At 46.0% G+C, this 227,935-nt stretch overlaps 4 protein-coding genes and 6 long non-coding RNA genes across 20 annotated transcripts; 6 read left to right on the forward strand and 4 right to left on the reverse strand.

Annotated features, from left to right (window-relative positions):
• Positions 1–15,373: 15,373 nt before the first annotated feature.
• On the reverse strand, positions 15,374–26,340 carry VGLL1 (vestigial like family member 1). 2 transcript variants are annotated; one of them, XM_063170884.1, is made up of 6 exons: positions 26,094–26,340; positions 23,519–23,582; positions 22,711–22,940; positions 21,721–22,140; positions 19,561–19,620; positions 15,374–18,942 (listed from the first exon to the last, which is right to left on the reverse strand). In XM_063170884.1, exons 3-6 carry the CDS (start codon positions 22,919–22,921, stop codon positions 18,902–18,904), a joined length of 732 nt encoding a protein of 243 aa, XP_063026954.1. In that variant the 5' UTR covers positions 22,922–22,940; positions 23,519–23,582; positions 26,094–26,340; the 3' UTR covers positions 15,374–18,901. The 2 variants fall into 2 exon arrangements, with proteins under 2 accessions (XP_063026954.1, XP_063026955.1); XM_063170885.1 differs by having other exon boundaries at positions 21,721–22,137; positions 26,094–26,338.
• A 1,359-nt stretch (positions 26,341–27,699) lies between these two features.
• On the reverse strand, positions 27,700–42,383 carry HTATSF1 (HIV-1 Tat specific factor 1). 2 transcript variants are annotated; one of them, XM_063170887.1, is made up of 9 exons: positions 42,086–42,383; positions 38,360–38,564; positions 38,007–38,054; positions 36,703–36,857; positions 35,515–35,678; positions 33,843–33,942; positions 33,219–33,308; positions 32,599–32,736; positions 27,700–32,233 (listed from the first exon to the last, which is right to left on the reverse strand). In XM_063170887.1, the coding sequence occupies exons 1-9, from the start codon at positions 42,260–42,262 to the stop codon at positions 31,949–31,951; spliced, it is 1,362 nt and encodes a 453-aa protein (XP_063026957.1). In that variant the 5' UTR covers positions 42,263–42,383; the 3' UTR covers positions 27,700–31,948. The 2 variants fall into 2 exon arrangements, with proteins under 2 accessions (XP_063026957.1, XP_063026956.1); XM_063170886.1 differs by lacking the exon at positions 38,007–38,054 and having other exon boundaries at positions 42,086–42,352.
• A 12-nt stretch (positions 42,384–42,395) lies between these two features.
• Positions 42,396–44,191, forward strand: LOC134425866 (uncharacterized). Its single transcript, XR_010029789.1, has 2 exons — positions 42,396–42,999; positions 44,036–44,191. It is a non-coding gene; the product is annotated as an uncharacterized LOC134425866 (long non-coding RNA).
• A 1,623-nt stretch (positions 44,192–45,814) lies between these two features.
• On the reverse strand, positions 45,815–50,513 carry BRS3 (bombesin receptor subtype 3). The gene is made up of 3 exons (XM_063170888.1): positions 50,098–50,513; positions 47,082–47,433; positions 45,815–46,493 (listed from the first exon to the last, which is right to left on the reverse strand). The coding sequence occupies exons 1-3, from the start codon at positions 50,511–50,513 to the stop codon at positions 46,086–46,088; spliced, it is 1,176 nt and encodes a 391-aa protein (XP_063026958.1). The 3' UTR covers positions 45,815–46,085.
• Positions 50,514–59,891: 9,378 nt separating this feature from the next.
• On the reverse strand, positions 59,892–76,724 carry ADGRG4 (adhesion G protein-coupled receptor G4). Its single transcript, XM_063170929.1, has 14 exons — positions 76,544–76,724; positions 73,682–73,892; positions 72,426–72,591; positions 72,155–72,304; positions 71,227–71,349; positions 69,445–69,490; positions 68,517–68,620; positions 67,067–67,188; positions 66,171–66,439; positions 64,906–64,999; positions 63,561–63,850; positions 62,878–62,979; positions 61,330–61,480; positions 59,892–60,661 (listed from the first exon to the last, which is right to left on the reverse strand). Exons 1-13 carry the CDS (start codon positions 76,722–76,724, stop codon positions 61,335–61,337), a joined length of 2,004 nt encoding a protein of 667 aa, XP_063026999.1. The 3' UTR covers positions 59,892–60,661; positions 61,330–61,334.
• A 13,109-nt stretch (positions 76,725–89,833) lies between these two features.
• LOC134425947 (uncharacterized) lies at positions 89,834–93,784 on the forward strand. 2 transcript variants are annotated; one of them, XR_010029815.1, is made up of 5 exons: positions 89,834–90,464; positions 90,539–90,856; positions 91,808–92,392; positions 92,470–93,532; positions 93,633–93,784. It is a non-coding gene; the product is annotated as an uncharacterized LOC134425947 (long non-coding RNA). The 2 variants fall into 2 exon arrangements; XR_010029814.1 differs by having other exon boundaries at positions 91,808–93,532.
• Positions 93,785–97,012: 3,228 nt separating this feature from the next.
• LOC134425868 (uncharacterized) lies at positions 97,013–159,983 on the forward strand. 4 transcript variants are annotated; one of them, XR_010029795.1, is made up of 7 exons: positions 97,013–97,167; positions 156,017–156,081; positions 156,700–156,763; positions 157,056–157,134; positions 157,454–157,529; positions 157,648–158,415; positions 159,572–159,925. It is a non-coding gene; the product is annotated as an uncharacterized LOC134425868 (long non-coding RNA). The 4 variants fall into 4 exon arrangements; XR_010029796.1 differs by lacking the exon at positions 97,013–97,167 and adding an exon at positions 153,424–153,504 and having other exon boundaries at positions 159,572–159,924; XR_010029794.1 differs by lacking the exon at positions 97,013–97,167 and adding an exon at positions 156,525–156,611 and having other exon boundaries at positions 155,258–156,081; positions 159,572–159,983.
• Positions 98,766–105,484, forward strand: LOC134425869 (uncharacterized). Of its 3 annotated transcripts, none has more exons than XR_010029799.1 (6): positions 98,766–99,059; positions 100,240–100,303; positions 100,572–100,598; positions 101,050–101,171; positions 101,324–101,399; positions 101,519–105,484. It is a non-coding gene; the product is annotated as an uncharacterized LOC134425869 (long non-coding RNA). The 3 variants fall into 3 exon arrangements; XR_010029798.1 differs by having other exon boundaries at positions 98,769–100,303; positions 101,090–101,171; positions 101,519–101,803; positions 102,914–105,484; XR_010029797.1 differs by having other exon boundaries at positions 98,771–100,303; positions 101,090–101,171.
• On the forward strand, positions 140,389–147,431 carry LOC134425867 (uncharacterized). 3 transcript variants are annotated; one of them, XR_010029791.1, is made up of 8 exons: positions 140,392–140,549; positions 143,067–143,131; positions 143,739–143,802; positions 144,095–144,173; positions 144,493–144,568; positions 144,689–144,948; positions 145,339–145,456; positions 146,606–147,428. It is a non-coding gene; the product is annotated as an uncharacterized LOC134425867 (long non-coding RNA). The 3 variants fall into 3 exon arrangements; XR_010029792.1 differs by having other exon boundaries at positions 140,389–140,564; positions 144,689–145,456; positions 146,606–147,431; XR_010029790.1 differs by having other exon boundaries at positions 140,389–140,549; positions 144,689–145,456; positions 146,606–147,431.
• A 28,893-nt stretch (positions 159,984–188,876) lies between the features above and the next one.
• On the forward strand, positions 188,877–189,523 carry LOC134425948 (uncharacterized). The gene is made up of 3 exons (XR_010029816.1): positions 188,877–188,923; positions 189,005–189,045; positions 189,127–189,523. It is a non-coding gene; the product is annotated as an uncharacterized LOC134425948 (long non-coding RNA).
• The last annotated feature ends 38,412 nt before the right edge of the window (positions 189,524–227,935 follow it).

Raw genomic sequence — 227,935 nt, forward strand, 5'->3', positions numbered from 1 at the left:
GTGGGGGTTTGTTGGGATGCAGAGGAGGAGGGGCTGCAAGAATGTGTTGAGGAAGGCTGGAAGGCTGGTTTGAAGGCTTCATCAACCACCACGTAGAGTTGTTTTGAAAGTGGTATGCTAGAGGAGATTTTCTTATCAGATGTTCACACAGCTAATACAGGGTTGGATCCTGTAGGTGGGGGGTGCTGAACAGGTCCTGCTTGCCAGCAGCCCCAGGAGAGGAGGGTACACAGGGCCTTTTGGGGCTGCTCAGAGCATTGCAGGATGGAGTCCAGCATCTGCTTTTCCCATCTGCCTTCTTTCCCGCATCCTGCCCTGTGTGGTTAAGGTGTTATGAGCTGCAAATGCAAATGCTGGTAACAAAGCACAAACACTTCAGCAACTGAATCAGGGTTCGACCTTAGCAGGTCACCGTGCTCCTAAATATAACATCCTAATCACAAGTGTGGGATGGCTCCAGGGTCTTTGTGGGCAGCATTTGATAACAGGGCAGAGGATGCCACGGGGTTGAGGCCCTGGCTGGTGCTTTGCAGTCATGTAACCCTTCAGCTTGCCAGGACTGTCACACCTCTGCAGTGAGGGGTAGGGCTCATCCTTTGGGAAGAGACTGCCAGCTCCGAGGTCAGCTCCCCTTCTGCCTCCTAGAGGAGAGAGTAGCTGCTGAAGTCCATCCCCTTGAATGCCCGTACTCTGAGGGCTGCCCACACACCCTGACCGTCCAAGGGCTGCCTTGCTGCTCAGCTCACCAGGGCTTTCCAGTCTCCTCAGGAGTGTCCTCCCAGGGGCAACAAGGTGCCATAAACAGTACTGGGAATGCATTACTTGTGTCCCCAAAGAGGATCTCCTCAGTATCACTGAGCTTTGGACCTGGTCCCTCAGGCTTGCAGCTCTGCTGCACAGAGGACCAAGCCCACACGCAGCCTGGGGCCACTGCCAAGTGCTTTCTTTTTGTCTTAAAATTGCCATAATCTTTGGAAAGGCCCAGCCTGGTCTCCTCTCAGGCATCTGGTCTGACATCAAGCTCCTGCATACTTGTCCCTATCATGGCAAGTTTGCCATAGGCAGAAAGCCATTTGAAAATCCCCAATAATACTCCAGACAGCTGAGGGCCATGAGGCCACAGTGGGGAGCAGCATCAGCTCCCCGAAGTTCTCATGCTTTGCCTTAGCCCCACCACACTCAGCAGCATTTTCCAGGGCTCTTTAGCGTTTCCTCTAAATTTAACACATCTTGGGGAAGTCACTACATGTGAAACTAAATTACATGGCAAGTCATCATTTAATACTGTTCCCGAATGTGTTGGGACAGAGGCAGCCAACAACGTGTGAAACCACAGTGCTGAGTGTTGCAGAGTTTTTGCACAGCTATTCCTGAGCCCTGGCTTTCTCCAGTGGACAGAACATTTTCAAAGACATTTCTGTAGAGCCACCTGCTTCACTGAAGTGAGAAGAACCTGTAGGAAATGTTGAAAAGACCAAGCATGTCACTGGTCCTATTGCATGCTCCTTGATGGAGGCTGGAGCCTTAGATGGGCTGACGAATTTGGTGAGGAGGATGGGGAAGAGCTCCAGTTTTGAGTACCCAGCACAGAACATCACCGTTGGCCACCGGTGCTGCAAACCAGGAAACTAAGTTGCTCCTTGGCAGCACCCTGATAGGGGAAACCAGGTGGAAAATATGACAGTGGGGATCCTGGCAGAGGTTCAGCAGCAGCAGATCCTCTTCAGGAAACCATTGCTCCACACCAGCAATCCAGCCTCTTGCTGCTGCAACTGGCGGGGAGCAACCCTTGTGAGCTGTCCACTCTGCAGCACCTGGTCCTGAGGCTTCTACGGCTCAACCTGGACCACCACAGCTGCAGAGCAGGGGTGTTGGATCAGACAGGAGGAGCTGACCAGGCCCTGTGGCAGGCAGACCCCCAATGAGCCGTTCTGGCACCGTGACTGCTCAGAGCCAGGCAACCCAGGGACCTGCTGCAGGGTACGTGGAGCTGTTGGCCCCTTGGGACATCCCCTATTGCCACCTCAAATGGATAGTGGGGATGGAGGGCGATGCATATCCCTGACTGTTTGGCTGCTGTAGGAACATGGGGGAGCGAAGCAAAGTGGGCAACACAGTCTTAGGGAGAGTGGGACATGATTCAGAGAGATGATGGGCAAGGAAGAGAGGAGCCAACAGCAGGAGGAGCAGTCTGCCTTCATGGGATAATCCCAGGGAAGATGAAGTCATATCTTCACTTGGTGATAAGCCCATCACCAAGAAACCAATCGGGTTTTCTTTTGCATCCCAAACTCTCTGCACGTTACCATACCCACCCACTTGTGAACGCAAACTGGTACAGTTCCTCCAGCCAGATAACCCCTGGGTGAGACAATGGGAAAATGTGATCCGCTGCTTGCATTCCTATTGCCCGAGCTGTGGTATTTCCGCTGATCAGCAAATTGTCTCCATTCGTATTCGGTGTTCTGAGTTTTGTTTACTGAGAAAATATCCGGTTGCCTGCCCCTGTGATCTGTCAAAGGCTGGGAGCATCTCTGAAGGCAGCAAGGTGAAAGCTGCTGAGAAGAGAGTGATTTTTTGGGGTTTTCTGGGTGCACGCTGTGGTTTCTTGACTAGCTTTTTAAAATGCGATGCTTGCCCCACATGCTCTTTATAATTAACAAAAGCTGGGTGTTGTGCAGTGCTAAGAGCAATACACTCGAAAAGAAGATTTTATTCTGAGTCAGAAAAGGAGTTTGCCTGCAATGTCATGGGAATGATACAGAAATGAGTCTATGAGAGAAACCTAAATTAAGTCCCTTCAGCCCAGGGCCAGGGGCAGAAGGGAAATTTGAATTTTTCTGTCATTTGCTTTTTCATTTCTTTAGATTTTTCACTCTCCTGTACCTTCTGAGCTCTCATGTCTCCAGGACAACCCTGCCATCAGAGAGGAAGAGGGAACAGATATAGCCAGAGCACCACAGAAAACATCACCAGCATCCAGAGAAGGAAAGGTTGCATTACGGTTTCTGTTCACTATCTACCTCAGTCGAATAAGATAAAATTCTTGGGAGTCCAGAGCAGCAAGAAGCAGTTTCAGGGAGAGAAAAACATGTCAATCCTTGTGAAAGCTACATCCCCCTGTGGAAGAGAAGAGCAGAATATGCTGGTTGTAGCCACCATGGTGGCAATGGCAGGCTGCAGCCCCATTGCTTGCCATGGTCCTCAGCCATAGAGAAACCCATGTGGAGATGAGCAAAAGTTCCAAGCTGAAGCAGATGTGAACATAGCAGGTAGATCAGATCAGATGTACAGTGTCATCTCCACTGCATTTTCCTTGCAGATGTGAGAGAACATCTGCCCCTCCAGATATCTTCTCTGCCACCATCCAGAGCAGCAAAGAACAATAGAAAAAGAGCAACAGGGGGTGGCACTGGGGTACTGCTGTCCCTCTGAGCAACCCTGTTCCAAGGGTCACTGTCCCCTGTGCCCCCTTCCCTCCTTACCCCCTCACCTCCCTGCCCTTCTGTACAATCCACAGTTGCACCCGAGCCAGACTTTTCCCCGGGGAGCTGAGGTGGGTGGAGAGCAGGGAACAGCAAAGAAACAAGCCCCAGTGACGCCACAGAGGATGGAGGGCCCTGGAGGGCATGTGGCTTTCATGCCACATCTGGGTGACAATGCCAGCCTTGCTGTGCTGAGCCACAAAGAGCACCTGGCCTCAGAACTGCTGAGCTTTGCAGTAGCTGCAAAACCACAAATGGCACTAGAAACTTCTTGCTGTGAAGGCTGCACCTACTCCTCCCAACTTCCTAAAAATAGAGCCCAGAGTGGGGAGGCCCACGGCCCTGGCCCTGCCAAACAAGCCCCTCTTGCCTGAGTCACGGCGGAAGGGAGCAGAACACCCCATGCCTTCCCCACTCTCGGTGAAAGCTGCTCTCCCTGCACGGGGTGCGGGGGCCTGCACCCACCAAAACCACAGTGAAACGTCCCGGTGAGGCTCTGCCTTTTCATGTTGTGAAAGGAGAAGGGAGGAGTGGGGGAAAACAAAACCCGGGGTGGCTGCAGGGCTGGCAGTACCAGTGCTGCCTCCCACAGCATGGCACGATGGGTGGGTGGGGAGGGTCCAAGCATCATCTTTGCATCTCTCCTTCCTCTCTGCCTGTCCCATTGGGACAAAAAGGTCGACACGACTGCCTCTTCAGCATCCGTGTGGGACACACAAACGAAACAAAAGCCTCAGAGGGAGAGGGAGGATGCTGCCATTCATCTCCCCACTATGGGGCTTAGACCAGTCAAGCCACAACTGTAACTGGCTCCAAGCACTTGCTGGGCTCCACAAACAAACCTTGCCACTACCCAGACTTGCCACAGCAGAGCCACCTCAGCTCCCACCACCCCACAAGGGTCCCTGGCCACTGGCTGGGACATTCCAATGGATCGAGGCATTGAGTCTCAGGGACAGCTTCCCAGCTCTTGACCAAAGTCCAGGAGGAGATGTCATGTGCAGCTCTGAGATGGATGGGATCCCAAGGATTTCGAGGGGGTTCGTGTCCTGGGAGGTGGGTAAGGCACAACCTGAATCAGCTGTTGTTCCACTCAGTCTTTCTCTCCTTTCCCTCCCTCCATAGGTGGAGATTTGCCGTGAGCCTTCACCATGGCTGAGTCCAGGGCTGGCCATGCCTGGTTATTCCACTGGGGCTGCACAGCAACACATCCTGCATGTGGACACATCTGGATCCTGATTGAAACTTACCAAGACGTGAGCAATCTCCCAAGGCAGACTTGGTAGCTACTTGTTCAATCTTCTCCCTGTTTTTTCTCCATTACACCACAATCCCCCTGCCATGGCAATATTAATGCAAATTACCCATCTTTTCCCAAACCCTTCACACATCAAGCTCCACAAGGCTCTCATCACAGGGCTTTCTTCACTGCTACGGGAATCACATCTGTGGCTCTTCACTCCTCCCCTTTTAGTCTTTGCTGTCATTTATCCTCTCTCCTCGTTGATTTTGGATCCTTGGGGGGCTTGTGCTCCAACCTCTAGATAACTAGGATCCCATTGGGTTGACACACAGCCCCAAGGTGAGCAAGGGAGGGTGACACTGCTGTCAGTGGCAGGAGATGAGCCAGGAAGGGTGAGTGGCCAAAGACGTGAGGGGCAGACTCAGGAACACTGCTCTGACCTAAGAGCTTAGGGGAGGAAATCCTCAGCCCCTACTTGGGACTAACCAACCCCATGGAGAAGGCAGCATCAGGGGCAGGCGGAAATTCACATGCAGCCATCTCAGTCAGGGAGCCCAACCAAGACACAGCATGTGTGGTCAGAAGCAGCAAAACCAGTCTTTAATCTCTTGCAAAGCAATGCAAAGGCAGAGCAGTGCTGCCTTCCATGCATGTTTAGACACTGCAGTGGTGTCATACAGCCCTTTTGCCTCAGAACTGTAAGCCAGGGTGCTCTGAGCAGGTCATGTTGGCATCACATGGAGCCCTTTCTCTACATGCTTCCAGTCCTGTCTCAGCTGTGGCATGATGATGGGAATGCTCAACCCAGCTCCAGCCTGAGCTTGCTCCTTGGCCAGGCTGAATACTTGCATCTCTAGGGCATCGTCTTGGTAACAAATCCCCCATAAAATCCCTGTGAACCTGTGAGAGAGCAGAGAACAACTCTGCCATCTACTGATTCCTCCAGCTCCTCTCCCTCCCTGATCCACATCTCCATTGCTGCCTCACACAGCCATCTGGAAAACTGTGGCTAAAAATGAAGGGTCTCCATGCTGGAATGTGATGCCACAGGAGATGCCAGAGAAGCCCTGCAGTCAAGCCCACTGCAGCCCATCCTGCCTCACTGCCCAGTGGCCCTGGGACGTAGCCACAGTTCAGGCTGCAGAGGCAAAAAGAGCAAAGTAAAGTTGCAAAAGCTGCTGCTGACATAACAATGTACTTTGTTCTCATGCCAGGGACAAAACCTGCTCAGAGAAAATAAAAAGTCTGGTTTCCATAAAACACGGATGTTTCAGGAATTCCTCCATCTGAAGAGACCTCAGGTGCAGGTTTCCTTTGCAAGGAAGTGGCACCTCATGATTGGTGAGTGCATTGTCAAGGTTTGCAATGGCTTTCCCCACAGTTCAGGGGAGCAGGGCTGGCTCAGTGTGTGCCCAGCCCAAACACCGGCAGCCACAGTGGGGAGGAGTGGGTGAGAGCATCAGGCCAGCCCGGACACCCTGACCAGAGGCGGTGCAAAGCCTGGGCTTGGGCTGAGCACTGACCCTGCTCAGCTGGTTCTGCTGATGGCCAAAGGAATATAGACAGCCCTCAGACACAAGTGAATGTCCTCCCTTCTGTAGAATCTCCTGCTGTGGGCTGAGCACAGACATCTGAGCAGCACAATACCCTACAGAACCATCAGAGGTGGCTCCAGCCTGTGTGGATCACAGCCAGTAAGGCTCTGACATGAAAGCAGGTCATCTCCAGGAGGATGCTGCAGCCCCAGCTCCTGCATCCCGCTGATGCTGGGAGCAAGGCTGCTACAATTTCTAGGTACCAGAGGCTCTTACTGGCAGACAGAGGGTGCTTCTTGGAGCTCACTGTCTATTTACAGAGGCTTGGAGACCTCAGCTCATCTCATATTTACCACAGGGGCCAGAGGTGCATCCAGGTAGCATCTGCAGAACACCAGCCTTCTTGTATCCCCATGCCCAGCCTCTCTCCCACCATACTCAGGCTGTGACAGGCTGGGGGCTGGAAACCCTTGAACGTGTCAGCTGCTCCATCCTTGCTAGAGTTTTCCCGCAAGATGTGAAAAAAAATGTGTAGAAAAAACAGAGAAACATAGCTTGTTCAAGCACTCTGTTTCAGGGGATGATGGTGCTAAAATGCCCCAAACCAGAAATGATTATGCACATGCAGGTCCCCCCGGGATGAAGTCACACCAGAGGCACAAGTTTCTCATGGAGAAGTCTTGTGCAAACATAACTCATGCACAATAAATCAGACACAGGTCTATGTGCCTCGTGAGCGGATGCTACTTATGGGTCCAGATCACCACATCAAATTGCAGGGCCATGGGATTTCAGCTTCTTTGCTGGTGCCCAGGCTATCCAGAGTCCCCGGCAGCAGACAAGACCTGGCCTGGGGACACACAGATGCTTTTCAGGACCCACGTTTTCTTTCCAGAGGAGCTCCCTAATAAGCCCAAGCTGTTGGACATATTTCTTCTCACTCACTTGAATGAGTCACCAAACTCCAGAGGCTCTAATTCTCTTTTAGCAGAAAAGCAACCTTATTTCAAAGTGGAAAATCTTTGGCCTGAAGCACCCTGCACAACTGGAGGGAAGCATTATGTAGAGGTGATGCAGTCAGAGAGGCGTGAATGCTGGAATGGCCACTTCACTGTAAAATACAGTGAAAGGAAAACCCCAGACACCCTGTTCAAGGAAAACACTACTGGCACTAAGCCTAAGGACAGGGAAAAAAGGACCAGTTCTCCCCACTGCTCAGGGAGGGGAAGATGAACCTGCAACAATCACCATTTTGCTGAGCCACAAGGAAATCTACCTACGTAAGTATTGTGTTGTCATCTCTATGACAGTAACTGGGGGAATCATACCGGAAACTGGGTTCAGTGGTTGGACAGGAAGGAAAGCAAACCTAGAGCACATCCCAATTTGTGCCCTCAGCATCAGCCTCCTTGCATCCCCTTGCAGGCCATGGGCCAGCCAGGATGTGGATCCTGTTTGCCTTTGGGATCTGGGCATATAGATGGAGAGATCTGGAAGGCAGGACACTCACTTTCTCTTGCTGCCTGTGTCTGGTTGCCTATGATATATGATATCTTAGATAAGTCACCTGGTCTCAGTTTCATCACTGGTGAAATGAGGCATCTCTGTTTCTGGGTAAAGATCCAGAGATATAAACAGCCAAATAGATTCAGCCTATATAGAAAATAATCACCATGCCAGCTCTAATCTGCAGAGCAGTATACTTTCAAAGTGCATTGTATCTTGAAGTGAGGATGCAGGACAAGAAAAATCTTCCCTCCCCCCCCCCCCCCCCCCCCCCGTGGAGTCTGTTTTGGACATGATGGTAATTTCAGAGTCATACCCAAGCCCTTGTGTCAAAATTTTTTCATCTTCCTCCCCTGTCTCGTTGAGTGGCTGGGTGGGCATCTGACAGCAAGGTCAACCCACCACAAGGTCTCAGCCCTCCCATGAGCTGCCCTTGAGTTCCTACTCTGCAATGCAGGTCCCGAGGACATCACTGCTCTTCCTGGCTTCCTTTCCCAGGAATTCATCCTAATTTTCCAAGAACTGAGCTGAATCACACAGCTATTACTGACGTAGTGCAATGCTGGGTCTTAGTGCTGCCACAAGCTCACAGCTGTGAAGCTCTGTTGCACTGACACATGAGGCAGAGAGACTAAGTCACAGCCTGGATTTGGTGCAGGACGCCAAATTTATCCCAAATTTCCTTCACAACAGCAGAGCATGCAACCTCTGGAGTGGTTGTTGGGGGTCTTTGAAAAGAGGAGCCAGGTGGGATTTTTTAAGTTTTGCAGGGCAAAAAAATCAATGGAACCGAAAGTAGGTTCACGCCACTGTGCCCACCCATGCAAAACTATCACGAACCACAAAACCAGGTAATTACACAATCTCCTCCCAATGTTTACTAGGTTCATTTTCTCAGCACTGGCTTCTGCTTACAGCAGCCTCAGAAGACTTTAGGTAGAAAGGACTCTTGGTCTGCAATAGCCAGAAAACCCATTGAGCTTGTCCTAGAGGGTAGAAGCATATGATTCAGGTTTCTGAGAATGAGCCCCAGTTTTCAAATAATCTTGAAAGAGATTTGTACAAACTCAGAGCTCTCACAGCATTTTCATTCATATACCTGAGATCACAGGGAGAAGACATAAAGCAAAATTTCCACCCTGTGTGGTGAGGAAGGTCAGGCATCTCCCAGAAGAACAGAGCTGAAGTCCAAGATGCCCTGGAAAGAACTGTTTGGAAGGGTCAGATCTGATTGACAGCAGGCAACGGGTATCTCTCAGACAAACTATGTCCTTGAAGCCCATTTCAGGAGCTGCCAAACACTGTCCCCACTGATATCCACACCAGGTTCCCCAGGTTCTCTTTGGTCATGGCCAAAGGCACTATCACAAAGAACTGGATAATCACTCCTTGCTCTAAGCAGATTTACCAAAACCCTGATATATATCTCTCCAGCCTTGGCAAGAAGCACAATTTACAATCCCTTTGCACAGGTGGGGGCATGCCACCCTGCTTGCATGGCACAGGAGAAGCAATATTCCCTGGAAACCTCCACTGCAATGTCCTCTTCATAGCCTGTGGATAATCTGTGTTCATAGGACGGGGCAGCTTTCTGCTCCACCCCAGAATGAAGAGGAAATTTCTTCCCCAACAGCCACCACTACAACCCTTTGCAATGAGGTGGCTCTGCTGGGTGGCCACATGGCAGTGAGTCCTTCATGAAAGTATGCCTCAGGTAGGAAAAAGGCCAGAACTCTGCATGGGAAATTAAAAGCTCTTGAAATTCCATAGCTGTTTTGGGGGCTATTAATGTACAAAATTAATGAGGAACCCTTGAGGGTTTCATACATCTGTCCAATATGCAGCCTTGGTGAGTATGAAACCCCAGCATTTGCAGCTTTGGGATGCGATTAAGGCCAAGGAAGAACTGACCAGACACAATTCCTGAATTTCTGTGTTCCTCCAGGGTGTGGTGGTGGCAGGAGCTCTCACATGGATTGGCAGCACATTGCCCAGTGGTTTTGGTCCACACACAACAACACCAGAGGATGTGAAATGGCGTTGCATGATGCTCAGTACACACCATCACATGGAGCAAGGGCTGGATTATGACTCCAGCCCAGCCCAGTCTCCTGAGTTGGAGGCTCAGGAGACACAAGGCATAAAACCCATCCTACATTAGGATCAAAGATGCAATTCTGATCTCCAAGAGCAGCCGATAAGCCAGGAAATGAAGGATTTGTGCATATCAAAGTTTGCTTGTAATTTCCTCCACTGGGGGTTACATCCAGAGAGCTGCATTTCAGAGAGACCTGTGCTTCCTGCTGTCCCCCACAGCAGCCCTGAGCTGGAAGCATCACAGTTTGGTCACACACTGCAGCAGAAGCACCTCTTTCTCCTTGCTGCACCTAGTCTGATCCTTGCTGAGCTGCTCTACAGCTTTCATTTCTTCAGCCCTGAGAATTTGCTGGTTTTACTGATGAAGAGCAGTAATGTGGCACTTCTCCAGGCTGAACTGGATGGAAAGTTTACCTCCCACGCTAGACTGCTTGACAGCAGCTCTGGGACACAACGTGGCTCCCTGGGAAACAGTGGTGGCTGTTGAAGCCTGGACCTTAGGAAGAAGATCTGGCTTGCCTACGGCCTGTTACTGTCCCCTTTCAAGGACTAAGGCATGTGCAGAGAACTGTGCCTCGAGCAAGCATGACCTTTGCATTATTCCTCTTCCACTGGGCATTGCTGGTGTCTTTACCAAATATCTTTCTCCTTTATCAAAAGGCAAAAAGATATTATTTGTGTTCCTTGCTCTAAACTATTACTAATTCTTGGGCCTTTTGCTGGTTATACAGCCAATGTACTGTTTAAAGACTGCAGCAGTAGCAGAGTGTGACAAATATCAAAGTCCTTGGGTCCATTGAGCATCTTTCTATTCTGAAGATCTCCACAGCAGACGAGGCTTGTCTGGGTGGAGTCTCTTGGAATTAACATGCCAGCATCATGACATGGCATCTGTCACCCAGGAGCTGCACATGTATCTCTCACAAGCACCAGGAGTTCACTCACAAACCAGAGGCAAACTCGATGGCACACGTGCAAATACATTGCACACCCTCAGGCACACAGAGTGATAAATACCAGGTGCTGGAATATGCAGAAGGAGTCAGACATTTGGATTTGCTGTTATGACTGTTTTCCTTCCATCCTAGAGGTGGAAGTAACACAAGGCAGGAGATAAAAACCCCAGAAAGCAAAGAGAGATGCAGCATTTGCTTGATCCAATGACACAGAGGACTATACACACGTGTGAAAACCTGTTGCAGAAAAATACATATAATAACAGGATGAGATCAAGCAACCTTCCTGACTAAGCCGTACTGACATCCTCTGACCTTGCTGCCCACACAGCAGCAGCACCCAGGCACAACACAGAAGCCCAGCAACCCCTAGAGTGTCCCTGCAGAATAAATAATCACAGACACCACAATCACCAATACTATTATTTTTTTCAAAGAGACCAGCTAAGAATACACCACATTTTTTGAAGCGAGACTTAGGGAGGTCAAAGCTCTGAAAACAAACAAAAAATAATGGATCACATTTATCCCTGAATATTCAGTTACACAGCAGCACTGAGCATTCAGAAAAAATGCAAGACCAGACTAATTGCCTAAATGGGCAATAACAGTATCTTCTTTCATGGCATAAAGACTATATACTCCCAGTATTTTTCCTGTATGCTAGATGAATTAAGTAGAGCATTTCAATTTTAGAGCCACCAAGGAATTAGTGAATGAACCCATTGCTTCCAAAGGGGTTTAAGAGAAGTTCAGAAACAAACCAGATCTCAATGCAGGCTAGCAAGAAGGTCTCTTAGTTTTACATCCAACAACATTTGATCAGTGAAAACCCAAAAACTGGTTATTACCTGAATAATTCATCCAAACCTACTTCAGAATAATCATAAATCTCTAAATTAGTTGTCAGCTGAGACAGCATCAAGAATACATCAAGAGCCAATGTAACAGCTTTAAAATTCCTGTAAATGCTTAGAATGGTTTGACTCATTTAATTGCTAAATCAAGCCAAAATCCAATGTAGTGACACCCTTATATACAAAGAATATGTCACAAGTAATGCATCAATAGAAATGCATGTTTTACACAAAGAAGTAAAACTGGTCCTGTGGCAGATGCTCATTTACATATGTATTGATTTAATTATAGATTTCTCTCCCTTCTTTCAAGATTGCTAAAAAAGATGAACACAATCCCAGAAATGCACAAACTGAGCCAGAGACACTAGGGACAGTAATTTCTTCCTTTGATAATTCCTACAGAGATGTGCAACATTCCTGCTCTTATTGACTTAAACAAAGTCAGAGGCATGGGCAGGACTGCCACAGCTGCAGCTCCTGATACTCCACTGCATCCGAGGGAGCCTGTGTCTGCCCTCATAAGGATAAAAGGCAGAATCAGGCCAGGAGATCCTGGGCTTTTCAGTATGTATTAAAGCAGATTTTTGTGTCTGCTGCAGCTGTGTGTATGAGAGATCAGGGGCCGGATTTGCACAGGGGTATAAATCTGGCTCTTGTGCTCCCCATTTTGTAAAACCACAGAAAGCATTTTTCCCAGTCAAGGAGGAGCAATAAAGAAGGCTCTCATTTCCCTGAAACCCCTCCCTTCCCAAGCTTCTTCATTAAAAACAGGCAGCCATTCTCATTAGTCACTCTTACACGGTTGTTTTGTGCCCTGCAGCCTGTCAGTGTGGGAAAACTGCCTGGAATCAGAGCAGCCTGGCAGCCTGCTGCAGCATCAGCACCCTTGTCGCCCTGGTTTTCCAGGATTTTCTAAGCCTTCTGATGCTGACATTCTTGTAGTGAACTTTCCCACACACTTTTTCTGTAAACAACTCATTGCTTTTCATTCCTTTTGGAGGAGGAGAGATTTGATGGACTGTCGGTTTGACCTGTGGCATTGCAGAGGTGTCACTGTCACCTTCCAATCCACTGTCACCCTTGTAAAACTATAAATAGTGGAGTCAGAGAATAAAACTTCCTTTTTTTCCTTTCACCTGAAAGTGGTGTGTGCCTGTGTCCTTTCGTGTCGGTCGGCGACACACCCTGCAGGATGATTCCAGAGCTGCTTCCCAAACTGACATTTCTCAACAGTAGTTTCAGGCTGCTTTCCTGTGAAGCAAGAAAAAAAAAAACAAACAACAAGAAACCCCAAACAAATGCAACTGCTTTTTGCTTCCACAGTCTGTGGGCAGACTACAGGTTTCTGTGCAGGCAAGGGGCTCTTGTTAGCGCCTGTGCCAGGAGGATGCTGCCCGGGACGCCTTGCAGGGATGAGGCACATCCCCGACTCGCTGTCTGCTCAAGCCTGTGAGCTCCACTGTGACTCTGCCTCCTCATCTTCCCCGCTGTCCCACCATGCCACGGGTGCTCCTGCAAGGCAAGCTCCACAGCAGCGCGTTTTGAAGGGCAGACTTAGAAGCCTCCTCTTCAGACCCAGCTCATCCTCCTGCCCTGTCCTGACTCATGCCCTATCAGCAGCTCAGCCCTGGCCTGGGGAGGGGCAGGGGGAAGGAGTCCCACAGACCAACTCTGTTCAATGCACCACCTTAGTGGTGATACATGTGGATTTTATGCCTTAAACCTGTCTAACAAACCGAATTCTCTGTAATCATTTTTGTTGCAGGAAACAGTGGTGCAGCCATGATCCTGGTTCTACAGATTTGAACAAACCCAGAAAAACAGTCCAAATTGTTCAGGGCAGGTGTTGGGTAATCATTTCATGCTCTGCTTGCAAATGCAGATGTCAGCAAAAAGGTGCTTAAATCCTTCATGGAGTAGAGTGGAAACAGGCCCGCCTCTCCTGCCCCTGCTCTTTTACTCAGAGTAAAACACTCACCTTCGTGCTATGCAGCAAACTCAGGTTTTGGGCACCCACAAGTGCCACAATCCTTAATGCTGTTTTTCTAGCATAGTTCCTTTGTCATTTGCAAGCAAAATAATGCCTGACCTTTGCACACTTGCAGTCAGCAGTCATTAGTGCAGCCTTGGAAAGGAGGGGAAAAAAGAGTGTTTTAATGCTACTCTTTTCTTAAAACGTGGCACAAATCTAGCACCAACAATGTGGGGTGGAACTGTGATAGTATCACATGCCTCAAATGTCTTGGTTAGGTGACAGTTTAAAGCCAGGAAGTTTTCTTTAGAATCGACTTAGTCTACCTTGGAAAAGAAAAAACAAACAAATTTATGCATTAAAAAGTCCAGCTGGAGGACTTTCCTCATTGCCCATCACTTTTAATTAGCTGATGTGTTTTCCCCTGGAATGGGACGAGCACAGCACCCAGACTGCACACATTGTTCCTTGGCTGGGGAGCTGCACATGGCAACTTCTCTTATATATAATTTATGCTGCACATGCTTGAGACTTGATGATGTTTGGGCAGTTCGCATGGAGCCCATGCAGCATAGGTGCTTCTGCACTGCTCTCTAGGGTGACAGGGCCCAACAGACAGCTGGTACAGGATTATTTTAGGCTGTGCTCAGTCACTAGAGATGCCCTTTGGAGTTCAGTACATTCAGTTTCCTCCCATCCACTCAATTTGTTTTTCTGTTTGGCAGAGGAATCTATCTAAAGTGACACCCTGCTCTGGGAAAACATGGTATTGGGAGCTAATTGATTGCTTTATAATTCTGAGCATAGAAACGTTTTATTTTTGTGTGGGAAAGAGCTGTTATTTTATCCCTATCTCAGGTGGAAAGGTCATAAGCAAGAGCTGTAATAGTGTTGCATTCCAGAATGAAATGCTGCTTGATAATATTTTTATAAGCCTGTGCTGATTCCAGCATTAGCCTTTTAAAGAGAGATAGATGGGGAAAACACAAATGTCCCTGGTCAGACACAAATCCAGAGCTTGCAAATCCTGGGCTGGGGCAATGGAAGGAGATGGGAGTACAAGAGGTGAGGATGAAGGTCAGGGAAGCAGCCACTTTTGTCAGGGCTTTGCTGTGCCCAACTTGACCCCACCTAGAAACCAGGCTGGCGGACAGCACGAATCAGCAGTGAACTCCTGGCATTGGGCTCAGCCAGGTCCATGGTGGCTCACAGGGGACCCTGGGCACTCCTGATGGACCCTTTGGGGAGCACCACATCTGAGTTGGCTCACACTGGCTCAGCCAGCTCCATTATGGCTCCAGGAACCTGAAAACATCCTCTGTGCTTTCCTGGACAGCCCAGCTGCCGCCTGCTCAGCACTCAGTTAGTTTTGCACCTCCTCAGTAAATAAATTGTGATCTGTAGCATATGACCACAGTGCAGCTGCTTGTGCAGCTATATTGTCAGACCAATAACACACAGTCCTCTGACACAGCCTGTGATAACTGAAACCCCTCCCAGATACCAAGGCACCAAAACCACCTTGTTTGCACCAGTTTTCTGCTGAGATCCTCCAAGTGTAATGATATATGCCAGCTCAAAGGAGTACCAAACCAAATTCTCAGTGGGTCAGTGACTAAATGGAATAGAGCCCTGAGCTCAAAACATGCAATGTTTTAAACCAGGCACTGCAGTAAAACAGAACACAGAACAAAGTGGTGCAACAATGCCTTTACTCTGGATCATACTTGGTAAAGCCTGCAAGAAAATGGGATTAAAAACCACAAGACAGTAAAAAATTCCAGTGACGAGTGAGTGCTTGCCAAAGGCTACATGCCACATGGGTACATGAGGTGTCCCTTGCTCACCTGGGATGACACAAATTAATTGACGCCTGAACAGAAATGAAAGCAAATGAAAGCTCATGTTCCCTTTGAAAGCGATGAGCATTCCTATTTTTTTTTTAAATATATGTAACACTTTAGGTTATTCTTTCACAGCAAAAGAATCTCTCTTGTTTGTCACCGCAGTCTGGGGCTATTTTTAACACTGCTAATGAGTGACTAAAGCAGGGTGGAGTAGCTAAACCAGCTTGCTGCTCCCAGCCACCCACAAGGTTTTTCTGACCATCAGAGGTGGACCAGAGCCAGCTCATGCGAGGAGTCAGAGCAAGGCACCTCTCAAGTGTCTGTGTCCTAGGACACAGATGGTGGAAAAAATGCACACCCATTCCTGCAGCTGAGTAAAAAAAGGCCTAGACTCCACACAGGGCAGGTATGTCCAGCGCTTGACTTCAATCTCTGAGACTAATGCATCTCAGAGACGCATTCATCTCTGACCAGAGCTCATAAAGCATGTAGTTGGCATCTCATCTGTCCATCAGAAAAAGACAGGAGAAAAGCTACCTGTGCAAACAAGTTATTCCTGGATAAGAGGACGCCCAATTCAAGGAAAGTAGCGGTTTCTCACAGGGTCAGTAAATTAATAGAAAATCATACAATCATTATGGTTGGAAAGACCTCCCAGATCATCAAATCCAACCATTAACCAGCATCACTGTGTTCACCATTAAACCACAGCCCCAAGAGCCCCACCCACACACTTTTTGAACACGGTTGCTAAAGGACAAACCCAGGGAAAAGAGGATGAACTGCGTGGAGCAGGAGCTTATGAAGAGGAAGGGGTGGGGAGCAGGGCTGAGGGCTGGCCAGAGGGGCCTGGCCTCAGGGGAAGCGGGGTGGCCACCTGGGATGCCAAGCCAGTGACAGGGAAGGAGAAACCCGAGGAAGTGGGAACACCAAGTCCATGGGGGAGATTGTTTTTCCCCTTGGTAGGGATGACTCTATGGTAAGTGGCTAATGTTTCCAAGGCTGAGGGGATTGACCCAGGGGGGAGAGCTCATGGGATGCTACACCAGATGGCAGCTGCTGGATACAGATACTAGTTGCCAAGTCCTGGCCCGTAAGGAGAGTACGTGCCGAATGGGAGTGAAGGCAGTCATTGGAGCATGACAGCAGCAGGGAAGCACAGGAACACAGCAACATGCTGGGCTTGAACATCCTGAATGCAAGAAACACTCCACTCCAGACAAACAATATTCTAGAGGAGCCTGTATGTGTATCTATATTGTTTTAATCTATACATGTATAAAGAGAAGCCTACCTGATGTAGGAAACTGCTGTGAAATGTTCAAAACTCTCTTATACTAAATCATTAAAGGCAAATTGCAGTGATGGGTTAACTATGTTTATTGCAGAAGAGCAGTGAGACGCCATAAACCCGGGCCCACTCTGGTGCATGGTGCTGTGATGGTGTTAGACAAGATGCCAGAGTAGCAGAGCCTCTGGGCCGCAGCCCTCTATTCCATCCCCATTCCTCTGAAAGCCAGGGCAGCGAGCAAGCACCTGCGTGCCTGGTGTGCAGCCTGCGCTGGCAAGGGGTCCAGGGACCTTTGGGCTATTTGGACACTTGTTCCCTTTCCCCACGTCTGCCAGACAGCTGCACAATGAGGACACAAACCGTGCAGCAATGGCTCAACATGACCCTGTCAAGGCAGAGCCATTGATGCCTCCCTGTTCTTGCAATAAGGGACATACATTTAAAAACAAGGGTTTTCCCCCCCACACTGTCCAACTCCACTTGTCTGATTCACCAGAAACAAGGGTTTTATAAGTAATCTTGTATATTCCCAGCCCCCCAAGGGAAACACTACATTTAAGACCATTTAAATAGACTATCTTTTCAGACCTTGCAGGGAAATTAAATAAGCATTGTCCTTTGGAAGGGATGGAAGAGGAAGGAAAAAAATTTGAATATTTTTAAGTAATAGAATTATAATTCAATAGAATTATAGCATATGCCAGTAGGACAGATTTACATGATACAGGTAGGAAATCTTTGCTATGGTTCATAGAGGAAGTCAAATTATATTACCATGTAGCCTTAAAATCAGGTAATTAAATGAGTTGGGATAACAAAACTACTTGGACAAATATTTTTAAAAGAGAAGAAAGGGATTTTTTGTAGGAATATTAAAAAGGAGTGGGGTTTTTTCAGTGCTTATCTATAGCGAGACAGGACATTGGTGTATCTTTCATTAGTTTAGTTAAAACAGTTCCCCTTGTGATCTCAGATTGATGTAGAATATGTAACTGCTAGAGCAAACTTGTAAAATTAAAAAAATAAATCCTTTAAAAAAATCTCAGTTTGTGAATTAGTACCATAAACTCCTGATGCTGTTAAACTCATATTATTTATAAAATTACACAAGGTGTTATAACTGGAGCTGTAGCAGCAGAGATATGTGATATAACAGTCATAAACATTTATACCAGTTCAGGATTTGTCCTATAAAAATCACAGGCTCTTCCATCTCAAAGGTCAAACTGCCTTCAGCAACTACATAGAGCTGTCAGAAAAAGCTAATCATGCTCTATTATATTATGTTAATGTATAACCAATGGAGAAGGAAAAGATAAACCCACAGAGCTTATTTACAAAAGGAATCTCTTACATCTGCAGAGAGGCTGGGAAAATAGAACACTCCTAACCCGCAGATTTTTGCTGAATGGTATTTTAATTGCACCCAATGAGAACCAAGGTTTCCTCTCAGAGCTCCTATGAATTCACTGCTTTCTAGAGGATGATGATACATTAGTGAGAGGACAAAACAGAGCCTTCAGGCATAAGTATATTATATACTTCTGAAGAGTATCCCTAGGAATTGCAAATATGGTCATAAATTGCAGCACTTTCGCAGCATAAATAATGTGCTTTGCTAGCCTGTGGTTGAAGTCTCTTGCCAGTGGCCTAAGACTGTTTTAAACAATATGGAGATATCAAATCAAGCTGAGAAGGTCCAGCATTGAAATTATGTTAACTGCATCCCTGCATTTATGGGTTATCAACTGCATTGATAAGAATTGCTCTTCTTATCAGGAGTGGTAAATTAATAAACATAGAAAGATTAAAAAGGGCAGGAGTCCTTTCAAGAGGACTACATGAAAGGTCTTAAATAGACAATATATGGCCATAACAAACATACTGCCCAGGTTAATACCTCAAACATTAGAAATCATTGCATAGAAATTACTGTATAGAAAGGATTATTTTGTCATTCCCCAAACAGTAAATAGTACATGTATTCTTCCAGCTGAGAGAAAAAACACAGGATAGCTGCAGTTCATTTCTTCTTGATTCACAGTTGCAAATAATAAAAGTTCACAGAAATAACTTTCTCTTTCAGAATAAAGTAGAAACATTCAGTTGCTAGAAGTACAAATCTCGTCTTCTGTCATGAATCTGAATACCTGAAAGACACAGCAGCATCAGGACAGTCAAACAGCACAGTCCTTGCAATGTCTTAAGATGTTGTGCAAATAAAATTGCACCTTTGAGTTTGGTGCAAAAGAACCCTTACTAGAATAACCAGAATGACCTATTCAAAGTATGCCCAAAACATTGCACATCAAAGAACCAACAACGGTTGGTTGTACCAAGAGACTAATAAAAATAAGAAAGCCTGAATGCTTTGGGAATAATTTCTTAGAGTATGGTGGGTTTGTTGGTGCAAACTGCAGCAGTGCTACCACATGCATGCTTGAGGTATAAAACAAGGGCTGTTCTATCTTTCTGGGATCTGAAACTTGGACAGCGTGTGAAAAACAGGCATTGTGAAATGGCAGTCTGAAGGTATAAGCACAAAAACTAAGGTGAAAGGGGTAAAAAAAACCCTCATGTATCTCATTTTAATATAATGTAGTGGGTTTTTTTCTTCTTTATTAATGCAGTTATGGGAGGTGGTGGTTCTATCTGGGGGGAAAATGAGCTTTTGAAATACAAAAGCAAACAAGGAAGATCTTCAATACTACATGCATAAGCAAGACTGCTGTCTGATTTGTTCTAAACCTGCTGGTTTCTTTACTCACCTGCAGCGGCATGGCTTACACTGGGATTTTCTGAGCCTTGGTAAGAGCTTCCTTTCCTCTCTTAAAAAAAAAAACACAAAACAAAACAAAAACTACTGGGGATGAGCAGAGATTCAGCACAGAGCTAAAAGTAGACCATAGTTACTAAAGAAACCTTGTGCTTTTGCAGCCCAGCCTATAGCACAGGTGCTGAGGAGCTCTGTGCTGTCTGGCACAGCAACATACACTTCCATAAATATAAATATCAGCTGTTCTTAAACATGACACAGAGCAAGAAGTAGTATATTTAACAGATAGAGCCAGGAAACAAGGACTGCTGCAGCTGAACTAAATGTACATATCCTAGGGATTTGCCAAAGACTCCCTGTGAACATGAATCAGCCATTTCTTATTGATCCTTGTTGTGTTGTTTGGTAATCACAAGGATGGCATTACATGTGTGGTGCTTAGAGGCTCCCAAATATTCAGAAAGGCCCTGTATACATCCTGAAAGAAACAGCTTTAATTAGTAATGGTTGGAGAGTACTGGGCTGTTTCATTTCATTTTCAATTTTTTCCTCACTCATTTTCTTTCTGAATTTTTGGGAAAAGAAGTCCACTGTTGTTAGTAGTGCTTCCCTGTTATCAACACAAGACTAATTTAATGAAATAGCTCTTTTTCTGAAGGAGTCAGTTCCTGGGGCTCCCAGGAATTGGGATAGGCTTGCATTGCCCCCTTGGGGGAAGAGGGCACCTTAGCTTGTTCTTAAATGAGATCCCAGTTCAGATGGTGTCTTTAAAGAAATTAAACTCTCATTCACTACCTACACAAAGTCTAGGGTGAGTGCCTGTGCAACACATACAGAAAACCTCTGCTCATGTACACCAAGCAGACAGTTTGCATTCCAGCTGAAGATACAGACACTCTCCCTTTAACATGAACAGACAGGGCATTAGACATTCTAGCAGTAATGAGTTAGCAAAACACATATGGTCAGGTGCTCATAACAACATAGATCTGTTGTATCCTCAAAAGAGGAACTGTAGATAAACTCCTGCTTGTATCTGCAGGCAGTCTTTAGTCCACATTCTGCAAAATTCCTGCTGATGCAGTTTCGAAAATTAGTAATTAGGAGGTATTTCACAGCTGCTTATTTTTCAAAACCTAGGCCTCAGGATTGCTTCTTCACATGCCCAATGTTTTTTGTTTAGAAGAACCAGGAAGGACACACTGTATTTTTCCAGCAGACTCCCTAAACAATTTCACAACCCTTTTCCTTGCAGACCAGTGTCAAGCTACTTGACTGGGGAATGCCCAGGAACAGCAATGCAGATGTACCCCAACAGGCATCAGCACTTTGGCCAGGAAGCCTGACCCCAGAGACCTTCTCAAAGGCAGAATTACTCACAAGAGAACATTTTATCCAGCAGATCTAGATGCTGTGGGGACATAAATGAACTTCAGGCATCTTTCTGCCGTGCACTGGCAGTACCTCGGATTGGGATTCCTAGTAATTGTGGATAATAAGCAACAATCACCACTGTGTGAATTGCATTAGCTCTGGGAAATCTGCAGAGAGCAGCCATAGCCTTCGGCAGCCAGGGCAGCAGCACCTCATGGCAAGGAGCTCTTAGCCAGGGGACAAGGCAGGGCTGGTCCACCAGCCCCTGTACCCTCACCATTCCAGCTACAGACAGGGACTGGGAGGGAGAAAAACCCCCTGGCCATGCTGGTAAGGGCGGCAGTTTCCCACCCTGTACTTGGAACATAATTAACAGCCTGCACAGTGAGAGAGGCTGCTCAGGGATCTTTCCTGGCCACCCCTTTCTGGTCCCAGTGAGGGAGCATCTGATATACACCACACCTAATACCCATGCTTATTAGAGATTAAGATAGCACTATGAATAATGCTTATAGTCACTTAAAATGTCTTCCCAATGTAAGCCAGAGGTGAAATATTGTGTGAGTAGGCACATTTTTTTGCACATTTTTTGATTAACCCATACTATATGGCTAATTGATTCCAAGTACCACAGTACATACCAGGGTTATCTACTGTAAAAGATTTCTGTGAGTTTGCGAGAAGTTGGATCCGGCTTGAAAAGCTTAGCAACAGATGGCATTATTCTGTCACTTTACATCAGATGTCATCAAAGAATAAAGAGATAGTATTTTCTTACCTCCCCCAGGAGCTGAACTTTGACTCATATTTTGTAACCTTGCAGGTCCAGTCATACAAGCAGAATTTGAGTGTTGCTTCATGGTGCATTCTTGCATGGATGTTAAGCACCTTTCCTGTTGCAGAAGGCCAAGAAGAGAACTGTATTTCCTGTCAGAGATCAGCTCATCGGCTGCATGCAGGTCAGGGAGGGTGTGAGGATACCCTGCACCAGTGACACTGGGAGTCCCAGTTGGAGGGAAGGGCCATAAATCTGCAGGTTGAGCTGGACGACTCCGCAGAGGCGATGGCTGGCACTGGCCTACTGCACCAGCAGCAGAAAAATTCAGAGCAGAAGTTGCCATGCTTGTTGAAGATGATGATGGATATGGTTTGTAGCAATGCGAAGAGAAATTCCACTGATGGGGAGACATGTTGTCTACTTAAAAAGAGAAAAAAAGCATCTAAAGACTCATCATTTCTTACATTTTTCCCAAGGCAAATTCCAGCAGACTTCTAAGGGACTGCTGCCAGATTGCATATTCATTTTTACAGAACCACAAAATCACTTTAATGCTGCTTATCTTAAAAATCAACCACAAATTCATAATAAAAGCAGATTAAACCGCGACCATCAATCTTTCTACTAAGTATACTGTAGTATGTGCACCACACAACCACCAACTTAGGCAGGTTTTTGACAGCTGCAAGCTTAGACAAATATATTTTTGTGAAGATGACAACTTAAGTCATAATGCACTTATTGCATTCAGCAGTGATGGGGACACTTGGCTGGAAAATGATGACCTAGTCCTGTCAACAGGACCATGGAAAGCTTAGGAATCACTCCACTAATCACAGGGATTTATCCAGGAATTCCCAGCTACATATCCTAAGGCTTTACAAGTATGAGTCTCTTGCTTTCTGTTTGCACACAATTTCAAATTTAAGATCCTTAGTAAAAGCCAGCCATACCATCCAACACCAGGCCCACACAGGGAAGGGAGCTCACCGTTTTTCAGGACAACAGTCTCACCCCTGTGCTTTGTGCTCAGGTCTTGGGGGTTCTTGACATTGCTGAGAGCTCTAGAAAAATGTTCATCTACCATGCTGTTAATGTCCCCTTGGAAATAGGTGAACACCACACTCTGAGATCCCCATTCTGTTTTCACAGGCTCTTTGCTTTTACTCAGCTTTGGGGAAAGCTTCCTTGTTTCTTCCATTTTCAATGACCAACAGTCCCTGCAAAAAAAAATAATAAAAACCAAATACAAATAACAAAACCCAAAAACACAAACCAAAAAAGCCAGACAGGGCAAAGAGACAATATTCAACTTCAAGTGCCTAGTGAGTGGCGAGCCCAGCTTCCTCTCAAAAATGGTAGGGGCCAGAAGAACACTCATTAGTAGGAGTAGATTCTCTGTTTTTCTGCTTTTTCCATGCACCTCTTTACTGATTTTCCTATTAGATACTTCTAAAATGAAATACTTGGGCAGAATTGGCATATCTACCCACCAGCTTTCATTTCTCACCCTGACTTTGTAAGTCTGGGCTTAGGATGTAGTACTGTGCGAATGTGCCCTCTGAAAGAACTGAAACACTTAAAAAATAATTCAGAGGTGGCACTATCCCTGAATGAATTTGGGGGCTGAAGTTATAAAAATGCTTTGTCCAATTTAGGTTTTTGTGTTGTTCAAAAAACAATGACAAAGTGAAATAAAAAAAACTCAACAAAAGAGGAGCAACAAAAACCCCAAACCCCACTATACTACATTAGAGCTGAAATTAATAACTTTTAGATAAGGTAAAGTCTGAAGTACCTTAATCGCTCTCAGCACAGATCTCCAAAACAAAAAGACTTCTAAGAGCAATTAGTTGCTTCACCTGTTGAAAAACAACATTATGATTAAATAATTGGAAATTCAAATCCTGGCTAATTCAAGTAAAAAACCACCACAAAATGACAACAAAACAAATAACCTTATCTTGTTTGAAACAATTTACCTAGGAACATGGTGGTTCTGCCAGCTGCTTAAAATTTTGGAGCAAGACTGCTAAAACACACACTGTGGGTCAACCAGAATGTAAGGTTGACAATCCAGAATTTAAGGTAAGACAACAGGTTTAAGGCAGGAATGCCACTAAAATAGTTTGCAGGAAGTCAACAGAGGCTCCCTTTATTCTCTTTAAACATCTCTGCTGACAGGTATGGTAAGAGTAGGACAAGGAATGTCACTACTTGCCCTGGAGAAGTATAATTGTAATGCATTTTTACAATTTCTGGGAGCAACTTCCCAGCCAGAGCTCACAAGTCCTTCTCTAATCAAAATCATATTTAGCAAGACTCAGGCTACAAATGCAGTGAAGTGCCTGTTGTTTCTATTCCATTTTCCAGTCTCATTGTCAGGTCGTGACACTGCATAGTGTAATTGATTTAGGTAGCAAAAGGAAGGCTGTTATTTTTCAGAGATCAGGGCAATCTTTAGCCAATAGCCAGCCGTACTGCATAAAACCTCATGAATCATTAGATATGTGTTTCCATCCAACTAACTCTGTAATACACACCACTGCTTAACCCAGTTCAACACATTCATCTGATTTCTTTCCTAGTCATACATCCCCTAATCCTCAGAAGCTTCCCAATAAACACCACACTCATCTGTGTCTCAAAGGATACCCTGAAGTGCCTGCGAAGTCTGCCTTCAAATGGTTTCTCAGAATTTTCTTGCACATGAAAAAAACTGCTCAGGCTGCAAGACAAGTATTCAGAAAGTATTAGGAAACATGAGGATTAAGGTTGTCAAGCCATAATCTATCCCCATTCTGATGCTTAAGCCTTCACCTAAAAATTTCTTGTCCTTGTTTATCATTTGCTTCCATATTTAGTTTTGCTTGTTTATCTCCATCTCCCACCACCATGTGCTCTGTTCAATTCTCCCTAACTCATGGTCACTTGCTCAGCCAGGCCTAATCTCCTGTCACCAACCGCTAACTCATGTCCAAACTCAGGAGCTCCTTAGTCCTTATTTTAAAATTTCTATTGCTTTACCCCATCCTCCTAGATTCACCTAAACACAGCAGTGGGAGCAGGAGTGCAAGGTCACTGATTCAGAAGACAATGTTTCACAACTTTAAAACTGACCCAGCTTTCCCAGACATAGAAAACTTTAAGAAACACTTCCTCCCTATTTACAGGCACCTTTCCAAGGCCCATGAGGGGAAGCAGGAACTAGCACAACCCAGCCACACAACTGGAAGGACTTTGAGCACAGGAAGAGATGCTGTTTTTTCCCAGTCTTGTTTTAGAAAGCATCCTGCAATTTGGGTTAAGGAACTTTACGATTGCTCAGCCAGGGGCCAACACTTGCCATTGAAAATTCCAGTCCAAGAATTGGCAAAGACGTGAGCAAACAGATGGCCTGAGAAAGGACAAGAAGTCATCTTGACAGCAATAAGCAAAGCAGCTTTTCCTACTCTGCACCAGCACTACACATCAACATACAATTTACAAACCATTATTGCTGGCCCAGAGGATCACTTTTCCCATTCTTCACTCAGTACAAGCCATTATGTCTTTGTACCACTTTATTAACATGCTTAACTAGCTCCTGACATTTATTCTGGGCTCCTTTAGCATCATTTATTTGTGTGCAACAGCTTGTGTGATTGTGACCAGTTAAAATGCTGGAAAAATAAAGTATTTTAAAGGCAAAAAGGTCATTTATCTCTTTTTTTCCCCAGTGTTTCCCTTAAAAACCTCTTGCACTTTCCAACAAGTAGGCAAAGGAAGGCTAGGTATAACACAGGTTACATCTCAGTCCTCTCAGTGATTGTATGGGCATAAGGATTCTAACGTCCCGGGAGCCAGGACCTGAATTTGCAGCACTATAGTCTTCACTACCTGAACTTCCTATTATTCCATCACCCAGCACAAGGTCTGCAAATGGCAGAAATCCTTCTAACTTGTGACTGACACAAACCATTGGCCAAAATAGAGTAGAAGTGGAACTCAGGATGAAAGGGACTCAGCTCATATCTCACTACTCTTAGAATGGGTTAATAAGGGCAAAATAGTGCAAGTTATTTCTCCTTCAACTGGACAAGGACCTATGGTCAACACAGGCTTAAGAGTGGTGGCTGTTGACAGCTCACCACAAGACCTAATACTTTACAATATTTTCCACATTCCCCACACTTGCCAGCAGCACTAATTTAGCAGCACTGGAGCATCTGACAGGGAACACTTCATTCTTGATTTCATGTAGGTCAAAACAGTTTTGAAAACAAAAAACTCCCACTTCTCAAGTATTAAACCACAATTTAACAAGCAGGCATTCCCCGTCAAATAAGGGAATAATTAAGGGAACATTTGAGGAAGTACGTGAATTGTCCTACCTTAACTCACTGTCAGTCAGATTTTCCAGATGAGGGACACTCATGTTGTGTCCAGCAGGTCGGGATCCTTCCTGGGCCCAGCCAGCTCTGTGTGCACCGCAGCGACTGCAGAAGACGTTCATGAACTCCTCACACTTTCTAGCCTCCAGCTGCACTGAATGAGGCGTTTCCTTCAGCCTATCTGCTAAGAATGCATGAAATGCACTCCAACGAGTCAACCAGGTTAGGAGGTTTCAGGAATGAGGAAAATAGGATTGTAAGTAGGTTTAGGTTTGTTTGGTTTTTTTTTTTTTTTTTTTTTTTTTTTTTTTTTTTATGACAATGTGTATACAATAAAGAAGATACTGTGGACTTTGGAAAAGTTTGGAGTAAGATGATAAACGAGATATGGCAATGAACCAAACTTGCCCAGGATGATAAAGGATTTTTCCTGTTACAGAATATTCACTCTTAAACTGGTAACAACAAACACCTATGAGAAAAAGACCTGTTTCCAATCCAGATAAACTGCATAATCAATTTTCTCACTTTTCTTTGCTGGATCTGTTTTAGTAACTACAGGGAAGAAAAAAAAAAAAACATTCTTGTTCTTTAAGGGCTGTAGCAGGAAAGAGGGTTTTTTTTGTAGCAAGTTTACCAAAATTAGCAAATTTCAACCACTCCAGAAATGCTGAAATGGGGTCAAACTTGCCAGTCTCAGCTGGAAAAAACACACTGAGGAACTAGTCACCAAACTGGTGACATTATGTCTTTTATAGAGTAGCTTAGGAGTTTGTTTACTCACCCAGAAAGCTGGAGAACACAATCCAATTCCCTCTGCCTAAATACGTATGAATCCACCCTCTGCCCTTCCCAGAACAACTTAACTACCAGGCTGGGAGAGTTCCCGTGACAGTGCTTAGTCTTTTATTGACACACTGTTTGTGCAAACACGTTTTCATTGTGAGACAGACTGGATTCCAGTCCATCAGCAGGGCAAGAGTCTTCAACATCTCCACTGCTCTTTCTCTGACTCCCTTTTCTACACTGTCTTGTATGGCAGAGATTTCCTCCCGCTAAAGCTTTTCAAGACCTTATTTGAGATCTTCCTCTCGTGCTGACAGTTAAAGCTCTCCTCAGGTTAAGACGGCATCAGTTTAAAGCTCCTAGAAAGAACTACCAGGTAAAATGGGATTTTCATCCCTATTCTTCAGTACAGGAATGGAATGACTGATTTCCAGTGCTTTTGAAGCATTCAAAGTGTCAAAACACTGAAGAAAATAATTAAAAACCTTGGAGAATAAAAATTTAAATTCTACTTGTCCTTATTAAAAACTGCTTCACAATCTCAATTTTAAGTGCAGTGTCTGCAGTGATCCCTCCTGCTCCTTTTCTCTCCATGCAGGTCCATTAACATCCCAAGCCAGGAAGAAGGCTGAGACCAAATCCATAAATAGGGAACAAATACCATATTCCCACTTAAAGTTCCAGCAACTGGTCAGCTGGAAGCTCTGGCACATTAATATATGTGGCTTATAAACTGAAGCTCCTGTACACCAAATGCTATGGTATCTTTTACTGAGGAAAAAAAGATAAATATGTTACCTTGAAACTAATCAGCAGAGACTTGTTCTGTTCATGAGTTTGTTTATTAAAAAGGTAGTATAAAACACAACCCCTTTAAGAAACAAATCAAACAAAGGGTATTCTCAGATGCTGTCACAAGTCTAGACATTATTCAAATAGCACTTTGCTTTGTAATGTTGCTTTTTTAAAGGATAAATGAAAATGATTAATTTATTGAAAGAAAATCACCTGTCAGAAAAAATTCTGAGTTTAGTTACTGAAAAGTTTAATCTAACAATATACTTTTCATATTACAGAATGAGCAAAAAACCAACTTGCTGCAAAAGATTTCATAATTCTATAAATATTTTACAGAACTTTCAGAGTATTCTGACAGTAAGATGTCAAACTATAATGAGCACTACAACACACACAAGTCAAATCAACACAAATACACAACTCACAGAATTCATTTACCATACTGCAGTATGTTTTCTCAAACGCAGAAATAAAAACAAGAATTTTAAAATCCAATTAAAATCCATAGGAATACATGGGGTTTTTTTCATATTTGGTTTGGTTTAGTTTCAAGAATTCCAAGTATGAATATTGATGAAAGACAAGTTTGGGTTTCTATGAAGTATCCAACACCTTCAATTTTCTTAAGTGAATGAAGATAATTATTTTTAACTGTTAATAGGTTAACCTTAACTGAATAATGTGTAGGATGTGTTTTAGCTAAAATGCACTGCATTTAACATATTAAAGATTTTAAGTGAATTGCAATCCTTATACAAAACCTAAGCTGTACAAGGGACTGAAATTCAATTAAAAAAATACTAAAAGCCAGCAGGAGAAACAGATAAACATTTTGATGCAAAATGAAACTAATTCTCTATTTACACCAGTATACAAACACTTGAGAACTTGCAAAAAAAGAGATAACCTTCTAAAAAGCCTTTTATTTTGAGGCTTTTTGTCTCCAGGTGTCTACATTGGCCATGCTCCTCCAGCCATGTCATGTCTGGTGAATACCTGTAACTCCATAAAAACTCCTTCCTGCAAACCACTGAACAGTATTTGATTTTAAAGCAAACTACCAATTGATCCTGAAGCTCAGCAATTATTTTGGATGGCTCAGAAAGTGATTCTGCAAAATTATGGTGAAGGATTAGCTAATACTCTGTCATATTGTATTTAAGTGGCTTTACATCCATATTATTACACTGAAAACTAGTAGAAACATCTATTCCTCTAGTTCAAAACTGAGCAAAAATAATTATCTACAAATTGTTTCAGTCTGCTGTTAGTTATTGTTTCTATCATATACAGAGGAAAGGAGACAGATTCTCTTAAAATGAACCTCTCACCAAAAGCACAGGGATGGAGGAACATGCAGTATACACTGGAATGGGACCTAAAAAATAACCTTAGAAACTGAGCAAAATGGTTGTTGTTTCACTTCTAATAAGCAAGGAAAGTAAACAGAAAACACTTTTAATTAAAGAAAAAATAAAGTGAGAATTCCTTTAGGATTTTAATTTCTTACAAATTTATGTATGATGCTGATTATTAAGAAAAACATCTAAGTTTAAAAAGGAACTCCGCTTGTTCAGATTTGTTAAAATTTCTGATTAAACATTACTGCTCTATACTTTAAGAACTTCATAATCAGAGCTCAAAATAGCAATTTTAACTTCTGTGAAAATTCTTTTGTTCAGACTGATTTATACAAATTTCATAAATTCAAAATAACTTCATAAATAATTTCAAAAAGGAAAATACCTAAAGAATTTGGTTTTAATGAAAATCTGCTGAAAAGAGTCACAGCTGCATTAACCTCTCCCTGGACTACTAAATGCCTCAATAACTTAATGAATAGTTTATAAAAATATATTTTTACATTTTACTGGGGAAAATGGAGGTAGACAAAAGGAAAACACAAGTTTGAGTATAATTCCACACTTGAGAACAACATATTTGCATGGAAAAAGAGCTTTTATTACTTAAGAATCCTAGTTAATCGGAAAGCCAGTAAAGCATTTGGTCTCAGTCTTTGTTGGTGCTCTACTTTAGTGTGAGGTCTAAAGGAGAAGATGAAAGGACTAAGAGCACATTGAACTTCTGCACCAAGCCAGTCAAATTTGCACATCAATTGGAGAGAGGAACATACAGCACTTCCTTATTTTTCAACATCTTATTTCAAATACTAAAATTATCCTTGTTCTTCATATCTGATACCATGATAAGAATTCATAGAACTTTACAATTACACATATTTTCACAAGTTTCCTTGTATCAGCTGTAATTCCACTGCAAAACAAGTGATTTAACCATGCAGTGTTACACAACTGGACTCCCTTAAAAAAAAAAGCAAACAAAACACAAGAGAAACAGATCTGAAGCCTGGAGTCCAGAAGCTGGAAGAAAAAAGGAGCACTGAAAGCAATACTCACCACACTAAACTACACTCCTCATATGCAAACACTTCCAGCTCTCAAAGGTCTGTGGTGCTTCTTACCAATAAAAATAACTAAGGCAGAACCAACACAACCCAGGAATGTGTCTGAATACACCACTATGTGCAGCTACTAACCAGGCAGTGTTCCAGATTCCCTGAATTCTTCAAACACCTGCTTTACTGAAACACACAATCCACACACTTGGAAAGATGAGAAAATTTACCTTTTTTTAGCTGGCAAGAGCTACATCTCTTCTTTATAATGAATTCAAAATGGGAAATTTGTCATATCAGCATATGATGAGCCCCCAGACTTTTAACCCATAAATTCAATTATGACAGCTATTTTTGTCACAAAAGAAGTAACTTATAACCACAATGGCAGTGTTAACTTAGATGCTCTTGTTTGCATAGCCACCCACACATACTGACTATATATTAAAAAAACCCCAACAAAATAAACTTAGACAACCATCTAGAATTCAGGAAAAAAATCTGTATGTAATCTATGAGCACAAGGTTTGAAAATAACATTTTCAGAGTATTCTGATTACTTCATGATGGAAACACAGCATCTATAGTTTCTTGTAATCCAATATGAATTTAAAAATCCTCCTTGCAAATATGTACTGGTGATCATCCCTATAAACAGCATGCTATGAATTTTGAATTGTTTAGTGCCTAAATCATGTTCTTCAATCCGTACTTATCAAAACAGTGGAATTCTAAATTAAGAATGACTATGCCCAAAACAGTTCCCCCCAGTTATTTTTGAAAGTCTGCCACTTACTAAAATATCTTAAGTTAGAAGATATTCTAAGTCCTTGCTTTTGGAAATATTTTGAAGTGGAGTACCACTTGCTTTTTCCATATAAGAGCATTATTTGAAAGCATATTTTAAAGTATTCTAACTTTTGCACAATAAACTGCAGTTTGAGCTGCCAAAGCTTAAATTTTATGAAAGATGAGAAGAGCATACAGAGCTAAATGAAAATGTTGAGGAGAACTCACATTGAACATGCTAATGTAGTTTACAAAAAACCCTTACACTAATATAAAAGCAAGAACTAATAAAGCCACCAAAAAATTAAAAGCCTATTTTGATACCTACTACATACAGACCATGAAGAGTGTAAAAACAATGTTATTATGTCCCAGAATGTGTGTGTTCATGCACTTCTAGTCTCCTTGAGATAATTCCAGCCTCTAACATCAGCAGAAGATCTGAACAGGGGAAGGAAAACTTCATTTGTTGAATGCTCTGATTCAGTAACTTCTCTTCACTCAATTTGCCTTAGGGTTGCTGTGGCAACACTGTCTGCCACTTTCTTTAAGATTATGACCCGAGACTACTCCTCTGCCACCTAATACATAGCAACACATCCAATGCATTCACCCTATCTGGATCATGGCACATGTTCCATAAAATTATCCAACATACCAGGACACAAGTTATTGAAATACTGAGTTCCAAGGGAACTTAACAGAAAAATTAACAGTGCAATCCACAAATCTTGTGAAAGCTTTGTATTACATAAGTTACATATAGTTACATAAACTTAAAGGCTGGAACGTATTTCACACTCACATCATGAAACACTGACAAGCACAGTTAGAACAAAAGAAGCCTGATGAGTTTTACTGCGCTCTTGAAAACTTGAGTTACTTCACCTGAACAGCCAATTAATACAAAATTTTAGAACCCCATTAAATGAAAACTTCAAAGCATACAGTTGATGACATTCTAATACACCTATATTCATATGAATATTGCCTGAAGTCACCCTGAAGAAAGGGATACACTCAAACATCACCCTAAAAATCAAGCTTTCATAAAGCATTAAAGATGTTATGTATCAGCTTCTCCATCACTGCCTGCAAGGCTGCTGTCTGTGGATGGAGCTCCATCTTCATTAATACCCCCACCATTATTCTCCCTTTTATGAGTTTCATCATTTGCATCCTCCTTAGGTGTGTCATTAACCTCTGGAGGCTGTTTCCCTTCAGGCAGTGTAACACTACTTGATGCAGAATGTGAATCAGATGTAGTTTGCTGCTCCTTTGCATCAGGATCCCCTAAAAATGACTCCCACACCTTGAGCCTTTCTTCCCTTTCTCTTGCAGTCTCCTCCACCTGTTAAAGAAGTGTTTATACACATCATTAGAGTCACACTTGTTAAAATGAGTATTTACACAGATGAAAATAAACAAATACTTATATTACAGAAATATCTCCATGCTGACTGTGAACTAATGATCTGTATATCCAGTGGCTAATCCTCTAAGATGACATTTTCAGTACTCAAACAGGTCCTCTAATTTTTTGCTAAGTTGAATAATTGAGAATGATTTTTGGAGAGATTCTACAGCTTTTGCAGAAAAGCAAGATAACGCAGGCAGGGGAAGGGTATGGGGACAGGAATGCCAAGGACTCCTAGAATTCACGGAGGTTTACTGTTTGGAAGACATATTGGATAAAATGGAACCACAAAAAGCTACCTGATAATCCGTTACACCATCCCATGTTTCCGCACTGAGCTGACGGCCACCAAACCACCTTCCATTTAGAGTCAGCTTGCACAAATCAGCTTCTGTTGCTTCTTTAAATGACACAGAAGCAACACCATCAGGGTGCCTCTGTAAGGACAGGAAACTTGCATTTAATAATATTCTAACTAATGCATTCATTCCAATACCCTTTATATTGTCTTATAAAATCCAACAGAATATAGCTCCATTCTGATCGCACATAATCATGTTTGAAAAGTCCAGTTTTCAAGTTACCACACGTTGTTCTACTGGCACACACAACACAATTTTTGAACACAAAACAAAAGTTATTTCAGCTAGCTTAGCTACAAATAATGTGTCCATACACTTTCAAACTTGTAACATATATCCAAGCTCGTAGGAAGAGCTAGCTGCCTTTACATAGGCTGAAATACACAGATGTTTAGACATTAAGTTCTAAAAGTTTTAAAGTACTAAAAGATTAAGTCAAGTTTCCATGAAGTAAACACACGCAAATGAATGCTCCACTCATATTTACAGCAGCCTAAACATTTTGCATCTTTGCACATTACATCAATTCTGCCAATGCAACATATAAAAATACCTACATCAAATATGAGAACCTTCTTTACTTGACCAAACTTTTCACACTCTGTCCGCAGATCTTCTCTTATCTCATTTAGCACTAGAGGGTCCTCCTACAAATCAATTACACAGCTTTAATTAAACACAAGCATTCACTTCCCTCAGCTCTATTTTAGATCCATCACAGTGGTACCCCTGTTGATCTGTTAAAAGTCCATAAATTAAGTGCTATTATGCTACATTTTCAAAGCTACTTAGGAGTTGGCAGACAGCTCTCATTTGCATTTAATAAATACTACTTGTAAATAAAGCTATTCTGCGCTCATTTCTCCATTCTAACTATTACTGTTGTTTACTCCTCTTTCATCCCAGAAAAGATATTGTCAGATATACAGGTTTTTCAGACAGTGAAAAATCCCGACTTGAAAAATACATTCTTATCAACATTTTCTCCTTGCTTTTGGAGAGAGATGAATGAATTTAAAGCAGATGTTTGGCACAGGAGAACATCCTTCCCAAACAGCAATTTAACTTTGCTTAATTTTGTTTTCATCCACTTAGAATTTTGCTACAATTTGTATGGCAGAAAGTTGAGACATGTAAACTTCTAACAGCACAATTTACAGAAGCAAACTGCATCTTCCTACCTCAAAGTCCTTGGGGTGAAACATATTCCTGATAATAACGATGCGTTCATGCCGCATTCGAGTTGCCCCATCTTTCTTCTCCGGCCTCCAATCCAGCTGTCTAATGAAATGAAGCAACAGTAAGAAGATATTGTTGCGGCTCTCTTCAGTTTCTACAAGTATTTGTTGAAAAAAAAAATCATTAATTCTGCATTTCTTGCGCTATATCAACATATATTTTGACGAAAAGAGTTAAGTTATTCTTCTAAAAAATACAGTAATTACCCAGGTTTACTACTGCTACAAAGGCTTTGAGGTTGTAAGGTACTTAAAGGCTCATAGAAGGAATACAAATAATTTTTGAAAGTATTTTTTAAAACACTGAGAAAATATTTATGAAGTATTAATTCCTTCCTAATATCAACTCAGATAAAGGAACCAGCTGTTTTCAATTGCAATTAAAATGTCGGTATTTTACCATTTTTTTATAACTTATTCTGGAAAAAAGGAGATCCACTATTCCCCTAGGTAAAATCTAACTGCTTTTATTTAAAAGAACATGTAAGAACACATCAACTCTTACACTGGTATTACCAGAAGATGTATTTTGTTCCCCAGTACAGAGCCACTAACACAAACTAGTCACATAACCCAGCGCATCTGTTCTAGGACTTTGCCTTCTCACAGCAAATCTTACTTGTAGAAATGCCTACTTCATATCCTATTACAAAAACCCCCACACATTTACTTACACTTTTAAATCTCAAGATCATACACTGGGGTGGGGAAATCTTAAGTTTCTTCTTGTACCTGCTACTTTAGCTGAAGGAAACTTGGATTCCCAATGAGAGTAGTTATACCAGTAAATTCAACTCAAAAGGAACACAGTCCTTTTATTCACACAAATTGCTGTCAAATGCAAATTCATAATTTTCATACACCTGCCTTCACACTGGAGACTTCTTACAGCAAGAATCATCAGTGTATTTTTGGGGCAGATATATTTCTGGCTTTAACTGATGAGCTATGAAGCAGCCTTGCTCCCCTTAACTATTTCTGCATTACTATTTACAATGCTTAGTGACTGTCACTTTCATTGAAATACCAAAAATATTCAAACTTTTTTCTTCTTTAATCTGCATCTTCTTGGTTCCAAAAGGCAGAAGAACAATTTTTAAGAGACAAAATGAATCAAGGTACAACTCAAAACCCAGTATATTTTATAACAGAGAGAGACATCTAGGGAAACTTACAGAGATAATTTAGTATTTCCTCCTAACAGCAGGCATTTCTTGCCCTTTGCAACTACTACAGTATGGCACTAAATATATGTGAGCAGCCAGAGTGTTATGACCTTCCAACAGTAAGCCCAGATATTGTGGCAGGACTTGCCACTCTCATCCACTGAAGAGGAAGAGAGTCTTACTTCCTCAGAGTTGTAGTACTTTCTTCTACATCTGAAGGCATCATTACTCCCTGTGTATTAATTTAATGCGTGAATCACCAAGAAATTCATCTTATAAACACTTAATTTAGGAGTTAGCCCCCTTCAAACGTGCAATAGTTAAGCTATTTCATTGTCAGACAAGACTTTAACCTTTGCAAAACTTAGCACTGTATTTGAAAGAAAGCATTGCTTTACTAATAGCACTTAGAAGTCTAGCAATATTTTACTGAAATAAAAAATACAAACTTCTGCTGCTGTGACAACTTCTTCTTGTAGTCTTTACATTTCTTCTTCTTTTTGCTTGCATCATACTCCCCCTTCAGTTGGAACTTTGCAACTTCCACATGCAATTTATAGCCTCGGATTTCTGCTTCATCCAGAAGCCTCAAAGCAAGTTGAACTGATTCTCTCTATTTGAAGAGAAAGCACAGTACAAACTTTAAAGCACATGGCAAAATCAAACTGTATTCCAAAAAGTTGTCATTAAGTATCCTGTACTAAGAATCAAGTCCCTGTCACTGAAAACCATTATGCTGTCTTCTGACACACAGCTGGCACTGTTTTCTTGATCAAAACCCAGTATTTCTTCACTCCTGTTATAACTGATTAATACTTCAAAAAACAGCTGCATATTTCATTCCAATACATCATAGACATGAATCTGCAATATCTAAGCAAGCGGATGAACTTAAAAGCAAGAATAAAAAGGCTTCAGGGAATTGATTTCCTATAAAACTTGTATCACTTTTCCAAGAACAGCAGATGTTGAGACTCTTAAGTAATTTTTAATGTTTTCCTAAAAGTCCTTAAGAGTGAAGACAACATTTATGCTTGTGCACTCCACGGTCCTAACTACTACAATTGCAAAAATAGTACAGACTACAAGCCATTTGATTTAGTACTGCCTTGTACTTCTTGCAGAACTAAAGCCAGCTGCACTTGCAATCATCAGCTTTCCAAATTATTCACAAGTGCAGCACATAAGGAAATAGTACTGCGGCCTAAACTTTTAAGGCTTAATAAAGAATGAAAGCACAGTTCTGAACCAAGCCAGTTCTCAATTAAAAGTTGTAAATACAGGAACTACAGTATGTTTCTTCCTGGCTCATTATTTCTCTATTTTTGGTTACACAGTGGCATATTTTCAAAGTAAAAGGTGAAAATCCTCCCATTTCAGTCCATCATCTCTGGCACCCAAGACAGGAGCATGTAGAGACATGTTCAGCAGGTACTATAGCCATTTCCAGGCTGAGGATGAGGTTGGGTAAGAGGAAACAAATGAGCTTAATGGGCATTTCTGTGTAAATCTTTAAACCAGACACCTATATTCTAAACTGTGCTTTAGACTATCAAGAGTCTTCTGAATGTGATTCTGATATAATGGCCATATGTGCCTTCAGCGTGATGGACAACTTCATTTCAGTGCACCCTGACCTTCAGATAACAACAGAGGCCATCTCCTTTAAGATTTCCTTCCTTATCTTTGTACAGTTTGATCTTGTGTTCTTCTGTCTGAGGATCTCGCATGATGATACCACATTTTGACATGACTTGTACAAATTCGTCTTTCGTAATGTCTGGAGGTAAACCTGCAAAATAAATTCAAACAGAAGGCTTAAGGATGGTCTATTTTTAAAAAAGCCTCATTAGAACAAATCTTCCTGTAGCATTTATTTAAACTAAAGATATCAAAAAGGACAATTATTTACATACACTGGAAGAAACCACTGCCCTTTGGCCTTACCTTCTAAGCATTACTTCATACTAGTATTCTGCAAATCCTTGTACTTTATAATAGGCGTAATGCACAGAAAAATCTCTGTGCTCCCTAACATGTACACCTAGAGATTTCTTGTCAGACATCATCCACATGGCAGCGGACACAAGACCTCTGCAAATGTAACTCTCCTAGCCAAGCTTCAAGTCCCACTGCACTTCTAGGTATCAAGAGACAAAAAAGACCGCATAAGAACCCAACCTATAAACAGACAACTGTTTTCTTCACTCACAAACTCAATAAAAAGAGTAGCTGATAATGTATTAAGATTTTAAGAACTGAACTCTGAATTGAGGATAAGAAAAAACCAGAACAGATGAGAAAATTATGTGGATGTCCCATGCTAGTTTGGCCTGCATTAAGATTTTTGAATCTTTTTGAAAATGATTGTGAAGATGCAAGTATGTGCACTCCTGTGACTGCTCACAACCACCAAGTGTACCTAAGTATATGCATCTAAAGAAAGCACCCCACCATCCAAAAGAACTAGAAAAACACTGTAATAAGTAAATGCACAGATAATTTCATTTGAGCTTTCACGTTACTTTCTCATTCTCTTCCCAACATTTTTTACTGTTTACTCCTTCTTACCTTATAATTATTTATTAGAGCAAATAAAAACTATAGATTAAGTGATGCATATAGTTGATCCACTGTCTCATCACAAACTTGTCATAATCCTATCCCTTAAAAGCCTGCACAAACTGTTTTTCCTACAGAAGAATAAATTAGTCACTTGGCTGACACAGCTCAGAGAATACCCCATTTAACAGACAAAAGCATGGAATCTGTCCATTCTACTTCTTTCCCATATCTGCAATTTAAAGGTCACAAAGACATTACTCAGTCATAAACATAACATTAAGCAGCTTGCAGTGACAGATTGAATAGATAATATTAGAGACATATATGATTCTCTTTTACCATCTTTAGCTCAAAGTACATAAATAAACACTCTTACCTGTCACATAAACATTTGTGTTCCTATCTTCTTCAACGTGAAACCACCCTAAATACAAGAATCTAATTCAGTCATGCTAATGCATTAAACACAGGAGCATAAACATTTATATTCCAACAGATTTATGAGAATTTTTGCTTGCTTACAGAGAAGTTCTGAACATGTCCTCTTTTTTCTTTTTATATACAGATTCCGGAGAATACTTATGAAGCACCTCACAATTTTAGAACCATTCTGCAAATTACCAGCACAACCTTATCTTTGCTGTACCAGGTAACAACAATTAACTGCCAGTTCTTCATCAATACAATACAGGTCACAGCCTACGCAGAGGGAAGTGCTTTGTCACTTACCTGGCTCTAGCTTCCTTTTTTCCAATTTTTGTTTTGGATCTGTTTGTTTTTGTCTTGTCTCATTGGCTGATGGTTGTGTTCCTGATTTCTTAGAACTTACTGGTTGCTTACTTTCAGTGGCTGTACCAGAAGCAGATGAAGTATCTGTCTCATCTGCATGGAAACCATAGTTGGCATGATAGGTTGCCAGGAAATCTTCTGTTATCTGAAAAGAAATTAGGAAAATTAATATAAAATTTCAAAGAAGGTTCAATACAGGTTTGTATTTTAAAGTTAGTTAGGTGATGGTCATTTTCTGATCTGGCAACATAGAAAATAACAATATTTTAAAACGATCTTTGCAAAGCCATACACACAACAAGAACAATCAGTTCAGGCATTACCTGAACTAGACGAAAACACAAATTCCATGCATATGCATATGTAGTTTTTACACAAACACTTCACAGGTTCTGCCATTTTTCAAACGAAGCTTTCTGCTTTCCATGTGAGCTCGATCTGCCTGAAGGACAGAAATCAAGTGCTCCTGGCCGTGGTTAAGTGTTAAAGTGATACTGATAGTAAGCCAACAATTTATCCACATATGATGATGAATGACTGACATTTGTAGGCATCTACCTTTACATGGAATAATTTCCAGAGATGTCATGTATTTGTGTTGACAGGCAGTAAATATTGCACTTAACTAGAGATGTTAACACGTTGCTTCCAAGGCAACAGGCTTTACATTATATCCTACAAACAGATAGAGCGACCATATTTGGATAAAATATAAGACTCGCCAATGCCTATGCTTTAGGGACCAAAACAAAAGAAAAAAACCGCAAATTATACACAGTATTTCCAGCCACTGGCAATCTCAGGCAAAGAGATACATCATAGCTGCTTTTGTTAGCATCTCCACATTATGAAGTAATTCTGAAATATTTTTTCTCAAAACTGAGCCTTAACCTTTGAAAAATCTTATCTGACTCTGACCTTTGCTGCACTTGCTTCATTTGTATTCAAAAGGAAACAAAACTATGCGCCACTAAGCTATTATAAGAGAGCAATTTCAAGTGTCAGTGATGAAAATGTAATCTCTTATCTTCCATAGTAATTTGAAGCTTGATGTTTGAGCTCTAAAATTTCATTATGACAAATCAGAAATGCAAAATTGACAGTAACAGGCTTGTCAGGAATAATGCAAGATGCCACGGAGTCCCATAACTTTAAAGGTGAACACAAAATAACTCTTAGGCTAAGCAAGATTTGCCACACACCTCAATGAAGAATGTACATGTCTGCTCTTACAGGTATGATGTAACACAGCATCAAGACAAAGTACAACCACATTTAGTGAAAAAAGGAAGACACTGCTCTAATCAGGTACATTATCTTTGACATTAGCTATCTTAGGGAATCCTTAGTGCCACAGTTGATGAGATCCAGAGAATTAAGAAGCTTCTGTACTTGCTGGTGAACAGCATTATTAACTTTCAGAGAACCTACTAGTAAATTAGTGATTAAACCTGCAAAAGCATTATTTTTCAGCTTCTGGGGGAACTGCACTCAGTGTAAACCTCCATTTACTTTTAGGAAATTATCTACCACAGACTATAAAATTTTGTCACTCCGTAACAAAGATGTTTTTTGCATAAAACACTACCATCCTACCATATGGCCACTACCACTACTTCACCTTAAAATGTCTTTTTACAAGCAGTTTATACACGTATAAAGGCTTTCATTGGAACTCCTGTCATACCTAGAAACAAGTAGTCACAGAACCACTTACTGGGAACTTCAATCCAGTTCTGGCGGAGCACATCACAGAGATCAGTCCTACCTACACGTGCACGCAGTCACACAGTTTAGGGTGATTAAGCTTATAGAAAAAGAAACACAATACTACAGAACATGTGAGCATGTAATTAACTGCTGGTGCCACTGAAATGGAAAGGAATAGAATAACCAAACGAACAGATACCCTGTGCTTGCAGATGACAGCCAACGTCTGTATTTTCACAGCAAGTGATGCAAGCAGCAGATGAATTTCACATGTTATTCTGTGCTGTGTCCGTGAAGCACTAAAAAAGTTGGCATTCATCTATACAGTACCATTGAAATTAAAATAATTAAATAATAAACAAGGTTGCAATTGCTTCTATTAAATAATTTACTGTCTCCAAATTTTTCTAGGGAATGCTGGCAGGTAATATCATTCACTTTTTGCACTGCTTTGAAATTTGCCTTAGTGGAAGTTCAGCAGACACTGTATTCCCAAAGCAGAGCAGCAGTGCAATCCCAGTCTACGGATAAAAATTACTTCAACCAGTCAGAGTATCTTTTGTCAAGAAACAGATTAAAAATTTCATTACTGCCCAAGGAGAAAGAAGTACAGCTTCTGGTTACAACAGTCTCCTCAGTTTATCTAGATAAAAAATTCTGTTAGTAATCATCAGAAAAACTCCATGGCATCCAGCTGGGTAAAGAATCTTTGTGCAGCACTGTGGGTCATGGATAGGTCACCAACTTCTATTATATATCATATTCACTAATGAACTTTTCTGCTCCTATTTAACCTATCCAACCCTTAATGCTATCTCCTCTCCAAGACGGAACAGACAAAAAAAGCACTTAGGAAGCACAAATGCTACTGAGAAGAGACACATTCCAAAAGAGGCAAGAAGAAGGGGAAGAAATGGGAGCAAAACAAGAAGAACCCTCTTACAAATTACTGTCGTTACTGGATATAGCATCCCACAGGAACCCAGAAATACTCATTTCTCCATTGCTCCACTTTCTGAGTCTGGATTTTTCACATTTTTACCCCTCCATAAGCCATCTGCTCCACAGACACCTTCCTAGGTTTACACGCATTCAAACTTGGCACTACAGGTTTTACTCTCACTCAGATTCTCTAGATTGCAATGAATTCACAGTCACAAACTAGAATTGGCACATTACATCCATCAAGTAGATGCCATAAAACGTCTTAATATTAAGTTAAGTAATTGCTCTCAGTCATTGCTATATAAGGAAACTACGATTTCACTCGCAAATCAGTAGATTGGCTCAACATATTAAATCTATGTCCACTCGCCCCTTGAGGAGCCATGTTATTACAGCAAGACCATATTTCATAGTTAAAACATTTAACAAAATTTTAAAAAACTAAAAACTGTAATGTATTTCCATGCGGTGGAATACCACTAAGACAAATACACTTATTTTTCAAATGTACTTCTAAAGCTGGAGGAGATGGAAAAACACATCTCTTACTTGACATAATTCTCAGATAACAATAAAAGAGACATAGTACTACTCGGTTTCCATCTAGACTTCATAACATACTAATTAATTTCTACACTGCCCACAAAGAGATCACCACAGCTACTGTGGTGAGACTACAGTGGTGAGTAGTAGTGAGTACAGAGAGAGACCTTAGCACATCCCAGGCACCTCTGATAAACATGCACAAATATAACCGTGACTTCATCCCAGGCCCGAACAATTCTACAGATTCTCCACCTAGGCAAATAGCCAACACGCAGCTCCTCACGACAGCGCAGCCAGTCAAAGACGGAAACGACACCGTGGTTTTGCCTTTAAAAAGGTATGTTTTGGTGCTGCTGAGACTCGCAGCAGACACGATGTGGGTGAATGCAGACGCCTGCGTACCGACGAGATCCGGCATCAACCGCTCCTTCTTCTCCCCCTTCCTCGGGGCTCCCCCGTACCTACCTTGGGGAACCAGGCCTTCTTCTCCAAGTCCCACTCGTAGGCAGCCCCGTCCGCCGGGTCCACGTAGGTAAAGGGGTCGGACTCGCCCTCGCCTTCGCCCTCGGCTGGCTTGGCCTCGTACTGCTGCTGGAGCTGCAGCTGCCGGTAGAATTCCTCGTTTCCATCCTCGCCGCTCATGCTGCCGCGTTCACTGGGCCTCGGACACCAGCGCTCCTGCCGCCGCTGTCTGAGGCAGGCAGGCCCGCTCTGCCCCTCTCGGTGGCGGGAGCGCGCGCCGACAACCCCGCACCTCGCGCGGCCGCCGCGACCGCTCCGGGCCCTGCCGCGCGCGCGCACCAAACCGGAAATACCCCACCCGCCGCCATACCTTCCGCCTGCCCCGCCTCTTTACCCCGAGCTGTAGCCAATGAAACCAGCGGTGTTGGGTCATGCGGAGAGCGGCAGAGCCAATGGGAAGCGGAGGGAGAAGTCCTTCCTGGGGAGGGCGGACGCAGGGGGCGGGGCCTGGGCGGGCCTCTGGTGTCAGTGCGTCCGTCGGGGGACGGGGGCCGTTGCCACAGCGGCCCTGCCCCTTTTTCTCTTACCTTGGCTTTTTTCCCTTCCCTTCACCCTCAGGCTGCAGCTGTGTTTCACCATACACCGGCAGGGGGTCTGCGTGGGGGCAGCTGCCTCTGGCGCACCAGACTGCTTTGGGCGAGAAGCTGTACCTTGATCGCTTTTGCATGGAGTCTACTGCAGCTTTACTTACATGAGAAATAAAAGTTTAGAGCACAGAAAGTCCTCCCTGCTGCATCTGTTTCCCTATTACGCCTACGACAACACTGGACAGTGAAGCGGCTTGCTGCCAGTGGTGCTGTGCAAGGCTGGCTGCCGTTCAGCACTGGAAGTGTACGCATGTCCTACTAGAGGCAAAGGTAGAGCCAATAATAGAAAAATTAGATTGAAATGGCAGTGGATTTTGGGGTGGATTAACTACTGATATTGAAACTGTTGCTAATGTGCGCGTGAAATGTCTACATTTCATTCACAAAACAAACTAAAAAAACCCAGTGTGTCCTAGAAACTGTATTTACTTTCTCAGTATGACTCCATATGGACAGAACCTTTGAGGGAGTCAGCCTTCAAGTACTTTGTGCCTTTTGTCCTACCTATTCTTATGCTGCGGACATAAATAGTGAGCCCCTAATTATTCATCCCTTTTATTTGCTAGATAATACTCAGTTCTTATGTAAATAGATGGTATTTCCATATGCTTTTATAGAATTACACTTGTATTACTTAGGGATGAAAGAATCTGGTTTTGGAACACTGAGAAAAGATTGCAAAAGAAGCAACCCTTTTCCCCTAAATCCAGTTATAGTAATGTGGAGACCTTTTATGCATAATGATATTGTGGGGAGTAGATGCGATAAATAATACCAGATTGGTTAGATAAAAATATATGTCGACCCATATATCACTCAAATACATCAGGCCATGAAGATTTGAATGTACAGAATTATCAATGCATAAAATACATGGAATAATTAAATTGTGGCTTGAAATATTGCCAGTCTTTAAACAGAACATGTGCAGAATATAGCAAAAACATCAGTTTTGTAACAAGATATATTCACAGTAGAAAGACAATCCAGTTAGAGAAGTTACTCAAGCAAAAAGTAGCTGCATGCAAATGAAGAGAAACGGTGAATTAGGAAACTGGGTTTTAAGGGTTAGCCAAAGATTTTGCTGTGGGAAATTTGGTCTCTGACAGAGACAAACTGTGAAGTCCAGAAACATGTAGATCTGTTTCCCAAAGGCATTACTAAGCTAAAATAAAAAAGGCTGTAAGCAACGGTATTGTTGGTGGATATTTCCTTGGTTTAGAATTTCCTGTAGTAAGATCCAGGAAGATAAATGTACGTTCATACGTGTGTAGGCTTATCTACTTATTTCAGTCTCACCCTGCAGCTCCATGAAGGAAAGAGAGAAGAAGAAAACAGCAGTGCAACATGTTCGTATTTGTACATGGCTCTCTTCCAGGCAATGTGTTACACTGAGACAAGGAGAGTAAAATAAGGTCTCTGGAGTCTGCTTTGCAATAAATTGTATTTCTGTACTATTGGATTTCCATTTATTTCAGTGATCCTATCCTGGTTTGCAATTGGTACAATAAAAGGAGGAATCCATTTGAAAAGTAGTGCATGTAGCCTTGCAGCTTGTAACATGAGGACCATAGTAAAACAAGGCCATGTCTGATGGGATTAAACTGGTCTGTCAGTAACTGGTTTATGATGATGACTGAGGTTGTATTGCAATGCCCCTGGGATTTACAGTTTGGCTTTATTTTTCTGATTAGAGCAGGCAAGAGAGAGACTCTATAAATACATTTTCTCATCTTATAATCGACTTAGTTAATGATGCATGAGTGGATGGGTCTCCAGCCATATGTTGCTAAGGGGCTCTGTGCAGTTGAAGGAGGGCTGTACCTTCAAGGGTTAGCTAAAATTGAAGGTTGTGTGACTGACAGAATTATTTTAGCTCATATGTTGCAACTTCTGTTCTATATTTTAACACACAGATTCTTTCTTGGAATAGAAGTCCCTTCATTTAAACAATAGAAAATCTATTGTGTTTTCTATCACCAGCTTCCACAGAACAAAATTTTGGTTCAGGGAACATAAAATTCATAAAAATAAGTGTCACTCAAATATTTTGTAACATGGGGTGGGAAGACTTGCCTCCTGTACTTCCTGATGGGAAGGCAGTCCCTGCCAGCAGTGCTGCTGTGCATGGACAGGCTGTCCTGATTTGCCTCTGCAAGCCCAGTCATAAAATCAGTGGATTTGAGATCAGAAGGCCTATGGCATTAAGACAGCCTATCTTAATGTTAAAAAGGGATACAACTTGAAGAATAGAAAATTAGCATAGCAGAAAAAATCCAGCTCTCCCAGTGTGCTTGAAGATGTGTAAGCCACTTAGATACAACCACATACACTACAGCAGGAGTGGATCTGTGCAGGTAAAGGGTCAGTCTGCCTCTCCATACTGTACATTTTTCACTTCAAACTCACTCTAGTCTGGTTTGATGGATTGGACACACAGTTCCATCTTAGGGAAATCCAGGTTGTGCACTCAAGACCACTTTGGGATATAAAGTAAGGCAGAAGGGGATATTTGAACACTTCAGAAGTGCACTGTAAATCCCAAATAGAACCCTTGATACAGATCCACCCCAATTTATTGATATTAATTCACTGTAACAATAAAAAACTCTGCACTATCAAGATGTTTTACCCATATATCACAAGGAATTTTACAAGTGTGGTTAAAGGTGATTATAACGTTCTCAGAGAAATTACCACCTGCTCGTTCCCTTGACTTCTTAGGAACATCCATCTCACTACAAAGCAGTCAGCTCTTACCCAGAATTTCTGTGTCACTGACAGAGCAACAGCTACTGTGGATCTGGCCCATATTGCTTTTTCTTTTTTACTTTACAGTGCTACAAATCTTAACCTTCTTTCATTTTAGCATTCTTTCTTGTGTGTTTACTCATTTTTAACATTCAGGACAAGAAAACAAATAAATAAATAAAAAATGTGCCTGGTTGATCATGTTATGACCAAGTGGCTTTGCTTGCTTGCTGCAGATGCAAGCAGTTGTCAGAGGGAGCTCACAGTCATGACTCAAAAAGCAAGTCACCAAGAACAAAACTATCCTTACAGCCAATTCTTGCACCAACTCTGCTAAGTCCCTTCCTGCCCAGTACAAGAATTCCAGCTAGGAATCTGTGTTCATTCCTGGAAACATGAGTTTTGAGCTTATGCTGGAAAGCTCAGCTGTTGCAGCTTCTTCCCCCACACAATTTGATTTCTTTATTCTATATTTTGAAAGATGAGGAACTCCTGATGAACACACTTTCACAGACAGGGCAAGCCATGGCACCTCTTTCCAGGATACCAGTAGCAGGGACTTGATAGCAATGACTCAGTTTCTGTCCTTCTTCTTCCCACATGGACTAAACACTTTCCTCTTCTTTCGTGATGCTATAATCTGTTAGCAGTGTAACACTGATTTCTGAGCCACGCATGCTGCCTGTGACTGACAGGGCTCTGGTAGGAGAACTGCTCTGGGGAGCAGTGGGAGGCTTTGCACAGAATGCTGCCTTGCAGCATGAGACTTGCTTTTTAAAATGTTGCCGGAAACTTTTGCTCAGCCAATAAAGAGCAAAAGGGTTGACACAGGAATTGCTGAAGGCCAAGGCACGGGAAAAAATAGTTGCTATCAGATGAAAGGTGGAAGCATTGACAGAAGTGTGGTATGTGAAAGAGCGGTACAGGTAGAGGATGTGGTTGGGCAACCAGCAGAAGGCAAACAGAGCCACAAGCACCAGCACTGTCTTTGCAACTCTCTTGCGGGATTCAATCTACAAGAAAGAAATGCATAGCTGGTAGTAATAGCAATTAGTGAAATATTTTTGTTGTTGGTGCTGATTTGCAAAGCAGTGTAAAAGTCTAAATGCTTGAATAACCAAAGAAGCAAAAAGTAAAAATAAAATGAACAAATAAAACCCCAAACCAGAAGACCTAAACCAGAAAATAAATCTATTTCATATTTTTTAACAAAGCATTCCCAGTCAAGAGCACTTTTCTTTTCCATTATACATCATATGACACTCTCATCTAGACTAGGACTTAAAAATACGGTAATTAATGTGTCAGCTCGCATGGATGAGGTCCCAGTGTTTAAAATTCAATGTTTTAACTCTTGAGTTTACAGGGTCACGATAAAACACAGACCCGTCTCTCTTTAGGAAAGAGTGGACACTCACAAATGATGAGTCATGAGCATATGCCTAAGTGCACAGATGAGTTTGGATTCAAATTTGGTACAGGCTAAGTTTGTGGAGCTTTTTACTCCATTATGAGGTAAAGTTCTGTACTTAAGAATTAGTATTTAATCAACACAATAGACTTTAGAAAATTGGAGAGTTTAGTGCTTGATCAGAGCTTACCTGCTTACGGGCATGAGAGTGTTCTTCTGCTGGCATGTTGGATGTACTTTTATATAAAGTTCTGGCGATAAGAAAGTAGTAGACAGAAATGACAGCTAAGGGCACAATATAGAACACTAAGAAGCAAACCAGGGAGTGAGCTTCCTGCAGGATCTTCTCAGATACAGGATAGGGGGCACACGCCTCAAAAGTTATATTTTTCTCAGGATTGCTGAAAGAATACAAATCTGAAAAAACAGCCTCTGGGATAGCAAATATCATGGAGACAATCCAAACACAGCCCGCTTTACAGCAGGTCTTCAGGAGCGCATCTGAAGTCTGCAGTTCCAAGGGTTTAACAATGGCTCTGTACCTAGAATGACCAACATTGCTGTCAGAATAAACACAGAAATAATGTGAGCACATACTGCAAAATTCTTAAGGCTAAAGCCATTACTGTTCTCACTAAACAAAGGGTGCTGGAATTCTCTTGGAAATGAAAGCAGACACCAGCTCTTTGGAATTAAAATCAAAATGTAAAAATTATTTTCAGGCATGTATTTTAATGGATTGACAGGCAGGAGTTGCCATTAAAACCTTCCTATGTAAAGATGACTTCTAAAGTTTGGATTGGAATCACTAAGGGCAATCATCACTCCTAATTTTATGACACTGCCTTGAAAGATTTATGAAGGAATTTGTATGCAACATTGATGAAGGTAGGAAACAGGTTAACTATTTTATAAATAGATGAAACCATGCATGTTTGCCCCTCCATTCTTCTGTCTTCCTGAGACCCCTGCTAAGTGCAGTGATCTGACTCAAAATAATACTCCAGGATTCATTCTTATTTATAAAGCAGGAGAGGGCACTGCTTTTGATTCATGCCTGTGATTCTGCAGCATATGGACTGAGTCAGACATACAAGAAGAATCTGGATTAATCTATAGATGTGTGATAATTTGTGTGGAACTGGGACATAGACCAATTTCCTTGAAGGCAGATGAAGCACAAGAAACAATATACCCTGCTCCTAAAGGACCAGGGAGTCTTGATAATGCAGAAAAAGCAACCCCTCCAGGGGAGCACAAGGCTGGCATGAAAAGAAAGGCAGTGAAAAAGGACCCAGAGGATAAGAAAGCTTAGTTGTATCATTTTGCACAAGCTGAGGATCTGGTCTTTTTCTCCTCTAGGCAAATTTAAATAGAAAGCTGGAAGCTGGCTTGCTATTTATCAGATAAATACCATTTTTATTCACTTTGAGCTCTTCTAGCATATTGGAACACAACAGTCTGGCATTAAGCCCATGACTGATCTGAGCTTGCTCTGTAAAAAGTTTATGATGTAGTTACTCTGTGAGAATGTAGTGCAGAGTATTTATATAACAGCTACCATGAAGAATTAAACACAGAAACAAGTGTCTAAACCATACAATCAGAGGAGAGTTGGGGTTGGAAGGGATCTTTAAAGGTCATCTAGTCATGGTCAATTCTGAATTGACATCCTACAGGACCAAGACCTTGGAACTACAATAGATAGTTCAACATAAACATTAGTTTATTTTCAGCAGTAGTTAAAAAACCCTAAAATAAACCCAAAACAAAACAACAACAAAAAAGCAAAATGTTAGGTAGTATTAGGAAAAAATGGAGAACAAAAGAGACAATTGTGCAATTACTTGTATCCCTGATTCATGCAACTTTTTATTATCGTGTGTTGCTCTGCACACCTTAACTAGAAGAAACACAACCTAAGGATGGATTACGACATGAATAGCCTGGGGACATGAAGAGAGATCACTGTCTCCCAACACAAGTGCCAGCACCATCAAATGAAGCCATGTGCAGTGCAGAAATAAAAGGAGTTACTTTGTACAGGCAGTGAAAGCCATTGCTAAGCAAGTTCAAGAAAAAGCTGAACAAGTATCCAAAAGAGAAATTCTTTGAGGTTATAATAAATAGACAGAAACAACATCTGTTCAGTGTCATCTGAAGGTCTAGGGTTTAAAATGTAGTTCAATAGAGGTTTTTTAATCTTCCTACATGTCTTTTCTTGTCCTTATCCTACCACTGCTGGAGGCTAATATTGGTCTACATGGATCCTTGATTTGACCCTATGCAGTCATTCCTGTGCTGGCTGATTATTTTGGAGTACAGTAACTGTACCACTGGTAAAATTCTGGACACATGTACAATTTGCTATTACATACAATCCACGATCACTGGCAGACAAGAGGACCTTTTTTCTCTCTCAATACTAAATTTCATTTTTTGTTTTTCTACTCCTCAATGCTTCTGCTGATTGGACTGAAATCTCCTCTTAGTTTTGTTCATTCAAGAAAGAAGTACGCAGAAAACAGATTCAGCACTTACTGACAGCAGTCAGAACACTGATCCCTCCTAGTAATGCTGTCATTACAACCTGAGTTTAATTTCATGACCCCTGGGCTAAAATATTTCTGTAAAAGACAGAAGAACTACAAGAGAAAAAGAATTATAAATATATACACTTCTCAAGGTGAAAATTACATTAGCCATCAAATCACGAGAATCATTCCTTTGTCCCCCAGTCTGTTCTGTGTTTTCGTTTGGCTTTTTATACCATGTCAGTCTTTTACGTTCTAGGATTTTAAAGCATCCCTGAGTACATAGGTTAAAGAATTTTCACTCATAATCAGTTTTGTTTTTCATCTTCCTTGACTACTTCACTGTACCACTAGATAGCACCAATATACTGTCTTTTCCCAACTTAAGCCATTTCCTTTTTCTGCACAATTGAGAAAAACCTTTGTACCATACCTCAAACTAATAAAAGGTCAGAAGAGTTAAAGACTTTTCCTCACCTCACTGCCTTAAAAAGAAGTGCTACAATTTTACTATCACACATTTTAAAATTACACGGGGGGCTGGTATGTTGGGATTTTTAATCTATTGCAATGTGCTGTTTAAGACTGTGCAAAATTATGATATCTGCTATTTTATTAATTTCTAATTTCAAACCTGCAGCGTCTCCTGGCAAATCAGTTGCACAGACTCACCTGTCAGCACTGAGAACAGTCAGGGTAAACACTGATACTCCAACTGATGTTAACTGGATAAAAGACAGCAGCTTGCACCCAATTCTTCCGAAGAGCCAGGTATCCGCAATGTAACGTGTTGCATCTATAGGCACACACGTGAGTAAAAGCAGCAGGTCTCCGAATGCCAGGCTGGTGATGAAGATGTTGGGAACCGTCTGCATTGATTTAATCTTGAAAAAAACTTTGATGAGTATTGCATTTCCAAGGAGACCCACTGAAATGATCACAGCGTATGTAACATAAATTGTGCACAATATTTCTAATCCTGGAAAGGAGTCTTCGGTCCATTTTTCATTCCTGCTTTCATTTTCAGAGCTTGATTCCACAGATGCACACAAAGTCTGATTAGCTGATTGCAAGTATAATTGAGACATTTCTTTAACTGTCTCTTCTCCCCAGGCTGGACTTCAATTGATAAAAAAAAATGTTTAATATTTAGCTTGCAGCATCTCAGCAGGGTCAATGGAAAGGTAGAAGCTTGTGTCTGAAAAACAGATTCCTGTTGCACATTAAATACTTTCACTCCCTTCTGTATCTCAAAACATGCCTAGGAGAAATGCACATAGGTCTTGTTCTGAACTGGATAGGAGGAGAATTTTTTTATTGGCTTTTCAGCTGGTGGAAAGAGAGGGAGGAGGAAAAGAGAAACAGAGTTCCTTTAAATACATTAGTTGAAATGAGGTGGGATTTTTACTGCAGATATACTTATGATAAGTAAATATCATATTGTATCAAAACTATAACATTAGGGTTTGTGTATTACATAGCAAACATTTATTACTGTTGTTCAAAAATTTCTAAAATAAGAATATAATGAAAACCTGAAATAGTTTTCCCAATAGTATGGCTAAGCACAGAATATACTAAACACAAAACTCTTCAGTACACATTCATGGCAGATAAAATATATCAGAATATAGTTAATATTTTCTGACAAAGCAATAGAAACAGACTATGCTCTTGTTGCAGCGTGACAGGGTGGTAGAAATGCTGCAACCTTCTTTGAAACACCTCCTTCAGAAGCCGCTCAGAGTAAGGCCACAAGAACAGCCATTTCGAGTCCATGCGCATGCCACAGATAACTCAGCAGAGGAAAGGCAGAAAGGATCTTTGCATGATATATTCCAGCAAGGGGTTTATTGCATTCACCATGCCAAAGGGACCAGAGACAAAAGACCAAACCCTGTGGTCTGCACGACTGAAGTGTGGGGTCAGTGACCAATGACCTGAGGGCACAGGTGAGGGCAAAGGGCAGGACCAAGGGCAGCAACCTGCAGGGGGATGAGGGATGAATAATTGGGGTGGGCAGTGTCACCTGGCCAATGGGCGAGGCAATCTGATGTAGATTGACAGTAGTGCTGCAGAGCAGCATGGGTTCAGTCTTCTCTATAACCCTAGGTGGGGAAAACTCTATGATAGAGTCTTCCCTGAGGGGGAGGAGTCAGAGCATTCCACATGCTCTGATTAGCCTTTCTATCACAGAAATGCAGTGACATTCCAAAAGGCAATATAAAACCAAAATTTATGGCCACAGTACTGGTAACACTTAGGTTTTTTCCCTTGAAACAGTCCCACTCTTTCAATTTATGCCAAAAGTATGAAGAAGTTTACAGGTAGGTGCTGGTTAGATACCTGTTATCTTGCAATAATCCATGTACATATTGGCTTTGAATGGTACAACTGGTGAGTCAAATCTTCTGAGAGAAGATTCCTGATTTCCTGATGCTTTCTCAATCAGACATATAAGTATTAGTATGGGTTTTCTTATCTTTAGATAAGTCAACAGTCAAATCTCAAATAATCTCATAATGTGCTCAAATCATCTTACTTTGATGAACTCCTGCTTAACTTTTCGGTAAACAAAGATACAAGAAACGTGGTGCATTGAGCTAAATCTCCTAAAATTAAGAAAGCCAAGATCTAATTCTAAATAGTGGGAGTGGAAAAGAGATCAAAGGCCTGAAGCCTTATGCCTTGAAAATTAAGATCAGTCACTGGAGTATTTTTCCTTCAGATTGTTCTTGAGCTGTGACATTGGAGTGGAGAAGGTATCCTGCTCAAATCACAAAAGCAGCCTTATAGTCCCCTTAGCTGCACATATTCTGACACACAAAATCAAGCTTGTTTCATTTACTCAAAAAAAAAATAATTCTCTAAGTACTATGCATGAAAAGCCTTATTCTTTTCCTCCCGCGGTCCCAATCCTTTCAAATATAACCATGCCATATATATCAGGTGGTGAAAGACCAGGTGGTAGAATGTACATCAAATGAAAGATCTGTGCTGTGTCATGGTGGGAGGAGACGTTACTGATGGAAAGAGGATTCATGGGTTAAAAGTACCAATTATGCTTTTTGAAAGTGCTTTCAGAAGAGAAGCTCTTTTCATCATCAACCAGAATATGTCCTTTCATGCAGGTGCAGTATGTAGGTTGCTCACAGATTAAGGTACCTTTGAGGATCCTGATTATGTTGTCCACCCACACTGGCGTAGTACCGTACATTATATTTAATACAGAGTTCAGTAATTGTAGCAGATTGTGACAACTTAATGTCAGATACTTACATAAATATTTCATTTTCCTGTATGGGAGATTCAGGGTGTCACCAAACATTGGGAACTAATTGTACTCCACCAAGTGTTGAGTGCTCAAGGGTGGCATCTGAACGATGCATCAGGTGTTTAGCTGAAACTGGAATTGAGCTGGAAGAAGCTCATTGCTTGTCTTGAATTGCACTAGAGGTTGGTTGATGCACCAAAGCTTGCCCAGCAGCAGAGATCCCAACCAACTCTTACAGTCCCTGAGCTTCCAGAGCTGTTCAAGAGATTTGGGCTGGCAACATGGACTCTGAGGTTTGGTAGTTCTGTCACTTGAGCATTTTGTATGCTGGGATGAAGGACCTGAACTGGTATCCCTCTGAGCAACTCATAATCCACAGGACAGGATTCTTGAGCTGTTAGTTGCTCCCAGCAGTTGTTTTGGGGGGTGATTCAGGTATGAAGGGAAAGCAGACAGATCTCCCAACCCATATTAAAGCCTCTTGAGGATATCAACATGTGTCACAGCTGCAAGCAACTCCAGAAAGTGGCAAAAGCTTAAAATTCTCTTTATTCCTGTTACTTCATGTGCTGTTCATCCCAAACTGGACCAGAGTTTGTGTATCCAGACATGAATGCCCATTCTGATGCTTCACGCTTTAGAACTCCCCACTATCTGGAAACAGACTCATTTTTCCTGGTCTCTCTCTCTAACAGGGCACAGTACCCATGTCTAACCCTGCTCAAAGCAACATGAAATTCTACTTAATTTTTTCTTTCCACTGAGAGACTGCTTTTTTCCCATCTTTTTGCCTCCCTGGAAGAATGTGGCAGCAGGAAGTTTTATAATTTCTCACAATTCTTTCCTCAGTCCTTTTATTACTGGAGGTTTTAGGTAGTTGTCCAGGTTCTCTCTTTATGGAGCCTAAAATACTGTCTTAGTGGATCAATAGGAGGTGAAAACCACTATTTTCAAAAAGCACACAAAATAACAATGTCTACACCCAGTGAAAATCTGAAGGACAGATAGCAAACCACATCTGCAATTTGTTTACAATAGCAGAATTTCAGCTATTTCTGATAGCTTTCTGTTTTTCAAATCTAGCTCTAAAGGAAGAGAATGGCATTGTTATTCCAAATCGTAAAGTATTCTAAGGCATTATTTTATAGTTTTGCCTCCTGGTGTGAAAAGCAGTTGAAGTAATTCTGGCTAGTTTTTCAGGCTCAAGCTTCACAGAAAATAAATGCTCCTTTTGAAATCCTTTTTGAAAACAGCCAAAATCTTAACTCACTCATAAAGAAAATTATTTTCCAAAGTATTAATTTTTTTTGTTGCTTATTTTTGGTATTTCAAGGTCCATTGTTCATGCTGCATTGATCATTATTTATAAAAATATGTCAGAATGCCTTGCAGCTAAAGTGCTAGGAGCACAAAACTGATATGTACTAAACCGCAGCTATATTAGCCGGCCTGGTTAAGATAATTTCATTAAACCTAAGATAATTTTAACTCATTTTTTTCGGTTGTTATTTGTATCATTTCTGAATGATACAAATTTATTTAGTAGTCTTAACTCTTCTTTTACGTCTCAAACTCATTTTAAACCCTTTGATTGTCTCTCCTAGCAGTTTCACCATCTGTTTATTGCTGGCTGGTGCATCCTTCTGTCTCTCCACAGAGTGAACTGACGTTTATGTTTGTTGGGTGTTAACAGTAGACTGATTCTGAATAGCTTGCCTATCCTAGTTCTGAATTGGGTAGACTCTGTTGTGGCATCTTCTCTTAAAAAAGGCTTTTCTTAGGTTAGGATCTCTCCTACAGATGAGCCTGGTTGCTGTCCATGTGCCCAGACTCTTTAGTGCAAAGCTGGACTTTCTGCTGGGACACCACAGGCGCATTCCTGGACTCCTCCAACATGGAGAAAACTGATTTAAATCTAGCAGTCTGACCAGATCAATGTAAATCTGTCCCTTTTAGCAAATCCCAGTAGCCTTCCTTTTAGGGCATGTTTTTCTGACACAATGGAAAGCTTTTTGCTCCTTCATCAAAAAGTCTGACCTGGAGTCCTTTAACAACTCCAACTTAGAACACAGACTGTGCATTTGTAACTAGGATTTCTGAAATGTATTTTTCTTCCTAGTGTTTTCTGAGCTGGCTTTGCCACATTTTGTTGTATTCATATTGTTGTATAATTATATTTCCTGAGTCTCATACCTTCTCTCGATGGTTTTCTCATGGCAGATCTTCACAGCAGTGGTGTTGTTGCTTCTCGGTCAGGGCTCCTCTCCCAGGCTCTCCCTGACCACCCCGCCCCCTTTTATCTCAGCTACCTCCATGGGCTACAGCTGCTGCCCAACCAAGGACATCACAGCTGCAGCCCATTTACAATAACTAGAATCAGGGCAGGGTCACTAATACAATACAAAGATCTTTCACTGCCATACATATATTTACAATACATAAGTTAACTCAGGCCCCTACAACATTTGTTTTGAGAAGAGGAGTCCCTGCTCTAGAGACAACCTTCTCAGGGATAGGTGTGAATAATTGCCTTGCTTCTGACTTACATCAGTCAGAATGTGCTACAGCTTTAATACCTTCTCTTTAAACTGAAATTGCCAATGGCATCACACGTAACAGCAAGCTGAAGGGGCAAAATGCCATTTCATGGCTGTGTGACTGTTCCCAATCCATTTTCTAGTTTTCAGGCAGGCAAGTATTAAGTGGAAAAGCCTGAACGCATGCCGGAGTGAGCATCCATGTCGGAGAGAGCAGTTCAAGTTCAGAGCAGATTACCAAAACATTCAGGGCTGCGTTCTGTTCTGCTCTGTCCTTCTAGGAGATTTGGAATACGTCATTTCCATGTACCACATTGAATGCCTCTCAAAACAGAGAACATTACCTCCCTATCTTGCCAGGCATCTATTTCAGAGCAACAAGTTTCAGGCAAAGGGGAGGAATGTTGCAGAGGGCACTGCCCACGCTGGATTTCTTCACTTGTGATGAAAAGAGCTTGATTTCAGTGTCTGTCAATCTGATGGTTTTCACCACTAAGTGGGAACATCTTCTCTATCCTGTATCGGTTTTTTTTTTTACCATTGCCCAGTCTCCTGAGCAGCTGGAGACATAGCAACTACTGAGCTATGAAAATGGAAAATGTTTTTAGTACACTTCAAAGACAATTTCCTCATCTGTGTCACATTCATAACAGAGTGTAACCATTTATTGTAAAAGACTACACATGTAGGAGAAAAAAACATTGGTTTATTTCTGGGTTTATCTGTGTGGAGTTGATTTTACACCAAGGGCAGAGGGAGCCGTGTAGGTACTGAGACTTGGGGCATCAAATCCTGCAGCAATATTTAATTGGAACAGTGTCCCTGTTTTTTGAACCTAAGATGAGACACCCAATTAAACTTTCAAATACCACAAGACTTATCAGCATGCCTAGGAGCAAAAATAACACCATCCCAGCCCCCACTGTTACGAAAATGAGACGGAAGGTCAGTTCAGAGGAGCTGTCCAAAGGAGCATTTGGTGATGCAGCAACAAGATGGGGTATCTTTTTGGTTAAAATATTAGAAAAGAGTTTCAGATCTTGTTACAATGCCCAAATTCAGACTGTCAGTGGAGTTATTGTGATGCAATTTGCCTGCAACAGGATCTCAAATGCTGTCATTAATCTTTGGCTCCACATAACTTTTATCCTGTTTTTCCATTCTTGCATCCCTTCCAGTCCTCTTTTCCAGGAGTTTCCTCAGCCAGTTTCAGTATGGGAATTGCCAGTGAAATATCGGTGTCATTTCTTAGAAAAGAGAGAAAAATAAACACTGGAACAAAACCCTTGCACTTCCCTAGTTACAGGAGCAATCAGGCAATGAAATAATGTAGCAAAGATAATTCTTCTGGGCATCCTTGAAACTCTCCATGATTCATTTACTTTGGAACCATTAAAGTGCCATGACATGCTAAATACTTTCTGATACCTAAAAGCACAGAGAATTGTCCATTAAGGCTCAACAGTCATCTTATGCAATAGGCAATTATCTTCCCAGTATTTTGATTTTTAATCTCAAATCATTTTCCATAATGACATTTCTTTTGTTGTCTCAGTAATAACTGTCTGCTAAATGTAGAAAGAATCATACATCTTGCGTGTACTGGTACCAATACTTCAGATTCACACAGGCAGGAGGAAGCTTAAACAAGCTGTACTAACCTTTAGCTGCCATCCTATGTAAGATTTATCTATCCCAGGGTTACCAAACCACTGTACATATGCTGAAATAGAAGACAGGTTTAGCTACTTGTCCATGAACAGACTTTAAAAGTCTCCAGGAACCCATGAATGAGCTGCCTACATCTTGGATCTGCACCCCCTGACTTAGCTAGGATGAGGAGTGGTGGAGTTTTGTGCCAGTCTAAATAGGAAGGTGGGAGCGGGGAGGTTTTGTTCTATTTGCCACAACTTCTGCTGTGATTTTACTGTCATTTTTTGTGGAAGAGTAGACTTTAGGAAAACAAAGATAGTGCAGAAGGTAGTCTCACACCTGAGGAGTTGCAGCTGTACTAATCACCAAAAATTAGGAACAGGCCTGCTCTTAATAGGCCACAGCTGTGTCCAATAAGAAGAGTGCTACAAAAGAGTGGCTTAGCTGGTTGAGAAGAGAGTTGGACTTTGTTGTGTGTACTGTGAGGAAGGAGGAGTTAGTGCTGTGAGGCGCTACCCATGAGAAATAACCGATAAGGTATGGGAGCCCTGCAATAAGATGACAGCAATTTTTTATTTCTTTTGTATCATCTAACCTATTGCTAACACTGAGATCTGACTTCAAAAAATTCAAATGAATATACCTTCTGAAATCCTTTTATTGCTTTAAAATAGAGCACACATCTCCTAGTGTATGTATCACTAAAAATAATCTGTGAGTAAATTGAGAACAACTTAGAAATCAAAGTTGCTTTTACATTGAGTCATAGAATCATGGAATGGTTTAGGTTGAAAGGGACCTTAAGATCATCTCGTTTCAGCCTTCTGCCATGGGCAGAAGTCAACTGATAGAATCCAAATGGGGAGGAGGAGGATGCACTTGTCTTGGTCACACACTGGTCACAGCTCCAGCCAGAGCTGCAGAAGCTGCTCCCATCATTTACAATTATCAGCGCTTAGAAATTGCATGAGATTTGTTTCTGTGCGTGTCCTCTCCCTGTTAAAACCATCAATGCACAATTCTGTGACAGAATGTCAGCACAGATATGCTGGAGAAGAGGAAATGCTACAGTGCTGGTGTGGAAGATATTATTTCAGCCCGAGGAAAATTACACATCTTCATTCCAGCTGACAACCTACACAATGCCATACTTGAAACATAAATGATACACTGTTCAGCTGGAAAAGCCATTAGGCATGTGACAGAGAGTGGAAGTGAGCTAACCGCCTTCCCAGAACAAATAGCGCTTTGCATTTAATGTGAGCAACTTGACAGGGTTTTAAAAATTGACTTTCAGATTTTGCTTTTTAAAAAAACAACAACAAAAAAAAAAAAAAAATAGAATCAGTAGGAAGAATGGAGACCTCCACCTGTGCAGCTTGCCCTTCTTCCCACTGGTACACCTCCAAACTGTGAAGCATGCTGATGGATCTGCCCAAGAAATGGCATTTCCAAACTTTTCTTGGCAGCCTGAGAAGTCTTTTTTATTGCAGCACTTTTCTTGCTGTTTGTCCAGCTTTTACCTGAATCTTTGCTGCTCCTAATCCTTTACGAGGGCATGTAGCAAAAACTTTAGAAAGTCAAGGTGCATTTCAACTTTTATCAAGAATGTAAAAAAAATAATTACAGCATGCAGGAGACAAGGCCAGTCTTATGTTGCTCTCATGTTTTGCCCTCTTCTGCTGTCTTTTTATTTTAAATTAGAGTCATAGAAAATACATTTGGGAGGACTTGCTCTAAGGGAAAATCAATCTATACCAATTCCAGCAGATATTTGTCTTATGACCCTGAGTGTTTTTTAAGACCTGCGGTGATGGCAATTCCATGTGCTCTCTAGGCCTCTTATTCCTTGAAAATAGAAATTGTTACCTAATGTCTATTTGAAATGTAAGTCAATTCTTCTCTGTCCTCTGAAGTGAATGTAAAAAGAATTACCGCAGGAAGGAGAAAGTGCAGGTTGATGGAGACACATCGGACTATCTACCCACCTGATCTTATTGATGTAGTGGAGACAAACTGGTCTCGAAGGGGTTCAGGGGAGGACTAAAACTCCAGTTCCCCCAATGAACAACAGAGCCTCCTTCATCAGTCTCTCAGGATCCCCCTGGGCTGTGCAGCAGCCAGGTTAGGGGAACAGGGGGGTTAGGCACAGCTTTAGCACCACAGCAGTGTGTTGTGCTTCACGCTGGAAAGCAGGGAATGCTTATATTCAGCAGCAGATTGTGGAATAAAGAGTTTACTATAGAAAATAAAAAAATCCAATAGCTCATGCCCAACATAATGAACTACCTTTGTTATTGAATTTAATTCTCCTTGAAAGCAATTTCAAGTTAGAAACATGTGGGTACGGGGTGGAACTTGTTTGCCTGTTTTTAGTGTCAAGATTTCTCCCACAAAGCTCCATAAAAAAAAAAAAAAAAGCTCCATTTTCTCCATATAGGCACTGAAGGGCATCTGTCTGATTTCAAGTAAATTGGCTGTAGGTACTGTACCTCAAAATATTAATCTTTTTTCACTAATTGCTATGTAGGAGTTATTCACTGACTGAAAGAACCTTTTGTATTTTGTATCATACATACCAGTTCTAAGACATCACTTCATTATATTATTTTACTCCTCTATCATGGGTACAGCTTAGTGTTCCACTATATTAACAATCATTTAAGGATCTTTAATTGAGTGATACAGAGAAGGGCATTCAAAACAGAAACTAGGACTCGGCTGAGCAGGCAAATTACCAGTCTGAACACATTTGCTGAAAGAAACCCTCTCCTCAGCAGATGAGGAAAGTTAAGTCTCTCTTGTGATGTCATGAAATGGAGTTTACAACCGGCAGTATTCAAAGTAAAGCGACACTAAAGGGAAAACATCCTTATTTCCAGCTCTAATGATAGTAAGGGTTTATCTGCTATTGTTCTGTTTGGGTGTAGCTCTGGAGTTTTTTCAGGAGAGGTAATCTGAAGCCTATAGCATACATATGGACACCCCTTGAAGGTGGGAATTTCAGTTTTTATTGTTTCCACATTCCATTTGAAAATACTGGGCAATATTTTCAAACATTTCAGATGTAGACATGTGTCTATGTCTCTTTAGGAATCAAAGGTGAAGTCACCCATGACAGTATGTCTGAAAATAACATACAGCTGAGAGGAACATCTTGGAAATCTGCATCCAATTTCTTCAAGTATAAGTTGGTCCAAGTCCATTTCAGAAAAGTAAGGAAAGATACTGGTCGATATCCATGCCTGGGACAGTCAACCAACAGTTTCAAAAATGTCACTTGTAACTCAGTATTACAGGTATTGAATTCTGAGATAAGTATCAGATGAAGATGGAAACAGAGGGCTATTGGGACAGTGGAAAGGCGGGGAAAAAAGGAGGACGAACTATGAATGCAGCTCAGGACAAGGACTGTTTCCATTTTCTGTTTAATATGAGGACTAATCTGGGAAACACAGTGGGACCAAATCCTCTTGTGGTCACTGCTACTCCTAAAGAAGCCTAAAGCTGAGTCATGGGATGTTTAGCTCTATAATTGTGTCCAGAGTGATAACTGTACATTAGATGTAATTCCTTAGAACTATGTTTGTTTCTACAAATCTCAAAAGGAACCACCATTAGATAAGCAGAGGAAAACAAATTCATTATCAGTGTAAAAATCCTACTTTCTGTGGATAGTGCAACCCTGTATCCATGGACAGTATTCTTCGTGAAAAAGGATGGTAGGTCTCATCATCTGGAGATACAGCACTGAGGTTGCAATGGTTTTCAGCTGTGGGAAAGAATTTAGAATACTTTTGCATTATAATAACTTGGTTTAATGTGTTCAGAAAGAACTTGCCTATGAAGTTTTAATGTCCTTGGGGAAATAATAGAAATCAGCATTTTTTTCAGAAAACAATTAGGAATGTTTGGTGCTATTCCTTTTTCAGAACACAGCCCTGCAACAATTTCTCTATCTTTGAAGGCAAAACCATTCTGCTGGGATTCTACTGTTTTAAAAAGGCTCACAACATGACCTGTTTAGCTTTCTGTAATCCCCAAGATCTTTGCTCTTTTGGGAATGCAACTCCAGTTAGAGAGCACCATAGTCTATCTCAAGACAACAGTGCTCCCCAACTGGGAGTAGGTCCCATGTGAGTGTCAGCCAGCTGGCAGAGGGTAGAATATTCCTTAGGTGCCTGAGGTGGCAGCTGAGCAGGGAGTTCCTGTCCTTTTGTAGAAGAGCCATCCCAGCATTTTAAGAGCTTTCTTATTTTCCCTAGTACAGCAAAAGCCATCTGTACTGGTGCCATTAATCCCCAAACGAAAGCCTGGCATAGATAAAGCAGTGTAAAGTTTCCTTTTTCTTTCCATTAGTTAGGATTTGACTGTCACCATATGGAGTTTATTGTGGTACATATCCATTATAGTCTATGCAGTGTATGCAGTTTTGCTTACCAATCTTAAAATTTGTATCTGGAGAAGTCATGGGAAGCATTGAAAGTTGAACTTGTTCCAATAGAATGTAGACTCCACAAAGCCTGGGATGGTGATCTGTGGTTTAAATGCTTTGGTGAAGATCCAGCAGTTGCACCTGACCCACTCCAGTCTGAAATCAGAGAGTGGGAGGTACAGAGATAAAATTATGTACAGGTGCCACATCTCAAAGTACCAGAGAGCAGAAAGGAGAATGGTCTGTGCTTGCTTTCTGTGACACCCTTATTCCTGCCTAGCGGCCGGGGGTCTCTGTGCCACACGGTGCACAATTCCCGATTTAATTTTTACATTAGCTCCATTACGCTTGTGCAGGTGAGGCTATACACTGGCATTTCCGTCTTCTACTTCCCCTTGAGGACCCAGTCTAGGAGTACTAATTTGATAAGGTCACACAGGAGGAGGCAGGAGTTACACGAAGGGTAGGAATCGCAGCCTTATCCTTATTGCATCACACAACACTGAGCTGGCTCCTGCTCAAGGGGGAACAGTCTGATTGCTACTGAGGGCACTTGTGCTGAATTCTCCTTCTGCAAATGGAAAGCTGCCTCTTCCTCAGCAGCACAAGGTGCATGGGATGCTGGTCACAAGACACAGGTATTAAAACAGGACTTTTAGTCTGGTTTCCTGAAAACCAACTAGTTAAGCTTCTCCTTCGTTATACCCATTCATACCATCATTTAATTTTGATAGACACACAGAGTTATTAAATTCTTCCCCATTTCAGTAAAAAAATCAACATCACTGGAGTAGACCAGAATAAGCCCATGCTATCTCCTTGCTGAGCTAGCAAATAAAAGAATGTTAGAATAATTTAGATTGGAAGGGAACATTGGAGGTCTTTGCTTCAACCTCCTGCCCAGAGTTGGATCAAGTGGGTCTGGCATCTGTCCAACTAAATTATGACTCTCCAAGGAGAGGGACTCCCCGCACCATCTCTCTGGGCCACTGCCACCCAACTAGCGAAAAAAGAGAGTTTATTTATAAATAATATGAATTTCCATCACTTGTGGCTTGGGTCCATTGCCTCTTGTCTTCTTGCTCTGGACCTCTGAAATTCCATCTCTTTTCTGTAACTGCCCCTCAGATAGCCAAAGACAGCAAGACATCTCCCTTCTTCCCAGGCCGAGCAAATCCAGCGACTGCACATAAAAATTGGCAACTTGTATGCCCAATATTCTGCATAAATTTCAGAATCTCAGCTATGTGAAGATTGGAAAGCCACCAAAAATACGGCTCACATAAGGGAGCACTGAATGGCATGTGAGAACAGAATTAAGAGACCGAGCTGAAATACTTTTTGGAAATCTGCAGTTTTCACTGCATGCTGTCACCCTGTCATCATATCACAAGCAGTTAATGCAAGAGGATAAAGACCTATTAAAGAACAGTTATCCAATGCAATGCAGAAGGGCTGTTGAGAGGAGCCTTATTTCTTAATGCAGAACAAATGTGACACCAGTAGCAGACGAAGATTTATGAGTCAACTGAACAAATCCCTTCAGTGCTTACCAGCATAACTACTCAGACGAAATCTTCCCCAGCAGAAGTGTACTCGGCACTGCTTCACTACTTCATCCTTCATTAGGCAGTGAAACACAAAGATAAAGAACCCTAAAGAAGAATGGAGAACACACATGAAAACTCGTGAATCTCTCCTATCTGTTGCCCCTTTTCTAAACTTCTGTCATGCCACTGATACCAATGTGTTCTGTGTGGGCAAAGTGTTCCTGGCCCAACATCAGGATCTTTAAGATCTCTTCTAACCCAAGCCACGCTACTATTTCATAATCATGTTGGCCAAGAGTTGCACTGACTTCTTCATGCACGTGAAGGTAATAGGAAAAGTTTTCTGCAGATTTGGTTTAAGAATAATCTGCAACTTGATTCTATCAGCCGTTTTTATGGCCAGATGAAAAGGATCATGCCAGTTCCTGACAAGGCGCATTTATCAGGACCTGTGTTTCCAAGGCATGAATTTATATCTTTAGTAGTCTACCTATCACAGCAACTTATCTAAACACTGTCATCCCACTGTAACAGAACTTTCCTTTTAAAATAGCTAAAGCCTCTAATACAAAAGCAGTATCAGTTCTCCTCTTCCCCCATGCTTGAGTGACATGATATTACAGATGTATTGTTATTTCACATTCCTAAACCCTTGTGTTTATAGCACTACTCCATTCTGAAATTACCTTGCAAGGTGTTAAAAATGCTGAAGAGATACAAGAAAAATATCCTCACTGCTCCCCAGGCAAAAAAGGCAAAGCCCCACGTTAACCCCAAAAGAAACATCAGGCTGAAAGCACTTTTGAGGTCTTGGAGAGCACCCCGTTTCCAGAATCTGGATGTCTTTTGTGTCCTTGTTTTGACAGAGTGGATTTGAAGGAGAACAGTGATGAACATAGCTGTATTCATCAAAAATATTAAGAAGAAATAGGCCACAACAGAGATGTAGAACACGGTGTTGTCCTGGATCCAGCAACTGCAAGAAAGGGAGGTAAGTATTCAATAAGAAGTTTTGTGAGGGGGAAATTCAGGAAGCTGGTTCCCCAAATAAGCATTCTGTATGGTTATCCAATGCCTAGTTAGGGGCATTCCCTTGCACTTGTTATTTTCCCTCAGTGAGGACATTCATAGAATGCCTGCACTTGTCTTTTTTTATGGATGTTATGGAAATTTGGTACCTCTAAGACACGGATATTTCTGCCAAATTCAGATAAACTTGATGATTGTTTCCCAACCTAAAATTGTATAAACACAAAGACATGCTGCCTTAGGAAAACTAGGTTGAATATGACTTAACTAGGGGTCCTAATAATAGCATACCACTGCCTAGCTTTTCCTTAGGCATAAATTAGTGAATTTTACTTCTTTTTTTCATTGTGTCTTTTTTGTTAAAGATGGGGACCAACTTTCCCTCTGAGGGGTCACAGGTGTGTAGCCTCTCTGATGAGAGAAAACTCAAATACTGCAGGTAATCTTCACCAACAAGTGATTGTACTAAACAAGAAGCAGGTGGAAAAATGAAAGCATTCTTTGCTACAAAAGCATTTTAAAAAAGGATGAAAGAAGGCAGTGTTTTCCCACTGGAAAAGGGAAGAGGTTGAGACTACTGAAGCAAAACTACTTGAAATTATGATGAGACAATGATGTGATTTGACATGTAAAAAAAAAAAAACACAGAAGGAAATGTGCAAAATACTGGAACAATCATTGTGCCTTTAGATTTTTACCAGAAACCCAGAACATGCAGAAGCACATACAAATATCCCATTAGACTGCATTAATGCAATGAAAGAACAGAAACTAAAAATGGAGTTGACTGGCAGAAACCCTCCCTGTCCTCAAACCAAGTTCATCGATGTGAAAACTACTCCATGTAGTAGCCATGCATTCAAAATGTTCCTATGGACCAGAACCACTGAAAGGAGAGGGTAAAGATGAAAGAGCAGAGACAAAAGTGAGTTATTTCTGGTTATCCCTTGTATTTTTCAGATATTCTGGTGACCATCAAAAAGCTTCAAGTATTATACTTACAAATTGCTGTAAGGATGGCTCTTGGAGAGTGACCCATTGCCATAGAAGTCTTTATTTATAATGAGCACAAGAGTAATCACAATAGCTGGTATTCCTAATGTGGAAAGCAAAAGAAAAATAAATAGTTTGATTCAAAAGAAAAAATTAAGAGTATGGAAAGTTGTCAGATAATCTCTGAGATGCAATTACAGCAGACATGTGCATCTTTGGATCAAATTCTACCCCCAGAGCTCCTTGTGAAACAACTGTAATTAAATATGTAGCATAGCAGGTTTGATCTCCTTATTTATGCAAATTACAAATGAGTAGGCATAAAAATATCTGTGTTTGCAAAATGTTTCTGAGCCTTCAAACATCTCCAGAAGGGATCCAATCTGGTAAAATAAAACCAAATGATTATTACAAAAGCTGAGTGTCAAAGGATAAGCAGACCACAGCATTTTAAGAGCTCATAGAGACACATGTTTCCCAGGCAGTGCTTTATCAGTCTTCCCTTTCACACATTTCCCAGATTTTTTTCAGTTCTGGCTTTTCTGTAGAGAACAGCTGCTGCCAACAGCACCATCAAGGATGGCTGCCCCTAAGAACAATTGTGTGGGACATCAGATCTGAGGATAGGGATGATAATATGCTGCACACTATTCAAGAGCAAGAAAAAAACAACCCCTTAAAACGGTATCTAATGGTGGCCCAAATAATACAGCCCAAATTCTGCTCTATGTCAGTGCCTCTGGTAACACCTTTTCTAACAGGTGAACCAGAATTTGGATTCTTTTTGGTACGTTTCTCCCAAAACAGGTCTCTGATACTTGTCAAGGGAAGTCCTTGGGAGAGCAATGAATGAAAGCCAAATCCACTCTGTGTATGGGAATCAGTTAGAGAATGCCAAAAATGGACACAAGGCTCAGAGAAGGAATTAAAATCACCTCTGATCATCCTCACACAGGGGTGAAGCCTGTGGGCAGCATTACTGCCACTCATGTGAGGTACCCTGATAAATCATCCTGTAAAGAGGAGTAAGAAAGCAGTGCCTCACACCCACTTTCAGTTGCATATGACTGTGCAGGGACCAACAAGCACTCTGCTAATGTCTCCCAGGACAAAAGAAATTTAAGCTGAACAGCCTAGGGGAAGAGATCCATCCTCACAGCACAGGGTGTGCATCGCATTTCTGCGAGCTCAGTGTCTTCACTTATTTCTGTAAAAATGCCCCAATCTTAGAGAAGCTGACAAGCACAGAAGTGGAGAGGAACTAGTCTATTTACCCCAGCCAGCAATGCAGCATTTTAGGATGTACTTTGGGACATAAACATTGAAAACTTTGACAATAGCCAAATAAAAGTGAACAGACTCCAGGCACATCCACGTGAATGCTGCAAGAAGGAAATAGTGGAGGAGCATGGCCATGGTGATGCAGAGGCCTGGCTGGTTGAACGAGGTCAGCCAGGAGTTGGTGAGGAAGACAACGTTCAGCATCAGCAGCGCAGCACAAAGGTTGAGCAGGATTTTTGAGGGGTTGTCTCTCCGCACCTTCCTAAAAGAAAGGGGAAAGTCCAGAAGGTTATCACTGCATCATCCAATTTACAGACTATTTACTCCCTACAGGAGTGTGTTTGCAGTCTAACCCCATGCACAGGAATATTCCAGATTCTTGATGTAATAACTCACCCATGTCCAGGGGTAAATTTTTGAAATGACAAGAATTTTTACTTTTTACAGACATTTTACTGGGAGAGCGGTGAGGCCCTGGCACAGGTTGCCCAGAGAAGCTGTGGCTGCTCTGTCCCTGGAAGTGTTCAAGGCCACGTTGGACGGGGCTTGGAGCAACGTGGTCTAGTGGAAAGCGTCCCTACCAATGGCAAGGTGCTGAAACTAGAGGACCTTTTAGTAATCCCTTCCAATCCAAAGCATTCAATGATTTTGTGAAATTTAGGAACATAAAAATTGCTGAACAGTAAAGATAGGTGCTTGTATTGAAGTAGAAGTATTCAAATCTCTCTAATTTTGCAGCAGACAGACATCAAAATAAAGCAATATTTATACTCTCAGTCTTCCCTTTTATGCATCACAGCATCAAATACTAGCAGACATTCTGATCATTGCTGCAAATTCCTTATTGCCAAAATATTACAATCAGTGTAAGAAAAAGGATCATACTTACTCAAGGGTTAGGTATGTCATGAGCGTTATTCCCAAAAAAAGTGAAGAAGCACCACATCCTGCATAGCTTATCAAAGTTAATATATGATCATGTGTGACATCTATTTCTGTCCGGGCCAAGTCCTGTGTTACAAGATAAAGAAACACCGTTGTTTGCCAAGACAGATTTAGAAAATTCCTTTCACATAGTGAAATTACTGTTCTGCTTACTGCTACTTTTGGAGATTTTCCATTAATATATTTATGTGTCTTTTATCATATAGTCCCACAGAATATTCAAACTAGTAAATGGCAAATTAGCCTGCAGTACTTAAAGTATCTGGCAATAAATTGTGAAGCTAGAAAAACTGTTCTTCAGAAACCACAAATTGAATATGGATTCCAAGATCTTACCAAAATTATTTCACCGGGAGCTCACTTTGTAGGAGAAACTACTTTGTTTCAGTGGCAGCTGCCATGCTTGGGAACTGCACAAACCTGCTAAATGCCTTAGAGCATGGGAGATCCTCCCTATCCAGGAAGCGCCACTGCAAAATCAGACAGGAGGCTGGGCTCTGATTCTCCACAGCTGCTGCCAGGAGGAACACTGAGAGGATTTTGTTGTTCCCTGACACAGCTTCTCTTCTCTTTTGACTAGTAACCTGCATCTCCAATGTCCCAGGGATGATGCTGCTGAAGACCTGTAGCTGTGCTGATTACCAAAGTAACAGTGCAAGGTGCGATCTGAAAATCAGACTGAATTCTTCTTGCTTGAACAAAAACGCAAGCAAGTGTCTGGAATCGGACCCATCTCAATTCCTTTCTGTAAAGCCACAATTTTATTCCCAGGAGAGCTTTTGCCTCCGGAGCAGGGTCATGCTGACAGGGGAAGCATCCAAAGGCAAAGGTGGGGCCTCACCCCATCCTGTGGGCTGTGTCCTACCAGGAATAGACAATTTAATCTACCTGATTTGCTTAGAACCTGCCTGTCTGTTTGCCTTTTGTGCAGCCCATTCTCAGGCAGTTGTCCCAGCTTTTGACATTTTGCTTTTAGAGGCAGTTTTCTCTATATTACAGAGAAATAAGAGGTGCTAGATAATGACATCTCCCATATTTATACTAAACTTCACTTTCTGATGGAGCATAGATAAAGCTTTCAAGAATGTGTAATGTTATTAGTTGTCACTGGCAGTTAATAAATTTAACACAGCATTTCCAACACATATTAAGGTTGATTAAATTACACTGCAAAGTACAAACTACATCTGTAAAACAAAATTGCCTCAAAGCAGTTTAAAGGACTTTACACCATTAAATTATTATAACTGTTTTCTTTGTATTGCTGATTTTGGCAACATTGCAGATATTTAAGAGCTTGTATAGATATGAATCTCTCATCTCTTCTCCAAAGCTAGAGATGACTTTGTTTAGTACCACGGGACTTTCTGGGAGATGATTCATGGTGTACTCACCAGTAGGACTCCAAAATGGGTAAGATGGTTACAGAAACAGATTGTATAATTCATATCTGTATATTCCATTTCACACCCCGATGTATTCCAACCACCCAGTCCATCTGTGTAATAAAGAAAAAGGATTTTTAAGCAGAGTTAGTCATCCTCCATCATTTATAGCTCTGCAGCATGCAGGGTGTGTGAAGACAAGCTCAAGTTAGTACAGATTGCAGGGTCATTTAGCAGCACACAAGTGAGATTTCACACTGAAACGCATCTTCTGTAGTTGCCTGAGAACCTCAAAATTTGGATGAAAGCTTTTAGTGGAATGAAGAAATATTTAAAGTAATTTACATATCTGCACACATAGAAAGAAGCTAAAGAACCTAGTGCTGGGGGAGATTGTGCTGGAGGATGTGGAAACAGAAGAAAAGAAACACAGGGCAGAGAGTTTGTTTAGGCAGCACTGAAACAGCCAGATCTTCCCTGGTAAGACCTAATGTTATGACCCTATTTTTGTGGTCTGCGTCACAAATTCAGAAGCTAAGATGCTGATCAAAATAAGCAAATATTTTCTACTCCTAGTGATTGCAGAGGAAACCTCTCTCACGTGCTCCGAGTTAACCCAATTCACAGTTATCTCTCTCTGGTGACTGTCTTAGCCATTTTAAAAACCTAATCCCAGCAAAGCCCCTACTCAATTCCCTGAAGTCACGGTAAGAGTTCATCTGATATTTCATTGAATTTCTGCCTTTTTCTTTAGCAAAGTCTTCTTATTTGTGCAGATGCAGCATTGCACACTGCCATACCCATGTCCGTGGGGATAACACTGAGTACCGAGGTGTTGATATCAACACAAAGCAGCAGCACACGCTCAGGTTTCAAGGTGCAATGTCAAGAAACCAAAGCCTCTGGGAACAGAGCCAGCTCGGCAAGTAACACTTACTGTTTTTCCCAAAGTCCCAAAAGACGCAGTGCACTGCTGCATTGCCCTGGAAACAGAAGAAAGGAGGCTGTGACATTTCTTCAGGACATATGCACTCCGTCTGCAGTTGCAGGTGGTTTATCTCACCTCGAATTGGGGTGTATAACCAAGGCACTTGGATTTGATTACCCCTGCACTGCTTGGCAGCAAAGCCCACTTATGTCTGCGATTATTTGTGTGCGGTGCTGCAGAGGGGGGCTGCGTGTGAGTGGAGACACCACGAGATACTGGGCAGCCAGACACTTGGGCTTGAGGAGCCAGCCAGGATATTGGCCATCTCACCCATGGCACTAAACCAGCAGAGCCCCACTTTTTGCCTTCCCCTTTACCAAGGGAAATCCTGCGAGTCAGTGATTTTCCCAGTTTTACCTGTATCTTTCAATACCTTGTAGTCTTTTAAGGACAGCAGCAAATCTGACAAATCGTTCACCTTAGACCAATTCCCGTGTCTAATCTTATTGGGTCCATGCAGTGCCTGAGATGTCACACCAAATTACTGGTGAAATTCAAAAGTTATGACTAAGACCTGCAATAACAACCTGAGATTTTATACATTTGAAAAAAAAACCTCTACAAGAAACCTTTACTTTAGAATTTCAGCAATTCCCCCTCTCTGAAATCAGGAAAGGCAAGTGAGAGCTGAACAGATGTAAATGGATATTCAATGCAATAATTTCTCTTGGAGACTCAGTTTGTTACTCATAATGCTGCAAATTTTTCCAAGGCACAGATTCATTTACTTTTACTATTATTATATCATTAATAAAGTTTAATAATGCACAGAGTTTACAGGAAGCCAGCCTAACAGATAAGCTGTTAAGATGTGTGATTTGTAGGCTGTCAAATATAATTAGGCACAGAGCCAAAGATGTAGGTTTGGATGATAACTCATTAAATATTTAATTAAGATAATTTTAAAAGGTCAAGGAAAAAAATCTGAAAGGTGCCAGATGGTCTGGTAGAGTAAAAATGACAGAAGAGAGGGGATATCTGGGTGAAATTTCTGGGTATGTATCTGCCGGATAGAAAGAGCATTTTGCCACAAAAACAGCAATTACAAGTCCTCATTAACTCAAACTCTAACCAAGTTCATCTTATTGAATGATTTTCTTCTGCCTTGGGTTTGTAATATAAAACTCACGTGGAGGCTGGACCTTAAACATTGGCAGCACAAAAATTCTGAGGAATTCAATCAACAAGTTTGACCCATGCCCACTTAAAAATAGACTTTAACCTAAAGTCTGTTTAGACTTTAGACTAAGCTTAGACTTTAGGTTAAAGTCTAAACTTAAATTTAAAAGAGACTTAAACAAAACAAAGAAATTTGATTTTTAAAACATCTTCGCAAGGTTTTGGGGATTTTTTAAAGTTTCTCTCTTTTGATGACCTGACCTATTTTCCAAATTCAGATCAAGGATAAATCATTTCAGTCCAATCCAAGGCCCACTATTTTCTGGCAAATAAACTACTCTTTGAAAAAAAAAAATTGCCTAGATCAGAACAAGGAAACAATAAAAATGTCCCTTGTTGCTGAGTATGGATTTAGAGTGCAGACACAAGCATTAGTGACCTGCAAGGAATTATTAAAAACTGAGATGTGTGTGGTCAGTCAATGCTTGGGTCCATGCATCATGGAGAGGTCAAGCAGCAAGGTGTTTTAAGTTTATTTGTCCTGTTCCAGTTTATTGAAAATGTGAAGTCAGCTTTGCCCCACCCCATCACTGAGAAATGAACACATCCTACCCTGTTCTGGTCTATGTGGTGGAGAGTGACAGTCACGGGCTCATTAAGGTTCTGAATTGATGCATTTTCAATGCTGGCACTCACAACATAAGTGTTCAATCTCTCCATCGTTAAACTGTCATCCTGCAGGGGGAAAGCACACACATGCAAAATGAATCCAAGCTCTGGCCTGCCCTATTTTTTTTTAACTGTATTCCTTGGATATGGTGATCAGCTAAACTCCATGGGATGACCAATGTAATTTAGCTACTTGCTACATCATTAAAACACGAGGTTAGCTGCAGCTCAGGGACAGCGTCAACGTGAAGCGGAACTGAGTTTCCGATGCATCAGCTGGATTGAGAAAGCTGTAATTGTTTCAGTACATTTAAGCACTTGGTTGCACATCACTAAGCTCATTAGACAGGAGACACAACTGTAAATGCTCCTTTGTTGTGCAAAGCATTGTTCGGTGCACTGTACGAGACATCATTTCAAAGAAACGTCTCCCTTACTAAGTTATACCCCCCTGACCTTAAGAAAAGTAAGTACTAGAATAGTCGTAAATCTAGCACATCCTGCTGGTATATTATTTTAATAGAGATATAAGGCTTGAAATTATTTTTGTGGTACTCGGCATATGCTAAGCATCATCCTTACGATCAGACAAGGTTAGGGGGCATGTTCTTTTCCTGCAGTACAAGAAGACTAGAATAACATCAGTTACAGAAAATGAAAAAAAGTCTAAGGTCTACAGGCACTTCTCAGAGCATCCTCACGTCAGAGAAGGTTTTGCTGCCTGAGTACATTTTGCCTGCACATGCCTCCATCAGTCTGATGCTAATATGCCCAGAACAGATGATGCTGCAATTGGGATTTCTTTTTGTAGGCACTGAGAACAGCTGAGCCCATTCTTGCTGTATTAGGGTTTGCTGGGAGTCATAGTTACCAGAAAAAGTGAAGTAGTGCCAAAAAACTTGAACTGGATCTTTGAACGCTTGTCTGGGTCAGAGTACTCGATGCCTAGGAAGTTCTTCAGGGATTTCGGCAAAAACACAGAGGCCAAAACCTTTCTGAAAGGGTCTTCTTGTACACTGATCTGCAGGAGAAAGATGATATGCTCAGACGTGCCATGCTCAGGTCAAATTCAAACTGAGGCAAAAGAGTGGGAGAATTGTCTGGTTTAGTCAGTGGTCCCTGAGGTGATACTTGGCTCTCACCTTGAGATCCACACCTCTGTTGTAAGAGGCAATGCCAAAGGCCAGTCCTCCAAATAGGCCGGGATCTGGACGCAACACCAAGAGGGCCAAGGATGTGGTTATGACTGACATATTTCTCCCTGTGTAGGTAACCTTATAGCCCATTTCCTCAGTCATCTTCAGGATACTTCAACAAGAGCAACAGAAAGAAAAAAAAATAGAACCCTTGAAATCTAGTGCTGGTTTCATAATGCACACCCAAGAGACTAAGAGCCTTTGCTCTGATTTATGATCACTAGGAGCAACCACTGGAGCAGAATGGGTCCATTTTGGGGTAGATGGCAATTTGTCTGCACAGGCTCAGGTGATGGCAAGCAGTTGAGTTAGCATGATTCAGTGGCCTCTGGCAGGTGGAAGATACTCTCGCTGTGGGGACCACAGAAAGTGGTTCTGAGAAGACTTAAGTCAAAATCCACACCCAGTCAAAGACTGCACGTCATCTGGAAGGCAGTAACTTCTAAAATCTACTCATTGGATTTTTTCAATCATCTAATTGTACCAGGAGATGAAATACCGGAGCCAGAAGAATTTAGTCTGGTAGGAACCTCTGGAAGTCCATCCTCCAAATCCTCACCACCTCAAGCAGAATATGTTCTGAAGACAGAGCTATTGCTCAGGGGCTTGTCCAGCAAAGCTCTAACTGGGCAAACTTTGTGTCTTTGTATTTGTCCTTGCCAAGGCCAGCTGCACTGCTCAAACATTCCAAACCAGGCAGCTGAGTTCCCTTTAAGACCTCAGAGAAGAGAGGTGTTTTTTAAGCTAAGAACCTCAATCTTAACATGTGTGAAAATCACATTATCGATGCAGCATCCTAAACACAGACTTTGAAGACTAACTTTTCATAGCTGTGTTTAAAAAGTCTTTATCAGCAAGGGTAGAGGGTGGAAGAGAGTTATGTCTCCAGGCTGACCTGCCCACAGCCCTCACTGCTGAGCCACAAAGATCCTTGTGACAGGAAATGACAGCTGGGCAGTCCCTGAGCTGCCTCCATGCCTCCATGGGATGCCCATAGGGAACAGACTTCTGCAGAACTGGCTCTGCCAAAGGCATCTTGACAACACAATAACCAATTTCTGCTGGTAAAAACCTCAAATATGTTTAAGATTGAAGTACAGAAATTCCTAGCTCCAGTGATAATATTTCAATAGACTGAATAAATTATGCCATAGTGCCATTTCAGCCTAGGGAGCCTCTTCTGAGCAAGTTATCTTACTCACCTATTGGTTATTTTTCTTAAGTTCTCATCTTCTATTTCTTGCAGCAGAACATAGTCTAGTATAGCCAATACATTCTCTGCAAGTGTCACACTCACATCTGCAAGCTCTACAATATCGGAAATTTTACTTGCAATGATTTCTAGCTCTTCCGCATGCAGTGTTGCATCAGGTAAGAGGTATAAAATATGCTGTACAACATCTTGTGCATTTTCTGGAAAAAAAAAAGGAAGCGCACATGATTTATGTGGCATAGCTATCTGTCTGGCCATACAGCTACATGTCTCTCTCGAGTGCTCCTGATCTATTACAAGCTTATGTCCTAAGGATAAATTAAAAAGCCCTCGACATGTCAATGAGACTGGCACAAACTTCTAAGTAAAATCTGCATACCCCAGATTGTATTTTAAAGGAAGAAAATAACATACTTTTCAAAAGACTATCATCACCTGCTTTTTGATTGGTAAAGACTATCTGCAAATAATATTTAGTTCTAACTTTGGTTGTTTACAAGAATTTGTGAACTATAAATTGCAAAAGATCTGCCCCTGTCCCTTATGCTGCTTACCTGGTACAGCAGCAAAAGCAAATTCTGAATGGTATTTTGTATCATCATCTCATCATCCTTCTATAATTTTTTTATAGAAGCAGATTTTACACCCTGGGAGTCAGACAGACTGTGTGCAACTGCAGATATCTTTCTGTGACCTATGATTTGATGCGCTGCTGAGGATAAGGATAGGCTCTAGTATTGGGTTTGTTTGCCATTCCAACTATTCTCACTGTTAGGCATAGCTTAAGAAAAGTATAAACAGGTGGGAGAGTTCATCTCATAGTTTACATGAATTACAGCTGCAACTTTTTAACTCCAGACACTGATTAGTGCTTCTTTCCATGACATACTGAACTGCTGCTGAACTGCTTTGATGTGTTAACAGAGCATATAGACAGGCAAAACCTGCCACATTATTCACTGGTTACCTACCTAGCTATAAATCTAAGTGCAGACTTTGAGACTAGATGATTCAATAGAGAATGTGGAAGCTCCTGCAAAATCCATCAACAATAAAAACCATTAAGATGACCAGATGCGCAGGATGCACAAAAACAACCTTATCACTTCTTCAGATGTGCAGCGTGAGCATTATCTAACTACAACTATTTTTACTGGGATTCACTGTGTCACTGAAGTATCTGGTGCCATACCTTCTGTTAGCTTGATATCTTGGAGGTCTAGAATATTATTTGGAAGTTTTTCCAGTAATTTGCATTTAGTCACGTTCGGTTTCTTCCAAAAATCTTGCTCAAGTTCAATAGTAATTTCACTGAAAAATGAAAACAAAGCACATTGTTACTAGAAAAAACAGGTACTCATGATGTTCTTCATATTTCCCACATAGGTAGCCAAGAATGCAATTTAATAGCCCAACTTAAAATGGACTTTCAAGTCAGATCTGACTTAGCACTCATCCAGCAGAATGGCGGCAGAGCCCAAATGCCAGAGCCACGTGAAACATGCCTTGAGGTTTCAGAGGAGCCATTGAGAGGAGGCACAAAGTGCTAAGGGGCACGGTTTCCCCTTCCTGCCCAAGCAGAAAGTCGGGTCCCTGCAGTGACAGCAGGTTCTGCCTACAGGTGATGGGAATGACGCCACGCCCTTTTCCTGCAGCCCATGCAGGGCAAGCCCCGGATTTCTTTGCATATTCATTGGCATGGCACTGCGGTGTACCATGGCAGACCACCATCTGATTTGCCATTACAAAACCTGCTGTTCTTCCGTGGAAGGATCAATACAAGATGTCTCATCACTCACCAGCTCCTCTGAGCAGACTGCAGAGGGTTTTTCCTGCAGCTGACCTCTGTCTCAGAGGCTGGACTTGTTACAGGCCAGGAATAATTCCCGTTGTACCTTGTGAGGAAAAAGCTTTCTGGACAACCCACTAGTGCTGAGGAGGAAATAAATAAAAGCTCTTTACAAAGACTCAATAGTCAAAAACAAGGCACCACCCCCACACCAGCTGGGCCAGCTGCCCTGTGGATCTGGGTTCCTGATGGGAATGAGTTCTAATCTGCAGACCGGGTAAGAGCATTTTACTGAGGTTTACTGTCTATAAGAAAACATTTTATTTAAATATTTCATCTCTTCTTCTACATTTTTTTCTCCTTTGTTTGACAAGTTCAGTTCTCAGGTAGAGAGTTTACAGCATCACAAATCGTATTCAATGACAGAACACCCTCTAGGCTTCTCTAATCTATCAGAAAGTGCTTTACGTTGCCCCTTATTAACCCATCAATGTCTCCCCTCCAGACTTGCTTCATCATCTGCAACTTATATTTTGTAAATTATTGCTATAAAAAGGGTTCTGAATCTCAGGTATATCTGTTAGCTCTTATCTCTTGCTTACTCCTGTTTTTTAAGGAAGAACAGAAACAGTAACCAAACCAGCAAAATACTTATTTGCCATCTGAGGATTATTCCAATGTGCAGAGGCATTGAGAAAATGCTGGCAGGTAGATTTGCTTCGGTTGTTTGGTTTCAGTCTCCCTGGGGTATTTGCCACCACCGAGAGCTCCTGGATTTGTAGCTGCATCAGCTATACTCTGCCTTTGTTGCAAAGGTGTTCAGACCTGCCTGGGCTCTGGGATTCCTGTTTGAACTGGTCTCCATTCGTATGGAACCCACATTTCTGATATCACTGTCACTGCATGCTCTTCTACAGATTGTACATCACATGAGGTTGGTCTGGTTACTTGTAAGGATGTTTTCTAGCCTAACCTCTTCACAGAAATTGAATTTGACAAAAATCACTGATAGACAGAACTGCAAAGTACATTATTTCCAATGAGGCTTCAATGAAGTTTTACCTATTGACTTCACAACCACATCTTCAGGTTTCACATAAAGGGAAAATGGTCCCTCTTTGTAAGTGTCATTCAGCAACTCTTTGATCTTGAGACTCAGGACTTCTGGTATTTCCAGGGATGTGGTCTTTACAGCAGCCTTACAGACGTAGCTACAAAGAGAATACACAAACGAGGCTGCCATGTTGGTAACATTTCACGAATGTAAGCGGTTAAAAAATTAAGGAGTAACTCAGATAATTACACTGAATTGGATAATGTATGTGTTTCTCTCACCCTAAGTGCAGCATTGAGGAAATATTTTCTAAAGTAGAGAATATTAGGAATATTAGGTGCAAGAATCTCTCTATAGTTTCATGGTATATGCCTCTAAAGCTTTCCTAATAATGTTATCTCAGCAAAGGAACACCCCTGTCACAAGTAAGGGTTTTTCAGCATTCAAAGTTCAGAGAGAGCCACTCATAAAATAGCGAGGTTCTTGTGACCCTGTGACTCCAAGGGTCTCTGGAAAACCGGGATTTAACCAACCACTTTCAGTGTCTCTGGTGGATCCCACTTCTCAGAACAGCTTTCGCTCAAAGTAATTATGCTCGTGGACTCTGGAAGGTTGGGAAAGACTGTATGAATGTCTTCAGGCATGTCAGAAAAATGCCTGAAGCCACTCATAATGTCAGAAGAACCCATGGATGGATTGCCTCATGGACCTGTTATTTAACGGAGGGCTAATGAGTGAGAGTTCCTTAGGGCTGGGATATTTCAAGCTTTTTCAATTCACACAGTTATCCATCACTCATCATGGTCTTTCTAAACCATTCATAGCCCCTTGGAGGTGATGGGAATTCACCTCCTCCTCCTCCTGGCCTGGGGTCAGAAGGCAAATAGGATTTCCAACAGAAGAGTTGCAGGATTCATCCTGGTATCCCTCTTGGGCACTGTCTACTCACTGCTTCTGGCCCCAGTGAAAGACCCTGCTCAGGGTAGGCTCTTACAGGGAATCATAAACCTCACAGCTTGCCGTGGAATCACTCCCAAGACCTGGGATATGAGAAGAAAACCTTGGATGCCCAAATACATTTTCCCTAAGTCAAGCATTCCTGTGCTTCTGACTTCCATGTGTACTCTTCTGGTCACCCTGAAACTCAAAGAGCCACAGATGGATATAATTTCTCCCCCTCCTAGAAATGAAATCAGTGCAAACTATGTAAATCCAATTTATAACCCTGGGTCTTACCTTTGTGATATCTGCTTTACCTTCCCCTTCAGTTCACATGGAAGGACACAAAGTTAGAAAATGGTTAGAATCGACAGGCACAAATTGTTTTTTAAGGAAAGCAATTAGCAGAAACTCAGTGTGCTCTTTAAAATAGGGTCTGTTGCTTTAAATGTTAATGGGAGAAGCCTTTGTTTCACAGTACTGTCAGGAGTTCATCCGGATAATTAAACAATTTCAACAAAACACAAGAGCATTGACATTTAGACCCTTTAACTACTATATTCTCTATGCAGAGGTAAGAAAAATATATCTGTCAATAAGAGGAATCAGAAAATAGCTAATTACATACGTAAGTCCTCCTATAGGCACTGTGGTATGGATAATTATCCCTGAAAACAAAAGAGAATAGAACAATTATTTCATGGTAGCATGTAACTGTAACATGCCCAATTCTGCTACCACCTAAAAACAAGATCTTGTGACCACAATAAGCTAGACTTTACAGCTTGGAAGTCATCTTGAATTCAGCACAGGTATATCTACAGAAGTCACCAGAACCGAGTACTATAATTGATATGCATGCTGGCAAAAAAATACTTCTTCCAAAATGGGAAGAACCTTCCCTTAATGTTTTATGGATGGGATTCATCCCATGTGAATATTGCAGTGTGTTACTGTATTGTCATCTATAAAACAAGCAGTACCTGCGGAAGTCAGAGAAGGAAGCAGGAAGTCAAAATAGATATAAAATGACAAAATTCTGCATCCATGCATGTGACATGTTTACAAATTGCTAAAATATCCCTCTCCGCTGCTCACAGTTTGGATGGTAATACAGTGGATTGGCCTAAAAGGAACAAAATAGGGGAATCTGGTGCAAGAAACCATTGTTTCTAGCAGCGCTTTCAAGCTATAACATCCTTTCATTAGACAGTGCCACACGAGAGCCAGTCCCCGGGGTCTGTGAGCCTTGTTCCCCTCTGTAACCCCCAAACAGACCGGTCAGTTGGGAAATGGGTATCTGGAACTTGACTGCTCAAAGCACAGAGGGTCAAGGTGACACCACCACACAGCCAGAACCTTACCTGACTTCAAAATTTGTCACAACAAACCCTTGTCCAGTTAGTATGATATTGAACTGAAAAGAAAACAGTAACATTTTTATTAACATATCAATACTTCTTCTAGACCTGCTTGTAAAATTAGAATTTTCATCAGTCCTAAATCCCAATGAAAGCGGCTAAGAATTTTTGCAAAAATTTTAAGCTTTTCCCTTCCTTCAAAATTTCATTTTGTCCTGTTATACATTGAATAATGTGAGTCTGGAACACCACAACTGTTACATTTATGCTCATTTCTGTGTTGTCCTGACAGTTTGCATTCTGTTCATTGGGTGTGGGACTAGATGACTTACAGAGGTCCCTTCCAACCCATTCTATTCCAACATAAAGTATTCTACGATCCTACCAGCTGTCCTCATGTGATACTTGCTAGAAACATATGAGAATGAGAAAAGGAAGCTACTCACCCAGTGTTCAAGAAGCCTCCTTGCATCACAGCAATCTGGTGCCCTCTCCATTTTATAGAGAAGAGAGAGGTTCATGTGCACATTAAAGAATCCGACTGTAAGGAGAGGACAGAGGTGAGAAACATTCTGCAGCTTGCACAGAAGGCAAGCTGCTCCCCTTCTCTTCTCCTCACTCTCCTGTAGGACCACGGCTGCGTTCCCATTCCTACAGCGCCGAGTGTCTTTGGGAAACCCCAGACCGTAGTGTCCAAGTCTATGTTACTGCTGCATCGATAGGAATTTTTGTAAATACCTCAAGGACCCAAACAGTTACATTATCACACGTCAACAATGTGGTTCATACCTGAGGGGCACCGTCTCACTTTTTATGCCTGCTGAGAATGCACAGGCAGAGACAGGAGGATTTGCTGACATGGGACACCTTGCTAAGCAGCAAGGGCTTAAACACGTGACTTCACTTGTCACATCTACAGTGTTTGTTAGTGTCAATGACAACCACATCAACCTTTAAGACAGCCCCCCGAGCACTTACGTGGCATGGTACCATTGGTACTGACTGGAAATACCGGGGACAGCATAGGGGCCCTTGTTGAGGATGCTCGGCTGAAGGCTGCTGGAAAGAACCATAAAAGGCCTGAGAATCCACACTAGCAAAAGTGTGAGGGAAAGCACAGTTCATGTGAGAGAAAGGTTTGAGTACTTCTGTGAAGGTCATTGTTACAAGGACCTGCTGTGGTTCCTCAGACTTCAGCAGGGTGAAGGCAAAGGGCAAAATACATCCACACTGGGTGTTTTTCTTTATAGAGAGGTTAACACAGCATAGCAAGGGAAAATACAGGATTTAGATCACAGGCAAAAACAGAGCTTATGCACTTTTATCCTTTTTCATTTCTTGTGTTGGAGGACAGTTATCTGTGTTCCCTTCTTGCCCGTGTAAGATGTGCCAGCCTTCAGGGAAAGGCATTTGTAACGTCTGTGAAAGGAACATTGATATTCATTGTCTGAGGCTTAATGATAACCTGGCATAAAAATTCCCATTTTAAATGCTCACCATCCTGCCTGTTGCTTTCAAAGTAAAAAATTCCAGGCATTCATTCATAGCTAATTTTCCTTGAAGAGAATCCCCTTGTCAAAGCAGATATGACTTTTGCATTTTGCATGTATCTGCCACATCACCAGGGAGAAAATGGATGATGCTTGTCACCTGTGAAAGGAATGAGTGTGTCTTTACAAATAGAGTGTTTGAGCCTGCTTGTAGGTAAGACCAGAGATTGATAGACAAGATAGTAAGAGAAAGGAACCATAAAATTCAGAGGAATAGTACTAATTGACTGAACAGAGATACAGAATGGGGGGGAGGGTTACATATTAGGGGGATCATGTGGCAGGTGATTCATTAAGTCTGTACCACTCAAGTACCTCAGCCAACGGAGAAAGAGAGAGGATGATATGGCCAGGAAAATAGGATTAAAAGGACACTGTGTCCTCCAACAATTTGAGAGACCCTGGGGGAAATACCCCATGGCCTCTCCCTTTATTTGAATAAAGTTACAGGCCTCCTCTATCTCCTTTTTGGATGCAAACCTCTGCACTGTGAATATTTTTGCACACATGTACAACAGAAAATCACAGTGAACTGAATCACCCTGTTGCATTACAGGCCTGGGTGCTGAAAGAAAAACAGGATCACAAAATTTTGCCCCAGAAGTGCCATTTCCTTGCGAGGCTGGTAATTGGTATTTTTTAGTTCACACTCTGATGTGACTGTGAGAGACTTGCCATTGCAGCTCTGGCTATGAGAAATAAATTCAACATATGAATACAAAGCCAAATATCTATGAATAAGGAGCATGGTCAGAAAGAAGCAGGGTTAGACCATGCTTCATACACAAAACATTGTTCTCTCTACTGTAGTTCAAGTTAAGGACACTCATCCATGCTCAAAATAAGACAGTCCAACTCACTCAAATCAATGACAATTCATCCATGGACAATAACAGAAACAGGGGCTGGTAATAACTTGAAGTCTCCTATTTTTATCCTAAACGACTTCTAAATTGTCTTCTGAAGTTCAAAGGACAGCTTAAATCAAAAGACAGCAGGCATGCTACAGTACCTAAGTTTCTGCGTGCTAGGCACAGATTTGATTTTTCCCTTTGCACTAAGCCACAGGCTGTGAAGTCAGCACAGAGTCAAACTGGAGCAAGTGGACAATGAAGCGACTAAAATCCAGCTCTGAGTCATCAGGCATGCCGTATCACTGGAATAAATATGTTTTTCATCCTACAGAAATATAGACATGATATTAGGATATGATCCACTGAGCCACATTCCAAACTATTAGAACACCTGGGGCTCGACTAGTCTCCCTGCACATTCCAGTGCTGCAGATTCTCTCCAGGTAGAATTGAATCTGCAGAGGGCGATCACAGGCTCCACTCCATTCCTGTTGTTATCAGTGTAATGTTTCAAAAACCATTGCCTCACAGATGATGTGATTCTGCTTGTGAAAAGAGGACTGAGATGTGATGGCAGACAAGGTCTGAAGCCATGAGACGACTGTACCACTGACTTTTTAAAGTCCAACTCAAGGATTTTGATTTAAGCATTAATAAATGGTCTATTTGGCATCCTGTAAATATGTACGGTTTCCAATAGGTGAGCATCAAAAATGAGGCTAACCAATAAGAGGATTGCAATAAATATATTTCTATATTATTAGCAGTCATTTTCAGATACTGAATATTCATCCCTCTCTCAGATTATTTAAAATTAAGAAGAAAACCAGAAAGCAGTGAGTGGGTGAGGCAGAGGGAGGAAGACATGCAGACTGAGTCAGTGAGAGGATGAGAACACACACTTGGACACATATTTATCATTCCTTCCCAGTAAATCCAGGAGTTCTCCATGCAGAGAGCCTTCTTCTGTAAGCAAACCACATTGGGAAAGAGAGTAAAAAAAGGGAAATAAAGTGTCGCTTCCAAAGAAAAAGCTGCCCTACATCCTCATTTGAGTACCTCCCTGCATTATGATTAAAAATTTAAAAGTTTATTCTATTTCTTGTTTATGCTACCTTTGAAATTTGAGACTGCCCAAGCTACCAGTAAAAAGACAAGTTTAACTCCGCAACAGAAAACAAAGTCCTCAAGACATGTCAAATAGGAAACAATACATAGTTCAGATCTAGGGTCCATGTGGTCCAGTACCAGGTTGGGTGTTTGACTTTGTCATCCAAGGCTGAGAAAAAGTTGATAGATTTGGCAGGAGCTAGATATTAACTCAGTCTTTTTATTATGAAGGTTTTCTTTGGGAAGAGTCTGAGTTTTCCTCAACAGGCCAGTGGGCTGGAAGTGACCACAGTCCTGCAGGGTGAATTTTAGAAGCACAAATTATCTCTGTGCCCTGCATTGTTCTTGAAGAGAAGTGAAAGAAAGGAATACAAAAACCGGCATAGAACTAGTTATTGTTTTGCTGGGATTTATGTTAGAGTGAAAGGATGCTGACCGTGTTCACGACGCACATGCATGCTTACCATGCAGAACTCAAGGCCTGAATCATTACTGCAGAACCTGGCTTGGTCTGCAGTTTTCTGCATTTCCCAGGACACTGAGGAGCAACCGGACAGCTCCTATTTTACAGTGACCAAAGTAAAACTAGAAAAAGACCATGCAGAAATACAGTAGGGAAAGAAGTGAATAATGACAAAACACAAGCCTTTTCACCTCCAAACATGGATGACGGTTGTGATGCCATCAAAACCTGACATTTCACTCCTTGATGCATTTTCTTATTAGTACTGGCTCATCTGCAGTCCAGACTGAGCCAGCATCCCAGGAAAGGGTATGAATTATGTCCAGACTTGGCCAGTGTGCTTCAGGGACCCTCATAATGGCTAAAGGCAAAGGGCCAGAATAAGAGCTGCTGCTCTGGGGCAGAACACAAGGAAAGTGGGCTCCTGTAGGGATAAACTGTGTGTGCACAAATCAAGACACCATCAGACTGGTGGATGCCCAGAGCCTGCTGGAAGCACCATTCATGTAATTAGTCCTGAGCAGAATTACTGTACCTGTCAGGAGAAAAAGATAAGCAGCAGTCACCAAGATGCAAAAGACCTTATCAGCAGAGCGCTGTTCAGGCCAACGCAGGAACCTCTTCATTTTCTAGGCATGTTCTGAAAAAAGAGATGTTGGTGAGCACCCCCTTCCCACTTGGCTGAGAAATTCAAACTGCTCCTGCAATCTGCTGGAATGGCATTGACAGCACAGAGGCCCAGAAGTCCTCATTCTGTGTGATAGGGCTGAGTTGCTAGATCAGCCATCTCTGTAAAGGTCACAGCTACAGAAACCCTCTGGATTCTGCTGGTTTCTAAAAGAGATGAAGCTCATACAACAACACTGAACGTGTTTCGGTCACCTGTCACAACTCTGTAGGCCTGTAATCACCTTCCAGTCTGCTTTGACAAAGTGGTGAAGTTCCTAAAAACATAGGGGAACATGAGAAGAGAAAGCCCTACCAGTGCCTCTAAGCTGGCTGTGCTGACCCGCAGTTATATCCTACAGACTTTGGTGGGATGGTAAACCACACAGCAGCAGACAGGGCAAAGGGAGAAACAGGACACTTCTCACAGACAGCACAGCCAATAAAAGTATTTGTTCTCACTCCTGGGCTGTGACTACAAGCAAATTTTCATCAGTGTAATTCAGCCTTGGGAACACGTTTACAATTGAGACAGGGCTAGTTCCAGGGTATAAGCATATACTGAACACTTAAATCCAAATATGCCAGTCTAAACAGAAAGGGCTTTATTCTGTTTTGTGCTTCAGTTTGACTAAAGTTGCTTGCAAAATGACTACAGTTAAACCGGCTCAACAAAAAGTGGACAGGCAGCCTCGATGTCTGAGAGCCCCAGACTCGCTCCCTGTGCCCTGCAACTCCACTTGTGCCACTCTGCTTCCTCTACTCACTTCACCAGGCATCAAAGGAAGGACTTAATCTTGGTTCAGGACCAAACTGGATTAAATCTTCACTTATTCATGAGTTACATAAAATGACTGTGAGGGATGAACTAGATCCTCAGATCGTCTAAGGTGGCCACGCTCCATTCCATGGAGTCACCTGGCTTCACATCAGACACAGCCCTCACCTGGGGCTCTCCACATAGGGTTACGGCACCCTGCCCACTGGCAAAATGGAAGCTGTCCCTTTGTGTTCGGACACTAGAAAATTATAAAAACCTCTGAGATAATGACAACTCCATCCATTTCCTTTAAAAATTGCACTTTACAAAATTTACAATGTTAGGAAATGGCATCCAGTTTTCCATTTACTGCTGTGACAACAAATCTCCCAGCTTTCAATGCTATTACTCTGGCAATTTTTTGCTGATTTTGCAGTAACATTTAAGGAATAAAACAGTGTGCTCCCAGCCTGTGGCACGTAAATATATTTTCATACTTTCTTCTAAGAACACCATAGTTATTTAAAGGCTCTGCTCAAAAACTCACCTCCCTGTGTAGCGCGGCTCAGATAGATTTTTGCTCCACACTGTTTCTTCTGTCAGATGCCAAAAGACCAGTGAAGAAAATATGAAGAGGAAATCAGATGGGACATTGCAATGTTTTCGGTGGGTCAGGAAATGAAGAGCAAGTTGTTCTGTTTTGAAACCACATTTCTAAGGTCCTGGAAAATCTGCTACAATAACAAATCTCTGCTTTCAACCTTCTCTTTTATTACTCCAGAAATGATTTGTTGACTTTTGCAATAATATTTAAGAAAAAAATCATTACCCTCCCAGCCTACGGTACGTCACAGGATCACCCAGGTTTTGTCCAGAGCAAAGTCCAGAGTATGCAGCACTGTAAAACACAAATTAGACAGAAACAACTGAAGAGATCCCCTCATATCTGTTTCAAAAGTGACTGCACTGAAGAACACTAGTTGAAAATTACCCCCAATAGCTAGCCCATATTTGTGTAGTATAAAGATGAACACCAGCTTCTTTCTTCCTTCCTGCAAGATATTAATTAGTCATTGCCAAGTTCCAAAAATACTAATTGTTGCTTGCTGCTGAGAAAGATTTCATGAGTGAGGTCGCAGAGAGAGTGGCCCCTGAGAAGGACACCCCTGTGTGCCTGTCACTTTGGTCAGCCAGAGATCAACTTCTGAATTTTGCGAGTTAGCTCCAGAGGGACAAAATCAGCCCTGGAGGCCTGGTGGCTGTCTCCTGCAGGAGCGTGATCTTAAATGTTCTGACAGCAGCTCCTGGTTGTTCACTCCCCTTACTGGGTCTGAGAGGGATGTAAGAAGAATCAGAGAAAGCCTGAACCTCCCAAGGCTGCTGAGCAGCGCACCCTGCTAGTCCAGGTACTCTAGGCTCCAAAAGTAATAGAAGCATCCCTTCCTTCAGCTTCCCTACATACCCATCCATCGTCACCTTATTGCTCACAAATCTGTCTCCTCCTCTTGGTTACCCCCATTTAAACACCGCAGACTTCAAGTTTTTCCTCAAAAAACTGAGAGCACCCCTTAACCAAACTGCTTTATATCTCAGCAGCTCTTCTCCTGCTTTGCCTTCCCCCTGTGCACCCACACAGACCCTCTTACAGTCAAATAGCTGCAGCTAAGCACCCTCTTGCCATCCAGCAACTTCGATCAGCAGGTCTCAGTCTCCTATCATGGGCAGATCACATCCATGAAAATTGCTCGGCAAGCACTGCGTCTCACCAAGTCCATGCTGCATAGCTTCTCCTAGCTTCTAGAACTTGCATAAACTCTTGCATGCAGAGCCTTTCTTTCTTCTGAACAGGGACTGCACAGGTCTTTCAATGATTTTTATTTCCTTCGTCTTCTTTTATCTGTTTCCACATTTTTCAGTTCACTTCAATGCTTAAAATTATTCAGCACAGGTTTATCAGCTTCACTAGAGCTGATGGCAAAGGGTCTGGAATGCCACGAGAGGGCACCTCTTTCTTAACTCAGAGGCACACCCTGATTTAACAGCCAGCATCCTGCATGCATTTCTAGTCAAAACTTTCATTTAGAAGATTTAGAAGATGGCCTTTAGGACTTAGAGCAGGAAAAGACCGTGTCTGAGGAGTACAATGAAATGAAGCAGAGAGCCAGAACACAGAACACGTTCAGGCTCACTAAGGCCATTCAGATAAAAATAAATTTTGCTTTAGGTTGGATGAGCGAAGATTTTTGCCAGGAGGTTGCTATGGTGACTTTTCAGCTCTCCCAAACCTCCTCATACTGCAATTACATCTCAGAACCCAGGAGCTAAGAATCTGCAATTCTTTGGAGGAAGAATGTGGGTGGCTGACTCTTCAGGATGTTTGTTAACCAGCCATTTTTATTCTAAAACAAAAAGATCCATATTCTTGTGCTTTTAACAGGTGCTTGCAGTTTCTGTGAACTTTTCAGGCATTTCTGGCTGCCATGTTCCAAGACCTTCTTGAATAACTTTTAAACTATCCTGCAAAGGTTAATTAAAGGATGTTTAGCTCCAGTTGGGCTGAGCTTTCTTCAAATCACTGCACATTTCACTTTGGTACCTAAACTAAAAAGCACGCAATGACAGGAGCATTCTTGCATTTCCTCAGCTTTTGTAATTTATGTTAGTTGTCATTGACTGAGCACTGAAAACACAGAAAGCTGTGCAAATATTATTCACGCTCTCTGGTCATCAGACTTACCCAGTTCTGCCCAGCTCCCCTGAGATAAAGCACCAATAAAAAAGAATTAAAGCCCAGAACACATATTATTTGATTCAGTTTAAAATACTGAACAGCACAGGGAACCGGTACTAAGTTTCAACATACATTCTCACTGTTTTTCTTCAAAACAGATGCATCAGCTGCCATTTACAGCCACACAGCACAGGGGCCTGGTTGCAGAGGACAGTGGGCCAAGGGAGGGCTGGAACTACCCTCAGAACACTGACCTGTAAACAGCATCATAAAATCATAACAAATACCATTAATAGTTCATGAACTAGAAGTCGGTAAATTTTATTGTAAATTATTAGATTGCTTCACTATGTAGGGGCAAGATAAGATAGCAGGGTGTTTATTTTCCTGAGAGTTGACAGTTAGTCCATACAAACTTCCAGATTACAAATTGCTTTAAGTACAAAATTGACATAGTTTTTTTGGTTTTGTTTTTTTTTTAATTTCACAGCTTGGAGAAAATCTTTTTGGCCCTGAGTTACTGAGTCCTGCAGCAAGCATTCCAGAAATCTGGCTAAAATCCTCCCACTCCAAGGTGCAGCAGCTCCAGGTGTGACCAGTGAGAATGAGGAGGGGGCAGCTCCTGCCAGAGGCTGCTTTCGGAGGGTTACCCGGGCACACATGCACAGGGAACTGCCAGCCCAGAGAAGGAAACGGAAGTATCCCGAATGTCCCTCGGGGAACGGCGGTGGGAGCATCCGGCAGGGGCTGCGGAGCAGCCGGGTGCGCCCGGGCACGGAGCCCCGCTCGGCCAAAATGCCGAGGGAGGAGCCGTCGTGCCAAGGGGCAGCACCTGAGCAGGTGGGGCAGCATGCGGGGTCCTGGAGGGCTTTCAGCTTTTATCAGTCCCTCCCCAGTGCCCCCAGAAAAGGGAGGGATTGCTAGGAGAAAGGGGATTTAATTGAGGGGAAAAGCTTCCTTTCCCACAATTGTCCGCATTCAAATTGAAGAGGAATCTGCTTCCCCTGCAACTTCAATGGTCTCAATCGAAGGAAACCCTGCCTTTTCCATGCCGTTACGGGTTTTAATTGATAGAGAGTCCCCATCTTTCGTTATTTTGCAGTTTAAATGGAAGGGGAAAACCTTGATGATGCTTTTTTATGAGTTCGAATTAAGGGTAGCTCTGCCCGTTTCATCATAATAAGGCTTAAATGGAGAGGGAAGCCGAACTGGTCCTCCTTTTTAAGGGTTTGAATTGATGGAAAAATCCCCCGTTTTCCATCACTAGAGAGATTTAAGCTGAGGAATGCTCCTCTTTGCCCAGTATTTTAGGGGATTAAATTAAAGGGGAGAAGCCATTTATTTGCCACCGTATTAGTGTAAGTGGAGGTAACTGACCTATTTCCTCATTTTACGGGGTGCACTTGAAGCAAACTTTGCCTTTTCCAGCTTTTTAGGGGTTTAAAACTGCATTTCAGAGCACTTCTACCCACATCCTGGTATCAAATATTTTGGATGGGAGCAAGGCCAGCACGTGTGCGCATATGTAATCCTAATACCACGTGGAAGTCTATTATTTTTCTTATTTTTATTTCTAATGTAGATAGCTCCAATTAGACGTTCTAAGGAGACTTTGACGACTCATATCATTAGTATTCTTCTCCACTCTACTTAGTCACACATGAAGTACTACTTAGCAGTCACTGAAGAATAATTATGTAAGTTAGCAGCAACTTGATAAGTTGCTGTTAACTTACATAAATTGCCCAAATTACCAAGCTATGATGCCTAAATACAAGGTTTTATTTCCTACCTGTTTTCTGCCCTTTTGTTCCAAGTAGCTGTAGCAAAACAGAGAGTGCTGCCATTTCCCTGAAGAGCCTTCTCCTATATCAAGCCCTTTACTCCCCTTGAATTCAAGTCAGAGGGGCCAAACAGCTGTAGCTGCTCTGAGGGCTTTTATACCCAGTGGGATTTGCCCCCTCCCTTTTCCTGGGTGCCATGGGAACGAGAGGTGGGCACAATCAGGGGTATATTAACCCCAGCCTGGGCTGAGGGGCTTCATTCCCTCTCTGGGATGTGCTGGGGTAAGAGCTCTCCTCTCATTTCAGTGGAAAGGCTCTTTCACCTTACCTCATCTTGCTTTTAGCAGGTGCTTTTAGATATCTAAAGCAACAGAGGCTTGAAGGCATTGTAAAAAAAGCAGCAAGGGACACTGGGAATATTTAAGTTGATGATTTTTGGGATGTGTGTTTAGGGGTGGTAAGGTGCTTTGGTAATTCCTGGTTTTGCTTTTGTGGTTTTTTTTGTTTTGTTTTGGGGTTTTTGTTGTTGGTTTTGTTTTTCTTTGGAAGAGTGCAGCTTCCTGAAATTCCAGGTTGTGCCAAGTGTGACACTTGAGATTTTTCAGCAGTTTTATCATGTCACAAAAGAGTGGTGAAGATAATGTTTTAGATTGAGGGTTTAGATGAGGATTGTGACTAAGAGAGGGATGGTGAGCAGGTATCTGGTTAGGAAGTTTTTCTGGGGGGTTTTGAAAGCAGCAGGGTGAGAAAGGGTGTTTATTTGAGCACCCCCCCTCCCCCTCCCAGGCTTCTCAGAAGCCTAGCAGAGGCATTCCCATGTCCTACAGCACACAAGGTCATCCACTGCACTCACAGCAATGTCATTTAACTTTGCCTTTCTCTTACCCAGGTGCCACTCCTAATAAAGGCCACAGCCTTGGAATCAGGATGAAGCTGGAGCCTGAGGGAGCCAGGCACACTCAGGAAAGGGCAAGTAGCTGCCTTGCTGGGATTTGGCCCCCATAACTCTGGACTCATACTTTGGTTTTCGTTTTCTTTATTGTAGCTGACCAAGAAGCTAACAGGCAATCACAGGGCCCTCTGAGGCAGACTCATTTCAGGTGCAACGTGGATCCACATCACCGATCATCCAAAAGATAAGTCGGGGAACTAGGCTTGGAGATGGGATGATGGGAGAGTATCAGGTTGGGAGTTCTTGGGGCAGATTTAAAAATGAGTAGAGGGGAAAGGAGTCTTTTCTAAGAGCCTGTTAGGACAGCTAAAGGGAGAGGCTCTACTTTTGATGGCAGCTTTCAGTCGGGCAGTGCAGAACAGCTCTTGTCTGTGTTGTGTTGTCCGGTGTGCCGTGCTCCCTAGTGTGTCTTTGGGGTCCCTTTTGCCTTCTCCCCTCGAGGCCCTCACCACAAGCATAATGTGTTGTGTTTGATGTCCCCCTCTTTGTCATGTTCTGTGTCACAGGTGTCTGCACATATTTGTGCCAGAGCTGTCCTGCCCTGCCACATAATCTGCTGCAATAGGACAAGTCCTGGGGACTTGCAGTTTGTGGGGTGTCACTGGACTCTAGATGATATTCCTAGATAGACACAACATGTTTGGAGCTGTGAAGTCATTCTGCAGCCCTTTGACTTTTGTCTTCACTTTCAGATGCAGACGGTAAAATCCAGGCCAAAATCCATCCACCCATGCCAGGTGATGAGGTTCCCCAGAGCAGGTCAGTCACTGTTTGTCTCTGCAGGGGGAGTGTGAAGTGTGACTCTGTTACACTACTGTTCTTTTCCTTTTTAGGAAGTAAAGCTGGATATCAGCAGTGAAGGTGAGATGGGCAAGGTGAGCAGTGAGTAGCTTACAGAAGCAGTTGTTATTGCTCAAGTCTCTCTGCTGCAATTCTAAGCATCTATTCCTATTTCTGCGCCGGGCATTTTCAGGACAATGGTGAGTAGCAGAATTGTTGGGGTTTGGCCAGTGTGCTGCTGAGGTCATGCATTGGTATTTGGTTTTCTTTAACATAGCTGACTACAAAACAACAGGAGTTGTTGTTCAACAACAGTGCCAGCAGGAACTTCCAAGATGTAGAGGCCACCATCTATTGTACATGACGTGGATGTGCGTCCCCAGATATCTGAGAGATAAGTAGAGGGCTAAGACCCACAGAGGGGATGAAGGCATGGTGCTGGGTTGGGAATTACTGGGAGGGGGTTTCGAGTCTGCTTTGGAGGTGGGGTGTGTCCATGAAGTGGCCCCTTAGGCCCCATAAAGGCAAAGTCTCCCTTTTGATCCCAGTGCTGAGGTGTGCAGCAGGGCAGAGCAGTCCCGGTGTGTCTCGTGTCACTTGTCTATTGTGCATTATGTGTTGTTTGTGTATCTCATGTCTTTTACCTTAGCCTTTGAGGGGTCTGTCAGAAACCTTGGCATCATTGTTAGCATCTGTGATCTCTGCATTCCTTGGCCTGGCACCCAGGCCATAGATGTGATTCTGATACCTGTCTGAGCTCCCCAGTCAAAAGTTCTCTGTTTAGAAGCATCCAGTCAGGTGTCTTTTCAGGTCTTGTTCTCAGCTATATGGACAGCTATGCCCCACCTGGATCCATTATGGCAGATTAGGACTTGTAAGAATGTGAGGTTAGGTAGAGGATTCTGACTGGAGGATTCTCAGGCATCCATCTTTGCTGTTCTTGGAATAAATCAAGAAGTTAGCATCTTCTTCCTCCAGGGTTCTCTGAGCCTCATCAGCTTGCTGTCAGCTTCAACTCTTCTTCTTTTGCATTCTCTCAGTCCTTGCAGCCATTTTCCTTGCTAAGAGATTTCTGTTCCTGTTGTGTCCCCATTGTTTGTCACGTCCTGCCTGTCCTGTGTCACGGGTGTCTACACACATTTGTGCTGGAGCTGCTCTGCCCTGCCACATAGCCTGGTGCAATAGGAGAAGTCCCGGGGACTTGGAATTTGTAATGTGGGGTGTAGTTGGACTCTAGATGGGATTTGTAGATGGACACAGGATATCTGGAGCTCTTCAGTTATCCTGCAACAGTTTGACTCTTGTCCTAACTTGTTTTTCAGCTTCAGATGGATTAAATCTGTGCCAGAGGGCCCCATCCCGGAAGTGGGGATTCCCCCTAAGCAGGTGAGGACCCATTTGTCTCTGCAGCATAAGTGTATGTGGTGACTGTGTTACAGCTCTGTTCTTTGTCTTTCTTTTTAGGAATGAATCTGGATACCAGCAGCCGAGGTCATCAGTGGAGAGAAGTATTGTTATTGCTCAGGTCTCAATTTCTGGTGCAGCTCTAAGTTTCCATTCTCATTTTTGCTCTTTAGGCAATCCACTCGGAGTATGCCTAGCCCCCGTCACCTCCCGGTCGATGCACTGGGTTTGCTGCACGTGTCAGCCCTGTGGATGCATTACAGGAGCTGGTGATGAAGCCCTGAACTTTTCTATTTAAAGGTGCCATCCGGGTGGCCTTCGGCAACTGCCGAGGAGTTGCGGGGAGTCAGGGCAGCAGGGAGGAGGAGTGAGGGTCCACTAAGGTTTCAGCCATGGGAAATCACCTCATCTCCTCTTAAACCAGGCTTCCTGTGACGACGGCCTCGGTCTCTGAGCGTGCCCGAAGCGTGCGGCCTGAGCAGCTGGGCGTTCCTAGGAACATGGTGACCAGCAGACTGCTGGGGTTTTGGGCAATGGGCTGCCACGATCAAGCACTGATATTTGGTTTTCTTTAATACAGCTGTCTGAGAGACACCAGCCTGGTGCCAGCAGGACCTTCCCAGCTGACGAGGTGGCCTTCCTTTGCACCTGACACAGACTGGCATCCCCAGATGTCTGAGAGATATGTAGAGGGCTGTGACCCACAGAGAGGATGAAAGCATGGTGCTGGTTTGGGAATTACTGGGAGGGGTTTTTGATTCAGCTTTGGAGGTGGGGTGTGTACATGAAGTGCCCCCTTAGGCCCCATAAAAGCAAAGTCTCACTTTTGAGCACAGTGCGGTGTGCAGGGCAGAGCAGTCCTGGTGTGTCTCGTGTCACTTGTCTATTGTGCATTATGTGTTGTTTGTGTATCTCAAGTCTTTTACCTTAGGCCTTTGAGGGGCCTATCAGAAACTCTGGCATCCTTCTTAGCATCTGTGGTCCCTGCATTCCTTGGCCTGGCACCAGGCCATAGATGTGATTCTGATACCTGTCTGAGCTCCCCAGTCAAAAGTTCTCTCTTTGGAAGCATCCAGTCAGGTATCTTTTCACATCTTGTTCTGAGCTGTATGGACAGCAGTGCCCCACCTGGATCCATTGTGGTGGATTAGGACTTGTAAGAATGTGAGTGCAGGTAGAGGCTTCTGACCATAGGATTCCTGGGCATCCACCTTTGCTGTTCTTGGAACAAATCATTCAGTTAGCATCTTCATCCTCCATGGTTCTGAGCCTCATCTGCTCACCATCAGTCTCAGCTCACTCATTTTCTTTTGCATTCTCTCAGTCCTTGCAGCCATTTTCCTTGCCTGGAGTTTTCTGTTCCTGTTGTGTCCCCATTGTCTGTCACGTCCTGTCCTGTGTCACGGGTGTCTGCACACATTTGTGCTGGAGCTGCTCTGCCCTGCCACATAGCCTGGTGCAATAGGAGAAGTCCCGGGGACTTGGAATTTGTAATGTGGGGTGTAGTTGGACTCTAGATGGGATTTGTAGATGGACACAGGATATCTGGAGCTCTTCAGTTATCCTGCAACAGTTTGACTCTTGTCCTAACTTGTTTTTCAGCTTCAGATGGATTAAATCTGTGCCAGAGGTCCCCTTCCCAGGTGAGGGGATCCCCCCAAGCAGGTGATGCCCCATTTTTTGCTGCAGCATAAGTGTATGTGGTGACTGTGTTACAGCTCTGTTCTTTGTCCTTCTTTTTAGGAAGTGAATTTGGATACAAACAGCCAAGGTCATCAGTGGAGAGAAGTAATTGTTATTGCTCAGCTCTCAAGCACAAGAATTTTTCAGCAGATTCATCATGACACAAGAGGGATCTGCCCAGTGTCAAGGATGATGTTTGAGGCTTCAGGTGAGTTGAGGATGGTGACTGGGAGAGGGAGGGTGAGCAGGTATCCAGTTAGGAATTATTGTGGGCGGGGGGAGGTTTGCAGGCAGCAGCGTGAGAAAGGGTGTTTATTTGAGGGCCCCCCCCCACAAGGCTGTTCAGAAGCCTAGCAGAGGCATTGCCATGTCTTACAGCACACAAGGTCATCCAGTGCACTCACAGGAATGCCATTTAACTTTGCCTTTCTCTTACCCAGGTGCCACTCCTAATAAAGGCCACAGCCTTGGAATCAGGATGAAGCTGGAGCCTGAGGGAGCCAGGCACACTCAGGAAAGGGCAAGTAGCTGCCTTGCTGGGATTTGGCCCACATAACTCTGGACTCATACTTTGGTTTTGGTTTTCTTTATTGTAGCTGACCAAGAGGCTCACAGGCCATCACAGAGCCCTCTGAGGCAGACTCATTTCAGGTGCAATGTGGATTCCCATCACCGATCATCCAAAAGATAAGTCGGGGGCCATGGCCTGGTGATGGGAGTGTAGCGGGTTGGGAGTTCTTGGGACGGGTTTAAAAATGAGCAGAGGGGAAAGCAATCTTCTGCAAGGGCCTCTTAGGACAGCTAAAGGGAGAGGCTCTACTTTTGATGGCAGCTTTCAGTCGGGCAGTGCAGAACAGCTCTTGTCTGTGTTGTGTTGTCCAGTGTACTGTGTTCCCTAGTGTGTCTTTGGGGTCCCTTTTGCCTTCTCCCCTCGAGGCCCTCGCCATAAGCATGATGTGTCGTGTTTAATGTCCCCCTGTTTGTCACGTTCTGTGTCACGGGTGTCTGCATGCATTTGTGCTGGAGCTGTTCTGCCCTGCCGCATGGCCTGCTGCAATAGGACAAGCCTTGGGGAGTTGAAATTTGTGATGTGGGCTGTACTTGGGCTCTAGATGATATTCCTAGATTGACAAAAGGTCTTTGCAGCTTGTGAGTTACCCTGGTGGTGTTTGACATATGTTCTAACTTTCAGGTGCAGATGCATTCCATGTGTGGCAGAGGGTCAGGGTTAGGAGGTGCCGGGCCTTCTTAGGAGCGCGGTGAGTAGCAGAGTGGTGGGGTTTTGGCCGATGCGGTGCCAAGATCAGGCCCTGATGTTTGGTTCTCTTTAATCTAGCTGTCTGAGAGACCCCAGCCCGGTGCCAGCAGGACCTTCCCAGGTGACAAGGTGGCCTTTCTTTGCACCAGAGACCAGCTTCCCCAGATGTCTGAGAGATAAGCAGAGGGCTGCAACCCACAGAGGGGGTGAATGTGGGGTGCTGGGTCAGGACTCCCCGAGTTGGGGGTCTGAGTTGGCTCTGGCAATGAGGTTAGCCAAGATGTTGCTCCTTAGGCCCCATAAAAGCAAAGTCTCCCTTTTGATCGCAGTGCTGAGGTGCGCAGCAGGGCAGAGCAGTCCTGGTGTGTCACTTGTCTTTTGTGTGTTGTCTGGATATCTCATGTCTCTTATCTTAGCCCTGTGAGGGGCCTCTTAGAAACCTTTCCTAGCATCCGTGATCTCAGTGTTCCTCGCCCTGGCACCCATGCCGTAGAACTTTTGGCCTGGTGTGAGCTGTGAGGATGATGGGGGCTCGGAGCAGCCCAGGTGTGAGTGTGAGGATGATGAGGGGCTCGGAGCAGCCCAGGTGTGAGTGTGAGGATGATGAGGGGCTCGGAGCAGCCCAGGTGTGAGTGTGAGGATGATGAGGGGCTCGGAGCAGCCCAGGTGTGAGTGTGAGGATGATGAGGGGCTCGGAGCAGCCCAGGTGTGAGTGTGAGGATGATGAGGGGCTCGGAGCAGCCCAGGTGTGAGTGTGAGGATGATGAGGGGCTCGGAGCAGCCCAGGTGTGAGTGTGAGGATGATGGGGGCTCGGAGCAGCCCAGGTGTGAGTGTGAGGATGATGGGGGCTCGGAGCAGCCCAGGTGTGAGTGTGAGGATGATGAGGGGCCGGCTCCTGCCGGGGCGAGGCTGTTTTAGGGGGAGGCTTTGCCTCAGCTCCCTTTTGCATGGAGCTGCTGAGTGGAGGGGTTTATGGGGCGCTCCCGGCGCTGTCTCATGGAAGGACTACGAGAGCTTCTCACAGGGTCGGGGGGAACACCTGGAGCCGCGCTTGGATACGTGGAGCATCGCTTAAAGGAGGCGCCGAGGGACGAATCTTTGTGCCCAGGAGCAGCAGCCGAACAGGTGAGCCCGTGTGGGTTTGGAGCGGGGAACTTTTGTCCTTCCCCTTTCCAATTTCATCTTGCCAGTCCCTCCCCGGATCCCCAGGAACAAAAATGGAGCTTATGAAGACAAAAGGGATTAAGGAGGAGGAAGCAGCTACTCTTCTATTATTGTCTGTATTTGAACTGAGGGGATCCCTCTTGACTTGTGGTTTTAAGGGTGTTGATTGCAGGAAAAGCTGCCTTTTCCAGGCTTTTAGGGGTATCCCAGGGGTGACAGGGAATCCCTGTGTTCTATTTTAAGGGGAATGGGAAAAGTATTGTTGTGGTGTTATGGGTTTGGTTTGAAGGCAGCCACCCCATTTTCATCACCCTCGGGTTTAAATGGAGGGGGCAGCCCTGGTGTCCCTCCTTTTGAAGGGTTTGAATGGAGGTCGAAATCGCCCTTTCCCATCAGTCGAAGGCTTTCATTTGGGGAGCGCCCCTTCTTTTCTGCTCTCCTAGGGGGTGAAATTGGAGGGGAGAACACATTTCTTTGCCCTTGTTGAAGTGAGGTGAGCCCGCCTGCGGCGTCAGTTTCGGGGTTGGCTTGCGGGAAGCCGCAGCTCCGGCAGCGTTTGCAGGGCTGCAATGGGGCTGTGCCGCTGCATTGGAGGGCGCTGCCCGTGCCCGCGGCCCGGCGCGGAACGTTCCCGCTCGGGAGCGCTGCTGGCACGGCCCGGGCAGCTGCCGGGGCGCACGGGGGATTCGGCGCGGCCGGGCCGGCCGAGGGCGGCAGTGGCGGAGCCGCGCCGGTGCGAGCCGTGCGGAGCCGAGCGGAGCCGGGCCGGGCCGGCCGAGGGCGGCAGAGGCGGCGCGGGCGCTGCTGCGCCGGCCCGGGCGGTGCCGGCCGCTCCGCCCGCTCCGGGCGTGGGGCTCGGGCGCCGCCGGTAGCCCCGGGCCCGGTGCCGGCCCCGCCGGGCAGGGGCAGCGGGCGGGGCTCCCCGGGACGGCGCCGGCCCCGCGTGCCGGAGCGGCCGCCGCAGGAGCCGCTTTCCTGCCGGGAGCCGCGCTCCGTCCGGGGCCGGCAGCGAGCGCGGGGTTCGGCCGCTCCAAGTTCGGCGGTGCCGTGGCTCGGAGGCGCTTTGGAGGCGTTGATGGCATCGCTGGGTTCGGTTTGCAGTGGGTGTACGCTAAGGGATAGGGTGTTCTTCCTGAGCGGCACGGTTCTCGGTGCCGGTAGGGATGATAAAGGTTTGTTTTGGATTGAGTTTTGTAGTCGGATTTGTTTTTTTTTTTTTTTGCCGGGGTATTATGTTTTGAAAGGCGCGCAATGGTTTTTACGGGTCGTAGCATGATGTAGCAATTCGGATTTTAATTCTGTTGCGGTGGCTTTTATTAGCGTGAGTGTGTAGTGTTTGTTTTGGGGGGCTTGAGGTAGCGTCGTGTCGTTCATAGCAGCGGGTTTTTAATCTTGGTAATTGTCTTAGTGTTTATCGTCTTCCAGGGCTTTTATTTATTTAGTTTGTTTGATTGTAGCGTATGTTTTATGGTTACGGGTAATTTGGGAGACATTGTTTATGGTTTGCCTTTAGTCTTTGTTTGTTTCTAGGTGGTATTTTTATTTTGATAGATTGAGGCACTGTGGGTTTATTCAGTTGGGAATAATTTTTTTGTTGTAAACTTAAGGGGGTTTTTTTGTTTTGGGGCGTGTTTTTGTGTCATTTGATGTATTTGGTTGTTGTTTATCAGTTTTATTTTTGGGCATATGGGTATTTACATGGTGGGTCTTTTTAAGTATTTATTTGGGTAGTTATTTTCTTAATTTTTAGGAGTTGAGTTTTTTTTCCATGTTGTTAATTAGTTCGGTTTTTAAAGTTGTTTTTACACAGTACTGTTTCTTCTTTGAGTTAGTGTAGAGCAAGAATTTTGTTTATTTTTTTTCGTAATGTTCAGGGTCAGTGGCACTGTTTGGAGTTTAGTAGGTTGGTTTCATTTTTTTTTTGTAGTTTTTGTGATTTGCTCTTTGTGTTTCTATAGGGTTTTCTTTTATTTTGGTTTCATTTTTCTGACGTGATGAGAATTGTTATTGAAAAGAGTGTTGTGTGGTTTTTTTGCTGGCAGTTGTTTGGCTGTTGGAGGTATCTTGATGTTTTTTGAACGTATTGGTGGGAATTTGATGCTGGTTTTTTGTCATTTTATTTAGGAATTGGATTTTAAATGTACAATTATATCTATAACTATATTTAAACAAAAAAAAAAATAGATGTGTAGAAATAGGAATAAACCACTTTTATATTTGCGGTCTATTTCAAAAATTCAGCAGGTAACATAAGTCATTATATATTACAATAAGATATTCTATTTGTAATAGAGTATTGTGTATGTTTATAGATATATAAATAGAGACTATAAACATAGACACAAGCCAAACCGAAAAATAAATGTAGCAATGTATTGCAAATACATGCATATTGGGATTGCAGCTCCCGGTGGCGGAGGACGGAGCGGCGACTGTAAGCCCGAGACTACACATCCCGGCAGGCCGTGCTGCTGGCGCGGCGTGTGACGCAACGGCCGACGGGGCGCATGAGTGGCTGGCGTGCCAGGCGGCCGCGCGGGGCTGTGCGCGGGCAGCTGCCGGCGCCTCTCCCGCGCGGGACGGAGACGCTGGAGGGGCGAAGCCTCCGTCTGGCCGCCCGCACGGAGCTGAGCAGCGCGGAATGAGCGTCCGCCCGGTTCCTCGGCCTCACTCAGCGGTGCCGGGGGCGGGGGGCGAGGCGGTGCTTTGCTGCCGCGGGCCGGGAGCTGCGGGAGCCGCCCCGGGCGAGCGGCGCCGGGCGCTACCGCGGTCCCGGTGGGGCGGCCGCCCTCGGGCTGGCGGAGGCGCCGGAGGAGCCCCCGAGCTGCAGCCGTCTCCCTCGGGCTGCTGCCGGTGCTGCGGGCGGAGGCGGCTCCGCCGCGTGTTGGGCGCTGCGAGCAGGGAGCGCTGCGGTATCGCCGGCATGACGGGGCTGCTGCCTGCGTTAGTGCTCGTGGCTCTTTTTGCCATGAAAACGGAGGGTTTACTGAGCGGTAGAGCCAGAGATGGCCGGGAGAATGCCCAGCGCAGGGAGCGGGCGGGCTGTATGCTTGGGATGGCACAGGTGCGATCTGCAAAGTCACCCCCCCTTCCGCCCCTGCCCTCCCGAGCCCCAGGGAAAATGCTTTCCAGCATTGTCGAGCTTCTGAAAGACAAAACTTGTGATTTGACACTTGCATCCAGAAAAGGTTTCTGTCTAGATTAGCAAATGCCTAAATTGTTCTTGGTTACATCCCATGACCGGTTTTAGGCAGCGACTTTATAATGCTTTTAGGATTTTCTTGTACAATGGTGAGAAAATAGGCAGGTCTGATACTGGTTTCACTATTTTTCTACTTCACGTTCCATGAGATTCTTTCATCCAAGCACTTGTATTAAAATTCTACTGTAAGCGTTTATGGTTCACTTTTTTTTTTCTTTGCAGCACCCGTGACTTTTTTTTTCTTTAAATCGGCAGTAAATATAGCTGAGTAAAATTACCTTGGTTTTCTTCCTTCTTTTTTAACTGAATTGTTTTTATTAATAATTCTACTTGATTACGCAGAAAAAGTGGGTATGTCCTGTAATCTGTCCTAGCTTTTCTTGTTTATGGTGTACTCCCTTGGAGTCCCACAAAAACATTCTGGGTGCAAAGGTATGTGTTTACATATAAGTGATCAGTTTAGATATTTGTCTGTGTACCTTTTCCTGTAATTCAGAGCTTGCGTTCTGTGTTTTTTATGATAAACCTATGAGACATGTAAAAATGGTTTTGCAAGTCTGAATCGTTGAAGGCAGCAATAAGTGGATTTAGAGCCTGTTGTTGACCAGACAAAGGGAAAAAGTGTGACTTTGTTGCTGAACTTGTCATTTTTCATTTGACTTGCCTTGAATTATTGAAGAAGAGAGAGAACTAGGAAAAGAGAGAAATAGAATTGGTTATTGAGCACTCCTAAAAAGCTCACTGTGATTCTGTGTAGAGCCAAAGTGAAGGGTGATGGAGCAGAGCTCTGTGCATTAGAAGGAAATAAACCTGATCTCCACACAGAGTCTTACTAATTTCTGTTTTTAAAATGCAAAATAAGTTTAGGAAGTGTTGCAAGTTAGTATCTGGGGAAAGAAATGGCAGTTCCACAAAACATTCCATTTAAGAGAGGCCCTTGGAATGATTCATTTTGTAACCACTGTCACTGCAGTCGGTTGGTGGTTCAGCCTTGAAATGTGTTCGTGCCCTTCTATAAAGCACTGTTTCGTTTGCCTTTCAGTGCTATGAGTCTTGATAAATTGGAGAAGCGCCCAAGAGAAATTCATCCTCCTGCGATACAAAAGGTAGGAAGTGACTTTTTTTGGTTTGGTTCTTTTTCTTTATTATTTTCTGGAAATAGAAGTAATTAAGTATAGATACTACTGGTTTGTTTCTTCCAGTAACTGATAATACTAATACCAATAATAATAATAAGAGTAAAGTAATACTACTTAAACTGTCTTTATCCATTGAACTGGCCATTTCAAATCAAAACTTCTAAACGCAAATAAAACCATCATCCTTGTAGAATCTTTAACAAGAGTGGGCTAAAGATACTGTTTTTGTTTACAGGATTTATTGGTCCATGAAGAGCAAGAGGTAAGTACAAGCCTAAATACCTCTAGCTCACAGACCTGCCCAGTGAAGAGAGCTTTGTATTTTGATGGGCTTGTGATGACTTTGAAATCAATTGCTCATTCATTACAGTAAAAAAAAAAGTTTTCTTGAACATGACAGCAAAAATAACTTTAAGCACAACTTAATAATAATAGATCACCAATTTAAGTTAATAATTTTATGCTATACTCTTGGGTGAGGGAAGACTCGGACACTCAATATGAGATCAGCAAGCTATGTTTGTTGCAGAGAGTATCAGACACTTATACAGCACATAATAAGCTTATGAATATTCTGTAAGCCAAGCAATGTATTGGTTAAACTATACCATCAACTCTTCCTCATTCCTTTGGGCCTACATTCCCCATTTCCCACGTCTCTCTGTCTACTTGTTATCCTACCCAGCTAGGCCCAGGCACACACTATCTTGCAGGTGCAAAAACTCAAACTAGCTGTGTTCGGTACTTTCCCAGCTCCTGGTCGGCTAATGAGCGAATGTCTGCGTGCCCTCTGTCATGGAGCCATTTCTCCACACTATACTATCAAAGTTTAAAGGTAAATTATTATGTATTAGGAGATGGTATAAAGTGTATGTTCTAATGTGTAGGATATATACAGAGATACATACTTGAAAGTCTGTAGAGGAAACAAATTTTTACGTCTTCTGTTTGACTGTTTGTCATAAAATATTTGGTTTTATTTCCCAGGGATCGGTGAATTTTAACTCTGCAGTCCTCTATGCTAAGGATGGTCAGCTTACAGATGATTAAATGTTCAGTAATGGTGAGTTTTTCACCTTCTCCTTCATTGTTTTGCTCATCTGAATAAAAAAAAACAAAGGCAAGATTAAAGAAAAAGAAATAGTTTTATTATTTTTTACCCTGTTATGTCTGTTTCCTCAGTATTTGCTGGAGCTGTGCTTACCCAAGCTTTGGGTAAAACAAGCTTTGGGTTCCTTCTGTCCCACTGTGAGTTGCCCTGTTTGGTTGCATCTGGTGAAATTCACCCTGAGACCTTACAGAACTAGCTCCAACTACGTGAGAGCCATTTGCAGTTCTCTCCAGACACCTGGAGAATGGGTGACGCTTCTGAGGATCTGGCAAGTGGAGTTATCCAAAAAGATACAAAGACTAAAAAAATCATAAGCAAATATGTCTGCAGAGAAAACAAACTGGAGAGAACAAAAGGTGATATTGTTATCCTTATCCTGTATTAGAAACATCCACTGTGCTGTGCTTTGGTGCTGGTAGCTGCCAGGGGCTTCCTTGGTCTGTTTAGGGAGGTGTAGGTGTTCACTTGTAGGTTTTTTTCTCTGGACAAGTCAATTCAAACTTTGCTAAGCTTACATTTGAAAACTACTCCCTAGAACAGTCCAGCATGACATGCTGGATGCCGTCTCCCAGAGGGACCCAAAACTGCCAGAAATTTCACAGGGAGGGGTGGGTGTAGAATACTAAAACCTGTTAAGTTTTTCATTTTTATAGGTATTGGCAAAGAAAAAGAATTTATCTCTAAATTCATTTGGAAAGAAACCCTCACTCTATCCACTCATTTGTTTACAGAAATGTAGGAAACTCTGACTAGAGATGGGTAACAGTTTTGAAAATAAAGACATAAGCTTTATCTAGGAATGAACCAATCAAGCGCCCTGAAAGCATAAGAACAGCTGCAGGGGCTGAAGGGAATAGAAAGGGTTCTCTGGCAGCTTTTGCCTCAGTTCTCTGCCTGCCCCCAATGTTCGTCGCAGCCCCGGCCTGAGCTCAGCGGCACAGCTGCTGCAATGTGGACAGAGAGCGGTACTGCCGCCCCCTAACCCAGTGCCAGTTTTCCTTCCAGTTGTAGAACTGCAAACATCGCAGTATTCCTCTGACACCAGCGGTTCTAGGAAGTAGAGGTGTAGGTGGCCTTGGCCTCCCACAGGTCCTCATGTCAACTTACTCTGAAACATTAGGGTGGAAGTTACTCTATCTCATGAACAGAGGTACCTTTTCCTTACAGGTGCTTGTGCTGTAGTTTGGATTCTGCTTCCTAACATTTCTAGTGTGACAGGGTTTACCATAGAGACAATCTGCCAGGAGGTAGCGCTTTGGGGGGTATGGCAGTCCCGGGTGTGTATTCTGAACTCCTTCAGAATGTTAGGGTTGAAGTATTTCTTATCTCAGGAAAACAGCAATCTTTTGCATCTGCATATCAGCTGTTGAAATTTTGGGTTCAATTTCTTGAATCACAAATGTCATAGGATTCCTCCCAGATGGCAGCTGCCATGAAGTATGGCTCTTCTTGGTCTTGGGTTTCAGGGGCTGTTTCCAAAGTGACCTACAGACATTGGAATGAAATCATTATTTACTTCGTAAAGGAATCGCTCTCCAAAGCATCAGCCAGGGTCTAAATGTGCCATTCTGCCTTTTAAAAGTACCAACATCACAGGATTTTTCTCAGATTAAAGCTTCCATGGAGTCGGATCTCTCAAGCCTGGCCCTTGAGAATTGTGGGCCTCCTGTGAACTGGTCTTGCCAGAAGGGCTTGCTGAGTTTTCCACTGTGTGGAAAAGAGATCCCATTTGGAGCCTGAAGCCTCGTGTTTCCTGTAGGATTTCCACTCCTAGAATTGCACACTTTGAAGGATTTCTTATAGCAGAAGATTTCTGGGAACTAGGACTCTGGCTGGATTTGGGTCTCTGGACTCTGAGGTGAAGTGACCTCGAGACACTAGGGCATGCAGATTTCCTTGCTGTTGAAAAGAGCCATTGTTCGCACCCAGGAGCCATGGTCTGAATGGGGATGTCACCTCTTAAATTTGCAAATGTCACAGGATTTCTTCTAAATTAATGGTGCTAAGAACATAAGGTCTGGCTGGCTTTCGACTTAGAGGCGCCTCCTCTAAATTGGTCTTCAGACGCTAGGTTGGAAAGTGTTCCTACATATGCCAAATAGCCCTTGCTATGCAGTTAATAAGCTTCAAAGTACCATGGAGTTGCTGCCCCTGCAAAGATTTTGGCAGAGCCTGGTTGTGGTGCCCCATTCCACTCCACCCCCCTTAGCAGGTCCTTGTGGTTGTATGGGGAATCATCGTGGAGCATGCCAACCCAGCTCCATCCTGGGAACAGCACCTGTATTTTACCCTAAAATTTCTGTCCCATTATAGCTCCTGTTAGGATACAAATGTAACTCAGTTTCCACTGATTTTACCCCCAGTCATCTTTCCATACAAACATTGCTCCACTCTCCAGAGGATTATTGTGAGCAGATGTGAGCTCTGCTGTCCCTTTGGACTGACAGAGGTTTTGTCCCAAGTTGCTTTGGAACCTGTCCTGCACATGTTACGAGTCCTCAGTCTCCTGCAATTTTGTGGGTCAGTCACATGTAAAACAGCACAGCTGGCTGGCATGCTTTGCTTATGAGGGGAGACAAGAGAAGAATCCCTCTGCTCACACCAGACCTACAGCTGCCAAACCTCACCAAAGCACCTGAGGAGCCCCCAGGGACTGATGGTACAGAAGGGAGGTGATGGAGGACAGCAGAGCAGGCAGCCTGCCCTCCATCTGGGTGTGAAGAAGGCAGGGCTGGGAACTGTAAGCAACATCCCAGCAGGTCCGGCTGATGGTGCCACCCTGAGGGCTTCTCCTGCCTTTGGGCAGTCCCAGCTGCTGCAGCTCACTTGACAGAGACTCATTGTCTATACTGTGCTTGGCTGCACTGGAGATGATGAAGCCGAGGACAGCAATGGTTGCCTTCACATCCCCTGACTGCAGATGGGAAGGAGGGTGAGCTCTGTCACCGTGGGAAGGCATCTGCAGATTCATTGCTGCCCGTTTCTGGAGCATGGCTCCATCGGGGGATCGTGGTAAGGACAGCAGTGCTCACCTAACTGTGCACCTGAGGACAGCTTCAGGATCTTGTCATACTGTGGGAGAGCAGAGCTTCACAGTAAATACCAGCTAACATACTTACTACCAGTGTTAACACTAACAATTCTTATCTATATTAATACTAGTAACACTTACTATGCGTATTATTAATCCTATTAGAGGCTGGTAGTGTTCTTAATGCTGAGGCTTGTGAGAAGAACACAGAATTAATTAATGATGCTGATTATGCTATTGTGGTGTTGAAATACTTGGCCTGCACTGTGGTAGCCCCACACTTACCTCGATGGCCTGCCCCAGCAGATCCCAAAACACCTGGATGCAGATCAGCTTAAGCTTCACTGATGTGATAAACAGAGTTCGTTCTTTAAAATTTTTAAAAGTTTATTAAAGGATAAAAGGACAAAATAATCCAGCACTGGGATGCTTTTAGCACACAGCCAAAGAGCACAGAGGTAGCTTAAAAACATGTTCACTATATACTGTTACATTGCTGAGGTTACATGCATATTCATTAACTTACACATTATTCAAACATTCCTTTGACTTTTTGATGTTCCAGGAACTCTCTTGTTTAGTTTTAACCTCTGACTTGTCTGCAGAACGTTCTGTAAATGAGGTCTACACATTTTATTTCTTCCTGTAGTTTTATCCTGTTGCTTCACACTCCCTGATAATACCGATAAGAGTCGATAAATGCTTCCTGGATGCTTAAGCTCTTTTTGTCACTATTATCACTTGGTAGGGGCAGTCTGCAGTTAGGAGAAACAGAATAATTGCTTTACACCATTTTCTGAGTTAGTTACATAGAAGTACTTTAGTTTCTATTTCAACATTTTGCTAAAGCCTATAATATATTTATCACGCTACTATTCATATGAAATATACAATGCATACATAAACTGGCATATTACACTATACAAAGCAGTTAAAAGTAAGTATAAGTTTTACCATATCAAAATACTTGTAATGCAAAAAGCTAATCTATGAATGTGAAAGCCAATATTGTTTTATCATCTATAACATCCGACGACGAGGGTGAGCAGCGGGCCCGCAGCAGGCGGAGGGCGGGCAGGGGGACGCGGGCACTTAACTTCGGCCAGGGTGCTGATCTCGGCCAGTCGGGGCAGGCCAAGTCCCCGCAGAAGCGGAAGCACTGCGGTAGAAGAGGCACCCAGAGCCCGCAGCGGGCGCTGCACGCCCTCCCCGCTCCCGAGCCCTCTCCTCACCAAATCGCCGCCGCTCCCTAGTCCGCCCTGCTGTCGCCAAGACGACCCGGAACCCCTCCCGGGCTACACTCCTCTCCGCCTCCTGCCCCGAGTGCCGATGGGGCGCTCCGGTAGGGGCTCTGCGGGGGTCTTTTCGCCGGGACCTGGGCACGAGAGAAGGCCGGAGAAGGGGACGGGGGTTTGGCGAGCGCGCCCGCCGCCGCCGCCGCCGCCTGCGAGCCCTTCGGGCAGCCCGAGCTCCGCCCCACGCTCCCACGGGGCTCAGCCTGACGGCTCCCAAGCCTCCCAATCACGGCCCGCCTTTCTCCGTCCGCCCTGTCCAATCACAGCCGCCCTTTCAAACCGGAAGCGGTCCCGCCAATCTCAGCCCGCTCAGTCGCGGCTCGCCGCCTCAGACTGGCCCCGCTCGCCCGTACGTCTGAGGCGCCGCTCCCGCCACCGCCGCTTTGGGAGCCGGCGGAGCAGCGTCCCCGCTGCCGCTGCCTCGGCAGGCGCTGTTGCGGACGGGAAGGGCGGCCGGGAGCTTCCAGTTCAGGTCCTGGTCGGGATCAGGTTCTGGTCCAGGGAAGCGGGCAGGCGGCGGGCAGCGGGCGGACGCGGCCACAGCAATGGCGGCGGCGGGAGCAGCGCTTGAGGGGACCGCGGGGAGTCGCGGAGCGGAGCGCGGCGGGAATGGGCGGGCTGGGATTGGTGGAGCCGGCAGGCGCTGCCTCGGGTTGTGATTGGCTGGCTGTCCGCCCGTGGGGCATAAATAGCGGGCGTTGGGGCGGCAGCGGCGTCAGTTCGGCGGTGAAGCTGGGAGAGACGGGAGCTGCGGATGCGCGGTCCGAGGAGCAGCGCTGCGGCAGGACGGGACCCCCGCGGCAGCTGATCCGGGGAGCGCTGGTGAGCACGGACGCGACGCCTGCGGCCGTATCTGGGGCTGGCCGTGTCCAGTTCTTTCTGCCGCACCCTGCGTGGCTCGGGTAGCCGGCGGCTGGTGTGGGGCCTGGAGTGGCGTGGGGGGGGGGGGGGGGGGGGCGGGGCGCCGCCTGCTGTCACTGGGGGCTGGGAAGTAGCTGCTTTGCGGTTTCTGGATTTAAAGAAATGTTCAGAATACGAGGAATAAGGCTTGCTTTTTTTATTTTTATTACTTTATTTTGTTTTTATTTGTAATGTTTTTTTTCTTAATTGTGTTATTTTATTATTGCCCGTTTTAATACATCTTTTTGGTTTGATTTGTTTTCTTTACTACATATCTCATGTTAATTTGGTAAGGGTTGTGGGACTGGGGCTGAAACACCAGTTGTGAGAGCAGTGGGGACATAAAACCCCAGGGTGTGGAATAATGATTTTGGCATGAGTCAGGCCCAAAACAATGTGGGGTGGTGGAAATGCTGAGGCTAGATAAATGCCATGGGAGGAAGGCATGGAGCTGCAGCACAGGGCCTGCAGGTTATGCCTGGGGGGTCCCAGCCCCTGCTCTGTGGTACCAACGAGGGGCTGAGGGTGTGGGGGCTCAGAGGGTTCTAGGGCCCAAGAACCAGCCCAAGAGTGCCTTTTGGGATGGGGGGGCAGGAGTCCAGTGGCTGTTCCCAGCCCCCGGAGCTGCCTGAGGGGAGGTGAGGGGGCCTTTGTGCAGGTGCTGGGCTGAGAGCCAGGGTGAGGGGGAGGGTGGATGTTGAGCTTCAGGCTTCCAGTGTCCCCAGAGTTGGGATGCCACTTAGGGTTGCCACTTAGGGCTGGGTGGGTGGATGGGAGAGCTTCTAGAGATACTGAAATTGTAATGATGGCAGTAACTGATTTGTGGCCTTATCAACAGCCCCAAGGTGCAGTGAGAAGCATGAGCAGCTTTTAGCTGCAGCCAGTAGGAAGCTGAGGAGCTGGAGCTGAGGCAGCAGAGCTGGACGAGACAGAAATATGGTAGGGTTTGATGTAAAACCTCTGTGGGGCTGGGATAGGGATTGTGGAGCGGGGAGGTGAACTGCATGGTTGGAATTGAAATTGCTGTAAGGGCTGTGATCAGAGCTCAAGAACTAGAGCTAAAACAAAGATCCTGTCCTGAGAAGCACAAGTAGTATTGTGTGGCACTACTGTGAAGATTTTGAGCAGAAAGTGCAAAAGAAGAGCTGGCAGTTAAATAAAGCTTGTGGGACTGGAGCTGAAATCACTGGGGCCGGGGTGGGGACTGCAGTGCTGCAGAAAGAGTCACTGCTACAAGGGATACTCGCTGTGGATCTGAGGACTAATCGCAGAATGGGACACAGAGGTGGAAGAAGAGAGCTGGCAGTAAAATAAAGCTTCTGGGTCAAGAACTAAAAGAGCTGAGATCACTGGGCCTGGTCTTCATTCTGGGACTGGAATTGCGCCTTAACACATCACATTAACCTTTTAGGGCTGGTACCTGAGACTGTAGTGTTCCTGCGCCGAGATCACTGTAGGCCTGTGACATGGATGCAGGGGCCGGGTATTGTCACTAATAGTAGAACAGGATGTGCGGGGTGGCGAAAGGGGGCTGCAAGGTGGCGCCTGAAAACCCCGTCGATGGCAGAATATTACCTGCGCCTGTGATGGCACCTCTTGGGGCGCACTGTGGGGCTGGGAAGTGGACTGCGGGGCTGGCAACTTGAATGAAAATGGCAAAGGACCTAGACCTGTGAACGGGGCTGTGGGCATCCAGGAGAACTTACGCAGGGGGTGGCAGAGTGACTGGGGACTGCTGGGTGGGGGCTAAATCACTGCAGGGCTAGCATATGGATGGTGGGGGGTGGGCTTTCGGAGGCTCGTGCGGGAGCTGAATTGTTTCCAAGCTGGAGCCAAGAGCCAGATGCTGGCATTTGAAGCTGGAAAAACTCAGAGCTGGAGCTGGAAGAAGAGAGCTGGCAGTAAAATAAAGCTTCTGGGTCAAGAACTAAAAGAGCTGAGATCACTGGGCCTGGTCTTCATTCTGGGACTGGAATTGCGCCTTAACACATCACATTAACCTTTTAGGGCTGGTACCTGAGACTGTAGTGTTCCTGCGCCGAGATCACTGTAGGCCTGTGACATGGATGCAGGGGCCGGGTATTGTCACTAATAGTAGAACAGGATGTGCGGGGTGGCGAAAGGGGGCTGCAAGGTGGCGCCTGAAAACCCCGTCGATGGCAGAATATTACCTGCGCCTGTGATGGCACCTCTTGGGGCGCACTGTGGGGCTGGGAAGTGGACTGCGGGGCTGGCAACTTGAATGAAAATGGCAAAGGACCTAGACCTGTGAACGGGGCTGTGGGCATCCAGGAGAACTTACGCAGGGGGTGGCAGAGTGACTGGGGACTGCTGGGTGGGGGCTAAATCACTGCAGGGCTAGCATATGGATGGTGGGGGGTGGGCTTTCGGAGGCTCGTGCGGGAGCTGAATTGTTTCCAAGCTGGAGCCAAGAGCCAGATGCTGGCATTTGAAGCTGGAAAAACTCAGAGCTGGAGCTGGAAGAAGAGAGCTGGCAGTAAAATAAAGCTTCTGGGTCAAGAACTAAAAGAGCTGAGATCACTGGGCCTGGTCTTCATTCTGGGACTGGAATTGCGCCTTAACACATCACATTAACCTTTTAGGGCTGGTACCTGAGACTGTAGTGTTCCTGCGCCGAGATCACTGTAGGCCTGTGACATGGATGCAGGGGCCGGGTATTGTCACTAATAGTAGAACAGGATGTGCGGGGTGGCGAAAGGGGGCTGCAAGGTGGCGCCTGAAAACCCCGTCGATGGCAGAATATTACCTGCGCCTGTGATGGCACCTCTTGGGGCGCACTGTGGGGCTGGGAAGTGGACTGCGGGGCTGGCAACTTGAATGAAAATGGCAAAGGACCTAGACCTGTGAACGGGGCTGTGGGCATCCAGGAGAACTTACGCAGGGGGTGGCAGAGTGACTGGGGACTGCTGGGTGGGGGCTAAATCACTGCAGGGCTAGCATATGGATGGTGGGGGGTGGGCTTTCGGAGGCTCGTGCGGGAGCTGAATTGTTTCCAAGCTGGAGCCAAGAGCCAGATGCTGGCATTTGAAGCTGGAAAAACTCAGAGCTGGAGCTGGAAGAAGAGAGCTGGCAGTAAAATAAAGCTTCTGGGTCAAGAACTAAAAGAGCTGAGATCACTGGGCCTGGTCTTCATTCTGGGACTGGAATTGTGCCTTAACACATCACATTAACCTTAGGGCTGGTACCTGAGACTGTAGTGTTCTTGCGCCAAGATCACTGTAGGCCTGTGACATGGATGCAGGGGCCGGGTATTGCCACTAATAGTAGAACAGGATGTGCGGGGTGGCGAAAGGGGGCTGCAAGCTGGCGCCTGAAAACCCCGTCGATGGCAGAATATTGCCTGCGCCTGTGATGGCACCTCTTGGGGCGCATTGTAGTTCCAGTACGTTCCCGGTACATGCTAGGTACGGTTCTAGGTTTCTGAGATGGTCCTGAGTCGGTGCTGAGATGGTCCTGAGTTGGTGCGGATTGGTTGCTGGGATGGTTCTGAGTGAGTGCTGATTGGTTGCTGAGATTGTCCTCAGTCGGTTCTGAGATGGTGCTGAATTGGTGCTGATTGGTTGCTGGGGTGATCCTGAGTGGGTGCTGATTGGTTGCTGGGATGATGCTGAGTGTGTTCTGATTGGTTGCTGAGATGGTCCTGAGTCGGTGCTGAGATGGTGCTGAGTGGATGCTGCTATGGTCCTGAGGGGGTGCTGATTGGTTGCTGAGATTGTTATGAGTGGGTCCGGATTGGTTGCTGATATTGTTATGAGTGGGTGATGATTGGTTGCTGAGATGGTTCTGAGATGGTGCTGATTGGTGGTGATATGGTGCTGAGTGGATGTTGAGAAGGTCCTGAGATGGTGCTGATAGGTTGCCAAGATGGCCCTGAGTGGGTGCTGAGATGGTGCTGAATGGGTGCTGGTTGGTTGCTGAGATGGTCCTGATTGGGTGCTGATTGGTTGCTGAGATGGTGCGGGTTGGTGCTGAGACGGTGATGAATGGGTGCTGAGATGGTGCTGAATGGGTTTTGAGATTGTGCTGATTGGTTGCTGAGATGGTCCTTAGTGGGTGGTGCAAAGGTCCTGAGATGGTGCTGATTGGTTGCTAAGATGGTCCTGAGTGGGTGCTGAGATGGTGCTGAATGGGTGCTGATTGGTTCCTGCGATGGTCCTGGGTGGGTGCTGATTGGTTGCTGAGATGGTGCTGAGTGGATGCTGCGATGGTCCTGAGGGGGTGCTTATTGGTTGCTGAGATTGTTATGAGTGGGTCCTGATTGGTTGCTGAGATTGGTATAAGTGGGTCCTGATTGGTGTCTGAGATGATCCTGAGATGGTGCTGAATGGTTGCTGAGATGGTGCTTAGTGGGTGCTGATTCGTTGCTGAGATGGTTCTGAGGGGGTGCTGATTCGTTGCTGAGATGGTTGCTGAGATGGTGCCGAGTGGGTGCTGAGATGGTGCGGATTGGTGCTGATATGGTGCTGAGCGGGTGCTGGTTGGTTGCTGAGATGGTGCTGAGTGGGTGCTGATTGGTTGCTGAGATGGTCCTGATTGGGTTCTGATTGGTTGCTGAGATGCTGCTGAATGGTTGCTGTGATGGTTGCTGAGATGGTGCTGAGTGGAGGCTGCGATGGTCCTGAGTGGGTGCTGATTGGTTGCTGAGATTGTTATGAGTGGGTCCTGATTGGTTGCTGAGATTGGTATAAGTGGGTCCTGATTGGTGTCTGAGATGATCCTGAGATGGTGCTGAGATGGTGCTGAATGGTTGCTGAGATGGTGCTTAGTGGGTGCTGATTCGTTGCTGAGATGGTTCTGAGGGGGTGCTGATTCGTTGCTGAGATGGTTGCTGAGATGGTGCCGAATGGGTGCTGAGATGGTGCGGATTGGTGCTGATATGGTGCTGAGCGGGTGCTGGTTGGTTGCTGAGATGGTGCTGAGTGGGTGCTGATTGGTTGCTGAGATGGTCCTGATTGGGTTCTGATTGGTTCCTGAGATGCTGCTGAGATGCTGCTGAATGGTTGCTGTGATGGTTGCTGAGATGGTGCTGAGTGGGTGCTGATTGGTTGCTGAGATGGTGCTGAGATATTGCTGATTGGTGGTGAGATGGTGCTGAGCGGGTTCTGATTGGTTGCTCAGATGGTGCTGAGAGGGTGCTGCTTGGTTGCTGAGATGGTGCTGAGATGGTACTGATTGGTGGTGAGATGGTGCTGAGTGGGTGGTGCGAAGGTCCTGACATGGTGCTGATTGGTTGCTAAGATGGTCCTGAGTGGGTGCTGAGATGGTGCTGAATGGGTGCTGATTGGTTCCTGCGATGGTCCTGGGTGGGTGCTGATTGGTTGCTGAGATGGTGCTGAGTGGATGCTGCGATGGTCCTGAGTGGGTGCTGATTGGTTGCTGAGATTGTTATAAGTGGGTCCTGATTGGTTGCTGAGATTGGTATGAGTGGGTCCTGATTGGTGTCTGAGATGATCCTGAGATGATGCTGAATGGGTGCTGAGATGGTGCTTAGTGGGTGCTGATTCGTTGCTGAGATGGTGCTGCAATGGTCCTGAGGGGGTGCTGATTGGTTGCTGAGATGGTGCTGATATGGTTCTGAGGGCGTGCTGATTGGTTGCTGAGATGGTGCTGAGTGGATGCTGCGATGGTCCTGAGGGGGTGCTGATTGGTTGCTGAGATTGGTATGAGTGGGTCCTGATTGGTGTCTGAGATGAGCCTGAGATGGTGCTGAATCGTTGCTGAGATGGTGCTTAGTGGGTGTTGATTCGTTGCTGAGATGGTGCTGCGATGGTCCTGAGTCTGTGCTGATTGGTTGCTGAGATGGTACTGAGTGGGTGCTGATTGGTTGCTGTCGTAAATACTGCCGTGAAACGCGACTGTCGTAAATACGGCCGTAAAGCGCGACTGTCGTAAATACGGCCGTAAAGCGCGACTGTCGTAAAAGGTGCCGTAAAGCGCGACTGTCGTAAATACGGCCGTAAAGCGCGACTGTCGTAAATACGGCCGTAAAGCGCGACTGTCGTAAATACGGCCGTAAAGCGCGACTGTCGTAAATACGGCCGTAAAGCGCGACTGTCGTAAATACGGCCGTAAAGCGCGACTGTCGTAAATACGGCCGTAAAGCGCGACTGTCGTAAAAGGTGCCGTAAAGCGCGACTGTCGTAAAAAGTGCCGTAAAGCGCGACTGCCGTAAAAAGTGCCGTAAAGCGCGACTGTCGTAAAAGGTGCCGTAAAGCGCAACTGTCGTAAATACGGCCGTAAAGCGCGACTGTCGTAAAAGGTGCCGTAAAGCGCGACTGTCGTAAAAGGTGCCGTAAAGCGCGACTGTCGTAAATACGGCCGTAAAGCGCGACTGTCGTAAAAGGTGCCGTAAAGCGCGACTGTCGTAAATACGGCCGTAAAGCGCGACTGTCGTAAATACGGCCGTAAAGCGCGACTGTCGTAAATACGGCCGTAAAGCGCGACTGTCGTAAAAGGTGCCGTAAAGCGCGACTGTCGTAAATACGGCCGTAAAGCGCGACTGTCGTAAATACGGCCGTAAAGCGCGACTGTCGTAAAAGGTGCCGTAAAGCGCGACTGTCGTAAAAGGTGCCGTAAAGCGCGACTGTCGTAAATACGGCCGTAAAGCGCGACTGTCGTAAAAGGTGCCGTAAAGCGCGACTGTCGTAAATACGGCCGTAAAGCGCGACTGTCGTAAATACGGCCGTAAAGCGCGACTGTCGTAAATACGGCCGTAAAGCGCGACTGTCGTAAAAGGTGCCGTAAAGCGCGACTGTCGTAAATACGGCCGTAAAGCGCGACTGTCGTAAATACGGCCGTAAAGCGCGACTGTCGTAAAAGGTGCCGTAAAGCGCGACTGTCGTAAAAGGTGCCGTAAAGCGCGACTGTCGTAAATACGGCCGTAAAGCGCGACTGTCGTAAAAGGTGCCGTAAAGCGCGACTGTCGTAAATACGGCCGTAAAGCGCGACTGTCGTAAATACGGCCGTAAAGCGCGACTGTCGTAAAAGGTGCCGTAAAGCGCGACTGTCGTAAATACGGCCGTAAAGCGCGACTGTCGTAAATACGGCCGTAAAGCGCGACTGTCGTAAATACGGCCGTAAAGCGCGACTGTCGTAAAAGGTGCCGTAAAGCGCGACTGTCGTAAAAGGTGCCGTAAAGCGCGACTGTCGTAAATACGGCCGTAAAGCGCGACTGTCGTAAATACGGCCGTAAAGCGCGACTGTCGTAAATACGGCCGTAAAGCGCGACTGTCGTAAAAGGTGCCGTAAAGCGCGACTGTCGTAAAAGGTGCCGTAAAGCGCGACTGTCGTAAAAGGTGCCGTAAAGCGCGACTGTCGTAAATACGGCCGTAAAGCGCGACTGTCGTAAAAGGTGCCGTAAAGCGCGACTGTCGTAAATACGGCCGTAAAGCGCGACTGTCGTAAAAGGTGCCGTAAAGCGCGACTGTCGTAAATACGGCCGTAAAGCGCGACTGTCGTAAATACGGCCGTAAAGCGCGACTGTCGTAAAAGGTGCCGTAAAGCGCGACTGTCGTAAATACGGCCGTAAAGCGCGACTGTCGTAAATACGGCCGTAAAGCGCGACTGTCGTAAATACGGCCGTAAAGCGCGACTGTCGTAAATACGGCCGTAAAGCGCGACTGTCGTAAAAGGTGCCGTAAAGCGCGACTGTCGTAAAAGGTGCCGTAAAGCGCGACTGTCGTAAATACGGCCGTAAAGCGCGACTGTCGTAAAAGGTGCCGTAAAGCGCGACTGTCGTAAATACGGCCGTAAAGCGCGACTGTCGTAAATACGGCCGTAAAGCGCGACTGTCGTAAATACGGCCGTAAAGCGCGACTGTCGTAAAAGGTGCCGTAAAGCGCGACTGTCGTAAAAGGTGCCGTAAAGCGCGACTGTCGTAAAAGGTGCCGTAAAGCGCGACTGTCGTAAAAGGTGCCGTAAAGCGCGACTGTCGTAAATACGGCCGTAAAGCGCGACTGTCGTAAATACGGCCGTAAAGCGCGACTGTCGTAAAAGGTGCCGTAAAGCGCGACTGTCGTAAAAGGTGCCGTAAAGCGCGACTGTCGTAAAAGGTGCCGTAAAGCGCGACTGTCGTAAAAGGTGCCGTAAAGCGCGACTGTCGTAAAAGGTGCCGTAAAGCGCGACTGTCGTAAATACGGCCGTAAAGCGCGACTGTCGTAAATACGGCCGTAAAGCGCGACTGTCGTAAAAGGTGCCGTAAAGCGCGACTGTCGTAAATACGGCCGTAAAGCGCGACTGTCGTAAATACGGCCGTAAAGCGCGACTGTCGTAAATACGGCCGTAAAGCGCGACTGTCGTAAAAGGTGCCGTAAAGCGCGACTGTCGTAAATACGGCCGTAAAGCGCGACTGTCGTAAAAGGTGCCGTAAAGCGCGACTGTCGTAAATACGGCCGTAAAGCGCGACTGTCGTAAATACGGCCGTAAAGCGCGACTGTCGTAAATACGGCCGTAAAGCGCGACTGTCGTAAAAGGTGCCGTAAAGCGCGACTGTCGTAAAAGGTGCCGTAAAGCGCGACTGTCGTAAATACGGCCGTAAAGCGCGACTGTCGTAAAAGGTGCCGTAAAGCGCGACTGTCGTAAAAGGTGCCGTAAAGCGCGACTGTCGTAAATACGGCCGTAAAGCGCGACTGTCGTAAATACGGCCGTAAAGCGCGACTGTCGTAAATACGGCCGTAAAGCGCGACTGTCGTAAATACGGCCGTAAAGCGCGACTGTCGTAAATACGGCCGTAAAGCGCGACTGTCGTAAAAGGTGCCGTAAAGCGCGACTGTCGTAAATACGGCCGTAAAGCGCGACTGTCGTAAAAGGTGCCGTAAAGCGCGACTGTCGTAAAAGGTGCCGTAAAGCGCGACTGTCGTAAATACGGCCGTAAAGCGCGACTGTCGTAAAAGGTGCCGTAAAGCGCGACTGTCGTAAATACGGCCGTAAAGCGCGACTGTCGTAAAAGGTGCCGTAAAGCGCGACTGTCGTAAAAGGTGCCGTAAAGCGCGACTGTCGTAAAAGGTGCCGTAAAGCGCGACTGTCGTAAATACGGCCGTAAAGCGCGACTGTCGTAAATACGGCCGTAAAGCGCGACTGTCGTAAATACGGCCGTAAAGCGCGACTGTCGTAAATACGGCCGTAAAGCGCGACTGTCGTAAATACGGCCGTAAAGCGCGACTGTCGTAAAAGGTGCCGTAAAGCGCGACTGTCGTAAATACGGCCGTAAAGCGCGACTGTCGTAAAAGGTGCCGTAAAGCGCGACTGTCGTAAAAGGTGCCGTAAAGCGCGACTGTCGTAAAAGGTGCCGTAAAGCGCGACTGTCGTAAATACGGCCGTAAAGCGCGACTGTCGTAAATACGGCCGTAAAGCGCGACTGTCGTAAAAGGTGCCGTAAAGCGCGACTGTCGTAAAAGGTGCCGTAAAGCGCGACTGCCGTAAATACGGCCGTAAAGCGCGACTGTCGTAAATACGGCCGTAAAGCGCGACTGTCGTAAATACGGCCGTAAAGCGCGACTGTCGTAAAAGGTGCCGTAAAGCGCGACTGTCGTAAAAGGTGCCGTAAAGCGCGACTGTCGTAAATACGGCCGTAAAGCGCGACTGTCGTAAATACGGCCGTAAAGCGCGACTGTCGTAAATACGGCCGTAAAGCGCGACTGTCGTAAAAGGTGCCGTAAAGCGCGACTGTCGTAAATACGGCCGTAAAGCGCGACTGTCGTAAATACGGCCGTAAAGCGCGACTGTCGTAAATACGGCCGTAAAGCGCGACTGTCGTAAATACGGCCGTAAAGCGCGACTGTCGTAAATACGGCCGTAAAGCGCGACTGTCGTAAATACGGCCGTAAAGCGCGACTGTCGTAAAAGGTGCCGTAAAGCGCGACTGTCGTAAAAAGTGCCGTAAAGCGCGACTGCCGTAAAAAGTGCCGTAAAGCGCGACTGTCGTAAAAGGTGCCGTAAAGCGCGACTGTCGTAAATACGGCCGTAAAGCGCGACTGTCGTAAAAGGTGCCGTAAAGCGCGACTGTCGTAAAAGGTGCCGTAAAGCGCGACTGTCGTAAATACGGCCGTAAAGCGCGACTGTCGTAAAAGGTGCCGTAAAGCGCGACTGTCGTAAATACGGCCGTAAAGCGCGACTGTCGTAAATACGGCCGTAAAGCGCGACTGTCGTAAATACGGCCGTAAAGCGCGACTGTCGTAAAAGGTGCCGTAAAGCGCGACTGTCGTAAATACGGCCGTAAAGCGCGACTGTCGTAAATACGGCCGTAAAGCGCGACTGTCGTAAAAGGTGCCGTAAAGCGCGACTGTCGTAAATACGGCCGTAAAGCGCGACTGTCGTAAATACGGCCGTAAAGCGCGACTGTCGTAAATACGGCCGTAAAGCGCGACTGTCGTAAATACGGCCGTAAAGCGCGACTGTCGTAAATACGGCCGTAAAGCGCGACTGTCGTAAATACGGCCGTAAAGCGCGACTGTCGTAAAAGGTGCCGTAAAGCGCGACTGTCGTAAATACGGCCGTAAAGCGCGACTGTCGTAAATACGGCCGTAAAGCGCGACTGTCGTAAAAGGTGCCGTAAAGCGCGACTGTCGTAAATACGGCCGTAAAGCGCGACTGTCGTAAAAGGTGCCGTAAAGCGCGACTGTCGTAAATACGGCCGTAAAGCGCGACTGTCGTAAATACGGCCGTAAAGCGCGACTGTCGTAAATACGGCCGTAAAGCGCGACTGTCGTAAATACGGCCGTAAAGCGCGACTGTCGTAAAAGGTGCCGTAAAGCGCGACTGTCGTAAATACGGCCGTAAAGCGCGACTGTCGTAAAAGGTGCCGTAAAGCGCGACTGTCGTAAAAGGTGCCGTAAAGCGCGACTGTCGTAAATACGGCCGTAAAGCGCGACTGTCGTAAAAGGTGCCGTAAAGCGCGACTGTCGTAAAAGGTGCCGTAAAGCGCGACTGTCGTAAATACGGCCGTAAAGCGCGACTGTCGTAAATACGGCCGTAAAGCGCGACTGTCGTAAAAGGTGCCGTAAAGCGCGACTGTCGTAAATACGGCCGTAAAGCGCGACTGTCGTAAATACGGCCGTAAAGCGCGACTGTCGTAAAAGGTGCCGTAAAGCGCGACTGTCGTAAAAGGTGCCGTAAAGCGCGACTGTCGTAAATACGGCCGTAAAGCGCGACTGTCGTAAAAGGTGCCGTAAAGCGCGACTGTCGTAAATACGGCCGTAAAGCGCGACTGTCGTAAATACGGCCGTAAAGCGCGACTGTCGTAAAAGGTGCCGTAAAGCGCGACTGTCGTAAATACGGCCGTAAAGCGCGACTGTCGTAAATACGGCCGTAAAGCGCGACTGTCGTAAATACGGCCGTAAAGCGCGACTGTCGTAAAAGGTGCCGTAAAGCGCGACTGTCGTAAAAGGTGCCGTAAAGCGCGACTGTCGTAAATACGGCCGTAAAGCGCGACTGTCGTAAAAGGTGCCGTAAAGCGCGACTGTCGTAAATACGGCCGTAAAGCGCGACTGTCGTAAATACGGCCGTAAAGCGCGACTGTCGTAAAAGGTGCCGTAAAGCGCGACTGTCGTAAAAGGTGCCGTAAAGCGCGACTGTCGTAAAAGGTGCCGTAAAGCGCGACTGTCGTAAATACGGCCGTAAAGCGCGACTGTCGTAAAAGGTGCCGTAAAGCGCGACTGTCGTAAATACGGCCGTAAAGCGCGACTGTCGTAAATACGGCCGTAAAGCGCGACTGTCGTAAAAGGTGCCGTAAAGCGCGACTGTCGTAAAAGGTGCCGTAAAGCGCGACTGTCGTAAATACGGCCGTAAAGCGCGACTGTCGTAAAAGGTGCCGTAAAGCGCGACTGTCGTAAATACGGCCGTAAAGCGCGACTGTCGTAAAAGGTGCCGTAAAGCGCGACTGTCGTAAATACGGCCGTAAAGCGCGACTGTCGTAAATACGGCCGTAAAGCGCGACTGTCGTAAATACGGCCGTAAAGCGCGACTGTCGTAAAAGGTGCCGTAAAGCGCGACTGTCGTAAAAGGTGCCGTAAAGCGCGACTGTCGTAAATACGGCCGTAAAGCGCGACTGTCGTAAATACGGCCGTAAAGCGCGACTGTCGTAAAAGGTGCCGTAAAGCGCGACTGTCGTAAATACGGCCGTAAAGCGCGACTGTCGTAAATACGGCCGTAAAGCGCGACTGTCGTAAATGCGGCCGTAAAGCGCGACTGTCGTAAAAGGTGCCGTAAAGCGCGACTGTCGTAAATACGGCCGTAAAGCGCGACTGTCGTAAAAGGTGCCGTAAAGCGCGACTGTCGTAAATACGGCCGTAAAGCGCGACTGTCGTAAAAGGTGCCGTAAAGCGCGACTGTCGTAAATACGGCCGTAAAGCGCGACTGTCGTAAAAGGTGCCGTAAAGCGCGACTGTCGTAAATACGGCCGTAAAGCGCGACTGTCGTAAATACGGCCGTAAAGCGCGACTGTCGTAAATACGGCCGTAAAGCGCGACTGTCGTAAAAGGTGCCGTAAAGCGCGACTGTCGTAAAAGGTGCCGTAAAGCGCGACTGTCGTAAAAGGTGCCGTAAAGCGCGACTGTCGTAAATACGGCCGTAAAGCGCGACTGTCGTAAAAGGTGCCGTAAAGCGCGACTGTCGTAAAAGGTGCCGTAAAGCGCGACTGTCGTAAATACGGCCGTAAAGCGCGACTGTCGTAAATACGGCCGTAAAGCGCGACTGTCGTAAAAGGTGCCGTAAAGCGCGACTGTCGTAAATACGGCCGTAAAGCGCGACTGTCGTAAATACGGCCGTAAAGCGCGACTGTCGTAAATACGGCCGTAAAGCGCGACTGTCGTAAATACGGCCGTAAAGCGCGACTGTCGTAAATACGGCCGTAAAGCGCGACTGTCGTAAATACGGCCGTAAAGCGCGACTGTCGTAAATACGGCCGTAAAGCGCGACTGTCGTAAATACGGCCGTAAAGCGCGACTGTCGTAAATACGGCCGTAAAGCGCGACTGTCGTAAAAGGTGCCGTAAAGCGCGACTGTCGTAAAAGGTGCCGTAAAGCGCGACTGTCGTAAAAGGTGCCGTAAAGCGCGACTGTCGTAAAAGGTGCCGTAAAGCGCGACTGTCGTAAATACGGCCGTAAAGCGCGACTGTCGTAAAAGGTGCCGTAAAGCGCGACTGTCGTAAATACGGCCGTAAAGCGCGACTGTCGTAAATACGGCCGTAAAGCGCGACTGTCGTAAATACGGCCGTAAAGCGCGACTGTCGTAAAAGGTGCCGTAAAGCGCGACTGTCGTAAATACGGCCGTAAAGCGCGACTGTCGTAAATACGGCCGTAAAGCGCGACTGTCGTAAATACGGCCGTAAAGCGCGACTGTCGTAAATACGGCCGTAAAGCGCGACTGTCGTAAAAGGTGCCGTAAAGCGCGACTGTCGTAAAAGGTGCCGTAAAGCGCGACTGTCGTAAAAGGTGCCGTAAAGCGCGACTGTCGTAAATACGGCCGTAAAGCGCGACTGTCGTAAAAGGTGCCGTAAAGCGCGACTGTCGTAAATACGGCCGTAAAGCGCGACTGTCGTAAATACGGCCGTAAAGCGCGACTGTCGTAAATACGGCCGTAAAGCGCGACTGTCGTAAAAGGTGCCGTAAAGCGCGACTGTCGTAAAAGGTGCCGTAAAGCGCGACTGTCGTAAATACGGCCGTAAAGCGCGACTGTCGTAAATACGGCCGTAAAGCGCGACTGTCGTAAAAGGTGCCGTAAAGCGCGACTGTCGTAAATACGGCCGTAAAGCGCGACTGTCGTAAATACGGCCGTAAAGCGCGACTGTCGTAAATGCGGCCGTAAAGCGCGACTGTCGTAAAAGGTGCCGTAAAGCGCGACTGTCGTAAATACGGCCGTAAAGCGCGACTGTCGTAAAAGGTGCCGTAAAGCGCGACTGTCGTAAATACGGCCGTAAAGCGCGACTGTCGTAAAAGGTGCCGTAAAGCGCGACTGTCGTAAATACGGCCGTAAAGCGCGACTGTCGTAAAAGGTGCCGTAAAGCGCGACTGTCGTAAATACGGCCGTAAAGCGCGACTGTCGTAAATACGGCCGTAAAGCGCGACTGTCGTAAATACGGCCGTAAAGCGCGACTGTCGTAAAAGGTGCCGTAAAGCGCGACTGTCGTAAAAGGTGCCGTAAAGCGCGACTGTCGTAAAAGGTGCCGTAAAGCGCGACTGTCGTAAATACGGCCGTAAAGCGCGACTGTCGTAAAAGGTGCCGTAAAGCGCGACTGTCGTAAAAGGTGCCGTAAAGCGCGACTGTCGTAAATACGGCCGTAAAGCGCGACTGTCGTAAAAGGTGCCGTAAAGCGCGACTGTCGTAAATACGGCCGTAAAGCGCGACTGTCGTAAATACGGCCGTAAAGCGCGACTGTCGTAAATACGGCCGTAAAGCGCGACTGTCGTAAATACGGCCGTAAAGCGCGACTGTCGTAAATACGGCCGTAAAGCGCGACTGTCGTAAATACGGCCGTAAAGCGCGACTGTCGTAAATACGGCCGTAAAGCGCGACTGTCGTAAATACGGCCGTAAAGCGCGACTGTCGTAAATACGGCCGTAAAGCGCGACTGTCGTAAAAGGTGCCGTAAAGCGCGACTGTCGTAAAAGGTGCCGTAAAGCGCGACTGTCGTAAAAGGTGCCGTAAAGCGCGACTGTCGTAAATACGGCCGTAAAGCGCGACTGTCGTAAATACGGCCGTAAAGCGCGACTGTCGTAAAAGGTGCCGTAAAGCGCGACTGTCGTAAATACGGCCGTAAAGCGCGACTGTCGTAAATACGGCCGTAAAGCGCGACTGTCGTAAATACGGCCGTAAAGCGCGACTGTCGTAAAAGGTGCCGTAAAGCGCGACTGTCGTAAATACGGCCGTAAAGCGCGACTGTCGTAAATACGGCCGTAAAGCGCGACTGTCGTAAATACGGCCGTAAAGCGCGACTGTCGTAAATACGGCCGTAAAGCGCGACTGTCGTAAAAGGTGCCGTAAAGCGCGACTGTCGTAAATACGGCCGTAAAGCGCGACTGTCGTAAATACGGCCGTAAAGCGCGACTGTCGTAAATACGGCCGTAAAGCGCGACTGTCGTAAATACGGCCGTAAAGCGCGACTGTCGTAAAAGGTGCCGTAAAGCGCGACTGTCGTAAATACGGCCGTAAAGCGCGACTGTCGTAAAAGGTGCCGTAAAGCGCGACTGTCGTAAATACGGCCGTAAAGCGCGACTGTCGTAAATACGGCCGTAAAGCGCGACTGTCGTAAATACGGCCGTAAAGCGCGACTGTCGTAAAAGGTGCCGTAAAGCGCGACTGTCGTAAATACGGCCGTAAAGCGCGACTGTCGTAAATACGGCCGTAAAGCGCGACTGTCGTAAATACGGCCGTAAAGCGCGACTGTCGTAAATACGGCCGTAAAGCGCGACTGTCGTAAATACGGCCGTAAAGCGCGACTGTCGTAAATACGGCCGTAAAGCGCGACTGTCGTAAATACGGCCGTAAAGCGCGACTGTCGTAAAAGGTGCCGTAAAGCGCGACTGTCGTAAATACGGCCGTAAAGCGCGACTGTCGTAAATACGGCCGTAAAGCGCGACTGTCGTAAAAGGTGCCGTAAAGCGCGACTGTCGTAAAAGGTGCCGTAAAGCGCGACTGTCGTAAAAGGTGCCGTAAAGCGCGACTGTCGTAAATACGGCCGTAAAGCGCGACTGTCGTAAAAGGTGCCGTAAAGCGCGACTGTCGTAAAAGGTGCCGTAAAGCGCGACTGTCGTAAATACGGCCGTAAAGCGCGACTGTCGTAAATACTCGGCCGTAAAGCGCGACTGTCGTAAAAGGTGCCGTAAAGCGCGACTGTCGTAAATACGGCCGTAAAGCGCGACTGTCGTAAATACGGCCGTAAAGCGCGACTGTCGTATAATACGGCCGTAAAGCGCGACTGTCGTAAATACGGCCGTAAAGCCGCGACTGTCGTAAAAGGTGCCGTAAAGCGCGACTGTCGTAAAACGGCCGTAAAGCGCGACTGTCGTAAATACGGTGCCGCGTAAAGCGCGACTGTCGTAAATACGGCCGTAAAGCGCGACTGTCGTAAATACGGCCGTAAAGCGCGACTGTCGTAAATACGGCCGTAAAGCGCGACTGTCGTAAAAAGGTGCCGTAAAGCGCGACTGTCGTAAAAGGTGCCGTAAAGCGCGACTGTCGTAAATACGGCCGTAAAGCGCGACTGTCGTAAAAGGGCCGTAAAGCGCGACTGTCGTAAAAGGTGCCGTAAAGCGCGACTGTCGTAAATACGGCCGTAAAGCGCGACTGTCGTAAATACGGCCGTAAAGCGCGACTGTCGTAAAAGGTGCCGTAAAGCGCGACTGTCGTAAAAGGCCGTAAAGCGCGACTGTCGTAAATACGGCCGTAAAGCGCGACTGTCGTAAAAGGTGCCGTAAAGCGCGACTGTCGTAAAAAGTGCCGTAAAGCGCGACTGTCGTAAATACGGCCGTAAAGCGCGACTGTCGTAAAAGGTGCCGTAAAGCGCGACTGTCGTAAAACGGTGCCGTAAAGCGCGACTGTCGTAAATACGGCCGTAAAGCGCGACTGTCGTAAAAGGTGCCGTAAAGCGCGACTGTCGTAAAGGGCCGTAAAGCGCGACTGTCGTAAATACGGCCGTAAAGCGCGACTGTCGTAAAAGGTGCCGTAAAGCGCGACTGTCGTAAATACGGCCGTAAAGCGCGACTGTCGTAAATACGGCCGTAAAGCGCGACTGTCGTAAAGGGTAAGCGCGACTGTCGTAAAAGGTGCCGTAAGCGCGACTGTCGTAAAAGGTGCCGTAAAGCGCGACTGTCGTAAAAGGTGCCGTAAAGCGCGACTGTCGTAAATACGGCCGTAAAGCGCGACTGTCGTAAAGACGGCCGTAAAGCGCGACTGTCGTAAAAGGTGCCGTAAAGCGCGACTGTCGTAAATACGGCGTAAAGCGCGACTGTCGTAAATACGGCCGTAAAGCGCGACTGTCGTAAATACGGCCGTAAAGCGCGACTGTCGTAAAAGGTGCCGTAAAGCGCGACTGTCGTAAATACGGCCGTAAAGCGCGACTGTCGTAAAAGGTGCCGTAAAGCGCGACTGTCGTAAATACGGCCGTAAAAGCGCGACTGTCGTAAATACGGCCGTAAAGCGCGACTGTCGTAAAAGGTGCCGTAAAGCGCGACTGTCGTAAATACGGCCGTAAAGCGCGACTGTCGTAAAAGGTGCCGTAAAGCGCGACTGTTGTAAATACGGCCGTAAAGCGCGACTGTCGTAAAAGGTGCCGTAAAGCGCGACTGTCGTAAATACGGCCGTAAAGCGCGACTGTCGTAAATACGGCCGTAAAGCGCGGACTGTCGTAAATACGGCCGTAAAGCGCGACTGTCGTAAAAGGTGCCGTAAAGGCGCGACTGTCGTAAATACGGCCGTAAAGCGCGACTGTCGTAAAAGGTGCCGTAAAGCGCGACTGTCGTAAATACGGCCGTAAAGCGCGACTGTCGTAAATACGGCCGTAAAGCGCGACTGTCGTAAATACGGCCGTAAAGCGCGACTGTCGTAAAAGGTGCCGTAAAGCGCGACTGTCGTAAATACGGCCGTAAAGCGCGACTGTCGTAAAAGGTGCCGTAAAGCGCGACTGTCGTAAAAGGTGCCGTAAAGCGCGACTGTCGTAAATACGGCCGTAAAGCGCGACTGTCGTAAATACGGCCGTAAAGCGCGACTGTCGTAAATACGGCCGTAAAGCGCGACTGTCGTAAATACGGCCGTAAAGCGCGACTGTCGTAAATACGGCCGTAAAGCGCGACTGTCGTAAATACGGCCGTAAAGCGCGACTGTCGTAAAAGGTGCCGTAAAGCGCGACTGTCGTAAAAGGTGCCGTAAAGCGCGACTGTCGTAAAAGGTGCCGTAAAGCGCGACTGTCGTAAATACGGCCGTAAAGCGCGACTGTCGTAAATACGGCCGTAAAGCGCGACTGTCGTAAATACGGCCGTAAAGCGCGACTGTCGTAAATACGGCCGTAAAGCGCGACTGTCGTAAAAGGTGCCGTAAAGCGCGACTGTCGTAAAAGGTGCCGTAAAGCGCGACTGTCGTAAAAGGTGCCGTAAAGCGCGACTGTCGTAAATACGGCCGTAAAGCGCGACTGTCGTAAATACGGCCGTAAAGCGCGACTGTCGTAAAAGGTGCCGTAAAGCGCGACTGTCGTAAAAGGTGCCGTAAAGCGCGACTGTCGTAAATACGGCCGTAAAGCGCGACTGTCGTAAATACGGCCGTAAAGCGCGACTGTCGTAAAAGGTGCCGTAAAGCGCGACTGTCGTAAATACGGCCGTAAAGCGCGACTGTCGTAAATACGGCCGTAAAGCGCGACTGTCGTAAATACGGCCGTAAAGCGCGACTGTCGTAAAAGGTGCCGTAAAGCGCGACTGTCGTAAAAGGTGCCGTAAAGCGCGACTGTCGTAAAAGGTGCCGTAAAGCGCGACTGTCGTAAATACGGCCGTAAAGCGCGACTGTCGTAAATACGGCCGTAAAGCGCGACTGTCGTAAAAGGTGCCGTAAAGCGCGACTGTCGTAAAAGGTGCCGTAAAGCGCGACTGTCGTAAATACGGCCGTAAAGCGCGACTGTCGTAAATACGGCCGTAAAGCGCGACTGTCGTAAAAGGTGCCGTAAAGCGCGACTGTCGTAAATACGGCCGTAAAGCGCGACTGTCGTAAATACGGCCGTAAAGCGCGACTGTCGTAAATACGGCCGTAAAGCGCGACTGTCGTAAAAGGGGCCGTAAAGCGCGACTGTCGTAAATACGGCCGTAAAGCGCGACTGTCGTAAAAGGTGCCGTAAAGCGCGACTGTCGTAAATACGGCCGTAAAGCGCGACTGTCGTAAATACGGCCGTAAAGCGCGACTGTCGTAAAAAGTGCCGTAAAGCGCGACTGCCGTAAATACGGCCGTAAAGCGCGACTGTCGTAAAAGGTGCCGTAAAGCGCGACTGTCGTAAAAGGTGCCGTAAAGCGCGACTGTCGTAAATACGGCCGTAAAGCGCGACTGTCGTAAATACGGCCGTAAAGCGCGACTGTCGTAAAAGGTGCCGTAAAGCGCGACTGTCGTAAATACGGCCGTAAAGCGCGACTGTCGTAAAAGGTGCCGTAAAGCGCGACTGTCGTAAATACGGCCGTAAAGCGCGACTGTCGTAAATACGGCCGTAAAGCGCGACTGTCGTAAAAGGTGCCGTAAAGCGCGACTGTCGTAAATACGGCCGTAAAGCGCGACTGTCGTAAATACGGCCGTAAAGCGCGACTGTCGTAAATACGGCCGTAAAGCGCGACTGTCGTAAAAGGTGCCGTAAAGCGTGACTGTCGTAAAAGGTGCCGTAAAGCGCGACTGTCGTAAAAGGTGCCGTAAAGCGCGACTGTCGTAAATACGGCCGTAAAGCGCGACTGTCGTAAATACGGCCGTAAAGCGCGACTGTCGTAAATACGGCCGTAAAGCGCGACTGTCGTAAATACGGCCGTAAAGCGCGACTGTCGTAAAAGGTGCCGTAAAGCGCGACTGTCGTAAAAAGTGCCGTAAAGCGCGACTGTCGTAAATACGGCCGTAAAGCGCGACTGTCGTAAAAGGTGCCGTAAAGCGCGACTGTCGTAAATACGGCCGTAAAGCGCGACTGTCGTAAAAGGTGCCGTAAAGCGCGACTGTCGTAAATACGGCCGTAAAGCGCGACTGTCGTAAAAGGTGCCGTAAAGCGCGACTGTCGTAAATACGGCCGTAAAGCGCGACTGTCGTAAATACGGCCGTAAAGCGCGACTGTCGTAAAAGGTGCCGTAAAGCGCGACTGTCGTAAAAGGTGCCGTAAAGCGCGACTGTCGTAAATACGGCCGTAAAGCGCGACTGTCGTAAAAGGTGCCGTAAAGCGCGACTGTTGTAAATACGGCCGTAAAGCGCGACTGTCGTAAAAGGTGCCGTAAAGCGCGACTGTCGTAAAAGGTGCCGTAAAGCGCGACTGTCGTAAATACGGCCGTAAAGCGCGACTGTCGTAAATACGGCCGTAAAGCGCGACTGTCGTAAAAGGTGCCGTAAAGCGCGACTGTCGTAAAAGGTGCCGTAAAGCGCGACTGTCGTAAATACGGCCGTAAAGCGCGACTGTCGTAAAAGGTGCCGTAAAGCGCGACTGTCGTAAAGACTGCCGTAAAGCGCGACTGTCGTAAAAGGTGCCGTAAAGCGCGACTGTCGTAAAGACTGCCGTAAAGCGCGACTGTCGTAAAAGGTGCCGTAAAGCGCGACTGACGTAAATACGGCCGTAAAGCGCGACTGTCGTAAAAGGTGCCGTAAAGCGCGACTGTCGTAAATACGGCCGTAAAGCGCGACTGTCGTAAAAGGTGCCGTAAAGCGCGACTGTCGTAAATACGGCCGTAAAGCGCGACTGTCGTAAATACGGCCGTAAAGCGCGACTGCCGTAAAGACTGCCGTAAAGCGCGACTGTCGTAAATGCGGCCGTAAAGCGCGACTGTCGTAAATGCGGCCGTAAAGCGCGACTGTCGTAAAAGGTGCCGTAAAGCGCGACTGTCGTAAATACGGCCGTAAAGCGCGACTGTCGTAAATACGGCCGTAAAGCGCGACTGTCGTAAATACGGCCGTAAAGCGCGACTGTCGTAAAAGGTGCCGTAAAGCGCGACTGTCGTAAAAGGTGCCGTAAAGCGCGACTGTCGTAAAAGGTGCCGTAAAGCGCGACTGTCGTAAATACGGCCGTAAAGCGCGACTGTCTTAAAAGGTGCAGTAAAGCGCGACTGTCGTAAATACGGCCGTAAAGCGCGACTGTCGTAAATACGGCCGTAAAGCGCGACTGTCGTAAAAGGTGCCGTAAAGCACGACTGTCGTAAAAGGTGCCGTAAAGCGCGACTGTCGTAAATACGGCCGTAAAGCGCGACTGTCGTAAAAGGTGCCGTAAAGCGCGACTGTCGTAAAAGGTGCCGTAAAGCGCGACTGTCGTAAATACAGCCGTAAAGCGCGACTGTCGTAAAAGGTGCCGTAAAGCGCGACTGTCGTAAATACGGCCGTAAAGCGCGACTGTCGTAAAAGGTGCCGTAAAGCGCGACTGTCGTAAATACGGCCGTAAAGCGCGACTGTCGTAAATACGGCCGTAAAGCGCGACTGTCGTAAAAGGTGCCGTAAAGCGCGACTGTCGTAAATACGGCCGTAAAGCGCGACTGTCGTAAATACGGCCGTAAAGCGCGACTGTCGTAAATACGGCCGTAAAGCGCGACTGTCGTAAATACGGCCGTAAAGCGCGACTGTCGTAAAAGGTGCCGTAAAGCGCGACTGTCGTAAATACGGCCGTAAAGCGCGACTGTCGTAAATACGGCCGTAAAGCGCGACTGCCGTAAAGACTGCCGTAAAGCGCGACTGTCGTAAATACGGCCGTAAAGCGCGACTGTCGTAAATGCGGCCGTAAAGCGCGACTGTCGTAAATACGGCCGTAAAGCGCGACTGTCGTAAATACGGCCGTAAAGCGCGACTGTCGTAAATACGGCCGTAAAGCGCGACTGTCGTAAAAGGTGCCGTAAAGCGCGACTGTCGTAAAAGGTGCCGTAAAGCGCGACTGTCGTAAATACGGCCGTAAAGCGCGACTGTCGTAAAAGGTGCCGTAAAGCGCGACTGTCGTAAAAGGTGCCGTAAAGCGCGACTGTCGTAAAAGGTGCCGTAAAGCGCGACTGTCGTAAATACGGCCGTAAAGCGCGACTGTCGTAAAAGGTGCCGTAAAGCGCGACTGTCGTAAAAGGTGTCGTAAAGCGTGACTGTCGTGAAAGGTGCCATGAAGCGCTACTGTCGTAAACGGTGCCGTAAAACAAGACTGTCGTAAAAGGTGTCGTAAATCGCGACTGTCGTAAAAAGTGCCGTAAAGCAGAACTGTCGCAAAAGGTTCCGTAAAGCAGACCTGTCGTAAAAGGTTCCGTAAAGCGCGACTGTCGTAAAAGGTGCCGTAAAGCGCGACTCGACTGTCGTAAAGATTGTCGTAAAGCGCGACTGTCGTAAAAGGTGCCGTTAAGCAAAACTGTCGTAAAAGGTGCCGTAAAGAAGCGCTGTCGTAAAAGGTGCCATAAAGCGCGACTGTCGTAAAGCGCGACTGCTGTAAAGCACGACTGTCGTAAAAGGCGACGCCGCAGCGCTGTGCCTGCAGTGCGCCTGTGCAGACGGCAGGGATCGCTGTGCCTGCAGTGCGCCGGTGCACACGGCAGGGGGCGCTGTATAAAGTATAAAATATCAACTATCTATAAGAAGGAATAAAAGCTCTATATCATGTGCAGCATTAGAAAATTTCAGGCTCCCAGGGAATAAATCGTTTTCTTTAAATCATTTTCGTTTTGGAGTTTTTTTTACTCCCAGGTAGCCTGAAAATTACTACTGCTGCTTTTTTATTCTAAAGCTAAAAAGGAAAACCAAGATTAGAAATGCAGGGAAAGAAAGAAAGAAAAAGAAAAAAAAAATAAGGAAAGGAAATGAAAGGAAGAAAGAAGGAAGGACAGGAAGGAAAGAAGGAAGACAGACAAAAAACCCAAAAACCAGGAGGGCAAGGGGAAACCTACGGAAAAAAAAAATAAAAACAAAAAAAAACAAACCCACATAAAAAAAAAAAAACCTCGAGATGGGTGAGAAACCTCCCTCCCTGAAAAAATCTAAGATGAGCAAGAAAAATCCCAGAAATGCCACAGAAATAAAAACAGGAATAAAACAAAATAAAGACAAAAAAAAAAAAAAAAAAAAAAAAGAAAAAAAACCCCGAAAAACAAGAACAAGATGGGCAAGAAAAAAACGCAGAAGAAAACCCCAAGATGGGCATGAAAAAGCCCAGAATAAACCCCCAAGATGGGCGAGAAAAATCCCAGAAAAAAAAATAAACCAGAAAAAAACGTAAGAAAGGCAGAGAAAAAAAAAAAAAAAAACCAAAACAAAACAGAAAAGTACCCAAGATGGGCAAGAAAAATCCCTGAGAACAGACCAGAGAAAAACCCCAAAATGGGCAAGAAATAAAATCAGAACTAAAAACCAAGATGGGGAAGAAAAAATCCAGAAAAGAAAAAAAAAGAAGGCCAAGAAAATCCAAGGAAAAAAAACCAAAAAACAAAACACCTGAAAAAAAAAAACCCCAAGGGGGGCAAGGAAAAACAGGAAAAACTAAAAAAACCCAACAAGATGGGCAAGAAGAAACGAAGAAAAAACCCCAAGAAGTGCCAGAAAAAAATCAAGGAAAAAGGGAGTAAAAGCCCCAAGAAACAAGGCAAGAAAGAGAGGCAATAAAGGTCACAAAAACTCAAGACAAAAAAACCCAAAAACAAGGCATGCCAGAAAAAGGTACGAAAATGGTTCTGCCAGGTGTGATCAAGGTGAGCGGGTTCAGTTTCAGGTCCAGGAGATGAACAAGTGTCAGATTAGTTTGGAGCACTGCTGTGCAATGCAGCTGTGACAGGATTTATGTTTAAATATAGTTTAAATAAATTGGGGATTGTTTGGCTTTTATTGGGGTATGGGCTGGAGTTTTCATAAAAAATATAAAACTAGAAATGCAAATATATCATATATATATCGATATCAATAAATATTTAATACATATAAATATAAGTAAAAGAAATCTATTGTGTCAAAAGAATGTATCTATTATTATATAAAAAGGTATTCTCTCCAATATATATAATATCTATAAATATAACAAATGAAAATTACAAATATAGATGTGAATAGAATTATGACAAACAAAATTATTTTTAAACTTTTAAATGTGTTTTAAAGAAAGGGGTGTCTTTGCTTTTTATTTCATTAGAGGCAGGGGTTTTATTTTAAATAATATAAGTACTTTAGAAAAGTAAATCGACATACAGAAATATATAATAAATATATAGAGATATAAAGATATAATACCAAACTATGAATAGAAATAGAAATCTATGCAAGTAACATGAAGAGATGCAATATATAATATAATTTTTATTATAGAGTAATATAAATTCTAAATATAAATGCGAATATAAATATGAAAAATATATGATTGGGGCTCGGAGCAGCCCAGGTGTGAGCTGTAATGATGATGGGGGCTCGGAGCAGCCCAGGTGTGAGTGTGAGGATGATGGGGGCTCGGAGCAGCCCAGGTGTGAGTGTGAGGATGATGGGGGCTCGGAGCAGCCCAGGTGTGAGTGTGAGGATGATCGGGGCTCGGAGCAGCCCAGGTGTGAGTGTGAGGATGATGAGGGGCCGGCTCCTGCCGGGGCGAGGCTGTTTTAGGGGGAGGCTTTGCCTCAGCTCCCTTTTGCATGGAGCTGCTGAGTGGAGGGGTATTGGAGAAAAAGTGGCTCCCAATATTACCAGTTAGATTGTGCCTGGGCCAGTCTGACCCTCGCTGCTGGGCCAAAGGCAGCAACTGCGGTGTGTCACTGCAGAGATACCTTAGCTTGCTGGTGGTTGCAGCTGGGCACCGAACAAGTCCAGGCTTGTAAGGGACCCCGTTACCTCAGGAGGATAGCTTCAGGCGATGGTGAAGAGAAAAAGGAGAGGATTCTGCTGGAGGGTTTCATGTCCAGAGGTTTATTCCATGGTTACAGAGGTCTGAACGTGAGGACCTGCTCCAACAGAACCAAGACCGCATGGTCTGATCACCTTTTTAAGCTCAGGGACAGGGGGAGGGGAGGTACAGGTGAGCCACCAACCAGGTGAGAGGGGCAGGGTCTCAGGGGAAGATGACACCCAGACAGGCCAATGACCTCTGGGCATAGGGGCATCCTTTAAACTTGACCAACCACACGACGCCTTGCTGGAACGTTAGGTCTGAGTGACAGGACTCACTCAGCATGGGGGTAAGGGGGAAGGGAGAGAGACATAGGCACACCTGGGAAAGTGACCTGGAAGGCCAAAATGGGACATTACAGCACACCACAACATCTCCCCCTAGTTTTGTTTAAAAAGAAGAGGACTATGTTTGTGGTGCAGAATGATTGCCAAACCATGGTTGGTAAATCAGTTCTTCCTCTACAGGATGGTCAGTGTTTTCCACTGAGGCTTCTAGGTCATCCATTGGAGCACGGAGGGCTTCCAAATGGTAGACCTCAGGAGGGGGAGATGAGCTTGAAACTAACTTGAGAACCATGCGTTTGATTAGTCCAAAAACAATGCTAAAAACTACAATAACTATAACTAAAATAAACAGCACTAAAAACACAGTTTTCAGAATAGATCCCAACCAGCCCGAGAGTCCCCAGCCCTTGAACAGTCCACTCAGCCTGTTGTCAGTTTCTCTGTTGATGTCTGAGAGCCTTTGTCAAGGTAGTCCATATGTGGTTTGGGCTGAGGCACTATGCAGGAGGTCACAGGTGGGATGATCACGAGTAGGACGAGAAGCAGGCTCGGTCTCATGGTGTCTCGAGGCTACACACGAACAGTGGGATCTAAACTGCCACAAAAACTTGAAACAAATATATATTATAAACTATTCCAGATAGGAGGCTTAAATGGAATTTCCTCCAGAGAACGCGTGCGGCGTTTTCTTCTCCAGGCAGCATGAGCAACCTGGGGTGCTTCTGTAGATTTCTCTGATACCTTGGGAACATAGGGCTTTACCCATTTGGAAGGAACCCACCTTAAACCAGAGGGGGTGGACACACAGGCATATCCACGTCCCCAAGTAACCAATTTGTAAGGTCCCACCATTTTCCAAGTCTCAGGGTCCTTTCCTAAAACTGGAGGTTTTTCCTTAATTAACCTATGATTGCTCCCCCCAAAGTGGCGTAGGATGGGTGGGTTCAGGCTGTCAAAAGAACAATTCAGAAAATTTATTGTGAATAGCGCCCTGGATAACCGGATGTGGGGAGGTTCTACCTTCAGAACCTGTTGTTGCTGGTCCAGGACCCTTTTAATATCACGGTGAGTTCTTTCTACAATGGCTTGACCTGTAGGGGAGTAGGGGATGCCAGTTTTGTGCTCTACTCCCCATTGCTGCAGGAAGCTCCCAAATTCCTTGGATTTGTAAGCAGGCCCATTATCAGTTTTCAGCTCCTTGGGGATGCCCATGAAAGAAAAAGCCTGCAAGAGGTGCTTAGTAGCATCAATAGATGATTCTCCTGTGTGGGCAGAAGCATAGACCGCTCCAGAAAAGGTATCTACACTAACATGAACATATTTCTGCCGTCCAAAAGACTGTATGTGTGTTACATCTGTTTGCCACAGTTCACAATTGCTCAGTCCCCTTGGGTTTGCTCCCGTACTCACTGTAGGGAGTGCATGTTGTTGGCAATTTGGGCATGTGGCCACAATCGCTTTGGCCTGTTCTCGAGTGATGTTAAACTGACGAACCAGGCCAGGTGCATTTTGGTGGAAAAGCTGGTGGCTGATTTTTGCCTGTTCAAAAACATTTGGGAGAGTGGCCATCACTGCAGGTGCAGCAAGAGCATCTGCCCTTCTGTTGCCTTCAGCGATAAACCCCGGCAAGTCAGTGTGTGATCTGACATGCATCACATAAAATGGTTGCTCTCGGTGAGTGACTAACTTTACCAGCTTTGAGAGCAATTCGAAAAGTGCGATGTTAGACACATCTTGCAGTATTGCTTGATCTGCCCTGGATACTACTCCTGCCACATATGCAGAGTCTGTAATCAGATTAAATGGTTCTGAGAACCTTTCAAAGGCCCTAACAACCGCAGCCAATTCAGCAACCTGAGGTGAACCTTCCACCTCAGCAATGTCTGTCTGGGTTTGAGGATCCTTCCAAGTCATAACAGAATTGTGGGACCTCCCGGATGCATCTGTGAAGACAGTTAGAGCCCTTTTTAAAGGTCTCCTACTTAGAGCACTTCTCAGTTTTAAGGTAAATTGAACATCTTGTTCGAACAATTTGTGAGCGGGCCGCGCTACCGAAATTTGTCCTGAGTAGGAATCCAGAGCAAACTGCAACACTTCATTTTCTTGAAACAATTGTTCCAGTATTTTCATAGTATTTTGACCTGATTTTAACTCAACTGGAATGTGAATGCACTTAAAATCACATCCTGCTAACTCCCTGATCCGGGTCCTTGCTTTCCGGATCAGTTCTGCTACCAGCTCCTGAGGCTTTGCAGTCTCTTGGACCTTTTGTGACTGAGGAAAACCCATTCTATGATCAAGAGAGGGTCCCTCTGGTCCCGGTCCTTTTTTGGTGTGTTCTTTGCCTTAGGTGTTTGTTTTTCCTCCCACTGGAAAATAATTCCATGGAGGTGTGGCAACTTACCTAGAATGATAAATTTGAATGGCAGGTCAGGCCGGCATCGGTTGGCCTGTCTTGTGGACATTGCAATCTGAACCTTTTCTAGAGCTTTCTGTGCCTCTGGGGTAATAGACCTAGGAGCACCTGGGTCCTCTCCCCCTTTCAATAAATTGAAAAGAGGGGCAAGGTCTTCATTAGTCAGACCGAGCCATGGTCTTACCCAATTCAAAGACCCACACAACTTGTGGACATCCGCAAGGGTCTTGATCTTTGGATTGATTTCTAATTTTTGAGGAACAATGGTCCTATTTCCAATTTCTAAGCCCAAATACTTCCAAGGTGGCATCTTTTGAATTTTCTTTTCCTGGAGCTCGAACCCTGCAACAATCAATGCATCGATCGTTAGGTCAAGCACATGCGTGAGTAAATCATCATTGGGGGCACACACAAGGATATCATCCATATAATGATAGATGATGGCCTTCTCTGCGGCTGCACGTACTGGGGAAAGCAGGGAAGACACATACCACTGGCAAATAGCTGGAGATACCTTTAATCCCTGAGGAAGAACGGTCCAATGGTACCTTTTCATAGGGGATTCCATATTAATAGAAGGGACTGAGAATGCAAAACGCGGTGCATCGTCAGGGTGCAAGGGGATTTGGAAAAAACAATCCTTAATATCAATAACAGCTAATTTCCAATCTTGGGGAAGCATTGTTGGGGATGGCATACCAGGCTGGGGAGAACCCATATCTTCAATTACATTATTAATTTGTCGGAGGTCGCAGAGGAGCCGCCATCTCTTTTTGTCAGCTTTTTGGATGACAAACACTGGAGAGTTCCATGGGGACATGGTCTCCACAATGTGGCCCTTTTTTAGTTGCTCTTCCACTAGTTCTTCAAGCACCTTTATTTTTTGTTTACTTAGCGGCCACTGTTTCACCTGAACTGGTTTGTCTGTTATCCACTTCAGTTTTGGGGTGGGGCGCTGTTGTTCAGTGACTGCTGTACAAATATGCTGTGGAGAGTCTGGAATATCAATTGTGACACCCCACTGGGCCATTAAATCTCTCCCTAACAAAGGTTCTGAATAATCCAACACAAATGGACGGATATTAGCCAATTGTCCGTTTGGTCCCTCAAATTGAATAATGCTTTTGGATTGTCTTGCCAATTGCAGATCTCCTACTCCTTGAAGGTGACCGGCAACATTTTGCAAAGGCCAATGTGCTGGCCAGTCTTGTACCGGAATTACTGTGCAGTCTGCACCTGTGTCTACAAGCATCTCAATGCGTTTAGACTCCCCACCCCCACTGACATTACACCATAATTTGGGTTTGTCTTTTCCAATAACTTGGACCCGGGCGACTGTGGGCCCTTGTTTTTTGATATTTTCAGGTAAAGATGGCACAGGGATAGCTTGTGCAACAATTTGTCCCTTGGGAAGAAACAGGGGTGGGTGGAAACAATGCAGGCCGAGAACGAATTACTCAGGATCTGATGTTGTCATTCCCGGAGCAATTTCGATCTCTTGTGGTGTGTGTTTGGTGTCCCCAATGACGATGTACTTACAACGAATCCGGCTCCAAGTACCTTTCTGTTCAGGATTTACAGACACAAAATGCCAATCAGTGTCCTCCAGATGGAGTGACTCAGTCAGCTGCAACCTGTAAGGCTCATTGACAGAAGATGTGGTTAACACAGGATCACTTAAATCATACACAGTCTTTGAAGCACCTGCTTCACTTACACAATCATTAATATTATCGCGCGCTTGATTTGTTTTGCTACCCTTATTCCCTTGGCCTGCTCTTTTTGTGTCTATGCGCCTGGCAGGCCGGCGCTGGCTCTTCAGTTTTTTTGTTGTTGTTGACCCCCAGGGAGGGCTTGTAGTTCTCCTCCCCTGCCATTTCTAAATTCATCAAATTCCCTTTTCAGGGGGCACTGGTTACTCCAGTGCCCTAGGTTGTTACAAAGCAGGCATGGTTTTGTGGGCTCAACCATTGCTGGTCTCCGCTGCTGCCCAGGGTACTGATGTGCTGAGGGAAAAGGCGCAGGGCTGGCAACGGCGACACGCTGAGGTGGTCTTGGCAGCAGCCTTGGTCTGGTGTCTTCAGCCACAGTCATCAGAGGCACTTTCCTGTTACACACTAGAAGCATGTCCTTTAACGTAGGGGTAGGTTCGAGAGGAAGGCTCAGGATTGCCGCTTGACACTGTTCATTTGCATTTGTAAACGCCAATTCCTCTAAAATTGCTTCCCTAGCATTCTCTTTTTTAACTTGTATTTCAATAGCTCTAGTTAACCTTTCTACAAATTTCAAAAAAGGCTCTGATGGTAGCTGTTTAATTTTACTATAGGGCTCAAAAGGCCCCTCAGGTTGTAGGGAAAAGAATGCTTTTTCAGCTGCTTCCTTTACTTTTTCGAGTGTTTCTGCAGGAATTGCAGTAGCTTGGATCGAGGGAGAAGACCATTGGCCCTCACCACAGAGGAGCTCAATGGTGATAGGGTTACCGCTGTTGTCTTTGGCTGTGTTTGGATCAGCATGCAAGCCTGGGAGAGCATCTTTTAGCATTTGTTTCCATGCTATTTCCCATAATTTAAATTCCGTGGAGGTCATTAGACAGGATAAAAGCTGTTTTAAATCATGTGGAATCACTACAGTCCTACTCAATTCAGAATTTAAAAGGCCACGGAAATATGGACTGTGTGGACCATATTCTTTATGAGACTTACAGATCTCTTTAATCAATTGCCGTCCAAAAGAACTCCAATTAGCAGTTGGAACTGCTCCCCCCTGAGCAGCAGTCTGAAAGGTAACAGGAGCCAGTGACAACATGGGACTATGCATTGGGTCTGCTGTTCCCTGCTCTGTATCCCTTGAAACAGAAGCATTGGGATCACAGACACAGGTTTGGGGGATGGCAGTGGGTGTGTCCCCACCGTGGGAACCCGGGGAGGGGGCGGAGACGCAACGGGGACAGGGGGCGGGGACAGGGGGCCGGCAAGGGGCGGGGAAACCGTGGGAACAGGGGGCGGGGTCAAGGGGCAGGCAGGGGGCGGGGACACCTGGTGACATCACGTCAGCAGACGCCCCCTGGGAGGAGTAGAGGGGCGGAGCTGAGGGTATTGCAGGAAAGGGAGGGGGAGGGGGAAAGGTGTCACGAGGAACAGGAGGAGAGGGGGATGGGGCTGGAGTTTTGGGATGCTTAAGGGGATTTTGGGAAGAAGAAGACCAGGTTTGGGAAGATGCCACGTGGCATCCACCATCTTGTGGACCCCCTAGGGACTGGGGGCCATTTTGGGTAACACTACTCTCTGCAAAGCTACCACGTGCTGTGGGTTTCAGAGGAGGGGACACAAGGGATTGGGAAAGATTCCACGCAGGCTGGCCAGGGCCTTGTGGAGAGGGCAACTCAGGCATTTCAACAGAATTTGGGCGTCGACTTCCCAATGAGTTTGATCTGTTTAAAATACTAAGTTTTGGGGAAAGAGGTTTAGGGGTTTTAGAACTAGGAGAGGGAGAAACAGGGAGAGTAGAGGTACATGGCTTTACATTTGGCTTTTTCTCCATTTCCTTTTGTTTGAGCAATGCTGTACGAATTTGTAAACTCCAAAACACAAATTTAGCCGAGGGGGCATTGCCAGATTGTCCTAAGGTTATCAATTCATTTGCAACTTTATCCCAGAATTGAATGTTGTGGATTTCTTCAGGGGAGATTTGTGGGAAGTGGAGGAAAAGCCATCTTATAAACTGTTTCAATTTTCCCTTTGAGAACTTCACATTACTACTATTTAAAATGCTAACAATATTATAATACACTCCTTTTTGTACAATGCTGAGTTTCAAACCCATGTTAGATGTAAAAAGCAAAGTACTAAATCCCGCCTGACCAAAAACAAAGCCAAAATCAGCTACCGATTTCAAAAAAAAAAAAAACCACAGATGGAAAGGGATAACGAGCCGACAAAAGCTTCACAATGCAGCTGTATATACTGCTTTTCAAATTCCCGGGCAGCAGCAGCAGGGCACGCCCTGCCGAGCAGAGGCAGAAACAAAGCCTCCCCCGCCGTGGAATGCACCCCCCCGCGGAGCAGAGAGAGCAGCCACGCCACGCGGCAAGCCGAAACCGGGGCCCCCCGCGCCGCGTGTGCAGAGAACACCCCCCTCCCCCGCACAGAGAGAGAGAGAAAGATCTCCCGACCACGTGGAGAGAGCCGAGCTTGCAGAGCCAAAAGGAAGAGAGAGAGAGCTCCCGCGCGAATTCGAAAAGACAGCAAAACACGCGGCAGAAAGCTAATAGCTAGAAATCAATGAATTCCCGTCTGTGGGGCTGCGCAGCCAAAAATGCAAATGCAAAAAGGAACAGAACTCACGGCAGAGTCTGTTTTTGAGATCCTGCCCTACCGAGAGCAGAGATACTCACCCAAAATGGAAGCTGTAGCTGGCTGGGTACAGGCAGGTCTCTTCACCGGAACAGGACCTCTCTTGGGCGAGAGAGGCTACCCTGTCCTCCCTCTGGAAAATCTGCTCACCAGAAAGGAGCTGGGCTTTCCAGAGGCGCCGAACAGTCCACGAAACTTCTTCTGGGAATATTCCCTAAGTCTCTAGCCGAGGGCGAATAAACCAAAGCCCCTTTCAGCTGGATGCACGGCTGCCAGAAGCTTCTCCAAGGCACTGCAGGTCTGTCTTCGGCTGCAGAGTCGTTTTGCCCGCCTCAGGGACGCCAAATATTGGAGAAAAAGTGGCTCCCAATATTACCAGTTAGATTGTGCCTGGGCCAGTCTGACCCTCGCTGCTGGGCCAAAGGCAGCAACTGCGGTGTGTCACTGCAGAGATACCTTAGCTTGCTGGTGGTTGCAGCTGGGCACCGAACAAGTCCAGGCTTGTAAGGGACCCCGTTACCTCAGGAGGACAGCTTCAGGCGATGGTGAAGAGAAAAAGGAGAGGATTCTGCTGGAGGGTTTCATGTCCAGAGGTTTATTCCATGGTTACAGAGGTCTGAACGTGAGGACCTGCTCCAACAGAACCAAGACCGCATGGTCTGATCACCTTTTTAAGCTCAGGGACAGGGGGAGGGGAGGTACAGGTGAGCCACCAACCAGGTGAGAGGGGCAGGGTCTCAGGGGAAGATGACACCCAGACAGGCCAATGACCTCTGGGCATAGGGGCATCCTTTAAACTTGACCAACCACACGACGCCTTGCTGGAACGTTAGGTCTGAGTGACAGGACTCACTCAGCATGGGGGTAAGGGGGAAGGGAGAGAGACATAGGCACACCTGGGAAAGTGACCTGGAAGGCCAAAATGGGACATTACAGCACACCACAACAGAGGGGTTTATGGGGCGCTCCCGGCGCTGTCTCATGGAAGGACTGCGGGAGCTTCCCACAGGGTCGGGGGCACCACCTGGATCCGCGCTTGGGTACGTGGAGCATCGCTTAAAGGAGGCGCCGAGGGACGAATCTTTGTGCCGGGGAGCAGCAGCCGAACAGGTGAGCCCGTGTGGGTTCGGAGCGGGGAATTTTCTCCTTCCCCTTTGCAATTTCATCTTGCCAGTCCCTCCCCGGTTCCCCAGGAACACAAATGGAGCTTATGAAGACAAAAGGGATTAAGGAGAAGGAAGCAGCTCCTCTTCTTTTATTGTCTGCGTTTGACCTGAGGGGATCCCTCTTGACTTGTGGTTTTAAGGGTGTTGATTGCAGGAAAAGCTGCCTTTTCCAGGCTGTTAGGGGTATCCAGGGGGTTCTATTCTAAGGGGAATGGGAAAAGTATTCTTGTGGTATTATGGGTTTGATTTGAAGGCAGCCACCCCATTTGCACCACCCTCGGGTTTAAATGGCGGGGGCAGCCCTGGTGTCCCTCCTTTTCAAGGGTTTGAATGGAGGTCGAAATCGCCCTTTCCCATCAGTCGAAGGCTTTCATTTGGGGAGCGCCCCTACTTTTCTGCTCTCCTAGGAGGTGAAATTGGAGGGGAGAACACATTTCTTTGCCCTTGTTGAAGTGAGGTGCGCCCCGTCTGCGGTTTCGGGGTTGGCTTGCGGGAAGCCGCAGCTCCGGCAGCGTTTGCAGGGCTGCAATGGGGCTGTACCGCTGCATTGGAGGGCGCTGCCCGTGCCCGCGGCCCGGCGCGGAACGTTCCCGCTCGGGAGCGCTGCTGGCACGGCCCGGACAGCTGCCGGGGCGCACGGGGGATTCGGCGCGGCCGGGCCGGCCGAGGGCGGCAGTGGCGGAGCCGCGCCGGTGCGAGCCGTGCGGAGCCGAGTGGAGCCGGGCCGGGCCGGCCAAGGGCGGCAGAGGCGGCGCGGGCGCTGCCGCGCCGGCCCGGGCGGTGCCGGCCGCTCCGTCCACTCCGGGCGCGGGGCTCGGGCGCCGCCGGTAGCCCCGGGCCCGGTGCCGGCCCCGCCGGGCAGGGGCAGCGGGCGGGGCTCCCCGGGGCGGCGCCGGCCCCGCGTGCCGGAGCAGCCGCCACAGGAGCCGCTTTCCTGCCGGGAGCCGCGCTCCGTCCGGGGCCGGCAGCGAGCGCGGGGTTCGGCCGCTCCAAGTTCGGCGGTGCCGTGGCTCGGAGGCGCTTTGGAGGCGTTGATGGCATCGCTGGGTTCGGTTTGCAGCGGCTGTCCGCTAAGGGATACGGTGTTCTTCCTGAGCGGGCACGGTTCTCGGTGCCGGTAGGGATGATAATGGTTTGTTTCGAATTGAGTTTTGTAGTCGGATATATATTTTTTTGCCGGGGTATTATGTTTAGAAGGGCGCGCAATGTTTTTTACGGGTCGTAGCGCGAAGCAGCGGTTCGCATTTTAATTCTGTTGCGGTGGCTTTTATTAGCGTGAGTGTGTAGTGTTTGTTTTGGGCGGCTTGGGGTAGCGTCGTGTCGTTCATAGCAGCGGGTTTTTAATCTCGATAATTGCATGTGTGTTTATCGTCTTCCAGGGCTTTTATTTGTTTGGTTTGTTTGATTGTAGTGTATGTTTTATGGTTACGGGTAATTTGGGGGACATTGTTTATGGTTACGTTTGTCTTTAGTCTTTGTGTTTGTTTCTAGGTGGTATTTTTATTTTGATAGCTTGAGGCACTATGGGTTTATTCAGTTGGGAATAAGTTTTTTGTTTCAGATTTCAGTTTATCTGTGTTTTTTGGTATTATTCTTGTTGTTGCTTTCTTTATTTTCTTTTTTTGTTGTTGTTGTTGTTGTCTTTTAATGTATTTGCGTATTGTTTATCATGGTTTATTTTGGGAACGTGGGTTTTTATATGGTGGGTTTTTAAAGTATTTATTTATTTGAGTAGTCAATTTCTTAGTTTTTAGTGGTTGAGATGTTTTTCCATTTTGTTAATTAGTTCAGGTTTTAAAGTTATTTTTACAGAGGATTGTTTATTCTTTGAGTTAGTGTAGAGGTAGAATTTTGTTTTTTTTTATTTTTTTTAGTAACGTCGTTCAGGGTGAGTGGCACTGTCTTGAGTTTAGTAGATGGGATTGACTTTTTTTTAGTACTTTTTGTAATTTGCTGTGTGTGTTTCTATAGGATTTTCTTTTATTTTGGTTCCATTTTTCTGTCGTGATGAGAATTATTATTGAAAAGAGTGTTCTTTGTTTTTTTGCTGACACTTGTTTGGCTGTTGGAGGTATCTTGATGTTTTTGGAAGATATTGGTGGGAATTTGATGCTGTTTGTTCTGTCATTTCATTTAGGAATTGGATTTTAAATATGCAATTATGACTCTAACTATATTGAAACAAAAGAAATAGATGTGTAGCAATGGGAATGGGCCAATTTTATTTTTATATATTCGGTCAATTTTTAAAATTTAACATGTAACATGAGTCATTATATGTTACAATAAGTTATTCTAATTTTAATAGAGTATTGTGTATGTTTATAGATATATGAATAGAGAATATAAATGTAAATACAACCCAAACAAAAATACAAATATATAAATGTATTGCAACTATATGCAGATATATAAAAAATTAATAATAAATTGTAAATGTAAAATAACATAAATTGATACAATATATAGTACAAGTAATACTGTGTATATTTTTTTAAAATAATATAGGAAATGGATATAAAATAGATATAAATATGGATGTGATCTATCTATCTATATATATCTATCATTTGTTGTATATTATGATAAATATAAATATAAAAAAAAAAATAGGTAGTTTAAAATAATGGATGGTTTTGTTTTTTCTTTGCCCAAGCAGGGGTTTTAGTGTAAAAATTACAAATACAAATAATATAAAGGTAGAAATATAAGTATAGAAATAAATCATAAACACATTAAAGATTTATATAAAAATTAGAAATATAAGGAAAAATAAGTTGTAGCAGTAGATATGGTAAATAATAAAAAAAAAATTCCCGTATATTTTTGAATAAGGTGCATATTAAATATACTTATTAATATAATGCATCAATATAAACTATAAATATATGTAAAATATAACTATCTATAAGAAGGAATAAAAGCTCTGTGTCACGTGCAGCAGTAGAAAATTTCAGGCTCCCAGGGAATAAATAGTTTTCTTTAAATCATTTTCGTTTTGCAGATTTTTTTTTTTACTCTCGGGTAGCCTGAAAGTTTCTACTGCTGCTTTTTTATTCTAAAGGTGGAAAGGTAAACCAAGATTAGAAATACAAGAAAGGGGAAAGGAAAGGGAAGGGAAAGGGAAAAGGAAAAGGAAGAGGGAAGGGAAGTGGTGAAAAACAGGGTGAAAAAAGTAAAAAGAGTTGGAGGGAAAAAGAGAGGGCATTGGGGAGGAGCGGTGCTGCCTCAGGTCCTTCCCCGCCGTGGGGCGAAGGAGCCGTTTGATGCCCGGGAGGGAGTGCAGGTCCCGGTGGCTCCCGGGGGACGGAGCGGTGGCTGTCAGCCCGAGACTCCAACTCCCGGCAGGCCGTGCTGCCGGCGCGGCGTGTGACGCAACGGCTATCGCGGCACATGAGTGGCTGTCAGCCCGAGACTCCAACTCCCGGCAGGCCCTGCTGCTGGCGCGGCGTGTGACGCAACGGGCGACGCGGCCCGGCATTTTTCTCTAAATCGGCAGTAAATACAGCTGAGTAAAATTAGCTTGGTTTTCTTCCTTCTTTTGTAACGGAGCTGTTTTTATTAAAAATCCTATTTGAATATGTGGAAAAAGTGGGGATGTCCTGTAATATATCGTCGCTTTTCTTGTTTACAGGGTGCTCAGAAAGCATGCGTCCCTTAGAGTCCCACGGAAAGGTTCTCAGTGCGATCTCTATCAAGGTATGTATTTACAAATAAGTGATCCCTTTAGATATTTGCCTGTGTACCTTTTCCTGTAATTCAGAGCTTGCGTTCTGTGGGTTTTATGATAAACCTGTAAAACATGTAAAAATGGTTTTGCAAGTCTTAAACCTTGAAGGTAGCAATAAGTGGATTTAGAGCCTGTTCTTGACCAGACAAAGGGAAAAAGTGTGACTTTGATGCTGAACTTGTCATTTTTCATTTGACTTGTCTTGAATGATTTAGGAATAGAGAGAACTAGAAAAAGAGAGAAATAGAATTGATTATTGAGCACTCCTCAACTGCTCACCATGGTTCAGTGTAGAGCCAAAGGGAAGGGTGATGGAACAGAGCTCTGTGCTTTGCAAGGAAATAAATTTAAACCTGACCTCCTCACAGAGTCTCACTAACTTCTTTTGTTTTAAAATACAAAATACGATTAGGAAGTGTTGGAAGTTAGTGTTTTGGGAAAGAAACAGAACATTCCATTTCACAGAGGCTCTGGGAACGATTCATGTTGTAAGTGCTGTCACTGCAATCAGTTAGTGGTTCAGCCTTGAAACGTGCACTTGGCCTTCTATAAAGCACTGTTTTGTTTGCCTTTCAGTGCTATGAGTCTTGATAAATTGGAGAAGAGCCCAAGAGAAATTTTTCATCCCTTGATATAAAAGGTAGGAAGTGACTTTTTTTGGTTTGGTTCTTTTTCTTTATTATTTTCTGGAAATAAAAGTAATTAAGTATAGGTACTACTGGTTTGTTTCTTCCAGTAGCAGGTGATAACAATAGCAGTAGTACTAGTAAAAATAATAATAGAAATAATAATAATAGTAATGTAATACTACGTAAACTGTCTTTATCCATTGAACTGGCCATTTCAAATCAAAACTTCTAAACACAAATCAAACCATCATCCTTGTAGAATCTTTCACAGCAGCGGGCTAAAGATCCTGGTTTTGTTGACAGGATTTATTGGTTCTGGAAGAACAAGAGGGAAGTACAAGCCTAACTACTTCTAGCTCACAGGCCCGTCCAGTGAACCCAGGTTTGTGTTTTGGTGGGCTTGTGATGACTTTGAAATCAATTGCTCATTCCAGTAAAAAAAATTCATGTTTTTTTGAACGTGACAGCAGAAATAACTTTAGGCACCAACTGAATAATAATAGATCACCAGTTTAAGTTAAAAATTCATGCTATACTATCAAAATTTAAAGGTAAATTATTATGTATTAGGTGATGGTATAAAGTGTATGTTCTAATGTGTAATGCAAAGATACATACGTACCTGAAAGTCCTTAGCGGAAACAAATTTTTATGTCTGCTGTTTGATTGTTTACCATACGATATTTGGTTTCATTTCCCAGGGACCGGTGAATTTTAACTTTGGAGTCCCCTATGCTAAGGATGCTCAGCTTACAGGTGATGAAATGTTCAGTAATGGTGAGTTTTTCACCTTCTCTTTAATTGCTATGCTGATCTGAATAAGAAAAAAAAACAAAAGCAAGAGGAAACAAAAAGGATGGTTTATTATTTTTTACGCTGTTATGTTTGTTTCCTCAGTATTTGCTGCAGCTCTGCTTACCCAAGCTTTGGGTTCCTTCTGTCCCACTGGGAGTTGCCCAGTTTGGTTGCATCTGGTGAAATTCACCCTGAGACCTTACAGAACTAGCTCCAACTACGTGAGAGCCATTTTCAGTTCTCTCCAGACACCTGGAGAATGGGTGACGTTTCTGAGGATCCGGCGAGCGTGCTTCTATCAAAACTCAGTCTGTGAAATTCCTGGGGAAAACCCTTCTGTGTCCTGAAGGGTTCAAACTCTGGTGAGGATCCAGTTATCAGGGGCTCACCTGGATGGTTCCAGCTCCCAAAGTTAACACTTCTACTCTTGCCCTGTAGTTTACATCTATTGTATTTTTGTTATTTTGCAACATTTTTTGTCTTTGCAAAATATTGTGCATTTCACTCTTTGGAACCTCTCAGATGGTTCTTTGGTGCAGCACCACCCCAGGGGACACTTGGCTGCTGTCCTGAAGGGTTTGGTCGCTAGAATTGTGAATCCTGGAGAGTTTGTGAGTCTTCTGTCCCCAGGGAGGTGTCGTGCTTTGTTTACTTTTGTTCTGTTGGTTAGGCGCTGCTTCTCGTTGCAAGTATGAATTTCAAACTGCCCTGTTCTTATTTTAACTGTTTTCCTGGTTCTCTCTGTCCGGCAGGGAAAGACTCTCGTATCCTTGTCGTCGGGCTCGGTGCTGTCCAAGAAGATACAGAGACTAAAAAAATCATAAGAAGCAAAATATGACTGCAGGGAAAAGAAGCTGGAGAGAACAGAAGGTGATGTTGTTATCCTTACCCTGTATTAGAAACATCCGCTGTGCTTTGATGCTGGCAGCTGCCAGGGGCTTGTTAGCTCTTTGTAGGCAGGTGTAGGTGTTCACTTGTAGGTTTTTTCTCTGGACAAGGCAATTCAAACTTTGCTAAGCTTATATTTGCAGATTGCTCTCTAGCACAGTCCAGCATGACATTTTTGAATGTTGTAAAAATACCATGTTACTTGGAAATTGCTAATGAAGAGAAGCTTTAGGGGAAAATAAGATTTCAGGGTTGGAAGATGTGAGAAGAATTTTGTGGGGACGTTAGACTGAAGTAAAGCACACTTGAAGCTGGACTGGCACGCTGGCAGGTCCCCTATTAAACAGTAGTGCTGAGATTAGCCTGGGGGTTGCCCATTGTTTCTGTAGAAATCAATGTTTCCTGGTCTTGAGAGGGAAGCTGCTTTGAAAAGCTGGAAGGTTCAGCATGCTGACAATCCCCGTGCTTTGGATTAAAAGTAGATTTCAGAAGGGTCCTAAGCTTTTGTCTTTTCCTTGAAGTTGATGTAATCCTATCGAGGAGTTTTTAGTTCTGTGTTGCCATGTCATCCATCAGAGCCCTGTTGTACTAATCTTCATACAAGTACAAAACAAAAAATCAGACCCTGTCCCAAGCACTTAGAGGCCAGAACACGATTTCCTCAGGCTGCCATTTGTGTGCCATCGGTACTCACCACGAATTGAGCCCTCTGGCTCTGACAGAGCCCCTGGATGCTGACGGAAGGGGGCTGGTCACAGACCCTGGAGGTGCCTGTCCCCCAGGGTGGGAGAGGACGAGGCAGTGTGGCCTGCAGGGAGGGTCTGGTCCCCAGAGAGCAGCCGGCGACTGCCCGGGGCTGCGGGTGCACCCTCGGGGTGGACGCCTGCCCTCAGGTTTCCCTCTGGGCACCCGGGGAGGGAACCAGGTCCATCCGTGTGGCAGCTGCAGGGCCTGCAGGCTCTGGGCCCTGGAGCCGAGTGAGCCTGAGCTGCTGCATGCTTGCTGTGAGCTTTGGGGTGAGCGTGCATCACTGCAGGCCTGGGATGGATTGAAATGCGCTGAGGAAAGCGGAGGGAGAGAGGGAGGGAGGGAGGGAAATGCTCTGTTAACATGTGCCAATTCTTCTGTCAGACTCATCACGGCGGGACAGCGTGAAGACTGAAAGTGTAAGAAGATGCGGAGGGAAAGAGAGAATCTGACAGGAGCAGCGAACGCACGAGTGCACGAATTTTGCTTTTTGCTTGGATGTAAACTCAGGAGTTGAAAGGAATTTGGGAGTGAGAAGGGACATTTCAGAAGGAGAAGAAGAAAAAGAAGTTGTTGCTACAGTCCTGGCAAAAGCTTTTGTTCTAGCTAATAAAAGAAGTTAGTTTAAAAAACAAAAAGGAAAAAATGTAGTGTTTTTTTTTTCCTTCACTATGATATTCATTGGTGGTATATGGTGTGTTGTTTTATTTCTTGGTATTATTAACTCTGTGTAAATTGTTTTTTGAGTGAAGCTGACTTTCTGGATGGGTTGGTTTGTATTTGAGGCAGGATTAATTTCAGTAGGGTTCTTTCATAGATTTCTGATGGGTATTACTGGGATTTTGGTTTTGTTTACTGTATGTATGAACCTAGAGCTTTGGTAGGGCCAGCTGGGCTGCTGGAGTTTTGGGTGTGAATTTATTAGATGGCTTTTGTTAGATGCAGTTTTTAATTTTTGAAATGTTTTTCAATGTAGTGGTTTTAAGGTGGTTTTTAAGAATTCATTGTATTGCTTTATCTTGTTTGTAGTTGGTGTATGATAAGGGATGTGGTGTGAGTTCTTGAACATTATGGTTTTGGTGTTCCTAAGTTCTGATTTCTTTGTGGTTCAATATTTTTTTTTATTTTTATTTTTTGGGACAGGGGCATTTATATGGTGGGTTTTTATAGGCAATATGTTTTTTAATTTAGGTAGTGATATTTTTTAATATTTTAATAGTTTAGGTTTTTTATTTTCATGGTTTTAATTATTTTTTTAATTTTTTGAAATAACTTTTATAGATTACATGTTATTATTTGTGCATTAACATAAAGGTAGAGCTTTGGGGACTTTTTTTAGTAATGTTTAGGGTCAGTTGTGCAGTTTTGAGTCTAGTGCGTTGGTTTGATTTAATTTTTAATGGGTGTTTGTTTTTATTAGCAGTTGTGTCATTTTCAAGGTGTGTTTGAGTTTTTTGGGGTTTTTGAGATACTGGTTTAGGAGGAAGTTTATGATGAGAATGTGCGGAGGTTTTGGGCTACTTTATAGTGAGATTTAAAATTTATTTACAGTTAGGTTTATTTGAGTTTTTATTAGGGTTCAGTGACGTTGTGGGATGTTTGTTCTGTTAGTAATAGAAATAGGTTTTGTTTTGCTGTGCTGCGATGGGATGGGCGTGTGCTGCGTGCCGGTGCTGACAAAGGTACAGTATTGTTGTGGCTCTGGTGCGTCGGGTTAATGAACTGACATGGTTTAATATAGAGATGAAAATAGAAATAAATATACATTTAAAAATAAATATAACATTAGAGTGGTAAACATAAATATAGATAACAGATACATACATAAAACTATAATATATGGTATATAATTGTAACATGTTATCATATAGATAAATGATAGTCTATTTTATATATATATACACAAAGATATATAAATATAGATTGTAAATATAAAAATATTTAAATAGAGTTAAAGTAAATTGGGGGGTTTTATTAGGGTATAGGCTGGGGTTTTTAAATGATAGCAATAAAATATAAATTCAGATATACAAATATATATAGAAATACAAATATCTATACATATTTAATTTAAACAAATATAAGTAAGAAAATATGTATAATACAGAAAATATATTTCTATGATTATATTAGAAGGTATTCCCTCTAATATAGATAAAATCTATGCATAAAATAAATAAAAATATCCATATAAATATCATTATAATTTTGAAAAATAAATTTACTTCGTAAATTTTAAATCTGGTTCAAATAAAGGGGTGTCCTTGGTTTTTATTTGGTTAGAGGCAGGAGTTTTATTTTAAATAATATAAGCAATATAGAAATGTGGATCTTAAGATAGAAATATATAATAAATATATAAAGAGAAATTGCTAAACTATGAATATAAATTTAAATATAAATATATGTAAGTAATATGAGGAGTTGTGGCGTGGAATATAAATAACATTAAATGGCAATATAAATTATAAATGGGAATATAAATATAAAAATATGTAAATATCGTTTAAAAGAAATGGAATGTTTTGGCTTTTATTTAAGTAGAGGCAGGGTTTTTATTTTGAATATTATAAGTGTTCCAGAAGTAAAAATCTTGACGCAGAAATATTTAATCCATATAAAAATATGAATAAAAAAATATAAAAAATATAAATACCTACTCGCATCGGATGTAATATAGAATATAAATTTATTTATAAATTGACATTGGTAAAGATAAATATATAAGTAAGCAATATACATTAATATACATTATAAATACAAATATGAATATAACAATTGAACATGAGGATAAAATCTATTTAAATATTTTTTAAAAGAAAGGGTTCGGTTTTTTTTTATTGTTGTGTTAGAGGCAGGGTTTTTATTTTAAATAGTATGAATGTAGATATTGTTATATATTTCTAAATATTGAGATATACAATCAAGATATGAATATATATATAAACACAAAATATAAATAAATACAAATAATAGGAAGTGATGTAATGAAGAATACAAATAACAGTATACATAAGTATACATTTTAAATGTAAATGTGAATATGAACCTGAAAAATAGAATTTTATAAAATATTTAAGTACAGTTTGGAAGAAAGGGGTTCTTTTTGGCTTTAATGTGGATGGAGGCAAAGGTTTTATTTTAAATAATCCAAGTGTTACCGAAGTAAAAATCGTAACAGAAATGTATACTTACTATGTGAAAATATTTATAAAAATATACAAATAAATTTAAGTTTTAGGGATATATGCAATATGGAATAGAAATGTATTTATAAAAAGAAATGTATAAATGGACAGTGTACATCAATATACGTTGTAAATAGAAATGTGAATATTAATATGAAAAAATATTTTAAAAAATATTTAAATATTTTTTTTAATAATTTTTTTTGTGTTGTGTTTTGTTTTGTTTTGTCTTTTATCCTATTAGATTAGAGGCAGACGGTTTTTTTCCCTCTTCCCGGTTGTTTTGGGGCATTTATTTCAGAGCAGTTTTCGGCGGGGGTCGCCCCTGTTCTTTTTTGCCGCCTTCGCTGCCGCAGCCCCGAGGCGCGCTGCGCCCCCGGCTGGGGCGGGCGGCAGTGCTGCCGCCTTGTGGGCAGAGCGCGGTACTGCAGCCGTGCAGCTAGAGGCGGCCAGCTTGGGAGTGGCGCGTGGGCGATGTCGCGGAGTTTTGTTTGACCTTCTCAGCATGGCGGCGAAAAGGGCGGGGAAGTGGAGGACCGTGTGGGTGTTTAACTGCACTGCCTGCGCGGAATACCGACGTCATGGCGGCCCCGACGGATTTTTCTGTGGCGTTTCATGTGTACCCGAGACATGCTGTGGGCTCAGGGGCTCCGCGGGCGGGCGTATTTTGGCGGGTTTGTGAGAGGCATCTGGGTAAACGCCTCGCTGTGCCGGGGTCCTCTCACGTCCGCTTTCCCGCCCTGAGGGAGCCGAGCCGGGCCGAATAGTTCCGAAGAGCCGAAGAGTCGAGTGTGGCCGGAAAGAGCCGAGTTTCCCCGAAGAGCCGAGTGTGGCCGGAAAGAGCCGAGTTTCCCCGAAGAGCCGAGTGTGGCCGGAAAGAGCCGAGTTTCCCCGAAGAGCCGAGTGTGGCCGGAAAAAGCCGAGTTTCCTCGAAGAGCCGAGTGTGGCCGAAAACAGCCGTGTTTCACCGAAGAGCCGAGTGTGGCCGGAAAGAGCCGAGTTGAGCCGAAGAGCCCAGTGCGGCCGAAAACAGCCGAGTTTACACCAAGAGCCGATGATAGCCGACTGGAACCGATAGCCGAGTGTAGCCGACTTGAGCCGCATTTAGACAATGTGCCGAATACGACCGAGTTTAGCCGAAGAGCCGAACTGAAACGAGTTTAGACCAAGAGCCGAACCACGCCGAATTCAGCCGAGTTTCATTAAACAGAACCGAACGACGCCGCAGCGCTCTGCATGCAGTGCGCCTGTGCAGACGGCAGGGATCGCTGTGCCTGCAGAGCGCCGGTGCACACGGCAGGGGGCGCTGTATAAAGTATAAAATATCAACTATCTATAAAAAGGAATAAAAGCTCTATGTCATGTGCAGCAGTAGAAAATTTCAGGCTCCCAGGGAATAAATCGTTTTCTTTAAATCATTTTCGTTTTGGAGGTTTTTTTACTCCCAGGTAGCCTGAAAGTTACTACTGCTGCTTTTTTATTCTAAAGCTAGAAAGGAAAACCAAGATTAGAAATGCAGGGAAAGAAAGAAAGAAAAAGAAAAAAAGAAAATAAGGAAAGGAAATGAAAGGAAAAAAGAAGGAAGGAGAGGAAGGAAGGAAGGAAGGAAGATAAAAAAACCCAAAAACCAGGAGGGCAAGGAGAAACCTAGGGGGAAAAAAATAGAAGAAGAAAAGAAAAGAAAAACCACCAAAAAAAAAAAAAAACGAAGATGGGCAAGAAAAATCCCTGAAAACAGACCAGAGAAAAACCCCAAGATGGGCAAGAAAAAAAATCGCAACAAAAAACTAAGATGGCAAAGAAAAAATCCAGAAAAGGAAAACCCAGGAAAAAAAAAAAAAAAACCTGAAAAAAACCCCCAAGGGGGGCAAGGAAAAACCAGAAAAAACACCAAGATGGGCAAGAAGAAACGAAGAAAAAACCCCAAGAAGTGCCAGAAAAAAAGAGAGGCAGTAAAGGCCACAAAAACTCAAGACAAAAGAAAACAAAACCAAGACATGCCAGAAAAAGGTACGAAAATGGTTCTGCCAGGTGCGATCAAGGTGAGCGGGTTCAGTTTCAGGTCCAGGAGATGAACAAGTGTCAGATTAGCTTGGGGCACTGCTGTGCAATGCAGCCGTGACAGGATTTATGTTTAAATATAGTTTAAATAAATTGGGGATTGTTTGGCTTTTATTGGGGTATGGGCTGGAGATTTCATAAAAAATATAAAACTAGAAATGCAAATATATCAGATATATGTCGATATCAATAAATATTTAATACATATAAATATAAGTAAAAGAAATCTATTGTGTCAAAAGAATCTATATGTTATTATATAAAAAGGTATTCTCTCCAATATATATAATATCTATAAATATAACAAACGAAAATTACAAATATAGATGTGAATAGAATTATGACAAACAAAATTATTTTTAAACTTTTAAATGTGTTTTAAAGAAAGGGGTGTCTTTGCTTTTTATTTCGTTAGAGGCAGGGGTTTTATTTTAAATAATATAAGTACTATAGAAATGTAAATCGACATACAGAAATATATAATAAATATATAGAGATATAAAGATATAATACCAAACTATGAATAGAAATAGAAATCTATGCAAGTAACATGAAGAGATGCAATATATAATATAATTTTTATTATAGAGTAATATAAATTCTAAATATAAATGCGAATATAAATATGAAAAATATATGATGGGGGCTCGGAGCAGCCCAGGTGTGAGTGTGAGGATGATGGGGTCTCGGAGCAGCCCAGGTATGAGCTGTGAGGATGATGGGGGCTCGGAGCAGCCCAGGTGTGAGTGTGAGGATGATGAGGGGCTGGCTCCTGCCGGGGCGAGGCTGTTTTAGGTGGAGGCTTTGCCTCAGCTCCGTTTTGCATGGAGCTGCTGAGTGGAGGGGTTTATGGGGCGCTCCCGGCGCTGTCTCATGGAAGGACTGCGGGAGCTTCCCACAGGGTCGGGGGCACCACCTGGATCCGCGCTTGGGTACGTGGAGCATCGCTTAAAGGAGGCGCCGAGGGACGAATCTTTGTGCCGGGGAGCAGCAGCCGAACAGGTGAGCACGTGTGGGTTTGGAGCGGGGACTTTTCTCCTTCCCCTTTGCAATTTCATCTTGCCAGTCCCTCCCCGGTTCCCCAGGAACAAAAATGGAGCTTGCGAGGACAAAAGGGATTAAGGAGAAGGAAGCAGCTCCTCTTCTCTTATTGTCTGCATTTGACCTGAGGGGATCCCTCTTGACTTGTGGTTTTAAGGGTGTTGATTGCAGGAAAAGCTGCCTTTTCCAGGCTGTTAGGGGTATCCCGGGGGTGACATGGAATCCCTGCGTTCTATTCTAAGGGGAATGGGAAAAGTATTCTTGTGGCATTATGGGTTTGATTTGAAGGCAGCCACCCCATTTGCACCACCCTCGGGTTTAAATGGCGGGGGCAGCCCTGGTGTCCCTCCTTTTCAAGGGTTTGAATGGAGGTCGAAATCGCCCTTTCCCATCAGTCGAAGGCTTTCATTTGGGGAGCGCCCCTACTTTTCTGCTCTCCTAGGGGGTGAAATTTTAGGGGAGAACACATTTCTTTGCCCTTGTTGAAGTGAGGTGCGCTCCGTCTGCGGTTTCGGGGCTGGCTTGCGGGAAGCCGCAGCTCCCGCAGCGTTTGCAGGGCTGCAATGGGGCTGTGCCGCTGCATTGGAGGGCGCTGCCCGTGCCCGCGGCCCGGCGCGGAACGTTCCCGCTCGGGAGCGCTGCTGGCACGGCCCGGGCAGCTGCCGGGGCGCACGGGGGATTCGGCGCGGCCGGGCCGGCCGAGGGCGGCAGTGGCGGAGCCGCGCCGGTGCGAGCCGTGCGGAGCCGAGCGGAGCCGGGCCGGGCCGGCCAAGGGCGGCAGAGGCGGCGCGGGCGCTGCTGCGCCGGCCCGGGCGGTGCCGGCCGCTCCGTCCGGGGCCGGCAGCGAGCGCGGGGTTCGGCCGCTCCAAGTTCGGCGGTGCCGTGGCTCGGAGGCGCTTTGGAGGCGTTGATGGCATCCCTGGGTTCGGTTTGCAGCGGGTGTCCGCTAAGGGATACGGTGTTCTTCCTGAGTGGGCACGGTTCTCGGTGCCGGTAGGGATGATAATGGTTTGTTTTGGATTGAGTTTTGTAGTCGGATATATATTTTTTTGCCGGGGTATTATGTTTAGAAGGGCGCGCAATGTTTTTTACGGGTCGTAGCGCGAAGCAGCGGTTCGCATTTTAATTCTGTTGCGGTGGCTTTTATTAGCGTGAGTGTGTAGTGTTTGTTTTGGGGGGCTTGGGGAAGCGTCCTGTCCTTCATAGCAGCGGGTTTTTAATCTCGATAATTGCATGTGTGTTTATCGTCTTCCAGGGCTTTTATTTGTTTGGTTTGTTTGATTGTAGTGTATGTTTTATGGTTACGGGTAATTTGGGGGACATTGTTTATGGTTACGTTTGTCTTTAGTCTTTGTGTTTGTTTCTAGGTGGTATTTTTATTTTGATAGCTTGAGGCACTATGGGTTTATTCAGTTGGGAATAAGTTTTTTGTTGCAGATTTCAGTTTATTTGGTTTTTGGTATTATTCTTGTTGTTGCTTTCTTTATTTTCCTTTTTTGTTGTTGTTGTTGTTGTCTTTTAATGTATTTGCGTATTGTTTATCAGGGTTTTTTTTGGGTATTTATATGGTGGGTTTTTAAAGTATTTATTTATTTGGGTAGTTAATTTCTTAGTTTTTAGTGGTTGAGATGTTTTTCCATTTTGTTAATTAGTTCAGGTTTTAAAGTTATTTTTACAGAGGATTGTTTATTCCTTGAGTTAGTGTAGAGGTAGAATTTTGTTGTTTTTTATTTTTTTTTAGTAACGTCGTTCAGGGTGAGTGGCACTGTCTTGAGTTTAGTAGATTGGTTTGACTTTTTTTTAGTACTTTTTGTAATTTGCTGTGTGTGTTTCTATAGGATTTTCTTTTATTTTGGTTCCATTTTTCTGTCGTGATGAGAATTGTTATTGAAAAGAGTGTTCTTTGTTTTTTCGCTGACACTTGTTTGGCTGTTGGAGGTATCTTGATGTTTTTGGAAGATATTGGTGGGAATTTGATGCTGTTTGTTCTGTCATTTCATTTAGGAATTGGATTTTAAATATACAATTATGACTCTAACTGTATTGAAACAAAAGAAATAGATGTGTAGCAATGGGAATGAGCCAATTTTATTTTTATATATTCGGTCAATTTCTAAAATTTAACATGTAACATGAGTCATTATATGTTACAATAAGTTATTCTAATTTTAATAGAGTATTGTGTATGTTTATAGATATATGAATAGAGAATATAAATGTAAATACAACCCAAACAAAAATACAAATATATAAATGTATTGCAACTATATGCAGATATATAAAAAATTAATAATAAATTGTAAATATAAAATAACATAAATTGATACAATATATAATACAAGTGATACTGCATATATTTTATGAAAAATATTATAGGAAATGGATATAAAATAGATATAAATACGGATGTGATTTATCTATCTATCTATCTCTATCTATCATTTGTTGTATATTATGATAAATACAAATATAAAAAAACATTTAGGTAGTTTAAAATAATGGATGGTTTTGTTTTTTCTTTGCCAAAGCAGGGGTTTTCGTGTAAAAATTACAAATACAAATAATATAAAGGTAGAAATATGAGTATAGAAATATATCATAAACACGTTAAAGATTTATATAAAAATTAGAAATATAAGGAAAAATAAGTTGTAGCAGTAGATATGGTAAATAATTTAAAAAATATTTCCCGTATATTTTTTGAATAAGGTGCATATTATATATAGTTATTAATATAATACATCAATATAAACGATAAATATATATAAAATGTCAACTATCTATAAGAAGGAATAAAAGCTCTGTGTCACGTGCAGCAGTAGAAAATTTCAGGCTCCCAGGGAATAAATAGTTTTCTTTAAATCATTTTCGTTTTGGATTTTTTTTTTTACTCCCGGGTAGCCTGAAAGTTTCTACTGCTGCTTTTTTATTCTAAAGGTGGAAAGGAAAACCAAGATCAGAAATACAAGAAAGGGGAAGGGGAAGGGAAGGAAGGGAAGCAGGAGAGGAAGAGGGAAGGGAAGTGGTGAAAAACAGGGTGAAAAAAGTAAAAAGAGTTGGAGGGAAAAAGAGAGGGCATCCGGGAAGAGCGGTGCTGCCTCAGGTCCTTCCCCGCCGTGGGGCGAAGGAGCCGTTTGATGCCCGGGAGGGAGTGCAGGTCCCGGTGGCTCCCGGGGGACGGAGCGGTGGCTGTCAGCCCGAGACTCCAACTCCCGGCAGGCCGTGCTGCCGGCGCGGCGTGTGACGCAACGGCTATCGCGGCACATGAGTGGCTGTCAGCCCGAGACTCCAACTCCCGGCAGGCCCTGCTGCTGGCGCGGCGTGTGACGCAACGGGCGACGCGGCCCGGCATTTTTCTCTAAATCGGCAGTAAATACAGCTGAGTAAAATTAGCTTGGTTTTCTTCCTTCTTTTGTAACTGAACTGTTTTTATTAAAAATCCTATTTGAATATGTAGAAAAAGTGGGGATGTCCTGTAATATATCGTAGCTTTTCTTGTTTACAGGGTACTGAGAAAATACGTCTCCCTTAGAGTCCCGCGGAAAGGTTCTCAGTGCGCTCTCTATCAAGGTATGTATTTACAAATAAGTGATCCCTTTAGATATTTGCCTGTGTACCTTTTCCTGTAATTCAGAGCTTGCGTTCTGTGGGTTTTATGATAAACCTGTAAAACATGTAAAAATGGTTTTGCAAGTCTTAAACCTTGAAGGCAGCAATAAGTGGATTTAGAGCCTGTTCTTGACCAGACAAAGGGAAAAAGTGTGACTTTGATGCTGAACTTGTCATTTTTCATTTGACTTGTCTTGAATGATTTAGGAATAGAGAGAACTAGAAAAAGAGAGAAATAGAATTGGTTCTTGAGCACTCCTCAACTGCTCACCATGATCCAGTGTAGAGCCAAAGGGAAGGGTGATGGAACAGAGCTCTGAGCTTTGGAAGGAAATAAATTTAAACCTGACCTCCTCACAGAGTCTCACTAACTTCTTTTGTTTTAAAATACAAAATACGATTAGGAAGTGTTGGAAGTTAGTGTTTTGGGAAAGAAACGGCAGTTCCACAGAACATTCCATTTCACAGAGGCTCTGGGAACGATTCATGTTGTAAGTGCTGTCACTGCAATCAGTTAGTGGTTCAGCCTTGAAACGTGCACTTGGCCTTCTATAAAGCACTGTTTTGTTTGCCTTTCAGTGCTATGAGTCTTGATAAATTGGAGAAGAGCCCAAGAGAAATTTTTCATCCCTTGATATAAAAGGTAGGAAGTGACTTTTTTTGGTTTGGTTCTTTTTCTTTATTATTTTCTGGAAATAAAAGTAATTAAGTATAGGTACTACTGGTTTGTTTCTTCCAGTAGCAGGTGATAACAATAGCAGTAGTACTAGTAAAAATAATAATAGAAATAATAATAATAGTAATGTAATACTACGTAAACTGTCTTTATCCATTGAACTGGCCATTTCAAATCAAAACTTCTAAACACAAATCAAACCATCATCCTTGTAGAATCTTTCACAGCAGCGGGCTAAAGATCCTGGTTTTGTTGACAGGATTTATTGGTTCTGGAAGAACAAGAGGGAAGTACAAGCCTAACTACTTCTAGCTCACAGGCCCGTCCAGTGAACCCAGGTTTGTGTTTTGGTGGGCTTGTGATGACTTTGAAATCAATTGCTCATTCCAGTAAAAAAAATTCATGTTTTTTTGAACGTGACAGCAGAAATAACTTTAGGCACCAACTGAATAATAATAGATCACCAGTTTAAGTTAAAAATTCATGCTATACTATCAAAACTTAAAGGTAAATTATTATGTATTAGGTGATGGTATAAGGTGTATGTTCTAATGTGTAATGCAAAGATACATACGTACCTGAAAGTCCTTAGCGGAAACAAATTTTTATGTCTGCTGTTTGATTGTTTACCATACGATATTTGGTTTCATTTCCCAGGGACCGGTGAATTTTAACTTTGGAGTCCCCTATGCTAAGGATGCTCAGCTTACAGGTGATGAAATGTTCAGTAATGGTGAGTTTTTCACCTTCTCTTTAATTGCTATGCTGATCTGAATAAGAAAAAAACAAAAGCAAGAGGAAAAAAAAAGGATGGTTTATTATTTTTTACGCTGTTATGTTTGTTTCCTCAGTATTTGCTGCAGCTCTGCTTACCCAAGCTTTGGGTTCCTTCTGTCCCACTGGGAGTTGCCCAGTTTGGTTGCATCTGGTGAAATTCACCCTGAGACCTTACAGAACTAGCTCCAACTACGTGAGAGCCATTTGCAGTTCTCTCCAGACACCTGGAGAATGGGTGACGTTTCTGAGGATCCGGCGAGCGTGCTTCTATCAAAACTCAGTCTGTGAAATTCCTGGGGAAAACCCTTCTGTGTCCTGAAGGGTTCAAACTCTGGTGAGGATCCAGTTATCAGGTGCTCACCTGGATGGTTCCAGCTCCCAAAGTTAACACTTGTACTCTTGCCCTGTAGTTTACATCTATTGTATTTTTGTTATTTTGCAAGATTTTTTGTCTTTGCAAAATATTGTGCATTTCACTCTTTGGAACCTCTCAGATGGTTCTTTGGTGCAGCACCACCCCAGGGGACACTTGGCTGCTGTCCTGAAGGGTTTGGTCGCTAGAATTGTGAATCCTGGAGAGTTTGTGAGTCTTCTGTCCCCAGGGAGGTGTCGTGCTTTGTTTACTTTTGTTCTGTTGGTTAGGCGCTGCTTCTCGTTGCAAGTATGAATTTCAAACTGCCCTGTTCTTATTTTAACTGTTTTCCTGGTTCTCTCTGTCCGGCAGGGAAAGACTCTCGTATCCTTGTCGTCGGGCTCGGTGCTGTCCAAGAAGATACAGAGACTAAAAAAATCATAAGAAGCAAAATATGACTGCAGGGAAAAGAAGCTGGAGAGAACAGAAGGTGATGTTGTTATCCTTACCCTGTATTAGAAACATCCGCTGTGCTTTGATGCTGGCAGCTGCCAGGGGCTTGTTAGCTCTTTGTAGGCAGGTGTAGGTGTTCACTTGTAGGTTTTTTCTCTGGACAAGGCAATTCAAACTTTGCTAAGCTTATATTTGCAGATTGCTCTCTAGCACAGTCCAGCATGACATTTTTGAATGTTGTAAAAATACCATGTTACTTGGAAATTGCTAATGAAGAGAAGCTTTAGGGGAAAATAAGATTTCAGGGTTGGAAGATGTGAGAAGAATTTTGTGGGGACGTTAGACTGAAGTAAAGCACACTTGAAGCTGGACTGGCACGCTGGCAGGTCCCCTATTAAACAGTAGTGCTGAGATTAGCCTGGGGGTTGCCCATTGTTTCTGTAGAAATCAATGTTTCCTGGTCTTGAGAGGGAAGCTGCTTTGAAAAGCTGGAAGGTTCAGCATGCTGACAATCCCCGTGCTTTGGATTAAAAGTAGATTTCAGAAGGGTCCTAAGCTTTTGTCTTTTCCTAGAAGTCGATGTAATCCTGTCGAGGAGTGTTTAGTTCTGTGTTGCCATGTCATCCATCAGAGCCCTGTTGTACTAATCTTCATACAAGTACAAAACAAAAAATCAGACCCTGTCCCAAGCACTTAGAGGCCAGAACACGATTTCCTCGGGCTGCCATTTGTGTGCCATCGGTACTCACCACGAATTGAGCCCTCTGGCTCTGACAGAGCCCCTGGATGCTGACGGAAGGGGGCTGGTCACAGACCCTGGAGGTGCCTGTCCCCCAGGGTGGGAGAGGACGAGGCAGTGTGGCCTGCAGGGAGGGTCTGGTCCCCAGAGAGCAGCCGGCGACTCCATGCCTGCCCGGGGCTGCGGGTGCACCCTCGGGGTGGACGCCTGCCCTCAGGTTTCCCCTGGGCACCCGGGGAGGGAACCAGGTCCATCCGTGTGGCAGCTGCAGGGCCTGCAGGCTCTGGGCCCTGGAGCCGAGTGAGCCTGAGCTGCTGCATGCTTGCTGTGAGCGTTGGGGTGAGGGTGCATCACTGCAGGCCTGGGATGGATTGAAATGCGCTGAGGAAAGCACAGGGAGGGAGGGAGGGAGGGAGGGAAATGCTCTGTTAACATGTGCCAATTCTTCTGTCAGACTCATCACGGCGGGACAGCGTGAGGACTGAAAGTGTAAGAAGATGTGGAGGGAAAGAGAGAATCTGACAGGAGCAGCGAACGCACGAGTGCAGGAATTTTGCTTTTTGCTTGGATGTAAACTCAGGAGTTGAGAGGAATTTGGGAGTGAGAAGGGACATTTCAGAAGGAGAAGAAGAAAAAGAGGTTGTTGTTGTTGTTACAGTCCTGGCAAAATCTTTTGTTCTAGCTAATAAAAGAAGTTAGTTTAAAAAACAAAAAGGAAAAAATGTAGTGTTTTTTTTTTCCTTCACTATGATATTCATTGGTGGTATATGGTGTGTTGTTTCATTTCTTGGTATTATTAACTCTGTGTAAATTGTTTTTTGAGTGAAGCTGACTTTCTGGATGGGTTGGTTTGTATTTGAGGCAGGATTAATTTCAGTAGGGTTCTTTCATAGATTTCTGATGGGTATTACTGGGATTTTGGTTTTGTTTACTCTATGTATAAACCTAGAGCTTTGGTAGGGCCAGCTGGGCTGCTGGAGTTTTGGGTGTGAATTTATTAGATGGCTTTTGTTAGATGCAGTTTTTAATTTTTGAAATGTTTTTCAATGTAGTGGTTTTAAGGTGGTTTTTAAGAATTCATTGTATTGTTTTCTGTTGTTTGTAGTTGGTGTATGATAAGGGATGTGGTGTGAGTTCTTGAACATTATGGTTTTGGTGTTCCTAAGTTCTGATTTCTTTGTGGTTCAATATTTTTTTTTATTTTTATTTTTTGGGACAGGGGCATTTATATGGTGGGTTTTTATAGGCAATATGTTTTTTAATTTAGGTAGTGATATTTTTTAATATTTTAATAGTTTAGGTTTTTTATTTTCATGGTTTTAATTATTTTTTTAATTTTTTGAAATAACTTTTATAGATTACATGTTATTATTTGTGCATTAACATAAAGGTAGAGCTTTGGGGACTTTTTTTAGTAATGTTTAGGGTCAGTTGTGCAGTTTTGAGTCTAGTGCGTTGGTTTGATTTAATTTTTAATGGGTGTTTGTTTTTATTAGCAGTTGTGTCATTTTCAAGGTGTGTTTGAGTTTTTTGGGGTTTTTGAGATACTGGTTTAGGAGGAAGTTTATGATGAGCATGTGCGGAGGTTTTGGGCTACTTTATAGTGGGATTTAAAATTTATTTACAGTTAGGTTTATTTGAGTTTTTATTAGGGTTCAGTGACGTTGTGGCATGTTTGTTCCATTAGTAACAGAAATAGGTTTTGTTTTGCTGTGCTGCGATGGGATGGGCGTGTGCTGCGTGCCGGTGCTGACAAAGGTACAGTATTGTTGTGGCTCTGGTGCGTCGGGTTAATGAACTGACATGGTTTAATGTAGAGATGAAAATAGAAATAAATATACATTTAAAAATAAATATAACATTAGAGTGGTAAACATAAATATAGATAACAGATACATACATAAAACTATAATACATGGTATATAATTGTAACATATTATCATATAGATAAATGATAGTCTATTTTATATATATATATATACACAAAGATATATAAATATAGATTGTAAATATAAAAATATTTAAATAGAGTTAAAGTAAATTGGGTGGTTTTATTAGGTTATAGGCTGGGGTTTTTAAATGATAGCAATAAAATATAAATTCAGATATACAAATATATATAGAAATACAAATATCTATACATATTTAATTTAAAGAAATATAAGTAAGAAAATATATATAATACAGAAAATATATATCTATGATTATATTAGAAGGTATTCTCTCTAATATATATAATATCTATTAATAAAAGTAAATAAAAATATTCATATCAATATCATTATAATTTTGAAAAATAAATTTACTTCCTAAATTTTAAATCTGGTTCAAATAAAGGGGTGTCCTTGGTTTTTATTTGGTTAGAGGCAGGAGTTTTATTTTAAATAATGTAAGCAATATAGAAATGTGGATCTTAAGATAGAAATATATAATAAATATATAAAGAGAAATTGCTAAACTATGAATAGAAATTTAAATATAAATATATGTAAGTAATATGAAGAGTTGTAGCATAGAATATAAATAACATTATATGGCATTATAAATTATAAATGGGAATATAAATATAAAAATATGGAAATATAGTTTAAGAGAAAGGGAATGTTTTGACTTCTATTTAAGTAGAGGCAGGGTTTTTATTTTGAATATTGCAAGTGTTCCAGAAGTAAAAATATTGACGCAGAAATATTTAATCAATATAAAAAATATGAATATAAATATATAAAAAATATAAATACCTACTCACATTGCATGTAATATAGAATATAAATTTATTTATAACTTGACATTGGTAAAGATAAGTGTATAAGTAAGCAATATACATTAATATACATTATAAATACAAATATGAATATAAAAATTGAACATGAGGATAAAATCTATTTAAATATTGTTTAAAACAAAGGGTTGGGTTTTTTTTATTCTTGTGTTAGAGGCAGGGTTTTTATTTTAAATAATATGAATGTAGATATTATTGTTATATATTTCTAAATATTGAGATATACAATTAAGATATAAATATATATATAAACACAAAATATAAATAAATACAAATAATAGGAAGAGATGTAATGAAGAATACAAATAACAGTATACATAAGTATACATTTTAAATGTAAATGTGAATATGAACCTGAAAAATAGAATTTAAAAGATATTTAAGTACAGTTTTGAAGAAAGGGGTTCTTTTTGGCTTTAATGTGGATGGAGGCAAAGGTTTTATTTTAAATAATCCAAGTGTTACCGAAGTAAAAATCGTAACAGAAATGTATACTTACTATGTGAAAATATTTATAAAAATATACAAATAAATTTAAGTTTTAGGGATATATGCAATATGGAATAGAAATGTATTTATAAAAAGAAATGTATAAATGGACAGTGTACATCAATATACGTTGTAAATAGAAATGTGAATATTAATATGAAAAAATATTTTTAAAAATATTTAAATATTTTTTTTAATAATTTTTTTGTGTTGTGTTTTGTTTTGTTTTGTCTTTTATCCTATTAGATTAGAGGCAGACGGTTTTTTTCCCTCTTCCCGGTTGTTTTGGGGCATTTATTTCAGAGCAGTTTTCGGCGGGGGTCGCCCCTGTTCTTTTTTGCCGCCTTCGCTGCCGCAGCCCCGAGGCGCGCTGCGCCCCCGGCTGGGGCGGGCGGCAGTGCTGCCGCCTTGTGGGCAGAGCGCGGTACTGCAGCCGTGCAGCTAGAGGCGGCCAGCTTGGGAGTGGCGCGTGGGCGATGTCGCGGAGTTTTGTTTGACCTTCTCAGCATGGCGGCGAAAAGGGCGGGGAAGTGGAGGACCGTGTGGGTGTTTAACTGCACTGCCTGCGCGGAATACCGACGTCATGGCGGCCCCGACGGATTTTTCTGTGGCGTTTCATGTGTACCCGAGACATGCTGTGGGCTCAGGGGCTCCGCGGGCGGGCGTATTTTGGCGGGTTTGTGAGAGGCATCTGGGTAAACGCCTCGCTGTGCCGGGGTCCTCTCACGTCCGCTTTCCCGCCCTGAGGGAGCCGAGCCGGGCCGAATAGTTCCGAAGAGCCGAAGAGTCGAGTGTGGCCGGAAAGAGCCGAGTTTCCCCGAAGAGCCGAGTGTGGCCGGAAAGAGCCGAGTTTCCCCGAAGAGCCGAGTGTGGCCGGAAAGAGCCGAGTTTCCCCGAAGAGCCGAGTGTGCCTGGAAAAAGCCGAGTTTACACCAAGAGCCGATCATAGCCGACTGGAACCGATAGCCGTGTGTAGCCGACTTGAGCCGCATTTACACAATGTGCCGAATATGACCAAGTTTAGCCAACCGTGCCAAGTTCGGCCGAAGAGCCGAACTTAAACGAGTTTAGACCAAGAGCCGAACCAAGCCGAATTCAGCCGAGTTTCATTAAACAGAACCGAACGACGCCGCAGCGCTGTGCCTGCAGTGCACTGGTGCAAACGGCAGGGAGCGCTGTATAGAGTAAGTATAAAATATCAACTATCTATAAGAAGAAATAAAAGCTCTATATCACGTGCAGCAGTAGAAAATTTCAGGCTCCCAGGGAATAAACAGTTTTCTTTAAATCATTTTTGTTTTGGAGTTTTTTTAATCCCAGGTAGCCTGACAGTTACTATTGCTGCTTTTTTCTTCTAAAGCTAGAAAGGAAAACTAAGATTAGAAATACAGGGAAAGAAAGAAAGAAGGGAGGAAGGAAAGGAGGAAGGAAAGGAAGGGAGGGAAGGAAAGGAAGGAAGGGAGGGAAGGAAGGAAGGAAGGGAAGGAAGGGAAGGAAGGAAGGGAAGGAAGGAAGGGAAGGAAGGAAGGAAGGGAAGGAAGGGAAGGAAGGAAGAAAGAAAGAAAGAAAGAAAGACAAAGAAAGAAAGAAAGAAAACAAACCAGGAGGGCAAGGAGAAACCTAGGGGGAAAAAAAAGAAAAGAAAAAAAACCCAACAAAAAACAAACCCACAGAAAAAAACCTCGAGATGGGCAGGAAAACCACCCCCCTTCCGCAAAAAAAACCCCAAGATGGGCAAGAAAAAGCCCAGAATATAACCTCAAGATGGGCAAGAAAAATCCCTGAAAACAGACCAGGGAAAAAACCCAAGATGGGCAAGAAAAAAAAATCAGAACAAAAAACCAAGATGGCAAAGAAAAACCCAGAAGGAAAAGAAAAAAAAAAAAAAACAAAACAGAAAAAAAAACCCCAAGGGGTGCAAGGAAAAACCAGAAAAAACACCAAAATGGGCAAGAAGAAACAAAGAAAAAACCCAAGAAATGCCAGAAAAAAATCAAGGAAAAAGGGAGTAAAGGCCCCAAGAAACAAGGCAAGAAAGAGAGGCAATAAAGGCCACAAAAACTCAAGACAAAAAAAACCAAAAACAAGGCATGCCAGAAAAAGGTACGAAAATGGTTCTGCCAGGTGCGATCAAGGTGAGCGGGTTCAGTTTCAGGTCCAGGAGATGAACAAGTGTCAGATTAGCTTGGGGCACTGCTGTGCAATGCAGCCGTGACAGGATTTATGTTTAAATATAGTTTAAATAAATTGGGGATTGTTTGGCTTTTATTGGGGTATGGGCTGGAGATTTCATAAAAAATATAAAACTAGAAATGCAAATATATCATATATATGTCGATATCAATAAATATTTAATACATAAAAATATAAGTAAAAGAAACATATTGTGTCAAAAGAACGTATCTATTATTATATAAAAAGGTATTCTCTCCAATATATATAATATCTATAAATATAACAAATGGAAATTACAAATATAGATGTGAATAGAATTATGACAAACAAAATTATTTTTAAACTTTTAAATGTGTTTTAAAGAAAGGGGTGTCTTTGCTTTTTATTTCGTTAGAGGCAGGGGTTTTATTTTAAATAATATAAGTACTATAGAAATGTAAATCGACATACGGAAATATATAATAAATATATAGAGATATGAAGATATAATACCAAACTATGAAGAGAAATAGAAATAGAAATCTATGTAAAGTAACATGAAGAGAGGTATATATAATATAATTTTTATTATACAGTAATATAAATTCTAAATATACATGCGACTATAAATATGAAAAATATATGATGGGGGCTCGGAGCACCCCAGGTGTGAGTGTGAGGATGATGAGGGCTCGGAGCAGCCCAGGTGTGAGCTGTGACGATGATGAGGGCTCGGAGCAGCCCAGGTGTGAGCTGTGACGATGATGGGGGCTCGGAGCAGCCCAGGTGTGAGTGTGAGGATGATGGGGGCTTGGAGCAGCCCAGGTGTGAGTGTGAGGATGATGAGGGGCCGGCTCCTGCCAGGGCGAGGCTGTTTTAGGTGGAGGCTTTGCCTCAGCTCCCTTTTGCACGGAGCTGCTGAGTGGAGGGGTTTATGGGCCGCTCCCGGCGCTGTCTCATGGAAGGACTGCGGGAGCTTCCCACAGGGTCGGGAGCACCACCTGGATCCGCGCTTGGGTACGTGGAGCATCGCTTAAAGGAGGCGCCGAGGGACGAATCTTTGTGCCGGGGAGCAGCAGCCGAACAGGTGAGCCCGTGTGGGTTTGGAGCGGGGACTTTTCTCCTTCCCCTTTCCAATTTCATCTTGCCAGTCCCTCCCCGGATCCCCAGGAACAAAAGTGGAGCTTATGAGGACAAAAGGGATTAAGGAGAAGGAAGCAGCTCCTCTTCTCTTATTGTCTGTGTTTGAACTGAGGGGATCCCTCTTCACTTGTGGTTTTAAGGGTGTTGATTGCAGGAAAAGCTGCCTTTTCCAGGCTGTTCGGGGTATCCCGGGGGTGACAGGGAATCCCTGCGTTCTATTCTAAGGGTAATGGGAAAAGTATTCTTGTGGTATTATGGGTTTGATTTGAAGGCAGCCACCCCATTTTCAACACCCTCGGGTTTAAATGGAGAGGGCAGCCCTGGTGTCCCTCCTTTTCAAGGGTTTGAATGGAGGTCGAAATTGTCCTTTCCCATCAGTCGAAGGCTTTCATTTGGGGAGCGCCCCTTCTTTTCTGCTCTCCTACGGGTTTTTTTAAGAATTGTTTTTGCTTGTTCTTTGTTGTGCTTCTGTGCTTAGAAAACCTCCCTTTAAAATCAGTTCAGTTCATCAGTTGAACCTTTGTTTGCAGACCCTCACTGAGCAGAATTCATTGCAGACTCAGTGCACGCTGTGCCGGCCTCCCGGGAGTGTGAGGAGCTCATGTGTGCTACTTTTTGCTTTAGGACGCTCTGAGGTATTTATTCCTTTTGGGATACATGATGAGAATTCCCAAGAGAGGTAGTTATAAGGTATGACATCGGGAAAAAGCCTGTGTATTTGGAATGTTGTTGCTGTCAAAAGTTAATTTTTTCTTAGCCAGTAGTTAGCTTTTTGCTTTATTTTTGTGGTATCAGTATTTTGTTGTTTAAAAAATTGCTTCAAAAGAAGTTCAGTGGCTGGCCATCAGTACCTTGTTCAGATTTGCCTATTTGCTTGTAGCTGAAATGTTCACATCTTGTTTATCATTCTATTTAAGAAACTGCTGCCCAGCCAACTAATAACTGAATATCTATCTGTCTGGGACACGGGGAGAGGATTTAGGTAATGTCTTTGTTTCCAGAAAGAAGTTCCAGTGTAGTTTCTAAATAGAGGAGAAGGGGGTGAAGACTCGGGGCTCTGATGCCGTTGGGGCGCCCCAAGGTCCCCAGGAGAAGGAGCCCCACTGGGGTGCAGGAGCAGGTGTGTTCTCATCTAATATTGAACAAATTTTAAATATAAATATGACAATTATAAGCATGAAAATATTTTAAAAATACTTAAATAAAGCGGGTTTTCTTTATTGGTCCATAGGCAGGGTTTTGATTGTAAGAATTATAAATACAAATAAAGGTAGAAATCTAAGTTTAGAAATATATAATAAATACATACAGATAAATATAAAAATTAAAAATATAAGAAAAAATTAATTGTAGCAGTAGATATTATACATAATTTAAATAATAATTTAAATCTATTTTAAAATTTTATATATATAATATATATCATTATTAATGTAATACATCCAAAGAAACGATAAATTAAAATATGAATGTATAATTATACAAAGTATAAATAAAAAATATTTCAATATCCTGTAAAAGAAGGGTTTTTTTAATTTATTTGGTTAGGGACGGGGTTTTTATTTGGAATAATGGAAGTATTATAGAAGTACAAAACTAAAGATAGAAATATACAGTCAATATAGAAAGATATTTGTAAAAACACGAGCGAACGACGCCGCCTTCGGCCGAATGGAACGAGCTCAGCCGAACCAAGGCGAGACCGGCCGAACCTGACGGCCTCGAGCGAACCGAGGCCAGGCTTGCGAGGCTGCCTGAACGGAGCCGAGCTCAGCCGAACCGAGCCCGCTGCTCTCGTGCGCGCTAATTAGCGCGAGTGCGGTCACAGCCTAATAAGCTCCTGTGCCACGCCGCGCTCCAGATCGTGTCCGTGGGATGGCCGGGCCGCCCGCGGGACGCGGCAGCAGGAGAGCCCCGAACCGGGCGAGTTTAACGTGAGGCGCCGCCGCTTGCCCGCCCTCAGGGAGCCGAGCGGAGTCGTGTCGAGCGCACTGAGCGGCTCCGAGTTCGGCCGAAGCGAGGCGAGCCGAGCCGCGCCGAACGTACAGAGCGGCTCCGAGTTCTGCCGAAGCGAGGCGAGCCGCGCCGCGCGCACTGAGCGGCTCCGAGTTCGGCCGAAGCGAGGCGAGGCGAGCCGCGCCGAGCGCACAGAGCGGCTCCGAGTTCGGCCGAAGCGAGGCGAGCCGCGCCGCGCGCACTGAGCGGCTCCGAGTTCGGCCGAAGCGAGGGGAGCCGAGCCGCGCCGATTGTACAGAGCGGCTCCGAGTTCGGCCGAAGAGAGGCGAGCCGCGCCGAGCGCACAGAGCGGCTCCGAGTTGGGCCGAAGCGAGCCGAGGCGCCCCGAGCGCAGAGAGCGGCTCCGAGTTCGGCCGAAGCGAGGCGAGCCGCGCCGAGCGCACTGATCGGCTCCGAGTTCGGCCGAAGCGAGCCGAGGCGCGCCGAGCGCAGAGAGCGGCTCCGAGTTCGGCCGAAGCGAGCCGAGGCGTGCCGAGCGCACTGATCGGCTCCGAGTTGGGCCGAAGCGAGCCGAGGCGCGCCGAGCGCAGATAGCGGCTCCGAGTTCGGCCGAAGCGAGCCGAGGCGCGCCGAGCGCAGAGAGCGGCTCCGAGTTCGGCCGAAGCGAGCCGAGGCGCGCCGAGCGCACAGAGCGGCTCCGAGTTCGGCCGAAGCGAGCCGAGGCGCGCCGAGCGCAGAGAGCGGCTCCGAGTTCGGCCGAAGCGAGCCGAGGTGCGCCGAGCGCACAGAGCGGCTCCGAGTTGGGCCGAAGCGAGCCGAGGCGCGCCGAGCGCACTGATCGGCTCCGAGTTGGGCCGAAGCGAGCCGAGGCGCGCCGAGCGCAGAGAGCGGCTCCGAGTTCGGCCGAAGCGAGGCGAGCCGCGCCGCGCGCACTGAGCGGCTCCGAGTTCGGCCGAAGCGAGGGGAGCCGCGCCGCGCGCACTGAGCGGCTCCGAGTTCGGCCGAAGCGAGGGGAGCCGTGCCGCGCCGATTGTACAGAGCGGCTCCGAGTTCGGCCGAAGAGAGGCGAGCCGCGCCGAGCGCACAGAGCGGCTCCGAGTTGGGCCGAAGTGAGCCGAGGCGCCCCGAGCGCAGAGAGCGGCTCCGAGTTCGGCCGAAGCGAGGCGAGCCGCGCCGAGCGCACTGATCGGCTCCGAGTTCGGCCGAAGCGAGCCGAGGCGCGCCGAGCGCAGAGAGCGGCTCCGAGTTCGGCCGAAGCGAGGCGAGCCGCGCCGAGCGCACTGATCGGCTCCGAGTTCGGCCGAAGCGAGCCGAGGCGCGCCGAGCGCACTGATCGGCTCCGAGTTGGGCCGAAGCGAGCCGAGGCGCGCCGAGCGCAGAGAGCGGCTCCGAGTTCGGCCGAAGCGAGCCGAGGCGCGCCGAGCGCACAGAGCGGCTCCGAGTTGGGCCGAAGCGAGCCGAGGCGCGCCGAGCGCACTGATCGGCTCCGAGTTGGGCCGAAGCGAGCCGAGGCGCGCCGAGCGCAGAGAGCGGCTCCGAGTTCGGCCGAAGCGAGGCGAGCCGCGCCGCGCGCACTGAGCGGCTCCGAGTTCGGCCGAAGCGAGGGGAGCCGCGCCGCGCGCACTGAGCGGCTCCGAGTTCGGCCGAAGCGAGGGGAGCCGAGCCGCGCCGATTGTACAGAGCGGCTCCGAGTTCGGCCGAAGAGAGGCGAGCCGCGCCGAGCGCACAGAGCGGCTCCGAGTTGGGCCGAAGTGAGCCGAGGCGCCCCGAGCGCAGAGAGCGGCTCCGAGTTCGGCCGAAGCGAGGCGAGCCGCGCCGAGCGCACTGATCGGCTCCGAGTTCGGCCGAAGCGAGCCGAGGCGCGCCGAGCGCAGAGAGCGGCTCCGAGTTCGGCCGAAGCGAGGCGAGCCGCGCCGAGCGCACTGATCGGCTCCGAGTTCGGCCGAAGCGAGCCGAGGCGCGCCGAGCGCACTGATCGGCTCCGAGTTCGGCCGAAGCGAGCCGAGGCGCGCCGAGCGCAGAGAGCGGCTCCGAGTTCGGCCGAAGCGAGCCGAGGCGCGCCGAGCGCACAGAGCGGCTCCGAGTTGGGCCGAAGCGAGCCGAGGCGCGCCGAGCGCACTGATCGGCTCCGAGTTGGGCCGAAGCGAGCCGAGGCGCGCCGAGCGCAGAGAGCGGCTCCGAGTTCGGCCGAAGCGAGCCGAGCCGTGCCGAGCGCACAGAGCGGCTCCGAGTTGGGCCGAAGCGAGCCGAGCCGTGCCGAAGGGTAGAGTCCAGCCGAATGCAGATGACAGTGGCCGAGTTTAGCCGATTACAGCCGAATTTAGCCGAGCAGCTGTGAGCCTTGAGGTGAGCGTGCATCATTGCCGGCTTGGGATTGAGTGAAATGCACTAAGGAAACCAGCTCTGGGGAGGGAGGCAGGGAAATCCTCTCCTAACGTTTACCAATTCGTCCGTCAAACTCATCACGGCAGGACAGCGTGAAGACTGAAAGTGTAAGAAGATGTGGAGAGAAACAGAGAATCTGACAGGAGCATCGAATGCACAAGTGCACCAATTTTGATTTTTGCTTGGATGTAAATTCAGAAGTTGTAAGGAATTTGGGAATGAGAAGGGACATTTTAGAAGAAGAAGAAGGAGAAGAAGTTGTTACAGTCCTGGGAAAAGCTTTTGTTCTAGATAATAAAAGAAGTTAGTTTAAATAAAAAAAAAAAAAAAAAAAAAAAGTGGTTTCTTTTTTCTTCACTATTATATTCATTGGTGGTATATCGTGTGTTGTTTTATTTCTTGGTGTTATTAACTCTGTGTAAATTGTTTTTTGAGTGAAGCTAACCTTGGATGGGTTGTTTTGTATTTGAGGTAGGATCAATTTCAATAGGTTTCTTTCACAGACTTCTGATCGGTATTACTGGGATTTTGGTTTTGTTTACTGTATGCATAAACATAGAGATTTGGTAGGGCCAGTTGGGCTGCTGGAGTTTTGGGTGTGAATTTATTAGATGGCTTTTGTTAAACACAGAATAATTATATAAGGTAACAGCAAATTACCCAATTACCCAATTTATCCAGCTATGTAACCTTACCACAAAGTTTTATATCTTGCCAGTTTTCTGTTCTTCTGCTCCAAGTAGTTGTTGTAAAAAAGAAAGCACTGTTACTTTTCTGAAGAGTTTTCTTCTATAACAAGCCCTTTACTGCCCTTGAATGTGAGTCAGAGCTAAACAGCTGCAGCTGCTCTGAGGGCTTGGTGGGATTCGCCCCCTCCCTTTTCCTGGGTGCCATGGGAACGAGAGGCGGGGCACAATCAGGGGTATATTAACCCCAGCCGTGGCTGAGGGGCTTCATTCCCTCTCGGGGATGTGCTGGGGTAAGAGCTCTCCTCCCATTTCAGCGAAGAGGCTTTTTCAGCTCGTCTCAGCTTCTTTTCAGCAGGTGTTTCTGGGCATCTAAAGCACAGAGGCTTGGAAGATTCTGTGAAGAAACCAGCATAGAACACAGGGGATATTTAGGTTTGTGATTCTGGGTTTTGTGTTTAGGGGTGGTAAAGTGCCTTTGTAATTTTTGGTTTTGCTCTGTTTTTTTTTTTGTTGTTGGATTTTTTTTTTGGTGGAAATTTTGGTTTCTTAGGTTTTCTTTTTGGGGTTTTTGGTTGGTTTTCGTTGCTTTCTTTGATTTTTTGGTGGTTTCTGTATTTTTTTTTTTGGGGGGGGGGATTTAGGTGTTTTGGGTTTTTTTATTTTTGTTTTCTGGTTTATTTTTTTTTTGTTGTTGTTGTTGTTATTGTTTTTTTTTTTTTGTTTTTTTTTTCCTTTAATGGAGGAGTGAGACTCCCTGAAATTCCAAGCTGTGTCAAGCACAACAGATTCTCAGCAGATTCATCATGTCTTCAGAGGGATCTGCCCAGTGTCAAGGATGATGTTTGAGACTCAGGCTTCTGATGAGCTGAGGATTGTGACTGGGAGAGGGAGGGTGATCAGGTATCCAGTTAGGAGTTCTTGGGAGGGGGTTTGCAGGCAGCAGGGTGAGAAAGGGTGTTTATTTGTTTATTTGAGGCCCCCCCCCCCCCCCCCCCCCCAAGGCTGTTCAGAAGCCTAGCAGAGGCATTGCCATGTCTTACAGCACACAAGGTCATCCACTGCACTCACAGCAATGCCATTTAACTTTGCCTTTCTCTTACCCAGGTACCACCCCTAATGAAGGCCACAGCCTTGGAATCAGGATGAAGCTGGAGCCTGAGGGAGCCAGGCACGCTCAGGAAAGGGCAAGTAGCTGCCTTGCAGGGATTTGGCCCACATAACTCTGGACTCACACTTTGGTTTTGGTTTTCTTTATTGTAGCTGACCGAGAGGCTCATAGGCGCTAACGAGGCCCTCCGAGGCAGACTCATTTCAGGTGCAGCGTGGATTCCCATCACCCATCATCCAAAAGATAAGTTTGGGGCCACGGCCTGGAGATGGTGGAGTATCAGGTTGGGAATCCCTGGGACAGATTTAAAAATGAGCAGAGGAGAAAGCAATTTTCTCCAAGGGCCTATTAGGACAGCTAAAGGGCGAGGCTCTACTTTTGATGGCAGCTTTCAGGCGGGCAGTGCAGAACAGCTCTGGTCTGTCTGGTGTTGTCTCGTGTGCCCTGTTCCCTGGTGTGTCTTTGGGGTCCCTTTTCCCTTCTCCCCTCGAGGCCCTCACCACAAGCATGATGTGTTGTGTTTGGTGTCCCCCTCTTTGTCACGTTCTGTTTCACGGGTGTGTGCACACGTTTGTGCCGGAGCTGTTCTGCCCTGCCCATGGCCTGCTGCAGTAGGACAAACCATAGGGAGTGGGAATTTGTAATGTGGGGTGTACTTGGGCTCTGGATGCTATTCCTAGGTTGGCATAAGGTATTTGCAGCTTGTGAGTTACCCTGGTGGTGTTTGACATATGTTGTAACTTCCTTTCAGGTGCAGATGCATTCCACGTGTGGCAGAGGGTCAGGGTTAGGAGGTGCCGGGCCTTCTTAGGAGCGCGGTGAGTAGCAGAGTGGTGGGGTTTTGGCTGATGCGGTGCCAAGGTCAGGCCCTGATGTTTGGTTCTCTTTAATCTAGCTGTCTGAGAGACCCCAGCCCGGTGCCAGCAGGACCTTCCCAGGTGACGAGGTGGCCTTTCTTTGCACCTGACAGGGACCAGCATCCCCAGATGTCTGAGAGGTAAGTAGAGGGCTGTGACCCACAGAGGGGATGAAGGCATGGTGCTGGTTTGGGAATGACTGGGAGGGGTTTTTGAGTCCAATTTGGAGGTGGGGGCTGTTCATGAAGTGGCCCCTTAGGCCCCATAAAAGCCACGTCTCACTTTTGATCCCAGTGCTGAGGTGTGCAGGGCAGAGCAGTCCCGGTGTGTCTCGTGTCCTTTGTCTGTTGTGCATTATGTGTTGTTTGTGTATCCCATGTCTTTTACCTTAGGGGGGCCTTTCAGAAACCCTGGCATCATTGTTAGCATCTGTGATCTCTGCATTCCGTGGCCTGGCACCCGGGCCACAGAACTTTTGACTGGGGAGCTCAGACAGGCATCAGACTCTCTTCTGTCTTTGGAAGCATCCAGTCAGGTGTCTTGTCAGGTCTTGTTCTGAGCTGTCCGGACAGCTATGCCCCGCCTGGATCCATTATGGTGGATTAGGACTTGTAAAAAATGTGAGGGTAGGCAGAGGATTCTGACCATAGGATTCCTAGGCATCGATCTTTGCTGTTCTTGGAATAAATCCTTCAGTTCGCATCTTCTTCCTCCAGGGTTCTCTGAGCCTCATCAGCTCACCATCGGTCTCAGCTCGGTCATCTCCTTTTGCATTCTCTCAGTCCTTGCAGCCATTTTCCTTGCCAAGAGATTTCTGTTCCTGTTGTGTCCCCGTTGCCTGTCCTGTGTTGTCTGTCCTGTGTCACGGGTGTCAGCACACATTTGGGACGGGGCTGCTCTGCCCTGCCGCACAGCCTGGTGCAATAGGAGAAGTCCTGGGGACTTGGAATTTGTAATGTGGGGTGTAGTTGGACTCTAGATGGGATTTGTAGATGGACACAGGATATCTGGAGCTCCTCAGTTATCCTGCAACAGTTTGATTCTTGTCCTAACTTTTTTTTCAGATTGAGATGGATTAAATCTGTGCCCGAGGGCCCCGTCCCGGGTGAGGGGATTGCCCCGAGCAGGTGAGGCCCCGTTTGTCTCTGCAGCAGAAGTGTGTATGGTGACTGTGTTACAGCTCTGTTCTTTATCTTTCTTTTAGGAAGTCAATCTGGATGCCAGCAGTCAAGGTGGGCAGGGGAGAGAAGTGGTTGTTATTGCTCAGCTCTCAAGCACAACCATTTTTCAGGAGATTCATCATGTCACAAGAGGGATTTGCCCAGTGTCAAGGATGATGTTTGAGATTGAGGCTTCAGGTGATTGAGGATTGTGACTGGGAGAGGGAGGATGATCAGGTATCCAGTTAGGAGTTCTTGGGAGGGGGTTTGCAGGCAGCAGGGTGAGAAAGGGTGTTTATTTGAGGCCCCCCCCCCCACAAGGCTGTTCAGAAGCCTAGCAGAGGCATTGCCATGTCTTAGAGCACACAAGGTCCTCCACTGCACTCACAGGAATGCCATTTAAGTTTGCCTTTCTCTTACCCAGGTGCCACCCCTAATGAAGGCCACAGCCTTGGAATCAGGATGAAGCTGGAGCCTGAGGGAGCCAGGCACGCTCAGGAAAGGGCAAGTAGCTGACTTGCAGGGATTTGGCCCACATAACTCTGGACTCACACAACTCTGGACTCACACTTTGGTTTTGGTTTTCTTTATTGCAGCTGACCGAGAGGCTCACAGGCCATCACAGAGCCTTCCGAGGCAGACTCATTTCAGGTGCAGCGTGGATTCCCATCACCCATCATCCAAAAGATAAGTCGGGGGCCATGGCCTGGAGATGGGAGTGTATCAGGTTGGGAGTTCTTGTGCCAGAATTAAAAATTGGCTGTGGGAAAAGCAATCTTCTCCAAGGGCCTCTTAGGACAGCTAAAGGGAGAGGCTCTTCTTTTGATGGCAGCTTTCAGGCGGGCAGTGCAGAACAGCTCTGGTCTGTCTGGTGTTATCTCGTGTGCCGTGTTCCCTAGTGTGTCTTTGGGGTCTCTTTGTCCCTTCTCCCCTCGAGGCCCTCACCACAAGCATGATGTGTCGTGTTTCTTGTCCCCCTGTTTGTCACGTTCTGTGTCACGGGTGTGTGCACCCGTTTGTGCCGGAGCTGTTCTGCCCTGCCCATGGCCTGCTGCAGTAGGACAAACCATAGGGAGTGGGAATTTGTGATGTGGGCTGTACTTGGGCTCTAGATTCTATTCCTAGGTTGGCGTAAGGTGTTTACAGCTTGTGAGTTACCCTGGTGGTGTTTGACATATGTTGTAACTTTCTTTCAGGTGCAGATGCATTCCACGTGTGGCAGAGGGTCAGGGTTAGGAGGTGCCGGGCCTTCTTAGGAGCGCGGTGAGTAGCAGAGTGGTGGGGTTTTGGCCGATGCGGTGCCAAGGTCAGGCACGTATGTTTGGTTCTCTTTAATCAAGCTGTCTGAGAGACACCAGCCCGGTGCCAGCAGGACCTTCCCAGGTGACGAGGTGGCCTTTCTTTGCACCTGACACAGACTGGCATCCCCAGATGTCTGAGAGATAAGTAGAGGGCTGTGACCCACAGAAGGGATGAAGGCATGGTGCTGGTTTGGGAATGACTGGGAGGGGTTTTTGAGTCCAATTTGGAGGTGGGGGGTGTTCATGAAGTGGCCCCTTAGGCCCCATAAAAGCCAAGTCTCACTTTTGATCCCAGTGCTGAGGTGTGCAGGGCAGAGCAGTCCCGGTGTGTCTCGTGTCCTTTGTCTGTTGTGCATTATGTGTTGTTTGTGTATCCCATGTCTTTTACCTTAGGGGGGCCTGTCAGAAACCTTGGCATCCTTGTTAGCATCTGTGATCTCTGCATTCCTTGGCCTGGCACCCGGGCCACAGAACTTTTGACTGGGGAGCTCAGACAGGCATCAGACTCTCTTCTATCTTTGGAAGCATCCAGTCAGGTGTCTTGTCAGGTCTTGTTCTGAGCTGTCCGGACAGCTATGCCCCACCTGGATCCATTATGGTGGATTAGGACTTGTAATATTACGAGGTTAGGTAGAGGGTTTTGACTGTAGGATTCCTAGGCATCCATCTTTGATTTATTCCAATAACTGCATTCAGTTAGCATCTTCTTCCTCCAGGGTTCTCTGAGCCTCAGCAGCTGATCGTCAGTTTGAACTCAGTCATCTCCTTTTGCATTCTCTCAGTCCTTGCAGCCATTTTCCTTGCCAAGAGATTTCTGTTCCTGTTGTGTCCCCGTTGTCTGTCCTGTCTGTCCTGTGTCACGGGTGTCATCACACATTTGGGACGGGGCTGCTCTGCCCTGCCGCACAGCCTGGTGCGATAGGAGAAGTCCTGGGGACTTGGAATTTGTAATTTGGGGTGTAGTTGGACTCTAGATGGGATTTGTAGATGGACACATCATATCTGGAGCTCTTCAGTTATCCTGCAACAGTGTGACTCTTGTCCTACCTTTTTTTTCAGATTAAGATGGATTAAATCTGTGCCAGAGGGCCCCATCCCGGGTGAGGGGATTGCCCCGAGCAGGTGAGGCCCATTTGTCTCTGCAGCAGAAGTGTGTATGGTGACTGTGTTACAGCTCTGTTCTTTGTCTTTCTTTTTAGGAAATCAATCTGGATGCCAGCAGTCAAGGTGGGCAGCGGGGAGGAGTGGTTGTTATTGATCAGCTCTCAAGCACAACAATTTTTCAGGAGATTCATCGTGTCGCAAGAGAGATCTGCCCAGTGTCAAGGATGATGTTTGAGATTGAGGCTTCAGGTGAGTTGAGGATTGTGACTGGGAGAGGGAGGGTGATCAGGTATCCAGTTAGGAGTTCTTGGGAGGGGGTTTGCAGGCAGCAGGGTGAGAAAGGGTGTTTGTTTGTTTGTTTATTTGAGGCCCCCCCCCACAAGGCTGTTCAGAAGCCTAGCAGAGGCATTGCCATGTCTTGCAGCACACAAGATCCTCCACTGCACTCACAGGAATGCCATTTAACTTTGCCTTTCTCTTACCCAGGTGCCACTCCTAAGGAAGGCCACAGCCTTGGAATCAGGATGAAGCTGGAGCCTGAAGGAGCCAGGCACACTCAGGAAAGGGCAAGTAGCTGCCTGTGTGGGATTTGGCCCACATAACTCTGGACTCACACTTTGGTTTTGGTTTTCTTTATTGTAGCTGACCGAGAGGCTCACAGGCCATCACAGAGCCTTCCGAGGCAGACGCATTTCAGGTGCAGCGTGGATTCCCATCACCCATCATCCAAAAGATAAGTTTGGGGCCACGGCCTGGAGATGGGAGTGTATCAGGTTGGGAGTTCTTGTGCCAGATTTAAAAATTGGCAGTGGGAAAAGCAATCTTCTCCAAGGGCCTCTTAGGACAGGTAAAGGGAGAGGCTCTACTTTTGATGGCAGATGTCAGGCGGGCAGTGCAGAACAGCTCTGGTCTGTCTGGTGTTGTCTCGTGTGCTGTGTTACCTGGTGTGTCCTTGGGGTCCCTTTTGCCTTCTCCCCTCACCACAAGCATGATGTGTCGTGTTTCTTGTCCTCCTGTTTGTCACGTTCTGTGTCACGGGTGTCTGCAGGTATTTGTGCCGGAGCTGTTCTGCCCTGCTGCATGGCGTGCTTCAGTAGGACAAACCCTGGGGAGTTGGAATTTGTAATGTGGGCTGTACTTGGGCTCTAGATGATATTCCTAGATTGACATAAGGTGTTTGCAGCTTGTGAGTTATCCTGGTGGTGTTTGACATATGTTGTAAGTTTCTTTCAGGTGCAGCTGCATTCCAGGCGTGGCAGAGGGTCAGGGTTAGGAGGTGCCGGGCCTTCTTAGGAGCGCGGTGAGTAGCAGAGTGGTGGGGTTTTGGGTGATGCGGTGCCAAGATCAGGCCCTGATGTTTGGTTCTCTTTAATCTAGCTGTCTGAGAGACAACAGCCTGGTGCCAGCAGGACCTTCCCAGGTGACGAGGTGGCCTTTCTTTGCACCTGACAGGGACCAGCATCCCCAGATGTCTGAGAGATAAGTAGAGGGCTGTGACCCACAGAGGGGATGAAGGCATGGTGCTGGTTTGGGAATGACTGGGAGGGGTTTTTGAGTCCAATTTTGGGGGAGGGGGGGGTAGTGTGTTCATGAAGTGGCCCCTTAGGCCCCATAAAAGCCAAGTCTCACTTTTGATCCCAGTGCTGCGGTATGCAGGGCAGAGCAGTCCCGGTGTGTCTCGTGTCCTTTGTCTGTTGTGCATTATGTGTTGTTTGTGCATTCCATGTCTTTTACCTTAGGGGGGCCTGTCAGAAACCTTGGCATCCTTGTTAGCATCTGTGATCTCTGCATTCCGTGGCCTGGCACCCGGGCCACAGAGCTTTTGACTGGGGAGCTCAGACAGGCATCAGACTCTCTTCTGTCTTTGGAAGCATCCAGTCAGGTGTCTTGTCAGGTCTTGTTCTGAGCTGTAGGGACAGCTATGCCCCACCTGGATCCGTTATGGTGGATGAGGACTTGTAATATTACGAGGTTAGGTAGAGGGCTTTGACTGTAGGATTCCTAGGCATCCATCTTTGATTTATTCCAATAACTGCATTCAGTTAGCATCTTCTTCCTCCAGGGTTCTCTGAGCCTCATCAGCTGACCGTCAGTTTGAACTCAGTCATCTCCTGTTGCATTCTCTCAGTCCTTGCAGCCATTTTCCTTGCCAAGAGGTTTCCGTTCCTGTTGTGTCCCCGTTATCTGTCCTGTCCTGTCCTGTCTGTCCTGTGTCACGGGTGTCTGCACACATTTGTGCTGGGGCTGCTCTGCCCTGCCGCATAGCCTGGTGCAATAGGAGAAGTCTCGGAGGCTTGGAATTTGTAATGTGGGGTGTAGTTGGACTCTAGATGGGATTTGTAGATGGACACATCATATCTGGAGCTCATCAGTTATCCTGCAACAGTGTGACTCTTGTCCTAACTTTTTTTTCAGATTGAGATGGATTAAATCTGTGCCAGAGGGCCCCGTCCCGGGTGAGGGGATTGCTCCGAGCAGGTGAGGCCCCATTTGTCTCTGCAGCAGAAGTGTGTATGGTGACTGTGTTACAGCTCTGTTCTTTGTCTTTCTTTTTAGGAAATCAATCTGGATGCCAGCAGTCAAGGTGGGCAGCGGGGAGGAGTGGTTGTTATTGCTCAGCTCTCAAGCACAACAATTTTTCAGCAGATTCATCATGTCACAAGAGGGATCTGCCCAGTGTCAAGGATGATGTTTGAGATTGAGGCTTCAGGTGAGTTGAGGATTGTGACTGGGAGAGGGAGGGTGAGTAGGTATCCAGTTTAGGAGTTCTTGGGAGGGGGTTTGCAGGCAGCAGGGTGAGAAAGGGTGTTTATTTGTTTATTTGAGGGCCCCTCCCCCCAAGGCTGTTCAGAAGCCTAGCAGAGGCATTGCCATGTCTTACAGCACACAAGATCCTCCACTGCACTCACAGGAATGCCATTTAACTTTGCCTTTCTCTAACCCAGGTGCCACTCCTATGGAAGGCCACATCCTTGGAATCAGGATGAAGCTGGAGCCTGAGGGAGCCAGGCACGCTCAGGAAAGGGCAAGTAGCTGCCTTGGTGGGATTTGGCCCACATAACTCTGGACTCACACTTTGGTTTTGGTTTTCTTTATTGTAGCTGACCAAGAGGCTCATAGGCGCTCACGAGGCCCTCTGAGGCAGACTCATTTCAGGTGCAACGTGGATCCACATCGCCGATCATCCAAAAGATAAGTTGGGGGCCACGGCCTGGAGATGAGAGAATAGTGGGTTGGTAGTTCTTGGGGCAGATTCAGAAATTAGCAAAGGGAAAAGCATTCTTCTCCAAGGGCGTCTTAGGACAGCTAAAGGGCGAGGCTCTACTTTTGATGGCAGCTTTCAGGCGGGCAGTGCAGAACAGCTCCGGTGTCTGTCTGGTGTTGTCTCGTGTGTCGTGTTCCCTGGTGTGTCTTTGGGGTCCCTTTTTCCCTCTTCCCTCGAGGCCCTCACCACAAACATGATGTGTCGTGTTTCATGTCCCCCTGTTTGTCACGTTCTGTGTCACGGGTGTGTGCACACATTTGTGCCGGAGCTGTTCTGCCCTGCCGCATGGCCTGCTGCAGTAGGACAAGGCTTGGGGAGTTGGAATTTGTAATGTGGGGTGTACTTGGGCTCTGGATGCTATTCCTAGGTTGGCGTAAGGTGTTTGCAGCTTGTGAGTTATCCTGGTGGTGTTTGACATATGTTCTAACTTTCTTTCAGGTGCATTCCATGTGTGGCAGAGGGTCAGGGTTAGGCGGTGCCGGGCCTTCTTAGGAGCGCGGTGAGTAGCAGAGTGGTGGGGTTTTGGCCGATGTGGTGCCAAGATCAGGCCCTGATGTTTGGTTCTCTTTAATCTAGCTGTCTGAGGGACACCAGCCCGGTGCCAGCAGGACCTTCCCAGGTGACGAGGCGGCCTTTCTTTGCACCTGACACAGATTGGCATCCCCAGATGCCTGAGAGATAAGTGGAGGGCTGTGACCCACAGAGGGGATGAATGTGGGTTGCTGGTTTGGGAATTACTGGGAGGGGTTTTTGAGTCCAATTTTGGGGGAGGGGGGTGTTCATGAAGTGGCCCCTTAGGCCCCATAAAAGCCACGTCTCACTTTTGATCACAGTGCTGAGGTGTGCAGGGCAGAGCAGTCCCGGTGTGTCTCGTGTCACTTGTCTGTTGTGCATTATGTGTTGTTTGTGTATGCCATGTCTTTATCTTAGGGGGGCCTGTCAGAAACCCTGGCATCATCGTTAGCATCTGTGATCTCTGAATTCTCTGGTGTGGCACCCAGGCCACAGAACTTTTTACTCAGAGCTCAGACAGGCATCAGACTCTCTTTTCTCTTTGGAAGCATCCAGTCAGGTGTCTTGTCAGGTCTTGTTCTGAGCTGTAGGGACAGCTATGCCCCACCTGGATCCGTTATGGTGGATTAGGACTTGTAATATTACGAGGTTAAGTAGAGGGTTTTGACAGTAGGATTCCTAGGCATCGATCTTTGCAGTTATTGGAATAAATCATTCAGTTAGCATCTTCTTCCTCCAGGGTTCTCTGAGCCTCATCAGCTCACCATCGGTCTCAGCTCGGTCATCTCCTTTTGCATTCTCTCAGTCCTTGCAGCCATTTTCCTTGCCAAGAGATTTCTGTTCCTGTTGTGTCCCCGTTGTCTGTCCTGTCCTGTCCTGTCTGTCCTGTGTCACGGGTGTCTGCACACATTTGTGCCGGGGCTGCTCTGCCCTGCCGCATAGCCTGGTGCAATAGGAGAAGTCTTGGAGACTTGGAATTTGTAATGTGGGGTGTAGTTGGACTCTAGATGGGATTTGTAGATGGACACATCATATCTGGAGCTCATCAGTTATCCTGCAACAGTGTGACTCTTGTCCTAACTTTTTTTTCAGATTGAGATGGATTAAATCTGTGCCAGAGGGCCCCGTCCCGGGTGAGGGGATTGCTCCGAGCAGGTGAGGCCCATTTGTCTCTGCAGCAGAAGTGTGTATGGTGACTGTGTTACAGCTCTGTTCTTTGTCTTTCTTTTTAGGAAATCAATCTGGATGCCAGCAGTCAAGGTGGGCAGCGGGGAGGAGTGGTTGTTATTGCTCAGCTCTCAAGCACAACAATTTTTCAGCAGATTCATCATGTCACAAGAGGGATCTGCCCAGTGTCAAGGATGATGTTTGAGATTGAGGCTTCAGGTGAGTTGAGGATGGTGACTGGGAGAGGGAGGGTGAGTAGGTATCCAGTTTAGGAGTTCTTGGGAGGGGGTTTGCAGGCAGCAGGGTGAGAAAGGGTTTTTATTTGTTTATTTGAGGGCCCCCCCACAAGGCTGTTCAGCAGCCTAGCAGAGGCATTCCCATGTCTTGCAGCACACAAGGTCCTCCACTGCACTCACAGGAATGCCATTTAACTTTGCCTTTCTCTTACCCAGGTACCACCCCTAATGAAGGCCACAGCCTTGGAATCAGGATGAAGCTGGAGCCTGAGGGAGCCAGGCACACTCAGGAAAGGGCAAGTAGCTGACTTGCAGGGATTTGGCCCACATAACTCTGGACTCACACTTTGGTTTTGGTTTTCTTTATTGCAGCTGACCGAGAGGCTCACAGGCCATCAGAGAGCCTTCCGAGGCAGACTCATTTCAGGTGCAGCGTGGATTCACATCACCAATCATCCAAAAGATAAGTCGGGGGCCACGGCCTGGAGATGGGAGTGTATCAGGTTGGGGGTTCTTGTGCCAGAATTAAAAATTGGCTGTGGGAAAAGCAATCTTCTCCAAGGGCCTCTTAGGACAGGTAAAGGGAGAGGCTCTACTTTGGATGGCAGCTTTCAGGCGGGTAGTGCAGAACAGCTCTGGTGTCTGTCTGGTGTTGTCTCGTGTGCTGTGTTACCTGGTGTGTCTTTGGGGTCCCTTTTGCCCTCTTCCCTCGAGGCCCTCACCACAAGCATGATGTGTCGTGTTTCATGTCCCCCTGTTTGTCACGTTCTGTGTCACGGCTGTCTGCGGGTATTTGTGCCGGAGCTGTTCTGCCCTGCCCATGGCCTGCTGCAGTAGGACAAGCCTTGGGGAGTTGAAATTTGTAATGTGGGCTGTACTTGGGCTCTAGATGCTATTCCTAGGTTGGCGTAAGGTGTTTGCAGCTTGTGAGTTACCCTGGTGGTGTTTGACATATGTTGTAAGTTTCTTTCAGGTGCAGATGCATTCCATGTGTGGCAGAGGGTCAGGGTTAGGAGGTGCCGGGCCTTCTTAGGAGCGCGGTGAGTAGCAGAGTGGTGGGGTTGTGGCCGATGCGGTGCCAAGGTCAGGCCCTGATGTTTGGTTCTCTTTAATCTAGCTGTCTGAGAGACACCGGCCCGGTGCCAGCAGGACCTTCCCAGGTGACGAGGTGGCCTTTCTTTGCACCTGACAGGGACCAGCATCCCCAGATGTCTGAGAGATAAGTAGAGGGCTGTGACCCACAGAGGGGATGAAGGCATGGTGCTGGTTTGGGAATGACCGGGAGACGTTTTTGAGTCCAATTTGGAGGTGGGGGGTGTTCATGAAGTGGCCCCTTAGGCCCCATAAAAGCAAAGTCTCACTTTTGATCCCAGTGCTGAGGTGTGCAGGGCAGAGCAGTCCCGGTGTGTCTCGTGTCCTTTGTCTGTTGTGCATTATGTGTTGTTTGTGTATCCCATGTCTTTTACCTTAGGGGGGCCTGTCAGAAACCTTGGCATCCTTGTTAGCATCTGTGATCACTGCATTCCTTGGCCTGGCACTCGGGCCACAGAACTTTTGACTGGGGAGCTCAGACAGGCATCAGACTCTCTTCTCTCTTTGGAAGCATCTAGTCAGGTGTCTTGTCAGGTCTTGTTCTGAGCTGTACGGACAGCTATGCCCCACCTGGATCCATTATGGTGGATTAGGACTTGTAAGAATGTGAGGGCAGGCAGAGGATTCCGACCATAGGATTCCTAGGCATCGATCTTTGCTGTTCTTGGAATAAATCCTTCAGTTAGCATCTTCTTCCTCCAGGGTTCTCTGAGCCTCATCAGCTGACCGTCAGTTTGAGCACAGTCATCTCCTTTTGCGTTCTCTCAGTCCTTGCTGCCATTTTCCTTGCCAAGAGATTTCTGTTCCTGTTGTGTCCCTGTTGTCTGTCCTGTGTCACGGGTGTCAGCACACATTTTTGCCGGGGCTGCTCTGCCCTGCCGCACAGCCTGGTGCAATAGGAGAAGTCCTGGGGACATGGAATTTGTAATGTGGGGTGTAGTTGGACTCTAGATGGGGTTTGTAGATGGACACATCATATCTGGAGCTCTTCAGTTATCCTGCAACAGTGTGACTCTTGTCCTAACTTTTTTTCCAGAATCAGATGGATTAAATCTTTGCCAGGGGGCCCCATCCCGGGTGAGGGGATTGCCCCGAGCAGGTGAGGCCCCATTTGTCTCTGCAGCAGAAGTGTGTATGGTGACTGTGTTACAGCTCTGTTCTTTGTCTTTCTTTTTAGGAAATCAATCTGGATTCCAGCAGCCAAGGTGGGCAGCGGAGTGAAGTGGTTGTTATTGCTCAGCTCTGAAGCACAACAATTTTTCAGCAGATTGATCGTGTCACAAGAGGGATCTGCCCAGTGTCAAGGATGATGTTTGAGATTGAGGCTTCAGGTGAGTTGAGGATTGTGACTGGGAGAGGGAGGGTGTTCAGGTATCCAGTTAGGAGTTCTTGGGAGGGGGTTTGCAGGCAGCAGGGTGAGAAAGGGTGTTGATTTGAGGGGCCCTCCCGCCACAAGGCTGTTCAGAAGCCTAGCAGAGGCATTGCCATGTCTTAGAGCACACAAGGTCATCCACTGCACTCACAGCAATGCCATTTAACTTTGCCTTTCTCTTACCCGGGTGCCACTCATAAGGAAGGCCGCAGTCTTGGAATCAGGATGAAGCTGGAGCCTGAGGGAGCCAGGCACGCTCAGGAAAGGGCAAGTAGCTGCCTTGGTGGGATTTGGCCCACATAACTCTGGACTCACACTTTGGTTTTGGTTTTCTTTATTGTAGCTGACTGAGAGGCTAACAGGCCATCAGAGAGCCTTCCGAGGCAGACTCATTTCAGGTGCAGCGTGGATTCCCATCGCCTATCATCCAAAAGATATGTTTGGGGCCACGGCCTGGAGATGGGAGTGTATCAGGTTGGGAGTTCTTGTGCCAGAATTAAAAATTGGCTGTGGGAAAAGCATTCTTCTCCAAGGGCCTCTTAGGACAGGTAAAGGGAGAGGCTCTACTTTTGATGGCAGATGTCAGGCGGGCAGTGCAGAACAGCTCTGGTCTGTCTGGTGTTGTCTCGTGTGCTGTGTTACCTGGTGTGTCTTTGGGGTCCCTTTTGCCTTCTCCCCTCGAGGCCCTCACCACAAGCATGATGTGTCGTGTTTCTTGTCCCCCTGTTTGTCACGTTCCGTGTCACGGGTGTGTGCTCACATTTGTGCCGGAGCTGTTCTGCCCTGCCGCATGGCCTGCTGCAGTAGGACAAACCATAGGGAGTTGAAATTTGTAATGTGGGCTGTACTTGGGCTCTAGATGCTATTCCTAGATTGACATAAGGTGTTTGCAGCTTGTGAGTTACCCTGGTGGTGTTTGACATATGTTCTAACTTTCTTTCAGGTGCAGATGCATTCCATGTGTGGCAGAGGGTCAGGGTTAGGAGGTGCCGGGCCTTCTTAGGAGCGCGGTGAGTAGCAGAGTGGTGGGGTTTTGGCCGATGCGGTGCCAAGGTCAGGCCCTGATGTTTGGTTCTCTTTAATCTAGCTTTCTGAGAGACCCCAGCCCGGTGACAGCAGGACCTTCCCAGGTGACGAGGTGGCCTTTCTTTGCACCTGACAGGGACCAGCATCCCCAGATGTCTGAGAGATAAGTAGAGGGCTGTGACCCACAGTGGGGATGAAGGCATGGTGCTGGTTTGGGAATGACTGGGAGGGGTTTTTGAGTCCAATTTTGGGGGGGGGGGCGAGTAGTGTGTTCATGAAGTGGCCCCTTAGGCCCCATAAAAGCCAAGTCTCACTTTTGATCACAGTGCTGAGGTGTGCAGGGCAGAGCAGTCCCGGTGTGTCTCGTGTCCTTTGTCTGTTGTGCATTATGTGTTGTTTGTGTATCCCATGTCTTTTACCTTAGGGGGGCCTGTCAGAAACCTTGGCATCCTTGTTAGCATCTGTGATCACTGCATTCCTTGGCCTGGCACCTGGGCCAGTGAACTTTTGACTGGGGAGCTCAGACAGGCATCAGACTCTCTTCTGTCTTTGGAAGCATCCAGTCAGGTGTCTTGTCAGGTCTTGTTCTGAGCTGTACGGACAGCTATGCCCCACCTGGATCCATTATGGTGGATTAGGACTTGTAAAAAATGTGAGGGCAGGCAGAGGATTCTGACCATAGGATTCCTAGGCATCGATCTTTGCTGTTCTTGGAATAAATCCTTCAGTTCGCATCTTCTTCCTCCAGGGTTCTCTGAGCCTCATCAGCTCACCATCGATCTCAGCTCGGTCATCTCCTTTTGCGTTCTCTCAGTCCTTGCAGCCATTTTCCTTGCCAAGAGATTTCTGTTCCTGTTGTGTCCCCGTTGTCTGTCCTGTCTTGTCTGTCCTGTGTCACGGGTGTCTGCACACATTTGTGCCGGGGCTGCTCTGCCCTGCGGCATAGCCAGCTGCGATAGGAGAAGTCCTGGGGACTTGGAATGTGTAATGCGGGGTGTAGTTGGACTGTAGGTGGGATTTGTAGATGGACACATCATATCTGGAGCTCCTCAGTTATCCTGCAACAGTTTGACTCTTGTCCTACCTTTTTTTTCAGATTCAGATGGATTAAATCTGTGCCAGCGGGCCCCGTCCCGGGTGAGGGGATTGCCCCGAGCAGGTGAGGCCCCATTTGTCTCTGCAGCAGAAGTGTGTATGGTGACTGTGTTACAGCTCTGTTCTTTGTCTTTCTTTTTAGGAAGTCAATCTGGATGCCAGCAGTCAAGGTGGGCAGCGGAGTGAAGTGGTTGTTATTGCTCAGCTCTGAAGCACAACCATTTTTCAGGAGATTCATCATGTCACAAGAGGGATCTGCCCAGTGTCAAGGATGATGTTTGAGCTTGAGGCTTCAGGTGAGTTGAGGATGGTGACTGGGAGAGGGAGGGTGTTCAGGTATCCAGTTAGGAGTTCTTGGGAGGGGGTTTGCAGGCAGCAGGGTGAGAAAGGGTGTTTATTTGTTTATTTGAGGGCCCCTCCCCCCAAGGCTGTTCAGAAGCCTAGCAGAGGCATTGCCATGTCTTACAGCACACAAGGTCATCCACTGCACTCACAGGAATGCCATTTAACTTTGCCTTTCTCTAACCCAGGTGCCACTCCTATGGAAGGCCACATCCTTGGAATCAGGATGAAGCTGGAGCCTGAGGGAGCCAGGCACGCTCAGGAAAGGGCAAGTAGCTGCCTTGCTGGGATTTGGCCCACATAAGTCTGAACTCATACTTTGGTTTTGGTTTTCTTTATTGTAGCTTACTGGGAGGCTAACAGGCCATCACAGAGCCTTCTGAGGCAGACTCATTTCAGGTGCAGCGTGGATTCCCCTCACCAATCATCCAAAAGATAAGTCGGGGGCCATGGCCTGGCGATGGGAGTGTAGCAGGTTGGGAGTTCTTGGGGCAGAGTTAAAAACCAGCAGAGGGAAAAGCATTCTTCTCCAAGGGCCTGTTAGGACAGCTAAAGGGAGAGGCTCTTCTTTTGATGGCAGCTTTCAGGCGGGCAGTGCAGAACAGCTCCGGTCTGTGTCCTGTTGTCTGGTGTGCTGTGTTCCCTAGTGTGTCTTTGGGGTCCCTTTTGCCCTCTTCCCTCGATGCCCTCACCACAAGCATGATGTGTTGTGTTTGGTGTCCCCCTGTTTGTCACGTTCTGTGTCACGGGTGTCTGCAGGTATTTGTGCCGGAGCTGTTCTGCCCTGCTGCATGGCGTGCTTCAGTAGGACAAACCCTGGGGAGTTGGAATTTGTAATGTGGGCTGTACTTGGGCTCTAGGTGCTATTCCTAGGTTTACATAAGGTGTTTCCAGCTTGAAAGTTAAAGTTATTGTGGAGGTGTGTGACATATGTTCTAACTTTCTTTCAGGTGTGGATGCATTGCATCCATGGCAGAGGGTCAGGGTTAGGAGGTGCTGGGCATTCCTAGGAGCATAGTGAGTAGCAGAGTGGTGGGGTTTTGGCCGATGCGGTGCCAAGGTCAGGCACTGATGTTTGGTTCTCTTTAATCTAGCTGTCTGAGGGACACCAGCCCGGTGCCAGCAGGACCTTCCCAGGTGACGAGGTGGCCTTTCTTTGCACCTGACACAGGCATCCCCTGATGTCTGAGAGATAAGCAGAGGGCTGCAACCCTCAGAGGGGATGAACGTGGGGTGCTTTCTCAGGACTCCCTGAGGTGGGGGTCTGAGTTGGCTCTGGCAATGAGGTTAGCCAAGATGTTGCCCCTTAGGCCCCATAAAAGCAAAGTCTCCCTTTTGGTCACAGTGCTGAGGTGCGCAGCATGGCAGAGCAGTCCCGGTGTGTCTCGTGTCACTTGTCTTTTGTGTATTGTGTGTTGCCTGGATATCTCATGTCTCTTATCTTAGCCCTGTGAGGGGCCTCTCATAACCCTTTCCTAGCATCCGTGATCTCAGCATTCCTCGCCCTGGCACCCATGCCATAGATCTTTTGACTTGGGAGCTCACACAGGCATCAGAAATGCATCTCTCTTTAGAAGCGTCCAGTCAGATGTCTTGTCATGTCTTGTTCTGAGCTGTACGGACAACCGTGCTGCGCAATGATCCATTATAGCAGAGTAGGACTTGTAAGGATGTGAGGTTAGGGAGAGGATTCTGACTGTAGGATTCTCGGGCATCCATCTTTGCAGTTTTTGGAATAAATCATTCTGTTTGCATCTTCTTCCTCCAGGGTTCTCTGAGCCTCATCAGCTCGCCATCAGCTTCAACTCTTCTTCTTTTGCATTCTCTCAGTCCTTGCAGCCATTTTCCTTGCTAAGAGATTTCCGTTCCTGTTGTGTCCCCAGTGTTTGTCACGTCTTGTCTGTCCTGTGTCACGGGTGTCTGCACACATTTGTGCTGGAGCTGCTGTTCTGCCCTGCTGCATATCCTGGTGCAATATGAGAAGTCTCAGGGACTTGGAATTTGTAATGTGTAGTTGGATTCTAGATGGGATTTGTAGATGGACACAGGATACGTGGAGCCCATAAGTTATCCTGCAGCCCTTTCACTTTCATCCTAACTTTCTTTTAGTTGCAGAAGGATAAATCCAGGGCAGAGCCCCCCATTCTGGGTGAGGGGATTCCCCTGTGAAGGTCAGTCACTGTTTGTCTCTGCAGAGGAAGCATAAATTGTGGCTGCTGCAGCTCTGCTCTTTGTCTTTATTTTTAGGAAGTCAAGGCAGAGAGCAGCTGTCAAGGCTGAGTGGGCAAGGTGAGCATTGAGTAGGGTACCGAAACAGTTGTTATTGCTGAGGTCTCAGTTTCTGGTGCAGCTCTAGGTACGTATTATTCCTCTTTTTATTTTAGATGGACTGCTTGCCATCTATCCTAGCCCAGCATGCCCACGCCAGGTGGGTTCAAGCTTAAGGTATCAGTGTAGCATACTTGTCAGGGTTGGGAGGTTGTGTTTTCACAGTATCTCAGCATGCTTTTCTGCTTTGTTTCTTTGCAGGTGCTGTCGCTGCCCTAGGCATGCCGGGGAAGAGAGGAGGGCAGGTGACTCGGAGTTTAGGCGGGCTGATTCCTAGGTGAGTGTTATGCAGCAGCATGCTAAGTGTGTACATTTTCTTTTTGCAGGTATCTTCCGGGCGGCCTCTGGAGTCAAATCAAGACTTGAGGTGAGCTGGGGCAGGGGTGCGAAGGAGTCCCGGGGATTACTGTTTTTGAGGGCAATAGTCACGTTTTCTGTTTTGCCTTAGGTACCCTGGGCAGGCTTGTAGCCACAGCTTGGAAGCGGCAGCACCGAAGCGCACACATTGAGAACGTCTCAACGTCCACGTCCGACCGAGGATGGATTTTGTCTGCTTGTCTTCCAAAAGCTAAGTGTCGGGGCCAGTGGTTGGGAGAAGGGGAAAAGCCTTTACTATCACAGGAGGCAATCTGATGTCAGCTTAGCGGAGAGGTCTGTAGTGGGACAGGCTCCCTGGAAGTAAAGGGAGAGGGTTTCTCCTCAGCCTCACCAGAGCCTTTGCCGGGCAGGGCAATTCCTACCCATCTCCACATTCTCGTGAACTTTGTGTCATCAGCCTTCTTCGACTTGACGTCGTCACGGCTCTTTCCCCCGTGGAGCTCGCCTTCAGGTCCGGAGCTGTAGCTGCAGTCACCTGGCAATCCGCTTCCTTCTCTAGGCTTGCTGAGCCTCTCGAGCATCCTCCTAACTGCTTTGGCCGTAACTTCCTTTAATGAGTTGCATTTCATCATCACGTGCTGTTGTCATAGGGCTTCCTTTCCCTTGGCCTCATTGGCCTCTGGCTCGTCTTGTGCTAGGACTCTCGGGTCCCTAAAGGGAAAGTGCCAAGCAGTTGCAACTTGTCTCTGTGTTATGTCATCTGTGTCTATGTTATGGTGTGTGTGTCCATTGTCTTCCACGGCATAGGCCTTTGTTACATCTCAATGCTTTATCGGCTCTCTTCTGTGCCATGTTCTACTCACATTCCTTGCCGGATATCCCTTATTCCAGCATCTTTACATTTTTACTCTTTGAGACAGGAATGTCTCACAGGGACAAGATGTTCTCATCCATCTTCCTTCTCACTATCAGCTTTGGTAGTGCTTTTTTTTCCATTTTCTTGGACTTCTAGAGGGAGCATCTTACACCCTCCTCACGTGACTGCAGTAGTTCTATAGGTTCCATCTTCTCAAAGGGTACAGGGCTCAATAAGTAATCTTCCAGAGAGTTTTCTTAAGTCGTGGTTTATATTGTATGTTCCTATGTTGGCTTATATTGTATGTACTTACATACAGTATAAGTACGTACAGTATAAGCCAGCATAGGTACATGCAATGTAAGTGCATTGCCTTATATTGTCTGTACTTACACTGCATGTAAGCATGTCGCCTTATATTGTGTGTACTTACACTCTGTGTACACTTGCACTGTATGCGTCAGCTTACATTGTGTGGAGACTGTACCACTTATGATCGGAGCTGCCCTGCCCTGGCACATAGTCACAGTTAGGTAGAACAGTTATAACAACTTTACTGTTCATCTGTCTTTTGTGGGATTTTGGGTAGAAAATTCATCAGTCCAGAGTGGGGACAAGTCCTAGCTGTCAGATAGCCACTTGTTGACCCTTCCTGTTGTCTCACAGGTCGCCGAGGCTGCTGATTTCCCCAGGATCTGCCATTTAGCTCAAGGAGCGGCAGCCAGAAGATGTGTCAAAGCACCTTCTTCAGCATCTCAGGGAAGGGCCACAGTGAGCGTGTAAGAAGGAGTGTGTGTGAGAGCACGTGGCTGTGTCTGTCTGCTCGTCTCTGCGTGTGTGAGCGCATGCTGACTGGATTTAACCTTGTGTATATGACTTTTGCTTTTCAGGTTTTGCAACTCATTGTTAAATTGAGAATAAAAAATCCCCAGCTGCCTTCCACCCTGGCTGTTTTTTTTTTTTTGGTCCCAGCCAAGTAAAAACCCAGAAAAATACTCCAAGATAGGCTAGAAAAGGCCCAAAAAACCCAGTAAAAAAACACAAGATGGGCAAGAAAAACCCAGAAAAAAGCAGAAAAAACCCCAAAATGGGCAACAAAGAAACCCCACAAAAATCCAGGAAAAAAACTGCAAGATGGGGAAGAAAAAAATCAAGAAAAAACCCAGAACAATCCCAGGGAAAAAATCTCAAGAGGGGCAAGAGCAAACCCGGGAAAAAAAGCTAAAAACCCCAAGATGGGCAAGAAAAGCCCAGAAAAAGCCCAGAAAAAAAAAAAAAAAAAAAAAACAGGAAAAAGAAACCGGAAGAACTCCCAAGGTGGGCAAGGAAAACCCAGAAAAAACCAAGGAAAAAAACCAAACATGGGTGAGAATACCCAGAAAAAAACCCCAAGATGGGCAAGAAAAAACGCAGAAAACACCCACAGAAAACCAGGAAAAAACCTCAAGATGGGCAAGAAGAATCCCAAAAAACCCCCACAAGATGGACCAGAAAAAACGCAGGAAAAACCAGGAAAAAAAAACGGAAAAAAAATCCCAAGATGGGCAAGGAAAAACCCAGAAAGAAACCAAGAACAAAAACCCCAGACTGGCAGGAAAAAAACGCAAAAAAAAAAAACCAAGATGGGCAAGGAGAAGATCCTCAAAAAACCCAGAAAAATCACAGAAAATCCCCCCAAGATGGGCAAGAAAAGAAGCAAGATGGACCAGAAAAAAACCTGAAAAAGCCAAGAAAAAAAAAAAGGAAAAAACCCACCAAGATGGGCAAGAAAAAACCCAGAAAAAAACCCAGAAAAAAAAATTCAAGATGGGCAAGAATAAACCTGGAAAAAACCCCGCAAGACTGGCAAAAAAACCCAGGAAAAACTCCAAACTGGGCAAGAAAAAAAACTGTCGTAAAAGATGCCGTAAAGCGCGACTGTCGTAAAAGGTGCCGTAAAGCGCGACTGTCGTAAAGACTGCCGTAAAGCGCGACTGTCGTAAAAGGTGCCGTAAAGCGCGACTGTCGTAAAGACTGCCGTAAAGCGCGACTGTCGTAAAAGGTGCCGTAAAGCAAAACTGTCGTCAAAGGTGCCGTAAAGCGCGACTGTCGTAAAAGGTGTCGTAAAGCGCGACTGTCGTAAAGACTGCCGTAAAGCGCGACTGTCGTAAAGACTGCCGTAAAGCGCGACTGTCGTAAAGACTGCCGTAAAAGGTGCCGTAAAGCGCGACTGTCGTAAAAGGTGCCGTAAAGCGCGACTGTCGTAAAAGGTGCCGTAAAGGGCGACTGTCGTAAAAGGTGCCGTAAAGCGCGACTGTCGTAAAAGGTGCCGTAAAGCGCGACTGTCGTAAAAGGTGCCGTAAAGCGCGACTGTCGTAAAAGGTGCCGTAAAGCGCGACTGTCGTAAAGACTGCCGTAAAGCGCGACTGTCGTAAAGACTGCCGTAAAGGGCGACTATCGTAAAAGGTGCCGTAAAGCGCCACTGTCGTAAAAGGTGTCGTAAAGCGCGACTGTCGTAAAGACTGCCGTAAAGCGCGACTGTCGTAAATACGGCCGTAAAGGGCGACTGTCGTAAAAGGTGCCGTAAAGGGCGACTGTCGTAAAGACTGCCGTAAAGCGCGACTGTCGTAAAAGGTGCCGTAAAGCGCGACTGTCATAAAGACTGCCGTAAAGCGCGACTGTCGTAAAGACTGCCGTAAAGGGCGACTGTCGTAAAAGGTGCCGTAAAGGGCGACTGTCGTAAAAGGTGCCGTAAAGCGCGACTGTCGTAAAATGTGCCGTAAAGCGCGACTGTCGTAAAAGGTGCCGTAAAGCGCGACTGTCGTAAAAGGTGTCGTAAAGCGCGACTGTCGTAAAAGGTGCCGAAAGCGTTACTGTGCGAATTGTTCCGAAGAGCCGAACTTAAATGAGTTTCGACTAAGAGCCGAACCAAGCTGAACCAAGCCGAGTTTCATTAAACAGAACTCAACGTCGCCGCACCGCTGTGCCTGCAGTGAGCCTGTGCAGACAGCAGGGAGCGCTGTATAAAGTAAGTATGAAATATCAACTATCTATAAGAAGGAATAAACGCTCTATGTCACGTGCAGCAGTAGAAAATTTCAGGTTCCCAGGAAATAAATAGTTTTCTTTAAATCATTTTCGTTTTGGAGGTTTTTGTAATCCCAGATAGCCTGAAAGTTTCTACTGCTGCTTTTTTATTCTAAAGCTAGAAATGAAAACCAAGATTAGAAATTCAGGGAAAGAAAAAAAGAAAATAAGGAAAGGAACTGAAAGGAAGAAAGAAGGAAGGAAGACAGACAAAAAAAACCAAAAACAAGGAGGGCAAGGAGAAACCTAGGGGGAAAAAAAAGAAAAAGAAAAGAAAAAAAAAACAACAACAAACCCACAGAAGAAAACCAAGATGGGCAAGAAAAATCCCTGAAAACAGACCAGAGAAAAACCCCAAGATGGGCAAGAAACAAAATCACAACAAAAAACCAAGATGGGGAAGGAAAAAAAAAAAAAAAAACAAACTGAAAAAAAAACCCCAAGGGGGGCAAGGAAAAACCAGAATAAACACCAAAATGGGCAAGAAGAAATGAAGAAAAAACCCCAAGAAATGCCAGAAAAAAATCAAGGAAAAAGGGAGTAAAAGCCCCAAGAAACAAGGCAAGAAAGAGAGGTAATAAAGGGCACAAAAACTCAAGACAAAAAAAAACAAAAACAAGACATGCCAGAAAAAGGTACGAAAATGGTTCTGCCAGGTGCGATCAAGGTGAGCGGGTTCAGATTCAGGTCCAGGAGATGAACAAGTGTCAGATTAGCTTGGGGCACTGCTGAGCAACGCAGCTGTGACAGGATTTATGTTTAAATACAGTTTAAATAAATTGGGGATTGTTTGGCTTTTATTGGGGTATGGGCTGGAGATTTCATAAAAAATATAAAACTAGAAATGCAAATATATCAGATATATGTCAATATCAATAAATATTTAATATATATTTATATAAGTAAAAGAAATATATTGTGTCAAAAGAATGTATCTATTATTATATAAAAAGGTATTCTCTCCAATATATATAATATCTATAAATATAACAAATGAAAATTACAAATATAGATGTGAATAGAATTATGACAAACAAAATTATTTTTAAAATTTTAAATGTGTTTTAAAGAAAGGGGTGTCTTAGCTTTTTATGTCATTAGAGGCAGGGGTTTTATTTTAAATAATATAAGTACTATAGAAATGTAAATCGACATACAGAAATATATCTTTATATCTCTATATATTTATTATATAATACCAAACTATGAATAGAAATAGAAATAGAAATCTATGTAAGTAACATGAAGAGATGCAATATATAATATAATTTTTATTATACAGTAATATAAATTCTAAATATACATGTGAATATAAATATGAAAAATATATGATGGGGGCTCGGAGCAGCCCAGGTGTGAGTGTGAGGATGATGGGGGCTGGGAGCAGCCCAGGTATGAGCTGTTAGGATGATGGGGGCTCGGAGCAGCCCAGGTGTGAGTGTGAGGATGATGAGGGGGCGGCTCCTGCCGGGGTGAGGCTGTTTTAGGGGGAGGCTTTGCCTCAGCTCCCTTTTGCATGGAGTTGCTGAGTGGAGGGGTTTATGGGCTGCTCCCGGCACTGTCTCATGGAAGGACTGCGAGAGCTTCTCACAGGGTCGGGGGGAACACCTGGATGCCTCCCAGACCCAAGCTGCCACCTCACCTGAGACGAGCTCGTTTGAGAGTCCCAAGCAGCTCCATCAATCTGCAACAAGGAACCTGGGGGGCTGAGTTTTGCTTACCTGGGCAAAGGGTCAGCATTAGTTTTAGAGAGCCGGTGGCCCGGAGTGGCTGTCTGTGTGACTTCTGATATTCTGCCTTGCACAGGATGCCTCCTAGATGTAAGCTGCCACCTCAGCCAAATCGAGCTCATTTGAGAGTCCCAAGTACCACCAGCAATCTGCAACAAGGAACCTGGGCGGCTGAGTTTTGCTTACCTGAGAAAAGGGACAGGACTAGTGTTCAGGAGCCTGTGGCCCGGAGTGGCCAGCCGTCTGCCTGCTGAAATTCTGCATTGCGCAGTATGCCTCCCAGACCCAAGCTGCCAGCACTGGAGAGTCAGGCTGCTTTGAGGGCCCCCAAATGTGTCCAGCAATCTGCCATCAGGAACCTGAGCTGGTGAGTTACACTTACCTGTGTAAAGGGCAGCATTGGTGTTGAGGACTCAGGGGCCCTTAGTGACCGGCTGTCTGCTGAAATTCTGCATTGCGCAGGCTGCCTTTCAGAGCCAAGCTGCCACCTCAGCCGAGTCGAGCTCGTTTGAGAGTCCCAAGCGCCTCCACCAATCTGCAACTAGGAACATGGGGGGCTGAGGTTTTCTTACCTGGGTAAGGGGCAGCATTAGTTTTCAGGAACCTGCGGCCTGGAGTGGCCGGCTGCCTGCTGAAATTTCACATGGCGCAGGATTCCTCCCAGAGCCAAGCTGCCACCTCACCTGAGTCAAGCTCATTTGAGGGTCCCAAGCGCCTTGAGCAATCTGCCACCAGGAACTTGGGCTGCTGACTTTTGCTTACGTGGGGAAAGGGTCAGCCCTAATGATCAGGGGCCTGTGGTCTGAGTGGCCGGCCGTCTGCCTGCTGAAGTTCTCCATTGCGCAGGATGCCTCCCGGATCCAAGCTGCCACCTCAGCTGAGTCGAGCTTGTTTGAGAGTCCCAAGCGCCTCGAGGAATATGCCACCAGGAACTTGGGCTGCTGACTTTTGCTTACCTGGGGAAAGGGTCAGCATGACTGTTCAGGAGCCTGGGGACCGGAGGGGCCGCCTGTCTTCTGAAATTTAAGACTGCGCAGGATGCCTCCCCGACCAAAGCTGCCACCACCGCAAAGTCAGGCTGGTTTGAAGGTCCCAAATGGGCCCAGCAATCTGCCATCAGGAACCTGAGCTGGTGAGTTACACTTCCCTGTGTAAAGGGCGGCTTTGGTTTTCAGGGCCTGGGGGCTCTTAGTGGCCGGCTGACTTCTGAAATTCCACATTGCGCAGGATGCCTCCCAGACCCAAGCTGCTGCAACAGCCGAGTTGAGCTCGATTGAGAGTCCCAAGCGCCTCGAGGAATATGCCACCAGGAACTTGGGCTCCTGACTTTTGCTTACCTGAGGAAAGGGTCAGCATGACTGTTCAGGAGCCTGGGGACCGGAGGGGCTGGCTGCCTTCTGAAATTTAAGATTGCGCAGGATGCCTCCCAGACCCAAGCTGCCCCCACCGTAAAGTCAGGCTGGTTTGAGAGTCCCAAGTAACTCCAGCAATCTGCCATCAGGAACCTGTGCTGGCGAGTTACACTTCCCTGTGTAAAGGGCGGCTTTGGTTTTCAGGGCCCAGGGGCCCTTAGTGGCCGGCTGACTTCTGAAATTCCACATTGCGCAGGATGCCTCCCAGACCCAAACTGCCACCTCAGCCGAGTCGAGCTGGTTTGAGAGTCCCAAGCGCCTCCACCAATCTGCAACTAGGAACCTGGGGGTTGAGTTTTGCTCACCTGGGTAAAGGGTCAGCATGTGTCTTCAGGAGGCTGGGGACAGGAGTGGCCGGATGGCTGCTGAAATTTCACATTGCACAGGATGCCTCCCAGACCCAAGCTGCCACCACCTAAAAGTCAGGCAGGTTTGAGGGTCCGAAATGGCTCCACCAATCTGACATCAGGAACCGGAGCTGGTGAGTTCCACTTCCCTGTGTAAAGGGCATTATTGGTATATCGGGCCCAGGGGCCTTTAGTGGCCGGTTGCATTCTGAAATTCTGCAATGCGCAGGATCCCTCCCAGACCGAGGCTGCCACCTCACCTGAGTCGAACTTGTTTGAGACTCCCAAGCTCCTACAGCAATATGCCATCAGGAACCTGGGCTGCTGAGTTTTCTTCTTCTGGGAAAGGGCTGGCAGTGGTGTTCCGGAGGTCTTGCCTGGAGTGGCTGTCTGCCTGCTGAAATTCCGCATTGCACAGGATGCCTGCCGGACCAAGGTGCCTCCACCGCAGAGTCAGGCTGGTTTGAGGGTCCCAAATGGGCCCAGAAATCTGCCATCAAGAACCTGAGCTGGTGAGTTACACTTCCCTGTGTAAAGGGCAGCATCTTTTTTCAGGGCCCAGGGGCCCTTAGTGACCTGCTGTGTGCTGAATTTCTGCATTACGCAGGATGCCACCCTGACCCAAGCTGCCACCGCTGCAGAGTGAGGAGGCTTTGAGGCTCCCAAATGGCTTCAGCAATCTCCCATCAGGAACTTGGGGTGCTGAGTTTTCTTCTTCTGGGACAGGGCTGGCATTTGTGTTCAGGAGGCCCTGACTGGATTGGCTGGCTGCCTGCTGATATTTCTGCTTTGCCAAACGTGCCTCCCAGACCGAAGCCGGCACCAGTTCCAACTCCAGCTGCTTTGTCCTCGGCACGTGTCTCCTGCCATCTGCCATCAGGAACCCAGGTGGCTGGGTTACATTTCCCTGCGTAATGGGCGGCATTTTTGTCCAGTGCCCAGGGGCCCTTAGCGGCCGGCCGCCTGGTGAAATTCCACATTGGGCAGGATGCCTCCCGCACCCCAGCTGCCACCACCGCAAAGTCAACCTGGTTTGGGAGTCCCAAGTGGCTCCAGCAATCTTCCTTCAGGAACCTGAGCTGCTGAGTTACACTTCCCTGTGTAATGGGCAGCATTGGTGTCCCGGGCCCTTAGTGGCCCGTAGTGGCCTGCTGTGTCCTGAAATTCTGCATTGGTCTGGATGCGTCCCAGCCCCAAGCTGCCACCTGTGCCTAGTTGATCTTTTTGAGAGTCCCAAGCGCCTCGAACAATATTCCACCAGGAACTTGGGTGGCTGAGTTTTCCTTATCTGGGAAAAGGGACAGGACTAATTTTAAGGATCCCGTGGCCCGGAGCAGCCGGCTGTCTGCCTGCTGAAGTTCTGCATCGCTCAGGATGCTTCCCCGACCAAAGCTGCCACCTCACTCGCGTCGAGCTCATTTGAGAGTCCCAAGTGCCTCCACTAATCTGCAACAAGGAACCTGGGGGGCTGAGTTTTGCTTACCTGGGAAAAGGGACAGCACTAGTGTTTAGGAGCCTCTGGTCCAGAGGGGCTGGCTGTCTGCCATCTGAAATTCTGCATCGCACAGTATGCCTCCCAGACCCTAGCTGCCTGCACCGCAAAGTCAGGCTGGTTTGAAGGTTCAGAATGTCCCCAGCAATCTTCCATGAAGAACCCGAGCTGGTGAGTTACACTTACCTGGGGTAACGGGTGGCATTTGTGTCCAGGGCGCAGGGGCCCTTTGTGGACGGCTGTCTGGTGAAATTCTGTATTGCGCAGGATCCCTCCCGGACCCAAGCTGCCACCGCCGCCTAGTCAGGCTGGTTTCAGGGTACCAAATAGCTCCAGCAATATTCCATCAGGAACCTGGGCTGCTGAGTTTTCTTCTTCTGGGACAGGGCTGGCGTTCAGGAGGTCTTGCCTCGAGCGGCTGACTGCCTGCTGAAATTCTGCATTGCCAAATGTGCCTCCCAGACCCAAGCCGGCACCAGTTCCAAGTCCAGCTCCTTTTCCCTCGGCACGTGTCTCCTGCCATCTGCCATCAGGAACCCGGGTGGCTGAGTAACGCTTCCCTGAGAAATGGGCTGGCGTTCCTGTTCAGGGGCCGGGGGCCCTTAGTGGACGGCTAGCTCCTGAAATTCCGCATTGCGCAGGATGCCTCCCAGATCCAAGTTGCCATAGGTGCCGAGTCGAGACGGTTTGAGACTCCCAAGCGCCTCCAGCAATTTGAAATCAGGAACCCGGGTTGCTCGGTTTTCTTTACCTGGGAAAAGGGTCAGCATTAGTGTTCAGGGGCGTTTGGCCCGGAGTGGCCGGCTGTTTGCCTTCTGAACTTCTGCATTTCCCAATCTGCCTCCCAGACCCAGTTGGCCCCTGTCCCAATACCAGCTGCTTTGGCCTCGGCACGTGTCTCCTATCTCCCATCAGGAACCTGGCAGCTGAGTCACGCTTACCTGAGAAAAGGGCTGGTGTTCACATTCAGGGCCCAGGGGCCCTTCGTGGCCATCAGCCGGCTAAAATTCTGCATTGCGCAGGATGGCTCCCAGACCCAAGCTGGCACCACCGTACAGTCAGTCTCGTTCGAGGGTCCCAAATGGCTCCAGCAATATTCCATCAGGAACCTGGGATGCTGAGTTGTCTTCTTCTGGGAAAGGGCCGGCATTGGTGTTCAGGAGGCCTTGCCCGGAGTTCCTGGCTGCCTGCTGAAATTTCTGTATTGCCAAATATGCCTCTTCGAGCCAAGGTGGCACGAGTTCCAACTCCAGCTGCTTTTTCCTCAGCACGCGTCTCCTGCCGTCTGCCATCAGGAACCTCCGCCGGTGAGTTACACTTCCCTGTGTAAAGGGCTGCCTATTGCGTTCAGGTCCTAGGGGCCGTCCGCCTACCGACCTTTTGCCTTGCGCAGGTGCCCCCTAGACCTCAGGTGGAATCAGTTCCAACTCTAGCTGCTTTCACAGCGCTAAGTGGCTTCTGTAATCTGCCATCTGGAACGTGATCCGGTGAGTGTGGATCGATAGGGGAAAAGGCCGGTCTCCGTGTTGAGGGGCCAGTTGTCCGGAGAGGCCCACCGCCTGCCGAACTTCTGCATTGCAGAGGTTGCCTCCCGGACTCTAGCCGCCACCACTGCAAAGTCAGGCTACTTTGACAGCTCCCAGCGTCTCCCGGAGTCTGCCATCAGGACCCTGCGCCGTTGAGCGTCGTTTCCCAGGGCAACGGGTCAGCATTTTTTTTCAGGCACCTCAGGCCCAGCATGTTCCGCTGCCCGTTGAAATTCCCTATTGCACAGGATGCTTCAAGGTCGTAAGCTGGCACAACTTGCAGGTCAGGCTGGTTTGAGCGTCTTAAGGCGCTCCCGCAATCTGCCATCGGGAACGTAGTCCGTTGCATTTTCTTTCCAGGGAAAAGACCTTGCTTTGGTGTTTGGGTGCCCGCAGCCTGGAGCGGCTGTTTGGCTCCTAAAATTCCGCATTGCGCCAGATACCTTGCAGACCCAAGCCGGCAGCAGGGAACACTCAGGCTGCATTAACAATAACAAGCGCCTCCTGCAAAGGGACACCAGGAACCCGGAACGGTTAGCTTTGTTTACCTAGGAAACGGGGTGGCATTTTTGGTAAGGACTCAGCCGCCACGAGTGCCCAGCCGGCTCCTCATATTTTGCATGGCACAGGATGCCTCTCAAGCCCACACCGGCACCTCTGCAAAATCAGGCCGCGTAGTCAGTCCCAAGCGCCTCCTCTGAACTAACCCGGGCAGGTGAGTTTCTTTTGCCAGGGGAAAGGGCCGGTGTTCGCGTTCACGGGCCTGTAGCCCGGAGCGGTGTGGTGTCTGCCGAAATTCTATTTTGTGAAGTATGCCTTCCAGATTCCAGCTGGCACCAGGGACACCTCAAGGTACTTTGGTAGTGCCAAGTGCCTGTTGCAAATTGCCATCTCGAACCTGAGTTAGTTAGCTGTCATTGCTAGGGAAAAGGGCCAGCACTGTTGTTCAGAGGTCTACGGACCAGAGCGGCCGGCCGCTTGCTGAAAAACGTGCCTCGCGCCAGACGTCTCACAGACACAAGCCGTCACCACCCCAAAGTCAGGTGGCTTTGTGAGTCTTAAGTGCCTCCTGCAAACCTTCCCCAGCTGTCCCTCGTTGTTAAGGGTTTTGATTGACAGAAAAAATTCTGTTTTTTCATTGCTTGAGGGATTTAAATTGAGGAGAACCCTTCGTTTCACAATATTTTTGGAGAACGAATTATAGGGTAGAATCAGTTTATTTGTCATGTTATCAGTTTCAGTGGCCCTAACTGCCCCGCTGTCTAACTTTTATGGGTTCACTTGAAGGAAGCTGTGTCTTTTTCAGCATTTTTAGGATTTAAGTATTCATTTCTGGCCACTTTTTTTCCGTGCCTTTGGAGCAGGTATCTTAGAGAAGAGCGAGCCCGGCGTGTACTTAACACATAAGCCACCCAGGAGGTTTTTTTTTCTCATTTTTATTTCTAATGCAGTTAGGCCTAATTAGGAGTCCCAATGAGACTTAGACTATTTATGTCTTTATCATTCTTCTCCACCCTACTTTGTCCTACATGATGTTCTACTTAGCAATTACCAAAGACTAATTATGTAAGGCAGCAGCATATCACCCACTGTATCTATGTATGTAACCTTAAGAAAAAGTTTAAAGTCTTACCAGTTTTTTGTTCTTCTGCTGCAAGTAGTCGCTGTGAAAATAGAAAGCACTGTTTTTTCTATGAAGAGCTTTCTTCTTTAACAAGCCCTTTGCTCCTCTTGAATCTGAGTCAGAGGAGCCAAACTGCTGCAGCTCTTCTGAGGGCTTTTATACCCGGTGGGATTAGTCCCCTCCCTTTTCCAGGGCATCATGGGAACAAGAGGCGGGCACTATCAGGGGTATATTAACCCCAGCCTTGGCTGAGGGCCTTCATTCCCTTCCTGGGAACTGCTGGGGTAAGAGCTCTCGTCTCATTTCAGTGAAGAGTCTCTTTTAGCTTATCTCAGCTCATTTTCAGCAGGTGTTTCTGGGCCTTTAGACAAAGTAACAGAGGCTTGGGAAATACAGTGAAGAAAACGCCGTGGAATACAGGGAGTATTTAGGTTTGTGGTTTTCAGTTTTGTGTTTAGGGGGGGTAAAGTACGTTTGTAGTTTCTGGTTTTGTTCTTGTGTTTGTTTTTTTTTTTTTTTTCTTCCATTGTTTTTAGTAGGAGGGCAGCTTTCACAGATTCTAGGGTGTGTCAACTCCAGTACATTTTTCAGCAGATTAATCATGTCATAAGAGGGATCGTCCCTGTGTCCAAGAAGATGCGTGCGATTGGGGCTTCAGGGGATTTGAGAATTGAGAGTAGGTGAAGTGAGGGTGAGCAGGTATCCAGTTGGGAGTTCTTGGGGGGGGGTGTTTGTAGGCAGCAGGGTGTGAAAGGGTGTTTATTTGAGGGCTCCCCCACCCAAGGTTTTCAGATGCATAGCAGGGGCATTTTCACGTCTTTCTCACACAAGTTCATCCACTGCAGTCACAGGAATGCCATTCGACATTCCCTTTGTTTAACCCAGTTGCCATTCTGAATAAAGGCCGCAGCCTTGGAGTCAGGATGAAGCTGGAGCCTGAGGGAGCCAGGCCCACTCAGGAGAGGGCAAGTAGCTGCCTTGCTGGGATTTGGCCCACATAACTCTGGACTCACACTTTGGTTTTGGTTTTCTTTATTGTAGCTGACCAAGAGGCACACAGGCCATTACGAGGCCCTCGGAGGCAGACTTATTTCAGGTGCAACATGGATTCCCATCATCCATCATTGAAAAGATAAGTCGGGGGCCACGGCCTGGAGATGGGAGAGTAGCAGATTTGGAGTTCTTGGGCCAGATTTAAAAATGAGCAGAGGGAAAGGCAATGTTGTCCAAGGGCCTCTTAGGACAGGTAAAGGGAGAGGCTCTACTTTGGATGGCAGCTTTCAGGCGGGCAGCGCAGAACAGCTCCGGTCTGCGTCATGTTGTCCACTGTGCCGTGTTTCCTAGTGTGTCTTTGGCATGCCTTTTGCCTTCTCCCCTTAGAGGCCCTCACCACAAGCATGATGTCTCGTGTTTCTCGTTCCCCTGTTTGTCACGTTCCGTGTCACGGGTGTCTGCACATATTTGTGCCGGAGCTGTTCTGCCCTGCCGTGTAGCCTGCTGCAATAGGACAAGCCCTGGGGAGTTGGAATTTGTAATGTGGGATGTACTTGAGCTCTAGATGCTCTTCCTAGATTGACATAAGGTGTTTGCAGCTTTTGAGTTATCCTGGTGGTGTTTGACATATGTTCTAACTTTCTTTCAGGTGCAGATGCATTGCAGGTGTGGCAGAGGGTCAGGGTTAGGAGGTGCCGGGCCTTCTTAGGAGCGCGGTGAGTAGCAGAGTGGTGGGGTTTTGGCCGATGCGGTGCCAAGGTCAGGCTCTGATGTTTGGTTCTCTTTAATGTAGCTGTCTGAGAGACACCGGCCCGGTGCCAGCAGGACCTTCCCAGCTCACGAGGTGGCCTTTCTATGCACCTGAGACAGACTGGCATCCCCAGATGTCTGCGAGATAAGTACAGGGCTGTGACCCACCGAGGGGATGAAGGCACGGTGCTGGTTTGGGAATTACTGGGAGGGGTTTTTGAGTCCGATTTGGAGGTGGGGGGTGTTCATGAAGTGGCCCCTTAGGCCCCATAAAAGCCACGTCTCACTTTTGATCCCAGTGCTGCGGTGCGCAGGGCAGAGCAGTCCCGGTGTGTCTTGTGTCACTTGTCTGTTGTGCATTATGTGTTGTTTGTGTATGCCATGTCTTTTACCTTAGGGGGCCCTGTCAGAAACCCTGGCATCCTTGTTAGCATCTGTGATCTCTGCGTTCCTTGGCCTGGCAGCCCGGCCACAAAACTTTTGACTGGGGAGTTCAGACAGGCATCAGACTCTCTTCTCTCTTTGGAAGCATCCAGTCAGGTGTCTTGTCAGGTCTTGTTTTGAGCTGTCTGGACAGCTATGCTCACCTGGATCCATTATGGTGGATTAGGACTTGTAAGAATGTGAGGGCAGGCAGAGGATTCCGACCATAGGATTCTTAGGCATCTGGTTTTGCTGTTCTTGGAATAAATCCTTCAGTTAGCATCTTCTTCCTCCAGGGTTCTCTGAGCTTCATCAGCTCACCATCAGTTTCAACTCGGTCATGTCCTTTTGCATTCTATCAGTCCTTGCGACCATTTTCTTTGCCGGTAGATTTCTGTCTGTGTGTTGTGTGCTTTGTTTGTCATGTCCTGTCTGTCCTGCGTCACGGGTGTCAGCACACATTTGTGCTGGAGCTGCTCTGCCCTGCTGCATAGCCTGGTGCAATAGTAGAAATCCCGGGGACTTTGAATGTGTAATGTGGGGTGTAGTTGGACTCTAGGTGGGATTTGTAGATGGACACAGGATATCTGGAGCTCCTCAGTTATCCTGCAACAGTTTGACTCTTGCCCTATCTTTTTTTTCAGATTGAGATGGATTGAATCTGTGCCAGAGGGCCCCATCCCATTGAGGGGGTTGCCCCGAGCAGGTGAGGCCCCATTTGTCTCTGCAGCAGAAGTGTGTATGGTGACTGTGTTACAGCTCTGTTCTTTGTCTTTCTTTTTAGGAAATGAATCTGGATACCAGCAGCCAAGGTGAGCAGCGGAGAGAAGTGGTTCTTATTGCTCAGCTCTCAAGAACAACAATTTTTCAGCAGATGGATCATGTCGCAAGAGAGATCTGCCCAGTGTCAAGGATGATGTTTGAGATTGAAGGTTCAGGTGATTGAGGATTGTGACTGGGAGAGGGAGGGTGATCAGGTATCCAGGTAGGAGGTCTTGGGAGGGGGTTTGCAGGCAGCAGGGTGAGAAAGGGTGTTTATTTGAGGGCCCCCTCACACAAGGCTGTTCAGAAGCCTAGCAGAGGCATTCCCATGTCTCGCAGCACACAAGGTCATCCACTGCACTCACAGCAATGCCATTTAACTTTGCCTTTTTCTTACCCAGGTGCCACCCCTAATGCAGGCCACAGCATTGGAATCAGGATGCAGCTGGAGCCTCAGGGAGCCAGGCACACTCAGGAGAGGGCAAGTAGCTGACTGGCTGGGATATGTCCCCCATAATTCGCGACTCATACTTTTGTTTTGGTTTTCTTTATTGTAGCTGACCAAGAGGCTAACAGGCTATCAGGGGCCCTCGGAGGCAGACTCATTTCAGGACCAACGTGGATTGCCATCACTCATCATCCAAAAGATAAGTCGGGGGCTTTGGCCTGGAGATGGGAGTGTAGCAGATTGGGAGTTTTTGGGCCAGCTTTAACAAATAGTGGAGGGAAAAGCAATCTTGTCCAAGGGCATGTTAGGACAAGTGAAGGGAGAGACTCTACTTTTGATGGCGTCTTTTTGGCGGGCAGTGCAGAACAGCTCCGGTCTGTCTGGTGTTGTCCCGTGTGCCTGTTACTTGCTGTGTCTTTGGGGTCCCTTTTGCCTTCTCCGCTCGAGGCCTTCACCGCAAGCATGATGTGTTGTGTTTCACGTCCCCCTGTTGGTCACGTTCCGTGTGACGGGTGTCGGCCCATATTTGTGCTGGAGCTCTTTTGCCCTGCTGCCTGGCCTGCTGCAATAGGACAAACCATGGGGAGTTGAAATTTGTAATGTGGGATGTACTTGAGCTCTAGATGCTCTTCCTAGATTGACATAAGGTGTTTGCAGCTTTTGAGTTATTCTGGGGGTGTTTGACATATGTTCTAACTTTCTTTCAGGTGCAGATGCATTGCAGGTGTGGCAGAGGGTCAGGGTTAGGAGGTGCCGGGCCTTCTTAGGAGCACGGTGAGTAGCAGAGTGGTGGGGTTTTGGCCGATGCGGTGCCAAGGTCAGGCACTGATGTTTGGTTCTTTTTAATGTAGCTGTCTGAGAGACACCAGCCCGGTGCCAGCAGGAGCTTTCCAGCTGACGAGGTAGCCTTTCTCTGCACCTGAGACGGACTGGCATTCCCAGATGTCTGAGAGATAAGTAGCGGGCTGTGACCCACCGAGGGGATGAAGGCATGGTGCTGGTTTGGGAATTACTGGGAGGGGTTTTTGAGTCCAATTTGGAGGTGGGGGGTGTTCATGAAGTGGCCCCTTAGGCCCCATAATAGCCACGTCTCACTTTTGATCACAGTGCTGAGGCAGGGCAGTGCAGGGCAGAGCAGTCCCGGTGTGTCTTGTGTCACTTGTCTGTTGTGCATTATGTGTTGTTTGTGTATGCCATGTCTTTTACCTTAGGGGGGCCTGTCAGAAACCCTGGCATCCTTGTTAGCATCTGTGATCACTGCATTCCCTGGCCTGGCAGCCCGGCCACAGAACTTTTGACTGGGGAGCTCAGACAGGCATCAGACTCTCTTCTCTCTTTGGAAGCATCCAGTCAGGTGTCTTGTCAGGTCTTGTTTTGAGCTGTCCGGACAGCTATGCCCACCTGGATCCATTTTGGTGGATTAGGGCTTGTAAGAATGTGAGGGCAGGCAGAGGATTCTGACCACAGGATTCCTAGGCATCGATCTTTGCTGTTCTTGGAATAAACCCTTCAGTTAGCATCTTCTTCCCCCAGGGTTCTCTGAGCCTCATCAGCTGACCGTCAGTTTGAACTCAGTCATCTCCTTTTGCATTCTCTCAGTCCTTGCAGCCATTTTCCTTGCCAAGAGATTTCTGTTCCTGTTGTGTGCCCGTTGTGTGTCCTGTCCTGCCTGTCCTGTGTCACGGGTGTCAGCACACGTATGTGCTGGAGCTGCTCTGCCCTGCCGCATAGCCTGGTGCAATAGTAGAAATCCCGGGGACTTGGAATGTGTAATGTGGGGTGTAGTTGGACTCTAGGTGGGATTTGTAGATGGACACAGGATATCTGGAGCTCCTCAGTTATCCTGCAATAGTTTGACTCTTGTCCTACCTTTTTTTTCAGATTGAGATGGATTAAATCTGTGCCAGAGGGCCCCATCCTGGGTGGGCGGATTGCCCCGAGCAGGTGAGGCCCCATTTGTCTCTGCAGCAGAAGTGTGTATGGTGACTGTGTTACAGCACTGTTCTTTGTCTTTCTTTTTAGGAAGTCAATCTGGATGCCAGCAGCCAAGGTGAGCAGCGGAGAGAAGTGGTTCTTATTGCTCAGCTCTCAAGCACAACAATATTTCAGCGGATTGGTCATGTCGCAAGAGAGATCTGCCCAGTGTCAAGGATGATGTTTGAGATTGAGGCTTCAGGTGAGTTGAGGATTTTGCCTAGGAGAGGGTGGGTGATCAGGTATCGACTTAGGCGGTCTTGGGAGGGGGTTTGCAGGCAGCAGGGTGCGAAAGGGTGTTTATTTGGGGGACCCCCACACAAGGCTGTTCAGCAGCCTAGCAGAGGCATTCGCATGTCTTGCAGCACACAAGGTCATCCACTGCACTCACAGCAATGGCATTTAACTTTGCCTTTCTCTTACCCAGGTGCCGCCCCTAATGCAGGCCACAGCCTTGGAATCAGGATGAAGCTGGAGCCTGAGGGAGCCAGGCACAGTCAGGAAAGGGCAAGTACCTGACTGGCTGGGATATGTCCCCCATAATTTTGGACTCATACTTTTGTTTTGGTTTTCTTTATTGTAGCTGACCAAGAGGCTAACAGGCTATCAGGGGCCCTCGGAGGCAGACTCATTTCAGGACCAACGTGGATTGCCATCACTCATCATCCAAAAGATGAGTCAGGGGCCTCGGTCTGGAGATGGGAGTGTAGCAGATTGGGAGTTTTTGGTCCAGCTTTAACAAATAGCGGAGGCAGAAGCAATCTTGTCCAAGGGCATGTTAGGACAAGTGAAGGGAGAGACTCTACTTTTGATGGCAGCTTTTAGGCGGGCAGTGCAGAACAGCTCCGGTCTGTCTGGTGTTGTCAGGTGTGCCTGTTACCTGGTGTGTCTTTGGGGTCCCTTTTGCCCTCTTCCCTCGAGGCCCTCACCGCAAGCATGATGTGTTGTGTTTCACGTCCCCCTGTTGGTCACGTTCCATGTCACGGGTGTCTGCGCGTATTTGTGCCGGAGCTCTTTTGCCCTGCTGCCTGGCCTGCTGCAATAGGACAAACCATGGGGAGTTGAAATTTGTAATGTGGGATGTACTTGAGCTCTAGATGCTCTTCCTAGATTGACATAAGGTGTTTGCAGCTTTTGAGTTATCCTGGTGGTGTTTGACATATGTTCTAACTTTCTTTCAGGTGCAGATGGATTCCAGATGTGGCAGAGGGTCAGGGTTAGGAGATGCCGGGCCTTATTAGGAGCGCGGTGAGTAGCAGAGTGGTGGGGTTTTGGCCGATGCGGTGCCAAGGTCAGGCATTGATGTTTGTTTCTCTTTAATGTAGTTGTCTGAGAGACACCGGCCCGGTGCCATCAGCAGCTTCCCACCTGACGAGGTGGCCTTTCTCTGCACCTGAGATGGACTGGCATTCCCAGATGTCTGAGAGATAAGTAGAGGGCTGTGACCCACCGAGGGGATGAAGGCACGGTGCTGGTTTGGGAATTACTGGGAGGTGTTTTTGAGTCCAGTTTGGAGCTGGGCGGTGTTCATGAAGTGGCCCCTTAGGCCCCATAAAAGCCACGTCTCACTGTTGATCCCAGTGCTGCGGTGCGCAGGGCAGAGCAGTCCCGGTGTGTCTCGTGTCCTTTGTCTGTTGTGCATTATGTGTTGTTTGTGTATGCAATGTCTTTTACCTTAGGGGGGCCTGTCAGAAACCCTGGCATCCTTGTTAGCATCTGTGATCTCTGCATTCCGTGTCCTGGCACCCAGGCCACACATGTGATTCTGATACCTGTCTGAGCTCCCTGGTCAAAAGTTCTCTCTTTGGAAGCATCCAGTCAGGTGTCTTGTCAGGTCTTGTTCTGAGCTGTCCGGACAGCTATGCCCCACCTGGATCCATTATGGTGGATTAGGACTTGTAAGAATGTGAGGGCAGGCAGAGGATTCTGACCATAGGATTCCTAGGCATCGATCTTTGCTGTTCTTGGAATAAATCCTTCAGTTAGCATCTTCTTCCTCCAGGGTTCTCTGAGCCTCAGCAGCTGATTGTCAGTTTGAACTCAGTCATCTCCTTTTGCATTCTCTCAGTCCTTGCAGCCATTTTCCTTGCCAAGAGATTTTTGTCTGTGTGTTGTGCCCTTTGTTTGTCCTGTCCTGTCTGTCCTGTGTCACGGGTGTCTGCACACATTTGTGCCGGAGCTGCTCCGCCCTGCCCGGTAGCCGGGTGCAATTGGAGGCGTCTCGGGGGCTTGTAATTTGTAATGTGGGGTCTAGTTGGCCTCTAGATGGGATTTGTAAATGGACATGACATGTGTGGAGCCTCTAAGTTTTCCTGCAGCCCTTTGACTTTTCTCCTAACTGTCTTTCAGATGCAGAAGGATCAAATCCAGGGCAGAGCCCCGCATCTAGGGTGAGGGGATTCCCCCAAGCAGGTCAGTCACTGTTTTCCTCTGTAGAGGAAGCATAAATTCTGGCTGTCACAGCTCTTTTGCCTTTCCTTTTAGGAAGTCAAGGCATAGAGCTGCAGTCCAGGCCAGTGGGCAAGGTGAGCATTGCGTAGCGTACACCCGCAGTTTTATTGCTGAGGTCTCAGTTTCTGGTGCAGCTCTAACTGTCTCCTCTTGTTTCTTTTCTTTTTTTTTATTCTTTTAGGTGGTCCACTTGTGATCTATCCCGGCCGAGGCCGCTCATGCGAGGCGGGTGCAAGCCTAAGGTATCGGTGTGGCCTACTTGTCACGGTAGGGAGGTTGTGTTTTCCCAGTATCTCAGCATGCTTTTTTGCTTTGTTTCCTTGCAGGTGCTGTCGCTGCCCTAAGCATGATCAAGGAACAGAGGAGGGCAGGTGAGTCGGTGTTTAGGCAGGGTGAGTCATAGGGGAGCGTTATGTAGCAGCATGCTAAGTGTGTACATTTTCTTTTTGCAGGTGTCTTCTGGGATGCCTCCTTAGTCAAATCAAGTTTTGAGGTGAGCTGGGGCCACGGTGTGGAGGAGTTCCAGGGATTACTGTTTTTCAGGGCAATAGTCACATTTTCTGTTGTATCTTAGGTACCCTGAGCAGGCTCGTAGCCACAGCTGGGAAGCGGCAGCACCGAAGCACACACATCGAGAACATCTCAACGCGCACGTCCGACTGAGGCTGGATTTTGTCTGCTCGTCTTCCAAAAGCTAAGTGTCGGGGCGGCGGTCGGGAGAAGGGGAAAAGCCTTTAGTATCACAGGGGGCAGTTTCACGTCAGCTTAGCTGAGAGGTCTGTAGTGGGACGGGCTCTTTGAAATTAAAGAGAGAGGGTTTGTCCTCAGCCTCACGAGAGCCTTTGCCGGGCAGGGCAGTTCCGACCCATCTGCACGTTCTCGTGGACTTTGCGTCGTCAGCTTTCCTCGACTAGGCATAGTCACGGCCGTTTTCCCCGAGGGGCTTGCCTTCGGGTCCGGAGCTATCGCCACGGTCATCCGGCAGTCCGCTTCCTTCCGTCGGCTGGCCGAGCGTCTGGAGGGTCTTCCTAACTGCTTTGACACTAACTTCTTTTTGCGAGCTACATTTCATCATCACGTGCCATCATCACAGGTCTTCCTTTCCTGTGGCTCATCTTGCGTTTGCAATATCAGATCCCTAAGGGGAAAGTTCCCGCTTGCCTTTGCGTCAGGTCATCTGCATCTGTGTTATGTTGTGTGTGTCCATTGTCTTTCACGCCTAAGGCCTTTCTTACGTCTCGACGCTTTGTCGGCACTAATGTGTGCTATATTGCCTATATTCTACTCATGTGCCTTTCTGGATCTTCCTTATTCTGCCCTCTTTATCTTTTTACTCTGAGCCAGGTAGGATTAGAGAAGATGTTCTCATCAGTCTTCCTTCTCACTACCAGCTTCGGTAGTGCCTTTTTTCCCAATGACATTTTCTTTGACTTCTGGAGTAGTGTCTTATACCCTCCTGACATGACTGCAGTAGTTCTATGGGTTCCATCTTCTGAAAGGGTATAGGTCTCAGGAATTCATCTTCCAGAGTGATCTTAAGTCCTGTTTTATATTGTATCTATCTACCTATATTGTATGTACCTGTGTCGGCTTATATTGCATGTACTTGTGTCAGCTTTTACTGTATGCACTTAGGTTGCATGTACCTGTGTTGGCTTATACTGTATGTACTTATATTGTATGTACTTGTGCTGGCTTATATTGCATGTACTTGTGTCAGCTTTTACTGTATGCACTTAGGTTGCATGTACCTGTGTTGGCTTATACTGTATGTACTTATATTGTATGTACTTGTGCTGGCTTATATTGCATGTACTTGTGTCAGCTTTTACTGTATGCACTTAGGTTGCATGTACCTGTGTTGGCGTATACTGTATGTACTTATGTTGCATGTACCTCTGTTGGCTTATCTAGCATGTACCTGTGTTGGCTTATACTGTATGTACTTATCTTGGTTGTACCTGTCTTGGATTATATTGTGTGTACCTGTGTTGGCTTATACTGTATGTACTTATAATGTATGTAAGTGCATTGCATTTTATTGTCTGTACTGGCACTTTGTGCATTGGCTTATATTATGCGTACCTATGTTGTACCACTTATGGTCGGAGCTGCCCTGCCCTGGCAGCTAGTCATAGTTAGGTGGAACAGTTATAGAAATTTTCCTGTTGCTTTGTGTTTTGTGGGGTTTTGGGTAGAAAACTTATCGGTTCAGAGCGGGGACAATTCCCGGCTGTCAGATTGGCAGTTGCTGACCACTTTCTGTTGTCTCACAGGTTCCCGAGGCTACCGATTTCCCTAATCTACCATTTGATGTCAGGGAGGGGCAGCCAGAAGATGCGTCGAAGCACGTTCTTCAGCGTCTCAGGTAAGGGCCGCAGCGAGCGTGTAAGCGGGCAGAGCGTGTGAGCATGTGTGAGAGCCTGTGGCTGTGTTTGTCTGTGTGTGCTCGTCTCTGTGTGTGTGAGCACAGGGTGAGTGGATTTAACCTCGTGTGTGTGACGTTTGCTTTTCAGGTTTTTCAACTCATTTTTAAATTTAGAATAAAAAATCCCCAGCCGGGGGGGTTTTTTTTTTTTTCCCCCCGGCTGGGTTTTTTTTTCCTCGGTCCCGGTCGGTCCGTGAGGCGACGTTCATCGCCAAAGTTCGGGCACGGAACGGCCAGGGACCGGCGTTTTCGTCAGGCAGGAGGATTTTTTGGGGGCTCCCGGGAACCACGTTCCCGAGGAGCTGTGCGAATGTGTGCTGAGGGTTAGCGGAGCGGTTGATGTGGGAGGTAGTGTGTGTTTGTGTGTAAGCTGAAGTGTGTGTATGTGTGTGTGTGTGTGCCTGTTGAAGGTCTGTAGGGTTGTAACCTTGTATGCTGTTTGCTTTTCAGGTTTTTCAACTCATTTTTAAAATTAGAAAAAAAAATCCCCAGCCGGGGGGTTTTTTTTTTTTCCCCCCGGCTGGGTTTTTTTTTCCTCGGTCCCGGTCGGTCCGCGAGGCGACGTTCATCGCCAAAGTTCGGGCACGGAACGGCCTGGGACCGGGGTTTTCGTCAGGCAGGAGGATTTTTTGGGGGCTCCCGGGAACCACGTTTCCGAGGAGCGGTGGGCATGTGTGCTGAGGGTTAGCGGAGCGGTTGATGTGGGAGGTAGTGTGGGTTTGTGTGTAAGCTGGAGTGTGTGTATGTGTGTGTGTATGTGCCTGTTGAAGGTCTGTAGGGTTGTAACCTTGTATGCTGTTTGCTTTTCAGGTTTTTCAACTCATTTTTAAAATTAGAATAAAAAATCCCCAGCCGGGGGGTTTTTTTTTTTTCCCCGCGGCTGGGTTTTTTTTACCTCGGTCCCGGTCGGTCCGCGAGGCGACGTTCATCGCCAAAGTTCGGGCACGGAACGGCCAGGGACCGGGGTTTTCGTCAGGCAGGAGGATTTTTTGGGGGCTCCCGGGAACCACGTTCCCGAGGAGCGGTGGGCATGTGTGCTGAGGGTTAGCGGAGCGGTTGATGTGGGAGGTAGTGTGTGTTTGTGTGTAAGCTGGAGAGTGTGTGTGTGTGTGTGTGTGTGGCTGTTGAAGGTCTGTAGGGTTGTAACCTTGTATGCTGTTTGCTTTTCAGGTTTTTCAACTCATTTTTAAAATTAGAATAAAAAATCCCCAGCCGGGGGGGTTTTTTTTTTTTCCCCCCGGCTGGGTTTTTTTTTCCTCGGTCCCGGTCGGTCCGCGAGGCGACGTTCATCGCCAAAGTTCGGGCACGGAACGGCCAGGGACCGGGGTTTTCGTCAGGCAGGAGGATTTTTTGGGGGCTCCCGGGAACCACGTTCCCGAGGAGCGGTGGGCATGTGTGCTGAGGGTTAGCGGAGCGGTTGATGTGGGAGGTAGTGTGGGTTTGTGTGAAAGCTGAAGTGTGTGTATGTGTGTGTGTGTGTGCCTGTTGAAGGTCTGTAGGGTTGTAACCTTGTATGCTGTTTGCTTTTCAGGTTTTTCAACTCATTTTTAAAATTAGAATAAAAAATCCCCAGCCGGGGGGTTTTTTTTTTTTCCCCCCGGCTGGGTTTTTTTTTCCTCGGTCCCGGTCGGTCCGCGAGGCGACGTTCATCGCCAAAGTTCGGGCACGGAACGGCCAGGGACCGGGGTTTTCTTCAGGCAGGAGGCATTTTTTGGGGGCTCCTGGGAACCACGTTCCTGAGGACCAATGATTGCTGGGGTTTAATTTAGTAGATTTGGTGAGAGGGCTGGTGGGTTTGTGTGCTATTTGAAGCGAGTGTCTGTGGTGGGTGAGTGTTGTTTTCTCTGTGGTTTTGTTGTTTTGGGTTTCCTGTAACCATAGATTAACATGTAATGGAAATAGGAAAAGGTTATCAGTTTGTGTTAATATTTGTACTGCTTTGTACTGCTTTGTACTGCTTTGTACTGCTTTGTACTGCTTTGTACTGCTTTGTACTGCTTTGTACTGCTTTGTACTGCTTTGTACTGCTTTGTACTGCTTTGTACTGCTTTGTACTGCTTTGTACTGCTTTGTACTGCTTTGTACTGCTTTGTACTGCTTTGTACTGCTTTGTACTGCTTTGTACTGCTTTGTACTGCTTTGTACTGCTTTGTACTGCTTTGTACTGCTTTGTACTGCTTTGTACTGCTTTGTACTGCTTTGTACTGCTTTGTACTGCTTTGTACTGCTTTGTACTGCTTTGTACTGCTTTGTACTGCTTTGTACTGCTTTGTACTGCTTTGTACTGCTTTGTACTGCTTTGTACTGCTTTGTACTGCTTTGTACTGCTTTGTACTGCTTTGTACTGCTTTGTACTGCTTTGTACTGCTTTGTACTGCTTTGTACTGCTTTGTACTGCTTTGTACTGCTTTGTACTGCTTTGTACTGCTTTGTACTGCTTTGTACTGCTTTGTACTGCTTTGTACTGCTTTGTACTGCTTTGTACTGCTTTGTACTGCTTTGTACTGCTTTGTACTGCTTTGTACTGCTTTGTACTGCTTTGTACTGCTTTGTACTGCTTTGTACTGCTTTGTACTGCTTTGTACTGCTTTGTACTGCTTTGTACTGCTTTGTACTGCTTTGTACTGCTTTGTACTGCTTTGTACTGCTTTGTACTGCTTTGTACTGCTTTGTACTGCTTTGTACTGCTTTGTACTGCTTTGTACTGCTTTGTACTGCTTTGTACGTGAATTAGATTTTATCGTTGTGTCTATGGATTGTATCTGTGCTTGCATTTGTATGCACTGTTTCTATGTCTATGTCTTTTGCTGATTTCCTGTAATAAAGTTGAATCACCCCTAATAACGATACCCCCTGCCCTTCCCTCCACCCCCCCTTCCCCCCACGGCTCCTGTCTTTTTTTGGTGTGGTTTTGTCATTTTTTTCCTCTGTGTTTCTTCCTTTTGCTCCTTACTTTCCTTTTCTATTTTTCACTTAACTTCCATCTGTCTCCCACCCTCTGTTTCTGTGTCTCACTCTTTTTGATGCTGTCTTGCTTCTGTAACTCTGTTCTCTTTCTCTCTTTACTTTGCACCTTATTTCTTTTCCTTTATAACTTTCACCTGTGCTCTTCTTGCTTCTTTTTCTGTCTGCGTTCTCCTTTTCCTTGGTTTGTCTTTTTTTGCTCTTAGTCTTTTCCTTTTTCACTCTACTGAGTTTTTGCTGTAACTCTAATCCTAACCACTTTTTTCCCCTTTTAACTCTTGTTTTTCAGTTTTTCCACCCTCCTTTTCTTTTCTGTCTCTGTCTTGGTTTCTCTCTCTGTCTTTTCTTCTCCTCTGTCTCTCTGTCTTCTTTTTTTTCTCTGTGTTCTTTTTTCTCTGTCTTTTCTTCTGTCTGTTTGTCTTTCTCTGTCTTCCTTTGTGCCTCTCTCTTCTCTATTTTCTTTATTCTCTCCTTTTTCTCCATCTCCTTTCTTTTCTCTCTCTTTCTCTTTTCTCTCTTTGTCTGCTTTTCTCTTCTCTCTCTCTATTTTTCTCTCTTTCTTTTCTGTCTTCTCTCTGACTTTTTTCTTGTCTCTCTTAATCTTTTTTTTCTGTCTCTCCTTTCTCTCTCTCTCTCTCTCTCTCTCTCTCTCTCTCTCTCCTTTCTCTCTCTCTCTCTCCTCTCTCTTCTCTCTCTTCTCTCTTTTCTTTCTCTCTCTAACTTTGTTTTCCTTTCTAGCTTTAGTTTTAAAAAAGCAGCAGTAGAAACTTTCAGGCTCCCTGGGAGTAAAGCAAAAAAAAAAAAAAAAAAAAAATTATAAAACAAAGCCTTTACTCCCCGGGAGCCTGAAATTTTCTACTGCTGCACCAGACATATAGTTTTTCTTCTTTTTATATATAGTATATAGGAACCCCACCCACTCCTAATCAGTACCCCCAGCTGCTGCCACTCAACCCTGATCAGTCACACCTGTCACTGGGCACCATACCCAAGCACCCACCCCGAGGCAGTGCCCCCCGATGCCAAGCACCCACCCGGTAATTAGTCCCCCGCCCCAGGTGCCACTCCCCAGACGCCACCCCCACCACCAGCAATGCACCACCCCCCGTAACCAAGCACCCACCCCCTGTTGTCGCCGCCCACCCCTAGCTGCCACCCCCCAGACGCAACCCCCCCACCCCTAGCTGCCATCCCGACTGTCGATGCAGCAGCCCCCGTCACGAAGCACCCAACCCCTGCACGCCGCCCCGTGTTGCTCGTCACAGCACTGAAACAGCGCCCCCTGCTGTCCGACTCGGCGTAGTGCAACTATTACAGCGCCCCCAATTGCAGCGCCCCCTGCCGTCCACAGCGCCGCATATACACAGCACTCCCACCGCGTGACGTCACGAGAGCGACAGACCCCCGGAAGGACCCCACCCCCGCGGCATAGCCGTCCCTCCCACTGCCCGATCGAAAACCGAACCCCTACCCCGCGCCCCACAAGCCGCTCCCCGCGACGCCGCCGGCCGCACGCGAGCCGGAATAGCCTTCCGCGGCCGCCGGGACCCTCGACAACCCCCAAAAACCCCCCGAAACCCAAAAAACCAGACCGGCCCCGGACGGCCGCCATTTTACCGGACGTGACGTCATTCCGCCGGGCGCCGCCATTTTGTCCCCGTACCACGTGCTCTCCTGGGCGCCGCCATATTGTTTTTTCCCGGAAGTCACCCATGGGCGCGGCCATGTTGTTGCCGGAAGTTACCCCTGGGCGCGGCCATGTTGTTGCCGGAAGTGAGCGCCGGGCGCGGCCATGTTGTTGCCGGAAGCGGCCGCCGCCATGTCGAAAATAAATCACGTGACCGCATGGGGGCCGCCATCTTGGATTAGGGTTAGTTTTAACGATTAAATTCAACAATTAGGGTTGCTTTTACCTGGGTTTGGACACCAACCCCATCCCCATTTCCCTGACCTAACCCTAATTAGTCCTCCGCCCACTGCTGCCACCCCCAACCCCATTTCCCTCCCCTAACCCTACTTAGCACTCCCACAGCTGTTGCCACCCCCAACCCCATTTCCCTCCCCTAACCCTAATTAGCACTCCCACAGCTGTTGCCACCCCCAACCCCATTTCCCTCCCCTAACCCTAATCAGTGCTCCTCCAGCTGCTGGTATCCCCATCGCCAAATCCCTCCCCTAACCCTAACCCTAACCCCAACATGACATCCCCATTCCCTAACCCTAATCCCCCACCCTAACCCTAACCCCAGCACCAATCCCTAACCCTAATCCCTAACCCTAAGTACCTTTATTTCAGGAGTACCTTTTTTCCAGAAGTACTCTTTTTTCCCAGAGTACCATTATTTCAGGAGTACTCCTTTTTCCAAGAGTACCTATTTTTCAGGAGTACTAATTTCTTCCAGAGTACTCAATTTCCTGGGAGTATTAATTTTCTCAGAAGTATTAATTTTTTAAGGAGTACTAGGGTTAGGGTTGGGGTTAGGGTTGGGGTTGGGGTTAGGGTTGGGGTTGGGGTTAGGGTTAGGGTTAGGGTTAGGGTTGGGGTTGGGGTTAGGGTTGGGGTTGGGGTTAGGGTTAGGGTTAGGGTTGGGTTGGGGTTGGGGTTAGGGTTAGGGTTAGGGTTAGGGTTAGGGTTAGGGTTAGGGTTAGGGTTAGGGTTAGGGTTAGGGTTAGGGTTAGGGTTAGGGTTAGGGTTAGGGTTAGGGTTAGGGTTAGGGTTAGGGTTAGGGTTAGGGTTAGGGTTAGGGTTAGGGTTAGGGTTAGGGTTAGGGTTAGGGTTAGGGTTAGGGTTAGGGTTAGGGTTAGGGTTAGGGTTAGGGTTAGGGTTAGGGTTAGGGTTAGGGTTAGGGTTAGGGTTAGGGTTAGGGTTAGGGTTAGGGTTAGGGTTAGGGTTAGGGTTAGGGTTAGGGTTAGGGTTAGGGTTAGGGTTAGGGTTAGGGTTAGGGTTAGGGTTAGGGTTAGGGTTAGGGTTAGGGTTAGGGTTAGGGTTAGGGTTAGGGTTAGGGTTAGGGTTAGGGTTAGGGTTAGGGTTAGGGTTAGGGTTAGGGTTAGGGTTAGGGTTAGGGTTAGGGTTAGGGTTAGGGTTAGGGTTAGGGTTAGGGTTAGGGTTAGGGTTAGGGTTAGGGTTAGGGTTAGGGTTAGGGTTAGGGTTAGGGTTAGGGTTAGGGTTAGGGTTAGGGTTAGGGTTAGGGTTAGGGTTAGGGTTAGGGTTAGGGTTAGGGTTAGGGTTAGGGTTAGGGTTAGGGTTAGGGTTAGGGTTAGGGTTAGGGTTAGGGTTAGGGTTAGGGTTAGGGTTAGGGTTAGGGTTAGGGTTAGGGTTAGGGTTAGGGTTAGGGTTAGGGTTAGGGTTAGGGTTAGGGTTAGGGTTAGGGTTAGGGTTAGGGTTAGGGTTAGGGTTAGGGTTAGGGTTAGGGTTAGGGTTAGGGTTAGGGTTAGGGTTAGGGTTAGGGTTAGGGTTAGGGTTAGGGTTAGGGTTAGGGTTAGGGTTAGGGTTAGGGTTAGGGTTAGGGTTAGGGTTAGGGTTAGGGTTAGGGTTAGGGTTAGGGTTAGGGTTAGGGTTAGGGTTAGGGTTAGGGTTAGGGTTAGGGTTAGGGTTAGGGTTAGGGTTAGGGTTAGGGTTAGGGTTAGGGTTAGGGTTAGGGTTAGGGTTAGGGTTAGGGTTAGGGTTAGGGTTAGGGTTAGGGTTAGGGTTAGGGTTAGGGTTAGGGTTAGGGTTAGGGTTAGGGTTAGGGTTAGGGTTAGGGTTAGGGTTAGGGTTAGGGTTAGGGTTAGGGTTAGGGTTAGGGTTAGGGTTAGGGTTAGGGTTAGGGTTAGGGTTAGGGTTAGGGTTAGGGTTAGGGTTAGGGTTAGGGTTAGGGTTAGGGTTAGGGTTAGGGTTAGGGTTAGGGTTAGGGTTAGGGTTAGGGTTAGGGTTAGGGTTAGGGTTAGGGTTAGGGTTAGGGTTAGGGTTAGGGTTAGGGTTAGGGTTAGGGTTAGGGTTAGGGTTAGGGTTAGGGTTAGGGTTAGGGTTAGGGTTAGGGTTAGGGTTAGGGTTAGGGTTAGGGTTAGGGTTAGGGTTAGGGTTAGGGTTAGGGTTAGGGTTAGGGTTAGGGTTAGGGTTAGGGTTAGGGTTAGGGTTAGGGTTAGGGTTAGGGTTAGGGTTAGGGTTAGGGTTAGGGTTAGGGTTAGGGTTAGGGTTAGGGTTAGGGTTAGGGTTAGGGTTAGGGTTAGGGTTAGGGTTAGGGTTAGGGTTAGGGTTAGGGTTAGGGTTAGGGTTAGGGTTAGGGTTAGGGTTAGGGTTAGGGTTAGGGTTAGGGTTAGGGTTAGGGTTAGGGTTAGGGTTAGGGTTAGGGTTAGGGTTAGGGTTAGGGTTAGGGTTAGGGTTAGGGTTAGGGTTAGGGTTAGGGTTAGGGTTAGGGTTAGGGTTAGGGTTAGGGTTAGGGTTAGGGTTAGGGTTAGGGTTAGGGTTAGGGTTAGGGTTAGGGTTAGGGTTAGGGTTAGGGTTAGGGTTAGGGTTAGGGTTAGGGTTAGGGTTAGGGTTAGGGTTAGGGTTAGGGTTAGGGTTAGGGTTAGGGTTAGGGTTAGGGTTAGGGTTAGGGTTAGGGTTAGGGTTAGGGTTAGGGTTAGGGTTAGGGTTAGGGTTAGGGTTAGGGTTAGGGTTAGGGTTAGGGTTAGGGTTAGGGTTAGGGTTAGGGTTAGGGTTAGGGTTAGGGTTAGGGTTAGGGTTAGGGTTAGGGTTAGGGTTAGGGTTAGGGTTAGGGTTAGGGTTAGGGTTAGGGTTAGGGTTAGGGTTAGGGTTAGGGTTAGGGTTAGGGTTAGGGTTAGGGTTAGGGTTAGGGTTAGGGTTAGGGTTAGGGTTAGGGTTAGGGTTAGGGTTAGGGTTAGGGTTAGGGTTAGGGTTAGGGTTAGGGTTAGGGTTAGGGTTAGGGTTAGGGTTAGGGTTAGGGTTAGGGTTAGGGTTAGGGTTAGGGTTAGGGTTAGGGTTAGGGTTAGGGTTAGGGTTAGGGTTAGGGTTAGGGTTAGGGTTAGGGTTAGGGTTAGGGTTAGGGTTAGGGTTAGGGTTAGGGTTAGGGTTAGGGTTAGGGTTAGGGTTAGGGTTAGGGTTAGGGTTAGGGTTAGGGTTAGGGTTAGGGTTAGGGTTAGGGTTAGGGTTAGGGTTAGGGTTAGGGTTAGGGTTAGGGTTAGGGTTAGGGTTAGGGTTAGGGTTAGGGTTAGGGTTAGGGTTAGGGTTAGGGTTAGGGTTAGGGTTAGGGTTAGGGTTAGGGTTAGGGTTAGGGTTAGGGTTAGGGTTAGGGTTAGGGTTAGGGTTAGGGTTAGGGTTAGGGTTAGGGTTAGGGTTAGGGTTAGGGTTAGGGTTAGGGTTAGGGTTAGGGTTAGGGTTAGGGTTAGGGTTAGGGTTAGGGTTAGGGTTAGGGTTAGGGTTAGGGTTAGGGTTAGGGTTAGGGTTAGGGTTAGGGTTAGGGTTAGGGTTAGGGTTAGGGTTAGGGTTAGGGTTAGGGTTAGGGTTAGGGTTAGGGTTAGGGTTAGGGTTAGGGTTAGGGTTAGGGTTAGGGTTAGGGTTAGGGTTAGGGTTAGGGTTAGGGTTAGGGTTAGGGTTAGGGTTAGGGTTAGGGTTAGGGTTAGGGTTAGGGTTAGGGTTAGGGTTAGGGTTAGGGTTAGGGTTAGGGTTAGGGTTAGGGTTAGGGTTAGGGTTAGGGTTAGGGTTAGGGTTAGGGTTAGGGTTAGGGTTAGGGTTAGGGTTAGGGTTAGGGTTAGGGTTAGGGTTAGGGTTAGGGTTAGGGTTAGGGTTAGGGTTAGGGTTAGGGTTAGGGTTAGGGTTAGGGTTAGGGTTAGGGTTAGGGTTAGGGTTAGGGTTAGGGTTAGGGTTAGGGTTAGGGTTAGGGTTAGGGTTAGGGTTAGGGTTAGGGTTAGGGTTAGGGTTAGGGTTAGGGTTAGGGTTAGGGTTAGGGTTAGGGTTAGGGTTAGGGTTAGGGTTAGGGTTAGGGTTAGGGTTAGGGTTAGGGTTAGGGTTAGGGTTAGGGTTAGGGTTAGGGTTAGGGTTAGGGTTAGGGTTAGGGTTAGGGTTAGGGTTAGGGTTAGGGTTAGGGTTAGGGTTAGGGTTAGGGTTAGGGTTAGGGTTAGGGTTAGGGTTAGGGTTAGGGTTAGGGTTAGGGTTAGGGTTAGGGTTAGGGTTAGGGTTAGGGTTAGGGTTAGGGTTAGGGTTAGGGTTAGGGTTAGGGTTAGGGTTAGGGTTAGGGTTAGGGTTAGGGTTAGGGTTAGGGTTAGGGTTAGGGTTAGGGTTAGGGTTAGGGTTAGGGTTAGGGTTAGGGTTAGGGTTAGGGTTAGGGTTAGGGTTAGGGTTAGGGTTAGGGTTAGGGTTAGGGTTAGGGTTAGGGTTAGGGTTAGGGTTAGGGTTAGGGTTAGGGTTAGGGTTAGGGTTAGGGTTAGGGTTAGGGTTAGGGTTAGGGTTAGGGTTAGGGTTAGGGTTAGGGTTAGGGTTAGGGTTAGGGTTAGGGTTAGGGTTAGGGTTAGGGTTAGGGTTAGGGTTAGGGTTAGGGTTAGGGTTAGGGTTAGGGTTAGGGTTAGGGTTAGGGTTAGGGTTAGGGTTAGGGTTAGGGTTAGGGTTAGGGTTAGGGTTAGGGTTAGGGTTAGGGTTAGGGTTAGGGTTAGGGTTAGGGTTAGGGTTAGGGTTAGGGTTAGGGTTAGGGTTAGGGTTAGGGTTAGGGTTAGGGTTAGGGTTAGGGTTAGGGTTAGGGTTAGGGTTAGGGTTAGGGTTAGGGTTAGGGTTAGGGTTAGGGTTAGGGTTAGGGTTAGGGTTAGGGTTAGGGTTAGGGTTAGGGTTAGGGTTAGGGTTAGGGTTAGGGTTAGGGTTAGGGTTAGGGTTAGGGTTAGGGTTAGGGTTAGGGTTAGGGTTAGGGTTAGGGTTAGGGTTAGGGTTAGGGTTAGGGTTAGGGTTAGGGTTAGGGTTAGGGTTAGGGTTAGGGTTAGGGTTAGGGTTAGGGTTAGGGTTAGGGTTAGGGTTAGGGTTAGGGTTAGGGTTAGGGTTAGGGTTAGGGTTAGGGTTAGGGTTAGGGTTAGGGTTAGGGTTAGGGTTAGGGTTAGGGTTAGGGTTAGGGTTAGGGTTAGGGTTAGGGTTAGGGTTAGGGTTAGGGTTAGGGTTAGGGTTAGGGTTAGGGTTAGGGTTAGGGTTAGGGTTAGGGTTAGGGTTAGGGTTAGGGTTAGGGTTAGGGTTAGGGTTAGGGTTAGGGTTAGGGTTAGGGTTAGGGTTAGGGTTAGGGTTAGGGTTAGGGTTAGGGTTAGGGTTAGGGTTAGGGTTAGGGTTAGGGTTAGGGTTAGGGTTAGGGTTAGGGTTAGGGTTAGGGTTAGGGTTAGGGTTAGGGTTAGGGTTAGGGTTAGGGTTAGGGTTAGGGTTAGGGTTAGGGTTAGGGTTAGGGTTAGGGTTAGGGTTAGGGTTAGGGTTAGGGTTAGGGTTAGGGTTAGGGTTAGGGTTAGGGTTAGGGTTAGGGTTAGGGTTAGGGTTAGGGTTAGGGTTAGGGTTAGGGTTAGGGTTAGGGTTAGGGTTAGGGTTAGGGTTAGGGTTAGGGTTAGGGTTAGGGTTAGGGTTAGGGTTAGGGTTAGGGTTAGGGTTAGGGTTAGGGTTAGGGTTAGGGTTAGGGTTAGGGTTAGGGTTAGGGTTAGGGTTAGGGTTAGGGTTAGGGTTAGGGTTAGGGTTAGGGTTAGGGTTAGGGTTAGGGTTAGGGTTAGGGTTAGGGTTAGGGTTAGGGTTAGGGTTAGGGTTAGGGTTAGGGTTAGGGTTAGGGTTAGGGTTAGGGTTAGGGTTAGGGTTAGGGTTAGGGTTAGGGTTAGGGTTAGGGTTAGGGTTAGGGTTAGGGTTAGGGTTAGGGTTAGGGTTAGGGTTAGGGTTAGGGTTAGGGTTAGGGTTAGGGTTAGGGTTAGGGTTAGGGTTAGGGTTAGGGTTAGGGTTAGGGTTAGGGTTAGGGTTAGGGTTAGGGTTAGGGTTAGGGTTAGGGTTAGGGTTAGGGTTAGGGTTAGGGTTAGGGTTAGGGTTAGGGTTAGGGTTAGGGTTAGGGTTAGGGTTAGGGTTAGGGTTAGGGTTAGGGTTAGGGTTAGGGTTAGGGTTAGGGTTAGGGTTAGGGTTAGGGTTAGGGTTAGGGTTAGGGTTAGGGTTAGGGTTAGGGTTAGGGTTAGGGTTAGGGTTAGGGTTAGGGTTAGGGTTAGGGTTAGGGTTAGGGTTAGGGTTAGGGTTAGGGTTAGGGTTAGGGTTAGGGTTAGGGTTAGGGTTAGGGTTAGGGTTAGGGTTAGGGTTAGGGTTAGGGTTAGGGTTAGGGTTAGGGTTAGGGTTAGGGTTAGGGTTAGGGTTAGGGTTAGGGTTAGGGTTAGGGTTAGGGTTAGGGTTAGGGTTAGGGTTAGGGTTAGGGTTAGGGTTAGGGTTAGGGTTAGGGTTAGGGTTAGGGTTAGGGTTAGGGTTAGGGTTAGGGTTAGGGTTAGGGTTAGGGTTAGGGTTAGGGTTAGGGTTAGGGTTAGGGTTAGGGTTAGGGTTAGGGTTAGGGTTAGGGTTAGGGTTAGGGTTAGGGTTAGGGTTAGGGTTAGGGTTAGGGTTAGGGTTAGGGTTAGGGTTAGGGTTAGGGTTAGGGTTAGGGTTAGGGTTAGGGTTAGGGTTAGGGTTAGGGTTAGGGTTAGGGTTAGGGTTAGGGTTAGGGTTAGGGTTAGGGTTAGGGTTAGGGTTAGGGTTAGGGTTAGGGTTAGGGTTAGGGTTAGGGTTAGGGTTAGGGTTAGGGTTAGGGTTAGGGTTAGGGTTAGGGTTAGGGTTAGGGTTAGGGTTAGGGTTAGGGTTAGGGTTAGGGTTAGGGTTAGGGTTAGGGTTAGGGTTAGGGTTAGGGTTAGGGTTAGGGTTAGGGTTAGGGTTAGGGTTAGGGTTAGGGTTAGGGTTAGGGTTAGGGTTAGGGTTAGGGTTAGGGTTAGGGTTAGGGTTAGGGTTAGGGTTAGGGTTAGGGTTAGGGTTAGGGTTAGGGTTAGGGTTAGGGTTAGGGTTAGGGTTAGGGTTAGGGTTAGGGTTAGGGTTAGGGTTAGGGTTAGGGTTAGGGTTAGGGTTAGGGTTAGGGTTAGGGTTAGGGTTAGGGTTAGGGTTAGGGTTAGGGTTAGGGTTAGGGTTAGGGTTAGGGTTAGGGTTAGGGTTAGGGTTAGGGTTAGGGTTAGGGTTAGGGTTAGGGTTAGGGTTAGGGTTAGGGTTAGGGTTAGGGTTAGGGTTAGGGTTAGGGTTAGGGTTAGGGTTAGGGTTAGGGTTAGGGTTAGGGTTAGGGTTAGGGTTAGGGTTAGGGTTAGGGTTAGGGTTAGGGTTAGGGTTAGGGTTAGGGTTAGGGTTAGGGTTAGGGTTAGGGTTAGGGTTAGGGTTAGGGTTAGGGTTAGGGTTAGGGTTAGGGTTAGGGTTAGGGTTAGGGTTAGGGTTAGGGTTAGGGTTAGGGTTAGGGTTAGGGTTAGGGTTAGGGTTAGGGTTAGGGTTAGGGTTAGGGTTAGGGTTAGGGTTAGGGTTAGGGTTAGGGTTAGGGTTAGGGTTAGGGTTAGGGTTAGGGTTAGGGTTAGGGTTAGGGTTAGGGTTAGGGTTAGGGTTAGGGTTAGGGTTAGGGTTAGGGTTAGGGTTAGGGTTAGGGTTAGGGTTAGGGTTAGGGTTAGGGTTAGGGTTAGGGTTAGGGTTAGGGTTAGGGTTAGGGTTAGGGTTAGGGTTAGGGTTAGGGTTAGGGTTAGGGTTAGGGTTAGGGTTAGGGTTAGGGTTAGGGTTAGGGTTAGGGTTAGGGTTAGGGTTAGGGTTAGGGTTAGGGTTAGGGTTAGGGTTAGGGTTAGGGTTAGGGTTAGGGTTAGGGTTAGGGTTAGGGTTAGGGTTAGGGTTAGGGTTAGGGTTAGGGTTAGGGTTAGGGTTAGGGTTAGGGTTAGGGTTAGGGTTAGGGTTAGGGTTAGGGTTAGGGTTAGGGTTAGGGTTAGGGTTAGGGTTAGGGTTAGGGTTAGGGTTAGGGTTAGGGTTAGGGTTAGGGTTAGGGTTAGGGTTAGGGTTAGGGTTAGGGTTAGGGTTAGGGTTAGGGTTAGGGTTAGGGTTAGGGTTAGGGTTAGGGTTAGGGTTAGGGTTAGGGTTAGGGTTAGGGTTAGGGTTAGGGTTAGGGTTAGGGTTAGGGTTAGGGTTAGGGTTAGGGTTAGGGTTAGGGTTAGGGTTAGGGTTAGGGTTAGGGTTAGGGTTAGGGTTAGGGTTAGGGTTAGGGTTAGGGTTAGGGTTAGGGTTAGGGTTAGGGTTAGGGTTAGGGTTAGGGTTAGGGTTAGGGTTAGGGTTAGGGTTAGGGTTAGGGTTAGGGTTAGGGTTAGGGTTAGGGTTAGGGTTAGGGTTAGGGTTAGGGTTAGGGTTAGGGTTAGGGTTAGGGTTAGGGTTAGGGTTAGGGTTAGGGTTAGGGTTAGGGTTAGGGTTAGGGTTAGGGTTAGGGTTAGGGTTAGGGTTAGGGTTAGGGTTAGGGTTAGGGTTAGGGTTAGGGTTAGGGTTAGGGTTAGGGTTAGGGTTAGGGTTAGGGTTAGGGTTAGGGTTAGGGTTAGGGTTAGGGTTAGGGTTAGGGTTAGGGTTAGGGTTAGGGTTAGGGTTAGGGTTAGGGTTAGGGTTAGGGTTAGGGTTAGGGTTAGGGTTAGGGTTAGGGTTAGGGTTAGGGTTAGGGTTAGGGTTAGGGTTAGGGTTAGGGTTAGGGTTAGGGTTAGGGTTAGGGTTAGGGTTAGGGTTAGGGTTAGGGTTAGGGTTAGGGTTAGGGTTAGGGTTAGGGTTAGGGTTAGGGTTAGGGTTAGGGTTAGGGTTAGGGTTAGGGTTAGGGTTAGGGTTAGGGTTAGGGTTAGGGTTAGGGTTAGGGTTAGGGTTAGGGTTAGGGTTAGGGTTAGGGTTAGGGTTAGGGTTAGGGTTAGGGTTAGGGTTAGGGTTAGGGTTAGGGTTAGGGTTAGGGTTAGGGTTAGGGTTAGGGTTAGGGTTAGGGTTAGGGTTAGGGTTAGGGTTAGGGTTAGGGTTAGGGTTAGGGTTAGGGTTAGGGTTAGGGTTAGGGTTAGGGTTAGGGTTAGGGTTAGGGTTAGGGTTAGGGTTAGGGTTAGGGTTAGGGTTAGGGTTAGGGTTAGGGTTAGGGTTAGGGTTAGGGTTAGGGTTAGGGTTAGGGTTAGGGTTAGGGTTAGGGTTAGGGTTAGGGTTAGGGTTAGGGTTAGGGTTAGGGTTAGGGTTAGGGTTAGGGTTAGGGTTAGGGTTAGGGTTAGGGTTAGGGTTAGGGTTAGGGTTAGGGTTAGGGTTAGGGTTAGGGTTAGGGTTAGGGTTAGGGTTAGGGTTAGGGTTAGGGTTAGGGTTAGGGTTAGGGTTAGGGTTAGGGTTAGGGTTAGGGTTAGGGTTAGGGTTAGGGTTAGGGTTAGGGTTAGGGTTAGGGTTAGGGTTAGGGTTAGGGTTAGGGTTAGGGTTAGGGTTAGGGTTAGGGTTAGGGTTAGGGTTAGGGTTAGGGTTAGGGTTAGGGTTAGGGTTAGGGTTAGGGTTAGGGTTAGGGTTAGGGTTAGGGTTAGGGTTAGGGTTAGGGTTAGGGTTAGGGTTAGGGTTAGGGTTAGGGTTAGGGTTAGGGTTAGGGTTAGGGTTAGGGTTAGGGTTAGGGTTAGGGTTAGGGTTAGGGTTAGGGTTAGGGTTAGGGTTAGGGTTAGGGTTAGGGTTAGGGTTAGGGTTAGGGTTAGGGTTAGGGTTAGGGTTAGGGTTAGGGTTAGGGTTAGGGTTAGGGTTAGGGTTAGGGTTAGGGTTAGGGTTAGGGTTAGGGTTAGGGTTAGGGTTAGGGTTAGGGTTAGGGTTAGGGTTAGGGTTAGGGTTAGGGTTAGGGTTAGGGTTAGGGTTAGGGTTAGGGTTAGGGTTAGGGTTAGGGTTAGGGTTAGGGTTAGGGTTAGGGTTAGGGTTAGGGTTAGGGTTAGGGTTAGGGTTAGGGTTAGGGTTAGGGTTAGGGTTAGGGTTAGGGTTAGGGTTAGGGTTAGGGTTAGGGTTAGGGTTAGGGTTAGGGTTAGGGTTAGGGTTAGGGTTAGGGTTAGGGTTAGGGTTAGGGTTAGGGTTAGGGTTAGGGTTAGGGTTAGGGTTAGGGTTAGGGTTAGGGTTAGGGTTAGGGTTAGGGTTAGGGTTAGGGTTAGGGTTAGGGTTAGGGTTAGGGTTAGGGTTAGGGTTAGGGTTAGGGTTAGGGTTAGGGTTAGGGTTAGGGTTAGGGTTAGGGTTAGGGTTAGGGTTAGGGTTAGGGTTAGGGTTAGGGTTAGGGTTAGGGTTAGGGTTAGGGTTAGGGTTAGGGTTAGGGTTAGGGTTAGGGTTAGGGTTAGGGTTAGGGTTAGGGTTAGGGTTAGGGTTAGGGTTAGGGTTAGGGTTAGGGTTAGGGTTAGGGTTAGGGTTAGGGTTAGGGTTAGGGTTAGGGTTAGGGTTAGGGTTAGGGTTAGGGTTAGGGTTAGGGTTAGGGTTAGGGTTAGGGTTAGGGTTAGGGTTAGGGTTAGGGTTAGGGTTAGGGTTAGGGTTAGGGTTAGGGTTAGGGTTAGGGTTAGGGTTAGGGTTAGGGTTAGGGTTAGGGTTAGGGTTAGGGTTAGGGTTAGGGTTAGGGTTAGGGTTAGGGTTAGGGTTAGGTTAGGGTTAGGGTTAGGGTTAGGGTTAGGGTTAGGGTTAGGGTTAGGGTTAGGGTTAGGTTAGGGTTAGGGTTAGGGTTAGGGTTAGGGTTAGGGTTAGGGTTAGGGTTAGGGTTAGGGTTAGGGTTAGGGTTAGGGTTAGGGTTAGGGTTAGGGTTAGGGTTAGGGTTAGGGTTAGGGTTAGGGTTAGGGTTAGGGTTAGGGTTAGGGTTAGGGTTAGGGTTAGGGTTAGGGTTAGGGTTAGGGTTAGGGTTAGGGTTAGGTTAGGGTTAGGGTTAGGGTTAGGGTTAGGGTTAGGGTTAGGGTTAGGGTTAGGGTTAGGGTTAGGGTTAGGGTTAGGGTTAGGGTTAGGGTTAGGGTTAGGGTTAGGGTTAGGGTTAGGGTTAGGGTTAGGGTTAGGGTTAGGGTTAGGGTTAGGGTTAGGGTTAGGGTTAGGGTTAGGGTTAGGGTTAGGGTTAGGGTTAGGGTTAGGGTTAGGTTAGGGTAGGGTTAGGGTAGGGTTAGGGTTAGGGTTAGGGTTAGGGTTAGGGTTAGGGTTAGGGTTAGGGTTAGGGTTAGGGTTAGGTTAGGGTTAGGGTTAGGGTTAGGTTAGGGTTAGGGTTAGGGTTTAGGGTTAGGGTTAGGGTTAGGGTTAGGGTTAGGGTTAGGGTTAGGGTTAGGGTTAGGGTTAGGGTTAGGGTTAGGGTTAGGGTTGGGTTAGGGTTAGGGTTAGGGTTAGGGTTAGGGTTAGGGTTAGGGTTAGGGTTAGGGTTAGGGTTAGGGTTAGGGTTAGGGTTAGGGTTAGGGTTAGGGTTAGGGTTAGGGTTAGGGTTAGGGTTAGGGTTAGGGTTAGGGTTAGGGTTAGGGTTAGGGTTAGGGTTAGGGTTAGGGTTAGGGTTAGGGTTAGGGTTAGGGTTAGGGTTAGGGTTAGGGTTAGGGTTAGGGTTAGGGTTAGGGTTAGGGTTAGGGTTAGGGTTAGGGTTAGGGTTAGGGTTAGGGTTAGGGTTAGGGTTAGGGTTAGGGTTAGGGTTAGGGTTAGGGTTAGGGTTAGGGTTAGGGTTAGGGTTAGGGTTAGGGTTAGGGTTAGGGTTAGGGTTAGGGTTAGGGTTAGGGTTAGGGTTAGGGTTAG

Source organism: Melospiza melodia, chromosome 16 (genome assembly GCF_035770615.1).
Source record: "Melospiza melodia melodia isolate bMelMel2 chromosome 16, bMelMel2.pri, whole genome shotgun sequence".
NCBI classification, from domain to species: Eukaryota; Metazoa; Chordata; class Aves; order Passeriformes; family Passerellidae; genus Melospiza; species Melospiza melodia.

What these genes read in the sequence shown, in the direction of transcription:
- HTATSF1 (XM_063170887.1), bottom strand. Translation starts at nt 42,262, where the DNA reads ATGAGCGGCGAGGATGGAAACGAGGAATTCTACCGGCAGCTGCAGCTC. An exon ending in AGAAGGTTCTCATATTTGAT is followed by an intron (nt 32,737 to 33,218) that starts GTAGGTATTTTT and finishes CTGTCCTTACAG; the next exon opens with AGGCACCCTGATGGTGTTGC. An exon ending in ATGGTGTAACGGATTATCAG is followed by an intron (nt 32,234 to 32,598) that starts GTAGCTTTTTGT and finishes CTTCTTTAACAG; the next exon opens with GTGGAGGAGACTGCAAGAGA.
- BRS3 (XM_063170888.1), bottom strand. Translation starts at nt 50,513, where the DNA reads ATGTCTCAATTATACTTGCAATCAGCTAATCAGACTTTGTGTGCATCT. An exon ending in ACTGTTCTCAGTGCTGACAG is followed by an intron (nt 47,434 to 50,097) that starts GTGAGTCTGTGC and finishes TGGTCATTCTAG; the next exon opens with GTACAGAGCCATTGTTAAAC. An exon ending in ACTCTCATGCCCGTAAGCAG is followed by an intron (nt 46,494 to 47,081) that starts GTAAGCTCTGAT and finishes TCTTTCTTGTAG; the next exon opens with ATTGAATCCCGCAAGAGAGT.
- ADGRG4 (XM_063170929.1), bottom strand. Translation starts at nt 76,724, where the DNA reads ATGGCAGCCTCGTTTGTGTATTCTCTTTGTAGCTACGTCTGTAAGGCT. An exon ending in GCACTACTTCACTTTTTCTG is followed by an intron (nt 71,350 to 72,154) that starts GTAACTATGACT and finishes TTCCCCCTGCAG; the next exon opens with GATGACAGTTTAACGATGGA. An exon ending in TTGGGACTTTGGGAAAAACA is followed by an intron (nt 68,621 to 69,444) that starts GTAAGTGTTACT and finishes TTTATTACACAG; the next exon opens with ATGGACTGGGTGGTTGGAAT.
- VGLL1 (XM_063170884.1), bottom strand. Translation starts at nt 22,921, where the DNA reads ATGGAAGAAACAAGGAAGCTTTCCCCAAAGCTGAGTAAAAGCAAAGAG. An exon ending in GACTGTTGTCCTGAAAAACG is followed by an intron (nt 22,141 to 22,710) that starts GTGAGCTCCCTT and finishes TCTCTTTTTAAG; the next exon opens with TAGACAACATGTCTCCCCAT. An exon ending in TGTAAGCCATGCCGCTGCAG is followed by an intron (nt 18,943 to 19,560) that starts GTGAGTAAAGAA and finishes TGTGTCTTTCAG; the next exon opens with GTATTCAGATTCATGACAGA.